This window comes from Chionomys nivalis, chromosome 12 (assembly GCF_950005125.1).
Source record: "Chionomys nivalis chromosome 12, mChiNiv1.1, whole genome shotgun sequence".
In the NCBI taxonomy this organism is placed as follows: Eukaryota; Metazoa; Chordata; class Mammalia; order Rodentia; family Cricetidae; genus Chionomys; species Chionomys nivalis.
Genome location: NC_080097.1, coordinates 29,564,400 through 29,852,757, shown reverse-complemented (window position 1 = coordinate 29,852,757; position 288,358 = coordinate 29,564,400).

The following is a 288,358-nucleotide window of genomic DNA, read 5'->3' as shown; positions in this document are numbered from 1 at the left end:
GTCTTGCATCAGGCCTTCCAGCTCTCCCTTCTCCCGTTTATCCTCCATGTGGTATAGAAAGAGCCTACTTTGTCCAACTGTGCTTTGATTCCAAATTCATAAATAGTTCACAGTGCCAATATCAGTGACTCTCACACTCTATCTTCATAAAAGTCACGCTTGATATTTGTCTGAAAGACAGGTTTCAGAATGCTTCTTTCTCTCTGATTCAGAAAGAGGCAGTACAATCCAAGAATTTTCTGTTTTTAACAAATGAACATTTTGCATTGATTTTATTATTGGGCTTTTAGAGGGCAGCTCTACAGCAGAGTTTGGCTCTTCTTAGAGCCATACCCAAGCTTTAAGTGCCTGTCACCAAATGTCCTTTAACTGTCACACTGTTATTACACTAGGCATGAAAATCAAAATATGATTATAATATACAATTTGATGTACACTGAATACATAGCTATCAATCAATTTGTCTCTTGATCTAAACAGATTGGATTTGTAAATAAAGTACCAGATGAGATCATTTTATGATTTCCCAAGGGACTGCTAACTGATGCAGGCATACCTATAGAAATAGCTCATAGGTTTTTTTTTTCTTAAGTGCTAAATTCTTCATAGTCATATTCAAATGAAGCTTGATTCGTGGTCCTAGAATTTCACAGCTTAAAGAAGTCTCCAAAAAGTAACTTTTCCTGCCAGGGAGGGAGTGTTTTCATCCTGAAAAGATTGCAGTCATATGGCAGTAACTGTCTCTCCCATGTCCTTCACTGGAGCAAGGTTAGTGGTAGAGGAAAATTTGAGTTATTTCTCTTGAAATGATGCCCAATCCATCACCCCCAAACTGAAGACTGGTTACTGTCTTCTGAGAGTGGTAACATGATTGAACAAATAACATGCCTGATGTTTCTGGGGAAGAGAGAATAGCTTAGAAGAGAGAGTGTATGAAACTGAGAGACAAGTTGCATAGAAAGAATTCCTATTTTCTCAACACAGCCTGCAAGTGTTAATGGACATAATGCATGCATGTCACAGAAAAACAACATTAGACTACTGGATACAAGGCCAATTTTCCACTCACCAGCTGGAATTGGAGAAACCAGTGTATATGATATTAATGCAAAACTTGTTTCCAGATCGCACATTCTTACAAAAGGAATCACATAGGGGCATTCCTTGTAACTGACTGATTTTTCAAATCCATAGATTAAAATCATATATACTTATCATTCATAAAATTTTGAAATATATATGAATGAGTCACCTAAGCTAATAACTTACATTACTTTATACTTTTTTCATATTGAGAACACAGATCTTCATTAGATATAATACCTTCACATTTACTGTAATATCACAGTGTTCAGTTGACCTCTTGAACTTATTTCTATCGGACAACAGAAGTTCTGTATCTTTGACTGACATCTCCCTCACTACCTCTGCCCACTGCATTCTGACTCTGGCCATCACCATTTTAGTCTCCTTTATAAGATGCAGTATTTTTTTTTAACTCTAACTATATGTAAGTTATGTAGTATTTATATGTGACATTTTGTCCCTTAATATCCTACAGGCTCATGTACATTGGTGCAAATATCATTGTTTGCAAACATTGGTGCAAATATCATGCTTTCTTTTGTTCAAGCAGAGGCATATTGCACTAAAAATATGCTGGTGTCACACTTTCTGTATTCATACACCCATTGATAGATGTTCAGTATTGTTTCATAGTTTAGCTATAGTAAATACGATACGGTGGGCATAAGAAGCACTCGTAAAGGCTTTTAAAATATTCTTTGTATATATACATAGGGGTGAGGGCAATAGATCACACAGTAATTCTATTTTGACCTTTTGAGGAAAACGCCACACTCTGTTCCATAATGACTGTATCAGTTTACACTGGTAATAGTCATGTGCAAGAGTTTCACTTTTTCTGGGTCCTCAAGGACTTATTCACGTCTATCTTTTGGATAATAGGCATTAAGTGTGAGATGAGATCTTATTGTGTTTTGAATTTTCATTCTTCTGATGATTAATATTGGTGAGCATGCTTTTAAAAATAAACTTGTCAATCATTTCTATGATTTCTCTAGGAAACTGTCTACTTGGGCATTCTGCCTATTTTTAATCTTGTTATTTGTTTTCTTATTGAGTTAGGTTTCTTACTTCAGATATTAATGTCTTATCACATGGATAGCTTGAAGATACTTTCTTCTACTCCCTGGATTCATTATCACTCTTTTCTTTAAGCTTCTTCTTTTCTCATTCAAACATTGATAAATTCTAAAGCCAGGCGGTAGTGGCGCACACCACTACCCATTACTCGAGAGGCAGAGATTTGCAGCAGGTCTCTGTGACTCCAGGGCCAGGCTGGTCTACAAGAGCTTGTTCCAGGACAGGCCCTAAGCTATAGAGGAATCCTATCTCGAAAAAAAAATTAAATTAAATTAAATTAAATTTAAATTAAAATAATTGATAAATTTTGGACAGAGCTTTTGCCAATCACCAACAGCTGACTGCTCCATTTCTTGTGAAACACCAAATCAAATTCAACTGAAGCAAATGCCTAGCTGTAGTCAAGTGAGAAGTTTTTTCTGGACTTCCATATTTTAGCCTGTGGAAGCTCAGGCAGACCACTCACTGCTGGGACAAGGACTTCTGAACCTTTTCTTTTTCAGTTTTGAGGAGCTTCTCAGTTTATTGTTCTTTATTCAAGTAATTTTATTCTTTGGATACAATGGCAGGAAGAGAATATATGTCACCAGGACCAAGAGGCCAGACACTTGAACAGGGGAAGGCAGCGAAGAACTGCCAGATGAATGACATCCATGGCCAATCACTTGGAAAGCAGCAGCCCCAAGAAAGCCAGCTGTCACGTGGGATAGACTACCGCAAGTGTTCCCTCTCCTCTTACAGCTATTGGCAGTGCCAGACACCTGTGCAGGGTTGTAAAATCCTACCCTGTCTCTTAAAGAGAAGATACCGACATTGAAGAGTTTGTATAATATCATCTAAAACCAACTGCCCAAATCAGAGGTCCCAAAGGGTTATAGAATAGAATTACTATTTATCTGAAGGCATACAGATATGGACTATTGGTAGTTTTAAGTCTGATACACAAATGGCTGCTTATGAAAGTCCACTCTCTATCACTTTAAATTTCTTTGAAATTAATATAATTATTTCATTCTTCCCCCTTTCTTCATCTAACTCCTCCCATTTTCTCAAATTTACGATATATAAGCAACTGCGGAAGACTGTTTCTCCAACTCTCAGTATTTCTTAATTGCCTGTGGTTTCTTGTGAAAGGTGAGGCCTTCTTGTGAGGCCTCATGAGGTTTTCTCATCCATGTTAACATATCTATTGCTATTGTCCTTGTTCAGGTTAGGCTTAGGGTTAGGTTAGTGAGATTCCATGAGTCCAGTCCCAAACGACATATCTGTAAGCCTATTCTTTTTTTGAAAAGGGAGCTTATGTACAAAATAAAATTTAAATACATATAAAACTATGACCCATGCTAATAATTTTTGTTTTTTTAAGTTATCATAAGTGTTCCAAAGTATAAATTAAGCCTTCTCATAGGGATCAAAAGGCTTAAATTCTGGTACTCACCAAAGTTCTTTAAAATTGTTTGATTGATATGCCCTCACTGATTAGCAGCCTTGTGTCCTTCATGTGGTAGTCATAAAACATGAGCTGGTGGAATAAATAAAATGTGCTCACATCACCCATAGCCAAATGAGACATCTAAAATGTGTTATTTAATTCTTGATTTGGGGGTAAAGCTATCATAAGTTAAAAGTCTATATTGCACCAACTCTATTTGTTATTCCTTGAATGTTTTTGGAAGTTGGTTCCTTTTCTAGCATTTTCATCTTACTGCTAAATCGAAAATTTGACAGACACAAAAATAAGGAAATGGAATTGCATGTTTTCCTGACTTTTCTTCAGTTTTATGACTTCTTCGTTTTCAGCTTTCCTTTCACTAGAATGCTTAGCAAGAATGAACACTAATTTCATTTTCTGCCACAGCTAATGCATTGCAAAATAACCAGAGAAGAGAAATCTAGAATGGAGAAATAAGAGAGAGAGAAATTGAAACAGAACAACTAAAATGTCAGCTAAAGTAGCAATCCATAGCTAACTTCCTGCTCATCTTCAACGTGATATTTGTACGGACATATTGTACTTGCTGATTAGATTGTTTAAAGCAGACAAAACCTTTGAAAGTGATTACGATTGTGGTGCTAAAATCCCTGATGAATAACAGAGGTAGTTTTGATTCACACATTTTGTGAAGGATAACCATGCCTTCAGATAAAGAAGGTACTGGAAGAATTCCACGTAACCTGCTAGGATTTGAACTGACTTTTAAAAAGTTGCTTTCTGGGGTCAGTTTCTTGCCAACTTGGCACCATGGCATGAGGCAGTGTCCATTTTTTTTTTATTTCTCAAATAAACCTGGCAGAGGCATCTTTGGGTCATAACAGAGCCTGCTGAATTTACGATGCTCCATTCCCAAGCAGTTAAGGTGGGCCTGAGTTGAAAAATACCTGCTGAGTCGCAAACACCTGTTACTGTAAAGTCTTTGTCTCGGCCCGCAAACAAAATTACCTCTGTGTTCAATTCAAATACCTCTGTTAAATAACCTTTAACAGAAACAGATGCAGAGACTGCTAGAGTGATCAGGCAAGGAATGAGGGGGACCAAGAGAGAATTTCACACAAGAAATGCATTCACTTCTCCCACCGAGGCTAATGTAACTAGGAATCATTTTAATTAATCTGCCATAAAATGTCACAGCCTAAATGAGTTCAAAAGGATTTCAATTCAACCCATAGTGCATCCCAAATTCTGCCATGAACTAGAGCCAGTCCTGCAGCTTTAAATCTTGGAGACATGCAGATAAGAAGACAGGTGTATGCACAAAAGAATAAAGCATAGTAGAAACCAAAGTCATCTTTCTTTCATAAGAAAAATTTTATTATAAAAAGAAAATTACTACAACAAAGGGCCTGTGTGTGTTTTTTTAAGATTGAAGTATCTGTATACTTTCTTTTTTTTCCTGTATACTTTCTTGATGAGATAAAATTTACTCAAGGTTGAGTTAAAAATAAGTTGTCCAACCTGCCATGAATATGATAGCTTCAAGAATCATTCCAACTAAAGATACACTCACTAGCTTATGCCCTAAACAATCTGCTGTAATTAATGGGCAGTTCTAATTAATATGATGTTTTCATATCTAAGATTAAATATACAGATAGGACAAAAGACTAAAGTACATCTGGTTCCAAATAAAAGGCTGACAAAGGCTCCCTTGCTTGATTTGTTACTTAAATATTTGACAGAGTAAAAAGACTTACTATGTAATTTTGCAGGTGAGCATCCCCACCCAGCTAATCCTACTGTGGATATCTTTATATTTCAGATACATAGTCCTCATTATGCCCTTATCAGATTGTTGGTGGTGGCAGCTGAACACTTAAGCACACCAAAAATGTATTATTAGCAAAAATCTGGCCTATTATTTAATTATGAATGGCTGGTTGAACTCTCAAAGTAGAATAAGCATGGCTTTGATGAGCACTAAGAAGTTCTTAAAATTTCTAAAATAGTGATATCATAAAACAAACTTTTAAGGTGTCTTTTCTCTTTTTCCACTTATGAAGATAGGTCTGCACTTTCTCCACACAGCAGCATATAGTATAATCATAACAAGAGCAGTCAAAACACCTGTACTCTAAGCTCTGTCATTACCAGTCTCCTGACCTGGGGCTATTTTGTAAACTCTCTGGGTCCAGATCTCTCTGAGACTGACTATTCTCATTTTCAAAACAAATAAACTCTCCATCGCCTCCCTGCAAGGTTGCTGTGAGGATCTAATGAGAGAGTGTGTGTCAAAAATGTATTGGAAAATGTAAAAATATACACGTTGGAGATGTCTAGAAATCTTTCTCCTCAAAGAACAAATAGGCTGTAAATAATTAGTTGCTAGATATCAGCTCTCCTTAACAATGTGGAGTTGATGATGACTAAGGTGCTCTGATCTGTACAGCCACCAGTAGTTCAAACTGACATGGTGGGAGTATAGGAAAGGTCCATTCAAGAAGTCAGAGAGCATCTGAGCCTTGAAATCTGCTGGAATATGGGTACAAGACAAAGGAAAGATCTATGCAACAGGAAAGGTACCCTGATAAAGGTTTACAGGGTGTCACAGGCAAATTGTCTGGAAAAGAGGGATAAACGCAGGCTTGTTGGAATTGATCCTTGGTGTTTTGGAGGTACCTGAGATGAACCTAGAGAGATAAAGGGATTCCAGAATAAAAAAACTCCAAAGGTCAGAGAAAGTTTCAGAGTTTTCATATAGATAATAATTTATTTCACAGATGAAAAAATATAAGACTCCATAAATTCAGTTTTCTACTGTAAGGTAAATAATTTTTGTCAAATAACCAAGTTTGAACATTGGATTGAGCTGGATAACTATAACACAGTAGTTTGGAAATTCTCCATTATGATTTAACTCAGATGTGTTCTAAATCAGATCTGCTTGAAAAAGAAAGATAGAGACTGACTTATGCAATGGTACCAAGTTGCATAGGAAGAAAGAAAGAGCAGAGGATAAGACGGTAGGACAGTAAGAGGGAGGGGAAGGGAAAGAGGGAAGTCTATTGTGCTATATTATGACATAGTCAGGAAGGCAGCAGTCACAAAAACAGTAACAGCTTAAGGAGTGAAAGGCTGATAGGAGTTGATGGATTCAGTATTGTAAATCAGGAGCTTGGGGTTAGAGTCAATCAAGACACATATTCCAGTATGACATTGAGACAAAAAGACAAGACAAATTTAGTTGGCTGCATGCATGATTGTAACTCTGAGTCTCAAAGATGAACAGCTCCTGATCAGCTCTTTAGCTTATGCTGGATATAGGTGCACTACGCAATTCTGCATAGTGATGGGAAACTGTAAAAAGCAATTATTTACATTTAAATGATTTGAACCAAGTAATATCATACCTGATAACAATATTTTGTCCACATAAGGAATAATATGAGCAGTAAAGAAATATAAATAAAAGGATAACAGTAGTAAGTAGGATAACAACATTTTGCTAAATCAGAGCGAAAATCGTTGCTAAAGAATGACTGTATTCTAATTTCTTTAGAAAAGAAGTGGTCAAAGAAATTACCCCAAAAGCTTTTAGAAGAATCTGACTGATGGGTCTGTGCAACAACTGGATAATCTCCCCTAATTAACACACACACATACACACACAAAGAATTATACTTAGATATGGTAGGACCAATGTCCAGATACTGTTCAATATTTAGCCTCCATTTTTCTAAAAGGGTATTTTTAGGTGAAATTGACATTCCAATCAGCGAATTTAACATCATGCTGTTAGTCCAAGGTCTTAATAAAGCAAAAGAGAGACAACCTAGAAATGAGAGACATCCATCAGCAAATGGCTTCGGACTCTCTCCACAAGCTATCAGTTTTCTTTTCTGGAGATGTCTGGCTAGCATGAGGAGCAAGGACAAACAAGAACATGCATTGGAAAGACACAAAAGTTTACAAAGTGGCAGTAGTGAAGTATTCAGTACTTTTATTTTGTTAACAAAATTTTCTAGATTAAATTTAACTCTAAGGTATGAACAGGTACCTTGAAGAAGTGACACAAAATCAGAGGAAAGTCAAGCCTTTCTTATTTTTGAAGCTTGTTATATTAATTATTCTTGTTGTTTCTGTGCCCGAATACTTGGTAAGGTGTTTGCTTTGGCTTGCAGTTTGAGAGAATACAGTCCATCATGGCAGGGAATGCTTGCCAGCATGAGCACAAGGTCACACTGTGTGTGCAGTCTTGGTGCTGAGACGAATGAGATGATCACCATCACATTCTGAACAGGTCTTCTCTCCTTGGTTAAATCTTCCATAGACATGGTGTTTCTTTCCACAGCGATTCTAATCTTAACCCAGATGATGAGAAAGATTAGCCACAACACTTGTCACCAGTCATCAAGAACAACACAGGAATAGAAGCATCATTCAATTCTGGAGCAAATGGAAGTTTGCAAATATTCTGTTGCTTTCCTTTGAAAATAATAATACATATGGAAACAAATACTTGAAAATACAATTGACATAACCCTTCATTTTTAGAATTACAGTTTAGAAAACACTTAACATTTTGTGTTTTTATTCATGCATACATACAAACATGTTGGTAAACTTTTTCATAAACTGTAAAGCACAAATGCAAATGGATAGCATTCATAGCTATTTATGCTCATTTTGAAGAATCATTTCAGTTTTCACAGGACGTGAAGCCGTTTCACTTTTCTCCAATGCTTGTCACATGATTTCTGTGAATGCCAGTCTTACATTACACTTCCTCCACCCCAAAACCCAAAGGGGTCTTGGAGTATGGGCATGGTGACTATGTGCTCTTTGCATTTTCTTGCATGATTTTGTATTTCAGCACCTCCTGGGTTGGAGGGAAGCATCTTCTCACTTGATTATAATGTGACACTGGCTGTCACTATTCCGCACCAACACTAATCCTGCTACCCCTAGGGCCTGTTTCCACTATGAGTGTTCATCAGCAATTGTTTACTGTGTTCTTCCCGAAGGTAGTTGGTATTGCTACAACATGAAACTTCCTCACTCCCCCAGCTTCTCTCAGGGATCATGATCCAAACAGAACTGGGATCAAGCCCACTGGCAAACAGAACATCATCAGTGAGGCAGTTTATGCTTGTGGGAATTCTCAAGTTCTATTGGTGTTTTGGTGGGTTCTTCCCTTTTCTTGGTTTAGCCAGAGCTGTGGTCTGAACACACTCCAGAATTCATGTATTGATTCTTAACTAACATGATAGGATTTGTAAAGAAAGAGGTCTACGAGAGGTGATTAAGTCAGAGGGTGGAGGTCTTGTAAATGGGATTAGGGCTCCTAAAATCACTTGAAGGGCAAAATTTGTTCCTTTCTGATCCTTCTTCAAAGTGAAAATGCATCATTCTTTCCCCTCTAGGAAATGCAGCAGTGAGGAAGCATTGTTATGGAAAAAGAGATCAAACCCCAACAGACAACACATTTACTAGTGGCTTGATCTTGCATTTCCCAGCCTAGGGAACTGTGAGAAATAATCATCTGTCACTTATGTATTACTCTTGGCTATTTTACTATAGCAGCACAGACTAGGATAGTGTGTTAGGCATTGTTGTATAATGCCTTACTCTTTAAAAATCAAGTAATTGTAATTTCTCCGAAGTATAGGTGGAACTACAGAGCACTGCGCATCTGGGTGTGAGACTCACTGCATATGGACGTGGGTGACGAAAACATGAGTTAGGCAGGCAACTAAGCTGGGCTCCTCCACTCTTTCACTAAACCAGCTAGGAAGGGGTTTGGAGACTCAATTCTTCTCCCGGATGTCTCTCATTTGAAAAGCTAACTTAGATATGTCCACTTGAAACTTGCAAGATTCCAAGAGCAGGGAAATAATACTCCTATTAAAAATTTGGAGAGCATGAGTTACAAAATAGTCAGTTCTCAGTAATGGTAGGATTTTGCTCAGGTAAACAATGCCAGCCTTAACATATTGGGTCCGAGGATCGAATCCTGACTCTACTACCTGTGAGTGATTCACCCTGCCTCTACTACCTGTGTGATTCACTTCTCCAATGTTCCTTCTGGATGCTTTTGTGAAGTACTTATCTTGTGAAGTGTGGGATATCCTTTTTCTGTCACATCTTACTTCTTTCTAAAGAAAGGTCCTGTGTTTGCAGCTGTGTAGATTTCTCAACACGATTTCTGTTCCAAAAAAAAAAAAAAAAATTAAGGGAACAGAGTGACTTTTGCAATTTGAGCGATGTCCGTCCCTTTTAGTCCAATATTGAGGCTCTTCAGTCAATAGAAGTCAATTAAAAACTTTGTGGCTTTCTATGAACCTGATCATTACCTACTTCATGGTGGAAAAGTCACCCGCAGAATTCTTTTACAGTCGTACTTCTTAGATGTAATCACAGTTACTTTGGTGTCACACTTCCGTGACACCCAGCTTCCTCACAGCCCTTTATCCAGCTGACAAGGTCTACTAAACACGGCCTTAATTCTTTGTAAAATCTTCGCCAAAGCTCTCACAAGCTAACGCTAATTTGTCTTCCAGTCTCATATTACTTTGAGAACTTGATCTTGGCAACAGAACTGAAGCTGAGAAACAGTTTTATTTTCCCACAAAGAAGGCTCTCTGTAACACCTCTGAATTCTGCATACAGCTAGTTCTTTCTTTAACTCGTCTCTTTCTTTAGGTTCCCTTATCATATGCAGCTGAGAGCAACCAGATGTCACTGTTTTAAATATTGGCGTGGAAACCATCTTGACTGAGTCCAAACACACATAAAGAGCAGTTTCTATTTTCTAAATTACCTCAGGCCACAATTTCAACACATTTTTCTCCCACATAAAAAAGGTCATAATTACTTCAAATCTCTCTCTTTTTTTTTTTTTCAAAAAAATCAATACAACATATTTGGGGACTTGGGCATGATGCCAACAGTTCTTTTTCTGTATCATATAGATATTGAACAACCAAGATCTTCAAAATGTAATGATTTAAACCAACAAGTAAGCGCTACAAGATGGCTCAGTGGGTAAAGACATTTTGCCATTTGCTGCGATACCTAATTTTGATCTCAGGTACCCATGTGGTAGAAGTAGAAACCCAACTCCTGAAAGTAGTCTTCTTATCTCCACATAGACACCCTGGCACATGTACACACACACACAGAAAGAGAGAGAGAGAGAGAGAGAGAGAGAGAGAGAGAGAGAGAGAGAGAGAGAGAAACATATGCATAAGTAGTTTTTTTAATGAATTCATAATAAAATAAAAAAAACAAGTGTGATTATTTCCACAAGTTTGAGGTTTGCAAAGCATTTCTGACAACCTAGTTAATGCTCATTTGAACATATCTGGGCATACAAACACAACAGCAAGAAGCTTTGAGTCATGTGGGAACTGGTTGTTCAGTGCAGGAGCGTTAAGGAAAACAACTCAGGTCTCCTCTACTTTACATAGAAAAGTCTCACTTCAGTTTGTGGTTTGTTCCTGCTACAGTCTTTTGCCCAAAGCAAAGCAGAAATCTAATCCATATGCAAAATGTGGGCAAAGCCTACGTGTTAAGATTAGAAAGGCATCTTGCCAAGACCGTGGCTGGAGAGGGGAAAGGTGAAAATTCTGGTTACTGTACAGTGTCCAGAGCTGTGTGATAATGGCTTTGCTCTACCATGCCCCCTTTGATCACACTTTATTTTAAGCGCTGAGTTTTATTCATATATTTTGATACTCTGAGGTAAGATTGTTGCTTCTGAGATAAAAAAAAAAAGAGCATTTCTAGCCTACCTTTTATTGCTATGTCATGATTTAGTTTGACAGGGCAAATGAGATGGTAACTTAGTCTGATCAGAATGATGTTTAGAGGACTAAAGAACCAGGGGGTAAGAGAACATAACTAAAATGCTGGAATTCACAAAGAAAAGGCTCCTGATTACATGTCAGTTGTTCCGTAATTCCACAGTTGAGTGTTTAGCACTGGCAGTCTGCAAGGGAAGATAAACTAGCAGACTTCTCTCAAATCTGAATTTCAAGAAATAATTTCCCATGTTAAAAATAATTTCCCATGTTAAAAATAACATGCTCAAGAGCCGATGGAACCAAAAGAGAAGGCTACCGATCACCACATCAGCTCATTTTGGTAATACCATTGCTCTGAGCTTAGTGCTTTTTTTCCCAGTATAGTCTTGCCCTGGGATGCAAGGAGTATTATATTCCTCACAAATGATATGGTTGTGGTCCTGTGTCCCAGCACCTGAGAAAGTGACAACGTTTGGGCATTACATCATTACTGGTGTCGAGGTAAGAAGAAATCATACTGGATAAGCGTGTGCATTAACCAGAGGACCTGTGTCCACATAAGGAGTAAATTATAAGGAGTAAATTGGGACTTGGAGAAACTTATCAGAAAGAGTTGGCTGTGGAAGCAGAGATAAGAATAATGCAGCTACAAACCCCAATACACCAAATGTTTCCAGCAACCATTAGAAGCCAGGAACGACAGGATTTCTCTCTGGTTTTGGAGCCTGTCCTGGAACTAGCTCTTGTAGACCAGGCTGGCCTCGAACTCACAGAGATCCTCCTGCCTCTGCCTCCCGAGTACTGGGATTGAAGGCATGCGCCACCACCGCCGAGCCCCATAATTCTTATCTATGTTTGGCCACATGGCTTGGTACTTTTCATCAATAAGGCCTTGTCATCTTGCTTCTTCTGCGTCTGGGTGTCATCTGCAGAGTAAGCCTTTCCTCTTCCCAGAATTCCCCCAGTCTGGTTGCCCCACCCATAATTCCTGCCTGGCTACTGACTGGCAAATCAGTGATTTATTAAACTGATACAAGTGACAAATCTTTACAGTGTACAAAAGCATCATACCACAGCAAGGATCAGGAAGGGATCATTTTCTAGAGGCTTCAGATAAGGATCCGGTTCGGACAGCTATACTCCAGAACTGTCAGACAATACTATTCTACTATGCTAAACAACCAAGCTGGAATGAGTCACTAAAGCTGTCCAGGGCATACCTTTTAATGTTTTTCCCGCAATTCTTCAGCATGCAAGCAATTTTAAGGTTACTGTGGACCATGCTGAGCTAGAAAATTAAACTGACATAAAGTATAGTAACAAGAGAAAAGCACGAACTGACAGAAGAAACATCAACAGGAGAAAAGCCTGTATTTTGACGTGGCTTCAGACCCCTCATGAGGAAATGAGATAACAAAGCTGAAGTGTTATGATATGTGGTTGACCAAAGATACGTGAATACAGAAAATCACTAAATGATGTGAAGGGTGGGTGGGTGGCAGGAGATCAGAATTATTTAAATAAGATTTGTTTGTACAGAAGTTTCCAGGTTTTGACTCCTCAACGAACAATTAATTTTTCTCCTGGTACTGGGAGGACATTTTTCACATGGCCTTTTGATTTCCTGTTGTAGAAAGAAAGGGGTGGTTTGGGAGGCATTTTGGCTCTGTTGTTGTGGAAGCACCTCTTAGCTCTAAATAAGCCTGATAGCAAGGCGGGGAATTTCAGAGGGGTCTGTCCTATCACACCTAAAACCTTCCCAAGGGTAAATATCCTATTCCATACTTTTGCTTAGTCTAATGAAGAAAAAAAAAATATGAGCCAAAGACATGTCAGCATTTCCTATTTCTTTAAGATGAAGAAGAGAAAACGAGAGTGTTAAAGAGCACTGACTTTAGAAAGTTAAGTTTTCTTGCCAATTCCCACAGGGTTTAGCCATTCCCACCACCAACTAAAACAGCCACCTCACAGCTTCCAGTACAATCCATTTGAACTTTAGTTAAAGACCACCTCTGCTGGGCAACGGACTTTGTTTCATCCCCTTGGGCTGTTTGGGACAGCACATTTCACAGTGTTCCTCTTGTTGTTCTGTTGGAAAATCTAAAACCCGTTTGTCCTAGAGGAAACCGACCAGAGAAGTGCTGGATGAGGCACTTTTATTTTGTATGTTCTTAAGAAAAAATATGCAGGGAAGAAAAATGAACATAGTGAAATATTCTGTTTACCTGAAAGTAAGTCTTTTATGCTGAATACTATGTTTATTAAGCAATACATCAATCATGTCCACCAATGAACAGAGGTGAAGCAAGCTTCTTCCACGCATTGTTTGACAGTGGGTAATTTAACCTTGTATTGGGATATCTGGAGTATATTAGCAGCATGCTGTGCAAGGAGGAGATTGTTCAGCAATTTGTGCACCAGAGAGCAGTCAAAAATAATTCAGGAGACAGGCCTGGGCAAAAGGGGTGGAGAAGTTGCTTTATGTAAGATGGATATAGCTGCCATTAAGGTAATAGTGATTGAAATAAGATAAAGCTAAAGAATTCTGCTATCTAGTTTGTTAAACGCTGCTTTCTAAGTCAGAGTAGCAAGCAATGCCATGGAAATATTGATCCAGCCACACACACAACACTGATACCTTCTCAGATAATAGAATGAATTTATTCATAGAGCATATAAGCCACAGGCGCACAAACACAAATAGAGAGAAACACACACACAGAAAGAGAGAGACAGAGACAGAGAGAGTTCATGTTTACTGCTGTGAAAGACAGAAGTTAATAGAATTCACTCTGTAGCCTAAGTACCTAGATCTGAGTTCCAGTTTATTGTTTACTGTTGTTCAAACTGTACTTGTAATATAGCAATTATATACTTTATATCTCATCTATACTGTTGTGACAAGCCTTAAGGAGGATAGTGTAGGTGAAAGAGAGAAATCAAAGAGAAAAATCAAGACAATCCCTGTGAGATTCCATCATCACTGTTCCACACAGGGACATGTACGTTCACTGATGTACAGAGGTGTAACTAAAAAATCTTCAAATGAGAGTTTCTAATCAAAACAAAAACACTTGAAATTTATGAGGATCATATTTATTTTTAATTTGAAACTATTGTGATATGAAACTCAGGAAGAATGTCTCCAATTCTAATCTTTTTTTTTTTTTTTTTGATTTTTTTTGATTTTTCGAGATAGGGTTTCTCCGTAGCTTTTTGGTTCCTGTCCTGGAACTAGCTCTTGTAGACCAGGCTGGCCTCGAACTCACAGAGATCCTCCTGCCTCTGCCTCCCAAGTGCTGGGTTTAAAGGCATGCGCCACCACCGCCCAGCCTCCAATTCTAATCTTAAACAGATGATTAGTTCATTAATAGATACAACTGCTCCATACTGACAAATGGTGTCAGCTAGTCACCCAAAAGAGGACAGCATTGCCTTAACTGCCCAGATGAGGGTCATTGAGTCACACAGTAAAGGTTAGAATAATATGATTAAGGCAATCTAAAACAGAAGAGATGACGGAGACTAAAAGTGGTTCAATTAGTGTGACCTAACAGACCGTAGGGCAAAACACAGTACATCCAAAGCAAATCTCAGTCTCCACTTCTGGCATGGATTTTGAACTTCTCTCAACATCTGTGTTGTATTGGTTGGCTGTCATGTTAACAATAAAGCAAAGGGTTTTGTTCTATTATATGAGTAGCTGTTCAAAAATAAATCTTTAGGATTTTTTTTAAACCAGAAAATAGCAGTATATTTATCATTGCCATCGTTATCAGAGATCTATCATGAAGATCAAATAAACAAATGTGGCCAGAAAAGCCAGTCCAAAGATGATGAACATTCCATTCTAGACTTAACTAAAGTAGTATTTTAATTCATTTGTCTTATAAGTTTGCCTTATATTTACTGTGTTATGTTCCTCGGCTTATGACTCAGATGAAGTAGAAAAATAAAGAGCTACAGAATATGGTTTTGTTCCTTAGAACTTACTATAGAAAATACACATTACAAAACAATGTATGCCATTTATGAACATGATTTTTTTTTGGTGTCACAAATGAAGGTACTTATGAGATGGTCAGAAGAAATTTTCAAATAGTAATAGTATTGCTAATTATAACTAATCATTTAAGATTAGAATTGGAGACATTTTCCTGAGTTTTATCTTACAATATTTTCAAATTTATTTTATACCCTTCCTTTACATACAAGCACATTGTACTTCTTTTCTACCATAACTTCTGCCCAGGCAATAGGACCTATTATTATTGAAAATATTGCTGCCCATTGCTATGGGTTGACTGTTCCCACCTTTTCTGCTGCTGTTGGCTTATGTCTATGATTTTGTCTGAACAATGAAATGTGAATGGAAGTGCTGCCTGAGACTCCCAAACTATAAAATCCTCCACATGGTCTTACCATCTTTTCTTTTCTTATCGCCATGGGAGAATAAAATGATAGAAGACTCTTAGAAACAGATTGCTCAGAATCCATAGTAACAAGTAAACAAAAGAACTCTTTCAATGTATTTGATCCACCAGTGACAGTTCTGTAGTCATGGTAATAAAAATCACAAGACTTGCTCAAGAATATCAGCCAATCAGTAAGCTCTTGCTTCTCAAATACACCCAGTAGAGAATGGACTTTGCAAGAAACATGCTCAGAATATCAACTACTCAATAATAGTATTCCGTTTGCAACCACCCTCTGTAGCTGGTGTCAACACAACCCTGTATTAAAAACCCGTAAATCTGAAGACTGCATCCTTCCTAGTAGCCCTCTAAAAGATCAGCTTTCTGCTTTGCTTAAAGAGTATAATTCAAACAGCCTTTTCTCTCTTTAATAAGGGCAACACTATCAACCTTGTGTTCGACATGCAAAATCATGTTCATGGAGATTGTAGCTACGAGTTGGCTGGAATCTCCAGTGAGGAACATACGACACACAGTCATAGTCTAGGCATCTGTCATTTGGTAAATTACTAAGATTTGCAGGCACTATTTTGTACTGGTTAGTGCTGGTTGTTAGTGTGGCAAGCTCTGGTATCACTGAAGAGGTAAGTCTCAGTGTATTTTGCTGAGGGGTTATCACATTAGGTTAACTGCAGTGGGAAGACCTGCTCTTTCTGCAGGTGGTACTGTCGTACAGGCTGGTGTTCTGGGTTAGCTGAGAAAACTATCTGAGCAAACGCATTCACCTCTCTCTGCTTCCTGACTAGATGCAATGTGACCACCCACCTTTTAAAGCTGCTTCTGCCATGATGTGAACCAAAATAAATCCCTGTTGAAATCACTGCTTTCTTATAGGTAAACAGATCAGAAAGAAACTTGAATAATACTCTTTTGACATAGAATAATTTACACTACACTGAATTATACAGACTATAAATCTCAGTAAATTTTACAATACAAACAGTATAATTCACCTCCAATTGCTCTCATAAGCTAAGATTCCCATGGGGGGGGTGAGGGAGTCAGCTTTCTCTTTGTGATCTTAATGTAGTCATTCATATAATGTTATGTTTTAATTTTATTATTTCACTACAAATTTTTTTTTATGAAATAAGTACTTTTCAAGTACTTCTGTGTATTTCTTACTAAAACAATTGTGACATGGGTAAAAATAGTAAACAGGACATAAAAAGAGATTGTACTCAATATAAATTTATAAATTTTAATTTGGGGGGAAATTTCCTGCACAAGCATTCATTCATCTTCAGTTTTAAGTTGAGAATTTAAACGATAACTTTGTCCTTAAAACCTATTGGATGACACTAGCATGTATGTATTGCAAAGGGAAAATCATGTTTATAATCTATTTTATTGGATATGACTATTTTAATATTATTATTTCATTTTATATCTATTTACTTTATAGGATAGTCAATGATATCATTTATCATGAAACGCCACTGACTTGTTAAAAGTCTGTATTTAGGATATGTTGTATATTATGGTCAAGTTTAAGTTTTAATGTTCTAGAATAAATTTTATCAAACATTAAAATTAAAAGTAAAAAAATAAAACATTTGTTCTGGGAGAGAGCTTAGCTGGTAAAATGCCTCCAGTGCAAGCATGAGGACCTGAGTGGCATCCCCAGCCCCCAGGTGAAAGTAGCAAACATCACAATGTGAATGCATAATCCCAATGCTGGAGATGGAGAGACACACAGATATCTGAGGTTAGCTGGCCTGTTCACCCAGCCTAATCTAATCGTCAGGCTCTGACCCAGTGAAGACTTTGTCTCACACAAAATGGATGGCATCTTAGAAACACACCCTAGGATGGCGTCTGACCTCCACAAACACATGCAAATGATATGTAAACACTCACACAAAACAAAAAGAAAATATTTAACACTAAAAGAATAATAAAATGTCAACTCGATAAATGGCAGCAGGAAAATATAAATGGGATATAAGACAAGAAGAAATTACAATCAAGGAAAGAGACACAGTGTATGGAGCAGATACATTTAATGAGGGCTTGAAATATAGGTAGGAAATTCATACCTGAGCCTAGCTACAAGACACATCAACAAGGCAGAATTGCCTGTCCCTTTTCAAGGAAAAGCTATTGCCTCAGTAATGCAACTTGCCACCTTTCTGCTATGTATCATCAGTAACTTCCCGGTAGGAGATGAACAGAAAGGCTGTGGTTTAGGATCTGCTTTCCAGTTCTATCCGCTCACTTGGGCAGCATAATGTAACCTAACTACCTCTTTTAACAAGCCTTGCTATAGCTGATACTTCAAAGCGCACGGGTCACTGTAAATTAACTCAGGGTCTATACATCTCTCTGAATTGTTGGCCTATGAAGGCCCAACCTTGTCGATACCTTTACCAAAATCTCCCTCAAAATGGACTAATGTTCAGTATTTTATTTCTTCTACATGGGTCAGAGCTTTAATCCAAAGCACTGAACCTCAGCCCGGGATTAATAGTGGTGAAAATTGTTAGTTAACTAGATCTGATAGAGCAGCAGACTGATGCGATTTGATTATAGGCCTCATAATTCACTGGGAAAAAAATCATTAGTCAACGTTTTCAGGGACGCTCCTTTCCTAGATATGGTCAAGGTACAGTACCATGTCCCTTTCCTGTGATTACTTTTCTCGCTTAAAAACTTCCATGGTGAAAGGATTAAAAGTTAATCCTTTACTCTGTATCTCACCTAAAAGTGTAGGCAGCAACATGATTCCAAGAAATTTCCAAAGATTATAATGAAGTTTTTATAGCAGAACAAAAACCACCTGGAACTATTATTTATTTTGCAAAGCAAAGTAAGACCTTTTAATAAAAAAAAAACCCTTCACCTTCAATTTTATTAAGCAATATTAAAAAGCAGTTCAGCTTCTGGGACACATGGGAATATAGTGCACATATCATTTATATGCAGTTGTGCATAAATCATTTCTCTTTTTTCCTGAAGAATAGAATCAGAACTCCATGGCTCTTTCAGAAAATACCCACTTAACTCTCAAGAATAGCCCTATAAAAGAATGCTTATCAAATTCTCTAGAATAAAAATCAGCTCTAAATATGAAGACTTGGCCATTCTATGGACATTCTTCAACCCTTTGACTTAATGGACTTAATATCATTGCCATCATTATTACTTAAAATAAACGTAATAATGGCTGTGTCTTGGGAAAAATAATAAATTAACTGTCAGAGTCTATGAATGTGAACTGAAGTCTAATTTTTTTAAGTTTCCTAACTGAAAGAGTTATTATAATCAGTAGGCACTTTCTAAAAAGAGATGCAAGCAGCCTTTAAACTTTCTACATCAACTATACTCAAAGACTCAAGGTAGAAGGGAGTGGGAAACCCATATTGGGCAACAACTGAGAAGAACCTGACCTCAGGCTCAGACACTTTCTTTTTTTGTTTGTTTGTTTTTTTGAATTTTTCGAGACAGGGTTTCTCCATAGCTTTTGGTTCCTGTCCTGGAACTAGCTCTTGTAAACCAGGCTGGCCTCGAACTCAGAGAGATCTGCCTGCCTCTGCCTCCCGAGTGCTGGGATTAAAGGCGTGTGCCACTACCGCAAAGTACCGTTGATGTAAGAAGGTCACTTAATATTTCTTGGGTTCTTTGCCTGAAAATGGGCATCATGTGCTTATTGCTGAATTCTTCAAGCAGCAAAGTAAAGATTGCAGATCAGATTGCTCTGCAAAGAGTAAAATGTAAGAGTACATTATTAGTACATATTAGTATATCTCAGATGTGTCTCTCCATGGAGGTTGGTTTCATTTCTAGATCAGCCTGACTGTTATTTTCTTGGCGCTGCTAGATATGTCCCTATCATCTGTCTTTCTAGGCCTTTCTGCTTGTAAAACTAAATTGATCTTCACTTCTTACAAATATTTTTGCAATACATGAATGTTTCAAAAGTTCTCTGAGACAGAAAAAAAAAAAGCCTGCAAATTCAAACTACCAGTAAAGGTTTCATGACACTAAAGAATTACTACATCTCTCTGGAATTTGTATGGTTTTTCTGTCCTCAGGACACATGCAGAGTGAATTGGATGAAGGTGTCTGGTTCTCGAGAGCTGTTGCAAACTATCGCCTGCACACAATGGATGGAGAACCCAGGGATTCTGTTAGGACATTGCCGGATGCTATTGCTCTTTTCTGCATTCGTAATGAGTAAATTAACTTAGTCCTCCCAAATTATTTGAAACTAGATACAGGAATATAAGCTTAACGTACATATTTACTAAACAAAAAATGTCATGGTATGCAGCAACAGACAGTTTAGAATGGTGTCTCCTTGAGTCAGGTGCATTTTGCAAGAGAAGAGGAACTCCTGTGTGTTTCAATTAGTTTCAAGGGATCCTAGCAAGTTTCAATGGATTAATCAAATTCTAGCTTTTGGGGGGAAGGATTTACTTAAAATCAAATTGATCTGTTGTTCTCATATTATCAGTGGCAAATCTATATTTACTCTGCTTTAGGGCTTCGGAAGAGTAATAAATTGTCACTGCTCCCGCAGTCTGCCTGAGTCTCAAGTCACACTTGAAATGAGTTTAATATTTAGGGCCCCTTTCAAAAGGAGTGTTGCTTGCAGACACTCAGTCGTAAACTTTCCCACAACAACAATGTCTAAAAAAAAAAAAATGTCATAGTGGATGCAAGATTTCATGAAGGCAGATTCAGACTGTAAATTTTCATCTTGACTTTGGGGGCCAAGGAATACAATTTCACAAAAAAAGGGGTGGGGGATTTCAGTGACATAACATGAAGGTGAGACTCCTCTCTGTCTCTCTCTCTGTCTCTCTTCGTCTCTCTCTCTCTCTCGTGTGTATATGTATGTGTGTATGTGTTCGTGTGCGTGTATTTGCATGTATATGCGTGGATGTGTGCATGTGTGTGTGTGTGTGTGTGTGTGTGTATGGGCAGTAGGGAAGAAATCTAATAGCTGCTTTCTGAGCTAATACTTTTATCCTTGTATCATTCCCACTAGGACGGACATTTTTCCTAGGCTCTGCCTTTCCTCTGCTCTGACTGAACCTGGACACTTGTCCCCAGGCACACTCTGATGCTTAGAAAAGCACACACATCACTTTCCATCCCCAGGGATTGTTGTTCTTTGTCCCTAGGGAGACATAGACTCTGATCAAACTTCAAGGCTCTGATGTTTAAATATAGATTTTTTGCATATCAAAAGCACCATCCCATCCGTGTGGCTCTTCCTGCCAAGAGAACCAGACTGCAAATGTGACACATCAAATAAACCTTTTGGACAATAAGGTGTTAACCCAGTCTGCCAGCCAAGCCAGGGGAAAGGAGCTAACTCCCAGAAGCCACTGCCAGCAAAATTAATGCTGGAGATTTAGCATCTGGATGCTTCACCTGCCAGGCGGGCCCCTATAGGTCTTTCTCATCACTGAGCCAGATTAAAAGAGAATGATGAGCAGAAGTGGTTCTGCACCACCAGTGACAAACAGGAACAAGGCACAAACCAGTCTCCACTGAGAATAAGCCTCCTAGCTGCCTCCAAGGCGGTGGCTAGGTGCAGGAAAGGGTGGGCAGTGGGTCCACTGTTATGTCCGGACAGCACCTGACCCAAGTGAAGGTAACTCAACAAGATTGGAGGCCACAGGGCAGGGCAAGCAGAGCAAGTCCAAACTACCTTCAGGGTGCCACCTGTCAAGTTTTCACCTGAGCAGACAGGATTTTTAAACGTATTCTTTGGTTTCAGGCTGCTAGTGACATTTGTCAGGACAGTTTTTCCCCCACCTCCTACTTTGTTTGTTTTGAACTTAACAGAAAAATCAAACTTTCCCAAATCCACACGACCCAGTGATCTTGTAGTCTTAAGAAATTCTCCAGGCTTAAGAAGCTCCAGGCTTCCTTGTCTTCATAGATGACTGGGTTTTTTCATCTATTTTATAAAAACAAATTTTTTGAAAATGTGGTATTTTTTAACATGTTCTTTTAAACATTAGAAATACAATTAAAATGCTATGGGATGGCCCAGAGCTAGGAAATTGTACATTCTCCCCCACCTGCAGGAGTCCAGTCCTGGAGCAAAGGACTGGAAAGAAAATAACAGAGGGGAGAACCAAGAGGACAGACCTAATTTGTTGGGCAAGTACCACAAAGAAATAATGAGGTCCCAGGAGAAGCATAGCTCTGATGTGGGGAATTGAATCCTTTTCCAACGCATAAGATGTGTTTTTCTTTCTACCACCAGATAAAGGTCTGTGTGACCAGAAAGAAAGCAAGAAAGAAGGGAGAGGAAGTATTTGATGAGAAATGGAAGGGAACAGTACAACATGAGGCTTGGGCTTTGGTTGAGGCTCCCTTCAAAAGTAACCCACAGGATTTAAAACCAAAGAGTTTCAGGGAATTAAAGAGTCAAACAGGGCTAAAATATTGCAAGGGATCACTGAGCAGAAACAGCATAAAGTGGGTGGCCAAGGCGCAATGTGTGTGTACACATGCATTGTCCCTGAAAAATAACTGCCAACCCAAATTTCAAAATTTGGATTCTCATTTCCAGAGAAGGATAATGTCCTGTTAGTGCTAATGGCATCTCAATTTGGTTGGTGTCTTCGTTTGGGTTTTTATTGCTGGGAAACATAATGGCATTTTATTTGTGTTTTAATAAATAAAGCTTTACTGAATGTCAGAGAGTAAAACAACCCTACTGGTCTGTCTTACAGACCAGACAGTGGTAACACACATCTTTAGTCCCAGTAGCTACACTAGCTGCCATAGAAACCAGGCAGTACCTGTCTTTAATCCCAGTGGTGCATGCCTTTAATCCCAGAACTAGAGAGGATTATAAAATGGGAGGAGACAGCTCTCAGTCACAGTCTCCTGAGATTCCTGGAGGCAGGATCGCCATTTTGAACTGAGGTCAAGATAAGTGCCAGTGCCTGGCTACTTTGCTTTTTGGATCTTCAGGTTGAACCCCAGATTCTCTCTCTGAATTTTTATTAATCATGCATCAGGGAAGAGACATCATGACCAATGCAACTTATAAAGAAAACATTTCCTTGGGGTGGCTAGCTCAGAGTTTCAGAGGTTCAGTCCATTGTCATCATGGTTGAGAGCATGGCAGTGAGCAGGCAGACTTTGTGCTGGCTACATCTTGGCTGGCAGAGAGTAGAAAGTTGACTGACTGTCCTGTCGCACTGTGGGAAGTTTGAGCCAAAGAGGTCTCAAAGCCTGCCTCTATAGTGACAAACTTCCTCCAAAAGGTCACATCTTCTACAAGAGTGCCACTCCTTTTCGAGGCCATTTTCTTTCAAACCACCACAGTTAGCCAGCTATTGCTTGTTATTTAAAAGATGCCTACCCACTCTGCAAAACAATGACACTTTCCTCTACTTCTTCCTTCCTATTTATTATATGACTCTAGTCTTTTTGCTTGTTTGTTTGCTTTGTTTTGTTTTTCAAGACAGGGTTTCTCCTGGAACTAGCTTTTGTAGACCAAGCTGGCCTCAAACTCATAGAGATCTGTCTTCCTCTGCCCCCTGAGTGCTGGGATTCAAGGTGTGTGCTACCACTGCCAGGCCCAAAGGTTGTTTGTGCCAATTAACTTGGGTGGTTTGTTTTTTTTGGTCTTTTTTATTACTTTGTTCTTTATTTTATTGAACACCGAACCCAGGGCCCTGCATTTGCTAGGCAAGCACTCTACCACTGAGCTAAATCCCCAACTCCATGATTCTAGTCTTTAGGAGAACTATCATCCTTCATTGTATAGGACAGTCCCAGTTTGTTCTTGATATTATGGCTAAATTATTCAAAATTATTCACAGCACTTATTTTGTCTGCCTAACTGTCCTGGTATGAATTGTGTTTCTCTCTTGTATTCAGAGAGAACTGAATGTATCTGTGGATGTGCCCTTTTTGAGATCACAAGCTTAGAAAGAACAAGAACTGAACAAAACTGACATTTTAAGAAAAAGCATGACCCCTTCTGGAGAGCACATGAATAAGTGACCAAAATGAGCCCACCAGTATGCACAAAACATATATTGTGAAGCATTCCTTGTTACCTAATAAAACTGATACTCTCAGTCCCCTTAGCTCCATGGTGCAGAATCAAACACATGATGAATGTTTCTGGAAGCCTTGGGTTGAAAAAGAGACTACCTCCACAATGGCTATTCCTGGTGGTAGTCAACTTTACCCACTTTATAACATTTGGAATTAAATAAAACCAAAAGATCTGGGTATACTTGTGAGGGGGTTTGTTTTACTGGCTTATTTGAAGTGGGAAAATCCACCTAAAATCCAGGTCTTTCAAGGTGGGAAATAAGCCTTAAATCTGAGCCATCCCTTCTAGTGGTAGCCTATACAAAGAACACAGAAGAAGGAAGTGTTTGCTCTTTGTCTGCTTGCCTTTGGTTTTGCTGGCAAGTACATTCCTTCCCTAGTAGTAGAGTCTGCTTTTCTAGAATTGAGACAGATATTGAAGACCAGCTATAACATTCAATTCTGTGGATTGAAAATTACAGGATTTTTGTGCTCTCTGTTGGTAGACAGCCATTGCTGGACTAGCTAGACCATAGCTTGTAAGTCAATCTAATAAATCTCATATATGTATAATAGACTCTATATAGATATAATATATATTAATTTAATATAAATTATATATTTATAATATATATGTATGTGTGTGGTTTATGTATAAGTATATATACATACATATATTTTTTTTCCTATCAGTTCTGTTCCTCCAAAGAACACTGACTAATACACCCCAAAACCTAGATTCTGGTAGCAATAAGAACTCATCAAAGTGAAACAGGATATAAAGTCACTGTGGGTTTCTGTTGTTCTCCACCAAGACCTTTGCTTCTAGCATAAGAACATCTGTAATTTCTTTTATTATAGAAAATCATTGCTTTTCTTATGTAGATATAACAAAAAATTATATACAAAAGATAAAGAATATTTGAACATTCTATAAATGACTCGTTTCCTCCTATCATAGTCAAGAATTCATGGGATTTTTTTTTGATATTTTAAACAACAAAAATATAGCAAAGCTCTTATGATGAAAAGACCTTATTTGTGAATGTGAGTGTTGGGTGGACAATTTTACAAGTGTGAACAACCACACCCAGATTATTCGCTGTGGTAGATCAAACCCACATCTTCACAATGCTAAACAAAGAGAACTGTTTCTTAATGGTAAAGTCAGATAAGCATGCAATAATATAAGTATTGAAGACTATAATAAGTGATTATCAAGAACAATTTCAGTCTTTATAGCTCATATATATATATATTATATATATTCTCAAAATAGATACATCTAGTTGCTAGAGTCTCAATGTGAATATTTGTTTCTTGATTTTATAGAACCTAATATAAAATGCATAGGAAGAAAAATAATTTCTATTCATTTAAAAGAAATCTACCAAGTTCTAAATGTGTTCATTCAATCGACAAGTATTTATAATACAATATGTTGCTCTTTAAATAGTGATCAAATATTTGAGATGTTTGAATGTCATAGGAAATATAAAATATATGGGAATAGAAATGTTTTAGCATTTAAATCATAATGTATAAAGCTTTCTCATGTCATTTTTTTCATTTAAACAGAAAAACGTATTTTGCTGGGAAATAAAACTGCATTCAGAGAAGTTAGGTAAACTGGTATAATAATAACTAAGGATATAACAGAGTTAGAGTTTAAGCGGTAGTTTCTATTTCTACTTCTGTTTTTTTTTTTTTCTTATTCTTCCAGTTTTGGTGATCAATCTGAAGACCTCGTATAAAGAAGAGATGTACTATACCAAGGTCTCAGTCCCAAGTCCATAGTCTCTAATCCACATTTAAATTTCCTATAGGATGGAAATTACACAGAAGAGAGTGGGATATACAACTACCCTATGGTAGAGGGCAGAAGAACACATGCTGATGTGGGATTCACCTTTATATGCTGGGAATATCATTGGTTAATGAATAAAGAAACTGTCTTGAGCCTGTGATAGGGTAGAATGGAGCTGGGTGAGGAAGACTATGCTTAATGCTGGGAGAAAGGAGGCAGAGTCAGAGAGAAGCCACTAAACTGAATGCTGGGAGAAAGGAGGTGGAGTCAGAGAGAAGCCATGTAGCCCCACCAGAGATTGATGCCAGAACTTTAGCCTGTAAGCCACAGCTATGTGGCAATACACAGATTATTAGAAATGGGTTAAATTAATACATAAGAGTTAGTCAATGAGAAGCTAGAGCTAATGGGCCAAGCAGTGATTTAATTAATATAGTTTCTGTGTGATTATTTCAGGGCTAAGAGGCTGGGAATCAACAAGCGTGCCTCCTCACAACAATATTCAATAAAGATACTTGGCACAGGATATGTTACTTTAGATAAAACTTTTGATTATCTATTTATTTTTTATAAAGTTGTTTCAATATGTATATTTTGTGCTCTATTGGTTGTATTTCACAATAAAGAAATTTTGAAAATTAAAGAAGTTTAATTTCCACTATTCATTGAGTAACTGGTGGCAGGAGTAAGAATGACCCCCAATAATCTCATATATTTTAATTCTTAATCACCAGGGAGAGGCACAATTTGAAAAGAATTAGGAGGTGTGGGCCTTTCGGAGGAAGTGTGTAACTGGGAGTGGGTTTTAAGCTTTGAGCCCCCTCCCCATCCACTGTTTGCAACCAGGATGTAGCTCTCAGACTCCTGTCCAGCACCACTCTTACCTTCTGTCATGCTTCCTGTCATGATGATAATGGACTAAGCCTCTGAAACTGTAAGCAAGTTCCAAGTTAAATACTTTCTTTCAAAGAGCTGCCTTGGTCGTGGGGTCACTTCACAGCAACAGAACAGTGACTAGGACAGCAATGGCATCTAAATAAGCATTTTGTGCAGAATGCTACATTGGAGGCAAAGGTAGATCTGTATGGTTATATCAGTCAGCAAATAATGACTCATAAGATGCTTGAGAGATTGCACAGGGCTCTAGTTCCTTTAATTCCCTCCCTTGGATTTTTTTTCAAAGCACTTCATTATTTAGGAATTACAGGACTAATGTTGGTAGACTTCTGCTCTCATGCTTAAGCCAGTGCCTGACTTCTATCCCGACCTCTTGGAGACATTCCTGACAGACAGAGGTTTCCTGTATGTGTTTGTGGTTTGCCTTCTGCTATCATCAGAGCTGTGCTGTATCACCCTGTTTATGTTCCTATGACCAACGAACATCTCTCTAACTTCTGAAGAGTAAGTATTCCATAAAATTAAAAGTATGAATATGTCTGGGATGAACAACTCATCAAAATGTGATGCTGAGCACCAGGGGACATCCATGCAATTGTAGAGAAGGATAGGCTTGAGATAGCTGAGAAAAGCAGGAAGCTTGCGGGTGCTTTATTCACTGCTTTTGGCCTGGGTAGAATTAAAGTCTGCCTCAATTACTTAGAAATTTATTTCGTGGCTCACAGCAATGCCATATTATTGAATGAGGAAATAGACCCTTGAAAGCCAGCTGAACCACATTACATAAAGGATGTCAAAAAACAAGGAATGTCTGAGACTCTAACCACCATTAATACTTGCTTCCAGTTTAAAATTTGAGGATTCTCCAAATCTGTCTGAAAGAAGGGATAATCCAGAGAAAAAAGCAATTCTGATTCCAGGTAAACATCTTATTGGGACACATTCTGCTCATTAAGAATTAAGAAAACAAAGTTTAGATAGATAGATACATAGATACTTAGATAGCTGATAGATACATAGATACATAAGTAAGAATGGAACATATAAAGACCACAATTTGAAAGAAAGAAACTAGAAACTAAAGTAAAAGCTTAAACATATTTTTACAAAAATATATTACTTTAAATGATAGGTTTTTTATTGTTTAAAGTACATTTTTATTCCTTGTGAAATTCAAGAAAGCATAGATGCTACAAAATAATATAATGGTAGGCATTAAGTGATCTGAATCAATCAGACAAAGAAGAAAGAAAAATATAATAATATAAAGTCATAATATGATTAAATCATTCATTCAATATACCATTATGGAGATCTAAGCAGTCTCAGGTGGAAAAAAAGAACATGATTTTCTAAACAATCCTTTACACACACACAAAAAAAAAAAAACCTTGAAAAGCAATTCAAAAATACAAAAGCACAAAAAAGGAAAATTATCTTTAAATAAAGATGATTCAGATGAAAACTGAAAAGTAAACTTGTATATCATAAACTGATGAATGATTTTTTTGCAGAAAAGAATAGAATAAGTCATATGTGACAAATAATGAGCAGTATAAAAAATAAAGAATCTCCAACAAGATAAAGCTTGCTTGTGTTTCCCAAATAATTAAAAACATCCCTTATTTTCTCTTGAGTTATCCCAGGAAATGAAGGAAACTTTCTAACATGGGCTTTGGCATTGCTATTTTCTTATCATGTTTTGGTCAAGTTTTGAAATTAAAAGAAAAAAAAAAAACAGAAGACAGAAAAAAGAAAGGGAAAATTTTATACATCAGATGAGACCAGGCCAGAACATGAAGGATCCTCACTTCCAGAATGAATATATAGATATTATGGCCTGCTCTATGGTCTTAAAAAACCACTGAAAACACTGCAAAAGACAGAAAAATATTAAAAATATTTGTAAAAAGGAAAAGTCGCCCTGAAAGCCTTTTTTAGTCAAGCTATGATATAAGAACTGAGATGAATCAGTTCGATAGTGGTGCACACCTTTAATCCCAACTCTTAGGAGGCAGAAGCAGGTGAATCTCTGTGAGTTCAAGGCCAGATTTGTCAGTAGAGCTAGTTCTAGGACAACCAGAGCTTAAATAAACAAACAAACAAACAAATAAATACTCTGTCTCACAAAAGATTTTTAATTAATGAAATGAGAGAAAATTAATTTTAGTAACAAAAAAAGGTAAGAAACTATCTCCCAGTGTTCTCCTAGACTCCCAAAAAATGTTAACTGTTTGAGAGCTCTAATTTGAAAAGAACCAAGAAAAGGTCAAATTACAATAACAAATCGAAAAAAAAAAAAAAGGAAGGAAGGAAAAAAGGAAGGAAGGAAGATACAAATTTATCCCAACTGAATCTATTTGCAAAATAAAAAGTAACTATAAAATATGGCTTAAATAAGCACTTGATGTTAAAATATAACTTATTCACAGCCTTTCAGTTCCAGTGCTCATCTGAGAAAACCCATGACGTCAAATGGGATGTAATCAGGAAGTCAATGGCAAGGGCCAAATAAATATGCTTTTAAAAGAAAAATCATTTAAAGCACTTTTTAAAGTGTTGTTTTCAGATATTATTTTACTATCATGTTATTACACATTAAAACCAAAATGAATGCATGTCATATAATTAAAAAAAAAAAAACAATTGGAAGCCAAAAATGGCACATGACTGTAAAACTAGCATTTGGGAGGTAGAGAGCCAGGTGGCTATCTCTGAGTTTGAAGCCAGCCTGGTATCATAGTGAATTCCAGAACAGCCAGAACTACATAGAGAGACTCTGCCTCAAAAAAAAAAAAAAAAAAATATATATATATATATATATATATATAAAATAAAGAAATAGAAGTTTTCAAATAAGCAAAATATTTAAACAGCGAAATATAGAAATCTCCCAACAAAGTGAAAAAGTGAGATGAAAAAAGTTATAATAATAAATGCTCTGCTAGAAGATAATTTTTCATTTTGGGTACAGTGAAAAGTCTCACAGCAACAGGTCTCCCTATTATTTTCTTTAAAAATAGCAAGAATTAAAAGTAAGTGTTTGGATAAATATTCACTACTCACACCCAAACTAGAACTGACAGATAAGGCTTGTTATTAACAAAGCATAATTTTATTCTTATTTCAAGATACATCCAATAGTAACTATATTAAGTCATAAAAACCTATATCTAGATTGTATTTTGAAATATATGAAATAAGAATACAGTGAGAAAAATAAGAAACCAAAGGAGACTAGGACTTATCCAGGCTCATGGTTTGATAAGTAAATTAGACTTTAAAAAAAAGTAAAATATCTCACTACCTAATAAGCTATATTTGAAATATTTGTACTGTGTTACATATGGAAAGTGGAAATATGCTTTTCTTAAACTTCTTGAAAACTTTTAAAAGTACAAATAAATGTAAAATACTACAGAAGTTTTAGGATACAGTTCCATGGTTTCTTTCAAACAAATGGTAAAATTATTAGGTGATGTCAAAAGTTAAACCAATATATTAAGTGTTTGAAAGACTGTTTCATGTATAAATGACTTGCATTTTAAAAATAATAATAATGGAAAGCTTCTCAAAGATATGGAGAAATGACCAAAGGTGTTCAAAAGTGTTCTGTTTAACTTTAAAACTCTTGGCTTCTGATAATGAGAGAGTGAGGTGGGGGGTAAAGAAAGAAAAAGAAGGGATGAACATTATATAAATTTTTCATCCCATAAATTAAGAATTGAAACACAAAGGGGCAATTTAAAAAATTAAATAAGGAAACTGATTCTTTGTTTCAGAGAAGATCTTAATAATTTAATATTAAAAATAAAAAGTAGAATTAATCAGCCCAAGTAAGGTAATACATTAAAATAGCTATTCAAAAATTAAAGAACAATTTGAACTAAAATCTTAGCACAAACACCTACAATTTAGAAGGAAATATCAAAGTACAGAAGCAATTGAACTTCCACTTAAGAGTCTATATTAAGACTTTGAAACTACCAATGAAGCAAATGGGTTTTTCCTCCCTAAGGAAATGCAATTTACAAAATTGACCCAGAAATATATGCCATGGAACAAACCAAAAGTTAATATATTGCTTTACAAAATAATACCAAGTGTGCTGAATACTTTTTAAAAGAATGTTAATAGCCAGGAAATGTTTAAGTTACCAATAGAAATTTAGAATCGCTTCATATATCTAAGAGAGAGGCAGAGGAAGGAATAGGTGAATTTGAAAAGTGTAAGAAAATCTATGAAATTATGGTATTATCTTTTACAAATCTCACAAGTCATAAGATTTCATTTTATAATTCAGTAAAAATCTTTTTTATGTTGAGAAATAAATTTACAAATCAAGGATATAATTGAAAAATATAGTTAACAAAATTGCTACCTCAATAAATGCTAAAGGAACTTGCTAAAATTCTCCACAAAGGAGCAAGGACTTGCCCTCGTCTTTCCCCTCAATCCCTAAAAAATGTAAGATCACATCTCATAGTCAGGAACTCTCTGGAAGATCACAGAAAGAATGTTTAAGACGTCTGGTCTGCATTTGTTCCTCCACCTCACTGTGCAGTGTTCAACTGGAGCCGAGACCCAGCTGCTGACTGCAAAGTTACTGCCCTGCTGAAGGTACTTGATTCAAACCAGTTCCCTCATGTTCAGCCATATAAAGAGAAGTTAATGAAGGCTTGCAAGTAGCATTGTCTTGCCCAAATGTTAAGAGGACTGTGAACAGACAGACTTCAGTATGAAGTTCTTCTTGAACCATCTCAAACAGTGTAACTAGGCCTTAATAATTTCTAAGGAGGACAGCATTTCAAGAGGAGGTAGTTAAGTCCTGTATAATTCAGGAGGAGCCTCCGCTGTGGTCCCTCTTGGAACTGCTGAGGTATTCTCTAGGACTCCCCTGCCCTGTCCTATTTTCTTCTGCTTCCAATGCCCATCCCAAGACTGCTCCCGTTAACCATTAAGCAAGGCAGACACCTTAGGACTTTGGAGTACCTCCAGAGATGTTCCCTTTGTTTTAGCTAATCCTCTGTGGAGAATCTCATGAGGAGTCACCGAAGGTCATGGAGTCTTTCCACTCTTGAGCCTGTTGTAAACTTCACAAATCATAATACTAAGCAAAGCATGCCCACAAGTACTTGCATCTGCTCTTTCTTTAAATTGAGCATGCTTAGAATGTGACATGTGCTTGCCCAAGTGAATAAGCAAAGGTTCCTTGAATTAAATCACTGTATTTCTTCTGTTCACAAAGAGGAGTACTTCAGCCACTGGTCCTCCTCCAGCGTGCTCCTGCTGATAATGTTTTCACAACTCTTTCTCTTCTTTCTTCTCCAGCTTGTTTTTTGAATTTGCTGTTGTTGTTCTGGCTGTCATAGTTGTTTTTCATTCAACAAAATTCCCATCCGTTCGGTTTTATTCCACACTTTTATAAAGCAAGGTTTCCACTCAGAGTCTCATTTTGAGAGAAAAAAAAAAGCAGAACATTATAACATATAATAAGGTTATCTTATTCTGTGCCTAGCTCTAACACATAAACCAGATAATTAAACTTGGGGTTGGGATTTGGAAATGTGTCAGATGTTGGTGGCAACTATATGACAAAAGATTCGCCTCCTGTTTCTGCTGACTTGTTCTGGGCCTCTGTAACTCTTCTGTAAAGATGAGAACATGGATGCAAAGGATGTGGGAGGTCCTTCCCACATCAAAAGGGGAGACAGACACATCATCACAGGCGCATCTTACATTCAGAGCTCTCATACCCACAAAACCTTTTGGCTAATTTTATGAATTACATGTTTAATGCAATGTAAGATAAAAGAAAACAAATTATCATATCACTTGAGGTTCGATCTAGAAATCTAGAGATCTAAGAGAATCTGGAGAGGAAATGGGCATAATTTTTATTTATTCATCTAAAAAGTCATTCATTTATTAACCACTTATTGGGAAGCAACTATATGCCAGGTATCATGCTATATTTCAAATCAATGAAACATGGTCCTCTCCATCTAAAATCTCTTAAGTCAATGAGTATCATGTGTGACTAAATAGTGTGATAATGACCTATTGATGAAAGTTCAACCATGATATGCAATGAACTCTGTGAAGATACTTACTCTAACTCATTCTGAAGGATTCAAGAATTGCCCCCCCCAAGGAGTTAACACTCCTGATATAAGAACTGGAAGACCTTTGTATACATGAGGCAGTATATATATAAAAACACAGTTCCTACATCAATACAAATTTTTATACACTTATTCTAAATATTGGCTCAGTGTCCCAGATCATGACAAGGGGTGATGTCAGGAAGAGCTAGCAAATCCCTTCAGATATTCCACAGACCAGTAGTTACTGGGACTCCTGTTCTCACCTAGCTGAGGAGGCTTTAGATGTAGGGTCTGAAAAAGAAAGGTTGAAACCAGTATGACTGGGTTGATTGGCAGATGGGATATGCATATGACTGGGCTCCCTTAGTTTATGCCTGGATCAATCCTGCTTTTCACTTGCTATCCTAGCGTAATTAGATATCTACAGGTGGGTCATTCAATTCAAGCTTGTGCCCCTTTGAAGGATAAATTGTTTCAGACATCTTAGTCACAGGAGAATGTGACTCTAGGAATGCAGAGAAAAGCATGGAATAAGGACCTTCCTAAGGGGGAGTGGCTCTGGGCTCTACTACTGATTCAGTTGCATCCGAATTACACATACAATCTCTACCAGGGAATTCTTCTAAAGAACAAGGTTTACCAAATGGAAGCAAGAAAACCACATAATGACCTAAACTACACTGACATGCTAAAACAGATCATTGAAAAATACATGCTGGTAGCTGTATAAAGTAGCTAGCAGGAAAGAACAATCCAGATAGAAAGGTAGCAAACACCCTAAATAAGATAATGGCATGATGGCCTACATTTGAGAAATACCAAGGTAAAATTTATATAACATGTTAATTAATTTATATGGTAAGGTTAAAATGCAGCTAAGTTATGGATGACACCTATGTGAACTGCTCAAGCAAAACCCTTGGATTCATGCCATGAATGCTCTACTATTTAACAGCTTAGGAAAATTATCCACAAAGGACTAAAGGAGAATTGGGTGAAAAGGGCAAATCTCCTGCCTACATGCATAATAATAATAGATTGTGGCCCACTTATAAGCATGTTCAGTTTCACTAAACTTTATTAGGCTTATTTAAATTATATAACTATATCTCAGCAAAGAAATCTATGACTCTTGAGTCCCACAAATCACAGTGAGGTCTAAATTTACTAGCATTTTGTATGTTTTAGTTATATTTCTAAACAATGATAATAAATTCAACACCAACGAAATGAGGCTTATACAGTTTTTAAGAAGTATCTTTCAAAACAAAGAATATAAAATGGCACATAAAAATTGAATTTTACTTAGGAAGAAAAAATAATAGATTACATTTTCAAAACCATAAAAGTATAAACAAAAATTTCAACACTATATACCTATTAATAATTACCTACTTATAATGCCTCTTAAATCATTTTCCGTTTAACAACATTCTCTCATATCTCTTCACACACTCCCATAAGATCATTTTTCTTGGTTCCTTGAGTTCTATAACTTCACCACTTCTGATATTTTGAAATAGTAAGTTTTTGGAGAGGGAGGGGTGAAGGAAAAGGAAGGCTGTGAGATGGAATATAAGAACTCTATCAGGGACTTTGGCCCTCTCTTGTGAGATCTCAGCATTTCCCACAGGGTGATCACCAAACTATCTCCAGACATTACCAGGTGGGGCAAAATTACACCAAGTGAGACTCACTTTCCTGGTAGCAAGAAAGATATGTCTCATAGTTAGTCAATTATCTACTCATAGTTCTAGAGACTATGTTATAGATCAGTTTTCCAGCATGTACAAGTTGGAAGCAATTCTCAATAGGCACCTATGAGTACTCTAAATAAAAAAAAAAAAAAAAAAAAAAAAAAAAAAAAAAAAACTATGTACAACAATGAAAAGGAAACTTTTTAAAAACTCAAAATTATTATTCAAGACAGTTTAGGGGGTTGGTAAGAGGGGTCCAGAATTATAGTCAAGAGGTGTGGGTAAGATAAACCCCTAATTTAGGACATGGAGATGAAGATTGTGAAGATCAAGAAGCTAGACTCTTAGTAAGCAAACTGACTCCTTTAGTGCCTACTGCCAATTGCATTATGAGCCCAGTATCTTGAGATGCCATGGGTGGCGGGAGAGAAGCAGATATAGAAACACTAGCAGAGTTCCACAGTCTCAAAGACTGGGCCTGGGAAGACAGGCCTGATGTGAGATTCCCCTCTGTATGCTGTGAATACCATTGGTTAATAAAGAACTTCTTTGAGCCTATAGCAGAGTAGGGCAGAACAGAGGTAGGCAGGGAAAACTAAACTGAATGCTGGGAGAAAGAAAGTAAGAGTCAGGGAGAAGTCATGTAGCCCTGCAGGACATAGATGCCAGAACATATTAGAAATAGGTTAAATTAAGATATAAGAATTAGCCAGTAAGAAGATATAGCTAATGGGCCAAGCAGTGATTTAAATAATAGAATTTCTGTGTGGTTATTTAGGGACTGAACAGCCGGGAACCAATAAGCAGCTCATTTACAACACAGGCCTCTATTCTATGCACTTTATCAGAACCAGACCAACTAGACAGGAACTAAAAGAAGAATGGTAGCCATGTTTAGCAAGAGTCTTTACAAAGCATCCACACTCAGAGCTCTGATTATCCCAATCACTGTCTCTGAGATATCACTGTAGTAAAAAATGAAAAGTCTAGACCAGGTGAAATCCTGAAATGCACATGTAGAATTACCGAAGAAAAAACACAGCACCAAGGGTATACATGAAAATAATTTTAAACAAGGCAAAAGACAAGGCATAACAGCAAAAAGATAAATGCCAGCACTGCCCAGGAGAGTCAGGGACAAGTTGAGTTTGGTAATTGCAGCATGTGTATGAAATCCAGGGAGAAGGAGGGAAGTTAACACATTGCTAAATCTGCATATTTCTTTCTTTAATAGTTTTAATTTACAGCCTGTGTTATTTCTGGTTCTTGGTCTCATGTTTCCCCTTTAACAATAAACAAAAACTTAGAACCCACAAGTGGGTAGACAGAATTAGGGATTCCTTCCAACTATAAATTATTTACCACTCTATCCCACTCTCTTTTTATCTTTATTGGGATGCTTCCAAATTGACAAAGAAACCTATTTACTGCTAATTGATTAGCCCTCTAAATTCATTGACACTGCAGCAGCGACAAGCGTCGCAAGTGGTTCAGCTGAGATCAGCTGTAGCACACCACAGGGAAGGAGGCAAAATGTGGCCATGGCAGGTTCCCCTTGCAGTTGGTGGACTTTCAATTTCAAGTGCACATGTGCTCCCAAACTCAATAAGACACGCTTAGTTTGGCTGAAAGACAAGCTAAAATGCCGACCTTCATCTCCGTCGTACAAAGGATGGTCAATGGGAATTAAGTCAGAAGAAGGAATCCTACTTGTTCTACTTCGTGTTGGATGAAATCTCTTAACGGCATTAGACCAGGCTTGCTTTTTATTCAGTTCAGGTTCCCAAATACAGTAAGTATTAAATTTTAAAATAAGTAAAATAAAAGCAACAAAATCTAGCATTGCATGAAAAGTATAAGCAATTAAAATAGATTTATTTTATAGTATTTTACAACAAATGACTTATCTGTAATATTAGCCATTCAGTATAGTAAAGGGTTGCTGTGGAAGTTGTGGGAAAAAATTCAGAATATTTATTATCAATGCCATAGCTAATTATGATAAATCCAAAGGTCAGAGGCATAAAAGCAATCAAGGAAAAATAACTGAAATTTATAAACTTAAGCACCTTTGCCCAATCTATAAAAATGACAAGTTATATATAAATATTAACATTGTTTTAGTCATTCAACAAAGAGAATTTTTAGTTTCTAGTTCAAGACAAGCATTATTCTAATTGTAAGAAAAACTGACCAAAAGTCCTTATTTTTAGTGATCTAATATGTCTGTAAGTATAATATGGTTAAATAAGAAATGAAAAATGTATTTATCAAGCAGTAACAATGCTAAGAGAAATTAATAGCATGCCATGAGTAGGTGAAGAATAGAAGCACAGGGTTCGTTATTTAATAATGAGTGGTCCCAAGAGGCCTCTCTGATACTGTGATATTTCAACGGAGACATAAAGAAGATGTGGAAATAGCCACTTCTTTATCTAGAGAAAGAAGATTCTGTTTCCAAAGAAAATGAATAATCAAAAGCCTTGAGGTTTTGAGAGCTGTTTCAAGACGCTAAAGAAGAGCCATTGCATTATAGTTAGAGCCAAGTGCATGGGAGAGAAAATGGGAGTCTGGCAGGGGAGCATTGAGAAGCTGATATGTAAATCCAGCATTGTTAGTAACTCAACCCCATCCTCTGTGTGATGGAAGCAAGAGAACAGCATCACAGAAGGAGGACAAACAACTGCCTGGAGAGTACTAAAATATCCAGGCAAGACCGTATTGGGAAAGAGTAGGGCAAGACACAGCAATGTCCAGCCAGGACTACCAGACTGGATGTCTATTTCTCCAAAGCAAGAGGAGTCAAAGGTGGCTGAGGTTCATGCCCTGAGAGCATATGGAAGAGTTTGAGACAAAGAAATTAGGAGGGTTTTGTTTTTTGTTTTTTGATCATATCAAAATAGGGATGACTGTTAACTGTCTAAATGGAGATTGGAATAGTATGTGTTGTGGGGCTAGCAGCCTATAATTGAAAATGGTGCTTCTGGAGAGGGATGTGTCATGGAATCAATGCAAAAAAGAATAATAAATCAATGCCTCAAATTGCTGTGGAACAATAGTTTTGTACACTATGAATATGTATTACTGTCATAGGTTAATAAAGAGCTGACTGGTCAATAGCTGTGCAGGTAGAGGTTAGGTGGGACTCGTGGACACAAAGAGCATAGAGGGAAGAAGAAGGGCAGAGTTGGGAGTCACCAGATGTGGAAAGAAGGAAGATGAACATGTCATGCTGAAAAATGGTAGAGCTTAAATAAGAAATATGGGTTAAGTTATAAGAGTTAGTAACAAACCTAAGCTCCCAGCTGAACATTCATAATTAATAATAAGTCTCTGTGTGGTTATTTGGAAGCTGGCTGGTAGGACAGAGCTGACTGACTCTCCTGATGGAAAAATCCCACCTACACCAAATGTCATAGAAATACTGAAATATCAACAAAACATGATAGCCAGAGAGCCATGGAGTGAATGATCTCAGGAAGCCAGATCCTTACACTGTGCTCTTCCATCTCTAAGATGGAGTGGGACAAATTCCATAAATGCATGACTCAGTTTGACCAAGTTCAAAGGGTTATAATTCTCTCAAATAATTCCCCAAAGAAAACTCCAGGGAAAAACACGGGTTCTTTTGTAGGCAATGAAAGCAAGGCCTAAGAGTGAAATTCAGAAAGCCCTATGATCTGAAGATGCTGCATGATTAGAGAGACACACTACAAACACTAGGACTCAGAATTCTCTGGCAGGAGCTTAGAGACCTTGCTCTATCCTTCAAAATTATGCCTACCTCTCAGTATTAAAGAAAACAAATAGCAATGATCCCAATGAACTGATTAGGAAATAAAAAGTAAAGAATTTGATATTGTGTGATGTGGTTTAAAATATAGTTTGCCTTGAAATCCATCAGATGCTTAGAATATAGCATAGGCATTAACTCTATGCTTTCATAGAGTTATGGGCCTCGAGATGAAATGGACAAGGAATAAACCCTTCAGCGAAAAGATGTTCATTAATCGTGTAGCTGAATGAGAGCTCTCATTGATATGAATTAATTTACACAGCAGGAGGCCAGGAGACCTTCATTTTTATCATCTACTATGTGCAAGGTATTTTGTAAACATTGGTTGAATTAAGCTCCAAAGCAAACACACAGGGTAAATATTTTCATCCCATTTTATAAATAACGTTAGATAATTCAAGGAGCTCACAAAAGAGCCTGCAGCCAGTAATTGTTTCTGCCATGGGCTTGATTTGGAAACCTCTTTGTACCGCATCACTCTGTCTCCCTAGAGGCTGCTTTACACCCTGACTTTTTGCTTGGTGTTGTTTTACAGCATGATGTTGGGACCAGGACGACAGTCTAAGAATAGCCTCTGAACGTGATTCATCTAGATTTTTGCTGTCTGTGACCTTTTCTCTGATTCCCACCAGCTACTGTCCTGTTTTGGTTTTCATGATGAAAACCCAAAGCCCCTTTTTAGCTTCCCCCTCAATTCACACTTCATTCAAAACTCCCCCAAAGTCTCTTTTCTAATTTCTAGTAATAGATAGATAACAGAAGATAGAAAATAGACAGATGATAGATAGATAGATAGATAGATAGATAGATAGATAGATAGATAGATAGATAGATAGATAGATGGATGGATGGATGGATGGATGGATGGATGGATGGATGGATGGATGGATGGATGGATGGGCAGACGGAGGGATGGATGGATGGATGGACAGACGGACGGACGGACAGACGGATAGATGGATGGATGGATGGATGGATGGATGGATGGATGGATGGATGGATGGATAGATGGATGGGCAGACGGAGGGATGGATGGACGGACGGACGGACGGACGGACAGACGGACGGACGGATGGATGGATGGATGGATGGATGGATAGACAGACAGACAGATAGATGATAGATAGATGAAAGATAGTATTCTCTATGTAAAAGAAAATTTGAGGTTTGCTTTTTTGAGCCTGATGTGTTTTACTTAACATGAATGCTCCATTTTCCTGCAAATGAATCTTATTCTTCTTTACAATTGAATAAAATTTCATTCCACTTTTATTTTCGCAACTGCCATTCTAAACAAGTTCATCAGTTACCTCCAACCTACATCTTCACAATAACCCCCTTCCCATCATTTATACTGTCTCTTTTCCCTATAATCTGTTCTCCAAGTAAAGTAAGGTTTTTTTTTTGTCTGAACCTATTTATGTACCCTTTTAACTGCCTATGCTTCCCACTTTACTTCCAATGCGTCTGCATCCTTTCTGTAGCGTCCACCGCCTACTCATGAAAGCCAGCTCTTGCCCTCAACTTCATTCTACTTGAACCAGAAGAACTCAAATTCCTTTCCTAGGACTCAGATCCTTCTCACACTTTAAAATTCCTTCAGAAAGGTTGCCTCTCATACTGTGGTATGAATATTTAAAAAAAACTATACATATGTATGAAATTGTCAAAGAATAAAAAAAAATTTTTTTTTTGGTTTTGCAAGGCATGTTTTTTTGTCCAAAATGGTACACTACAACCCAAACCAGGCTAGCAACCTACCAGACCCAGCATGGCTCCCATCTTTTATTCCTGATGTAGGTGATGATTGTGTCTCATGCCATTGGTGGGAGCTCAGCTTTACATTGTGTCATTGATAGAAAGTATTTTTTTTAGGCCTTTCAATTGCTTTGTAGCAATTCACCAGAGTTGGCTGCCTGGGTAAGGGAGAAAAGACTTCCAGGCTTAGATGAGAGCAAAGGTGAAAAGGCAAAACATCTTGATCTAAAGGGGAAAAGAATTAATGTGCTTTTGAGAAACCGAAAGACAAAGAAAATTAAGAGTGTATGCAGTACTTTATGCCCCAGACTGTGTGAACCAGTGCACAGACAGTATGACTCTATCTCTATAGAATTCAAAATCTTCCAGGGAGCTGAAATAATCCCCTGAGATAGTCTCTCATTGAACCTAGAACTAGAAGTGGGTTGGGAATCAGCATTCCTTTTCTTTCCGTACCCCACAGCAGTGAGATTACAGTTAGATCTGACCACACTCATCATTTTAGTGGGGTTTTTTTTAGCTATATGTTTTACCTCCACTCCCTCCCTTCTTCTCCTTTCCCCTTTTGCTTTTCTCCATGACCCCCATGCTCCCAATTTATTTAGGAGATCTTGTCTTTTTATCTTCCTATGTAGATTCATGTATGTCTCTCTTAGGGTCCTCTTTGTTGTCTAGTTATTTTAGGATTGTGGCCTGTAGGCTGATTTTTCTTTGTTTTATGTCTAAAAGCCACTTATGAGTGAATACATATTATATTTGTCTTTCTGGGTCTGGGTTACCTCATTCAATATGTTTTTTTCTAGATCCATCCATTTGCCTAAACATTTCAAGATGTCATTATTTTTTACCACTGTGTAGTACTTCATTGTATAAATGTATCACATTTTCTTTATCCATTCTTTAGTTGAGGGGCATCTAGGTTATTTACAGATTCTGGCTATTACAAATAATGCTTCTATGAACATAGTTGTGCACATGTCCTTGTGGCATAATTGAGCCTCTTTTAGGTATATACTGGATATTGCTGGGTCTTGAAGTAGATTGTTTCCTAATTTTCTGAGAAATCGCCATACTGATTTCTAAAGCGACTGTACAAGTTTGCACTCCCACCAGCAATGGGGGAATGTTGCCTTCACCCCACATCCTCTCCAGCATAAGCTGTTATCATCATTTTTTGATCTTGGCCATTCTGACAGGTGTAAGATGGAATCTCAGAGTTGTTTTGATAGCTAAAGATGTTGAACATTTCCTTAAGTGTCTTTCAGCCCTTTGAGACTCATCTGCTGAGAGGTTTCTGTTTAGGACTGTACCCCACTTTTTATTAGATTATTTGTTCTTTTGATGACAAGTTTCTTGAGTTATTTGTATATTTTGGAGACCAGTCCTCTGCCTGATGTGGGGTTGGTGAAAAACTTTTCCCATTTTGTAGACTGTCATTTTCTTTGTTGACTGTGTCCTTTGCGTTACACAGCTTCTCAATTTCAGATCCTATTTATTAATTATTGGTCTCAGTGTCTGTGCTACTAGGGTATTATTTAGTAAGCAGTCTTCCTGTGCCAATGCATTCAAGTATACTTCCCACTTTCTCTTCTATGAGGTTCAGTGTGGTTGGTTTTATGTTAATGTCTTTGATCCATTTGGACTTGAATTATGTGCACGGTGATAGATATGGATCTATTTGCATTCTTCTACATGTTGATATCCAGTAATGCCAGCATCATTTGTTGAATATACTCTCTTTTTTCCATTTTATATTTTTAGCTTCTTTGTCAAAATCCAGATGTTCCTAGGTGTGTCTTTAACTCTACCTCATCTATCACCATTAGTTACTATAGTTTATTATAGAATATTAATTTACAGTTCTCACAAAGATATTTTAAAACACTTAAGATGTGTTCACATTATGTACTAGAAGAAAGTTTTAAAATTCTTGAATGCACAAAATACTAGAAAATATATTGAAAATATTCTATGTTCCAAGGGTTTTTACAATCAAAGACTCTATAGCCTACATAATTCCTAATGCTAAAACTTAAATTAAGAAAAGAGAGATGCATGCACAATACCAATTTCTAAGGCAAGGAGAGTAAGCAAAAATTACATTATAAAAACAAACAAAATAGTATATGACTAGCAAATGATGGTTAATAACTACTCAAAATTAAGAAAAAGACAAACTGTTCATAAAAAGCTAACATTACAATTTGTTGAGCATAATTCCAGACATCTTATGCAAGTCCCACCTACAGAAAATACTTGGAAGAAAGGCAAAGAGAAAATGATTTTATGAAGCTAGAACTATAGCCACATTTTTAAGTAAGCATACATTAAAATTCCTTTGAATGTCCCTGTAGAAGTAAAAATAATAGGCAAATTAAAAAATATCAATTCCACACAAAAAGTTATTTTCCCTCTGTGATATAAACACTTTAAATCTTGAGGAATTAATTATAATTTTTAAGTCTATGTCTTAACCAATTTTATGACAACTTGACATAAGCTATAGCCACCTGACGTGACAAGAGGGAACCATGTAGGCATCTTATAGGGGGGCATTTTCTTAAATTGGTTCTCAGTGGGTAAGGTCCCAATCCACCCCTTTTTGGTGATGCTATCCCTGAGATGGTGGTCCTGGTTTAAAAAAAAAATTCAAAAAAAGTAGACTGAGAAAGCAATGTGGAGCAAGAGAGTAAAGAGCATTCCTCCATGGCCTCTGTATCACCTTCTGCCTCCAAGTTCCTACCCTGCTTGACTCCCTGTCTTGACTTCCTTCAATGATGAACAGTGATGTGGAAGTGTAAGCTAAATAAACCCTTTCATCACCACGTTGCTTTAGTCATGGTGTTTCATTGCAACAATAACTAGGCAAGTATAATTATAATGTTGAGCAGTATGTGTTAACTTTAGAAGCCAATATTGATGTCCTAGTAGAAAAGGTGAGAAATTAGTCCAGAAGTATTCCCCTTTCTGAAATTTGATAACATTAAGACCTTTACATTGTGATTAATATGATATACCTTTTAATCCAAGTTTCCCACTGTCTCAGACTAGATAAAAATCATCCTCTATTTTTGATTTTCTGAGAATTATTCTTGTCTTAAATGCCTTTTATCTTCTTTCTCCCTAGGCATGCACTACCCCCAAATATTTGCCAGGCCAGCATTTTCTTGTCATCTAGGATTCTGCTCAGTGTTACTCTCTCAAAGAAACTCTACTGACCACTAACCCTGAAGAAACTCAACACATCAGCATATTTTAATTTTTTCAAAGCCGTTTTCACTATCAAGAATTCTCTAGGTCACTTTCTTCTTTCCTTTAATGCTATCATGATAGAATATTTTGTTCACTGCTTCTATTTTGATCTGTGACATTTTCAAGAAGAGCTGGACATAGCTGTAGATTAGACAAAGTCTATGTCGAGTCTCAGTACAATTCCTTGTCTGAATAACTGGCATCAAAGATTTGGGAAGCATGTTTAACAGCTTACACTTACTAACTGTCTATCCTTTTCTCACCCTGGAACATTTTTATGAGGTTTCACTATTTTTCTGGAGTGTTTGTTTGCCGGTTTGTTTTTGAGATATAGTCTTAATATATATCTCTTACTGTATTCGAACTCACATAGACCCAGTTCACTGGGTTTAAAGCTGTGGGAAACCACACCCATCTTTGTTTCTTATTATTGCTAGATACTCTTTAAAAACAGAAATTTCATTATAATTATTCCTTATAAGTCTCAATAATTTTCCTTCTGTACCAATTTTCTACAATAACTATATTAATGTTTTACAATTAGTGTGTTCATACAAATCTAAACCTAAAGTTAACAGATGATGATAAACACTAGCCAATATGTGACACCACACCATCACTGGATGCCTTTGGGTTTTTTTTTTCTTTTGTTAAAAAATGTTGGTCCATTAAGTGGTATTCACATATCAGTGGTAACCAATAGCTATCTAATTGGACTTAAAGCCTACTCAAAAGTAGAGAAATCATGCCATGTACTGAAAACAGCCAGTTATTGAGGCTAATGAGGTCATAACCATTAGAAAAGAATTACTACCACCATTTTGCTGGACCAGCATAATTCCTTACTACATTCTAAATCTTATCCTTGTACCCACAGAAAAGAAGCCTCTCTTTAAAAGAAATGGAGGACATCACAGAAAACCACAAAGCAGATGTCAGTGGGTTGTGAGGACCCCATCACCAATGAATAAATCTACATTACAGTTCTTGCATCCATGATTCATGGAGCATCATAGAAAATGGGACAAAAATAGTGTAAGAACTAGAATTACAGGAAGTCTGCTGTAAAACACTCTTTTAAAGAAATAGCTGCATAAACAAGACCAGAACAATGGATGTGCTAACATGGAAAGAGTGGAAATTTTGTGAGATCTTACTCTTAGACAAAGAATTACAGACAACTATTGACTGCTGGGAAAAAGAAAATCAGCCTTCTCTAGGGATAAACCCCCTCATCGATTGTCCAAAGTAAAGTGATCAGACCTAAAACCATATACACAAAAAAAGAAAGAGAAAAAATCTCAACAGGTTATATTTATACATTGGTACATACACACATACACAGCCTTATGGACTTTGAGGAGCATGACTCACACGTCATAGATAAGGAAGATTTCAGATATGATTTCTGTGCTTAAACATTTTAAACCTCTACTCTTTTCCATTCCCAAAATAAACAGCAAATCTTTCAGTGATCTGAATAATTTGAGCCAAAACTAATCTAGTCTCAGCCCATCATAAAGTCTCTTGCTGTATCTATGACAACACTTTCATACTGGTTAAGTGTCAGGATGGTGCCTAGCACAGTTCGGTGCTATGCGAGTGTTTGACAAATGTATTAAATAAATAAACCTGTTTTGAAAATAATCCTGTTAACTCTGATCTTTTAAGCTACTCAAGACATAGTGATGTTGATGACTTAATTATGAATAGAGCAAAACACATGTTTTAGAGTGACCGAAATGTAATCAAAATCCCTGATACTTTGAGAGCTAAGAATGTGGTTTACATCCATACAGAACTGTGAACATTCTATAGCAGCTATGGCAAATACACAAGAAAAAATTCTCAAATTGTGGATATCGATATTTCTCTTTATATTTCATGGTTCTCCAATAGTATGGGGGCCAGGAACAGACTTCTTAGCTTTTTCTTCAAAGAGAGATGGTGACGAAGAGTTGAAAGGAGAAAAGGTACATACAGGATAGTGACATAATAAAAATGAGAAAGAGGAGCCACAAGTCAGCACCTGGCAACCTGTTGATGCATGTGATCTCATTAATATAGCCACAAAAAAATACTAGTCTTTCCTTTAAACACGTTCTTCACAGGGACAAACTCTCTTGAGTTCCCTTTGGGTTTTTCTCAAAGTAAAGCTCATTATATGTCTACCATCTCCTGAAAACATGATCATTTCATTCCTACTATAATGCTTTTGTTATGAAGTGAAGTCCTATACCCAAGGCAGAATTTGGTAGAAAGTCAATCAAGAGCTACAACTGTATATGGGGGCGGGTATTCTTTGCTTCAGACCGCACTCACACTTGGGTTACTGTGCTGTGGATGCACTCATGGGCTCAGCCATTTCTTTCGTCTGGTTGCTCTCACTCCCCAAGTTCTGCCTAACCTTATCTATATAAAGTTATCTTCCTGAGTCCCATTTCTTCCTTGGTATCTCTCCATTTTTGAAATTTCTAAAATTTTATCTCTGCACTAATAAAATGGCCCATTGTTGAATTTTAAAAATGGTTCACTTTGGTCCCTGGCTCATTGGGGCCACCAGGAATCCCTGCATAGGTGCTGAGAAGTCCCATCTGGATGGGTGAGTGTGTGCTATCCTGGGGCGCACTGTCCCGGTAGAGAGCACAAACGCCCCCCCCCAGCTCCTGCTGCAAGGCTTTCTTTCCTACACACCCGCCCCCCACCCCCACCCCCAAGCCTGCCTTGTCTGCAAGGTCCTTAGCTGTGGAACAGTTTCCTGCCCTTTCACTAAGGCTACCAGCCCAGAGCAGTGAGTGCCTGACTAGAGGGCAGGCCTCAAGGTCCCCGCCAGGGAAAGCGGGCCCCCGCTGCTGGGGCTGCAGTCTCTGCTGTGATCTCCTGGACCTGCTCTGCCTGCGCCCTACTTCCCTTTGTCCCTGGCTCATTGGGGCATCCAGGAGTTCCTGTGTAGGTGCCGAGAAGTTTCATCGGGACGGGTGAGTGTGTGCTATCCTGGGGCGGACGGTCCTGGTAGAGAGCACAAACGCCCCTCCCCCAGCTCCTGCTGCAAGGCTTTCTTTCCTACACACCCGCCCCCACCCCCACCCCCAAGCCTGCCTTGTCTGCAAGGTCCTTAGCTGTGGAACAGTTTCCTGCCCTTTCACTAAGGCCACCAGCCCAGACCAGTGAGTGCCTGACTAGAGGGCAGGCCTCAAGGTCCCCACCAGGGGAAGCAGGCCCCTGCTGCTGGGGTTGCAGTCTCTGCTTGTGATCTCCTGGACCTGCTCTCCCTGCCCCCTATTTCCCTTGGTCCCGGGCTCATTGGGGCCACCAGGAATCCCTGCATAGGTGCTGAGAAGTCCCATCTGGATGGGTGAGTGTGTGCTATCCTGGGGCGCACTGTCCCGGTAGAGAGCACAAACGCTCCCCCCCCCCCAGCTCCTGCTGCAAGGCTTTCTTTCCTACACACCCGCCCCCCACCCCCACCCCCAAGCCTGCCTTGTCTGCAAGGTCCTTAGCTGTGGAACAGTTTCCTGCCCTTTCACTAAGGCTACCAGCCCAGAGCAGTGAGTGCCTGACTAGAGGGCAGGCCTCAAGGTCCCCGCCAGGGAAAGCGGGCCCCCGCTGCTGGGGCTGCAGTCTCTGCTGTGATCTCCTGGACCTGCTCTGCCTGCGCCCTACTTCCCTTTGTCCCTGGCTCATTGGGGCATCCAGGAGTTCCTGTGTAGGTGCCGAGAAGTTTCATCGGGACGGGTGAGTGTGTGCTATCCTGGGGCGGACGGTCCCGGTAGAGAGCACAAACGCCCCTACACTAAGGCTACCCAACCAGAGCAGTGAGTGCCTGCCTAGCGGGCAGGCCTCAGCAACCCCCGAAAGGGAGTGCAGGCACCTCCAGCTTGTACTGCAGTGTCGCCTGTGTTCTACTCGACCCCGCCCGACCCCTTGCATTCGGCCTTCTTTACGCGGGTCATTGGAATACCACGCATCCATGTTTTGGTGTTGAGGAGTTCATCTGGAAGGGAACGGTTCCTGCCCCTACACTGAGGAGATACACCTAGAGAGTTAGTCACAGCAAAGACTGGTCCAAGACATCAGGCCTCTCCTGGCTCCATTTGAAGGAAAAGATGGGCAGGCGCCAATGCAAGAATTCCCCCAACAACTTGAAAGGCAACGTGACATCACCAGGATCCAGGAATCCCAAAATGAGAAGTGTACACCCTAATCCAGAAAAATTAGAAGAATTCGACTCAAAAGTGAATTTTATGAAAATAATAGAGGACCTTAAACAGGAGGTGAAAAACTGCCACAACCAATTAGAGATTACAAACAAAAAGGTAGAGGAAATGAATAAATCTCTCAAAGATACCCAAGAAAACCAAGAGAAACAAGAAAAAGTAATCAAACAGGTAAGGGAAACGGTTCAAGACTTGAAGAATGAAGTGGAAGTAATAAAGAAAACACAAACCGAGGGAAGGATGGAGATGGAAAATTTGAATAAACGAACAGGAACTACAGAGACAAGTACCACCAACAGATTACAAGAGATAGAAGAAAGAATCTCAGACACTGAAGATACCATAGAGAAAATAAACACTCTCATCAAAGAAAACAGCATAACCAACAAATTCTCATCACAAAACATTCAGGAAATCTGGGACACAATAAAAAGACCAAACCTAAGAATAATAGGGATAGAAGAAGGAGAAGAAGTACAGCTCAATGGTCCAGAAAATATATTTAATAAAATTATAGAAGAAAACTTTCCCAACCTTAAGAAAGATATTCCTTTGAAGGTCCAAGAAGCATACAGAACACCAAATCGACTGGATCAAAAAAAAACATCTCCTCGTCATATAATAATCAAAACACAAAACATACAGAATAAAGAAAGAATATTAAGAGCTGCAAAGGAAAAAGGTCAAGTTACCTATAAAGGTAAACCTATCAGACTTACACCTGATTTCTCTATGGAAACCATGAAAGCCAGAAGGTCCTGGATAGATATACTGCAGAAACTACGAGACCATGGATGCAAGCCCAGACTACTATACCCAGCCAAGCTTTCATTCACTATAAATGGAGAAAACAAAATTTTCCAGGATAAAAACAAATTTAAACAATACGTAGCCACAAATCCAGCCCTTCAGAAAGTAATTGAAGGAAAATCACAAACCAAGGAGTCCAACAATGCCCACAATAACTCAGACATCTAATGACCCTTCACCAGCACAACTTGAAGAAGGGAAACACACAAACTCTACTACCAAAAGAAGGAAAGAAAGAAAGAAAGGAAAAATGACCGGAGTTAACAACCACTGGTCATTAATATCACTTAATATCAATGGACTCAACTCACCTATAAAGAGGCACAGGCTAAGAGATTGGATACGAAAACAGGATCCAACATTCTGTTGCTTACAAGAAACACACCTCAACCACAAAGACAGACATCTACTCAAAGTAAAGGGCTGGGAAAAGGTTTATCAAGCAAATGGACCTAAGAAACAAGCAGGTGTGGCCATACTAATTTCTAAGAAAGTTGACTTCAAACTAAAATCAATCAAAAGAGATGGAGATGGACATTTTTTACTCATAACAGGAACAATTCACCAGGATGAAGTCTCAATCCTGAATATCTATGCCCCTAATATAAAAGCACCCACTTATGTAAAAGAAACGTTACTAAAACTCAAGGCAGTCATCAAACCACACACACTAATAGTAGGAGATTTCAACACTCCTCTCTCACCAATGGACAGGTCAATCAGACAGAAACCTAACAGAGAAATAAGAGGATTAAGGGAGGTAATGAATCAAATGGACTTAACAGACATCTATAGAACATTCCACTCAAATAAGAAAGAATATACCTTCTTCTCTGCAGCTCATGGAACCTTCTCGAAAATAGACCACATACTCGGTAACAAAGCAAACTTACACAGTTACAAAAAAATATCGGTAACCACCTGTGTCTTATCAGATCACCATGGATTAAAGTTAGAATTCAACAACAATGCTATCCCCAGAAAGCCTATGAACTCATGGAAATTGGACAGTCAACTACTGAACCACACCTGGATCAAGGAAGAAATAAAGAAAGAAATTAAAGTCTTTCTTGAATTCAATGAAAACGAAGACTCAACATACTCAAACCTATGGGACACTATGAAAGCAGTGCTAAGAGGAAAGTTCATAGCATTAAGTGCCCACATAAAGAAAACGGAGAAAGCACACATTGGAGACCTAATAGCCCACCTTAAAGCTTTAGAAAGAAAAGAAGCAGACTCACCTAGGAGAAGTAGAAGACTGGAAATAATCAAATTGAGGGCTGAAATCAACAAAATAGAAACACAGAAAACAATCCAAAGAATCAATGAAACAAAAAGCTGGTTCTTGGAGAAAATCAATAAGATTGATAAACCCCTATCCAAACTAATCAAACGGCGGAGAGAGAATACGCAAATTAACAAAATCAGAAACGAAAAGGGAGACATAACCACAGACACAGACGAAATTCAGAGAATCATTAGATCTTACTACAAAAACCTGTATGCCACAAAATTGGAAAATGTAAAAGAAATGGACACTTTTTTAGATAAGTACCATATACCAAAGTTAAACCAGGACCAGGTGAACAATCTAAATAGACCTGTTAGTCGCGAAGAATTAGAAGTTGTTATAAAAAACCTTCCCACCAAAAAAAGCCCAGGTCCAGACGGCTTTAATGCAGAATTCTACCAGAACTTCCAAGAAGACCTAATACCTATACTCCTTAATGTATTTCACAATATTGAAACAGAGAAGTCATTGCCAAATTCCTTTTATGAAGCTGAAGTTACTCTGATACCAAAACCACACAAAGACACAACCAAGAAAGAGAACTACAGGCCAATCTCACTCATGAACATCGACGCAAAAATACTCAATAAAATACTGGCAAACCGAATCCAAGAACACATTAGAAAAATTATCCATTATGATCAAGTAGGCTTCATCCCAGAGATGCAGGGCTGGTTCAACATACGAAAATCTATCAATGTAATCCATCATATAAATAATCTGAAAGAAAAAAACCATATGATCATTTCATTAGATGCGGAAAAAGCATTTGACAAAATTCAACATCCCTTTATGATAAAGGTCTTAGAGAGATTAGGAATACAAGGGTCGTTCCTAAATATAATAAAAGCAATTTATAGCAAGCCGTCAGCTAACATCAAATTAAATGGAGAGAAACTCAAAGCTATTCCACTAAAATCAGGAACACGACAAGGTTGTCCACTCTCTCCATACCTCTTTAATATAGTGCTTGAAATTCTAGCAATAGCAATAAGACAACATAAGGGGATCAAAGGGATTCAAATCGGAAAGGAAGAAGTTAAACTTTCATTATTTGCAGACGATATGATAGTGTACATAAGCGACCCCAAAAACTCCACCAAAGAACTCCTTCAGCTGATAAACACCTTTAGTAGCGTTGCAGGATACAAGATCAATTCCAAAAAATCAGTTGCCCTCCTATACACAAAGGATAAGGAAGCAGAGATGGAAATCAGAGAAGCATCACCCTTCACGATAGCCACAAATAGCATAAAATATCTTGGGGTAACCCTAACCAAGGAAGTAAAGGATCTATTTGACAAGAACTTTAAGTCAATGAAGAAAGAAATTGAGGAGGATACCAGAAAATGGAAGGATCTCCCTTGCTCTTGGATAGGGAGGATCAACATAGTAAAAATGGCAATTCTACCAAGGGCAATTTATAGATTCAATGCAATCCCCATTAAAATCCCATCAAAATTCTTCACAGATCTTGAGAGGACAATAATCAACTTTATATGGAGAAACAAAAAACCCAGGATAGCCAAAACAATCTTATATAATAAAGGATCGTCTGGAGGCATTACCATCCCTGACCTCAAACTCTATTACAGAGCCTCAGTATTGAAAACAGCTTGGTATTGGTATAAAAACAGAGAAGTTGATCAATGGAACCGAGTAGAAGACCCTGATTTCAACCCACAAACTTATGAACACCTAATTTTTGATAAAGGAGCTAAAAGTATTCAATGGAAAAAAGAGAGCATCTTCAACAAATGGTGCTGGCAGAACTGGTTGTCAACGTGTAGAAGAATGAAAATAGATCCATATCTATCACCATGCACAAAACTCAAGTCCAAATGGATTAAAGACCTCAATATTAGTCTGAACACACTGAACCTGATAGAAGAAAAAGTTGGAAGTACTCTACAACATATGGGTACAGGAGATCACTTCCTACGTTTATCCCCAGCAGCACAGACATTAAGGGCAACATTGAATAAATGGGACCTCCTGAAACTGAGTAGCTTCTGTAAAGCAAAGGACACTGTCACTAAGACAAAAAGGCAACCCACTGACTGGGAGAAGATCTTCACCAACCCTGCAACAGACAAAGGTCTGATCACCAAAATATATAAAGAACTCAAGAAACTAAACTTTAAAATGCTAATGAACCCAATAAAAAAATGGGGCACTGATCTGAACAGAGAATTCTCAACAGAAGAAATTCAAATGGCCAAAAGACACCTAAGGTCATGCTCAACCTCCTTAGCGATAAGGGAAATGCAAATTAAAACAACTTTGAGATACCATCTTACACCTGTCAGAATGGCTAAAATCAAGAACACCAATGATAGCCTTTGCTGGAGAGGTTGTGGAGAAAGAGGCACACTCATTCATTGCTGGTGGGAATGCAAACTTGTGCAACCACTTTGGAAATCAGTGTGGCGATTTCTCAGGAAATTTGGGATCAACCTACCCCAAGATCCAGTAATACCACTATTGGGAATATACCCAAGAGATGCCACATCAAATGACAAAAGTATCTGTTCAACTATGTTCATAGCAGCATTGTTTGTAATAGCCAAAACCTGGAAACAACCTAGATGCCCTTCAATGGAGGAATGGATAAAGAAAGTGTGGAATATATACATATTAGAGTACTACTCAGCAGTAAAAAACAATGACTTCTCGAATTTTGCGTGCAAATGGATGGAAATAGAAAACACTATCCTGAGTGAGGTATCCCAGACCCAAAAAGAGGAACATGGGATGTACTCACTCATAATCGGTTTCTAGCCATAAATAAAAGACATTAAGCATATAATGTGTGATCCTATAGAAGTTAAATAAGAAAGTGAACCCAAAGAAAATCATATAGTCATCCGCATGGAGAGGGGGAAGTAGACAAGATTGCAGGGCAAAAACTGGGAACTTGCGGGTGAGGTGGCATGGGGCAAAGGGGAAATGGGATGAGAAATATGAGAAGGGGAGGATGGGAGGAGCTCGGGGGATTGGGATGGTTGGGATATAGGAAGGATGGATACGGGAGCAGCGAAGTATATATCCTATCTAAGGGAGCCATCTTAGGGCTGGCAAGAGACTTGACTCTAGAGGGGTTCGCAGGTGTCCAGGAATATGTCCCCAGCTGGTACCTTGGGCAACTAAGGAGAGGGAACCTGAAATGACCCTATCCTATACTGATGAATTTCTTGCATATCACCTTAGAACCTTCATCTGGCGATGGATCGAGGTAGAGACAGATTCTCAATTTGGAGCAACGGTCTGAGCTCTTAAGGTCCAAATGAGGAGCAGAAGGAGGGAGAACAAGAGCAAAAAATCAGGACCACGAGGGATGCACCCACCCACTGTGACAGTGGAACTGATTTATTAGGAGCCCACCAAGGCCAGCTGGTCTGGGACTGAATAAGCATGGGTTGATTCCGGACTCTCTGAGCATGGCGGTCAATGAAGACTGATGAGAAGCCAAGGACAATGGCACTAGGTTTCAATCCTAATACATGAACTGGCTTTGTGGGAGCTTAGCCTGTTTAGAAGCTCACCTTCCTGGACGTAGATAGAAGACCTTCGTCTTCCCGCAGGGCAGAGAATTTGGACTGCTCTTCAGTATCGAGAGGGAGGGGGAATGGTGTGGGGGGAGGAGAAGAGGAGTGGGGATAGGGGGAGGGGAGTGGGGGGAGGGGGCAATATTTGGGAGGAGGGGAGGGAAATGGGAAACGGGGAGCAGGTGGAAATTTTAATTAAAAAAGAATAAAAAAATAAATAAAAGAAAAAAAAAAAAAAAAAAAAAAAATGGTTCACTTTTTCTCCTCTTATAACTGCTATTAAAACAGAATATTAGATGAATAATGATACTTCTTTTATTATAATTCATATATTAAACTACAGAACGTATCAACACTAATAATCTATTCTTTATCTATGGGTGACTTTCCCTTAACCTAACACAATTGATGGCTACTGAAGCAATTCCTTTGGCCATGGTAATTATCATTGCTCTTTATCTTTGCTCTATTGTTTCTCACATACAAAAAGCATATTAAAATGCTAGTTTCATCACAAATGAGGAGGTGAATTCTCAGGTGGCAGATTAAATGCTCATCATACAGCTTAAATAAAAGGTCCTTAGATCATAAAATGTCTATCCTATAAGCTTGAACCGCCTTTCTGTCAATCAATCACATGACGAAGACATAGAGGACTTTCCACTGTCAAATACACTAGAGTTATATTGTGCCAAAGTCCAACCGTGCCTTCAGTCCAGGTTTCTACAGTGATATTTGACTTAAGCAGTCCAAGTATATAGTCCACATGACTTTCAGCCCCTACCTCTTCCACAGAGGAATTCTTATTATCAATAAAGCAAAAGCATAATGCAGAGGAAGCTATCACATTTATTTACATAAAACTCAGCAATTCTCAGACACACTACCAACCGCATGCAAGTGTGCTCTTTTTCCATATAAACATTACCACGTTATTGCAAAATAATATACTGAAGGCAATGCCCACATTTGCAAATTATACCTCCTATTCGTTTTATTCCTTCAAATAAACAATGGGCTGCCATATTTATTCATTTGTCACAGAAAACTAATGAGAGTATAAATGTAGCCAGCTATGAAAAATAAATGCCCAACAGGCAGTGCAGGTTATGTATTAAGACATAGGTTATGTGCAGGCAGGTTGTTTCTGTAGGGACTTTGTACCCACAAATCTTCCAGCATATATAGTGTTACATAACAGATTGCTCTGTCAGGGCTTCTGCCTCTGAATTCCAGGTGTGCTCAATTTTGCATCTGCTACTTCCCAAATGCAGCAGACATGAACGACAAACCATATGGCTTCCCTTACTGGACCTACCTTCAATCACAAACAGGCACAAATTACTGGCAAAGGGGCCAGTGCCATCTGAAAATGCCAAGAGTAAATGTTGTCGGGTTGGGTGAGCAGACATAACTCAATGTGAGTACAACAGCCCTGAATATCCTGTCTGGCGCTTCCCAGCTGACCCTGATCTATAGTATCTGGATAACAAATGTGCACATTTAGAAGAGCCTGTTCAGTTACTGCTCTGTGCTGGGAATCAAACAAGTTACAAATAGCCCCAAGACCAAATACAGTAGTGACACACAGTAATGATGTCATTATCGAGCAATAACTCTGTACCTATCACTGACTCACACCAGCAATAAAAAGGAAAGCCTATAGCAAAGAGGTCACTAGCAGATACTTGCAAGAGCTTAATGAATTACCTTTAATGCCTTGATTATATCTTAAATAAGCTTTGTGTGAGCAGGTGAGCCATATGTGTGTCCATGTGAATAGGAGAATTTTCTTGATGCAGCTTGAACATGTGCCCCACGCCCCTGTTTTGAAAACTCAAATTAAAATATTCATAAATTTTATTTGTTTTTATGTGCATGCACGTGTGTGTATATGCGTGTGTGTGTGCATGTGTGTGATAGTGAGTCAATGGAGGTTAGAGAATTAGGAGTTGATTCTCTCCTTCTGTCGTGTGAGCCCCAGGGATTGGACTCAGGTCATCAGATGTGGTGGCCAAGTCATTTCTCCAATCTTTCACATCTTTTTAAATTTGTTTTCTTGTGTTACCAGCTGATGAGCTATTACAATGTTTTTTTTTTGTATAGTCTGTAGTGATATTTTATTTGTGTTTTAACAAATAAAGCTTGCCTGAAGATCAGAGTGCGGAGCTAAGACACTAGGGACCAGGCAGTGGTGGCACACACCTTTAATCCCAGGACTTGGAAGACAGAGGCAGACAGATCTCTGTTAATTCAAGGTCACCATGGGCTATATAAAACTGATGCACTATAAAAGAGAAAAAGAGCTCATACAAAGGTGACCCCAGCATGCCTTTAATCCCAGTACTAGAGACAGGAGGGATACGGCTGGGTGGAGAGAGGACTATGAGACAGGAGAAGACAGGAGGAGCTCAGTGCAGTCTGAGGGCAGGATTGCCCATTTGGTCTGAGGATTCAGTAAAGGTAAAAGGTCTCTCTAGTGGCTGACTGCCCTCTTCTCTGATCCTTCAGCTTTCAGCCCCTAATATCTGACTCTGAGATTTTATTGAGAACAATTAGAATTCGTGCTACAGTAGAGCCCTCTTTTTAAATCACAGTTATGGATCTCCAAATCTTCCCTCAGGACAAGATGCCTTTTAAGAAAGGAAGTCCAAATGCCAAAATTAGTGGACTGCTCCTCTACATTTCCTCAAGCAATGGAGAACATTTGGAGAGAAGCATCTACTTGACATTTCCAAAAAAGCAAACCATAGAAATTTTTCTGACCCTGTGTATTCATGGTGTCTTTAGAAAGACTTTCACTGAGGCCCTTGAAGCTCTTGTTAAACCCAAATATCCAGGACTTATTATAAACAATGTTTGAGGTAATTGTAGATTGCAAAACTTTTCTAACACCAGAAAAAAAATCATGTTTGCACTACTAATGTCTTTATAAAATTCATTTTTCTTTTACAATGACAAAAAAAATGAAGAGATCCAAACTGCAAAACCCAGCCAGAAATAAAATTAACAAACACTAAGTAATGCCAACATTGCGCAATAGCATTTAAAACTCATTTGATTCTACAGTGATTGAGAATATTTCAAATATTAACCTAAAAAGAATTAGACATGGAAATTCAAAATTGTAACCATTCCTAACACTTTTGGAAACTTTTTATGTGTTACTATCTAAGCTTTTTGGAGTTTTAATTGATGATAAAAATTATCATGTTAATCAGAGCAACAAAGTAACATAACACCCAAATTCACAACATTAAGCCATCTCAGTTTCTCTTTGCCTCTTTATGTATGGCAAGAGTGGCTGTATATCAATGTTATTTACTTGTTATATGCTTAGGCAATGAATCATGCAGTCAAGAGCATCATATGCTTTCTTTCTTTTGGCCAATTCTATTAATTTAGTTCTTTCTCATTGTCAGATAAATTCAGCTTATGTAGCAGCAATTTTCCAAAGGGAACATTAATAAGATCCAGAAAATATAAGAATCTTACTGAGACCTTCTGGACTAACCTTAAAACAGATTTTGATGCTATTTTTTATTTATGCAAGATCAAAATCCCTATGGCCCCACCTCGTTAATCTTGGATGCATTGCTGCAAATTATTGCTACAAGTATAGCTTCCATAAACAGGGATCCATCCTTTAACAGAATATCTTAAAAAATAACTGCTTATGTTTGGAGATCAAGGGCTTGACTCATAGTTCTCATCCGAGTCAAATAACAGAACTTTTGAAAATATCCATCCACTATAAGGAAGTAGAATACTTTATGACAAGGTTAGGCAGACTCATTGTAACATATTCTATTTATTGTGCCACCTTCTGACAATGTGCAATAACAGTATCCTAAACTTGCAATTAATTATGCAAGAATAAATTGAACAAAATATTACAGAATGGAGTCTTCTCTTTGGTCATGTTATGAACAAAATGGTCTATAAAACTAAAGGTCAAAGAGAGATTTGTTGCCATAGCACTAATAATGAGTTTCATTAAAGTTCTTAACTATTTAGCCATTAGAATTTAATACATATGTAGTAGTTATTGTATATCTTAATATTAGTGTGTTCCAAGGCCATAATTTATTTACCTAGGTAGACAAATTTTTCCATCTATGCACCTTTCTGTTTAAGAATTTCCTGCAGAAATAAGTGGAGAATGATAAACATTGTGCAGCTTCCAATATAATTGATACTCCCATTTATAAATTATAAGAACCCATCTTCTCCAGACGTTTGATCTCCATGAAACTGATGAAATGTACATATCTACACCATCCTAGAAATGCAATAATCTCAAAATTAGAAACTCCACTATTTCAGTACATTTCTTTGAAATTTGTAAAGATAATCTGCAAAGAACATGGTAAAGTTTAGATATTGTGAAACCAAAAGGAGAGAAGGATTATTGCAGGAGTAAAGTGTAATGTATTATTTTATCAAATTGCATTTAATTTTTACTTGGACAGATAAAAGAGCAAAGACAAGATAATAAAAATAGGTCATGATTAAGAAATATAAAGCAGGAAGGAATTTTAGTGCTAATCGTGTGCTAATAAAGTCCTTGAATAATAAAAACAAGATCTAACCAAAGATAAAAACTAAAAGACATGCCTGAAACTCAGGGCACTGAAAATTTCAAACACCTAATGGTGAATAATTAGAGCGTCTATGTAAGAAACCAGCCCTTGGAAGGAAGCTATTCAGGTTGTAAGAAATGAGGCTTTCCTGATGTCCTGCAATTGTATGGATAAGACTGTTAACTTTACACCATCAGCATTCTCTTCATTTCCAAATTCTTTTCCTGAGTATCCAGGAATGTTTAAGCCCTGTCAACTTCCCATACTGCTAGATACGACTATGCTTCCCCAATTTGTCCAGTGTGTTATAATTAAGAGGATGAATTTGCCCAATGTGATATAATTCAGAGGGTATTCTTTTAGGTATATAATATTGGACAAATTGGGGAAACATAAGTATGTATACAGGTGTGTGTGTGTGTGTGTAATGATAGGAAGACGAGGGAGGAAGAGAGGGAGGGAGAAAGTGCAGAAGAGAGGGATGGATGATGTTCCACAATACAATCTTACAAGATCTTGTATCATATATATTTCCAAATGCTTTGAGGGGAAGCTGATTCCTATCTTTTATCTCCTTCTTTAAATTAATTTATTTTTTTAAAAGAATCTCTTCTTACATAACAGTCACAGTTCCCACTCCCTCAGTCCCTCCCAGTCCCCCCACCTTTTCCCTATCCCACTCCCATATACTCCTCAGAGAGGGTAAGTCTTCCTTCCCTTGGGAAGTCAACAAAGTCCTGCACATCATTTTGATTCTTTTGTGTTTGCTACTTCTTCTTGTTTTTCTGAACTTTCTGCATGTGATAGAAGCTAAACTAGCTATACTAGGCTATCAGGTCACTTTAAGAGTAAAAGATTAAGCCGAGCAGTGGTGGCGCACGCCTTTAATCCCAGCACTTGGGAGGCAGAGGCAGGCAGATCTCTGTGAGTTCGAGGCCAGCCTGGACTACAAGAGCTAGTTCCAGTAAAGGAACCAAAAGCTATGGAGAAACCCTGTCTCGAAAAATCAAAAAAAAAAAAAAAAAAAAAGAAAGAAAGAAAGAAAAAAAAAAGAATAAAAGATTAAAGCAATGATAGACCATTGGGACAGAAGAAATCTGAGTCCTGATGCCATACTAGCCTTGAATATTTCCTAGATTTTGAATGAGAATAAATGCAATTCCATCCTGTCTAGGTCATTGCTACTTTGTATTGTATTATGTCCTATTTTCTTTGACTATATCTAATAGGAATAATTAGGAATAATACCTAGACTTTTCTGAAATATATTTCTGTCATTTAACATAATCAACTATTATTTACTCATATTTCAGTCCCAAGAGAAACTTGGCTATTGTTTAGAAAAAGAAACACAGACTACAAAATTGTCTTTTTTATCAATATCTGTTTTAAGCAACAGATGTTTCTATCAATGTTTTGGTGTTCTCTAATATTGAAACAATAAACCAACTCTTCAACAAGTGACATAAACTAACAGTCATTATCTAGGGGATGGCGTGAACTTAGGATATCTACCTGGAGAAATAATAAACACTTAAACTCCCAGTCTTTAGATTCTCAAGCAAAAAAAAAAAAATAAGTGGATCAGACTTTTCAGTATGTTTTAGTAGTGAGTGGATTAATTTGACACAGTGGAAATGGTGAAAGAAAATTCATTTTGACTCAGAACAATGCTCAGTTCTGCAGCTGAGATAATATATGACTAGGGCAATTTCTGAAACCCATGCTTTCCTCTATGGCAGGTATCAGTTCAGATAAAAGTCTTAGGTGGAAGGTGGAAGAGTGATGAGGTGTTCTGAGATACTCTGCAATACAGCTTTGCAGGAGCATATCAAGGAGTGAATGCTGCTTAATTTTCAAGTTCTACGTAATGATCTATATTAAATAAAGATGAACCTACCAAAATTCTACAGGTCAGTAACTTATATAAAATACATTAAAAATATACTAGAAAGAGTCTTCTTTAAAGTTACTAAATGATGCCAACTTGATACTGATAGTCTAACTTCTCTCCATTTTAGGAAAAGTATGATTTAAAAATATATCTAACAAAACAACACAAAAGCTATCACTTTTATCTGTGACGTACAGAACTTAAGAACAGATAGAACAAAACGGAGTCATTATCAATCCACTGACCAATGTCTTCTGTGATGTGCACGAAACTCAAGACTCAGACTTGAGTGTTTGGGAGAGCTTGAGATGGACTGCAGTTTTGTTTGCTAACACATGTTCCAAACCTCAGATATTTCTAAGAAGTATGCTAGGGAATGAACCTTGCATAGCAGACAGTAATAATATACCATCATGCCCCAGCACATGAGAAGATCCTAAGGTCCATGCCGTACTGGAGGACCACCTCAAGCTAAGCTTGAGCTTTAGTCAAAAGAAAGAAATACATTGTTACTGCTTTAAAGTTTTGGCACTTTCATCATGATTTTATCACTTATTTGGTTTATACTGGGAGATTATTTATTTTGATTTCTGAGTTTATTCACTCCCGCCAGCCTAGCGTTCCAAGTAAAAATGTAAAGATCAGTAAAATGATCTCAACAGGTCTGGCCTGGTCTCCTCCTGCATTTCAGAACTGAGACCACCATTTGTGTGACTCTGTCAGGCTCACCTGCATTTTCAGATGTTGTCACAGAAACACAACACCAGTTGATGCTCCTCACGCCCCATTACTATTTCATAGCAGAAAAGGCCTGTGCCATGCATGAGCCCTGAAGAGATGGTATTAAATCATTCTAAAACCATCTGTTTGTTGGTTCTACAAAGACAAATTTCCCCCCTTCATCAGGGCTGTTAAGAACAAAGGTAGTGACACCTGAGATAAGAGACACTTAAAAAAGTTGGAGATCAAGAGAAAAGAAAAAAATGCCATTCCCCTTTGGAGGGATCCCTTTTTATATAAGAAAAGTGTGCAAAACTACTACATCCTGCAGATTCTAAGAAGAACCACCGCCTGTGCTCTGTCAGCTTCAAATTACACAGCAGCATCCTAGGCATCCATGGCACCCCCACACTCTTCTGCTTAACTCAGGGCTGTAACAAAAGGCTGGAATAGCACTTGTCCTTGCCTCTAGCAACTGCTCAATGTTCTGTTTGATTTTGTTTGGGCTTATTATTTGGCTTTTGGCTGACCACCTTAAAAGAGCAGACTGCAGTAACAGCAAACATTGCTTCCTTGCATGAGACCTGGATGGCCATTCTATCTAGTCTTAAAAGTTTTCCCTTACAGCAGCCCTTGAGATGGGGCAAACTCCCCATCAGGCATGTGCATATATCATGCTTTAGTATGCACATGCTTTTCCATTAAACGATGCTGTCTGGAGGATCGAGATTATTGCCAAAGAACAGCTAGTACCTTTGAGGACAAAAATACTACTTAAATATAAGATTTTGTCAGGTAATGACCTCATGGTTCTGAAAAGAACTCACAGTTGTTGCTGTTAGTGATTATAGGGTAGAGTGCTGCGTACTTAGTGGAAAACCCAGATTAGGTACGGGAGGGAGGGTGAGTATGTGACAGGACTGACATGCAGTGAAAGATTGTTTTTTAAAAACCCTCGTTTCTTTGGCCTGACAATGAACATAGTTAGAAAGGAACTTAATTGTACCATTTAAGATTAGGAAAGGTACAGGGGAACAAAGTTATCAATTCCAAGCTTAAAATGCCAGTGCACAATATGAGAATAACTACTCATATGAATGGTGCAGCAAGAAAATTTAAAAACCAATAAAATAAAATACTCCGCACACAGTGGAATTCAGGGCTTCAGGAGATCAGAGAGTCAAATGCAGCAGCTGTATATTAAAGAAGGCTGAATAATTTTATGACCACTATAAAAGAGGAGACAGGATTAAACTGCTGTAAGAGGTTAGAAATCAGGAAAAACTTTCATAACGACGGGCGAAGGGGGGTGAGACCCCAAAGTGGGTATAATGCAAGTGTTTCGATTTGCAACAATGTCCTCAGATTTATCAAGCTCTGTCACTTTGTGAGTCAATCAGACCAGAATGTGCTTAGTCCCAAAGCTTGTGACCTTTGGTCCATGTCTCCACAGCCTACCATCTTTTTATTTTCACACTCGTAACACAACCAAGTTACTTGCCCAGAAGTCTCTAGTGACCCCTACTGGAGGGGGAAATCCTTCTGTATGTGTGTTGCTTTTATTGGTAAATGAATAAAGAAGGTGTTTCAGCCAGTGCCTTAGTAGAATAGGGCTAGTTGGGGGAAACTAACTGAATGCTGGGAGAAAAAAGGTGGAGTCAGTGAGACATCATGTAGCCACTGCCAGGAACAGATGAGTCGAAACCTTGCCAGTAAGCCATAACCACATGGCAATACACAAATTAATTGAAATGGGTTAAATTAAGATGTAACAGCTAGCCAATAAGAATCTAGAGCTAATAGGCCAAGCAGTGATTTAATTAATACAGTTTCTGTGTGATTATTTCCAGAATCTGGGCAGCCAGGAAACAAGCAACACCCTTACAATACCCTACCATGGGAGTCTTGTCTTCTACAGTAATTGGCAAAAGGTAATTTTTTCTGCACACAGATTCCTGATACCTATGCTATGCCTCCTAACCTTTTTCCTTTTCAAATCTTATAACCTCAAGAAGCTACTGTGAGCAGATCTTAAACTACATACAGAAATTCTGAATTTGAAACTAGTTATCTTAATCTTATATACACAAGATTTTGGACCACAAAAATTCAGCATGGTCTTCATCCTGTTAACTGTTAATTTCCTCATATTGTCTTCGGCACTCTTGCTGGGTCATGGTGTTTTAAAATAATCCCTGCATCCATGGGCATTTCAGAAGCTACAGTACTCTTCCATATCCATGTCCCTAGGTAATGACAGACTCTCAAGGAAGTCAAGGCAGAGGACATATCAATATCTCTTTTTGAAAACAGAGAAATCCCCCTTATTTCTGGTAACATGCTTATACCCTCTTGATTCCTGTTCCTTTTCAGGACACAGATGATGTGACTTAGTTTGGAGAGCCTGGTGATTTTAGCCATAAATCCTCTGTGTTCTTTCAATTTTCTTAAATATCCGGTTTCATCTAGAATGGTCTGCCTTTTCTTTCTAGTTACCTAACATCTTAGAATGCTAGTAGTTCAGAAAAGCATCGTTTATTCACTTAAAACAATTCTGCATCCTAAGCAATGATCCTAAATTGGCTTTTTAGCATTCTCTTTTCATGAGCTTCTGGAAAGCATCTTTACGTCCCTGAAATACTAAGAAATAAAGTAAGTAAAATAGAGTGTCGCTCATTTAGTGCTCTCCATTGTCATTGTTATATCACTGTTCAGAATTGCATCCATCTTTTTCAACAAGCATGTAAGCACCTTGTACATGAGAAGACCCCGGACATGCATAGCAGATAATGAAACATTACCTTCACTGTGTTTAGATTATAATAGGGAATATAGCAAATAAAATTATTAATAGATTTTGTGGAAAGTTAAATATATACCATATATTATTAAATGAGAAAGAAGTACTCGGATTAATGTAAGGAAGTGAATTTGAAAAGAAAAAGAGTTTAGGTAAGCCTTCCCTGAGAAGAGGGCTGTTGAATAAAATTTCTAATTGAAATATAGGAAACAACCAAGTAGACAGGTGTCTGAAGCCCATTTCTGGCAAATCAACAGTGATTGTGCAAAGGTCCTGAGACAGAACCAGGCCTGTGTATTTCTGGAAAGAAGTGAAAAGTTTGTATAATTTGTAGAAATGACATTGATAAGAAATGAAGTCAAAGAGGTCCTGGGAACAATATTTCAGGGTCTGATTGGAGGGGAAGAGCCACATAGGTAGAAATGATAGGAACTCAGTTATACATTACAAATCTTTATATCCTTGGTTGAAAGAAGCCTATAGGGAAAGGGGAATAAGGAAAGAAGCAGGAAGATGTGTTAGGAATCCGTTGCATTCTTTGGAGCAAGTTTCTCAAGAGTATAGCCAGTTGGTAAGAATGCAATATACTTAGACTATACTCTGAAGACATAATCAAAGAATTTGCAAAAAAAAAAAATCAAATGTAGAATGAAAGAACATGACAGTGTACATTAAAAAAACAAGATTTTTATTTAAAACTAACAGGTGAAAAAGTTTGTAGTGTTTATGATTTGGGTGGAATCTGTAAAGGCACAATTGGAGATGAAAGAACACAAGTCAATCTGCTTTGGAAAGCTTCAGGGTGTGATGTTCAGTAGACATCTCAATTGAATTCCTCATGAGATAGTTACGTGCATTTGGATGTTGAAATTTAGAAAAGTGATTCAGGCAGGAAACATAAATATAAACCCACAAGTTTGTAGACATGCTTGGAAAGGAATGGTGGCCTCTTTTCCAACTGAAGGGAGAAAAGCAAAGGAGTTTAAAGAACGAGTTCATCCACTTTTCCACATTTAAAAACTTAAGGAAACAAAAGGAACCAGTGAAGGAATGTCTAGAAAAATGATAGGAAATCTAGGCAGATGAGATAGCTCAGAAAACAAGTGAGTATTTCAAGGACGACCCTGCCAATGACTTGTGAGGAGTCAAATGAGATGACATCTGAGTAATAATTTAGGGATTCAGTGATGAGAAGGGCGTGGGAGACTTAAACAAGACTGGTTTCTGTAATGAAGTAGGGCCAAAAGATGATGTGAGTAAGTCCTGCACAAAATGGACGGAAGTAGTTAAAAGCAGTGAGTCAGGACACTGAGATCGTCTCAAGGAGAATGTCGGACATTTAGATCAGGAAGTGGGGGTCACAATATGTTAATTTTCTGTCAAAGGTAGTTGTCCCACCATAGACCAATAATCTATAAATCTCTCCTGCCTTGTAAAATTTTTATGCAAATCATAAAATTTATTGTTATGCAAAGACAGCAGATACATTCGCAGAATTTGATAACCTAGAGTGGCTGACTCGACCCCTAAGTCCCAACCAACACCCTCATCCACCCACTTCTTTGCACTGATTTTTTAAAACTAACTAATTCTGAAACACTATGTGGACATACCCCAGTCACTAAGGAAAAAACACAGACACCACCAGCACTAGAATATAAAGAAGTTAACAACCTGTATACTTGTTAGCCCAATTTTGGCTATTGTGTACCCTTAGTGCAGAAAAAAATTACATGACAGAGTTATTTTTGCATTATTCATGTGTTCCTCTTCACAATACCAAGAATGTTTGTTTCAAAATATAGGAGGATACTTTTATTTTTATTTATTTATTTATTTTTGGTTTTTCGAGACAGGGTTTCTCTGTGGTTTTGGAGCCTGTCCTGGAACTAGCTCTTGTAGTCCAGGCTGGCCTCGAACTCACAGAGATCCGCCTGCCTCTGCCTCCCGAGTGCTGGGATTAAAGCCGTGCACCACCACCGCCCGGCTAGGAGGATACTTTTAAATATTCAGAAAATGATAACATACTTGTAAGCTCATTAGAATATTCAATTCAGGGAGGAAGAGGGGTGAGTCACAAAAGAAAAGATAGAATCACTAAAGGATTGTCTCCGAGTAGAGACTACAAGATGGCTTCCAATCACTTCTGGAATGTTTGTCTTTAGCCAAGAATATCAATAGTTCATTTACAGTGAAAGAAGTTGTAGGAAATTTAGGGTAAGACACAAGTAATGAGAGCATGTGAAAGTTTTCTTTTGATGGCATTCACATTACCAGTGAAATACAAGGAAGCATTGTCAGGTGAGAGTACGAATAAGCATGGAAAGGCCCTGCAGGATCTGGGGGAGGGGGGAGGAGTGTGTGTGTGTGTTTTATAAAACTGGTTTAGATGAAGACATTAAGTGCATTGGTAGGATGAAGGGCAAACCTTGCCATGATATTGACAAATTTTTGTTACTCTTTGGTTTGTTTGGGGACTTTGTTTGTGTGTTTGTTTGACAGATTCTCACTGTGTGGCTCTAATTATCCTGAAACTTGCTCCATAGACCAGGTTTTTCTCTAACTCAGAGATCCTGCTGCCTCTGCCTCCTGAGTGCTAGGATTACAGTCATGCAGCACCTTGCCCAGATCTTATCAAAATTTTAAGCTAAATTTGGCCACCCCATGTTTGTTCAGAAGGATTATACTGTGATTTAGCTAAATGAGTGCTAACAAAAAGAAAGAGGAAAGGGAGTTAAAAGTGTTTGCAAGGAAATGAGTACAATGGTTGACTACAAAATTCAAAATTGATCGGGCATTAGGAAAGGAGGTTAGGAACAGAGAATAATAGACTGTGGGAGGCATTGGAAGATTGCTGGACGTGAAGTAATTGAGTAAACTGGGAAGATGAGGATGGGTGGCAATCAGTTAATGAAATGTTTGAAATTGAGATAATGGAAGTGCCTGTGCAAAGAAAGCATCAAGAACATGGCCACAGGAGGTTGTCTGAGGTAAAACAGGCCAAGAAATTGAGTATGTAAGACACTAGGAAAATCTTATAAGTGGATTTTAAAATAATTAAGATTGTGACTAGAGTGATGTGGGGTAGCCAAGAAATGTTGGAACCAAATCTTAAAAAATGGAAGGGGATTTCCCAAAAAGATGTGTAGGGCAGGGATGGTCACAGCAAAAAGTATAGTGAGCAAGAAGTACAACTTGATAATAGGGAACAGAGAGCAGACTACTTTTAAGGAAGACAAATGTAGGAAGAATGATCTAGAAATGTAGTGTGGTGGTTTGAAAGAAAATGGCCCTAAAAAGGGAATAACACTGTTAGAAGCTGTGGTCTTTTTGGAGTAGGTATGATCTTGTTGGAGGAAGTGTGTCACTATGGAGGTTGGCTTGGGGTATCACAGATGCTCAAACCATGCCCAGTGAGACAGACCTGTTTTCTGTTCAAGATATACAACTCTCAGTCACCTCTCCAGCACCATGTCTGCTTGCATGCTACCATGTCCCACCATAATGATAATGGACCGAACCTCTGAAAATGTAAGCCACTCAATTAAGTGTATTACTTATAAGAGTTGCCATAGTCATGGTCTCTCATCACAGCAATAGAGACCCTAACTAAGACAGTAAGAAAAGAGCAGAGAAACTGCCTGTCCTCTCTTCAGTAAGTATGTGAGAGAAGAAAGCATTACACTGGAGGGATGTACAGTAGAAGAGACACCATCAGAAATTCAGGTTTTCTTAGAAAAGTGAAAAAAACTTGCCTAAGAAAGACTGAGGATACAGTGATGACCACACCACTGGTCCCTTCATTTGTGAAGAAGTCAAGTATTTCATTATACCAAAAGAAATAAAGAGAGAGAGAAAGAAAGAAAGGAGGCTGAGTGGCTAGAACAGTTTGAGAGTTCATTCATATCAATACTTTGGTAACCAACAAGGTTATAAGTGGAGTTCTTGATGGAGTTGGCCTCCCTGGTTAAAGTCACATAATGGAAGAGAGATGGGAGCTTTGTAGAGTGAGAAACTATTTCCAGAGCTTGCTGAATTCCACGTCTCTCATCTCCTTAACTCTTAAAAATGGAAGCAGGGAAGTTGGAGAGGGACAGTTTTCTTTCTAAGAATCAGCTACTCTCTTATTCCCTGCTTCCTTGAATCTGTGGAGGGGTGGCCACCTTCAGTGCACCAGCCACATTGTGACAGCAACAAGCAAGGTTTTCATGTTCACAGGTTTATAAAAGCAATGAGGAAAGATCTTCTGGCCTCCCATTCCCTATGACAGAAGCCAGGGTTTTGAGAGAGCAATATAGTCAGAAGACCTTGGGAAGAGTTTGAAAGGACATCCTAAATATAACCAGAGGTTTGATAGACTACACTATATGAAATAGCCCTCAAAACAATTTCAGTTAAATAGACTATTGAAATCTCATAGCCAATCATATAGCTTACGATTCTTTCTTTTGATCTGGCTTAATTATGGAGATTAAAATAGTTTCTCAGCACATCAATTCCAACCTGAGAAGATGGGTAGGGAGATAGCAGTAAACTCCAAAATACAGGAAAGGCAACTAAGTTTGAGCTTTCTACAACACTTTAATATGAATGTTTAGTGTTTTCATGCAAGTATGCTTCATGAAAAAATACTGTTTGCTGTATTTGACAACTTATCACTGAAGGAATCTTAGAAAATCAGTGAAGATTTTCAAGTGAAAAGTCCCAAATGAATGTATCTGAGAAATACTGGGAAGGTTCTAAAACCTTCTTTTGAGTTACTCTTGTCACAATAGAGCTGTGAAAGATAGATGTAGGATTCCCCTCTGTATGCTGTGAATGTGTTTTCTTAGCATTGATTAATAAAAAAGAGTTCCTTTGGGCCTATGACAGGGCACAATATAGCAAGTTGGGAATTCCAAAGCACAGATACAGGAGAAAAGAAGGTAGAGTCAGAGCGATGCCGTGTAGCTGCCGAAAGAGACAGATGCCAGAACTTTACCTGGTAAGCCACAGCCTTGTGGCAAAACACAGAATAATAGAAACTGATTAATTTAAGATGTAAGAGTTACTTAATAAAAAGCCTATACTATCGACCAAGCAGTGTTGTAATTAATATAGTTTCTGTGTAACTATTTTAGTTCTGGGTGTCCGGGAAACACATGAGCAGCCTCTGCCTACAGAAGTTTAGCTAAATGAAGTCAACAGCTAGCTAAGGTTTCCTCTCTGCATTGTGCTCCATGATTCATTATTCCCTGTGTCCTTACAATTTCACAGGATGCTTCAAGGAAGTGAGAGAGAAACAATACCAGAGGACAGGACAGATTCTGTCAACTATAAGAAGGTCATGGAGCCAAAAGAGACAATGGGGATGATCCCTGAGACAATAAATTCATGTCTGTAGCTATACTCTAATACAGGTCTCTGTAAATATTTTACACTAACTTAGAGAGATGAAACACAGAAAAGGGAAGAAATGTTTTCCTAAAATTGTATTTTAAATTCCTAACATAAACACAAGAGTTTTAGAGCAGTATAATAATCTTGCCCCCTTGGTTCTCACTACTTAGAGCAAAGGTGTCATTCCCTGATTGTTGGAGGTCACCCATTATCTGAGCTGAGTATACCTATGCCCTACTATATAATTGCATAAGTCATTCATTCATATCTGAAACACAAAAGAAATACAATATATTAAAAATCTACTATCAATTCAGTTGGAAAGAACCAACTGTATGAACCAAAATAGACTTCAAATAATCACTCTCTATGGGCATGCAAGTTTATCCCCATCCTATCTCAGAAGCTTACACATCCCATGCTCTTCCTTGTATTTAAATCTAGATAAGTGAATTCCCAATATTCTTTGATGAGACAACTGTTGTTTAACACTGCAATTTCTTCGTTGCCCAGTTCCTCCATCATAGGATATTAGACCGTTCTGCTAGTGTAATTCTGTATTAATACCCATAAAAATAATAATTTCAGCTACTTCACTCTATTGGGTAACTGGTAAGGAACACATTACTTTCCTGGCCATTTGAAAGTTCCAGCTTTACCCTCAGAGAGACAAAGCAGCCAAATCTACTGATCCGCGGAAAAAATGAAAAATAATTAAGGCCAGTCAACAGAACAACAAAAAAAAAGTGGTTCTTGCAAATGAATTTTATTTGTAAGACTCTATATTTTATTTGTTCCAGGAAAAATTAAATTGGCTTAGAAATATGAACTTTTTGACATTCATTTAAGAAAAAGAACCAACATTCTTACATAGATTAGGCCATTTAGACAAATTTTTATTTTTAGATTAATGTGGCAAATCCCTTACAATGTGACTTAAAAAAAAAAAAAAAACTCAGAAATGCATTTCCCCTGAGAATGTAGGATTGGACTCAGCCTCCCCTCTAAATCCTATACCTATTATATTCTATCCTCTATCTACAATCTATAATCCTCCTGCTCAACAATGTGTCCAGCATAGTTACTGACTCACTATTAACTGATGTCTGATGCAGTCTGTATTGGCTCCCAAATCCCCCAGTGACTCCTTCTTATCCTGCTGGGTAAACCTGACCCTTTCACTTTTTCTCACCTATTCTCCATTTCCTTAATTCTGTCTCAAGACAGCTTTCTCCCAGGTACTTACACATTCCTTTTCCCAATATTTAAATATAGGGCCATAGGTAAAACAAGCTTTGGCACAAAGTCCTAGTTCCTGGATCAGAGAAGGACCGCTGAGAATTGAATTTGAAATTGATGGAGAATAGGAGGAAGAACTGCCGCAAGAATAGGAGCAAATGAACTCTATTCTATCTCATAACCAATATGCAGTTCTGTGTGTTAGCTGTGAAAGCTGCCAGTCCTTCACCGGATACTAACAATGATTCTTAAACAGTTCAAGTAAGTGGCACAACTATGCCTCATTAAATGGCACTGTGCTTGTCAAACACCTTACAGCATGGTTTACTTGGGCCAATTTGCATACTGAAATATTGGTACTTGGATCATTTCTCTTATTGTAGAATGAAATACTGTTGAGCATTCAATTTCCTTCATTCAACCGCCCCCCCCCAAAAAGTACATGTCATTCACTCAAATTAGGTCACAAAACTGAAGAAGTAGCATGCTGTGCAGACAGACTGAACACTGGACATTATTGCACACTGTGAGACTACTTAAGCAGCTCCATAGGAAGAAATTGCTTTTCCATGTCTGTATTCCAAGATGGATTTGAGACAAGACAAGGCAAGTAATAAGGATGTGTCTGTTGAATGTCATGAATCGTACTAAATCAATTAGTTGCTAAGATATGGGAAGATTTTTCTCTAGCCTCTCCTTCACCCCTAGTGCTACAGAGGCCATGAAGTTATCAAGCACATAGGACTAGAGTTACCTGACAGAGTTCAGCTTCTGCAGGAGGCTCCTAAAAGGAAATTACTCTGATTGTGGCAGTTCAATTTCAGATGGCAAGCATCATCAAGACTGAATATCACTGCTGAATCCCAGAGAAAGACCCAAGTGTTTATCCCATTCTAAAGATACAATTAGCTAGCATTTTTTATCTCCACCTCTGAAGAGTCTAAATCAGACAAGTACCCTATGAGCATTTCTGGTTTTGAAAAGGAAGCAGTCTCACACTGAGTCTGGTTTTCCATTCCATTAACTGACTTTTTCAATAGACAGCAATTAATCGCTCTCCTTTATGTACAAAGACAATATTAGAGCTTTGTAGTCCAAGTCCAATTTGATGACTATCTAAGGCAAAAACTTCTCAACATGGTCAATACCTTCAACATTAATATAAGAGCTTGTCAAAATGTGCTGACCAAGCAATGTCTATCTCCATGAGACTAGGTCATTTCAGTACAAAGGTAAAGAATTAAGTAAGAAAGTTTCATAGCCAGAAATATGAAGTACAAATAAAAAACAGTTGTTTCATAAATATATTCAATACTACATGACCAAATGGGTGTGTCATTTGATTCTTCTGCTATGAGAAGATATGTTTAAACCAAGCATTCCTTTATTGCTCGGCACACATGGTGCCTCCCCATGGAAGATCGTGAAGTCTATTGAAAAAAAGCAGATGGATACTTGAACAATTCCAAAGCCTCGCAGGATTTATGAGTAAAATGGTATGAGAGATCTTTCTAAAGAAAATATTCACTGTAAATGAAGTTATTCAAGGCGGTTTGATGAAGAAAGCTCAATTGGATTTGGGTCTTGAGAAATGAGGAAGATTTTAACAAAGAAAAAAGATGATTCCAGAAGTAAAAAATTCGGATTGTTTGATGAATGTCAAACAAATGTGACAGCAAAGATGCACAGAACAAGAAGGTACATAGCATATGTATAGTATTTAAGTATCCTTGTGTAAGCCATTTTCAAAACATCAAAAGTTAGAAATGTACCTTTGAATAGGAAACAGAACTCCTATTTCAAGTTTAAAAATGAAGGAATAAAAACTATCTGAAGTGACTTACAAAGATGACAGTAATAACTGCTTCCAGGCAGAAGTGACCACAAATATTTTGCCATTTGTGTGTGTTCCCTTTGCATCACATTTGTGTGGACTGGTAGCACATTGTGAAAGGTATCTCTCATAAGAAATAATGAGTGGAGAGGTTTTGAGCCAGGATATATGATCACAGATGCGTATGTTGCTCAACAAAGTCCTGGAACCAGGAAAAGTGGAGTTAAGAAAGAAAGATTGGTTAAAATGCTTCTCCTGTCATCTGCTGGGGATGGTGGGACCATGAACCAGAGCTATGATGCCTGAAAAAGAAGGAATGAGGTGGATTAGGAAGCTGTTTCGAGGATGAAATTCCTCATGTGGATGAGAAGAGAAACATTAAAGGTGGTCATCTGCTTTAGAGCCAGATTAGGACAAATGAACTCACTTTGAAAACATGATAGAGGAATGAAGGAAATGTACAAAAGGGCTTAAAAAGCAATTCCAGGCTCTCCAGTTTCACTGGATGGTGCACAGTTACTCCACAGAAGTTGGAACCCAAATCTGTACTCCAAGTTTCTGGCCTGTTGATCATACAGAGAAAGGTTTGGGGCCCACATATCAACTTTACTAATGGATGGTAAGGAACAACAGCAAAAAAAAAAATGAGCTTATGAACCTTATTCTTGAGATTTCCCTTAGTTATCACCCAATGTGGAAAGTCTAGGAAACATTATAGACTATGTGTAGACCTTCCAGTCAACCCAACAGCAGCTGTATAAATCCCCAGGCATAAAGAACAGAAGAAAAAGAATGGTAGGCATATCACTCATAAAAAAAGTCTTGTTCGATGAACATGGTAGAGATCAAGTGCAGAAGAACCTCTCTACAAGAGCACAAACAAAGTGTGGGAATGTTCTTGTCTGATTTGATATTTTGAGAACAGCGGCCTGTTCCTCTAATAAATAATAAGCCAATGACTATCAAGTTTAAACAAAGTCAAAAAAACAATACTCCTCAGAGGAAACAAAGAAGAGTTCTCAGGATGTTCACACAAAACTCAAACTTTTAGCTGAGTAAAAATGACAGAACACTTCCTTTTTTGTGTATACGGATAGTTTAGACGACCTGTATGTCTGTGTCTCACATACATGCCTTGTGACAGAGAATAAGGGAGCAGCAGATTTGTTTGAACCAGGTACAGCTGGTTATGAACTGCCACATGAAATCTGAGAATTGAGCTTCGAGTTCTCTGAACAGTTATAGCTCCTAACCACTGAGTCATCTCTCCAGCATGGCAGACTTCCTTCTGAATGCCTAATCAGAAACCCGAGAGCCTCCTTCCACCAAAATGAAACCCTTTTCTACCAGTGATCAAATAATGTGTAGTTAAACAATTCTGTTTTCAATGCATGACATTGTTTCCACTGGCTATTACCCCTGTTATGTTCATCATGTCCCATGGATCCATATGCCAGATCTCCTAAATACGGTTACAGATCTTCCACTTTGTTCTTCGCAATGCTGAAAGATTATAAAATGCAAAACGATCACACTGTGACCCACTTACAACCCCCTCAATATTTCCAGACACTTCTAAGATAATATCAAAACATTCTCCAATGTTATACTTACAAAACCATTTATTGCCATGTCTTCCTATCCTACTAAAATCTGACTTATATTAGTGGAGACTCTTTTTTTCTCTAATTTATTTTTGTGTTGTCAATGACAGCAATCTATTTAAGGATTCAAAAATATATTTGACCTGTACAAACCCCATTCACATATGGCCCTATTTATTTGACCAAATTTGTATGCCATCCCAGCTCAACTAACTTCTGCCTAAAAAGTCCTATTGCCAGGCATACCAACATACAAGCAGATAGAGCCAAACCTTCACTTCTCTTTCTTCTTACATTTACACTCTTCCTTCTTCAGCTTTTTATTCTTTTTTATCCATGGAGGTGTACTTCCAATATATTACATTTCAAAATGTCAGCCCTTGCCCCACTTCCTCCAAATAACCTTTCTTATTCTTCATCCCTTCCTGTCATCACACCACTGGACTCATATCTTCCCATGGTATCTGTGAATGTCTCAAACACTGTGGTCATCAAAATTCTTTTTAATGATTATTTACCATAATTATCCCATATGACTACAGAATGTCTCAGTTGGTCATCTCTGACTGACAGATGCCTGTATTAAATAAATGAGAAAGGAAAGAATTCTTTTACATGTCATATTTTTCTCTTCTTTTCTTTTCTTTTCTTTTCTTACTCTGTCCCAAGATGTCCTAAAACTCGCTACATAGCTCAGACTGCCCTCAAAGCCACAATGATCCTCCTGCCTTTACTTCCTGGGTGCCAGAATTGCAGACACAAGCCACCATGCTTGACTAGTTTGTCTAACAGAAAATGCACCAGAAAAGATCCAATAGATCTATAAAAGCAAGAGGATAGAAAGTTGATTATGTATTCTCTGTCTCCCTGCTAATTACTTTGCTTTCACAGACCTTCAGAAACAATTCAATAACTAGAGGGTGTATTTTTAATTGCATTTTAAGTTATCAGGAGACAGCAAAAACAAATTATTTAGAAAAATCTATTTTTTATTAAATATTTAGCTTTCTTCACTTTGACATAATGCTTGCAGATGCCTGTAAGCAAGGGGTAAAAGTTCATTATTTTATAAGAGGTTTTACTATGCAAAGTAAGAAAAGATGAATTAGATTCCATTTATATAAAACTTGGTACCTCCCTACATTACCAGTTCTTAGTTAAGGTTTCTATTGTTGTGAAGAGACACCATGACCATAGCAACTTTTATAAAGAAAAAAGTTTAATTTTGGTAACTTGCTTACAGTTCAGAGGTTTGGCCCATTATCATCATGATGGGACATGCATACAGACTTGATTCTAGAGAAGTAGCTGAGAGGCCTACATCTTGTAGGCAACAGGAAGTGGTCTGTCTCACTGACTGAAGCTTGAGTGTACATGAGTGTTGACAGAGGTTTCTGTACCACCTAGTCCTGCAGCCATTCGTCCCAAAGAAATACATAGAGGTCAACTTTAATTATAAACTGGTTGGTCTGTTAGCTCAGGCTTCTTATTAACTAATTCTTACATCTTAAATTGTCCCATTATTCTCATCTTTGTTAGCTACATGGCTTGGTACCTGTATCAATGAGGCGTTATCATCTTGCTTCCTCTGCATCTGGATAATAACCTCAGACTTGGCTTTCGTCTTCCCAGAATTCTCCTGTTTTCATTGCCCCACCTCTATTTCCTTTCTAAACAAAGAAAATTATCCATAGTTCATTTTTTAGGATTGTGGGCATAGTTTTCTAGGTTATTCCTGCTGATTGGTGGTGCTGATAATTTTATGGGGACCTAAAGAAAATTTAGAATTATGATCAAGTCCTTACTGAAGTATTCTGTGAGGCTTGATCATCTCAGGTCTTGAATCAATTCTGAATGTAGAACTTAGACATCTGAGCCATCCCCTCCTATCAGAGATTTCTCAGGGGGGTCTTCCTTGATGAAACCTAATTTTTCTTACTTCAGAATGAATCCACAGCCTCTCACTTTCTGTGGAAACAAAAACAAAGCCTCATCTTCAAAGTAACATATCTTTTGATTTAAATTTTGAATTCAAAGCATTTTCAAAATATATATGTTATCTTAATGCAGCAGCATTTGTAATCAAATGTCTTTTAGCAGCTGTTGTTCCTCCTTCAGCTATCAAGCCATTCAAAGACATCACAATAGCATACAGTATCCAGACTCTCTGTCTATTTTCCATCTTTACATGGCTTTATTTTAAACTCTATTTCTTTTATTTTTATTTTTAATATTTGGTTTTTTTTTTTTTGAGACTAGGCTTTCTGTGTATCTTTGGCTGTCCTGGAACTCACTCTGTAGACCAGCTTGTCCTTGAACTCACAGAGATGTGCCTGCCTTTGCCTCCCAACTGTTGGTATTGAAGGTGTGTGCCACCACACCCAACTACTCTCTTTCTTTCTTTTTTATTTTAAGGATTTTATCCTTTTTCTTTTCTCTCTCAAGCATGCATATATTTTTAGATACACTATAAATCATTTAGATGTTTTATTTGTCTGAATCTATCTTTACTGTATATTTCTTTTTTTCTGACCACATGAGTCTTTAATTTGATAAGTGATATGGCTATGATTAAAGTGGTTTTGACAGCTGGATCCAACCCATTCCTTAGCTTTCTGAGAGTCTAGCCTCATGGTGGAAATACTGGCCAGAGGCATGTTTATTTTCATAACTCTAGGAAGTTTAAAGATCTCTGCTACCACCAAGAAGCATTCTATTGGCTATTCATCAACACCATTTAAGTGTTTGGTGGTGGGACCTCTTAAAACAGCTGCAAGGTTTTTGCAGCTAAAACAGCTAAAGAGTCAGGAAACCTCTTTTAAATGAGACGTGCTTGGCTCTAGCAGAGCCCACCTGAGAAATGTTGCTACCATGAAGCCGTGCTTAACACTGTTTTGCATTTAGAATTGCTTCCCAAACTCCCTCAGGTTTTAAGTGGATTTATTTAGCTGCCCACATTGGCACCATTTGTTGCCTGAGATATGCCCTTTCTTCTCTGCTTGATGCTAATGCTAGGACCACATGGCCAAAGCTGCCAAATTCTGCTGCTTGCTGGTAATGGTACATGCCCCCTTGTTCAATTACATCTTCACCAACTTTCTGGTTTTGATACTGTCTAAGCTTGGCTGTTCTGGAATTTGCTCTGTAGACCAGGCTGGCCTGAAACACAGAGATCCACCAGCCTCTGCCTTCCAAGTGCTGGGAGTAAATGCATGCACCACCACACCTGGCTCTGCAAATGGAATTAATACAAAACTCTTCACTTTATCCTCAGACAGACTCTTCAGACAAGGGTAAAATGTAGCCACATTCTTCACCAAAATATCACAATAATGATCTCTAGGCCACATATTAATATTCTTCTCCTCTGAAACCTCTTGAGCCAGGCATCCACAGTTCATCAAATCACATTCTTCCATTCTCCTACTAGTATGGCCCATTAAGCAGCACTTAAAGCATTCAACTGTTTTTCTAGTCCACAGTCCCAAGGTCCAAGTTTGTTCAAACAAAAGCATGGTCAGGTCTAACACAATTCTCTAGTTTCTGGAATTAATTTCTGTTATTGCTAGGGTTTTTATTGCTGTGAAGCAACATCTTGGCCATGACAACTCTTATAAAGTAAAACATTTAATTGTAGTGGCTCACTTATAGTTTAGAAGTTCAGTCTATTATCATCATTGTGGTACATGGTGACATGCAGGCAGACACAGTGCTGAAGAACTGAGAGTCCTACATCTCATGCAGGTGGCAAGAAGTCAGCTGTGTCTCACACTGAATGAAGCTTGAGCACATATGAGACCTCAAAGCACACCTCCCACAATAAAATGCTTCCCCCTACAAGGTCATACCTACTCCAGTAAAGCTACACCTCATAATAGTGCCACTGCCATTGGGGCCATTTTCTTCCAAACCACCACACTGCAGAGTATGATATGCCCTTTCTCCCTAGGAAGTTGCATTCTTCGGCCATGGTCTCAACCATGAAACGGTGGATATTCTGTTTCATTTCATTGTTTTTTGTTTGTTTGTTTTGTTACTTTTGTTTTCTGGTTTTGGTTTGGTTTGGTTTTTGTTGAAATATGAAACTAGAGGTGGGTGCTTTAACAGCCACCTTCTTAGAGTAGCAAGGCCACTGACTCACCAAACTCTAACAGAGAGAAGCTGAGGAAGTCTTGTATCATATCTTGTGAAGCATAGGTGATTGGAATGGAAGCCCAACAAAATTTCTTTCTAGTTTCTCTTATCTTTATATCGCAGGACGCACCACCACCATGGTTTAGGGAACCAAATTATAATGATAGTTTAAACATGGAGTCAAGTCACCTACAATAGCTATGCAAATAACCATTTATATTGATGGTCTAAGAATAAATATTACAGAAAAAAAATAGAGCTTCCTGTCCAAATAGAAAGACAGTCTCCAGTACAAAGCACCACAGAAGCCACTAGGAACAGATCCTCTTGCAAAAGTTCATCCTACTGTTGGAGTGCAAAACACTCATCTTTACAGACCTGACACTGTGGCCATCCAGGAAATTAGATGCTATGAGAAACCTTCTGAACTTCTGATTCTCTGACTTTGCTTCCAGGGAGAGAAAATTACACTGGGCTTCAAACAAATCTGCACTTCTGGGGCTTGTCTATTGAAGTTTGGAGGCAGCTAATAAGGCCAATCTGGTTAGTCACTTAGAAAGAGAGCATCCTGTGTGCTGTCTATGCCAGACATGTAAGAATTTTGTCAAAAGACAGCCATAGTGCATCTTACACAGGTAAAGAAAACCGTCAGAAATCCACTATGATGGAGAACACTGGGTTAGAATGCTTCCTTCTTTTGGTGGCTTGAATGAGAAATGTTCTCCATAGGTTCTTGCATTTTAACACGTGATTTCCAGTTGGTAGCAACTGGAAATATAAAATCAAATAATTTAATAATAATAAATGAAATTACATTGTTTTTGGTCACAGAGCAACAAAATGTAATTAAAAGAACTCAAGGGAGTCAAGATAACTAAACACATAATTGTGAGTGAACAAATTGGACACAAGTTGTGTACTTCAGTTTTTTTGTTTTATTTTAATTCTGTCTGAATTTTAGTCTAAGTTTTGGGATGTAAAACCTTAGTTATACACAAAGATGATTCAGTGGGCACATTCAATAGTTCCGCTTTAGGTTGTTTAATGGTTTTTATTTGACAACATATCAATATAATAGAGATCCAAAAGTAGTAAAGAGAAAGGAACATAGCAGAGCATTGCTTCAAAGCAGTCAAATAGCAACAGAATGGGTTTCTAGAGGGTCTTATTATAAATCCATGTAAACTTAGCCCAGTTCTGTAAGCAAGGATTTTCTTATTATACGCTGGAGTCTCCAGGCAGGGAAAAGAAGTGGTACCATTACTCCAGCATTTGCATCTTGTTTTAAATCTCTTCTCTACTTGTTGCTGTTGTCTTGTTCCTTCTGGACACTGCAGCTACAATGTCCTTCTGCCTGGGCTCTGTCTGAGATCTATATGTCCTTACGTCTGAAAGGTGAAAGTGTCCAATTATATAACCATTTTAGATGAACTGATACATTTTTTTTCTGGTAATGCCGGCATTTAGAGTTTGTTAAAACAACTACATTTCTTCTGAAAATACTTAAAAATGTTGTCTGCAGCTTTTCACCCTATTACATACATACCTCTCCCACCCAAAACACTTGTCTGAGTGGTCCCGCATGAGAGTGCTCTTAATTTAGTCTCTTCTGTACTCTGGACTAGCTCTGTAAATTTGCCATTAAAATGCATTAAGCTGGTTTTGAAAACAAAAATAAATGCAAATGTCCTTCAAAAACTCTTACAGGAATAAACAAGAAATTGTGAAGCCATTAGAGTTAATTTATAGGCGCTAAAGCTGGAGGAGATCAGATGATAGCACGTATCATTTGTTAAGACCTATTTAGAGTGCTATGGAGGAGTAAGATGAAAGAAACAAGAAGTTTTGATTGTGCTACCCACATGCCTGACTCTTTGGAAAACAACACAGAACTTAGAGTGCGTCCACTCCGAGCTGACCCTTCCCACTGGTGTCTATTTTGCTTTTTCCTTGTCTGCTCTCATTTTCATGATAAATTCAACAAATGTTTCCTTCATTGCCATCAGAGAGCACATGGGCAGCCTGAATATGGACTGTCAGGCACATTCATCAAAAAAAAAAAAAATTAAATATCGCAGTGTGCTAAATGTTGAGCCTTAGGAAACAGGAGGGAAGGAAATATAAATTATTTTGAGGTTAAAAATTTCTAAAGATTGTAGGTGAGGTCCCTGTTAAATTGAACTAATCCAGGTTCAAAAAACACGGGTCAGAAGAATTGGGGCAAGAGTAAGAAGAGTCAGAGAATGAGGAGGCAGAGCTATCTAGGCCGAACCTAACAGCATCTACAAACAGCGTATCTAAGATGCTCACAAACATGTCAGTACCGTTTACCATGTACCACAAGAGAAGACACTAGAGAGGCGAGGCTGTAAGCATCAATGGCAGGACCAGAAAATGTGATGGGACCAGACAAGGAGTCCAGATTTCATTCTCAAGACTGTGTGCTGCCCTGAAAGCTTTTAACCCAGGAATCCCCCCTGTGGATTTTAGAAAGAACACAAGGCTATTAGGGAAGAAAAGGCATACACCATAGATAATTTACAAGTTGTTCTGATAAGAGGTGATGGTGCTCTAAGCAGGAGAGTGTTAAGTATTTCAGCAGAGATGGATAAATCGCAGCAGAGTCAGGAGAGCCATGGTATTGACATGTAGGTTATAAGGATGAACCTGACAAAACTCCTCTTTAGGTTCACCATCCCTTTATACTGTAGGTTTTCTCCTCATGATCAGGAGGACCTAACTGTTATGATAATTTAATCATCTTGTCAAGTCACCTGGGACAGCTACCCATCTCACTATTTATATTAATAGTTTAAGACTACTAGAGAAAAAAATAAAACTTCCTGTCCAGTTAGTGTTATTTTTCTTATTCTATAAAAAATGGAATGTTCAACATGTTACCTAGGGAAAAAATTAAAAATACCTGTAAACATAAAAATAATGACTGAAAAGTGTGATACTATTCCCCATATCCGTTATAAGTCACTTACAAAGTACCGAAGAAGGCCGCAGGGCACCTGATGTGTTTCTGAATTAGGTGCCGATTCTACTGAAATCCAAAGACATTTCTATACTGGTTCTCACAAGAGTTCACACCCCAGGATTCTTTCCTTGAACGCAGAAGTGAAGCATTTCAAGCCCGACCAGAAACCTGGAGGAGTTTAGTCCTCCCCAAATCTGAGAATACCCTGAGGCCCTTTTCACATTTGCATGGAATCTGTAGGAGAATTCTGTTTTCTGTTAAGAAGACTTATCCACAGAGGATGAATGGTAGCTAATTTCAGAATGTTTCCAGGATCCTCCCGTCTTTGTTTTTACTACTTCAACCACAGAGAGCAAAAAATAGAAGGAAAATAGTTTGAACCCTAAGGAAACAAAAAGGAATGACAGTGAAAATCTAAACATACCACCCTGAGAGTCCCTTTTAAGGAAATAAAAGTAGCACAGACGTTTGAGGAGATGTAGATGCCACAGGGTACTAAAAATATCAATTATATAACATGAAGGGAAAAGAGGCAAGGGAGTCGTTCATAAGGAAAAATCTCCCCCAAGTCCCACATAACAAGCCAACTCACAGGATACTCCAGAGAACTTTATTTCTTTACTGCTTCTCAGAATGGTCAAAAGTATAAATCCAGTAAATGTATGTTGATAGGTTTGAGTCTGAGAAAAGCAATATCCCTCCATTATTGCCTTTGGATATAGGCCGGCAAACATAGAGGCGAACCAGAAAATTCTCTGATTAGTAGAGTCAGAACAGTACAACAAACACTAAGAGTAGGTTAAAAAATGTCTAATGTTCACTGAAATACAACTTTTAAAAAAGAAGCTACCTGAAATATTTTAGACAAAACTGATGTGGGATGTCTTTCTGTACACTGCGAATATGTATTGCTTTTATTAGTTGATGACTAAAGCTGCTTTGGCCAATGGCAGGGAAGTATATAGCTAGGTGGGAAAGCCAAACTGAATAGAGAGAGAAAGAAGGCAGAGTCAATGAAGATACCAGCAGGAGTAAGATGCGAGAGCATTACTGGTAAACCACGGGCCACAGATTCTTAGAAATGGGTTGATTTATATGTAAGAGATAGCCAGTAAAAAACCCGAGTCATTGGCCAACCATTTATAATTAATATTAAGCCTCTTTATGATTATTTTATAAGGGGCTACAGGAACTGGCAAGTGGAAGAGAGTCCAGGGTCAATAGGCGGGACAGAGAAAAGTTTCCAGCTATATGAAATTTAAAAAATATACCATTTTGTAGTTTTATAATTTTTCAATTCTTTACATTTTACATATGAACACTGTTTATATTATTCTTCCCTTCCCTTCCAACTTCTTCCATGTACCTCCTCTCTCACTCAAACTCATGACCTCTATTTCATTGTTATTGTTACATGTATATGGATAAATATATCAATACAGCCTGCTGAGTCTATTTCATGTTGCTCATATGTACATGTTTTCACGACTGACCAGGAGACTAGGTGAAGAGCTACAGATAATTAATGACCACAGAGAAAAGAGAATCAGTCTTCCTCAGGGGTATGTCCCCTAATTAGTGTCATTCTTTTATATAATAAACTTAGTCATTTTCACCACTCATTCCCTAACTCTTCTGACTTCTCTACTGAATCCTTTCTTCTCAGAGAGTCACCCTTCTGTATTAGCTACCTTTCTATTGTGACTGAATACCTTGAGAAAAGTAACTTAACAAAGAAAAGGTGTGCTTTGCCTTACAATTCCACAGAGACAGAGTCCATCGTGATAGGGAAGGCATGGCAATAGACAAGGTAGTCAGACCCTTGCCATTCTGAGCTGATGCCTAGGCTCTGCAAACATCATAAAATAAACTACCTTGGTTTCATTGCTCTTGAGTCTAGAGTACTTCAGTTGTAAACTGAAGATCTGTGTTCCTCATAATCCTCTGAGGGGAGAATGATCTTGAGTTGTGTGGATGGACATACAATGTAATCATGAACATCCTTGTAAGGAAGACTCTGAGGAGGGTTGGAAGAGGAGGGAGACCAAGGAGGCAGAAGGTTGAAATAATTCAGCTGCCAGCCAAGGAAGAAGTGAAAAGCCCCCAACAAAGAGTCTCAGCCTTGCTTACACCTGGAATTCAGCCCGTGCCCAGGTGAGCTGGTGGGAGCTCTGGCCCTCAAGCGAGTGATTTTGTGTTATTGGCAGCCACCTAAAACTCCCACAGATGTGTCGGGTATAAAGAAGAGAAATTTCTCTTCCTCACTTTGCTCAACTCTGTGGTTCTATACAATGTGCTCAGAGCCGCAGGCAGAAAACCCCACAAAGGTGGCACGACTTTAATTGCTTTAGCCCAAGAGAGTTAAACATCGTCTTCTGAGAGCCTTCACAAGAGAGGAAATTCAGATTTGTGTGGAATCAGCTCAGTTAAGCCCATAGAGACTACCAGAGAAGGTGGAGCCGTGAATATGTCCTTTTCTGTGCAAATTAGGCTACCTAGTACAACTAGGAGTGTTTTGTCAGCATTTTGGTTCCTGGGACTTACCAGTAAAGAAAAGTTAGAAATTGGTGTACAGTCACAGGGTTGAAGGAAGGCTTTCAGAAAGGGGCACTCCTCTCTCAAGCCCAACATTCATAGGCAAAGTGACTTTGGGCAAGTTGCTAACCTAATTCACAACAATGTCATAGGGCAGCTTTGCAATTAATTTCTAAGTGCCCTTTGGCCCACAGAAAATCCATTCAGCCTGTGAGATTTGCATCTCCCAGAGCTACTGATTTGCATAGCATGCACTCCTGCCAAGGAAGCAAGCATCTGCCTGCAGTGAGTACACAAGAAGAGTGCTCGTCCAAACACAGATTCCCTGGAAGACCAAACAAAGCTGAAAGGAGGAGCAAGACTATTACAGCTGTTTCCATCCCACTGAGCAAATCCTATTTACCCCACTGTGTTTCTCCTCAGCACACAGGTATATTAGCAAGCATTTATTTCCTTGGACACTGTAAGAGTGTGGGCAAAATGTGCCCAGATTCTTTTGGGGTCCTCAGGAAAAGGGCACTGTGTAAATTCAGGGCACCGTTACATGAGACGAAGAGCCTTTATCTCCCAGTCTTAATAAAGAACTAAGCACAGGGCCTATCTGACTTCTGATCAGACACCAAATTGACCCCTCTGGGATGGCGAGAGTCGCATCTCCCTCCTGCCTTCTGCAGCAGTGCAATAAAGGAGCATTCACATAGGATTAACTAAAGTTCACATGCTGCCTCAAAGAGAAAAGTCTTGATTTAAGCGCTGAAAATTTATATTAATGGAAATGGAAAGACGAGAGAATGGAACAAAGACTGGGAATTTACAGAAAGTCATAATGAGGCATTCACACGGAAGCAGGTCTGTGGAAAAGATGTGAGAACAAATGCAAAGAGAGACCAAGGAGTAGGAAAGGGAAGGAAGAGAGAGACAGACAGACAGATACACACACACACACACGGGGGGGGGAGGGGGTTTACTCAATCTGTCTTGATTTCTCTGTCCTTGAAGAAAAAACTCATTAAGCAACAAACAATATGATTATTCGAAGTAGAAAGAGAAGAAAAGTTAGCAAAAGAATATCAGAGAATGAGAGCGCCAACAAATGTAAGGTTAACAGGGAAAAGAAATATGGTTAAACAAGAGAGGGTGGAATTCATAGCTCTGTAACAGGAACTATAAGAACAGGACTGTTGCCTAACTTGTGTGTGTGCGTGTGTTTTCCTGGTGGAAGGTACACATGTGTATGTACATATACATACATATATGTATATGTATATATGCGGGGGGTAGGTGGGTGGGTGTGTGCTCAAAGGTAGAGGTCAGTTTGGGCCAGCATTGTTGAACTTTGGTACTGAGGCTTGAACTCAGGTCCTCAGGCATACTTGGAAATACTTTGCTGATAGAGCTACTCTCTACACCCTGTGACTCGATTTAATGAAATCAGAATCACTCAGCCCATTGCTTTCTGCTCCCAAAATAACAACAATAATTAATAATAACAATAGCAGTAATAATTCTCTTCACAAATCCGTGGAGATACAGTTTCATTTCTTGGCATACGACATATGGTGAAATGAAATATTTTGCAATCATATTCAGAGTCTAATATAAAATATGCTGACCACCAAAGCTGTATTTGCACACAATAAAGCAATTTGGCAGAATGTAGTTGATACGTTGAACATAATTAAATTAATTCCATGCTACTCTAACCAAGCAAATGGATAGTTCTTTGTTTATCAATTTGTGTGTCTTTAACTTTTAATCATATAAACTTTACATAAAGCCAGCAGCTGACAACAGGGCCCACAAAGGGTGAACATTTTAAAATTTACCCAGATTGCTAAGGGCAAAGATATTACAACTTGTTTTGATGTTAAACATGGATAATTCCAAAACCCATCTTGTGCTTTTATAAAAGCCTTGGCCGAAATCCATCAGATAATAATTGCATCTCTCTTTGCGATGTGAAAGGGAAAAAGGAAGTAGAGAGAGAGTGACCAAACTGCAGTGTGGTCCACAGTCCACATGAAAGACAAAATCTTCCAAGCTCAGTGTGAACAGACTTCAATTTACCTGGCCAGTCTTCCAAAATCTCCTCCTTGGGGTTTCTCCGTTTCCCTCCCTGTTCCTAATATATAATAAAGCCATTTTGCCTGTGTCACAATTTGTTTTGTAAACATCTCATTTTTTCTCATTCCATCACTACTTTATCAAAACAGAAATAGATAGGATCCCTTTAAGAAACAGAAAGCATACTCATTATTAAGATGGAGTTAAGGTTAGGCTGATAGTTATGCAGAACTGCAAACATGTAGGTGTCATAGAAGTCATAACAGAAGGCTACCTCCTAACCTGGGACTGCAAGCATAGGAAGCTGTTGGAAATGTTCCATTGTTGACCAATATGGCTAGAACTAGCCATGGGTGCATTCTTAGCATGTGCAATGTGGCTGGTTAGCTGAGCTGGAAGAAAAAATAAGACCAGATTTTAAAGACAGAATATGGCAAAAGAGTTAGGATTAATCAGCACTAATTTTTACAGTGATTAAGACTTTTTTAACTTTATGAGAGTTTATCCTATTTAGCCCATGCTCTCCTCCAACTCAGTACCTACAGCAGGATAGCCTCAAGTTTCTGATCCTCTTGTGTACCCCTTCAAAATACTGGGATTACAGTCATGTGTCACTATACCCAACTTAGCTGATATTTTTGATTCACTGGGCTAAATGGCATATGTTTCTTACATATAACTCTTTCCCACTTTTATACCATGACTATTAAAAAGGGTAAGCTATATATGCCAAGGCATTTTGTCTTTCCTCACTCAGAAAAAGACAACTGTGCAGCTCAGACACAGTGTTTAAGAAGGCTGCTGGATTTGTTTTGGTACATATGAAAGAGAACCTTGAGACTGATACTGACAGTGTGAAAATCTATACATCAGAAGCAGTTGCGGCAGAATCAACTGGAACTACAAGGGTGAAGCAGTATCACTGCAGAGGTGTGTTGTTTGAGTTTTCTGTCCTGCCCAGTTCCCACAGTCGTTAAGTCCCAAAGAAATCGCGCAGAGATCTATATTAGTTACAAACTGATTGGCCCATTAGCTCAGGCTTTTTATTAACTCTTATATTAGCCCATTATCCTTGTCTGTGTTAGCCACATAGCTTGGAACCTTTTTCAGCGAGGAAGTGTCACATCTTGCATGCCCTGTGCCTGGGACGGGACTGCTGACCAAGCTTTCATCTTCCCAGAATTCTCCTGTCCTCATTGACCCACCTCTACTTCCTGTCTGGTTGTCCCGCTTATATTTCCTGACTGACTATTGACAATCAACATTTATTTAAAATATAATTCACAGAATACAGACCATTGTCCCACAGCAGAGGTGCTGAGAGAAGAAACAGAAAAAATGAAAAGTAAGAAGCTTTTTCTTACTTTCCTTCCCCAGCCTTTCAGTTTTCCTCTGGTGCTTTCAATGGGCAGAAGCCAGTTGGAAACGAACTCTAAGGAAGAAATGTGATTAATTATGCTAAGCTGACTACAGAACGTTGAATTTGGTATTTGAAAACAAATAGTTCAGAAACCAGGACAACAAACATTCATCAAGCAACAGTCATAGCTCTAGGTGTGAGTGACATAGCCACCAAGCAGGCATGTGCCTGTCCTCATGCAGCTGCTTTCCTTCCAGTAGAACAAAGCAAGCACCAAGCAAAAGCACAGGCAAGCAAGAGGCCTTCAAAGTATGCACTATGCAAGAAAGGTAATAGAGCTGTGGCTATGCATCAGAGGGGGCTGCTAGTTCTGACTCATTGCTGCAGCAAAACAATTGGCAAAGACGGCAGAGGAAGGAAGGACTTGTTTTCACTCCTAGTTGTAGGAGATTGAGTCAATGATGGCCGGAAAGGTATGACGGCAGGAGCTATATGTAGGTGGTGGGTCATTGTGTACACAGTCAGGAAGCAGAGAGAATGTCTGTGCTTAGCTTGGTATCTCCTTTTAAATCTCCAGTTCAAGTGTGGAATCTATATACGGCTCTACGCATTTTGATTGGGTCTTCACACTTCTGTTGACCTAATACGAATAATCCCTCACAGAGCTGTCCAGAAGCTGGCCTCATCAATGATTCTAGACCAGTGGTTCTCAAGCTGTGGGTCTCAACCCCTTTTGGGGGTTCCTATATCAGATATCCTACATATCAGATATTTATATTATCAATCATAACAGTAGCAAAATTACAGTTATGAAGTACCAATGAAACAATGTTATAATTGGGGCTCACCACAACACAAGGAACTGTATTAAAGGATCACAGCATTAGGAAGATTAAGAACCACTGTTCTTGATCCTCTTAGGTGGGCAATCAATTAATCATCACAGGGGGTAGCAAGGTGATCACAGAGTTCAGATACTTTGTGAAGAGCCAGGGTCTCCAGGATACCTGGTGGCTTGCTAGAAATCCACTTTCTGCTACTAGTCATCTCTATGACACAAAAGTATGTCATGCACCAATTTGCAATACAAATATCAATAAAGATACCAGTGTCATCTTCTTAGCCAATGTGCAATTAGTTTTTATCACTGAATAAGTACTTACAAAGGAACTGGATTTCAATGTCATTCATTAAAAGTTCTGGGTAGGAACAAAAACCATGAAATGCAGTTTCCATTGATTTTATGGATTTATACTTTTAACCTAGAGTCTAAAGTGTAAGAAAAAATATCTTAGTCTTTCAAAGGTGAGGTACACATTTGGTTTCTTCTTAGTTAGCTAACCATTTCAAACAGACCATTTGCTGCCCATGGATAAGGACAGTGGTAGCAGAAAGTGTTCATGGTCATTCCTGGATTCCTCCATGTAGCGATCCATCTCATACGGCTAGTCATGGCTGCGTTGATGAGCAAAGTCAGCTTTATGTATAATCTTGACAGTTCTATTACATTAATACAACCCTGGTTTATTTGGAGAAAATGAACACAGATTTCAAACAGGACAACCGTTCAGTAACTCTATTGGTGTCAGGTTGTTCTTGTGGCAAATGATGACTGTCTGCCAAAAGAAATACAACATTTAATATGAAGAGAAAAAGGAAGAATGTGTGAAGATGAGGGTGGGCGCTACTTTAGACAATGGTACCTTTCTGAGGAGATAACATTTGAAATAATGGATGAATGGAGAGAAAAAGGAAAAGAAAGGGTTTCAGGTCAAAAGGAATACAACTTGCAAGCCCAAAATGAGCTGGGGTATAGCCAAAGCATAATTTTCTAAAGGAAAGATGATAAGAGATTATTCGATAGGGGATTACATAGGGTCCCTGCAAGTAATGGGAAGTAATGTGGGTTTTACATAATTGCTATGGGAACCACTGTAGGATTTCAGGCAGGCAACTGGTATGATTTGATTTACATATGCAAAAGGTCATTCTGTTTTCTGTGTAGAGGGAAAATCCTGAGGGGAAAGAATAGGAGGGAGATTGGAATACTACTTCCATAGCCGAGGTAAGAGATGCTGCTGCCTAGGACCCTGGTTGAAGCAGTGGAAAGAGTTAGCAACGGCTGTGCTCAAGATGTACATTAGAGCTAAAAACACCATTAGAAAATGGGATGGCTCATGTAATTCACGAGTAAATTTTCCAAATATCTAACAGTTAACTTTAAACACCAACATTTCTTTTTTAAAAAAAAAAATGTGTTTTCATGGGAATCATTCAAAACTGAACAAAACATTTCTCGATTTTTTTCCCTTTGGAAAATTTGCACCAAACTCCCTAGTTGTTATTTTGACTCAGAATCCTGTTCTCCATTTCTGTCTGCCATCTGACACATTTCTCTGTCAATTTCTTGAGTTTCTCCAGTTCAATTACTTTCACTCCATATGTTAAAGATCTGCTTGTTTTGAGGCATATCTTAATTAGGATGAAAAGATTATTTTCCACTTAATCTAATCCACATATTGGCTTTGCCATTTAGATTGGAGCTGCACCTGCCTGACTTGGGTCAGCATCTGCTGCCCCAGACTGCTATTCAGCCTATGCATACTGACTCCTCTAGAACCAGGATCATCTTGCTTGTGAGTCAAAAAGCATATTTAGCTGATATAACCCACTAGGGTTAAAAATCAACATGATCCACACTCACTATGTAAAATAACTGATCATTGACAAAAGGGTATCTTTCCATTTAGTCTCAATATCTAGTCCTTTCTTATTTTCCAGAACACTCAGCAGATTAGTGGAGATGCTTTCCAAGGCTTAATAGGTGATATTCTTTTCTTTTTCTCCAATTCTGAATGGGAACCTAGATTAGAAACCAAATACTCATTTGCTGAAGGACCGAAACCAGGGTTGATGGATTGAATTTTAGGGCAATGGCTTTCCCAGTTATGTCCACATGAACTCAATCTAACTGACCAAACAGTCAGCATCCCCACCTTCAGTGAAGGAAAAGAAGAAAGCAGAAAATGAGGGATTAAGAGCATGTAAAGGAGGAGAGATGAAGATAGAAAGGAGCATGTGAGCATTCTTAAAATGAGGCGCATAAAAGACCTAGAAAAATCTCCATGGCAGAAGGGAAAGTCATTCTAAAAAACTACATTTTAAAAGGATGTATATGGATGTGTTTTCATTGTCGTGAGATGGGCAAAAGGAGAGATTTAGACAACAAGACCAGAAAATGTGTCCTTGAACATGGGGAGATGGGATTTAGGGCACCAGTAGAGACATTGGCCTCCATAGTAACAGGTGGGGACATTACAGTGATGAGGGCAAATGAACTGAGTTTTCTAGATTTAGTTGTGGGCAGATGGAGTTTTCATTCTGTGTTTTCTATTTTCTGAATGAAACATGAAGTGAGGTATTCAGTTAAGAATGAGAGGGTGGGAGGTGTGAAAATTGCAAGTTTGAAATTAAAATCATGCTGGGTAGGGAAGTACAGTTTCTGGGGAGATGATTTCTGAGTAACGCCAAAGGCCCTTTGAGGGGTGTGATAATCTATAGTGAGAGTCGACTTAGCTGTGGAGCTCACTGCAGCGACGCTTTTGTGCTCAGGAAAAGAGCTATGTGGACCCAAGTAAAAACAAGGTCATGTAGGTCATTCAGGCTACGGTAGGCCATGATGGAGGAGGAGTAGAGGGATAAAAGAACTGAGGGTGTTGATTAAAAATGAGGGGGTGTATTCATTCAGTCAGCAATGATCACTAAACTTTAGTATATCAAAAGCAAGCCCAAAATACCCAAGTGATAAGGAAGAACTAGTTTATGTATTGAGTTTCTCCAGAACTGGGTGTGGCATTTTTCCTTAATCTATTCTTCATTTTTTTTTTAAAAAAAAAAATCTTCTCAGAAAAAAGGCAACTTAAAAATAGTGATATATATTTAGAAACTACTCTATATCAAGTACAGTTAAAAAAGAGAAAACGAAGATGTCGTGTCAACACTGCATATACCACATGAAAAATGATGAAGAAACCATGAGTGAAGACGTGGGTCAACTGACAGGGACAACTGGATTATGTTCTGAGTACAGGCTTTGATGTCAGCGTCTACAGATTAAAAGTCTTTATCAGCCAGTGAAAATCCTCGGTGGTTTCCATAAAAACACTTAAAATTTTTCATCTTAAGACATATAAATCACCACTCTTATCTGAGGATCCTTCTGCAGGAAGTAAGACTTTAAGCTGTTATAAAACTGAATAGAATTATTATTCCAAATGATGAAGCAGGAATGCCTATAAACATTGCGATTAGTATCTTACAAACAGGCACATAATAACAGCCGTCTCTCCTTAAGCTCTCTTGTGCTTATATGAAATAAAGGAACTGTTACTTAATTTATTATCTATTTAATATTGACTCCTTAAAAGAAATACTCTTCTAAATTTCTGCTTTGAAAACAAACAATTTTTTGTCTTTCTTTCCTTCTTTGCATTCTTCCTTCCCATTAAACTATGATAATTTCTCAGTTCTAGAAATACTATTACGAAGAGGATTTCCCCCTTCATATAACAAGTTAAAGTTAAAGTACATCCCTTTTTTATCTTAAAAAAAATCACAAAATCAGAAAGAACTCAGGCATGTAAGAGAGGTGAAGGTCATTGACATTCTTGATAAGGAAAGTTCATTAAGAAAGTAGAGAATGTTCTATAATTTCCTTCCCTACCTGTGCATGTGTGTGGCAGGGGAGGGGGATTCCTGCTGTTAAATCATGTAGAGGTCTCTTTTGATTACTAATCCTTTTCAAGGCTGTATGTTGAACATATGCTCACCATCATTCTAAAGACACTCCAAGGTCAAGGAAACTTTTAAAAATGCATCACACTTGCTTAACAGCAAGTTAATTGGCTATACATGACATTGCAGCCAGGTTTAGTGACAGCTAGCTTCTGGTGACAATTAACTCCATCTTAGAGTCCTCAGTCTTGGTTGCATACGAGAATCCCCGAAGACTAGGTTTATTAAAGTTTTCATTTTGAAATGCATTTAGATGTATGGAACAGTTATAAAGATAATACTAAGGGCTCTTATTTCTTCCTCACTTGCTTCCTAGAGAAGTACTCCTTTACCTGACCTGATCACAACACTCTGACTTAGAGAAATCAATGGCTACAATACCATTAACCAAACAGCAGGTCCTAATGAAATTTTCCCAGTCTTCTAACTAACAGTTTTTGGTTTTCTTCCCCAGTGCAACATGACATTTAAGTGATACTTTTCTTAGTTTCTTCTAATATGTGATAATCTTTCTCTGTACTTCGCATCTTTTGCCCCTTTGAAGACGATGGATGGGCTTTTTGTTATTGTTGATGCTGTTTGTTTTAGAACTCTTTCAGTGTACTCTGTTTAGTGTTTTCTATTAAGGAGAAAGATGTGTGTTTTTGTAACAATTTCCAGACGAGGAGCTCCAGTGTGGCTGCTGGATTGAGTGTGCTGCTTGCACACAACACCACAGAATTGGTGTGCTCTTAGTGCATCACGTCAGGGAGCTGATGACAGCCATGCTTTATCCACAAATGACGTGGTCAAGGCACATGCTTGGTTAAGGTCACTTTACAAAGTCCCTGTAATAAAGTTTACTAGCTCCCCTTTTTAACTAATCTATAGCTCATGGATGTTACGTTAAAAACTATACACATTCCATTTCTGCTCAAACTTTTACCCTCTAATATTATCTTGAAACAAAGTTCCTGTCTAAAACATAACTGTAGTTTCCATTTCTCTGCTTTCTTCCACTTTGTGAGATCTGTTTGAATGTTGATAGCTTGTTCCTACTGCAAGCAATAATTAAACGAGAATTACTGAATGTATTCTTTCTTGTCCCCTAATAAGACTGGAAAAGAGATACTGCTCTTTGTTTCTGATTATGAAGAAACTTATCCTGAGTTTCGTTTTTGAACTGCCAAATAGCAAAGCCAATAAAGAAAGTCCAAGCAACTCACTGAAACCCATGGTCTTCCCATTGCCCTTCCACCCTCCTTACATTCACCTCATTCCCACTGCTGTTAAAACTTCCCCTGTTTAAAGCTGATACTCTTTTAACTCTAATCATCTATAAATTTTGTTTTGATTGGTACAGAGATAGAAACATGTTTTCCCCAAACCTTTGGGCGCCACCTTTCTCAACAGTATTATACTGTGAATCTTATCTGGGGAGCAATTATTAAGACCATAAGAATGAAACTAAAGATATGGAAAATTCTGCCCAGAATGCATTTCCAGACAGTATCATATTGCCATATCTATAAAAAGCTACATCAGTATCAGTCACTTTTATGTTCCATAGCCACAACCTCATAAATACTTTTAAAGCTGAGCTGCTGGATTAATGGAAAATGAATAAATACACTGACATAGTCAAAAGGTCACATGAAGAAGCTTATTCCCTACTAAGTAGCAGATAACCATTAATTATAACTCTTCTCTTTCTGGGAGGTGCAAGCAAATCAGAGGCAGAGGCCAGGAACATAGTGACCAGCTGTTACCTGTCCATTCCTCTTCCGTGTTTTGGTCTGAGTCTTTTCTAATTGTAGAACAAATAAAGAGCAATGTGATGTTGTTTAAAAAGAATACTGAGTTTTACCTTAGGTCAGAACATCTATGAACCTTCTAGAACCTGGCTGTGTATCTCTGATAATTTTGTGTGTGCAAATCAGTCACTGTTTGCCCAGCTCTGGAGATACAACACCTGTTGCCTATTGCAAAGACTGAAAATTTCACTTTGCATTTTCCTTTTAGGTTAATGGTTTAATAAGAGAAGCCTGCGAAACATGCCTTGTGGAAATCTCCTTACCACTGCATCTGTAAATATTTGTGCTCACTCGGATAAACAAAACTTCCATGGAAATTCCATTGTCCCTTGTTTATTGTATTCCTGCCAGGAATGAAAATAGGTTTCCAGACTTCTAAGAATCATCTTATAATTTTGACAATACTGGATTGGAACGATATTAGAAATATAGGTATCTAATTAATTTGGGGACCTCCAGAGTTGAACTGTTTAGCAGGAAAGCATATTCCCACCTTGTTTAAGTGATGATAGCCACACAGAGCCATACCTATGCTCTGTCGGGGGTATGTCCCATTAGACGGAGAAGTGTTGAGTCAGGGGAAACTAAATATATATCTTTTGGAGAAGGAGAGCAACCAGAAGCTTTCACTGGCAATTTTTGTAATTACTAGAGTGGCGGCAGAGAACCTGAAGGACAATTTACAGAAAAACGTATTAAGGGAATGGCTTTAGCCACTGCTGTGTTAAAAGACAGAATCTGTGTTGTCATAAATGTTTTTGTCAATAATTGGCACCTTCTGGTATCGAAAAGAGTAAGTCATCCAGCCTCATTTTTCATCTGATACTCAGCTCTTCTCTGGAATATTTAGGTAAGAATTCATCTAGTTTTTGCTTGCCTAAAGCCTGTGATGAATGACTCCTTACTTCCCATACCAGTCTATTTAAATCTTTGGACAGTTTCAATAGTTAGAGTGTTGTTTCCTACATTAAACTTAAATATGTTTTCCACCAACTTCTCGCTTTGTAGAGCCTTACGTACTAGGTTCAGTCCCCAGTGAATATGACGAGCCTCTCTTGGAACCTCTGGAGATGTCTAATCTTGCCATGAAATCGTTCTGAATATTCAGAAATGCATTTCTCCAGAACCTAGATAGCGTGATGACTATACCTACCAGTGCCTTTCCTCACTATTGCATATACTGAAAGACACAGCCACACCCTTGCCAATTAGATTACAATTTCCATTTTATTAAAAGTTTTCTTTCTTATTCAAATACAACTACAGAATAAGCATTATTGCCTGTACATTTTAATAATTCTAGAAGATATATTTAGGACAGCAGGGAAAGCCCTAGTCACACATTGCCCTGTTGGGTGAATAAGAACTTCATTCCCAGTTTTCTCTCATTTTTTAAAATTCATCTTTTTAATATATATTCTACCTGTCCATGACCTAAATTACAAATAAATCGTTTATGCCTTCTTTAGAGCCAAGTTATTTTTTTGTACATCTTCACGGGATTATTGCATCTGCTCTTTCCCCTTTCCTTCACACTCCAATGATCTCCAGAAAATTCTCCTCTTAGGATTTTGGATTTCTGAGCAGGCATAAATGATATTGATGCAGAAGATTATTGTGACTTTTTTCGCTAAACAAAATCTGTTCCTACTGAATTGGAGCTATTCTTCCATTACCATATTTCAAACATGCTCTACTCCCTAAGCTTTGGTGACACCAGCGAGATATTTACCATCTGTGTTATGATATCTAATTCACTCGGTTACCTGCTAGAATCAAATATATTGAGCCCACAGGATGTGATAATAACAAAAATAAATGTAACCTAGGATCGTTATTTTTAAAATGGGAAAAGAGAGAACTGAAAGCAGCAAGGGCACTGCGACTTTAATCTAGAACTAATCATTGGGTTTGACACATAAGGGCAGATAGTGGAGACACAGAACCTGCACTACTTTCCCCTGCTTCCACAACTGGTGTTATGTCAAACATAAGACGAAAATCATCAGAAACTGCAGTTACCCCAAACCAGGACAGCAGAAGCCATTTTTCAGACTTGAGTTTTTAAGAGTATAAAGCCAGGTTCACAGTTTAGGAGTAACACAGTTTCTCATCCACAATCTGTCTTTCAGCCCACCTATTCTATTACCAATATAAGGAAGGTACAGAGATAAAATATAGTTTAAACTCCAAGTCCCTCAAACCACGTTGTCAGGGAAGGAAGACAGGTCAGGTGCTGACCTGCTGGTTGAAAGGGAAGCCAATGATGACCACAGTGGGGCTATCAGTTTTTCACCTGATGAGTATGAATTGGGCTGGGATCTGCACAAGATGGGTGTTAGATTATTTGAGGTTTGTGCTGTTAAAAGTTTGAGACAGATGTGCCTATCAAGGCCTAGCTGAATAGAAAGCTCCTCAATGCCTGCTGAAAACTGATACAAAGCCTCCCAGAGCTCTGGGACACATTCCTCCCCTTCTAACTGCAGCAAGTGACTGTTTGGGATTCCCCAAAAATTCTTTCTGTGGGCCTAGAAATTTCATGCCAGAAACACAGGAGGCAAAGATGCATTTGGTCACATGTTAGTAAATATCCCTTCCCTGATTTCCACTAAAGCTCATCACTGCTTTTCCCTTTCCAAGTAGTAATAATGTCAGTGAATTCTTATTCATATGGCATATAATAAATAATTACCTGAGCCACACAGATGCTATATGGGCGATAACTTTTTTATTAGCTTCAGGAGCTAGGGTTGACAATTTCCATGCAGACTAAAGAATAGGGTCCTCACTCTTCAAGGTCTTCACAGAGGGAAAGTGAAGAGAAAACACACATACATACTTGATACATAATCTATAGATTGGGATGTAGTGAAAGGCAGATATAGATAAAGAGCCCCAGAGGTTCCCCAAAAGAAGAAATTAATTCTGAATTCAAGAACATCACAAGTAAGGTGGGGTGGCTAATGGTGAAACAACAGGCTTCAAACAGGAGCGTTGTGAGCACTGATCTCAATTTTACTGCCCTGCCTTTGTCCACATCATTTCACTGTACATTAGTTTCTTCAACCATTAAATGAGAAGGGAAAACAGCATTCATGCCCAAAGTACTCACATCCTCTAGAGATGATTCGGAGATGAACACATCAATAGACAGATCCCAACCCAAGCAAAAACATCGGATTGTTCATGGAAAACTTCACACTGCCCAGAATAGCGCAGAAATGGCCTTGCTCTCCAATGCTAGCAACCCCTAACTCCACATTCTTAAAAGTGGTTCCTCAGACCCAAGCTCAGCTTACAGCCACACACCTAGACGTTCACACACAGCCTATATGAAGAGGCTTATTTCTGCTGGCAAACTATCAAGTCACCTGCATGCCTAATTGTCTTCCTTTATACATATTTTATTTTTCCAAAAGTAAAAATATAAAACAGAAAAATATCTCTAAAATCCTGTGAAAAGCGGTCTTTCAAGATTTCTTTGTGGCTTAATAAATAAAAAAAGGGAAGTCAAAATATTGCTTTTCCACGGGGCTGTGTTTACCAGCTTCAAAAGAAGCCTCTACGGAGCAGTGATCATGTAAGTTCAAAGCCAAGTGCTTTGTATTTTATACACTTGAGTTAGTGCTTAATTCACTTCACCCATGTTTTTACTGCACAGACAGGTAAATTCATGAAAACAAGCACAAATAAGAGATGCTAATACAGGATAAGGATCAAGACAAACAGGAAACAATGGAGCCTTTAGTACAGGCTCTACCTCAATGTAGCCAATAACTAATTAATACTGCACATTAGTTACATTGCTAAAAAATTACCATTGTTATAATTAATGCTTCACAGACTGACTTGATATAACAAATCCATTGTTTTTTATTCTTTCTGTTTTGTTGTCACAAGGTGTCGCTCTGTAGTCCTTGCAATCCTGGAAAGATGTAGCCCAGGCAGGCCTTGAAGGTGGTAACTAATCCTCTTGCCTCCACCTCTCAAATGTCAAGATTACAGGTGCGCATCACCACAACTGGCAACACCTCTATTTTGAAACCTGCTTGTAAGAAAACACTGTCTCTAGGGTGCACCTGAGGAAGGACCTACATTCCCACAAAACTGAAGATTCAGAAGAGGGGCCCAAAATGACTGCATATCTGAAAATACTGAGACCAACGTAAAGGAAGAAAACCCTCATAAATAATGCAAAATAAATCACACTATAATATTGTTATTTTAAATAGAAAGTTGTGTGAAGTATTTAGAATACAGTTTCTACAGAAGGTATATGAAACTGGAGCATTTAGATTTCTAGAGCTGTCTTCATTTTTCAAAACCCCACTCACACATAAATTTCTAGCAGTCTTCTATTAGAAATTAAATGTGTGTGTGTGCATCTCTGTCTTTCATCTCTCTGTCCCAAAGTCTTTTCTCTTTCCCTGAAAAGGAACTAAAATGAGCCACATCATTTGTCTCAGCTCAGACTAAGCAAACACAAGACAGACAGTGTCTAAGAAGAGGGCTTTCACATGTGATGATGGACCGTTACCTTAAGAGAAAAGAAAACCAGTCCTCTAGAAGTAACTAGGCATGATATTTTCGAGTGGGGAGAGAAATTTAGGGATTTGGGGCATTTTAAGGGTCATTTATTTTCACCTTCTAATCTAACATGTAACAAGCTTGGAAGTCATCGCTTCCATCAATATGGGGGGAGAAAGCTGAGCAACTAAAAATCAAAAGTGCTTAGCCAGATGTAGTGGCACTTACCTGTATGGAATCCCAGTACTAAGCTGAGGCTGCAGGATGGCAAGATGGAGACAATTATCAACAATATAAAGAAATCCTGTCTCAAGAAATGAGGACGACAAAGGAAAAGCTATTCTTGTGTGCAAAATATTCTGATTGATTGAAGTTACAGTGAAAATTGACATTCAATACTTAAGAGACAGACATGGGTACTCAGTTTAGGACCAGAGACCTTAGTAGCATCAAGAACTGGCAGTGGATGCATTGCAAAAGAAAGAGTTTGCTGAAAGTTATCCCTGGGAGACATAGCCTCAAGGGAACCTCTACATATTTGTGAGCTTTGCCTGCATAAGCTACCCTAATTCCACTTCTTTCAGAGTAATGAGAGAGAGAGAGAGAGAGAGAGAGAGAGAGAGAGAGAGAGAGAGGAGAGAGAGAGAGAGAGAGATCTCCTCTTACTTCAGTACTTGGCATGGCAAAATGTTAGTGGTGCTGGGGGTGGTCCGTGGCCATTTTGAAAAATACACATAACATTCTACTCCCTTTAACCAAGGCTTCAATGAAGTAAAATATGCCACTGAAGCCTAATTCACTTGAGATTTACTGGATTTTAACAGACCTAGAGGCAGAAAAATAACCAATTCTAGACCCCTGTAGAATTCCTATTTTCTACAAACAGGGTAAACAAAACAACAATAAAGAACAACAAAGGTGAGAAACGCCTGTGTGAAGGAAAGAGGCTCATGGAGCGATATCGACAGTCGCATACTGTGTCATGATTCCCCACTCCTTACATACATATCAATAGGAATCCTGCATAACAATAATGGAGCGGTATCGACAGTCACATACTGTGTCATGATTCCCCACTCCTTACATACATATCAATAGGAATCCTGCATAACAATAAAAAGAACTGCAGCTCTCATATAGTGTTCAAGTAGGAACCTTCTAGGAAAATAAAGACAACAGCTAAAATAAAACCATATATCACATAAAACTGTAGCCTCTGAGACAATGCAAACTGTAAATACAACTTAACCATTATAGAGATAAATAAAAAACCTCACCCAAATATTCTAATGACCTCAAATTCTTCTCACTTGATAGGTGCCATGTGAAAATGTCAATGAGAAGACACATTCGAGAGCATCCTAGATGTTCAAAATAAAGTCTTGAAGAGACAGGACAGCATGAACAAGACTTGGGAATCAGCAAGCCCGAAAACTAGTTCTGTCTAATCGGCTGAAGGATCTAATGGGAAGGGAGGATAAGATAAAAGAACAGATGACTCATAGAAGGAGAGAGATGAGGAGTCTACAAAAGAATAAAGAGGTGCTAGAAATAAAAATCGGTGTTATAAAAACGGAAAATGATGTTGATATCTTAATTTGTAGACTTGAGCCAGAAAAGAATCCGTGATTTGAAAGACAGGTAAATAGACTTTAAAAAATTCCTAGAGTGAAACATATAAATAATAAAAATTTCACAAAGAGAAGAAAGTAGAAACTAAACAGAAGAAACTGAAGTGCTACTGCTGAGGGTTTTCCACCAGTGGGACCCTCTGCAGGAAGAGAAGGTGAAACAGAGAGCATGGACAGGCATTTCATCTGTCAACAGAACCAGTTTCATGGATAATTAGGCTGTAAATGTCTACCTAACACAATCTCACAGTCGTCCATCATCCTATAGACAGTGTGTCTTCTGTGTCTTCTGATTGCTTTCTTCGTTTTCTCTACTTCACATTCTTTGCTTAATGATTCCTACCAGCTTGTGTGACTTTTAACCTTTTGGTCAATTTAGTCTGCCCTTCTCTGTGTCCTTATCTGGCTATAAAAAAAAAAAAAATAAAGATACAAGTGGGTTGAAAATAATACAGATGGGTTAATCATGTTCTAATATAAGCAATCCCTGCTCAACAGATGTTGTTCATCACAATCTTTATTCACAATATGACTACATTGGGCTGAGGTGCCCATGCTGATTCTCGATCCAGTTATCTCTGATCTTAGAAGACAAGCCATACAGTGAAATAAAGAGACAGGAAGTTGCTTACTAGTACACATTCCGAAGGGAGTAGTGATAAGGTGATCTGTTACTGTGTTAAAATTTATTTGGCTATCCATACATTTAGGAAAATGCTACAAAAAGCAAATTTAAGTTTCGCAAGAAAATTTTAGCTTTGACTCAATATGTCATGTTTTACTTGAGCTTGGTTTCTAGTTTATAGATAATCTGACTGAAAGTTGGTTGCACATCTCCTACTAATGGTACCTACAAATAGAGGGGAAATAGAGAGTAACATTGCCTGTGTGCAACAGGATATGGGAGATGAGTCAAGTCTAACACTGTAAATGACAGTTCCAAGGTAAACTCTCAACTGGACCAAGCTCAGACTACTCAGACTACCAGTGTGTCTTGGTGACCAAAATGTACAGAAAGATATTGCTCTGTTCATCCCAAGTTGGACATTCACCCTGATCCCATTCCTTTAGTAATTTCGCAGTGTCTCCTGTCCCAAAATACTTTTAACTGTGGCTCTAATAAAATATGACTTGATAAATCAGAAAGGTAAATGAATGTTGGAATCCAATGTGTGTGTGTGTGTGTGTGTGTGTGTGTGTGTGAGAGAGAGAGAGAGAGACTTATGTGTGTATAGTGCATTTGAAGAAATGTCTTTCATAAGCTTTAGTTAAATTTAAAATGCTAATTTTCTAAATAACATAAAAATCAATGTTGAAAGAAAGTGTACGTTAGATATGAATGTGATCCCCCTTTACTAGTTTGCCATGGTCATGAGAAGTTAACTTTTCTTCTCTGTGGGCTTTCACACAGCACTGAGAAAGAAGAAACAGGGTACTAGCATCATTCCTTACAGTTCACAACTGTGTTTGACCTTTCTGGGCACCTTTTTAAAGGAGGAATAAATTGCTTTGCTCCAACTCTGCAGAGAGGGCTATGTGCCAGCAAGGACTAAGGAGTAGGTTGCAAGAACCTTGTTCTTTTACAAATTCTGACCTCAGAATCAAAACAACTGCCCTCATGAATCATATCTCTCCAATTGCCTACTGCTTCTTGGCAAAAGAAACAGCGGTACTTTCTGCTTCCTATTAAAATTTCTATTTTAGAAAGATACACAAAATATGTAGTAGTAGTAGTTGTTGTTGTTGTTGTTGTAGGAGTGTTCCACTTTGTCAATCTTCTGGGGTCTCACACACGGTATGCATTTCACTTTTTATCTGTTTCTTGGGATGAATTTTTATAGGACACGAAGCAAACACTGTCCTCCATAGCACCTTTGCCTTTAAAAGGAATCCAAGTGTTGTCACTGTTCAATTTCAAAAGAAAATATCAAGACTATTTATTCATTCACCAGAATGAATTCTGAGTACCTCAAGATTCAAATGGCATTTGAAGGTGTCCCTGATAAATTACAATGGTCAGATACTTTTCTTATTTTAAAGATGAAGAAACAAGATCTGTATAAATACTAAATGCTTTATTTAAACTTAAAAAATGAAGCATTATTGAGAAAAAAATTAGGTCATGTTCTGTAAAAGTAGGGTTCAATTACAGTCATGTAAATCATATCACTTATATTTTCATAAAACCTTAAATGTTTCCTTCCTTTAAGGCACATGGACTATAGAGATGGATAATTGGAACAATATAAGATAGATATGTTATAAAAAGACAAATAGATGCATAATAGGTGATAGATATATAGATGATAGATAATAGCTAAATAGGCAGGTAGATGATAGATAGATAGATAGATAGATAGATAGATAGATAGATAGATAGATAGATAACAAATAAAGATAAAGACAGATACAAGGTAGGAAAGAGATGATAGATGAGAAATAGATATCATGTAACATGAAATGTGAATGTCCAGTTTAATGATGCATCAATTTTGCTATAAATATTAGCTATTTACCTAAAAGATATTAAAAGCCTTTATTTTTCACTAGAAGTTCTAAAATATCCCCTAGCTTGGAAAAAGAAAGGAAGGAAGGAAGGAAGGAAGGAAGGAAGGAAGGAAGGAAGGAAGGAAGGAAGGAAGGAAGGAAGGAACTGAGCAGGCTTAATTGATTCTCACTCTAAAGGTCCTCTAGTACAAAAATATTCATATAATGAAAGAATAAGTTGAGTGACTTCACCAACCCTGAAGAATAAAAAGAGACCCTAAAGTGAAACTTAGTGCATGCACACATGATGGAATCTCTGAAGAGAAGTACATTCTGTATTCAAACAAAGATCAGCAAACAAATCCAGAGTGTTTGAATTTTTTCTTTCTAACCATGAGCTGCTTTGATGGCCAAAGGTTTTCATTTCCCAGCTTAGCACAGAAGAGTCACATAGGCAAACATGGATATTTTGCCTGCAATCTCCATGCAGATTATCTATTTCTGGCTGCCAGGAAACACAAATGGGTCATGTTGCTTCTGTGATAAAACCCCAACTCACCCTTAGAATCAAAAGAAACACAGACAAAGCCTCCAACTCCCAACCAGTTATTTCACCTTTAATATACTTCTCCAAAGGAGACCTTTGATTTTTTTCTTTTCTACAATAAAACATTAAAAACCAAAAAAAGAGGAATTCCTAGTCTTGTTTTTTTATCATTAATTATTGTAAAGTGCTAATTAAAGAGAATTTTTTTTTACTAAATCATTTACTTCTTATGGCTGCCTTAACACTTGAAAGGCTCCAGCTTCAGGAAAGAAGAAATGCCTATTAAAGAATGAATAACTAAATATTCACTTTTTACTGATGTTGCTCGGTGCTATTATTTTTGAATGTTTAAAGATGTTCTCTGTAATTCTGTTCTCAGAATCACCAAAGAGAGAGAGATTGGCTACCGACTAAGGCTAAAAAGTGGGAAGGGCTCCTGCCTGCTCACATTCTGACATTTAAGTTCCAGAATCATCTGAAACATGATTTGTGGTTTCCATGACAACTCTGTAATTGCTAATAAAGTAGAAAATAAATAAATAATTAATCAACCTTTTCTGCAGCCACATGAATATTATCTAACATTTTTAAAAATAGTTTAAATGGAACTTTTTCTTAGGGAATTCCTCAGGTTACTATTCTGATAGGAAAAAGGCCAGGGCATTGCAGGGTTAATTCCTGTTAGCTTAATGTTGTCCAGGTCCCTTAGGCTCTGGTTGCCCATACCTCCCTTCAGCTGCAGGTAAGGGAACATGGTTGCAATGAGGAGTGAAGGATTTTTGCATCTTTGAAACTTCAGACTAGCCAGGAGAGCACTGAGGCCAATGGATGAGCCAAAGAAACACCACCCAACTCTGGATTTGACATCTCTTAGACAAGTGAAGGTGAGAGGGGGATGATAACAAGCTGAGGGGAGAAGGTGAGCGCAAACCTAAAATCAACCACATTCAGTGGGGGTCAGTCAACTGTGCTCACTCACTGGGAGGTTTGTGATTTCTCTGCTCGGCAGACTTGAAAAAAAAATAACAAAAAAAAGTGAACCCTTTGGGACTTGGGAACCTGTTCAACCGACACAATGTCGCCATTCAAAATGCACCAATTTCTGCACTGCTGTGTATCATTTGTTAAAATTGCTTCAGCCCGAGTTCCCTTCCCCTGCTCTCTAAGTCTCCTCACTGGGTCACCAGGACTAAGCAGGAACATTTTGATAAATTCAGTTTCCATGACGATGAATTAGCTAGTGAAAAGGGGGAGGTGTTGAAAGATCTGTATTCTGTAGAATACTCTCAAATGTTTGCCTGTTTTCATTTTTAGCCATTTAGTTCTCATGGCTCTGTTCCAGGACTCTTTAATTTGCCAGTAGCTGTTTTTCCTGCACAGATTACAGAAGTAATTCATCAGTGAATGCTTCACTCAGCGGTCCCATCTAATGTAAGGAAACATAAAAATGAATTTTTCCAATTATGCCTTTTGTTTGTTTAGAAAGTGTGTACTAAGCACCCCCTCTCTTCTCTTACCATCTAGCTTTAGTGTTCTGTCCTTTTTTCCTCTCTTATTTATTGACCATTACCTTACACAGACTACAACGGCAATTTGTAAGAGGTTGGGATCGGCTTTTAAATACCAATAAATTCTCGAAAGGCAATGATTTTTGAATTTAGTGGACTCAAACCCAGAGGGGGATGTAAAAGGAGAAAGAACATTAAAGCACAGAAGCCTGGTACATGCTACAATGAAACAAAATGTTTGAAAAAAAATTTAAAGCAATAGAATCTTTTCTTTACTAAATTACTTTAAATTGGCTTATTTATATATAGTGGAATTCATTTGTGTTATTTTAGCATTATCCATTTCCTGATTGTAATGATAAAGCAACTACTTCCTTCAGGGACCCCCCAAAAGTGATTTTGATAGTTTCTCTTTCTAAATACTGAGACTATTCGTGGGATTCATCTGTTTGCATCAGGAAACAATGTGCATGCAGACCAGAGCAGTGTCTCTTTAGAACATGCAAACCCAATCCAACTCGTTCTTTCATGCCAACAAATGATCTAGCTTCTTCTAATCAGTAAGTCTAAGTCATGGGCCTTCCTCTCCTTTATTTTCACTTAAAACAAATCAAGTAATCAGCTCTCAACAATCTCTAACTGTTTATTCCAAAATCACACTGACAGAGATTTAAAGGCTACTTATACATTTTCTCAAATTTACTTATCTTGTGTTTAAAGCAGGAAGAAGCTTTACTGGAAAACGTATTAATGCATCAGGAATTTAGAAACGAATCAGGAATTAATCTGAAAGGAAAAGTATAAAGAACTAGAGGACTTACAGGAGGTAAAAATTGTTCATCACTGATACGCAAAGCTCAGACAATCAGGACTACTTTCAATTTTTTCAATAACTAGAAACGCGATAATATATTTTTCTGCAAAGAGCAGCTCCTTGGTATTATATTTGCTCTTTCGACTTAGTTTCTTTACCAAGAACAGAGAGAGCTTCCACACAGAAGAAAATACAATATTCTCATGCACACAAAACATTACTAATATCAGTGGCTCTCACAGAATGGGCATGATTGAAAATTAAAGTAATTGTTTTAATGAATAAACACAAGTTGTTTTGCAGCAGATGTCTGGAGACCATTAGAAAAGAAAACTCTCCACTCCAAACTCAGTGTGTTAGTGGCTCTAAATTTATTCACATTGATGCAGAAGAGTGAGGGCAGCCGTGTCAGCTGATGGGACACGTACAAGAGGTAGGCTAATGACTTCTTTTGTTCACCTGCCATTGGAGGGTCCTCCTATAGTTTATGGGAAACATGCATAGAGTCTCCTAACAATGCCACGCTTCCCTTCCTAAACCTGAGGACATAATGCAGTGGTGGCATTTGGGTCACATTGATGTTAATAGGGTGAGATCCCTCTGCCAGCTGCTGTCTGGGAAATAGAGATGGCATGGCCAACCCCATGGGGCAGCTGCCTTCACACCAATGTGACCCACAATTGGCACCAGGCAGTGCAGGAGGGAGCTTGTTAATGCTAATATCTCCAGTGAGATACGGATAAACAGCCACACACTCAGTCCTGGAGATTGAAAATGTCACAAAAATACAGCTGAGCGCAATTGCTGATCGTTAAAAATGAGTACAAATGAGAAGAATAATGGCTTGTTGATCCACCTCAGTCACGTCTGACATCCTTATGACACTATTTTTAACAGCAACAGGATATGTTACAAATACTTTATGGTAAAAAAAGAAAAAACTTGTTACTTTATGTATGGTAATCATATAGAGAGAAATCCATAGTATATGTCATGTATAATCAAATTTAATCAATATTAAGGGTACATTTGATTCATATTTATATCATTTATATAATTGTCCACTAATTCATATCTTAGAAACAAACCAAGTATAAACATTCATCCATTTAATTCTAACATTTGGAAAGTAGAGTCAGAGAGATCAGGAGTCCAAAGCCATTCTTAAATGTCTAACAAATCTAGGTATGACTCGGGCTACATGAGACCCTTCTCCAGAAAGAGAAATAGGGACTGGAAAGATGATTCGATGGTCAAACACCCACACTACAAGCATGGCTATGGTAGATACAGAAGAGGACGTCTGGTTCTGCCCTTGAAAGTGTGAATTCAGTCAAAAGACACAGGTAGTTTAAACACAAGTTCATTCTTAAAAGTAGAGTTCTGTTAGTAATGCTAAGCAGCATATTCCTAAAAACTTATGGAGGGCTCCTCCAAGAAGGGTAGGGTTCTGTGTACAGATTCTGAAGACCTTTTTAAGAACCTTTATGAAGCCAGTGGCATATTCATGAAGCAAAGTGACTCATTCTTTTTCTGTCCCAAACCATGGTGGATGAGACCTAATTTTTACTGTATTCTAGGAAGTTGTCAAATCACAGTGCAAGTGATACTATACTAGGCCAAAGATGAAGATCCTTCATTGGCGTACACATATAGGTCTAGGTGAGTGTCCTGGTGTGTTGATTTTTTATTTACAGGAAACAACCCAACTGCAGTTCCAAATATATCCAGTCACAGAGGAATGTGTCAGGGGACACAGATGCCATGAGGGAACTGCAGCTTTGTTCAGTTACCATATTCAGCTTTTGTCCAAAGGGCTCTGGGGTAACTTCCTTCCTGAAGCAGGTGAGACTTTCTTAGCTTTCCTTAGAGTCTAGTCTGTTGCTGTGTGGATCCCAGTCAGAGCCAAGCCAAAATCAGCTTCATTGTTTTTTGTTTTGGTTTGGTTGTCCTCAAAACACTCTCATTTTTCTTATCTGGCCAGTATAGCTGTCTTATACCTAGTTGCAAGAGTGCCTTTTATATACTTTCCCTCAGCATTTCTGTCCTCACTATTTTAACCCAAATATTTGTTTTCTTTGTTTAATTTATTTATTTTTTAAATTTCATTTTATATTCCAACCACAGTTCTCTCTCCCATTCCTCTTCTAGCCTCCCCTCCCCTTTCCCCAATCCACCTCCCTCCTCTTTTCCCATGAGTAAGGAAGGGCTCCCATGGGAAGTCATCAAAGACTGGCACATCAAGTTGGGGCAGGACCAAGCCCCTCCTCCCTGCCCTAAGGCTGAACATGGTATCCCACTGCCAGGGACCAGCCTCCACAGAGAAGTGGGTCTTTATCCGGGAGTCTGGAAGGCAAAATGAGTACAGGAACACAGGGTTCTGACGCAAGCTGACCGGCTATCAGCTGCAGGACAGGTTCTTCTTCTGCTTCTTTCGTGCTACTGCCTTTTCTTCTTCTGCCATGAACTTCAAACATCAGTCTTTAATTGTAAATTTTACACAAGGAAAATGATTATTTTTTTTTTCTTGCCACGGGTTAATCATTACTTGGGTAAAGCAGTTCACAGGAGGTATAAAGATTCTTTGAAATCAGAACATCATCATTCATTATGACATTTTCCCAGTTCCCAAGCCCCACGCCAGGCACTATATTCTTAATTCTTAGCTGTTCTTAATTCTTAGTTGTTCTTAAAACAACTTCTGAGGCTTTTGCCTCAGATGCTAACTACTTACAGTTTACAGAAGCATAGTTCAGTGGGGTTTACTCCATTGTCATACCCTGTAGTAGGACGAGCAGAGGGCTGTGTTCTGATGCCCTGCTAGCTTAGCCCCAAAATAATTACACAGAAATCGTATTCATTTAAACTGCCTGGCCCATTAGCTCTAGCCTCTTATTGGCTAACTCTCATATCTTGATTCAACCCATTTCTAATAATCTGTGTATCACCACCAGATCATAGCTTACCGAGAAAGATTCAGCATGTCTGACTTGGCAGCTTCATAGTGGGCTGCTCTCTCTGACTCTGCTTTCTTCCTCCCAGAATCCTGTTCTGTCTTCCCCGCCTACCTGAGTTTGCCCTATCAACTAGGTCAAGGCAGTTTTCTTTATTCAACCAATGAAAGCAACACATCCTACACCAATACCCTTCCCATTGTTGTTCCTCACAATTCCAATTTTTATTTATAAGGCCATAGGCAGTCAACCCTAAAAATCCTAAGTTCCTCAAAAACTTTATTCATCATAGTCAAGTTCCTTTTCATTTCAGTATAATTTTTTGCCAAATTTTGTAAGCAGGTAAAAAAGCAATTTCTACATTTTTCCCTAATTTCCCCAATTCTTTCATCAGTCAGGTTTTCCTCCATAACCTGCTTTACAGTTTCAATGCCTGCCCACTCTATCAGATCAGGAAGACTCATATTATTGTCAGCACATCCATATTTTCAGAAGGCACTAGTGTGGTAGAAGAAAAAGAACATGAAGAACAAATACACTAGTAGAATTGCTATAACCAGAATCATCTGTAACATTGCCAAATGCGTATGCAAACACCATAGAAGAAGTGGTCAGGGCATGTAGGTGTTTCCTCCTTGGCCCTCAAGTAACATGCTCATTTAGCTGCCACTGGGTTGCCTGAAGGGAATTGCTTCCTGCATCTCAGGAACCACACGTGGAATGGGCGCTATGCTTTGCTGCCTCCCGCATCCCACCATAGGGAATGGGCTCCGATAAGCTGGTTCATGCACCAGAGATAGACAGATCTTGGCCCTACTGCCAGAGTCCCCTTAGATAGTCCAAGCTTCACCACTGTCTCCCACACATGGAGGGCCTAGTTCATTTCAATGGACACTCTACAGCTGTCAGTCTAGTGTTCATGATTTTCTACGAGCTTGGTCCAACTGTCTCTGTAGGTTTCCCCTAACATTGATTTTTAATCATAACTTTAAGATCTGTGTTAAAATCCTCAGAATCCACACAAAAGGCAGGCATGGTAGCTACCAGGGTAGGGTCTCACCTTTCTCCTCCATAAAGCGCATAAGACATCTTTGCCTTCACCAAGTTTCCCATACAGACTCTCCCACACCCACACGCTGTCCACGCAGTGCTCAGTTCATACAGGCAGCAGCCAGTAAGAGATCTGACCTGACTTCACCCTCAGCTGTACCCTCTCCAGATGCCTAGCACATGTGAACAACCTTGACAAAAGAAGCATTCCCCTTGGTTGCATCTACTTGTGATTCCACCAAACCACATGTACCTATGCAAGTTACCAGAAGAGAAAGGTAAACACCAACCCAGTTATAAACTCTTCTGTATACAGTGGCAACTTACATGATATGCTGGTGCAATAGTGGCACAGAAGTAGTAGGTGAAACCAAACCACTATCTGATTGGATTTAAATGAACTCCATGAGATTGAACCCATCTTAGACATGCTCATGTGGCAAGAACCTGAGACGAAATAGGCCAGTGATATAGGGTAAAGCCAAATACTAGTCTTCTGCTAAAAATAAATAAATAAATAAATAAATAAATAAATAACAATAAGATGATTATGATTCCTAACCCTATTTTACTCTAGCCTGAGATCAATGTCTTATTCAGACATCATCAGAGAGGTTCCTTCCTGCAGTAGACATAAACAAATACAGAGATTCAAAAGTGGAGAGTGTACAAGTTAGAGACTTTGAATTACTCAGTCCTAAATGGGATGTTTCCATCAAATTCCCCCACTCAGAGACCATGGAACTTCACAGAAGAGGAGACAGAAAGATTGTAAGAGCCAGTGGGGTTGGAGGACACCAAGAAAAAAAAGCCTTCTATTTACAACAAGATGGATGCACATATGAACTCAAAGGCTGTGGCAGCATGAAAAGGGTCAGAGCAGGTCTGTGCCACCTGGGGCTCAAGCACTGATAAGGGAAGTGAACCTAAGCCTTCATCCTTCACTAAGAAGCTATCTAGAAATGATAATAATGCACACAGGAAAAATTCTTTTTTTTCCAATAGAATCTTACTAAATATACAGATCATTCTTAAGGGCAGGTTCCATGTAGAACAGTAGATAGTCAACACAAAATGAACGCAATAGTATTTTTGGAGGTATTTTGTCTCATAATACTTTGTCTGGATATTTTTTAACATTAAAGATATTTTACTTGTGTATTATGGTTTCCAATGTTCTGTTTTTATGGAATTTCTGTGTGGATAAATGTGTATATAACTGTGTCTGTATTTGTTTCTTGTGCTTTTTTTAAACTTCTTTTTATCTTTGTTTTGTTTGTTTGTTTTGTCCTATTCTGTGTTTTGTTTTGTCTTATTTTATTTTTAGATGCTTGTTTGTCTTCTTATGAGAAGAGGGAGAGAGATAAAAGATGTGGTTTTGAATGGGTGGGGAGGTAGGGAGGACCTGAGAGAAGTCGCAGGGAGAGGAAACTGCAATTAGAATTTATGTATGAAAAAAACTTTTCAATAATATCTCTACTAATGAAAGTCCAGATCTATATGGATTCACAACAGAATTCCACCAGACCATTAGATAAGACCTTTAGCTAATGTTTTCAAATTAACTCTCAATTATAAGTAAAAACAGCATTTCCTAAGTTTCTACAAAACCACTATTATATAACATCAAAACCAGGTGAAGACACAGCAAAAAGTAATGATAATCTAATATCACTGGTGAACAGAGAAGCAAAAGTTTTCAACAAAATATTTGCAAACCAAGTACAGACACATATCAAAACATATTCACCATAAATACTCATATTCATCGTGGTCAAACTGGTTTTATCCAAGAGAAACAAAACGCACAAATGGAAATTTTAATAAATCATATACATGGGATTGAAGTCAAAAATCATATAATTATCTCAACAAATGCACTATTCAACATCCCAGAATGGAGAGAATAGAGCTGGAGGAAATAAACCTCAATATTATAAGGGTTTTTTTATGACACATGTAAGGCCAATATTATCTCAAATGGAGAAAAATCTCAAAAAAATTCAGTGAAAAATCAGGAACAAAACAAGGCTGTTCAATGTCTCTATTCTTTTTATTCAATGTAACACTTGAAGTCTTAGAGCAGAAGACAAGAAAAACATATGAAAGAAAAACAGATAGGAAAAATCAAAGTATCCCTGTCTGCAATGATATGTTGATATATAAAAGAACCTAAAACCCACACCATAAAACGCCTAGAACTAACTAATACTTTCAACAAAGAGACAAGATACATAATTAACATACAAAATTGATAGCCTTTTTATATATTAATGACAAATACACTGAGAAAGAAATTGAAGAAATGATCCCAATCACAATAATCTAAAAAGAATATACCTTGGAATAAGCCTATTCAAAAAAATGAAGGACCTCTATACTGAGAACTTCAAACCGATGAAAAGAGAAATTAAAGAAGACACCAAAAGATTGAAAAATGTCTCGTGGTAATTAGTTGGTAAAATTAATGTTGTAAAAATGGCATCCTACTAAATCAAGTAAATCCCAATAAAAATCCCCATGCCCATCTTCACAGAAAATTTTTTAATAGTCTGAAAATTATTATGAAAACACAAAAGACTTCAAATAGTAATGTTGAGGACATTGACAAACAAAATCTCATTATATTACAGAACCATAATATTTACTCAAAAGCCAACACATTGATGGAATAGAGTAGAAGATTAATATACAAGGGGACACAATTGCAAATACTTGCTTTTTTATAAAGACATGAAAAACAGATTCAAGGAAACACACCTTCAACAAATAATATTGGAGAAATGGGGTGTCTGTGTGAAGAAGAATGAAACTAGGATGAACCTCATTATTTTGCCTGCACATAAAGCGCTCAAAGCTCAAGTGTATAAAATACCTTTGGACTGGAGAGGGAGAAGGAGGGGAAGGGAAATGGGAGGATGGGAGGAGGTGGAAAATTTTAATAATAATAATAATAATAATAATAATAATAATAATAATAATAATAAAAATAAATAAAGCAAAAAAATACCTCAACATGAAGCCTGAAACTCTCAAATTCCTGAACAAAAAGTTTGGGGGTACACTATTGATGGAGGAAGGTCATTGGCTAATAAAGAAACTGCCTTGGCCCATTTGATTGGCCAGCCTTTAGGTGGGTGGAGTAAACAGAACAGAATGCTGGGAGGAAGAGGAAGTGAGCTCAGATGCCTCAGACAGATACCCGGCCACTGCTCTCCAGGCCAGACACGATGAAGCTCCAACCCAGGATGGACGTAGGCTAGAATCTTCCTGGTAAGCACACCTTGGGGTGCTACACAGATCATTAGAAATGGGCTAAATTAATACGTGAGAATTAGCCAAAAAGAGGCTAGATATAATGGGCCAAGCAGTGTTTAAAAGAATACAGTTTGTGTGTTGTTATTTCGGGGCATAAGCTAGCCAGGCGACCAGGAGCTGGGGCGGCAGGAACACAGCCCGCAGCTCCTACTACACACTATAACATACAGGAACAGGTAAAGCATTTCTAAATAGGACTCTTGTTGCTCAAGAAACAGGATCAACAATTGGTAAATGGGACTTCACGAAACTAAACTAGCTACTCTGTAGCAAGGAAAAAAAGAAAGCAATCAGTCAATTGAGTCAAGAGGCAACACTGAGAATTGAGATAATATTTGTCAGCTATACATCTGACAAGGGATTAACATCAAGGATACCGAAAGAGAGGAAGAAAACAACTCAATTAAAAAATAGCTATAGACCTAGAGGGAATTCCGAAAAGAAGAAATACAGGTGGCTAGTAAACATTTTCGAAAGGGTTCAACATAAATAGTCAACAGGGAAATGCAAATTAAAACTACTATAACATTCTACCTCACACTGGTCAGAATGCACCAAGAAATCAAATGACGATAAATGTTAGTGAGAAAGTGGGGAAAGAGGGATTTTTTTTTCACTGTTGCTGAGAATGCAAACTGATGAATTCATTATGGAAATCAATGTGGAAATTCCTCAAACAACAACAACAACAAAGAGCTATATGTGACCCATCTGTCCCACTCCTGGGCATCTATCTACCCAAAGGACTTTGTATTATACTGCAGAGATCCTTGATCATCCATGTTCTCTGTAATCCTATTCACAAAATGAGAAAAAGAATCAATCTGGATGTCCATAAATGATGAAAGGTTAATGATTATGTGGTATGTAAACATAACAAAGGAATTTTATTAAGCTGTAAAGAAAAATGAAATGAAATTTACAGGTAAATGGAACTTGAAAAATCATATTGAGTGAGGCAACATTCTCCTTCATAAGTGGATCCAACTTTAAATTTTTGCTGTTCTATGTTCACCTTGGAATTTCTGTAGAAGCCAGGAATAGAGGCCATTGAGAGGGTATATCGTAAAGGATGAGAGACAGTAAAACATAGGGTGATAGTAAAATAGAAGGGGAAATACTGAGAGTAAAAGGTTTTCAGCAAGGAAAGGAAGGAAGAGAGAAGAAATGAGGGGAGGAGGAGGATTATCCACAGCAAAGAGTATTAAACTTTCTATATGGAAATCTACCATCTTGTAACCAAAAAAACAGCACTTAAAGTTCTTAAAATGATAGTTTAAAGGGATATGCCCTGCAGGCCTCAAAAAACATTGCTTTTAGACTATGAGTTATTAAACAAAAACCCAGTGCCATGGGCTGGCATCCCTCTTTATGAGTTGTTGTCCAGGGTGGTCTCAGAGGCTCTACAAAAGCTGCCAGTCTCTGAGAGTTCATATGTACATCAGTCATGCTATATTTAAAGGACTTTGTTTTATTGGTGTCCACTGTGCCCTTTGGCTCTTACAATCTTTCTGTCTTCTCTTCCATGGGGTTCCCTGAGCACTGAAGGTAGGGATTTGATAAAAAAAAAAAAAAAAAAAAAAGTCCCATTTACCCATTTATGACTGAATGTTCTCTTTCTTCTCACACTGTCCAGTTGTAAGCCTCTATATTTGTTCCCCTCTGCTGCAGGATAACTAAATAGACTAGAGACCGAATACTACCACGCTGCTCAAGAAACAGCAATAAAACCACTTCTAATAGCATTCTGCTCTACTCATAGACCAGTGCCTTGTTCAGCCATCATCAACATTATACATTTTTAGACAATACTTATGAATTCATTTTTCTCAGTGAAGCTTGTAATAAGTGTTGAGCAAAGGCAAGCTCAATGTGACTCTCAAAGACAGGAAACAACAGTGCAGATTGTATCTGTTGACAGTTTCAGAGCTGAAACTTTTGTTTTAATGTCAAGCTGAGTGTGCAAATGATATTTTCTAGGGTTTGGAAGTCGCAACCATCAGTTAGGATTTCAACAGCAGGATATATTATCATTCTTTGAAGCAAAAGTGGAAAATGATAACAAGTTGGAAAGAAAAGAGGAAAATAGTCTATAAAGTCAGAAGAGTCTTTTGAGTTAGAGAGCAGAGGGAGTGGGATAAAATGTTGATTTCTTGGCATTTTGTGCAAGAACAACTGATGAATTAAAAAATATTACAGAGGACAATCTAAATTCAGGTCAATGCATCCTGCACATCTTCAAAGCATTGCTGTCCGGTCAGGCATGCTTAGACTGTAGTAACAGCTCAGCCCTCAACTATGTCATAGGAAATATTTAATGTCCCCACAGTCTTCTCCCCTTAGTTTAAAAATTGAATAACATTATCACCCATCTCTTGAGCCAGACGTGAAAATGAAATGTGATAAATGTGTTAGTCTAATACAGTGGCCTCTGATATATTGTGATTCTCTTTCTCCCAAGTGGGATATGGGCAATGTCTGAAGATACTTTCTGTCATTACAGTGACAGACAGCAGGGAGGTACTGGCACCTAATGACTAGAGGTCAGCAATGCTCCTAAGGCTCCTAAATCTACATCACAGTATACTACAACACAGAGTTATTCTATCCAAAATGTCAACAATACCAGTGTCAGCAGTGAAGACAAAGCCTGGAATGGGCTCAGGTGAATATGTGCTAACTGGCATTTCCCGGACAACCAACAGCATCTTCAGCATTTTTCTCCTCTAGCCTTCACCAGGATTTCATGAGAAAGGGACCAGGATTATCCTTAAATTTATACATACACAAAGTTAATACTAGGTCAGGTGACACAAGAACTAAGAGTGAGAGAACTAAAATTCCATAAATCCTACTGTGATATCTCCTGGAAAGGAAAAAAAAAAAAAGAAATGACACAGGGAATCCATTTCTTACCATTATGATAAAAGCTTAGTTTATTGGCTTTCATGGAAACCTTGACAGTCATACTCTAGTCAAAGCAATACGCAGCATGTGTTCTCTCACACCCAAGTCATTCCTGAAAGATGAAGTAAACAGGAATGAAGTCATACTTTAAAAAGAAGAAAATTAAGCATTTCTTATGTGTCTTTAAAAGGCAGTTGTCAGGTCTACTGTAAGGAATTTTTGTGTGTGTGTTAGCAATCAGTAAAACCTGACTTCGATATCTGCATTAGGTCCTCTCTAATGCCGAGGTCAATAGCTCCTCTTGTAACAGCGTGAAGGTTTAAGCACTGCTCCAGGCCTATGCTAAACTTGAACCTGGGATCAAAGAGATAAAAGTCATCTGGCTCTATCACTTTCACTTTATAACCTGAACTTCTTAAGACTTGTATATTTACCAGATTGTCAGTGAGGTGTCATTGATTGTCTTTTAAGAAAAAAAAATAATAATCTTTGGCATTGATGTTTTTTGAAAGGTGTTTTTCTTCTCTTTAAATCTTCCCCCAGGAAAGCTGAAGCTGAGGAGTGGATATGTGTGTAAACTTTTAAAGCATCCTAGAAAGGCAGCAACTGCTGAACTGTGAGTGTCCATACATATACTCTGACAATTTAATGAAGTATCTATGGGAACTGAAGGGTCTTAAATTTTCAAGAACAATTATCTGTTGATTGAAGTGTGACATTAAATGAAGAAAAATATAATAGAATAGCTAATGCTACAAGTTCTAAGAGCAGATCAGTCTCTGAATCCACGTTATGCTATTTCCTCATTGTGTATTCTTGGCAAAGTTTAATCAAACAACATTTTTTTATTTTATATGTGTACATGTTTTTCCCATATGAATATGTGTCCACCATGTACACAACTGGTATATGAACAGGTCAGAGGAGCATCATATTCTCTGGACCAGAGTAATGGATGATTGTGAGCTACTTTGAGGGTGCTAGGATGCAAATCCATGTCCTCTGTGAAAACAACAAGTGCTCCTAATACTTAGTCTTCTCTTCAGCCCTGGGATGTGTGTTAATTTTTTACTTCCATATGCCTAGCATGATTATAGATAATAAAAATCTACTCTCATGTAGCTTATAATAAAATATTATAATGAAATAAAATCTTGGATAGTGATAATTATTTCAGTGGAGATAGTTCTATGAATGCTGACCGTGATTAACCAAGAGTAAGGCCTCTGAAGAGGACTGCTATGGTTAGATTTTAAATGTTCCCCAAAGGCACGGGTGTTAAAGACACTGTGGTGCTGAACCTTTAAGAGATAAGGCTTACAGGCAGTTTGGGGGTCATTTAGATCACTGATGTCAGGCTATGAACAATACTAAAACAGTAGATTAAAAGTAGAAGGATTTGAGGGTCATGTGAGACCCTGGATTCTTCCTTTTTCTCTTTCATTTCATAGACATAAGATGAGTGGGCTTGCTAAATGTGTGCTCTCTACAATCTGCTGTCTCCCTGAAAGCAGTAGCCTCCATTAAGCATGAACCAAAACCTTAAAAACTGTGATCCGATCCCAAATACACCTATTCTTTCATAAATAGTGTCTCAGGTGGTTCGTTATAGTAATGAGAAAGTGACTAAGACAAAGGGTCGTCAAATAAGCAAATGAAAGACTTTGGGAATGGAATGACCAGGTGAGCTTGTAGAAAATTCAAGGTCAATGAGTTTGCTCTTCAGTGACTCCTGGCTTTAAAGAACCCAGGAATTAACTTATATGGGAACCTGTGCACCAGGAGTTGTTTTGACTCTATGTACTAGAAAGCAAGGCAACACTGTGGGGTAGGGAATTGTTCCAGTTGTGTTTTCGAAGACATTTTGTTTCCCATGCACTGGACAATTTTCACAGAACCAACAGCAGGTATAGGATAGCTATGTAAAGGTCATTGCAGTCACACAGGCAAGAGATGTGGGGCATGAAATATGTAGGTGGCGCATGGAAGTAAGGGAAGTGGCTAAAGCCATGACGAATTTAAAGTAAATACAATAAGTGTAAAAACATCTAACACATAGTAGGGAGGGTAGGTTTAATTTAGATATATCAATTGGGTATTTATGTGAGAATATTGAGATCACATACACAGTATATTGAGGTATTAGTATGCACTCAGAAAAAAAGTCAAGGATGGATCAAAACAGTTTGACTTTATCAGGGTATAAGTATATTTAAGCTATGAGGATGGAGTGGTATCTTTATAGGAATATGTTAAAATATAAAAGAGATCCGGGACCTGAATTTGAGAGATTTCTGTATTTATTAAAAAAGTGAATATAATAGAAAAAAGAAAACATGAGGGTAGAATGCTAGAGCCCCCTAAAAAGTGTGTTTTTAATAAAGAGGTTACAGTCTAGTGTCACATGACAAAGAATGGTTGAATGAGTTGAGTGCAGAATTGAGTATTAACCATTGGCCTCAGTAACATGGAGACCATTCGGGACCCTAAAACAAGAAGATTCACTAAAGTGATGCATAAATATTCACCTTAGTGAGTGGGATAGATTCAAAAAAGAATGAGAGCACTGGAGAGACGATTGTGTGGATAAAGCTCATGTCACACAAGCATGAGGATCTGAATGTGGATCTGCAGAATATGCATACTCCATTATGTAATCCCAGTGACCCCTCGGAAAGATGATAGCTGGAGCCGAGAAGCCCTGGAGGCTTATGGTTCCGAAAGCCAGACATATACAATAGTAAACAACAAGAGACTTTCTCAAACAAGGTAGAAAGCGAGGAGTAACAACTTCAGTTGTCTGTTTCCACACTGAATTAAATGAGCGAATGGAGAGCGAGAGAGACAGAGACAGATACAGAGACAGAGAGAGCAAAAATGAAGGAAGGAAAGGAGGGAGGGATGAAGGAAGGAAGAGTGATAGGAAGAAATCAAAATGATAAAGGCAATTAACATATTTTGTAAGCAAATGAGAAAGTATGACAACCTTTTAGCCCAACACTTGGCCATTACAAAACAAACAGGTACCATCACTACTATGATCATGTTTATGTCGTCAGTCAAATAGTAACTATATATACAGCTGAGAAAAAGCTAAAATGTCTGTGTATATAAATACATGCATGTTGAATAATTTTATCAATAAATCCATATATGTTTATTATATATTATATCTCATAACAGTCTGTGGAGAAAAATGTGGCCATGTGGGATCTTCTCCATTGTATAGCCAACAGGGCTTCATCTCACAGTTTACACATTTCTAAAAGTCACATAAAAAGTCATCAATTAAAATAAGATCAAGTGATACTGCATTAGTCTGCCATACATTGATGCAATGAAGTACCCAAGGTAGTTAACTTACACTAGAAAAAGGTTATTTACCTCCTAGTTTGGACATTCACATGTTGCACGAGGTAGCCCATTGATTTAGTCACTGATGAGGATGGGAATTGGCAGTGGAAGAAGCATATGTTGAAGTCAGTGGTGGAAGCAGAGAGAAGAGACAGACAAGACCTCAATATCCCTTTCAAGAGCATGGCTCCAGGGATCTTACAAACTGCTACTAGGCCTCATCTCTTGTTGCTCCACAGTGCTTCTTAATACTTGTAACCTGAAAACCCTGTGCACAAGGACCTTTGGGGTAGCCTTATCCAAACCATAGCAGATACCTCCTCTTTTCTCTCATTTTATTAATCAGTAAATACTTTAACTTCAGACATAGCACCAAAGAGAAAAACCAAACAATATCAAGGAGAATTAGACAATGCAAATATATGACTTGAATAATGAATACCCAGAAAGATATTTTAATTCATAAATTATTTACGCATGCCCTGTTAACCATCTTGTACCATTTGTTGTTTGTAGATATCATGGTCATATTCCCAGCTCAAGTGAGAAAATGCTCTGCCTTAGAAACAGACTGAAACATAAAAAAGAAATGACAGAAACGAGCCAAACATTTCTTTAAGCATTCATGTAACCAGAAATAAATATTTTATTGTGTAACTACTCATATTCAATGCTGAACTAGGTACTTGGGATAGAAACAGAGAAGGAGTGATTGGAACTGTTGCTTTCCAGACATCTGTACTCCAGGGAGATAAAAACATTAATCAAATTTGCAAATATCAGCTCATTAAATCACAAGGACTTAGAGGAAAGGAAGGGGGAAAACAGAAGCAATGTAACTCCATATCACTGTCACCTATACACATGAATTTCCACAGAGCAGCAACAATCTCCCCCAGAAGCTTATAATGAAAAGGAACTCTCCGAAGAGACATAAATTCAATAAGGCACTTCAATAAGAGATATGACCAGGTGACAGAAAATCTGTTTGATTCCTAAGAAATTCATCTTTCTTACTTTCAGGTTAGGGAAAACAAGGGGTGTGCTTCCTGCTCCTGGCTTACAAGTAGTTTGCAGAGGACAAGGGGAAACATTCAAAGAAGTAAGACTGGACAATTTGGAACTGCTTTTGAGCTGTGTTAGCTGCCCCAAGATCCCAAAGAAATAACGTGGAATCCAGCATACTCTTTCAAAGGACTGGCGAAAGTTAGAAAGACTAGGATTCCTTCTGGGCAGTAATCAATTGGAGTACTCACTAATTTGTGAGAAAGCTGAAATTTTCCATCAATGAAAGAATGGGGTAAAACTGGTAGATGTCCAAATAGCTACTTAATACTCCAGGGCATAAGTTAGAGATGTGGGTGGGATTCCTAGCTTGCCCAGTCCTCTATCCTCCAGTTTGCTTACTATTTCTTACCAAGCTAAGCCCCTCTATTCCCCTATCTCTCTATTCCTTCAGTTCTAGTCATGTGACCCCAATCTAATCAATCCCTACATTTTCAAACAGTTCCCAGAGACTCTGTCTTCTGTCTTAGTGGAAACTAAGAGAGTCTACCTTTAATGTCTATAAACTATGTTTCAATACATCAATGAAATGTTTGAAATGATAGAAGTTTTCTTCTTGCTCTTTTGAAATATGAAAGAGAGAAGGAGAGAGAGAAATTGTAAGTTACAGAATTATATGGATATTGTCTCACTCTAAATCCCTAGGTTTCTGGGTGCTGTAGGAATTCCTACCACCAGTAGTCCTACCTGCCCACTTGGGCATGGCCTCTTATACTGTTTATGCCAACGTAAAGCACGCATCTTGCCTCTTTTGTGGCTGCAAGATTCGATTGCTATTTTCTGTTCCAGCAGAGGATTATGTTTTGTGAGTCTATCCCTAAATAAATAACCCTCTATCATTCTCAATTCTGAGCTAGTGTGGGACTTATTTTAAGTGTCCTTCTTCATCTTGCACCCAACGTGGGGCCTGAACCCACAACCCTGAGATTAAGAGTCTCATGTTCTACTGACTGGGCTAGCCAGGTGGCAGGGAACCAACAAGTAGCCCACCTTACAACAGCTAGGTGTATAGAATCAGTAACATACAGCATGGTTAAAAGCATAGGACACCTTTCAGGTAAGATGGAGAATTAGAGGCACACTCTGTGAGAGCTGCCAAATTAAGAAGCAGAATAAGAGAAGTTCTAGACTTTATTCGAAAAGAAAAATAGAGGGAAAGCTTTGGAAATCCATAAAAGAAATAAAAAAATATAAAATATTAGTAAAAAACAGTATGTGCCTAGAAGAGTAAGCCAAACACAGTCATGTAGTTCCATTGTATGAAGGAGAACACTCAGAACATACTGAGAAAAGTTAAGTCACACAAAACCAGGCAGTACTACCCTCACATGACCACAGTCCCCTTGAGTCTCCTACAGGGTTGCAGTGTAATGGTAAACAATGATTCCGTTGACCAATTACACAGAAGTGGAGAGAAATCCCGTTCGTCATAGTAGCTGACTCAGGGCAGCAACCAAGAACCAGAGAATTTATGCTAAATACTGATCTACTCTGTGGAACAAGGAAATATCCCCAAAACAGCAGCCTCATATTGGTCATTACCCATGTGTAAGGAAAGGCCCAGAAAGAAAGTCTTTGAGAGCACCAGGGCCAGACATTTATGGGCAGAAGGATGCAGTCTAAAAGAGGCTGACGCAGACTAAGAAGTACATAATGAGGCCGTGCCTCTAGCTGCTAAGAACAGACTTCATCATCTAAGGCTAGAGAACCAATCAAATTCTGAGCCCATCTATCTGTTATCTGTTGATGACTGCTGTAGAGCAGAGTTTTCTCAAGTTTCAGAGGTGCACATGACTCCCAAAGCAACATCCCTTTACCGGCACATTTAATACTCAGGAGGCCTCCTTGAAAGCACAAAAGTAGGTCATTTCCCTGTGCCAGTCTCAGTGCTGGCTGCTTCCCGCACTTTCAATGCCCCTGAGAGGCATCAGGCAGTACACTCTGGGGAGTCTTAGCAGGGGAAAGAAATATACCCAGCCCACAGAATACAAAGCTATGTCCAGGCTCTCCTGGACTAAAAAGAAGAAACCAGCTGCCATGAGGAGTGGGGTGACCAACACAAGACAAGCCAGCACCTCAACTGACCTTCCCCCTCCATGCCTGGAGCTAGACAGCTCCACTTCCTGAGCACTCCCAGGAAGCTCCTGCAACTCTTGGGATTTCTTTTTAATCTTTATTCCTGTGAGGTTCTTTTCTTTCCTTCACACTTACTGGTGGATGTTACGGTCTTATAGCTGCTTTTTGTTTTGTTTATCATTCTCTTTTACACATTCATCTAACTCTGCTTATGCTATTTTTTTTCAAGTTTTGGAAAATTAGTAGTACTTTAACCTTGGCTGGTGGATTTGTTTTCAGATGCTCATATGTTTTTATTTTTTTTTTTTGTTCACCTTCTTACATTTATCTAATTTTGTTTTTGAGCATTGTTATCATTAGGAAACTATCTGCTGTTTTTCTTTATTGTTTCTATTTTATATTTTTCTAATCTTTGGGTGTCTTCTTGTCCCTTTCATGAGACTTTTCCACTTGTTTTTTTTTTCTTTCCTCCTGTATCTACTTAACATTGCCACCCCCCCCCCTTTGGCCTCTTCCTTTATTTTACTCATTTATTCCACACTAGCCCAAAGAACCTTTACATTCATAACATATTTTATGGTAGCTTTTCCATTTTACTTCATGATGTTTTAATTGCCCATAACTGATTATAAGTGTATTTCTTGCAAGGCTTGGTGCCATGGCTGCTACAGCAACCAACGTGTTTCTTCTCTACCAACTGGTAATGAGAACTGAGCCAATAAGAACAGGCAAAAAAAAAAAAAAAAAAAAAAAAACCCTCCCAGTCCAGCAAAAATCCAGACAATATAACTAAACTAAAATTGGATTGACCTATTACTATCAACCATAGCTTTTTCCTCCATCTTGGATGACTACAGCCCGAGACTGCTCCACTACAGAAACATCCTGCAGCATTGTTTCTCAACCTGTGGATTGCGACCCCCATAGGGGTCACATATCAGATATCCTATATATCAGACATTTCAGACATTTACATTAGGAGACATAACAGTAGCAACATTACAGTTATGAAGTAGCAACGACAATAATTTTACGACCTGGGATCACCACAGCATGGAGAACTGTATTGGAAGGGCTACATGCAGCATTAGGAAGGTTGAGGACCACAGTCCTGCAGAGATTAGTTAGAAGCCACCTCCTCATTCATACTGTGTATAACAACGGCAACCAGCTGAATTCCTGGGATGCTATTGTTCGATCTCCATCAGAACAGACAGCACACTGATCCCAGCTTTCCTGTGTCTCTCTCTGTCTATATCTGACCATTCTTTCTTCACTCACCATCACCCAAGTCACCAAGTCAGGTCAACCCCAAAGAAGAGCCGGTGATAACAGAACCCAGAAAAGTAGGACAGCACAACTCCTATAAACAATAGTCACACTTTAACTACTCAACTTTAAGATATTGAAGTAGGTAAAATGTCAGATGAAGACTTCAAAAGTTTTCTGGTATAAATTCATCAATAAGCAAATAAATAAATAAATAAAAATAAAGATAGGGAAAAGCATATAAAATTACTACTAAGTCCTACACAGGGAAGTAAGCAACACAGAGGGAACATCACCAGGACGGATGAGAAAAGCAGCTATCTAAAAGTCAGCAGCAGAGAAGCAACTCTACAAGCAAACTGAGAGCTTCTGAAAACTATAAAAATGTTGAAAATGAAAACTCAAAAATTAACTGAAAAACGGGTAAGGACATCATCCATAGATGGTATAAGCATAAGAGAGAATATCAGGGATGGAGGACAAGGACAGTGAGATGCTATGTGCAAACATCAGTAAGAAAAAATAATGAAAATGATCACAATGTGATTTTAAAAAAATTAAGAAATTAAGAATCCAAGAATCCAGGGGGTAGAATAAGGAGATAAGATAAATACCAATGATGTAGAGAATTTATTCAGTGGAAATAAACCAGAAAATTTATCAAATCTAGAGGAAGAAAAAATCAGACACAAGTGGCATTTAGAACACCAAGAAGATGTGATCAAAGAAAGACTTTTCCATGACTACAATATTGTAGACAAGATGTCAAAAATACAAAGTGAAGAAGCATTTTAAAGTTGTAAGAGGAAAACACCAATTTGCCTTCAAAAGGAAAAAGAAAGAAAGAAAGCAAAAAACCAAAATAACATGAGATCTCACCACAGCAGCCCTCAAAGCCAGGAAAGTGGATGACATATTTCAAGGCTGCAAAATAAATAACTCCCAACAAATAATAATAATAATAATAATAATACATCCAACAAAGTACCTTTTAAAACAATTGGTGAAGGAAAAAAGATAAGTACAAACTAAGGTATTTCATGAGAAGAAAGCCATCATTGCATAAGATACTTAAAGGAACATTATACACAAAGGAACAAGATAGTCTCAATCAGGGGGATAGGGGACAGTAGCAATTTCACAAGAAGAATGGCTGACCAAAGAAGTGAATGTTAGGAGAGAACTCATCAAAGCCAGTATAATAAAGCAGAAACCTCCTAACACTAAGAGGAGATAGAGCAAAGAAGAAAGATGATTCCTGGAAAGCACTGAAAAGGATAATACTGCTTCCGGAATTACTAAGCATCTCACCACTATAAACGTAAGTGTCATCAGGGAGGACATGCAAACTGGCTGACTGGATTTAAAAATGAGGTTCAACTCCTGTTGTCTCCAAGAAATATAACTTACTAGTAAATACACCCAAAGACTGGGTATTAAAATATGGAAAATACCCAAGTAAACAGAAACTGAAAAAAGTATCACAGTGTGATATCTGGTAAGGTAGACTTCCAAACAAAACCAGTCAGAATATATAAAGAAACCTACTACAAATTAATAAACAGAATAATCATCAAAAGATACAATGGCTGTTTGTATACAAAATTTATATATGTTTTATATATATAACATGTTATATATTTATATAAGTTTATATATACATGTGTATATACACACATAAAGTTGGGACTCTTAATTTATTAAAACGAACATTAATAGAGATAAAAGGTCAGATTGGTTCTGATACAATAATATTAGATGATTTCTATTCCCCACTCTTATCTCTAGATATGTCACTCCAAAACCTCAATTAAAAACCTTTAAGTTTAAACCATACCATAGATCAAATGGATTTAGCAGATTGATACATAATGTCCAATCCAACAGAAATAGAATACACTTTTTCCCCAAGAACCCATGTGCCCCTCTCTAAAAAGTGATAGTATTCTTGATCACAAATCAAGCCTTCTACTTTGAGAGGAAGATGAGCATTGAAGAGGCTCCTTATGGAGTTTGATAGCCATTTGGGCATGAAACTGCTCATGCCTGGACTGTTGCATAAACTGGACACAAAGAACTCGCAGAAAAAGGACTGCTGAACTTGCCTAAAGGTGAGATGGTCTTTCGGGGTTCCTGACTAATAAAAGAGTCTGCGAGACATTCTGCAGGACACAGCAAAAAGTGACTGAACTGTCTTTGGAATTTTCCTGCTTCATGGAAATGTCTGCTGAAAACTATGGGCCTGTAGGCTGAAGATGAATGCCCCAACGGTACAGAGGAACTTTGGGTGACTGTCCAGGCAGCGAGATGTCTCTGTCATTTCTAGAGCTTTGGACTTCTTGTTTACTTAGGTAATATTATATCCTTCTGGAGTCTTTGATGGAGTTAAAGAATGGATAGATAGTTATAGTTTTCCTTAGTCATGATAAAGGATAAAATAGATATAAAGATTGTAACTGTAATTCTTGCTTGATAACCATTTTGTTATATGTAATTTTACTATGTTAAAGTTAAAACATTTCTTTTTTATTTAAACAAAAAAAGGGGAAATGATGGAGGAGTTACTTTCATTTAATAAAGAAACTGCCTTGGCCCATTTATAGGCCAGCCCTTAGGTGGGTGGAGTAAACAGACAGAATGCTGGGAGAAAGAAGCCGAGTGAGTGAGTCGCCATGATTCTCCCACTCCAGACAGACGCAGGTTAAGATCTTTCCTGGTAAGCCAGCTCATGGTGCTACACAGAATATTAGAAATGGGTTAGATCAATATGTAAGAGCTAGCCAATAAGAGGCTGGAACTAATGGGCTAGGCAGTGTTCAAAAGAATAGAGTTTGTGTGTCGTTATTTTGGGGCATAAGCTAGCCAGGCAACAATGAGCCGGGCTGTGGGAAGAGGCCCGCAGCCCCCACTACAATATTCTCTACCCTATCAGATCATGGAGGAATAAAACTGGAATGAACATTCACTAATCACTGAAGAAATCAAGTTCTTTCTAAACCAGCACTTAAAAAATTAATTTTAGCAGCTTGTATTACAATGCCTAAAATAATTCCCTATTGACAAACGTATGAAATGTCCCTGTCTTGTGATTAAAGAAATCAGTAATGGTTTACTTTATGCATTGATGAAATAGCAGGATGCCTCAAAGATTATAGGGAGGCATATAAAGCCTTTGATTTTGCTTTCATCTTTGAAAGGGAACACAGAAGCTCCAGTCTTCCTAAGTTGAAAGACATACATAAGTGGAAACATGAAGTCAATAAATATAAAGATAGGCCTTGAATTTGTACACATCCTTTAAAAAGAACTTTTGACTTGGAAGTACTGGAACATTATGAAGTTTGTCAAGCCAGAATCTGAGATTTATCCTTGACCCTTCACCATTTACCATACAATTACCCCAGTTAGACCCTAGGAAGCCCTGAACCCTCCTCCTCTAACTACACAAATTTCTGCTGTTGAAGCCAGTCACATCTGTTATCTTTCTTTAAAATTACTATAGTATTTTCTGTGTTGCTTGATGTGGGAATCCCCTCTGTGTGCTGTGATCACTGTTAATGAATAAAGAAACTGCCTTGGCCTGTTGATAGGACAGAACTTAGGTAGGCAGGGAAAACAGAACTGAATGCTGGGAGGAAGGAGGGCAGAGTCAGAGAGATGCCATGGTTCTGCAGCCAGTGGTAGATGTGTTGAAACTTTGCTGGTAGGCCACGACCTCGTGGTGATATACAGATTAATAGAAATGGGTTAAACTAATATGTAAGAGCTAGCCAATAAGAAGTTAGAGCTAATGGGCCAAGCAGTGATTTAATTAATACAGTTGCTGTGTGAGTACTTCGGGTGTAAGCTAGCCAGCTGGCTAGGAAAAACAAGTGACTCCCTCTCTGCTACAGTTGCTATAGCTGCTCTACACTGCCTGTCATTTTCCATCGAGGAAAGGTGATTCCTATAATGCAAAACAGGAATGAGAAGGAGAGAGCCTGTATTCAGCCCAGTTTGGAAAGGACAAGTACCTGGAAATGCTGAGAAAGCTGTGGTGGAGGATAGGTTAGGTGAAGGTTGAAGGAAGACAGAAGCAAACTTTTGTCTATGGAAGCCTCTGGTTCCTGGGAGTGACTTGTACTGTAATCACAAGTAAGATGACATAGTGCAGGGGAACCTCTGGGAGCCAAAATTTGTTTCATTTTGGTTTTGTTTTATACCCAATGCCAGATCACTTAAACCTGTCTCCTAGATGGACAGCGAAGGAACTGGTTTCTTAGTTTTCTTTCAGTTCGGGAGTCATGAGGGAAGGGGATAAAGTTGGAAAACATGTTTCGGTATAAGAAAGGTCAAATCAAAGACTTCAACTCTCCATGAGATGAAGAAACAAGAGATGGAGCCAACAGTCTCTCCGTATGATGCATAAAGCCATGGAATCCGGAGACCCTACGACAGTCACTCCCTATACTAGAATCATTTCTAGTTGCATTCAAAATACTTATTCTCTTAACTATAGATAAGTGCAGCTCATCAAAAAAATCTTCTTTTGCAGCAGATGGAAATTGAAAGAAAACAATAACTGGTTAAAAATCCAGACAACAACTGACCATGGGATAACAAGCCTCCTTTGGTACATCTACAAAACAACTCCTGTACCCAAGGCTCAGGGAAGAACATAGAAGAGGCTGTGGGAAGATTATAAGAGCCAGAGGGACAAGATGCCTGCTGTAGAGTTCTATCTTCTATACAAGACTGGGAAGCTGTATCCTTGAAACTAAACAAGATATGTACAGCTGTATCCAAGTCACCTAAACAAGATATGTACAGTGGCAATACCATTTGGCATAATAATGTTAATAGCGGATATCTTATAAAATACAGCTCCTTGATGACTAACTGCAGAAAATTATGGCTGAGGAGAGAGTGGAGTCAGTCCTTCCAGGGTTGAACTCCTTAATTGCTAACCCAATACTAAATGGTCATCCTTAAATACATATGAGCAACCTTAAATGGATTCAGAAGGTTATTTATATATTTATATGCATGCATACATGTAACAATAATAAGTAAAAGGAAAATAGAAATAGCACATTTAAGTTGAAAGTTTGCTTAACATATACATGCATGAAATGTCACAAATCCTAACAAAGTGGTGGAAGAAACCTCTGTGGAAGTTGACAGATAAACCCCTCCAAGAGCCTCCCATTCTCAGTACCATGTGTTATTATGGTCTTGGAGAGGGAAATAGGGAGACTCTATTATGCATAAGATAAGCAGTGTGCAGAGAGGATGGCAGCTTTCCAGTAATCCTGGGAAGACTGGAAGTGGTCATGAAACACTTTCAGCAGGAGTTAGGAACATGCAGTACAGGGCAACAGTTGAGGGAATGACAGCCTCCTTTTCTAGTGATCCTTGGGTAGACTCTAAATATATCTCTGTTGTAGGTAGCTGGCATTATTGCATGTGCTTGGGAATGACAGACAGGAGCAAAACTGGCCATGCCTCAGCCCTCGTGGTGCATAGACCCCTGCGGAAGCGACGGACAATGAGCAAACAAGTATGGATTATGTCATATGGTGATAAGTGTCATGAAGAAAAATGAGGGAGGGAGCAGGGATAGCAGCAGCTGGGAGGAGAGCTTGGTGACATTTTATGAAAAGAGGCAGGGGAATCTCTCTAAGAAAATGACATTTGAGAAGCGATCAGAAGGGCGGGTGGGTGATCTATGCAGATGCCTGTGAAAAGATTGCCCAGGCATAGAGAACAAGGAGAAAAGGCTTGAGCCTGCAGTGAGCTTGGCTTACTGACAATTACAATGAAGCTCCATTTGACTTAATGAGTCACTATGATCTGTGCTGGTATATATTGGTATAGAACCTAGTTTTCCACCGAGACAGTCATTAACTTCATCAGCTGAAATTAGTTTTTCCATACATCTACATCTAAATGCCAAGTCCACCTGTTCAGTGTATTAAAGTTTTCCCCCATGTAAGGTACTCCATGTTTTTCCCTTTCTCGGTGCTCCACTTCAACCATATTCATTAGGTACCTTAACCTCTTCTGGACATCCCTACCCATTCCTAGTTATCTTCCTAACAGCCATCCCCACTCTCCTGCCGCATTGAATAGAAGCTGGGACGCCCAAGGACCATACTTCCCAAACTCTCTTCCTTCTGCATTCTTCATAAAATATTCACAAGGAGAACCATGTTCTAAGTTAGAGGAGAGAAAAGACACCATTGAGGCCTCTGCAAGCGCTGGCGGGCTAACAATTTGCTTGTCTCCACAGTGCGTCTCTCATGAAGGTCCTTTGCAATTATTCTCAGCCTGAAGTTTGACCTAGCAACATCCAGAGGTTTTGTGATTTGCCTTCAATATTCTGAGTGGGCCCTGCTCCAGATCAATTAAATCAAGTCTCTGGGGTGCTGAACAAGTCTTTGTGCTGTTATACACACTCTAGGTGATTGTTGTATACTGACACCATTGCAAAACATTACTCCGCTGCCCAGCTGGTCTCTAACTTCTCAGAACCACAGCCAAAGTCATGGTAGCAAAGGCAGCTCCAGACTGAGTCTAGTTCTTGAGTTTGGATGAGGCACGGTGGTTCTTGAGTAGGTAGTGACTGTAACTGTAGCCGTGCCTTGGCCAGCCACCATGACAGTGTGGCTTATACAACTGCCAGATCTGCAGAGTCAGCCCTCAGTCAGCTCCCTGCCCTTCCAAAACCTCGCTAAGCTGCTTAAATTCTGTACCAAATCCTTTTCTGCTAAAAGAGGTCATGCATTGTTCTTCTGTCTGTCACTGAGCCCTGACAAATATTTAAGTATAACCATATTACATCTTTAATTAAATATTTCCCTCCCTAAGTCGGAAATGCCTTCGTGTGATTTACAAGGTCTTTTGTGACCTGTTGCCTATCTTAGGGAAAGCTTTGATAGTACTTCAGGATAGACATAAAGTTATACACCTGGATTCCTAAGACTCAGAAGGCTGAGGCAGGTGGATCACAATTTGAAGGTCAGGTGGAACTAAATATCAAGTCCATTTAACAGAAGAAGCAAGTTGTCATAATCCCAGAACTATGAAGCTGAATCAGAATGATGGTGTGTTCAAGGCCATCCTGGCTACACAGCAAACTCAATGGCACCTTAGACTACCAAAAATAAAAATAAGTAAATATGTCAGAAATCCAGAACTTAATTAAGAAATTGCACGTGTAAGAATTGTTGCAAGGAAAAAAACAAGAATATATTAGGTCAAACTGTATGTATGAGAATACATGTCACTAATTCTTTTTACATAAACAACCTTGAGAGAATTTCCAGATACTGTCTTATAAAAGGTTATAATATTTTTATTATTTACTACTCTCATTTCTCAAATTTTTCAAAGAACACATAACAAATCTATCCAAAATCAAACAAAAGAACCAACAGTTTAAATCATTTTTCTAGTAGACAACCCAAACCAAATTATCAGTCCCCCCTGGAAGAACCAAGACCTTAAAAAAAGGGGGGGTGTCCTTTCTGTGGGTGCTGCAGCTCAGAGGCCCTTTCTGAGGGTGCTGCAGCTCAGAGGCCCTTTCTTTAAGGCCCATTTCCTTTCATACAAGCCATCTTGAATGCTGCAATGTCCTTTCTGGTGGAGAAAGAGGTGACAGGAAATGTTATAAAGGCAGAGAGGAACTCAGTATCTTGAGCGTCGTATCTATTTGCTGGCTTGCAGGATAAAAGTGAGAAAGAGCCTTCAACAAAGAACTGAGATCAAAGCAGGCCGCAGGGAATTAGGAGACATTTTCAATATTCTCTGGTATCTCCCGCTTCCTGTGCTCCTCCCTGAGCAGCATGCGTTGTGCAGGAAGAGAAAGTCATTTGATATTGACTGAGACACACACAGATAAGAAATCATCAAAACATGTTCCCAGTACCTCGAATCACCAGGAGCTTTAGAGAACAGATAGATGTCACTATTATCTCAAGAGTATCTTACCTGGTCCCTTCAATAACTCCGCATGATGGCGATTTCTGCATCATTATTTTAGGTGGGGAAATTGAAGCTCTGGGAAATTAAATCCCTTGCTCAGATCAGCACAATTTATAAGTGGCAGGCCGGGTTTCACAGTCAGCTTTCTCTACAGATTGTCAAATGGAAAATTTACAGAAACAGCTCAGCTTTCCACCAGGTCCACAAATGAGAGAGGGAATGGGAAGAGAATCGCTGAGGGAACACAATAGCAAGCAGGGAAGTCCCTTGAAAAGCAAACAGAACCCACTAATACCCCTTTTGTCAAAGTCAATTTGAAAAGAAACATTCCTTTTAGAGACAAATAGGAGATTAACTCAGGAGACTTTGTGCGGGCACAGGCTCCATGATGCTGAGAGGGACGCAGAATCTCTCTGTCCTGTGCTCTTGACCATTTTTGCACCCCAAGTGGTCAGCAAAAACCAGAGTGTTTCTCTCAGAAAATGGTTAGCTTTCCGTACTGCTGATTTTAACATCAAAAATGCATAGGAGATTTCTTCTTTAAATAAATACTGTCTACTTTGCTGAAATGTGCACTAACTGGAACAAAAGACATTGCCTCCAATGTCTTTCCCACCCTTCCACCTGTATATTTTATGTATATATTTTAGGTGACTCTTGAGGACATTAATATTGATCCTGGCAGTGAAAAGACCCATGTCCAGAACCTAGTTTTCTTCCATTTGCCACAATTCTCTTTCAAAATATTCACAAGTATACACTGTGCACCATGTTTATTGATACTCACTGATAATGATAAAAACTGATAATGATAAATACTGATAATGATAATGATAAGTACTGATAATAATGAGGAAAAACACTGAGTGCTGGTCAATAGATGTATTATCAGATAAACTGTGCCAGAACCCCATCTCAAAACAAAATATACAAAAGAAAAATAAACTAGATATAAATAGAAATATGGAAATTATGCCTACCAATCCTTCCTCCTAAGGGATTTCATGTCTGTCTGGGAGGGAGGTCAAGTTCAGAGAGCTCTAGGAAAAACCTTTCTACTCTTCACCCCGTAAATCACTAATGAAATGAAACTCTTCAACCCAGATCATTAAAGGGAACTGCAAAAGGCATAATTAAGTTGCACCCAACAATGGTCAAAGCAAATGAACTTTGTGGATTGAAAGAAGCCAACACAACAAAACCTAGCTAGCTAGTAAGGTATGGGAGCTATTTTCGCTACTACCTCTGACTGCATCGAGGCATCCAAAATTTTCACGCTCTCTCTAGCTTCTTGCTATCAGCTCACAGACTGATCTGGAATCATTCATTTACAGCTTACTGGGGATACCTGTCAGAGCCAAGGTAGACCTGGATGAATAGCTCAAGAGCCTATTCCCAGAAGTTAGTGGGCTGGAGAAACATATGCAGATAAAACACTCCGTATCTTGTACAGTAGAATTTCTTTCTATTTTCCCCATTTAAAAAAAAAAAAATGTTTTCATTCTAAATGTGTAGTTTTCAGCTATAAAGGGCCAAATGTACATTTGTGGACTAGCAAGAAGGATGCCTTTTTTAATACTGTTGAAGAGAGAGGCGTGACCTAAATTCCAACACAATTGATATCCACACATTTAGAAAGCATTGTTTCTACTCTAAACGACTCAGGTACTAAATTAGAAATTGAGGTTTCTAAGCAGCACAGACGGCTCCTGAAGGAGCATTTGCCTTGAGAGCAGAGTTCTGAATATCCTTCCTGAAGGTGATAGGAAGCCACTGGGGTTATGATCAAGAGTGACAAAAGAAAAGTGACACTTTCAGAAATCAATTTGTAACTGGTGTGGAGAATGTGCCAGAAAGGGCAGAGTTGAAGGCAAGAGAGTTCGCAAGCTTCTGCTTTGTGTCTGCCACGAAATAGTATCTCTCACATCGAACTCATGTACTCATTGGAGTAATGATACAATGCTAGGATTTGTGTAGTCATTTGGCAGGTTGAATGCCTCATTGAGACACAATGGTTGTGACAGAATCACATTGCTGTTAAACATCTCTACTCATGTGAGAGAAAAAAGCATACAGTAATAACTTAGGAGACATTTGACAGGTAGAGACCTTAGATCACCTACTCTGATGATGAGCACTCTCCAAAGTGATTCCAATTTGGTTCTTCACCAAACCATCTGAACTGATACTTAGAGTTTTTAGTCCTTCACTCCAAGTTAGAATGTACCTGATGACTAGACAGGTTGGGAAATCACTGCCACAATCCAGGAGATTATTGAGTCATCTGGTCACAGAAGAAACTGACTTCAGGGGATTACTAATTCCAATTAGAACTTTTCAACGGGAGACAATGGCACACCATGTGAGAAAAATCAACAAATAATTTAATTAAGGCTGGAGATATAGCTCATAGCTTAGTCAGGAAAGTGCTTGCAAGCATAACAACATGAACTTGGTTCTCTAGAACCTAAGTTAAAAACAATAAAAGACATGAAAGTCAAGCAAGCAAAATTTAGGAAATCCCAGTGCTTGGAAGGTGAAAGTAGGTAGAAAACTAAACACCTCCCTCCCACCTCAGCTTTCCATCCTTGCTTGCTAAGTGGGTGCTAAGATGGAGGCAGATCACATCACCAAAAAGAAATGTAGATATATAACACATAAGGAATGGTAATTGAATTTTTTCCCTAACCACCACATACATGCACAAGCTTATGCATGCATGCACATACACAAAACAACAAAAACAATAATAAATAGATTATGTTGGTGTTGAAAATAAATGTCAAAATAAAAAGGATGCATTGTGACATTTTCTCCATGGATATGATAGCATCTGAGAGCCCTTCCCAGAAGAAAGGAAGTAGAAACTGAGAACAGAGAGTAAACACATAACCCAGAAAATTATTTTAGCAAGAAGAGAAGGCTATAAATGACTGAGCAGTATTTGAACAGGATTAAACAGACACAGAACCAGGAGGATTCAGTGCCACTATTCCTCCAAAGAGAACAGGTTCTAAAAAGCCAGTACAAACAGTAGGGATAAATCCTGCTGACAGAGTCAGTGCCCCCGTCCAGTCTGCCCAAGCCATACAACTGTCATCCACATCCTAAGGTTCTAGTTGGTTCTATGCTGGTTCCTTCTATGTCCTGCCAGAGTTGGTGAGCTCCTATATCTCAGGTAAACTGTTTTAGTGGGTATCCCCACCATGGTCTTCACCTCTTTGCTCATATTCTCACTCTTTCCATTATTTGACTGGACTTCGGGGAGCTCTTCCCAGTGCTCAGTTGTGGCTCTCTGACTCTGCTTCCATCAGTTGCTGGATTAAGGTTTTATGGTGACATTTAAAATAGTTATCAATCTGACTACAGGGCAAGGCTAGTTCAGGCAGTCTCCAATCCTGCTTAAGGTCTTAGCTGTCTTTTGGATTCCTGGGAATTTCCCTAGTGCCAGCTTTCTTGCCTGTCCCATAATGGCTCCATCAATCAAGATATCTCTTTCCTTGCTCTCCCTCCCTGTCCTTTCCCCATCTCAACCATTTTGTTTCTTCATATTCTCCTTCTTGCTCCCCTTCTTTCTTCCTCCCCCCACTCGTGCCCTCCCTTCTCCTTCACTCCCATGTTCCCAAATTTCTCAAGTGATCTTGTCTATTTCTCCTTCCCAGGGTGATCTATGTATGTTTCTCTTAAGGTTCGCCTTGTTACGTAACCTCTTTGGGGCCATGGACTACACGCTGGTTATCTTACATCTTATATCCACTTATGAGGTAGTACATACCATGATTACCTTGAATAAAGTCTGTGTTACCTCAAAAAAAAAATGGAACCTAACCCTCTAACTATGAAAAGTAACAAGCATTGCCATTAGGGCACAGGGCTACCACTAGGTGAGAAAATATAATGACTTAACTCTTAATGAAATGAATGAATGAATGAATGAAATTTTTGCCCTGGCAATGCTGAAGCATGCACGGGCAGCCCAAATATGGCAGTTCTGTTGAACTTGTCCATATTGGGTTTCATGGTCTAAGCTGAGAAGTATGACTGACCAGGTTGAGGAAGAGAGAACTCTGAAAGAACTCACAGTGAACCAAGTAAAGCCCACCACACTTTCCTCTGAACAACTGGGAGGTAAACTGTACATGTAGCAAGAAAATATGGCCCGGGAGACAACTACAGGGGTTTGGTCTTATCAGTTAGGCCTCCCCAGTCTGACTAACAGGGCTCCACCTCCTGAAGGAAGCACATGACATATGGGGCTGCCTTGGACCAGAAGATCTTGAGTTTTTTGTGATTCATCATGTAAGCCAGACAGGTCTTTGTCTGCATGATGAAGCTGAACCAACTTGTCTAAGACACTAAGGCCTCAATGCTGCATCATATAGCTCTATCCCGGAACAAGGAAAGATCTAAAGTTCAAGTTTGCTTTTAGTTTATTTTGACGATGGCATTGGGCAAGCAGGATCTTGGGCCTCAGGGTCATATGTTAGATCACAAACTATCAGAACTCTTTCTGATAAAGTGAGGGTTGCTTATTTTTCTTTTCCTATTGAATGACTTGAACCTTGCTCAGGATTAAGGTTCATGTAGTTCTGGGTCTCCTAACGATCTGGCCACCCCAAGTCATCCTGACGTCTTCCAAGACTGCATTAGGACTCAGTCTTCAGGGGTTAGAGCAAAAAGAACTAAGCAAGACAAACTTAAAGGTAAGGCTACGGTTCAAGAACCATGTACACCATCAATAGCTTCCATTCCAACTTGAGTGAACTGTCTCCACTCCTGAGGGAAAAAAGAGGTACCACTCAGGAGTATGCTCTCCTCCATCACCTGCATTCCAGCCCTTATCAAAGAGAAGGATCCCTTTTCCTATGGTACATTAGTACCTTTACACATGCATTGTATTTCATCCCTTTGCCTACCTAGGACCCTCCCTTTTATTCTAAACTGTTGTTTTTACCTTGTCCTTCACATACCTTCATCTCTCCCCTCTCAAATGGATCCTTTTCAACATTAGCAACCCCCAGGGCTCTCCTTCAATTTAAGAAACTTTGCAGGACTGCATCTCTCTGAGTCCATACTATTATGGACCCCGCAGCGTCCCTTCAATGCTATATTTCTCAGGAAAGTGGTCGGGCCTCATCAAGTCCATTTTGCCATCAGCTTCTCTAACCCTCTCCAATACGCCCTCCACCCACCAAACTACTAAAGTGCTTCTCAGTTCTCCTTGTGGTTGCTCACCTTAGGCCAGAGTCAATGGGCATTTTCAGTTTTCACCTTATTGAACTGTTAAGAATTACTTTTTTTTTTTTTTTTTTTTGGTTTTTCGAGATCATGACTTCATTTAAGAAACTCTTTCCTAGGCTCCAGTAAGAAGGACGACATCACTTTCTGTTCTCCATAAAATTTGTTTTTTTTTTCTGTGTCTTCCTCCCTGATCCAGCATGCTCTACTTGACCGATGATTGGCTAATTTTAATATCATTCCCGCCATTTTCTGTTAATATTTTTCTTCTAGTGATGATTTCTCTCTGTATAATCTAAACATCTATACAATAATGAATTCTAGTGTATATATTCACTCTGTTCCTCTCCTCTGAACTCTAGAATATTCATTAGTATATAAGCTCTTGAACTTCATAATGTCCCAGAATGAACTCAAGTTCCCCTCTCAACTTCTGATTTTCCTATATTACCCCTTCTCTCAGTAATGTAAGTGTTTAAATTTCAGAACAGTATGAATAATCTCTTATACATCCATTTTTAAACCAACCCTAATCCTTGAGACTCTTAACTCTTGAGTATCCCTGGCCTTCATTCACTTGTCCTCACCCCTGGAGCTCCCACACTGAACCAAACCACTCTTGTTCTCCCTGTATCTCAATACTTAGTTCCTAACTGGTTTTCCTGTATTTATTCTTGACTCCTTCCAGCTGGTTTTCTGTGCTGTGTGCATTCCATCATATTCCAAACCTGAAACTATCATCCTCAGTTTTAAGTCTCTTTCTGTCACCTTCCCCAGATTTACTATAATCCTATAAGGCCTTCACAATCTCATGTTTACCAACTTTCCATTCTCTATCTTAGCTCACACATTTTCTTTATGATTTTTCAGGGTAAACTATACAGACTGCTCCGAACTACCCTTCCCTTCTCTCTCTCCCCCTTACTATATGTGTGTGTATGTGTGCACATGCATGCATGTGCGTATACTCCACATTCATGTACTTCTCTTAGTTCACTCAAACACTGTCATCTTAAAATATACATAAAAAAAATCCCTGAGACATTCATATCCTGACATCATGGTCTTTTCTGTCACCAAAATAGAAAATATAAATCTTTTTTTCTTTGCCCATTACCCAGACACTAGTATTTTAACATTACAAAACAAAGTATAATAATTATTACTTATTAAAAATTAAATGACCCCTCCCACTATACTACAATCTCTGCAAAGTGGTATTCCTTATATAAAATAATTTTAGCCCATAGTAACCTCAAATATTCACTGAATTTTTCTATTAAATTAGGTAAGAGGTCAGAAACAGGAGTCAACTTAAAATCAGTAATAATAATAATAATAATCCCCAAATCTCAAAATCAAGTTAGAGTCAAGCTAGCAGAAAAGTAGTCTCATGTCTGTCCTTTTACTCATATTTACTGTCATGAATGTAGGAAGTGCATCAAGCAGCCTTATAGAGGACCAACCAAGTTATCCTCTTACAGGATTGCTCTATAAAGTAAAAAGAATGTATTTTTTTCTATATTGATTTGTGTGGGAATATTGTTCATGCAAAGTTCAGAGGAGAACATGTGGAGTTGGTTCTCTCCTTCCACCATGTGGGTTAGTCCCATGGCTTGAAACATGTCATCATGTTGGGTAGCCAGTGACTTTGCCCACTGCATCATCTCAACAACCCTGTAAAAATTGTCTATTAAGTAAAACAACTATCGATTGATGGGTAGATTTGGTTTAAGCTAATATAAAGCGGCATCAGACAGAGAGCAGGAGTCTATAGTCCCAGGTCTAACCCCAGTACCCAGAAACGTGCCTGGCACATAAACAATTCCATTAGTGGCTTATTGTGACTGAATAAGTGGTCCACCCTCTTATTTCCTTAACAGGAAGATTCCTTGACTATATTTGTTGAATAATTAAACTCTTCTCTTTGATGAGTCAGACTGTCCTTAGAGGGATTAAAATCAAAGCTTCTAAAAAAATAACATAGACTCATATATGATATGGATTCTGAAAGTGGTGGGCTACTCAAAATAATCCCGTTCAGATAATCCTGAGCCCTATTTATTTTGTTAATTACTATTAATTCTTGACAATCAACTAAAGTACGATGTCCTTCAGAAAGCCTTCTTGATTCCCAGTGTTTAATATTCAACATCCCCACATAATACTCCGAAAAGAGTGTAGCACTATGAGAATATCTTTTTCATAACACGGTTCCCATTTTTTTTAAAAAAAATTCACTGATCTTCTCCCCGAGTCTCTAACTTCATTTGGGAAAGTAACATTGTCTTATTCTTCTAATAATTCTTAATTCCTAATATAGTATCTGGCACCTAGTAGATGCTAAATACATTTCTGTTAAAGTGAACTCAATTCTTGAAGATTTTCATAGATGCTATCAATTTTATAACCTGATTCACTCTTGCATTAGCTTTCAGCTAGTTTTTTCAACTAATCCCTGTTCATACCTGGGAGGAATGATAACATATCATTTCATAAAGACTTTCTGGACTACTTTCAAGGTGCAGAATGTCATCTTGAAAGAATTCTAATCAATAATGGTTTAAATTAGATATCAGAGAATCCAATGCATACATAAGTGCTTGAAGTATTTATATAAAGCTAAACTCAACAGCTTTTCCCATTTCTTTCCTTCATTTAGCAGGACATTTTAGCTGATATTTCTGAACTGCTTGGTAGAGCAAATGCATTTTTATTAAAGCCTCGTTGTCTCGGCAGCATTCTGCCATGATTCTCATGAGTCTTCATTTTATGTATACTTTTCCTTTGTTTGCTTTATTGTCAGAAGAAAAGAATTTACTTTGATTCTAGTTAAATAAATAAGACTCATCTGAGTTGCATGTAAAACTTAAAAATGCAGGGCTGAAGAGATAGATGTCTTAGCATGTGAAGTGATTTGTCACTAAGTCAGACAATGTGAGTTCAATCCACACGTGATAGAAGGCGAGAAGGAGAGAACCAAGTTGTCCTCTGATTTCTCTATCTGTGCACTGTGGCACACACACACACACACATGCAAAATAAATGCGGTTTTTAAAAGTTAATTATAATATAGGGATCAGCTCTTCCCTCAGCGTTGTATAACATGTGGTCAATAGAGATCTTTCCATGGGTTTCTTTTCCCTCCATATCACTTTTCTGGGGTATTCTGGAGTTAAAGAGACAGTATCAAGATACGAGGCACAGTGGAAATACCTCATCCTTAGGAAATGGAGTTCATGTAACTTCCAAAGGCTAGGCCACCATGAGTCCATACATTCCAGATAATAATAACTCTCTTCAGGAAATGTGTTTCCCATATGCATACCTACCAGATAGTGTTAAAGCATCACAATCCACAGAAACATTTCCTTTAAAGTTAAACTGTGAGCAAAGTGTATAATTGCTTAAGCAAATTTTCTTTTTAAATGATAAATGGAAACAATGTATTGCAATGTTTTCATGTGGTGGGGTTTATCTTCAGAAAAAGGAATAAAAGTTAAGGCAGGGGGGTTATTTTTCCATGTTCTTAACAGCTCTTCGATTTTCAAAAGTATTTGTGATTATCAACATTTTGCAGCATGTTTTCCTCTTGTTCTCTGGTATTGTACCTTCTCTTTCTTGTTGCTATGCACACACGCGTGCACATACACACACACACACATACATGCACACACAAACACACAATCTGCATTTGCATCTCAACACAAAGCTCTAGCAAGATGTTTTAAAGCTTATTGTATTTCCCTGACTGAAATCCGTTGCAATCATTTCATCATCGCCAGTCATTTCCCATTTCTCAAATGTCTTGCCTCAACACATCTGACATTCTTCCAGGTTCTACTTTGGATCAACAGCCTAACTATTCTTGCTCTGCAGCGACCCCTATTGGCCACAGACACTCTCCAATGTACCTGGCCTTTCTCAATTGGGTTTGTCGAGGCTGGGGCTTAATCCCGAGGGAGCCACGCCTCAGTCTAGCTGAAGTAGCCATAGTCTGTCTCACCAGGAGTGATTTAACAGTCAGCAGATCCTGGACCAGGGCTGCCTGGCATCTGCACAGTACCAGCTGGTCACTGTTACCAGGGTGGAAGGAGGGTGCCAGGCGAATGCAAGAGTTTAGCGCGACTTTTTGTTTCTAGACACATTAAATAAGAGGAGAGAGATATTTGAAGCTGTGACTAAAATAATAAAAGGAAATCAATGCAGGAAAACAGTCCACCTGAAAATGTTCAGCTGAAGCACAAGTTGTGATGTGATGTCAAAGAGGCATTCTTTTCGGAGAGAAAGCAAATTAAATTATGCTCACACTGACTGCTCTTCCAATGACTCTTGATAAATGCTTAGGAGAGGAAAATCTCCCTTTCTGCTTGACCTTAAGAGCTGTCTTACCCCAGGCCTTAAATGTTCAAATGTGAACATAAAACATTGCTTCATTCATCTCCTAAAAGTATTTTCAACCTGTTCCCTTTAGCTGTTGCTTATCATTGTCTCATGCATACAGACAAGGTATGGGTGCATATATAGATGGAGGTATGGATATATTAATTCTGAGCTGAAGAATAAATACATTCATCATTCAGAATGACAGAAGCAGAGTGGAATATACTCAGGTGATTGCAAATTGTTTTTCCATGCAGCCATGAAAACTCCCTGCAATGGAAAGAAAACGGAGCAGGCCAGGTTATGATAATAGAAAATAGCTGTTTTTCTCACATTTATAATTATACTTAAGCCAGTCTTCCTAAAGAGAGTGACATGTATACATTTGTAATAAATACACTATTCCTCTAAGATTGAGTTGAATAAAAATACAAGACTGGAGAACTAATCTACATGAGCTTGAATAATGCAGTGGAAAAACAGGATGTTGGTTGGGAGAAATGAAGGATACAAGAACAATACGAGACAGGAAACAGGACGCAGAAGACACTGGCTTCAAGATTTGTACTATATGTCTATTTTGGGAGAAGGAAATTTATACTTAAGAGGAAGGGTGAATAAGCATAAGACAATGGAAAAAACGTTACATTTTTGTACATAATCTTTACAGGAAGAGCATCCTTCTAGTGTGACCTCAGAGTCCCTTCCAACTCACATTTGATGAATGGTGTCATTTAACTTCATGTTAAATACGGAAAACCAAGTGTGTCTGTTCCTAAGAGACTATCAACCAGGCAGGGAGTCATGTTAGTCAGCCTGTGGTTTTTTGAAGACCTTTTGCTTAGCAGTGAAACATGATGGACAAGTCAGAGTAGCAGTGTCCACCAAGGTACAGATGATGAGAGAGTTTACAAAACTAAATCTCCACAGTGCCTCTTTGTTTTCCCTATTTGAAAATAAATTTTTCCTGAAGAGCCATACAATGTCGCAATTCAGACTGATAAAACTGAACACCCTCTTAGGCAAAGTGAACAAGCTGAGAGTTGTTAAGAAAAAAGAAAAGCCAAAGAAGTCAACACAAAGTACTTATGTCCCCTCGATACACAAAATAGACTTCCAATTAGTGACAAAGGGCTTTGACTTACAGTAAAACTTAGCTTGACATGTCAGCGTACATGTTGAGAAATAGTCAAATCATCTGACCTTCATATGTACTCAAATTGGTAGACACTTTAAAACATACTACCCCAAGCCAGGAGGTGGTGGCACACAATCGGGAGGCAGAAGCAGGCAGACCTCTGTGAGTTCGAGGCCAGCCTGGTCTACAAGAGCTAGTTCCAGGACAGGCTCCGAAGCTGCAGAGAGACCCTGTCTCGAAAAACCAAACCAAACCAAACCAAAAAAAAAAAAAAAAAAACCAAACAAACAAAAAAGCTACCCCAAAATATCACTTCCATAGAACCATGCAAAATCTCACATGTATTACCATCTCAGCAAGAAAAATGCCCTAGAATTTATTCACTGATAATGAATTAACAATAGAAGGAGTATATTCATATGCTTTTGTGTGATAAAAAAATATTAAGTAATGCCTCATTATGCCAATGGGTACATGCTCCTTTGACAGCTTCCTTGGCAGCGATTTAAAAATTTGAATCTTGGGGGCAGGGGAAAATGTCAGGAGAGCCCAGCTTATTAAATTTTGTAAATCATAAGGCTTGTCTGCAAATGCTGAGCCCTGCTGCTGATTTAGATGTTGGCCTACAAACTCTGCTGTGGGGACCGTTAAACGGGTCCAGAGTTTAAGTTGCACAGTAAATTATACTCCAAAGAAAGAGACTTCACATCCTGTTTCCGTCGGTGCTGCAGCAGCTCTAGGAGACTGGTCCAGTTTTCCCGGGGATGTGCCAGGGTAGCTCCTCTGGATGGAGCTGAGTCCACCTGGGGCTCCTGTCGAGTTCTGTGACTTCTAATATCAAAATGGAGAACTAAATTAAACTAGGTTTTTTGGTTTTTTTCTATTTGAACAATCTTCTCAACTGGAGTGAAGAGAACCAAAATTCTTTTTAGGTGATGGCAGCTTGTACATTCACTTTCAACAAGTGGCTATTGTTAAAAATAGCAAGGACAACCTGCTTGGTAGTTGAAAAATAAAGGGTTGTCATTTTGAATCTTTTCCCTTAAAAGAAATAACGAATTGTCTATAGCTACTCTGACTAAATAAAACACTCAGTTAGAGTCCACAAATAAATGAGGCCATAAAGAAAGCAAAGTCATATGTCAAAGAAACCTGATGCAATTAATCATTCTCTGTAGTAATTTTGTGATGGATCTTTCTAATGCTTTTTGTTTCTGAAGTGTAAATTGCTAGTTGGTGGTTAAAAGCTTATAAAGTTATCTAAAGTTGGAAAAATGCTCAAACACATTTCCCTTAAAAACTAAAGTTTTGAAAGTTTCTAATACTCAACCATTTTTTAAAATTAGCTAAGAAATAATTTTAAACACAAAGTAAAGAAAAATTGTTTACATTTTATAAGTTTATCTTGTTAATATCTTGAAAATATTCTATTTTGTAGCTATTAAATAATCTTAACATTTTACTGACTGAAAACATATATTTAACTTGCCCCTGGGGTTACATTTTTAAATCATCATAAGAAAAAAACCATCTTATTCAAAATCACTGAGGATGGAGCCCTTTCATAGCAGACATTGTTAAATGAGGGTCCATGATAAGCACAATGCATCCTGTTCTATGGACCTCATAAGCATGGAAACTTCACAGTTTTCATGGCAAATTAGTCTCAACCAATTGCTATACTAATTCAAATTTATGAAACCATTTTCAGAGAAAACGAAAATTAATGTCAATAATTTATTGAGCCCTCCCTACTGCCATTAAAGATTCTTAAAATCCAGTATCCTCACAGTGTAAGTTAAAGATCCTTAGAATCCAGTACCCTCACAGTGTGATAGAACCCAATGCAGTTTTCTTAGATTCATTTTTTAAAATTCCCCCTTTGATTGTTTTTTATGCCAAGACATTAGAATCAAGTCTGGTAGATATGATTAAAATGTGGTTTGCTATCAATAGGAGAAGGAAAGGGCAGAAATCAATACCGTGAAAGCTAATAAAGACAAATGTTCTGTGATTCACCAGGGAAGAAATAATGGATGAAAAATTGAATATGATTCAGCAGTGTAACACTGTCACCAAAAGGCAAATGCTCTATCGGATTGCATTAATAGACATATCATGTAAAACAAGAAAAGTGATTTTACAATAGCAGCACTTCCCAGCACCATAGGCCCAAACTGGAATGTTCCTACACTTTGGGACACAACCATTACATAGGAGACTGTGTAGTGTTCATAAGAGGACATTTGTTAAAGCACAAAGATAAATAAATAAAATATATGATTGATCATTAGAAAAAGAAAGCCCATTAAGCACAGAGTTCTCTTCATGCCTGATATTCTTCATGTCTGACATTCAGAGATGAGGGGAACTGAATCTATGTTCAGTCCAAGAAAAGTCCCCTAAGAGAGGATATAATTATTGCAACATGACATGTATAAAGGGAGCAAGGCTTAAAAAGAAGTTGGTATCCAGCCATAATGAATGATAGAGTCTGAAAAAAAAATGCATTCCAGCTGGGTTTTTTTTCAGACAATATTTACATTAAACAGAAAAAAAAATCGCTTTCACATAGTCTCTAGGTCCTTGTCCCTAGGTACACTCAAAATAACCAGGATAGTCAACCTTTTCAAAGGAATTTTGAATTAATGAGTGTATGACAAGGGACATCTTCAAACATTTGTCATTATTTCTTGGTTCATATGACATGATCTTTAGTCAGATTAACTGAAAGAGTAAAATTAAAAACAGTATCTGGGAAAGTGCAGTCCAAAGTTACAAAGCAACGGGGTCATTCATTGCCATATTTCCATGAATTCCTTAGACTGAAAATATAGAGTGTAACACTGACCACTATTGTTGAGAACCGAGAGTATCCTAAGCCATGTCCTGTATTTCTTGTAATTAAAACTCAATTTAGCACTCAAACAGGTTAAAGAGCTATGCCCTATTAGCCTGTTGTTTCTGTTTTACAAATCTAAAGCTCCAAGATGAGGAAGGTCCAGTTATTTTCACTGATGAGTTTCCAGAGTCCAGATCAAGATCCTGAGTACCTTTAAGGCTAGCTATGATTCCCAAGAAGCTAGACTGTCCCTCAGCCACCTCTGAGAATAATATAAAGTCTGAAAGGAGCTAGTGTCCCCAGCTTGGATGACTCCTTATGTACCAGTAGATAATGGCAGTCAAAGACCAACAGCAGAAAAAAAAAAAAAAAAAAAAAAAAAAAAAAAAAAAAAAACCTATGAAACAGAGGAGAAAATTAGAATAGAGATAAGGAAATGTTATGGTCTATGGATGACATTAACATTCATGTAGATACAAAGCCCAAAAAAAGAGTCCGTCCTCAGACTTTCTAAAATCTGAGTAGTTTAGAGTTTTACATTTCTGTGATAATTTTAGGTAACTTTTTCTGAGTGTGGCATATTAAATTAAGTCCTACAAATTCTGAGAGTATGTGATTTACATAAATCCCAACACTGCTTTGGAAACATCACACTAGGGGGGCTTCAAAGGAAGCATGCAATTTCTATCTAATATACATTAATTTAATATTTAATTTCTGACTAATGTAGATTAATCTCATTAATAGGGACAACTAACTACAAAAAATTCATATCTCCCAGTCTTGCAACTCTCATATCTCATGCTAAGAACAGGCAATTGGAAGTAGAAACTGAAAAGCAATCCAGAATGTGGCCATGATTATGATAATTACCTAAATCGCCTCACTTACAGTATAAACGTAAGCGATTCAGAAACCTTAGTCAAAGATACACTCATGACATAGGAATATCTAGCTACTAAATACACTTTGCATTCATATTGCCTCATAAAAAAATCAATGATTTAACTAAATTCCTCTGGCCCTCAGAGCTTCCAGATATTTCCATGTGCCTTGATGTCTGTTTTCACTTTGTTTCCCTCTATTCTCTGAGTTGGATTCATTGGAATCATACTGTACTTCCTTCATAATAATGGAAATAAATGGCAAAGAGATGATCTTAGAGTAGATGGAGGGCTCTCGTCTCCATCACTGCATGGTCATGAGAAGCAATAGTGCTACTGAGGGCAGAGCCCCAGTTACCTTGTTATTTTATTCCTCCCCACTGTCTAAGAACCTTGGAGATCAAGTTCTTTCATAATGGTTCATTTATCTGCCTCTTGTAGATAAAATTTCAAAATAAATAATTATACTCATTCTTCTCAAGGAATTATTTTTTCAAAACTCCTGTGTGAAAGATAAGACTTTCTCTAATCCAAATTCAAGTTGTTGCATGTAATACTGGCAAATAGATGAATTTAATATTAGAGTCAGAAAGTTATTTCTCTGGATTCTCATTCCTGAGTTATCCTAAAACTAAAACAATACAAAACCAGTTACATTATATTCAAAGCCAGCTCACTATTGTTCTTTATGGTATATCTAGGGTTGACAAAATATTGTCCAACCTAGACACACATCAAATATTGGTTCAGATATTTATATACTATGTCAACCTGGTCCTATGTCCTTTCTATGTATTTAATAATTTTATTTCTGCAGCATGATTATCAAGATTAGCAACAAAATTAAATTATTATGATGTTGTTCATAGCAGATTCCCAGTGAATGGTGTCTTTTAAGTACATGTACAAAGGCTGGGGAAAGAGCTCATTCAGGAAAGTACTTACCTTGCTGACATGAAGACCTAAGTTTGGCACCCTGATAACACATGTAAAAGAACTCCGGCTTGATGTTACACACTTGTAATTCCAGTGCTGAAGTGGCAGAAACAGACAAATCCAGGAAGTTTACTGGGTGGCCAGCCTAGCCTACTTGGCTAGCTCCAGGCCTGGGAGAGGCTCTATCTCAAAAACCAAGGTTTATAAAGAATGTCAGCATGGGCTGATGCCTAGACTCCCCTCACGACATGTACAGACATGTACAAAACATCCCCTTCACACATGTTCACATAAAAGGAGATGCATATGTTCATTTCATGTTGCGCACATTTAATAAAATGTTTAAAATGTTGTTGGAAAGACAAGAAAATACCAAAATAAAGCAGTGACTTTTACATAGTAAATTTTTTTTAAATTGGAATTGCAAGGAACTCTGCCAAGCTTCTATTCCCATAGACCTCGTTTGTACCTCTAAGACATCTGCAGTGATAGGGAGCATTGAAGAAGAGAGGGTACAAAGCACCACACTTTCCATCCTAGAATCTCAGCTTTTATTTATTTGGTGCATGAGGTTTCCAAATAAGACGTTGTTTAACGGCAAGGGAGATGGCTAAGTGGTTAAAGAGAAATGATTAGATTTTGGATCCTCAGAACCCATGTTAGTGCAACATGAATGTGATTGGTAATTTTAACTGTCAATTTGATAATATCTAAAATCACTGGAATTTTCTACATCAGGGTGGCCTGTAGGCATGTCTGTGGTGTTTCTCTTGACCTCGCAATTGATGGGTGGCACTGTTTCCCAGGTTTCGATCCTGGACTATATAAGGAGGAGGTGAGCTGAGTCGTGAGTATGCATACAGCAATCATGTTCTCTTTGCTCCTGACTGTGCATGTGACTAGCGGCTTCATGTTCTTGCCTTGGCTTTCCTATAATCATAGATTGTAACTTAGAACTGAGAATTAAAAGTAAAAGGAACCATTTTACCCCAAGCTGTTTTTAATCCAGTGAATTTTGTCACAGCAGATAAAAAGAAAATAAAAAGAAAGAAATTAATACAGTAGGCATAGCAGCTGACCTGAAATTCAAGCCTTGGAAGGCAGAGACAGGGAATCCCTTGAGCAAGCTGGCCAACAAACCTAGCCTTATTGATGAGCTTTGGGTATGGGTAAGGCTGAACCTGTCCAAGAAAAAAAAGAAATAAAAGACAGAGAGAGAGAGAGAGAGAGAGAGAGAGAGAGAGAGAGAGAGAGAGAGAGAAAAGATGAAGAGTGATATGGGGAAGATTATTGACATAAACTTGGAAATCTACATGCTCCGACACACATCTGTGTACACACACACACATACACACCACCACCCTATCACAACCACTACCATACCACATATCTATATGAAGAAGAAAAAGACTTTCTTAGCTTAGAGTTCATTTTAGTTGAATAATGTTGGAAACTATGAGATATCTAGAACATAATTAAATTATTTATTAAATTTTTAAATGTTGAAAAATTAAAACAGTATATGTATAATAAAAATACGTAATCTCCTCTAGTTCAAAAATTTCTAAAGTTAAAAGGAAAAAATGCTTACAAATTGCTGAAGTTTTTATACAGAACAGTACTTCTATTTCGGTTGTACTAGGGAGTGAACCTAGGACATGACAACTCAAGACACTCTACCACTGGGCTACAGCCCCTAGCATAGAACACTTTTAAAAACCAAAGCAAAATCTTTTTTTTTTCACTTATTGAAAACAGATTTTTCTAGCTCCATCCATTTGCTTTCAAATTTCCTGGTATCCTTGTTTTTAACATCTGAGTAAGACTTCATTGTATAAGTATATTAATCCTGACTGAGGTAACCCAGACTGAGAAAGACAAACATGGTATATACTCACTCAAAAGTAGCTATTAGCTGTAAAATAAGGATAACTATGCTCCAGTCCACAGACCCAGAGAGATGAGTTAACAAGGAGGGTTCATAAAGGGACACCTGGTTCTCCTTGAGAAGGGGAAATGGAAGAGATTGTGAGTGAACTGAGGGCAGGTGGGGGTAGGAACATGAATGATCAGGATCAGATTGGGGCGGGGGCAGAGCCAACCCAGCCATATAACTATCAACCTGCAGTCTGTCCTGCCTATGGGATGTGCTGGGATTGGTGCCTAGTCCAACTGTTATCAGAGAGGTTTCATCCAGCAGGTAATGGAGACAGATGCAGACCTGAAGCCAAACATGAGATGGAACTCAGGAAATCCTGCAGAAGAGGGGGAAAAAAGGATTGTAGGAGCTGGGGACAAAGGAGGCAGGGGAGGGGGTAAAAAATAGCACAAGAAAAATCAACTAACCTGAGTTCATAGGGGCTCGCAGAGACTGAACTGACAACCAGGGAACCTGAATGAGACTGACCTAGGCACTCTGTCTATGCCTTACAGTTGTGTAACTTGGTCTTCTTGTAGGACTCCTTAGAGTGGGAGCAGGAGCTGTCTCTAAATCTTTACTGGATTTGGGAGCCGACTCCTCATACTGGATCACTTTGCCCAGTCTTACCACATGGGGAAAAGCTTAGTCTTATTGCAACTTGATAAGCCATGTTTTGTTGATACTCATTGGAGACTTGCCTTTTCCTAAACAGAAACAGGGAAAGAGTATATTGGGGAGAAAGGAGAACAGAGAAGAGGAGGGGGGAGGGACTTGAAGGAGAGGAGGGGAGGAGAAACTTTAATTGGGATGTAAAATAAATTAATTAATTAAAACAAGTAAATAAATAAATAAAATTGAAGGAAAAAAGAAAATAGATTTTTCCCCCAACATAATATAACTTAATTATAGTTTTCCTTCCTCCACACCTCCCAACTCCTCGCCATCTAAATCCATTCCCTTTCTGTCTTTCCTTAGAAAGTAAACATGCTTCTAAAGGGGCAATAAAAAATAAATACAATAAAATTAAATAAATAAGATAAAAGCTAACACTGGGATTTAGTGAAGGAAATGGGCAAAATAGAAATCAAAGAAACTGAGACCCACTTGTTCACACATTCAGGAATCCCACAAAAGTACTACCCTAGAAGCCATGATAAATATGCAGAGGACTTGGTATAGACCTGTGCCGGCCCTGGCATGCTGCCTGTTTCTGTGAGTTCACATGAGCTTTATTATTATTATTTATTTTTTAGAGAGCCTTGATTTTTGTAGCTCCCCCACTCCTTCTGTCTCCTCTTCTGCAGGGTTCCCCAAGTCTTAAGGGGAGACTAAAGGAGACATCCAGTTGAGGACTAAGTGTTCCAATGTCTCTCACTCTCTTGGTAATGTCTGAATTTGTTCCCATCTGCTGCCGGAGGAAGCTTCTCTGGTGATGGCTGAGCAAGGCGCTGATCTATGAGTACAGCAGAATGGCATTAGGAGATACTTTAGTGCTTTATGTTATGTATGTATTTATTTATCTATTTTACATCCTAACTGTAGCTTCCCCTCCTTCCTTTCCTCACAGGCCCTCTCCCTAACCTCCCCCAATCGACTCCTCCACAGTTTCTGTTCAGAATATCTCCCATGGATATTGTTGACAAAACATGGCAGAAGTTGTAGTAACACTAAGCACCTCACCTTATATTAAGGCTGAGCAAGGCAGCCCAGTATGAGGACTAGGGTCCCAAAAGCCAGTAAAAAGTCAGAAACAGTCCCTGCTCCCACTGTTAGGAGTCCCAAAGGAAAACCAAGTTACACAACTATAACATACATGCAGAGGGCCTAGGTCAAGCTAGTATAAACTCCCCGGTTATTGGTTCAGTCCCTATGAGCCCAGGTTAGTTGTGGTTTGTCTTGTGATGTCCTAGACTCCTCTGGCTCCTATAACCCTTATTACTCCCTCTCTTCAGCAGTGTTCCCTGAGCTCAGCCTAAGTTACATTTTTTTTCTTTTAAGAACAGCGGTATTTGGTCTTGCCCTACGTCCCTTGGCTATCTAGTCTCACGTTCTTGATCACCAAGAAGTGTCAACTATGGGCTCCATCACATGGAGTGGGTCGGATTTAAGTCAAATCAGACATCACTTGGTTACTCCCACAAGCTTTGCAGTACCGTTCTTCCGGCATATCTTTCAGAACATTATCGTAAGTTTGTGGCTAGGTTAGTTTGTTTTCCTGATATATAGTTTCTTGAGTTCTTCAAACGTTTTAGATATTAGCCCTCTATAGGATGTGTAGTTGGTAAAATTCTTTTACCATTCTGTAGCCTGACACATTGTCCAAATGACACTGTTCTTTGCCATGGAGAAGCTTTTCAGTTTCATGAGGTCCCATTTATTAAATATTAATCTTAGTGCCTGTGTTAATGATGTTCTGTTCAGGGAGACTTTTTCTGTGGCAGTGAGTTCAAGGCTATTCCCTGCTTTCTCTTGTGTTGCGTTTCATGTATCTGATTTTATGTGGAAGTCTTTGGTCCATCTGGAGTTTAGTTTTGGGCAGGGTAGTAAGTATTTATATATCGCATTCTTCTACATACACTCACCCAGTTTGACCAGCACTATTTGTTAAAGATGCTGTCATTTTTCCAGAGTGTATTTTTGACTTCTATATCAAAAATCAGGTGTCCTTAGTTATGTGGATTTATGTCTGTGTCTTCATTTCAATTCCATTGATCAATGTGTCTCAAACCTAGAATCTAAGAAGATAAGACTTTTAGGTGACTAACCTAAAAAAAATGGAGTAGCAATCTTTAAAATAAATTTTAAAATGCTTTCTTCGACATATAAGCCTGTCCTAAAGCAATGCTGAGAAAAAAAAATTGCATTCAAAATGTTGGTCTGATAAAAACTGAAGAAGTTAAATGGCTTCTCTCTGGTCAATCCTTTCTCTGAAACACAGACAAGCCATTTATACTACCTAAAGTTTCAACACTGGATAGTTACTTGAATGAATCAAGCCTGGAAGTCTTGTGAATTGATGGTGAGTTATTTTGGGATTTTGGCACTCTAAGACCATGGCATTTTGGAATTTTGGCACTCTAAGACACATGGCATGCTATTCAGGAAAGGATTTGGAGGGTGTCATCAAAGTACATTTTACCTTTTGGTGTTGTGGTGTTACCTGCACAACCCTGATTGGCCAGTCTAATGAGTTTTTGAGTCACTTGATAGTTTACACCCATAGTGAGAAGGGACTTTTCCAGGATATACCAGTGGGTTACAGCCAAGACACCAACAGGCACAACCAGAGTACAAAACTTGGAGTTTACTATAATAAACCTCTCTCATTTTTTTCTTACTCATTGCCACATCTGGAGAGAACTCACAGTATTAAGAAGAATTTGGGAAATTATGTAAGACTACTTAATGAGCAGTAAATTTTAATCAATTTTTAAAATATCGTGTGTAAGTATCACTGGCTCATACTTACTTTCAAGTCTGGAACAATGTTAATATAATCACTGTGTTATTCCTTTAAGAGTTTATTTCATGGCTTAGGGGATTATAAACTTTTTGTGTCTCCCCTAAGTGGAATTAAAGTTAGTTGATTGGCTAACGGAAGGTGGAATAAGCTGGTATTAGTTATTGGCTAGCAGGCGGTGGGATAAGCTGGTACCACAGCATTCAGTGCCTATGTAACACAGTACTGTGGGGGCAGAGATGGGAAGCCACTGGGGGTTAGCGGCTGACACCATAGCAACAGGGCTAGTGGGAGACCCTGTCCATCAGGAAAAGTAGCTAAAGTTCCACCCAACATTTCCAGAATAGCTTAATTTAGTGGGAGAATTCCCATGGCCCTCTGAGCAGAGCACAGAAAAAAAGCCCCCTCCTCCAAAAAACTGATTACTTAACTCTAAAGTGTACAAAATGGGACTTCATAAAACTTAATATGCTATCTAACAATGAGCAATCTTAGTTCTCAATTCTTGTCCAGCACATTTGGCTGCATCTTCAAACATACTATTAGTACATTTCCAAACAAGCAAATTTAAATACAAATGCTTATTGTTATTTTATCCAGGTAAAAATATTCTCCTAGATTTCACAGATTCATTCCTATATTAAATTGGAAAATTCCTGGAATGCCTCAAAACAGATATCCATAAGTAAATCCACAAGGAGACTTTTAGTGTCTTTCTTTCCAGGATTTTATGTATGTATCTATAAACAAAATTGCTAGTGTAAATTTGGGGTTACATTTTGATTTCCTGTGTTTGTGATAATAGCATTTAAGGCAAAAGCTAGTGACTTCAACTTTTCTATACCACAACGTTGCTAACCATAGGCATGCTGGCATGCAGCTGACCTGTAGAATTTACTCAGTTTGCCCAAAGGCAACTTAACAGCCACTGAATATGAGCTCTGCATCTGGGCCCACCTACAGCCCCTGACAACAGTCACTCTGCTCTCTGCCTCTATCTCTTTGACTTTTAACTGCTGATTCATCTATGTCAGTGTTCTTTTGTTTGGGTAATTTTATTTTGTGGGCATCTTCCAAGTCTGCAAAGATGTATGGGAAATAGTTTTTAATGACTGTGTATTACTTTACTTCATAAACATAAATCTGCTGATTTGCAGTGTTTTCTATATTTAAATACATATATGTACTGCTTGCCTGTTATATTACATAATTAAGCCCTAAAACAAAAATATGCCAATCAAATAAAACTGACTTGAGGGGCTAGCAAGATTGCTCAGTGGATAAGAGTGCTAATTTCTCTCACAGAGGACCAGAGCTGAGTTCCAAACATCTATACCAAGTGGCTCACAACTGTCTCTAACTGAAACTCCAGCGGGGAGCTAACACCTTCTGGCCTCAAGGGTACCAGTATGCACATGTGCATGCACACATGCACATTTAGAAAGAAAGAAATAGAGAGAGAGAGAGAGAGAGAGAGAGAGAGAGAGAGAGAGAGAGAAGAAGGAGGAGGAGGAGGAGGAGGAGGAGGAGGAGGAGGAGGAGGAGGAGGAGGAGGAAAGTTTAAAAAAAGTATTTATCTATTTATTATGTATATAATGTTCTGTCTGTGTGTATGCCTGCAGGCCAGAAGAGGGCACCAGACCTCATAACAGATGGTTGTGAGCCACCATATGGTTGCTGGGAATTGAACTCAGGACCTTTGGAAGAGCAGGCAATGCTCTTAACCGCTGAGCCATCTCTCCAGCCTAGGAGGAAAAATTTTAACTGACTTAAATATATGAATTTTATCAAGTTCCTAAGAAATTAATTTTATTTCTTGTTTTTTTCTAAAAATCTATCATATTCCCTTTCTCCTTAGCAACAAAAACTTCATTTTCTATATTTTAAACATTTAATACAAATTCTTTGATTTTTCCCTTTTCTCTTAATTATTCAGTCAATAGGTTCATTTCCATTGAATCTAACCATTCTCCATTACTGGGATGCCAAATTTCCATCTTTATCACAATTATATTCACCTAAGACATTCATTTCTTATCATTTATATCTGCATTTTCCTTTTCTCATTTCCCAACATACATTGCATGAACAGTGAAGAAGAGAATCCAATAAATCATTCAAATAATTATACAAACACTTCCATCAACATGAGTCTATCATCACATCAAAACCGAAATGATAGAAGATGTATTATCGTAGATGCCAGCAGCCAAAATCAGCTCTCACTTGCCAGCCACAGCTAAACATAAAGTGCTTAGATGAGCATGGGGGTGTTGCCAGAGAACTGAAGCACTGGTGGGTGTGGATGACAGTTACACTGACAAGAAACACAGGAAGTCTAGCCTGAGACCACAGCCAATGTCCCTTCCAGTGTTCAGGGCTCTAGAAGAAAGTGTCCATCTTGTCAAACTGGCCTTGAGAGCAGAGAGCACAAGTTGAGAAGATGATCTGGAGTGAGGAGCCTGTGTTTTCTCTATGAGAAGGTGGACAGGTGAAGTATACCAATAAGGCGTCATGAAATGAAAGATAGACTCGCCAAAGGGCAAATAAGGAGCTCTTTATCTCAACAAGGCACACCATAGAAACTTAATAAATACTTAAATCAAACTACCAGCTTCAGGGGGAGGGAAGAAGGGAAGAAAAGTGGAATAGAATGATGGAGATTCAGAAGAAAGGGCAAGATATCAGGGTAAGTCATGGCAAATTTTACTGAAGAATATAAGCTAGGTGTCACTTTTTATTTCGACACAATGAGGAACTAACATACTGTCATCAGCTTTTGTGGATGGCTTTCATATTGACTTTGAAAGCAGTTTTCAAAGGAAGTTCAGAAATGACCATCCATAGTGGCCTTGATGTTGGTATAATCTAGAGTTTCCCCATGGGGCATATTCAAGGGCTCATTTGAATACTTGTGTCCTGATATGCAGGCTTCTTAAAACTTCATTTATTATTGTATATTTTATATTTTTTCACAAATTTATTGGTTCATAACTGCAGTATGAGGCAATAAGAACACCAAGACAAAGGCAGAAGGGATATCACTCTAATCAAGGTAAGTTTAATGAAATTTAAAGATCAAATATAATTTCAAAGACCTATATGGTTTCTCCAAATGCATTTTTAAAGCTAGCTACGAGCTACAGTAATAGTTGCCATATATCTGACACTGATTATAACTAAGAATAAGCAATTTGCATCCAATCATCCATTATACTGGCAAAGACTGGCTGCATACATAACATTGCTCCAATTTTACAGGTTAGAAAATTGAGGGTCAGAAAGGTTGAATTGCCAAGTATGCAATAAAGGAAAGATATGATCTGAATATTAGTCTGGTCAATGCTACCCAGGGGTACAAAGCTTAGTGTAGAAGTACAAAGGGCAAAAGAAGAAAATGAAGTCACACATTCCTCAAAGACACTTATTAGTTGCTTATATGTTCAGAGTGCTCATACATGAATCACTTAACTTATGTTCTAAAAGATGCTAAACTCAAAAAAGTAATCAATTATTAAGCCAACTTTTAAAATGTATCTATTTTCCCTGATTTTCAATAATCAACTTACTCTATATTTGATACAAAACTATTTGCTAGAGGTAAGATATGGAAGCAATGTAAGCATTCATCATTGGATGAAGGAATAAAGAAAATATGGTCTATAAACACAATGTGATTCTTTTTTATTTGTTTGATCTTGATTTTGGTTTTTCTTTCTGTTTTTTTCTTTTTTTGGTTTTTCGAGACAGGGTTTCTCTGTGACTTTGGAGTCTGTCCTGGAAATAGCTCTTGTAGACCAAGCTGGCCTTGAACTCACAGAGATTCGCCTGCCTCTGCCTCCTGAGTGCTGTGATTAAAGGTGTGTGTCACCACCACCCGGCTTGATTTTGGTTTTTCAAGACAGGATTTCTCTGTGTAGCCCCAGCTGTCCTGGAACCATGCTGGCCTTGAATGCATTCAGATATCTGCCTGCTTCTTCCTCCAGACTGCAGGAAGTAAAGGCATATGTCACTACTACCCAGCACAATAGAATACTTCTGAACCTTGAAAATAATAAAATGAAGGAAATCATATCATTTGAGAGACAAAAAAAAAGGCAGTTATCATGATCTCACTTGTATATAAAAGCTACCAAAAATTTGAACTAGACTATCAGAGAATAATAATAAAAATACTGGAAACTCAGTAGCAAAAGCAAGACAGATTTATATTCGGTTCTGAAGAAGCTGAATATCAGCCTGGACTAAGGCAAAAACAGCTGGCATGCCAATTTGGCACAGAAACGGTAGCATTATATTCTTGAGAACATGCTCCTGCCCCAGATTGTCTCCTTTGCTGGAGAACTCTGCATTTAAGGCTGCAGATCACCACGTCCGGATAGCTCTCTGAGCTCTGCACAAAGTGGGGGACTCCATTTTGTGCAGAGCTCCCCTTCTCTGCCCAATCAGATTTGGGGAATGTCCTTAAACTCGAATGCCTGGCCTTAATTGGAGAATGGCCCTGCACAGAGCTCCCTGAAAACGCTGACTCAGCACCTAAGTCCTGACCTTTCCTCCAGCCCATAAATAGGTGCTGTGTCATGACCAATCACCCCTTCCCACCTGTAAACCTTAAGAACCCTTATATACCTTATCCCTGGAACAAGAAAAGGGGCTGACTCTCTGAAGCTGACTCCCTAGTGGTATAGGAGGCCTTTCTTTCTTTGTGTTGCTTTCGCTGGTCAATAAAGAAACTGCTTTAGGCCCTTGATAGGGCAGAATTTAGGAAGGCAGAATCAGAAAGATTTTACCTGTTAAGCCACTGCCATGTGGCGATACACTGATTAATAGAAATGGGTTAAATTAAGATGTAAGAATTTGCCAATAAGAAACTAGAGCTAATGGGCCAAGCCGTGATTTAGTTAATATAGTTTCTGTGTGGTTATTTCGAAGCTAAGCTAGCCGGGCGGCCGGGTAGAACAAGCGGCCTGGCCCCTCCTTGCAACACCTGAGAGTTCTTTCTGTCTTGCTCACAGCTGTCCAAACCCTGCTCACTGCCTCTGCTCCCCCAAAGAAAAGAAAGACCCCATGAGGAAAAGGGAGGCACACGTCATCTGAGTTTCTCAGGGAGGTAGATCCTTCCCAGTTGTCTAGCATCGTTTCCATCCCAAATCCTTCTGGGGCTCAAGGCCCCTTTCCCTTTTAGGATATGTGGAATTAGTTAAGGAGCAGATTTTAACTCTTCAACCTGAAGATAAACAGTGCCCAGGCATGCAGGTGTCAGCTGCTAGCTAAGGAAGTTAGGGGCTTCTTGCCTCTTACATTATCTGCGGTTCATTCACTAACTCGAAATGTACCTCATACTGAAGACAGGCCATAATGATTTGCTTCATACAATCATTTCAAACAAGTGGTTCCCGTGATGAGCAGAGAGGAAAGTCAAAGAGTTTTAGAAATATGCTGTGCAACATATTATATAACTGTAATTAGCACTAATAGCACAGATCTTTCAATTAAACTGTAAGCTAGAAGCTGGAGAGATTGCTCAGCAGTTAAGAGCACTTCCTGACGTTGCAGAGGACCTGAGTTCAGTTCTCCACACCCACACAGCAGCTAAAAACTGCTGTAACTCAAATTCTAGGAGATCTAACGCCCTCTTTAACCCCGTCAAACAACAGGGACACATAGGGTGGGTGTACACACATATACTCACAGATAAACTGAAAGTAAGTCTTTTTTAATAAAATGAAATCTAATCGTGTATCCATAAAGGATATCAATTTTAAAAATAAAACCTATCTAAAACATTGCCAAGTAGAAAGGAAGTGAGGAACTTTCCATGAAAGAACAGCAGCTTTAACCAAGGAGCCACACTCCATTGGTTTCCTACATATGGAAGAAAAGGCTGTGATTTCTTTAATGACCAAAGAACAAGCCTGCAGACAACCTTAGAATGGCTTGATTCCAGTGCCAGTCTTCATGAGACAGTAGTAAAATAGCACTCATAAGGACCTAAAAAGTGTGTGGAAAGAACAGCTGTTCATAATAAGAATTTCCAGATCAAAATGAACAAAGGAGAAATCCGACTGTAAAACTGTTTTCAGCATTGCAGGAAACAGGATATGAGGTAATTTGGGCCTTCCTGTTCATTACATATCTTATGAACAGAAGTGAAAGTTATGTAGTAGCATTTATTTCAAGGTCTAGTTCAATGCCTTCCATGGGTGGGCAGTTAAAAACATTTTATTTGGAGATAATATTTATGCAGTGATAATCAGTCTCCTTCAGTGTCGCAATTTTGGGGAAGAATATTGTCTGTGCTGAGGTTAAGCTTTGTGAGGTAAAATAAATAAAAGAAAGGGCAAAGACCAGATGTAAAAAGTATTCAGATGAGAAATTAAGGTTTATGAAAAATTTACATAAACATTGGCAATTACAATTCGGAAAAGTAAATGCATTTACAGAAAAGTTTGAAACAGGCTTTGGTCAACGCAGAGAGTGCATGACAATTATGAGTGCTTTTCATCCCTTCCTAATTCATCAACTCATGCATGCTTACTCATTCAAAGAGTGAAGGTGAGGATACAGAAGGATTCTGACCCTTGTTTCAGGGCAAGGGAGATCAATTACTTATAATTGAGTCCTTTTGCCTTTGTTTCTTGAGGTCCCTGGATACTAAATTAACAAATATAAGCAAAGCTCCCTAGAGTTCTGTGACAAGAGAAATCGAACTGCATCATTTTGTGCAATGTTTTAATGCCATGGCTCGACTTTTTCCATGATTCAAAGGTCACAGAGTGGAGGGGGGGTTTGAGTTAAGAATCTTTATTTTCCTAACATCATGAATTCAAATCTTCTATCTTATTCACACACACACACACACACACACACACACACGAGAGAAGAGAAGGAGGGAAAGAGGAAGGTGGGGAAGGAGGGAGGGAGGGAGGGAGGGAGGGAGGGAGGGAGGGAGGGAGGGAGAGAAATAGAGAGAGGGAGTGGGGAGGAAAGGGTGGGAGAGAGAGGGAGAAAGGGGGTAGTCTCAGAGATAATGAAAGAATATGGTTTATATACAGAAAACGTTTTAAACTGTACTAGCAGTTAATCTAGAAAACTATATTATGAAATAGAGGCAAAAGGTTGAGGCATTCAAGGCTGCCCTTGATACAGAGTGTCCTTAAGTCTAACTTGGGCTATCTGAGACCCCGTCTGAAAACACCAAACATATATAAAATAAAAATAAGATAATAGAAAAACGTAAACTTTTCCTTCATGAATGGTTCATATTTCATATAAATTTGCACAGCATTTTAAAGTAACAGAACTTAAAATATTCTTTTGGGAGCTTAAAGATGTGATTCAGCAGTGAAGAACACTTATTGCTGTTGCAGAGGATCCAGCTTCAATTTCCAGTAGGCGCATGGTGGCTCACAGTTCCAGAGACGAGACACCCTCTTCTGATCTCCAAGGCAGTAGGCCCTCAGGTGGTGCTCCCAGACACAAGCAGGCAAGACACTCAGACATATAAAGTAAAATGTGCTTCTTTTTCTATCTAGAAAAGAATACTAATTTTAAGGGACAGTTTATGGGAAGACCTAAAACACCAAGCACAGGAGCGCAGGTCCCACCCCTTGCCTGCTTCCCAGCAGGTGATAGGATATCATTCCCTGTTTTGTCCACTACAAAGATGTCTCTTTTAGAAGCTGCAAAGGGATCTGGACTCAAAACCAATATTCCAAAGTTAAAGAAGTAATTGCCTAGCATCCAATCCTTCTCACTCAATACACATGTTAGTGGTGAGAAGAAAGCCACACAACACATAGGACACTGTTAGCAATTCATGGGAACTCGAGTTTCATGCAAATGTCAGGTAAGTGAATGACTGAAAATCATCTCCATAGAAATATCCTGTTTCGGTTTCTTAGAATTCACCATATCCTCTCTCTCTCTCTCTCTCTCTCTTTTTTTTTTTTTTTCTAGTTTGAAACTGAACAACACTTGACTTAAAGATTCCAGGACTGTGTTTGCAAAGGGAACTTTTACCTGATGTCTCATGGTGTTGGAAAACAGATCTTGGTTAGCAGAGAAAATCAAAGTTAAAGTTGAAGTTGTTTTCCTTTCTAGCTGGAGGGGATGCCTAGAAGGGTCAGGTTTCCAAGTGTGGGAAGCAACACAGTCCCCTGGAGCAGCAGTTACACAAACATCCAGAAGATAGAGCCTAAAAACAAGAGTGCCTTCCTCTTTCTGGGCTTTCTCCTTTCACACAGATTGTGCTTGGTGTGTACACCCCAGCTTCATCTTTGACTTCCTTTTTGCAGGAAAGTTTGTTTTTACAATTTAAACAGACCAGAGCTATAATAAATCTTTGCTAGCAGACACTGAAGCCTTGGAAAGAAGTCACTCTGAAAATTTGGAAAGGACCAAATTTCATTGTGTGTGATAAGAAGCTCAAAAGTATTTATTTTGGTAGGAAGATACTGGGACTCCATTCAAACACATACACACACACACACACACACACACACACAGAGAGAGAGAGAGAGAGAGAGAGAGAGAGAGGAAAATTTATCATAAAATCCAGATAACCTACAGAAATGATAAGCAACATTGTTCTCATTCTTTGCAACATTTATAAACTTAGAAATTACTAAATGAGAATATTTCTACCAACAAGTTGTTTTTACAATAAACTTCTGGAAGAAGTCTTTCATAACAGTGTGTGCATCTAGTTGAGTCGTAGGTGAGCAAATTATAAGCATGAATTGAGTAGCAGTCCTGTGAAAGAAGTTAATCCAAGATCAAACAGAAGGAAAGCCAGAATAGCATATATTATTTTCATCAGGAAACAATAAACATGTACTCCCTATTTACTAAATTTGAAATATTTAGTGAGTACTCATAATACTCGAAGTCAAAATTTTGTTTCAGCAAGTTTGCAGAGAATCCTCATAGAGGAGCCCAAAGGTGATGTATCTGGGATTCTGACAACAGAAAGCAAAAATTAAAGAGAACAAAGAAAAGAATAAGAAGCCAAGACAGAGCTGGAAACTGATGGAAATGCAGGAGACTGCATCCGGGATCTGTCTAGCTTGGTATAGAGGTGCTCCATATCAGTTCAGCAAAGTTCTCATAACAGCAAAAGGGAAGTTGAGGATTAAATGTAAATTCCCTCTTGGTCCCCATATCACACCGCCATGATTCCCATCTTTGCAATTTTCTGCTCAAATTCCCTTAGTACAGAAAAACTTCCTAAAGCTTCCCTCCATTCAATTTGGAGCATAGTCTGTTCTCACTCATCTCCCACCCACGACTTGCTCTTTCAAGCTTAGTGTGCTTATATCAGTATCTTTATTAGCGAGTTCTCACAAAAGCTAGGCATTGTGCACATAGAATGCTTGCCACACAAGTGTGAAGACTCGAGTTCAGTCCCCAGTACCTACACAAAATGATGGGCATGGCAATGCATAACTGTAACCCCAAATTTGGTGGTGGCAGAAAGATCCCTGGGGCTTACTGACCAGCCAGGGTAGACGAAACAATGAAGGAAGACAGAAGAAGATATCTAACATCAGCCTCTGGCCTCCACAAGCACAAGTACACATGTGCACGCACACCCACCCACATGCATTCACACACACAATCACACATTCACACACCACATATACACACATAAAAGAACTAATACTTTGCCTAATAATCTGCAGCCTTCAGCAACTGTATTGATAACAAAAATATTGAAATGTCCCTTCGAAGTCCATATGATCCTATAGTGTTCCACCTCCTGCTTTATTGAGCTCACACTTCAAACAAATGTCCACCTACTCCATAATTTGTTCTGATGCTGTTCCCGATTGATGCTGAACTGTCTGGCTTTTGCAACACTTATCACAGCCAATCACAGCACTTGATTTAGTGGCTTGTCTTTTCTTCAGAACAACCCACAAGGCCACTTATACTCCAGTATTCAGGCCAATGCCTGTCATAGCAAAGGTGTTCCATAAAATGCCACTCAGTAATCATAAATAAAGGTGGCTTTAAAGTCACAAGAAATAAAAGGGCCTAAAAGCAAAGGCAATTCTGACTTCAAAGACACTCTTCTTCCAACATACCACCCTGGTCCCAAGGAAATCATGAATGAAACTTCTTTCCTGGTGATAAAGAAAAAATAAGTCACTATACCTTGTCCTCCTTAGTAAGTATCAAGAGAAAAACAATGTTTAGATCCAGTCTTCCTTGTCCCTAAATTGGTACATAGTAGCATCTCAATACATCTTTGTTGAATAGCCAACCATGATCCTGGCATGTAGATATCCTGTTTTACATGTTCCTCACTATCTACACAAATTAGTGAGCTCTATGTGCTATGGAATTTTACATGTTCCTCACTATCTACACAAATTAGTGAGCTCTATGTGCTATGGAATTTTACATGTTCCTCACTATCTACACAAATTAATGAGCTCTATGTGCTATGGAATTTTGCTCTTCATACCATTGTCTAGAAACCAGGAACGTGGGCATCACAGGAAATCCACTATAAATTTAGAATCCCAGGCCCCTTCCTAATCCTACTAAACTGGGATCTGCTTGAAACTTGAGAACCAAGTACCTAATATACAAAGTGAAATTTGAGAAGCCCTAGTCGAGAAGAGTAGGTAGGTATGAAGATGGGATTCCCACCCCAAAGGAATTGCAATTGAAGATAGAAATAAAACTCTCCAAGTTGTAAAGTACAATAGATAAACATTGTGAAATGAAGACCAGAGGGAAAGGGGACGGCACTACTCACTGTGACATAAAGGCACATAGCAAATAAAATACAGATTCTAGGGAGCGCTTACACACATCTGGAAAGCACAGAGCCGTCAGTATGGGTGCTGTCTCCCAAACGCAAGTCGCAATTTTACAAAGAAGACCCTAGGCTTAAATTGGATAAACGCAAACAACAACCAAATTGACAAGCTAAGACCTTCTTTGCAGCTAAAGAGGAGTTTTTCGTGCAGTAGAAGATTCTTGGGAACTTCAACAGTCTAAAGCCTTGTTTGGGTTGTTATAGCTCAGTTACTATACGTGAAGTGCCATGAGAAAGCACTTTATTTACAGTGTTGCCTTAAGTGTGAGCTGCAACAATGTTTGGAAAAATACCTATGCAAACACTCAATGAACGTACCAATTGCAACATCATAATCTTGTGGAAAAACAGGCAGTTGGGTATTTTGGGATGGTTTCCCACCCCTGACAGGCATTAGCTGCCCCACTGTCTTCCCGGATCCTTCTGAAGCCATGACTCTGATGATAATTAAGGGGACAGGCGATCATAACCCTCTTCACCTTGTATAAGGACATACAGGTTTACTCTTACATCTCCTAGGAAGTCCTCAGCTCTTTAACTTTTCAAATCCCTACTCTTGATGGCTAGGATGGGACAGCAAAAAGGAAGTGCTGCAGTAGGTCAAATTCTGTTCTGCCTTCCGGAGTTGTGTGACATACCTAAACATGCCTCATCTTCCAAGTGGTGACAAGAACATGGCCACCATCAATGGGTTTACTGGGTATGCTTTTGTACCAGTCAGATGACATGCTATCTGAAATGGTACTCTATAGTCGTGTAAGGCTTCCAGATTTTAGTACAATTATCAATGAAGAGGTTTGTAAACATCTTCTCCTACAAGTGGCTCAGGAGGACACACTCCAAAGTATCTATGACCCTTACCAGAGCTGCAGGAGTGAGGAGACAGCCAGGAGGTTGACAATACCATCACCTGAGCCCCGACATATGAAACCTGGGGTGGCTGAGGGGTATAACCAGTATAAACAGCAGCAGAGGTAACTAGAAAAAAACTTTAGTTCCACCGTGGCAATGGGAGTAGCTTCTGGGTTGGCTGGTAGGGCTGTGGTACCTTTCCTAGGCTGATGTCTGAAAAAGATATGCCCAGGCACATCTTCTAGACAGCAGGCTTTTCTTCTCGGGAAGAAAAGTGAGAGGGCTACAAAATTCAAAAGCCAAGAGGTCCTGATTCTCAAGATCAAAGGGTCAAAACAACACAGTATAAAGATGGAGGGAAAGACAATGAAGTGCATGAATTCCGCCCAGCTTTGGAACTGGGCATCTCTGTGCTGTAAGCCAGCGTCCTGTCAGGTGCCAGGTGGAGGAGGTGAAAATGAAACGAGGAGAGTGTGATTCCAGTTCTGTATCTTTAAACTCCTCCTACATTTGTGCTTCAAAGGCTGGCAACGGCAGCTTCCTTGTCTCTCAGGAAAGTCCATAGCCAGGAGACTGTACACGAGAACTATCGGGAAACTCAGTTTTGGTTATTCCTGTGGGCTAAGAGCAACCCTGTGCTGGGACACAGAGAAGGGAAAGACGGCTTCAGAGGTTTGAAAGATGTGCTAGTGTCTTCCCCAGGCTCCTGAGCAATTCTTTCCAATCCACCGCCAGTCTTTCCAGCATGTATCCCCTTCAAATCTAAAGGAGAAAAATCTAGTCTCTTAGTCTGTCTTCCTTTTATCGCTTTCACATCAGAAACAAGGAAATTAAATCAGTACCTGGAAAAATGACATGGAAAGCTATTTAAGACTTCAAATTCTTGACGATATGGAAAAATAGAATACTGTTGGGTGTTTCCTGTCTCCGCTTAAGATGGAATTATGGCATGCATTAGTCCATGACTGGATGTAACTGATGGCCTCCATCCTTACATTTGTTCACGTTTTCTTTTCTTTGAGCTTTACTGCTTGAATGGTGCCTGTAATGAGGGGGAACATATTTGTCTCCCGGAGCTGTCAGTGATGACACAGGGAAGCAAAATGAATGTGGGAGGTGCTGTTTTGTTTCTAATTAGCAAGGGTTTTGAGTATTTATGTAAAGAAAAGAAGTCAACATTCACAGGGTTGGAATCTTTTGCCCTTTTCAATGTTTTCCTTTCAAAAGGGAAAAAAAGATAAATTTTAATGTAAAGGAAATACTGTGTGTGCAAGTCAATGGAAATGATAGGGACAGCCAAGAAAGAAACGTGAAAAAAAAATAAATCATGCAGGTACCAAAAAGCAATGCATAGTTGAAGGCACCTTATTACTTTATATTATACTTTCTCCTTCTGAATAACTACTGTTATATAATATGAATCATTGATGTTTAATAATAGAAATAACCACAGTCAGATGCCAAATCAGGAAGAAAAGATCTGCACTTTGAAAAAAAAAAGCTAAGAACTCCCTTAATGTACACGCCACGTAAGTGTTGAAGGCTTGAGGTTTGAAAGGGATCCTGCGGTGGAGAGCTATTGAGAAAAGCAGTTCTGCGCAAGGGAGGGGAGCAGCTAGTTCCAAGTCTGCAACTCGACCAGCTGAAGGAAGTGACACTATGAAAGTCTGTCTAGGCCCAACTCTGCATGTGTGAACACCACCGCACACTGACACCCTCTCTGGTTGCCTAGTAGCAGCTGGCAGAATTCACTGTGTGCTGTGTCCATCCATCGAAATACCTACCGAAGTGTCTAATGAGAAGAGAGCTCTCTATTACACATTTCAAGGGAAGCCAAAAAACAGACTCCATGACTTGTGACTCGCTATTCCTCTGAGAAGACAAAAGGCGAAACATAAAATGAAGACTCTACTGCATAACATAACAACAGATACGGTGTTAATATGGGCAGAGTTTATTAATAGCACAAGATCCACAAAGTAAAAACCCCTGAATAGCAGTGTTTAATTAAAAGAAAGAGAACCTACTTGGAATGACAACATGGCTTTAATAATGTGTGCTTGCCTAAAAGAAAGAAAAAGGAAAAGAAAGAAAAAGGAAGGAGGAAAGGAAGGGAGAGAGGGAGGGAGGAAGGGAGGGAGGAAGGAAAGAAGGAAGGAAGGGAGGGAGGGAGGGAGGGAGGGAGGGAGGGAGGGAGGGAGGGAGGGAGGGAGGAAGGAAAGAAGGAAGGAAGGGAGGGAGGGAGGGAGGGAGGGAGGGAGGGAGGGAGGGAGGGAGGGAGGAAGGAAGGAAGGAAGGAAGAAAGGAAGGAAGGAAGGAAAAAAAGACCACTTTTAGCAGAAGAGTCACTGATGGAGAAAAGCTCACAGGTGAGAGGAGTGTGTTGCTGGGAGGCGCATCACAGAATGCAAGCAGCTAGGAGTCAAAGAAAAGCATTGCTGACAGCAGCTCAAAAGGATGAGGAGTACTTCAGCTCCTCCAACAAGAAATCAGGAAAGCTTGGCCAGCAACCACTGGTGTTAATTCCAGGGCTGCAAAATAGGAGCTGTCATGTTTCTTTATTTATTTGGTCTTTATTCGTTTATCTATTTATTTATTTACCTTAACATTCATTCATTTACTGAAAAACAGGGTCTTCCTATGTAGTTCTAGCTATCCTGGAACTTGTGTAGAACAAGATGGCGACGGCTAGAATCAAAGGCGTTCGCCACCACACCCAGACTCGCTCTTTCCTTGATCTCAAGACAGCAACCACAGCTTCAGACATCATAATTTCACTGAGGTTTTTGATGTTTTTAACAAAGGAAAATGGTAGGTTAAAAATATGGGGAGAGGATAAAAGAAAAAAAAAGAAATTTGTTTGTTTTATTAAGAAACGGAAAAGCCTTTTCAGAGCCCCCGCCTCCTGATGATGTCCGCTTGTATGTCATTGGCCCACATTGTTCCTCACATCTGTACTAGAAAACCAATAAGAAATCCATGAGCTTTCCCAGCTCTGGATGGCTGGCAGAAAAAGAGTAAGGAAGCCTGGCAACCTTCACGGGAGTGCGTCTTCCGTCACTGAACTGCGAAGGTAAGAAATGCAGGTGGTGCTGAGATGAGCCTAAGGGCACAACGATCTAGACCGCATTTCTGCAAAATCTCCAAAGCACCCAGACCCAGAGAGCACAAAGATTAAATTGTGAGTAGAAGTAACATCTTGGATATCTTGTTTACCAAAACATTCACACCCTTATAATAAACTTTCACACTTTTATGCACTGGAAAATTCCCCGTGTGACAGAAGAGCCGCTGCCTCCGAAGCAGGCTCCAGCGGTAATTTGCCATGCTGTACACAGAAATTCTCTGACACGGGAGAAGCAAGAAATAGAAACCACCCGCACCCCAGCAGAACTCTGCAATGGTTCTAAGGATAGAATATATCGGCTTAAAGAGTCCCACACTAATGTTCCACATTGTCGCCTATCTCTGCTCTGGTCTGTTATCAAACAAGTGACATCTGTTTTCTGGAACACCAAGGCATTTGTCTTGTTAATGAAAGCTTTGGAGCCTTCCAGGCACACCCTGCTGAATACTCAAGCATGTCATTCCTCCTACCAGGAACAATTGGCGAGATGAAGGAAGTTCTAGTCTTCAGTTCCCATGACAAGTGTGGTCTCCACATGGAGAGTCTTTGAGGCCCTTCCACATGCTGTCATCTAAAGTGTCATTTTACTAATCTGTAAGGTATCCCGACTAAGGGCAAGGAAAGAAAGGCCAGGTGACTGTGAAGAAGAATACTACGGGGGACAAGAGAGTACTGGGCAAAGTCTGTCCCATGGAAAAGCAGGCAGGGACTACCCTGACCCCAGAATTCCCCCAGAAGAAACTTGTCAAGTCCTCTAGCCAAACACCATTTGCTGAATTATGCTAGAAGACAACAAGCAAATGAAACCCATCGGAGGTTGACCACAAAGACAGAAAACACCAGGTCAGTTTGCCTCAAGCCATCACAGCCACCAGAAAGCCTTTCCTTGTCACCAGGTTCTAAAACGAAGCCAAGAGGGCTGGAGTGTTCATAATGGTTTTCAGACCCCTGAGGCAACACCTATTGCAAACTGATTTGCTGAAACTGGAGTTTCTACATATACATGTTTCAAAGTCAGCAATGCCTAGACAGTAAAGCTAAGGTGTGAAAAACACTGTGCATGGTATCCAACACATATGAGAAAAGAAATATCATTCGTGTTGAGAGCCCCCCTATGTGCACCACTGGTTCCAAGAAATGCATCCCACGAACCCAAGAAGATGCAACCCTAAAACAATATACAGGTTTCCGAGCCTCACCAGCCTTGAATCCAGAGCTCAGCATGACTAATGAAAGGTATAAACCATATCAAGAGGATCTGAGCACACAGAGATGGGGCTGAGAGAGGGTGACAAAAATGATAACTGTCTAGAAAGCAAGATGAGGATGGAAAGACATAAAGGGACATAAAAAAATGATGGAATGCAGAGCGAGATGAGACAGGCAGGGCAGTTAGAGTAAATGCCCCCCAACTAGAGAAAGCGAAGATTACTTAACGTTTTCACAAGATCTTTTCTTTGCATGACCAATGACAACCAGGAAATGAGTGGGAAGAGCCGGGGAAAGGAGATATCCAAAGATTAGGGGGACAGATAGTGGGTTGAAGGCTCAAGCAAGCTGTGATGGTTTCAACTTCAATCTGTTCATGTTTAGAGCCAGCTAAGCCCTTGCCTCATGGGTTAACCTGCATCTTGTAGCTTTTTACCCATGTCTCTAACTGATGTCACTACTGGTGACACCACTGGGTGTCAGAAGCCCCTTCATCCCAAGTTATGAAAATGAAATATGTCTCTGTAAATTGCCAGATGTCCCAGGAGAAGGGGAAGTAGTGCAATGAGCTCCTGCCTCAGCTAAAACCCGCTATTTGGAGAGCAGAGAGCTCTAAATACATAAATACTTTCAATTCTTTTCACATAAAGATTTTTCCATTTCACATCAATATAGAGGGGGATGCTAACGTTTTGAAGTTGTGGGTCCAAGGAGACAGAGGCAGCAACAACTGTCTGGTGAGCCAAGCACCAGCTCTTTCCTTATTTCTCTCTGTAATGGGTCAAGAAAAATAACTAGTTTTTACTATAAAGGAATTTCGCTTAATTTCAGGATATGACCAAACCAAAATTATACTACCTATTTATGAAACAGAAATTTTTCTAATAATTTGAAAGGAAAAAAAAACATCCAGCCAAGAGTTTTGAAAGGACTCAAAAGGCTTACAGTACCTTTATTGTAAAGATAGAAATGGATGTGACAGGAACACTTTATAGCTTTTGCTTGTCATTTGGTTTTTATAGACACGACGCATTTAGTCTTTCAATTGTTCCTCCCTCCCAGCTTTCTTTCAGTATAAAAGCTCTCGCATTTACCAGGAAACACTGCACCCCAGTAGCTGCTATTTTTAAACAGACTCTACAGAGTTGATATTACTATAGTTTAATGTCTTAGGCAAACGCCTGAAATAGAAATAATTCAACTCCGTATCTTTACTAAGTCCCATACTAAATAAATACAACTTATAATAAGCATCTGCTTTCTAGTCATAGAACAGACTGCAAAGAAAATTGGGTATGAGGAACAGTGTGCACTCATACATGTGTGCAATTAAACCTTTTGAGAATGATCTTTTTTTTTCATGCCAGTTTAAAAATTAACATGGTCCATGTCAGTGTCAGGCCCAAGGAAAGTACCACCTTAAGCATAGCAACCTAGCAGCAGCTCCTGCTGAGGTCTCTCAGGTTGTGTAGAGTTCCGTGGCATAGATGCTGAGGTGAAAAGCAGATAAACAAAAACCAAATTGGTTTAGAGGAGGCAAATTCAATAAAATTTATTATTTGGCATTATGAACACATTTCTCAAAAAGAAAAAAAAAGGCAATCATGTTTGATTTTAACTTTTTTGTTTGGTTGGGGTTTTTTGTATTTTGGTTTTTTGTCTTAAAGACCTTGGATAAGAACTTGCAGGAGCTGGAAGGTGGTGACATACACCTTTAATCCCAGCACCAGGGAGGCAGTGGCTGGCAGAGGACAGCCAGGATTGTCACACAAAAATAATAATAAAAAAAAAGAACTTTCAGTAAATATTATAGAGATTTCTCTGTGCTGTCTTCATACCAACGGTATAAGCTTTTTGTCCTTTAAACAGTGACGGTCATTTGGAAAACTAACTGCTGGATTTTTTTTAGAAGAACTCCCCACAAAAAGGACTTCAGCTTTATAAACAACCATTAGGTTGATACACATGAACTTACTTATCTACCTTTACTTCTGGAGCTAGGGAGGGATGGAAGCTTCAGAAAGGTAAAGGTGGAATAGCACAGCAAAGCCAACACAAATCTGAGGCCACTTCTGGACAACTAATTCAATGTTTTGAGAACAAGTCTGAAAGGAGGCCCTGTTGGGGTGGGGCAGAGGATTAACCAACGTGCATTGGTTTGGGATTGAGCAGCAGCCTCACCTTCACTAAGGAGAAATGAAAGTGTTTACTTTTCTTAATCACAATAAAGGAGGGGGGAGGGATAATACAATTAACCCGAAACCAAACTGAGATCCTCTGTCACAGTATCTGTCAACCAGTCAGGTTCTCTGTAGACAGCGGTTCACATTCACAATGACGTCACAGTCAGGATCAGTGCCTGTTTGAAAACTATTAGTAAAGAGTATTTAAAATATTTGTTTAATCAATAATTCTGATTGTGGGGGGTCATACAAGGATGTTCTAAATGCCCAAAGTTTCCATAAACTCCAATATTGTATTCTTCATCATAGATATTATTTCTTTAGATATGTGGTCCTGAAAAGAAGTTGAAATGAGATATCACATTACTGAGACTAAAACAATCCTCTTGTTTTGAACACTGGGAAAGAGAAATGATAAAATCAGAAAGCCTGTAATGATGGTTAAAAAGCAATTCCCAATATTCATCTGTTAGTGAACATTGCAAAAACACAACAATATTATTCTACCTTGGAGGTCCTGCACTTGTTCTTTTTCCAGACTTCTTCCATTAAAATAAGATTAAATGAGAATACAGGAAGGTTTGGGGGGTTGCTTTGAAAAGTTATTTTAGCACCAGTACAGTTTCAGCCCAATTTCCCAATTTACTACATTTACTTCTTCAATATTTACCATAATTGGTGTTTAAAATGTTTAACTCTAGGCACTATAAAAATCTGAAGTCAATTTGTGTTTAATATACCTTGTTTATTAAAGCATAAAATTAGAAAATACATTTTCAAAAGATTATTCAAAAGGTCGGATTGCAGCAAAGAGACAGAGGTCGGAATGATGGATAAGTAATCAGATGGCTTCTGTTTAGCCATGCTAGAAAACTGAGCTGCGACCAAAATTGTATAATTCTCTTCCTTTGCTCTTTTTCACCAAGCATTCAAAATATGTTCTCATCAACAGTCCCACTACTGTGTGTGTGTGTGTGAGTGAGTGAGTGTGTGTGTGTGTGTGTGTGTGTTTTTGTGGTTGCAGGAAGTAAAGACTAATGGAAAGATTACGCTATGTATCCATGCATGGAGTTCTTCACAAGCAGATTTGCATTGTCTCCATCAGTGGGTACCTGTCTTAGTTACTTTTCTAATGTTGCAATAAGATACCATGACCAAGAAAACTTATAAAGAAAGCATTTATTTGGGGATTACAGTTATAGAGGTTAGAATCTATACCCATCATGGCAGAGATTGTGGCAGGAGGCAGTCGGGCATGGCACTGGAGCAGTAGCTTAAAGCTCACATCTTGATCCATAAGAAGGCAGAGAAAGCACATCAGAAATAGTGTGGGCTTTGGAAACCTTGAAATCTGAAGCCTGCCTCCTGTGGCACACCTACTTCAACAAGGCCACACCTTCCAACCCTTCCCAAACAGTTATACCAACTGGTGACCAACTATTCAAACATGTGGTCCTCTAAAGGCCATTCTCTTCTAAAACACCACAGGACCCAAGTCACTTTTTAAGTAACCTAGGTGCTTCTTGCAAAGTCTTTGTGATTACGACTGTGATGTGAGGAACACCACACGCCTGCGTTACCTTTGCCTTCCAACCACTCTCGGAAGTGTGTACTCCTATACAAGGCTTATTCTATCTATGTCATGTTTCTTGAAAGTATCTTTCGAGTTTCTGCTCTAGGATACTCATCTGCACCCTCACCGTGAGTCAGACGGATTTCTATCAATCTGATTAACTGCCTGAAAAAAACTGACTGAAGTGCAAAAAGGTTTCAGGTCAGTTTGGCCCATGATCACTTGGTTCCATTCTTGTAGGCTGTAGAAAAGGAGGACATTATGGTCTATTTGTGGCAAAGGAAATCACTTCACGACCAGTGAGAGGCAAAAGAGAAAAGCAGGGCCAGGTTTCTACTATCCCCTTCGAGAGAGTGCATTCAGGCACCTAATAGCCTTCCAATGGGTCTCATCTGCTAAAGGTCTCACCACTTCCTAATAGTACCACCCACTGTCAACCAAACCTTTAGCACATGTGCCTTTGGAGGACAGTTAACAATGACACACAATCATTTCATTCTGCTGAACCCGATGCTTTGGACTCTCCTTAGCTTCCTGACACTGAACTTATCTGCAGAGAGATACAAGTTTCCTGTAAATCCAATTTTCTGCTGGGTACAGACAGTTCCATTCTTCTTCAGCACATCTCCTATCAAAAGTGTGTGACATTCTCATGCTGAAACTGGCAGAGTGGTGTTAGCGTAAGAAAACTGGCGTCTGGAATCGGCAGACTTGAGTGTGCACCTTGTTGCTGCTGGTTCCCGTTTGGGAATGGGGAGTGTCAATTAGGCCTGGAACTTTGTCACCTCACCTGTAAAATGAACAAAATAATCCTTGGGATTCAGAATGACAGTGTCTATGAAAATATTCTGCAATCTATGGCTTCCTACAGGAATATTAGACTTTTAGGTAAAATTTTAAATATTTTTGCCAAACAAAATGCTGTTATGATATGTATTGAAATTATGATGTACAGGACTGCCCCATGTGAGTTCAATCTCAGGGACCCTCTCCTGGATGTTTATTGGGTGGAGCTGGCCAACAGAAGCAACAATAGGAGAGAGAAGACAGGAGAAGATTCAGATATTTCTTTCTAACTCTCCTTTGATGCCACCTTGGCAACAAGAGTGGGGTATAGACTACCCCACCTTGTCTCCCCAGTTGTTGTAACAACTCTTTAGTGTCAACCCTGAGCAAGGCAGCTTACCTCCCGGTGTGCATTTCCCTGTTTGTAAGTACTTTTATGTACTTCTATTAAAGTCTTATTTGAGCCATCTGGACTGGATTCTGTTTCCTGCCAGACTCTGATTGATACACTAATATTGAGTCCAATAACAGACATGCAATGCCTGAAACACAGGGTGGGAATTTGAGTTCCCTTTTATGATCAGGGTTCTGTATTATTGTAGATTACTTTCCACTCTCCTCTTCTTTGTCAAAAGCAGGCATTACGGGTAATATTGCCTGGGGATACATAGTAGAAAAGATGGCTCTCCTGAAGCTAAATAGAGACAAACAAAATCTCTCCGAAGTTTCTCGTTACCAGAAATTATTATAGCTTTAGGGTGTTTTCCTTTTCTTTCTTCCTCTGTTGAAATGACGCATAGCAAGTTTTTCCGGTTAAGACTAGAATTGTTCTTATTATAGAGGGGGCTGTGAAACAATTTCACTTTTTAAATATGTTTATAAGTTTTTAATGTGAATTAAACTCCCTCCATATTTTTATGGAGAGAAAATTAATGAAGAAGTTATTAACATTGGAAAATAGGCTATCTCAATTACACAGTAACTTTTTCCCAATGGTTTTCTTAATATTTATATATTATCATCATAAAGGCTCAATACAATTTATATAACATGGAGCCATTATTGTGAAAAAGATCCATTAAAATAATATCTCCATCCTACAGACAGACTTAAAACCCCATAATGGCTCAGAGGGAGCCAAATGCAGGATTACATGATAGGCCAGAAGCTGTGTCATGGTCTACCAGGCCAGGTAAGTAATACACATTTCACAGAAAGCCAAGTAAATAGTTACAGAAACAGAAAAGTCTCTGTAGGGTACATGTGCAGTGAGGCAATTATTAAAATATGGATTATGGAAGATTCTCTTTTCTCCTCTTTTCTAGGCTTACCATTTTAATAATAACAAAAGCAAATCAAAATGTGTGTGCACAAAGACACAGAATACATGCTAATAACTTCAGAGACTCTGCTTTAATCGACTAAAGGGATATATTTCAGAGTCAAGAAATGACATCTTGAGACCCCTTCATTCCATCTGGGTGTTACAGCTGATATGGAGCTGTGTCAGGCAAGCTAAGAACAATGCGTGCCAGTCTGATGCCTGGATATTATAGGTGCAGCAATAACTAGCTTGCAGAGCTTCAAAGAGCAGAACCGATTTCCACCTTAATAACCCCTGTGGCATTTTTCAATTTTCCAGGCTGCCAGTCAAATGAATGCATGTCTGGGAAGGAAAGAAGACAAGAAAGGGAAAAGATTAACCTCTGAGATCCATGATACAAATTCCATTGGCTAAAGCTGGTCATATGTTAGAAAACAAACATGGGCAGTGATAGTCCTATCTAAACACTGAGCCTAAGCATTAGAGAAAAGATTCTAGGGGAAAAATAGGAATCTTCAGGGTCATCAGACTGAAATAGGCTTGTAGTACTTGTTAATCATGCTGATTTTCTTTCTCTCTGTTGGATGCAACTCTGTGGCTTCCATCTGATCTCCCCACTTAGTAGCCAAGGGATGCTTCTTAAAACACCGACATGATAGCTAAGGAGTGAGAATATGAGCAAGGAGGTCAAGACCATGATGGGTTCACCCATGGAAACAGTTTGCCTGAGCTAATGGGAGCTCACCAACTCCAGCCAGACTGGGAAGGAACAAACGTAGGACCAAACAAGTTCCTCTGAATGTGGTTGAATATTGAATGGCTGGAGCAGACTGAGGGGTCACTGGCAGTGGAACCAGAATTTATCCCTACTGCATGTACTGGCTTTTTGGGATTCTATTCTCTTTGGATGTATACCTTGCTCAGGCTAGATATAGTAGGGAGGGCCTTGGACCTTCCACAAGGCAATCTGCCTTACCCTCTCTGAGGATTAGATAGGGGTAGGGTGGGAGGGTGTGTAGAAGGAATGGGAGGAGAGGAGGGAGTGGGAACTTGGATTGGTATTTTTTTAATCTACCAAAATTTTTTAAAAATTAATTTTATAATTAAAAATATATAAACTAAAAATTTATAAATTAAAGAAAAAGACTGACTTGTTCTATTCAGATGATGGAAGCTTGCAGAAAACACAGATCTGCTCCAACCTGCATTTCTGTTTCTCTAACACAGTACGTAAACAGGATTCAGGATATTTCCCTTTCCTCAACATCCATTCTGCAGCCTGTTCTTAGATTCACCTTATCCACTGGGAAATTAGATACCTTCCTCTCATTAGAGAGGCTTCCATCAGCAGTTGATGGAAGCAGGTACAGGGATCCACAGCCAAACAATAGGTGAAGAGAGAGCCCAAATTGGAGATCTCCATTGGGTCCCTTCCCTTAGAGCTCAGGTAACTCTGAGGAAGAGGAGGAGAAAGAATTGTAGAAGCCAGAGGGGTCAAGGAGATCAGGAGAATGTGGCCCACAGCATCAACTAAGCAAGGCTCACAGGGACTCACTGATATTGGAGGAGCAATCACAGAGCCTTCACAGGTTTGCACTAAGTCCTCTGCATATATGTGGTGGTTGTGTAGCTTGTTGTTTTGTGAGAGTACTAACGGTGGAAATGGGGGTGTCTCTGACTCTTTCATCTGCTCTTGGAACTCTTTTCCTCCTACTGAGTTTCCTGATCTAGCCCTGATATGAGGGTTTGTGCCTGGTCTTGTTGGAACTTCTTATTCCATGTTTGGTTGTTAGCCCTGGGCAGGCTATTTTCTGAGAAGCAGAAGATGAGTGAATCTGGAGGAGAGGGGAGATAGAGGGGGAAATGGGAAGGGAAGGGGAGCTACCATCGGGATGTACTAAAAAAATTTTTAAATTAATCTAAAAAACTTTTATTTGGAATAATTTTAGATTTACAGAAATGTTGCCCAGTTAGTACTGAGTTCCCATAATCCACCACTCAGTTTCAGTTTCTCCTAGGGTTATCATCTTCTATTTCTGTTTCTCTGCCAAAGCTGTGAAACCAGTATTGATTTATTATAATAAGCAAATGCCATACATTATTTATTTAGAGTTCAACAATTTTTCCTTTGGTATCCTATTTTCATTGTTCATAAGTCTAGTCACCATGGCCCTTTTTTCTAGTCTTTATCATACCCCCAACAGGGTCACTGGGTATTCCATTGCAATGCTTAAAGCTCCCCCATTCTCCTTCAGTCCTCCCCAGGCCTCTTTGATGTGTGGTCTCTGCTCATTGTTCAGATCTTGGCACCAATGCCACTTCCTCAGCAGACCTTCTATGGAGTCTGAATCTAGAGATGGCTCCTATGTTGTCTGCCTTTATATTAGGTGCCTCTTTCATATAGCTTTTCTTAATCTGTGGCAATATTTCCTTCATGGTGATTTGGTAATCCCCTCTGTATACTGTGAATACCATTGGTTAAGAAAGAAACTGTTTTGAGCCCATGATAGGGCAGAGCTTAGGTAGGTTGAAAAACTAAAATGAATGCTGGGAGAAAGGAGGCAGAGTCAGAGGGAAGCCATGTAGCCCCACCAGAAACGGATGCCGGAACTTTAGACAGTAAGCCACGTGACGATGTACAGATTAACAGAAATGGGTTAAACTTAAGTGTAAGAGTTATCCAGTAAGAAGCTAGAGCTAATGGGCCAAGCAGTGATTTAAATAATACAGTTTCTGTGTGGTTATTTTGGGAGTCTGGGCAGCCTGGAACAAGTAAACGGCCTTCCTCCAACATCATGTCTCTACTTAAACTTTCATTTCTATACCTAGACAATGAAGGCTATAAAAGCATAAGCTCATCTGTTTTTGCTAATCATTGCATTCACACAACAGCACAGTGCAAGGTGTGCAGAGAAGTTATTTTGATTTTGTTTTATTTTAAGAAAGGGGCTGAATAGACAAATGAAGGGTTAGAAGCAAGTTATAGAACATCAAAATGAATTATACAGTTAATGTCATGGACTTCCAAGGAGGGAAAGATAGAAATAAAGAGAGAATGACTGGAAGACTTCATGGAAATAAAGAGTTTGGCACTATCTGAATCTTTTATGGATATAATTAATAATTACTGAAAACCTATGAAATGCCAAGCACAGCACCTATGACAGCACTGCATTTTAACCAAAGTGATATAATCAACGTGATGTTGGAGAAACAACAGAGTAGTATGGAGGATGGATTGAAACACTAAAAACATAAACACTGAAGAAACAATTAAGATAATAATTCATCTATGAAATACTCAGTCGTGGTCAAGCATTGTGGCATACCACTTTAACCTCAGCACTGGGATAACAGGAAGGTGTAGCTCTATCAATTTGAGGTCATCCTCCCCTATAGAGAGGATTCCAGACCAGCCAGAGTCTTCCATTATGACTATACCCCAACCCAACCTCCCAAAATACTCAATCCTGAACTAAAGATCTGGTTTAGAAAAGAAAATACTGGGAACATGGACTCAACAAGAACTTGCAGGCACTAAGTAATAGGATATGCCATTCCCGTTAGAGAAAACTGCAAAGAGAATAAGTTCAAACTTTCAGGTTGAGTTAAAGGTTTCATGATGGAAGCAATGGATTAGAGCCCTGAATAGATGAATTCTGGTTTTGAAAAGTCAAGGAGATTGTACTTCATTAGTAATGAGTCATTAAGCAATAATGACAGGATGAAAGTGAGATATCTATCAAAAGAGGAGAAGCTGCACAAAGGGAAGAAATGTTGGGAAACAGCAGCAGAAATTTGAGCACCTCTTTTTGAATGCTAATGTTAGAATCATAATGAAAATGATGTACCTATGACACTTTTCTGAAAGAAGATTGACTTAAAAGTCCCTGAATTAGCACCCATTGCAGAGGCCAGCAAGGGCAATTCATCTTCAATACTTACAATGGACCTAGTTAGTTTTTAATGGAAAAAAACATAAGGGAGGTCTAATAGATTCTCATTATCCATAAGTGTTTATTATTGGCATTCCTTATAGCAGTGACATGAGACATTTTAAAATAAATAGTGTACATGGTGTTTCTTATAACTGTCTTCTTACTTCTTATACAGTTAAGAGTAAAATCAATATTTGGGATATGTTTCTGTGATCATGGTCTCCAAATGTGCCCTCGTGAACTCCAACTCCAGCATTGACACAGCATTTGGTCTCTTCTCACACTATCCCTGGGGTGGTGGGCAAGACCTAAAGCAAAGATCAAAGTCTGTCTGCTTGTCTTTACTATACAGGTCACAAAAGACGGCAGCTTCCATGATGACTCCTTCAGATCATTTTTACTCTAAGAAGCCAGTTGTTATAGCATGAGAACAGTCAGTAAATCTACAGAGAGACAAGGTGAATACGGTAGGTAGAAGGTTTGGGGGAGTGAACCGCATCCACCAAGGGCTTAGGCTCATCAAGGACAACATGAGTCTTTGGAAATGGAGTCTCCAGACCCAGTCAGGACTCAATGAAGCTATTGCTGCTGCCAACAGCTCAATTGCTACCTCACCAAAGCACCTGATCCAGGGCCACCTCACCAAGCTGCTCCCCACTTTCCACCCTCACAAATGACATGAGATTATAAATATTGTTTAAAAGTATTAGATATGGTACTGATTTGTTACACAGCAACACAAAATTAAAACAACTTTGTACCATTGAACATGGCATGTTAGCTAGAAAATTTTTGTTTTACCTTTGTCTAGTGTTGTGGGAGCTGCAGGCTGTGTTTCTGCCACCCCAGCTCCTGGTCCACCTGGCTAGCTTATGCCCCAAAATAATGACACACAAACTGTATTCTTTTAAACACTGCTTGGCCCATTAACTCTAGCCCTTACAGGCTAATTCTCATATCCCGATCAACCCATCTCTAATAATCTGTGTATCATCAGTCTTACCAGGAAAGATTCAGCATGTCAGACCTGGCGGCTCGCTTCATCGCATCTGCCCGGGAGAGGGGAGCATGGCCTCTGCTCCAAAGAGCAGAACTGTCGAGTCTAAGCTCACTTCCTCTTCCTCCCAGCATTCTGTTCTGTTTACTCCACCCACCTATGTTCTAACCTATGAGGGCCAAGCAGTTTCTTTATTTTTTAACCAATGACCTTCCTCCATCATTTCACCTTTTTCTGTTTAAACAAAAAAAGGAAGGCTTTATCTTTAACATAGCAAAATTACATATAACAAAACAGTTATCAAGTAAAAATTACAATATTTACATCTATTTTATCTTTATCATAACTAAGGAAAACTATAACTATAACTAACTATTCTTACACTCCATCAAAGACTCCAGAAAGATACAATATTACCTAAGCAAACAAGAAATAAGCAACTTTCAAACTCTAGAAATGACAGAGACATCTCGCTGCCTTGACAGTCACCCAAAGTTTCTCTGTACCGTTGGGGCATCCATCTTCGGCCTACAGGCCCATAGTTTCCAACAGACATTTCCATGAAGCAGGAAATTTTAAAGGCAGTTCAGTCACTATCTGCTGTGTCCTGCAGAATGTCTCACAGACTCTTTCATGAATCAGGAACCCCGAAAGATCATCTCACCTTTAGGCCTTCCCCCATCTCGACCACCCCATTCTCTCATTTTCCTCTCCACCCCTCCCCTTCTTGGTTTTTTGTTTTTCCATATAAAGTTGAGAATGGTTCTTTCAAGGTCTTTGAAAAATTATGTTGGCATTTTGATGGGGATTGTATTGAATTTGTAGATTGCTTTTGGTAGGATTGTCATTTTAATTATGTTGATCCCACCAATCCAAGAACATAGGATCTTTCCTTCTAATATCTTCTCCAATTTTTTTCTTCAAAGTTCTTGTTGTACAAGTCTTTCACATCTTTGGTTACTGCTACCCCAAGATATTTGATGTTATTTTTGTCTATTGTAAATGGTGATGTTTCTCTGATTTCTTTCTCAACCTCCTTATCATTTGTATATAGAAGGGCTACTTTTTTTTAGTTTTTACAAGATAAACATCTTGTATCCTGTTGAATTACCGAAGGTGTTCATCAGCTGTAAGAATTCCTCATAGAATTTTTGGTGTCACTTATGTATACTATAATATCATCTGCAAATAGTGAAAGTTAGACTTCTTTTTTTCCAATTTGTATCCCCTTGATTTCTTTCTGTTGTCTTATTGTTCTAGCTAGAAAGAGAAGCTTTTGGACTTTTCTATTACACAAGTGACTAAAGCACAGTCATTTGTCTTTAGGAAATAGCAATAAGAGATACAAATGCTGTTTTTAACAGGTTTGGGTCAAGACTGCAAATACTGTAAAAGCATCAACGTCAACCTGGAGTAGAGAGAAAGCTCAAAGGGAAAAGAATGAGCCCCATCCAAGTATATTCCTTTTGTATTATTATCCCTGAACTGCTGAAATTTGGGGACCATTTTACATACAAGCTATTTAATAACAAGTCTCTTTTCTTTTCTTCTTTGGTGGAATTCATCAGTGACAAGCAAAGTGTAGCAATAGCTTTTCTTCTGCGCACACTTGAGGATGTAGTCTAACTTTATCTGTTGTTGGGAATAAAGACATAAATTATTAAGCCCTGCTTGCCTGATCAAGAGCCTATCTTTCAGAAAAATCAGGCTTCTGGGAACTGCCACTCACAGGAGCTCTATTTTCTGGCTCTCCATCAGAGCTGCAGACACCTCTCCCCAAAGATTCATCAACCGCCAAACAAAGAGGAAGGCAGGTCAATGACACCCAAATCTGCAGTTTCAGCAGCCTCGGAAGTTTCATGACCAAAAAGAAAAAAAAAAAGAGGGAGTTTAAAAAAAAGAATAAAGAAAAAAGCACACACAATCTCAAAGGCACATTAACAAAGAGTTTCAGAATCCATAGGCTACATTCTAGGAAGGAGGCTTTCAAAATCCTGTAACAAATAAGCTTCTGGTGAAACAATGATGGACTACCAAGCAGGACCTTGGTGGGTATGTGTCTTCTTTGTATGGTTAGCTAATGTATAGGTTCACACACTATTATTTTTAGAAGCATCGTTTTACCGAACAATTGTTTCATGATGTTGTATATGTTATTTTGATGACATACATGTGAATAAAAACATATTAAATGACTCAAATATACAGAATATAGACAAACTTTACAGGTAAAAAATAATTCAATTTATCTTTAGGTTTTCTTGTAGTTTGGCCTTTAGTTATAGAAGATGATCAAGAGACGGGAACCACTGTATGTGTGGCTTTGCTCACTTCTTACGTGCGGAACTTGAGACTCTGAGAGGTTAAATAGAATCACTCCAGGACACGTACAACCTGTTTTAGAAGGTTGGTCACCGATCTCACTCTCTAAAGCTTTTCTACTGATATCATAGTTCAAAAGGTTATAGACAAATTTAAACTCCAAAGGGGTAGTGTAGAGGATTTGAAGACTCTTTTGAAGATGAGACACAACACAATGAAACTCTAATAGATGAAAGGCAGGACCCTTTATTACTTACAGCTCCAGAAGACAGAAGGCTGTTCGGCAGTGACACATAGGAGACTCCACCAATGAAGGCAGAAACAAGCTGGAGGTGGAAGAAATGGCTTACTAATCAAGGTGAGGGGAGCTAGGCTTTCCATGTGTTAGCTAATTGAATAACTACAAGTGCTTAGAGGCAGAAGTGGTACCCTAGGGCTCACTAGCCCTAGGATTCAGATGGGTGACTAGTGTATTTTGACTGCAACAGCCCCATAAGGGAAATGGCCAAGGTACGGATATAACCATGTGCAGGATGGGCAGCTAGCAGATATTAGGCATGTTATTACAACTGGAAAAAGACAACTAACTTACACTTTTGTTCATTATGTTTTCATAACTGTGACCATAATGTTGACAAAAGCAACTCAGAGGAGAGAAGAGTCCTTTTAAGACATGAATTCAGAGGGGTTTGGTCCACTGTTGGGAGAAAAGCAAGGTGGAACAGCTCAGAACATGGCAGTGGCGGTGGAAAAATGTAGCCAGGACAATTTATATGACATCAAACAAGAAAGCCGTAATAACCAGGGTCAAGATAGAAGTTTCAGAGACTCACCACTAAAGGCATACTTCTACCAGATAGAGCCCGCCTCCCAAAGTAGTGCCTCTGGCTAAAAAACATGTATTCCAAACAAAAGCCTAGTAGAAGATGTTTTAAACCTTGTCTTAGTTACCTTTTCTATTTCTGTAATAAGACACTGACCAGGCAACTAATAAAAGTAGGCATTTATTTGGGGCTTACAGTTCCCGAAAGTGAGTACATGACTATTAAGGCAGAGAGTATGGAAGCAAGCTATCAGGCATGGCACTGGAGCAGTGACTTAGAGCTCACTCAAGGAAGAGGCAGATAGTGCTAACTGAGAATAGTGTGGGCTTTGAAAACCTCGAAGCCCACCCTCCTTGACACACATCCTACAACAAAGTCATACCTCCTAAACCTTCCCATCTAGGGACCAAGTATTCAAATATATAAGCCATTGGAGGCCATTCTTGTTCAAACGATCTCATCACGGGTATATGAGTAGCTGGTCCTATGCCAAACCACATGCAGAGAAGCAGCTGTGACAAACAACAGACAGTAAATACAGTTCATCAAAAGATGAGGGACTGAGGTCTTCTCTTACTCTTCTAATGTGTGATTTTGTTTTCTGAGGGAATATTGAGACAGGTTCCCATATGAATATCAAGCTGGCCTTGAACTCATGACCTCAGCCTCCCCAGAGCTAGAATTACAAGCAGGCTATATGATTTCATTTGTTCATCAGGTTCATCATCTGTAAACTGAGAATTCACATAATTTACCTCCCAGAACTCTTATGGAGATTCACTATAATAATGCATACCAAACACACATAACCTATATACACATAACCTATATGTTTGTATGATATATAACATTGTGGCCAAAGAAATAATACACTCACTAGGCTCCAAAGCTACAGAGAAACCCTGTCTCGAAAAGAAAAAAAAAAAAAAAAAAACCACTAATCTCAGATACTACCTGAATTAAATAGAAATTTTTTTAAAGATCACATTCTTATCATTACACTTAGCAATAAGCTTTCTAGTTCTCAAGAATGATCTTTTTGCCACCACAGAGAAAGGTATAAATTGTGGGTTCTTGATACAATAGCTCACAATAGCTCCTTCCAACATGTTAAGTTCTATTGCCTCAAAATAATAAACTACTAAGACAATATCATGCATCATGTTAGTGGTGGTATAGTCAGTGGAACTCCCAAAGCAAGAAGCTTGAAGCTCACAGGCAAATGCTAAGTTTCATTCTTTGTTACCTCATCTTTCTTTGTAAAGCCCTGATTTTACAGAGCAAGAACAACCTTAATATAATAATCAGAAAAAATATACGAATCATGAAAACTCTAAATTCTTAGAGAACACAAAACTTTAAAATTGTCAGGGGCAAAAGCAAGATGAAAATAAATCAATTCAGACTTAGAAAGACTACTTTTTGGGAAAAGATTTATAAGGAGGATCAAGGCGTGGAAGCCTGAATATAAAACATTCAGAACTCTTTCCCAGACTTTCAGAAGTCCTCATTTCTCACTTCATGTGTCTCAGGAAGCACAATTCTTTGATGTGAATAAAGGAAACTCAAATTGGACTTGGCCCTGACTCTTTCTCCTTAAAGTTTCCTCCCCGGTCAGAAATGGGTGGTCTAGAGCAAACTCCACAACTAAGGAGGAGACCTGCCTGTTAGAGACCTAACTTGGGTTATTGTCCATGTCTGAAGAGCTTTCCAGGAGAACGCAACAGTTTCGAGCAAGTAGCTAGTTCTCCTCCTGTGCTCTTTCACCATGGAAACAAGGCACAGGGGAAATACTCTACCCCATATATTTTCAGACATTATAGTGCATACGTCATGAAAGTGCTGTGTCCTAACCAATAGATTCTCAGAGAAATAGTGGCACACACTTTAAAGGTTCTTAGTATATTTCTTTGATTTGATTTGAGCTTGGGTTCAGGTTTTTCAGTTTGTTTGTTTGTTTGTTTGAGACAGGAGCTCACTACATAGCTCAGGCTATGAACTGATGATACTTCCATAAGCCTCCCAACTGTTGGTGTTTCAGGCATGCACCACCACACCAAATTAAAATACTTAATCACTCTTAAAATGCAATAACCTGCATAGTCTACTTTTAGAAAAGCATCATAAAACAGGAAGCCCAATCCAAACAGAAATCTCCCATAATTGCTCACCCATGACTCCAAATAGTTAGACCCACTTACAAGTGCACAGATAGCAGCATGTACTTTCCTGCCCGGTCTGTTATCTTAAGATTTTTCTTATTATGTTACTCCAAATTATCTAATCTCTACCATTAACCCACCTTTAGAACTGTCCCTTCTATCTCTGTGGACAGCACTAGATCACTGATCCACCACAGGCCAGGCACTTGAGGAGAAACAGACCACTACACTAGGCTTAGAAGGGTTAGGATATATTGTCCCAACAAGTGGAAGGGAGGACACTGGCTATGTAAAGAATTCTGACACTTCACCGAGCAGGGGCTGAGTTGGACCTTTTAGCACTATCAGATCTAGAGTGTGTGACTTAGCATTTGAAATACATCATCTCAATCCTGAAACACTGTGAGGGTCATCAGTAGTCTTATTTCACATGTGAACAAAATGATTGTGTGAAGGACCAGTAACATGACCAATGGATCAGTAATGTATCCAGCATCATAGTCCTTTTCATGATGGTGCCTGAAACTGGCAAAACTTACCAATTCTGAAACCTTTGCATTTGCCTTGTGTGCCACAATTTGAAGTAAAGACTTCCACAGCTATTGTTTCTGTTGGCTTGTCATGGGTGTTTCTGTATGATTGGTTAGTTTTCTTTGGAAAATCCTGGTGAAGAACAGACCAGAGATGCTGTGCAGAGAGCTGGTTTGTTTATTCCAAAGCCACCTAAATCAAATTTACCTATGTGGGGATTATTCAACAAAATGGCCACACAGAAAAACAAAGAGAACCAAAGGCTTGCCAGGAAGTGCCGAGAACAATAGAGTTATTAGGAGAAGATACCAAAATAACATTGATTTGCAGGAGAAAATGTTCCTGTTGTGATCCTCGCACACTGATACCACAGATGGCCCCAGCTTAGCTGAGGCATGCTCTGTGCTTCAGCTGTTTACTTAAGCAGCACCGGGGTTCTCAGAAATAGTTGCTATGCCAACCAGCCCTGGGACTATATATACATTCATGACCAGGGCTTATTCCTAGGGCTTTGTTACCTCTCTTTCAAAAGTTTGAATCTCTCACTGCTAAACTGCTTACATTCATGCCTTACTGCCTCTGATAGTCAGCAGCCTTTTCCCCAGCAGGTGAAAGAAAAAAAAATAAAATAAAATAAACCAAGTGGAGTTCTACAAGCTAGGCAGAGCAACATCACACTTTTTATACTCAGGAATCAGACTATTCTCTGGACCCAAGCCTCTAAAGACAGGATGGCTCAGTGATAAAGGGCAGAATTTTGCCATCTCTTATTATCTGTTACACATGAATGTCAGCACACACATTTTCAGAGGACAAAGCAGAACATGTTTTTGAGATGCCAGGATGACAGCACATTTTGAAACTTCTTTACCCCGGTTTTAATGGGCCACATTTAAGAAAATAACCATCAGCCAACATATAGGGCCAATCAATCTACCTCTGGTCTCCTGTTAGAGCCGCACTTAAACAAAACAGTAATGTCGAAAGCTGAAGAGCAAATGCTCTTTAATTACCTTTCCTCCAGTTTATGTTATTTTGATGGCTTTTGTTCAATTGCATCTGAATTTTCAGTCTGTTTATTTTATAATTATTGGATGACTACATGCAGTACTGCCACTTCAATTAGATTTTGATGGCTGATAAAACCATTGTTGACAGGGAATGTACAAATGAATTTGGGGAAACCAGATTAGTGATATTTGCATTGTTGCAGTTAAATAAAATAAAGTGTTCTGGCAGCAAATCTGGGGGGAAAATAGGAAGAAAGAGAAATCCGTTCTATGAGAAATGGGGCTTGCGGAGAAGTCGTTTCCTGTTGAGAGATCATTTAAACCTCAAGCACACTGCCACTTCTACTTCAGACAGATTATGAAACTGAAAAACAATCATATAATCTCTTCTAACAAGAGGTTTTCCACCAGACAGATTGCTCGAAAGGAGAAAGAAGCAGAAGGCAAAAGTAAGCTCTAAATACTCATAAAACATGCTAAGTCCATTTGAATTGATAAGGTAGAAACGCACGGCGATAAAGCGGAAGGGGTTAAGGCTTTGTGTTTACCCAGAAAATCAAGATCCAGGGAAGAGAACTTGGAAACAGCTCCATCTCTAATTAACAGCTGAAACGCGGCAGATGAGGCTGAGTGGAAGCAGACAACTTCCTAGGAACAGATCCTGCTTAAGCAGGGCTGGGCTTGCTTTGTCACAGCTGTAACAACCATGTGAATGACAATCTCCGAAAGTGAAAATATTTTCAAAGAGAAAAGGAAATCTGCTTCTTCTTCCATGTCAGCTAGAGAGCTGATGCACAGCAGACAACAGGGCCATGCGTAGCTGGTCATATTGGGCAAAAATCAATCTTGACCCAGTGTGACCATTTGGTCCATGAACTGAGTTTAGCATGTTCATGAAGACCTCATATCACAGCGCCAACCATGTAGGCTTCCAGGCTCTGGTTGCAACTTGCGATATTGGCCAAAGCAGACTTGCATCAAAACCCATAACTAACGTGATATCAGTGCCCTTGACCGTTTAGTTATTAAGGTATCCACCGCATGTCATCTTGGCTAGCATTCACATATTATATCCATCTCCCGTTTATGTCCCTGACCTTCACATTCAGCTGAATTCAAGGTCTTCACCAGAAAATTCAGTTGTGTTGGAAGAGGCAATGCCCACTTAGGAGATTCTAAATAGCCTGACACTAAGCATTCTGGAAAGCAAACCCCAAATACTTGGTAGCTCATCTCATTTTTAATTTCACTGTTTGTTGATAGAGTCAGGAAAGAACTAAATAGTATTGCCTGTGTGCCAGGTTCTTTTCTAAACACTCTGTGGATAATTTATTTAATTGTTAAAACATTCTGAAATGTTGCATACCTTAGTTTCTTCCAGCCCCATCTTACAACCAGGGAACAAGAGGAGAAGAGGTTCCCTCAGCAACTAAGTAGAAGAGACAGGCTAGACCTGGCAAGCTTATTCTACAGTCCACACTGCTTGGCAAATATTTTCTAAGTCTTTGAAGATCTGGGTGTGTGTGGGGGAGTACAAATAATTGTAAATTGTGCACATTTACATGTTCCCATTGCACATCCCTTGCCTATGAAACAATTAAATTGATCATCAGTTGCCTATTTTTATGATATATTATGCTTTGATATCCTGTAGACTTTGATTCTGTAACAATTGAACATACTAAAACCCAAGGACATCCAAGACTGCTGTATAAAATGGCACTGTGGTTGTATATAAATAATAACTCCCTCCTACATACTCAATTATTCTAGAATACTCAGAATACTTGATCCAAAGTAAATGCCAAGTGAGTAATTGTTATTATAGATTTGGAGATTCATGGCAGGGAAAACTTCTGTACATAGTTGAAACAAAAACAATTGTTTTTTTTTGTTTTTTTTTTGTTTTTAAAAAACACATTCCTTCTACAGTTGTTTGACTCCTCAAGCAGAATCTGCAGCTGTAGCCAAAAGAAGTGCTACAATAGTTGGACAGTTAGAAACGTGTTTCTGGTTGTTCCTAAGTGTTAAAGAATTATCAGCATTTCAATATGAAAACTTTACAGCTAATATTCAATTTTATTTATAATGTACTTGGTATACAAGTTAACTGCTTCTATTCTTTCCTTTCACACTTACTAATTAGCTCTGTAAATATCATATCTATTTGTAAAATGTTCCCTACCTACTCTCCAGCTGTGTACAGTACTTCATTTGGTTCTTGTACAAGTCAATGAAGTCATGTAAGTGTTGTGTTCTCAAAATGATAGAGAGAATCATCAGACATGGAAACATTAAAGACAAACTCAAAAGGATCAGCTTCAAGAAGGACACTTGGAAGAAAGAAAATGACAAAGCCAATGTCTACAGAAAGTCAAAGGGCTCATCCATATCTAACTAGTGACTAAGTCAGACACACAGAACAGGAACTCAAAAGGCTGAACAGAAGTTGTTGGCCAAGAAATCCTAATTTATGGGTTACAGACACCACTGACTAGGCTGTGAGGAATTTTCTGAATGGGAGAAACCAAATTTTCTACCTTACAGAGTGCAGTATTTGGGAGTTGAAGATATGCCTCTGTGATTTATGAGCTATTGCTCTTTTTGCAGAGGACCTCAGTTAAGTTCCCAGCATCCAAATGGTGGCTAACAACCATTCATATCCCCATTCCCAAGGGGCCAAAGGCCTTTTACTGACCTCCAATAGGCACCAAGCATGCATATGACATATAGACATACATGCAAGCAAAACCACATATACACATAAAATAACACAAATCAATAATTTTTGGGAGTTTACTATTTGAAGAGATAAATACGCAGCACTGTGCATAAATATATACAAAATTTCCCATAGACTTGCCTTGTCTCTTGGGAAAAAAATGCTTTAAAAAGTGATGATGTTCTCACTGTTTTGCGCCCCAATTCCAGCAGATGACTAGGATGTGACTCAATAAAGAAATTATTTAAGTTTTTTGAGAAAAAAATAAGTGCAGTGGAGTCATTGAGTAAGATTCTTCCCATGAATCAAAGGTCTACTGATGAGTAGACCATGTTCAAGTTTACAGATCTGTCACAACACAGATTCTACAAGCAGTTCAAACTTTTACAGTACGTTAATTCAGGCCCAAGTTCTCAAATTAGCTTTGGTTATGGATTTTGAGAGAAGTCATGTTCATACTCAGAAAGCATAAGTGAGTAGCAACAAGAATTGTTGAAACGCTCAAGGCATAGCTGGAAACAGCTAGGAATTATTTATCTCCTCTCCTGCTTGCCCCCTTCTCTGCCCTAACCTCAAGTAAACACCACACATCTACATTAACGGAGCAAAAGAAATGAATATTTTTTTGGACTGGGGCATATTGTGAGGGCTGCTGGGGCAGACCAAGGGTGTTGACTTTTGTCCACCTTCCAAGCAGACATACCACCCAAGTGCCCAGAAACTGGGCACAGGCAACTTAAAAAGGTTATTTCAGGGGTCAGGCTAAAGTAACTGCCTTTCTGCTTTTCAGTTCAATTACATATAATTTACCTCAGCATAGCCTGTAGATAAATCACGTGGCAGAGCCTGGGAAATGCAGCTACACATCAGTCCTGAATGTTTAGTCCAAGTGAACCTGAATGTATATGACCGGATTCGATAGATGGATTTATTTCTTCATCTACAGGGGAGGAAGTTGGGTGCAAAGGGTATGAACTCCATGGCAATAGACAGAAACTGCTATTCTAGAAACTGTGGCATGCATTGTGGCCTGTGGCATTATGTTTATGTGACTCCTTCAGAGCTGACTTTCATTGCATCAGAAATAAGTCTACCTAGTAAACAACATGCTGGTTAATAAGTGCTGACTTTGCTGCTATTGCTTACATTTTATCTATTTTTAAGTGTGTTTTCTCCTCGGCAGACATAATAATTTCTTCTTAATGAATTTTGAAAAAAAAAACTGAGAAGTTTCACAAGGAAGAAAGACAACTGATGTCCCTTTTCAAGTGAGTTTTCCTTTGAATCTTGCATTCATTGGGCTTGATATATCCATAAGGAAGCTACAAAACAGTCAGGAAAAGAATAAGCAAACTGCCCTCTTTCATCTCTCTGTCCTCTGTAGAGGGATGAATCCAGGGAAGAGGATAGGGGACAGAATGGTAAAGGAAAGGTTAGGGAACTCTTTCCCAATACCAAGCTACACCATGAAAATGAAACCTCACAAACTCCCTTCTCTGTAAGCTGGGTGAGTTTCTGGCCCTTCCTGAGCTTGTTCCCTGTTTGGTCCTCCTCCACACTGCTAGGTGAAGGATTTCACCTGTGATCCCCTAATCTCTCTAGCTCCACTTCCTTGCACTCTTCCTGGCAGCCTCTCAGCTTGTGATTGCCCTTCCTCCAGAGGCCTTTGCTCCTGCTTATCCCTTTCTTCTAGCTCCCTGACCCCTCCCACGTCTCCAGCTGCTCTCCAGGACCTTCTGATCACCCTAGCCTCAGCATTTTTCCCTACGATCACTCTCCTAGGTTTTTCTCTGCGCTTTCTCTGCCCTCCGTGGCATTCTCAGCTTTCATTAGAAGTCAGAAAATCTCAAAAGGTTCTGAGATTAATCTCGGTTTGGGTAAGCACCCAAACCTGTGGGTGCTTACACCAATTTTTCTGAAACTCTTTGGAGTGGAAAAATCTCACTGGGAAAGTCGACCTTACGAAAGTTCAACTACTTGCAGTTTTATGAGGAGAATAACTTCCCCTCACAGACAGACCTTTCTGCTTCTCTTTTTCAACAAGGTGAAAAGATGGCCATTGTTTACTGTGAATCATTTATCTTCTCTCACTTGACTGTGCTATGCAAGACTAAGAAAGCTGGCGATCATTCATTCACTCATTCATTCAGTAAACACTATCCAATGCCTACTATCTGCAAAAAGTACAGGAAGCTGAACTTTACTTCGATTATCAGGGGATAGTTACAGTTTATGGTAAATACCATTTTAGACAATAGATACTGTACGTGACTAAAACCAGACAGGAAATGTTAAAAATTTTAGTGCATGCGTAAGTCCCGCTAAGACCCTTCTTCCTCTGCGTAGAATTTAATGCAGATATTCGACATTCTTCTTTACCTCCTACACACTTACAGTACACATTAAGCAGGAAGTTACTGACTTCTATAACCTTAAAATATTTTTATTCATATTATAGAACAGCCCATGTGCTTTTAGATTCAAATTTTGTATTGATCCTTCATTTCTAGGTCATTCCACCATGATTTTATAACCAGAAGAAATAGATATCAGGAAGACACCAAATAGAGTTTCCTTTCTTAATTTCTCTATCTAACATTTAGTACATATGTAACTTTTCTTTTTTATTCTGTCCTGTTTGATTTTATTATTCTTACATTCTTTGGGGAAATTTCAAGTGAACATTTGTAGTTACAAACACAGTTCTATAGTCTGAAGACACTTGAGACATTAAAGCAGGGGTTAAGCCACATTTTCTGCCCCACTAATGTCCAGTCACTTGCTCACCTACCCCTTCAGCATAGGAGTCCTGAACTGGTGAGACATAGAAGTACCAAAGAACTGTTATATTGGCCTGAAGAGTATTCCTTCAAAACTGGCTGCGAATGCTTCTCGGTAACCAGGAAAAGTAGCCTTGACTACACTCTCCAGCAGTTTCTTTTGTCTGATACTTGCTGTATCTAATTCCATGGCACTTTGGCTTCTGATTCCTAAATTGCTCATACTTCACTTGAGTGGGAGGTAAGTTATAGGAAGAGATGATGGTTTGGGATTTGGGCTTTGTTTTGAATTTTGTTTTTCTTTTGTAGTATTAAGGATTAATCCAGAAGCTTCCATATGCTACTAGCCATGCCAGCTATAACCATGGCTTTTTTTTTCACTTTTTATTTGAGACAACACCCCTCTAACTAAGCTGGTCTTGAACCCACTCTGTAGGTCAAGACAACCTCAAACGTGTGTTTCCCCTGCCTCAACCTCCGGAGGAGATCTAGCCACAGGACTAGCTTCTGATGATAATTAAACAGTACTACTCTGCTGAAAATACAGTAAGAAAACCAAATTTTCATTATGGCACTTTCCTGCACATTCATAGCAAGATGTCTTGAATAGGTAAATTAAGGAAGAGCCTTCTGCACAGTGGGGTAAGGGAATCCATGAACTTAGAAGAATTTTTCTCTTTTGAGAGCCACTGGAAACTCGTGATTTTCCAGTACTAAATTTGATTCAAGTGTCAGTCAAATAATATTTATAGATAACCCCTTAAACTAAAATACATAGACAACTATGTCGCCTTCTGTGGCGTGTTTGGGTCATGACAATCCGCAAAAGGACAGTAAGGGTATAAGAATTTCTTGAGTTCCTTAAATCTGAAGGAGCATACCTACATATAGAGAGCATCAGCACAATACCAAATTCATTCCAGCAAACAGGAGGCCAGGAATAAGTCTTCCGGACCAGATCGTTTACTCCCTGTGTAGTCTGTATATCCACACCATTTAAGTTCTGTGCCAGGAGGTTAAATGACACATCCGTGTCTGAGGAGGGCAGAGTGGTATGCACTAAAATATTCAACTTACGCAGATTAAGGCCTGTGTTTTCATTCAGTTCCTAGTTGGTAATCTCTAGGACCGTGGAATACCCTGTCTGATATCACTGAATCTATATCTGGGGGACTTGGGCATGCCGAATATAGAAACTAATGATATGCCCTAAGGTAAGGTGATGTTTTCCTGTCAGCTTAGCAGTTGCACATGAATCTATTGATATTTTAATTATCATCTGCCACCCCATAGCCCCTCAGTCAGCACACCCATCGCCAGCCACTCAAGCTGTGGCCTGGCAGGGCTTTTGGTCCTGCCGCCTCTGTGTGTAGTTTTAAATTAAGTCTCTATCGTTCTATTTATCAAGAAGACTCAGAAGTCAAAGGATGGGATGAAACCTGCTAGCTCAGAGAGGCTAAATAGCAAACAGCTGACCGGGCTGTTTGGCCAGAGATGCTACAAGAGACATATCTCTTCCCTCATACCAGAACCAAGAGCCCTCAAACTCTAGTCCCTACCCTTTCCTTCCTGTGTGTCTTCTCTATCAAAATTGCTGGCTTCTCTATGGCCAGTCGCTGTCAGTTGGTCACTGGTTCTGCCCCCTGATTCAAGGTATAACTTTATTGGGGGAGTCTTGGGAGTGTCACAGTGTGATCAAAATATCCAACAACAGTGAGGAACCACGATCCATGTAAGATCTCCTCAACCTCTGGAGGGACGGAAAATAAAGCCAGACATGGAATATCCAACCCTGTGTATGTGTCTGTCTGGTCCTAATAAAACTGAGACACCACAGATTGGTACAAACTTCCACAGTTGCGAAGACTACATCAGGCATCACTGTTGAGAGAAATGGATGCTATGCATTCAGCACAGGACACAGGACCACCAGGAACTATACCATTCACCTCTCAGGCTTATCGTGGTTGATTTGAATTTGCATTCTTATGCTGAAATAAATAGCTTCTCCGAGTTCTGTGAATCATTCAAGAGAACTATTTGAACAACAGAGATTTCTCAACAAGAGCCTCAAAAGCCTCCATAGGAGTCCTGAAGGAAGCTGAACTTGCTGTTGTAGTCATAAGCTATCAAAACTGCAAATGGAGCTATATGGGGGGATGAGGGAGAATCTGAAATTGAGACATTCTAATGTTTCTTCCCAGGCATTCTATCTATAACAGTGCCAGTTATTATAAAAAAAAAAATCTCCTTGAACTCCAATTTCACTCTTTTTTAGGATCTCAGAAAGTGGTCTGTGACACGTGGGTAACGTCCAGGAAACGGGGTTCCTAAGGATTTCCCACCTCTCTTCTCCACAAAGGGAAAGAAAGGGAGGCCAAACAGCTCACCTTCCTTCCATTCTCAGCATAACATTTGTTCAGTACATTTTTCCAAACCTGTTTCTCAATATCATCTCATTAAGGAAAGAGATAATTATGATATTAACATCTTGCTTCCAAGCACTTAGTGAAGTCGCAAGCATTTAGCATCACCCTTAAGAGGAATGGGTACCAATGTGTCTGACACTGATTATTCAAATCCAAGTCTCACAGTGATGCTGAACACTGACTGGATCTCTTTTCATTTCCTGCTATGAAGAGCAGATGTCTTTTTCAGTGAACCAACTCCAATTGCCTGTGGGACTAGAAGGAAAATACAGGTATGTGTACAGATTCACCTTAGAAAGCAACACTGTGTATTTGGAAATTTTATACATATATATACATAAACACACACACACACACAACTAGGTTAATTTTACCTATGATATTAATAGCATGCTACCAAACAGAAAGGCTTTCCCAGCACCAAAAATTTGCCTTCTTATTAAAGATCCCAAGCCCAAGAGTAGAAATGTAGGTTGCATGATGGCACTTGCCCAGGGTTTCTGTATCCCAAGACACCTCTCCTGTAATAACAGCACTCAGCAAATGGAAACAATGTATAGACACCATGTCACTACAGTTTCTGTGGCTTAGGAAACATTCCCCAGTACTGTACTGGGCTCATTCTCAGGCACACATCACTTCCTTTCATCCGCACAAGAGCCCTGGAGAGAGAAGGTGTCATCGTTCCCATTTACAGAAATGATGGAACCAAAGCTCACATGGGTTACAGAACCTGCCCAAGCTAGCAACAGCCGAACCAGCCTTCCAACCCAGTTCCGCCCTCCCCAAAACATTTTTGTATCACTATGCATTGAGTGTTCTGGTTAATTATATACTCTGATTATAGATAACAATTTATCCTATGTATCATTAACTAATTGCTCATTTTTAAAAGATTAAAGTCCAGTGAAAATACTTCTGAGACTAGCACCACTAAAATTCTACAGAATATCATTGGATTTTTCTCAAATGTTTCAAATGACACTTTAAGCCCTTGTGATGTCTCAGGTGCATCATTCGGGAGAAGAGTGATCGCACTAATGAAGTATGGGTCAGAAGAATAACAGATAAATCAGCCTCCACTTACATATAATCGTTCCACTAATTCTCATAAATACTATTGCAGGGTTCATGATGTGGTGATCTACTAACTTCCTTTCAGCTCAAGTTAACAAATCTTTATCTAGCCTCCTGTGTGCCAAGCCCCGTGGTAAGCTCTGGGCAGCAATCGTAAGTGTAATATAATGCCTGTTCTCACAGAGACACATTTGGACTCTGGGAGTACTCCATTATCGCCCTTATGATAGAATTACCTTGTCAATATTTAATTGGCTGGAAGAGGAATATTAACAGCTTCAGACCTACATTTTTTAAAATTGCATGTATTATGTCACTGATGCTATAAAGGACTAAATACAATTTTTCTCTTCTTTATACCAGGTTTTCAAATGAGCTATCTATTGTTACCTTTCATTTCTTCTAAGCTTTCTTCTTGAAACCTTTTCCAAGCACACACACATAAACATGTATGCACTTATATGTGTATGTACACACACACATGCACACACACAAACGTATACACACACGTACACATATGCACACACATGTGCACACACACAAATGTGCACACACATATGTACGTGTACACATATGCACATACATAAACCTGCACACAATACACACACACAGAGACACACAAACCCCTACCTTAGTTATTAAATCATTTTTTGTTGTTGTTTGCAGTGTTACCTGGCATCAATCACTACTCATAGTCACAGGAACCTTGAAGACGAATCCCTCTTCTGAGTCTTGGGAGGGGAGGAAAGCAAGGAACAAAGGTGGAAGGACCTGAAGAAAGGGGGTTTAGCTTCCCTTTGGCAGGTGTCTGGGAAATGGAGAGTCTTTAGGAGCTCACTGGATCAAAGGCAAGTAAGAAGTTTCCCCGGCTGCCAGTCACAAAGCCACCAAAACCTCACTTTTAATGAAAAAGAAACTGTTAACTCCTGCACTGTTGTAAAATACTTACCAAAGACACCTTCCCTGCTAAGTGCCATTCATTTCAAGAGTGAAATGCTATAACAGAGAAAAGCGCCCAGGGCAGCTGGGAAGGAGCGAAGGATGGAAGTGTGTGGTTCAACTGTCCCTGTAGGGGAGGGAAAGCGTCTCTTTCCTTGACAGCTACCCTACTTAACTACTGTGCAGTCAGCCCTATTCGGTACCAATGAAAATTCAGCCTGCCAGCAGATCCCCTGCCATCCGCCTTATGACTACCAGCCTGTAGTCACACACCTTGAATGCTTAAAGTCCACGGTGCTCCCAGGGGCTGCCTTTTGGGGGGCAATTAGACGATCCATGGAAAGAAACTCTGCCACTTGGCTGAGGTTTCAGAACGTAATTGGAATTCTGGTAGAGTATTCAGAGAGATAATATTTCCCGATTTCTCTTCTTTACCTCTGTGCTGGTTTAATACCCATAGCCAGCAGCCATGGAAGCCGAGGGACTGACAAATGGCCGCTAGGAAGGTCTGGGCCTCCAAAACATCAGCAGAGATGTTATACCACTGGCAAGGAAGGAAGAGGAAGAAAGAAAAACAGAGAGTGAGCCCGGCTTTTGGCCTCAGGGCTCAACCAGGCACCTGCCAATTTCTTCACCCTGAAATATGAAGAGATTCCACACGGAAACATTTTCGTTGGATTGTTGTTGATTTTTTTAATCCCTTTATTTGGATTTGAATGGTTACTACTTGAAAGTCTCCTTATATGGGGCAAAGAGGAAGCTGAGACAGTTGTTCAAAATCTGGAGAGGAATAGCAAGTTTCAACTTTAACTTTAAATTATTTTTACTAAACAGAATATATATGTACACATACACACACACACACACACACACACATATATTCAAGAAAACCAAGATCTTTCTCTACCAAAATGTATCTATGTCAAGAAGAAAGAAAAAGGTAGGAAATTTGGAACTTTTGCCCCTACAAATGCATGACTAGGACAGAGTACCAGCAAAGATGCCTCCCTCAACCTTTACAGTCCTAGCTGTGGCCAAAGCTACAAGACTGAGTCAACAGTCAGCTCACATCCTCCAAAGCCTGAAAAATCAGATTATCTCTTCATATATTTATAAACAGAAAATCTTATCATATGGTGGTACATGCAGCTTAGAAATAAATTTCTTATTTCTTTTGGATTTTCAGAGACAAGGTCTCACGAAGAAGCTTAGGCTGGCCTCACACTCGTGATCTTTTCCCTTCGGCTCTCTAATTGCTGGGGTCACATGCATGTACCACCAGGTCCAGAATGAAATAGTTTGGAATAGGAGGAAATGGGGAAGAGCAAGCGGATGAGGGCAAGTCTCACTGTAGTCCTGGCTGCCTAGAACTCACTGTATAGCCCATGTTACCTTCAAATTCATTGCCTTCTTAATACATTAGCTCCCCCATGCTAGGTTAAATAGCTTAGACACAATCTACCTGGCATGAAATGGGTACTTAAAAATACTTTTTTTTCCAACAGCTTCTTTTTTCTTCACTACTCCCTGATAATTTCTGTTGGATAATTCCTCTAACTTTCAATTAATAAATGTAAGATCCTTTAATTCAGATCTCATTAGTTAAATTCATAACCCTTCCTATTTCTTAGACATATACTTAAAGAGGTAGATGGCTCAGATATAAATAATAACTCTGCATGACATTACTTTCCCACATAATATTTTCAAATACATTAACCTCAAAACAAAAGAGAACAGCAAGTGGCCTCGTTTCCACCCAAAAAAAATCCATGCCATTCCACACCTAGCTTCCAAAGCCAATATAATGTAAAATTCTTAAGAGACATTTAATATAAGTTAACAGGGACATTAGTCGTTTTTATTAAGAATTAAACTTGGATTGACTTTATAGTCAGCTTTTATTCATCTTTCCTTTTTCTATGATTGCTAGAGACAAAAGAATTCTCTATGTTCCAACTAAGACTCCTAGGCACACAGAAGGTTTCTACTGCACCAGAATTCAGTTCACAAAGGGCAAAAGTACTGACTTTTTTCTTTAAGACAGAAACTGGGTGGGAGATTCCAAACACATTGTACTGGTGCATCTGAGGCTTCCGTTTAGGGGGCTAAAGAAGCTAAATGGTTTTTCCCCAACTTCAACTTCTCCTCTGCATTTGCTGGGATCCTCTGGACAGCAACCCAGAAGCTGAGAGCATGTTCCACAGAAGAAAGGGATGCTCTGAGCTCTAGGGGATTCTGAAAGTCAAAATTGGCAGCACAATTGCACCTAGGCAGAACCTAAGGCGGGTTACTCTAGTTTACTAAACCCTGTCTTTGTTCAGTCCTGGATTAAGACTTTATGAGTTGAGTCTGTGTCTGGGGGATTGAATGGGTCTTCCTCTGAGCTCTTTTGTATGTTATTTTCTGAAAAAACACTGAGGATTCTGCTTTATCTCACAAACCATAACATGCACACTCTCGTGCGTTGCCTGGCTACAATTTATAATCCAACGTCACCTCTTGACAGCTCAGCTGTACTGACTCAGACAAGTGGCCAACCCTCACAGATCCTCAGTTGACCTACCCATGAAATGTAAACACTACCACTGTTTTAAATAAAGTGACCAAGATAATGCCATCTTGCTCGGATCTTACCCCCACTCCATTCTGTGTCTGCTTTGGTGTTTTTCAGCTCCTAACCCCCTCTATAGTCACATCCACTTTAGCAACACAGTTGGGACTTACTACTATCCTGAATGTGGCCCGAATGCATACCAAAACAACTGATGTATTCTGCCAAAACAACTGCTGAAAAGTTTTCCTGGCCTGTAACTAACAGTGATGCCACTGTGGCTTTTGCCTTTCTAAACATTGTACCCGGAGCTTCAGTATTGAGAGTTCTTTAGGGCAAAAGGGTGCTACTCTTATTTGACCTTATATGCACGCTAGTCTGTAACTTTGTCACCTAGACTATAACATGAACCTGTATTATTATTACTGGCACACTCCTGCTGACAATCCCTAATTAACTCCTCTGCTACTTGATGCCTTGGTCCCCCTTTCCCCCACCGTCATCCCCCCTCCTCATTTGTTTTGTTTTGTTTTGTTTTTCTCTTGAACCAACTAATTTCAGTTAGGTGTGTTTACATGAGCATAGGTGAAAGTTCGCTTACTGGAACACTGGCAATTTACCAGAGATTACACCACTGAAGAAAATATTGCCCCCTCCAAAACTGCCAGCAACTCCTCTTAGAGGGATGGGGTTTGTGGTGAGCCGATTTTCGTGCTTGTCTTATTCAGGTAATCACAGTTCTGTGAGTACTGAGTGGCTTCACACTAGGACCATGCCATGCCCAGAAGACAGTATTCCCCAACTCTCCCGTTTCTCCAGCTTTTATAGTCTTTCTGCCTCCTCTTCTGTGATGTTCTCCAAGCCAGGAATAGGTAATATCAATGATCCACTTATTACTGAGCACTCAGCAAGTCCCTACACTCAACATTTTAATCAGTTGTGATGCTGTAGTTACCACAACTCATTGCAAGAAGAGGCTTCTCTGACTAAAGATGGCGTACTAGCTGCTACTTTCAGAACACTGGCTGATTTCTGATTGCTGTTGTTCCAATATTGAAGACCAGCCACGTTTTATCTCCCTCCAGAACCACCATTAATAAACATATCCTCTTCCCTCAGCCTCAGGTCCCAGGCGTCTACTGACTGATCCACCTTTGCCTTCTCATTTCTTTGATTCTGAGATCTGCATTCTTCTTTTTAATTTCTTTCTATTAAAATAATAGATATGTATTTTACCACATGCTGGGCTCTCGCTGGAGAGGAGGTGCACATCTTTCTTAGACTGTCCCCGTAGACCACTCCTGCATGCCCCACACACCCCTCAGGTTAATCATGTCTAAGTTTAGCCAGCTCTTCACCATCTCATCAGATACAGACATTTCTCAAATAGCTTTGATCTTCGTGATTGTTCAGGGTAACCCCAGTTCTCTATCAAAGAAACTCTTGTCACCACATCTGATCTTTTTCCTTTATGTCTGCTAGTCTCTTAGAGAACAGACAGGTTTGCCATACCTGGCTTACACCAACCCCTTCCCTTCATGTCTTACCTCCCAGATAAAACAGATATAAAAGCTTCCCAACCCAAGCCAGTAATATAGTCAATTATTAAAACCCAAAGAGGTGGGGAAAGGCAGACATTTTTATATTTATATCATTCCACTGTCTCTCCTCCACTTCTGCCATCTTCAGTCTGCCCTGTCGAACTCCTCGGGGGCTGGGGTGTAGCTTAGTGGTAGAGCCCTTGCCTAGCACCACAAGGGCCAGAATTCAACCCCCAGTACCTGTCTCCTCCCAAAAAGAAGAGAATAAATTCCTGTTGCCTACCAGATAGATTTGATAACTTAGACTAGCCAGGTCTTGAGGAAGTACTCAACCTAAGAAGTGATCACATTTTATGATCTTTGACTGACATTCCTATTGTTTATGCCTGATTGTAGCAGAAATCAAAATGTTTCCAGTCTATGTTTGATTTATTTTGTGTGGGTTTTTTTTTTGTGTGTGGGGGGGTTGATTGTTTAGGGTATTTGAGGTGTAACTGTTAATCTTGGTTGTCAACTTAACTTTATCTGGAATTAAATAAACCCAATCTACTGGACCTTCCTATGAGGTTTTTTTCTTGATCATATTATTTGAAGTAGAATTACTCATTCTAAATGGTGGCCTGCACCTTCTGATGACAGTCCTGGAGTAAAGACCAGCAGCTCTCCAGGAATCCTCTAGGCTAGTGGTTATCAACCTTTCTAATGCTGTAACCCTTTAATATAGTTCATTGTATTGTGGTGGACCCCAATTATAAAATTATTTTCGTTGCTATTTCATAACTGAATTTTCTACTGTTATGACTCATAATGTAAATATCTGTGTTTTTGATGGTCTGAGGCAATCCCTGTGGAAGAGTCATCCCACCCCCACCCTCAGGGGTCTCGACCCACCAGTTGAGAACCACTGCACCAGACTAGAACTACTAAAACATCCAGAATCATAGACTGAGCAACTACCTGATTAACCATTAACTATCAAAGCCATACATATCCTGCAAGTCAAAATAAAGATAGCACATATATACACACACACAGGTGTATATAATCATATGTCTATATCTATACACATATGAACACATGCAGATATGTATATATTAATAAAATTATGTCCATTGTATCACTTATGTATCTGTAGAAAATCCAGATTTTTTTTTTAGAAGAGATTAGTAATCATCTGTGGGAATAGATCTACCAAGGGAATGAGATGTCTAGGAACCTGATCTGTGATTCAGCCAGTCTCAGAGAAAACATATAAAAATTGTTGTACACTGGGGAATGGTGAACAAGGATCTAGGGTCTCCTTAAAGCTTGCAAAAGACAGAAGGGACTTTCTTCTAAAATAAAGTAAGCCTCCTAGACAGAAGTGAACTGCTCCCCCCCCTTCCCCGGTACATGCTGTCAAGAGCCACCAGAATCCTTGGGGAGATAGGAGGGCCAGGAAATCATTCTTCAACCCTGAGGGTTGCTGGGTTTCTGTGAGTGGAGGCCATTTATGTACAGAGAATTGTATTGTTTCCTGCATAGAAGGAAGTTGTGTCTTTCCTGGTCCCAGTGGGTATTGCCACCAGCCAAATATTTATCACTTTTCTGACAGCCACAAATAGCCATTAGATAAACTTTCCCAAATGGGCTTCCTTGAAATTGCTTATTAAATAAGTTAGTACTTTCCAATAAATGATTGCCATCCACTGCCAAGCAACAACACTCTTTTCTCAACTGCATGGTCACTTTTCTAGCTTGACTGCATCTTGTCTCAAAGAAAAAAATCATCTGAACCTAATTTACAAAATTTGAAGACATGTATCATACACACTTCTTTGTTGTGGCCCTAAATACCCAACTACGGAAAGAGAAAATTGAGCCGGATATCTGAACCTTAGGTCTGTATGATGTTGAGCATCTTATCACTTAAAGTCTTGTCCTAAAGCATCAACAATAACAAGAACAGCAAGATCTCCCCAGTGGTCTAATAGTGTCATTTATATATTAAGGGTAAACAACAGCTGCCTAATTAGGTTTAAAGTCCACCCAATAGGAGGTAATTCATAACTGGTATTGTAAACTTACCAAAAACCATGGTTGGTGATGTGATGGTTCATACAGAAGAAGCTATTGCTTCCACTTTCCTAAAGAAGTACCATTTCTAACTATAGTCTAATACTCAGTCTTATTCCCACAGATATGCATAGCTCTCATCCTTATCAGAGAAGCTTCCTTTTGTAGCAAACAGAAGCCATTATCAAATACCACAACGGGCAAAATGCAGTCTGTGGTCTGTGGGCTATCCGACCCCAGTTGACACTTCTATAACACAAACTTACACCTGAGGTTTGGTAACATTGCAAAAGAGGGGGAGGCTAGATTGTAAGACTAAAAGACCAGGATGTCTGCTGTAAGATAGTGTCTTCTACTTCTATAATGGGAAATCCGCATCCATAAAATCTCAACAACATGGTTGTTTAAACCACACCTACATAATAGCAATACCAATTGACATGCCAATGTGGCCGGGGAAATCATCACAAGGTTCCACCCCGAGATGAAGAGCCATAGGTAGTTAATATATGCTAAGACATAGAGACTAAGTATTCTTGAGGCACAAAGCACCTGATTGGTATTACAGTCCAAAGTGGTTAGATCTAAACACATGCAGATGTGATCAGCATTAAATGAACTCAGCGGGTTATATACGTGTGTGTGCACACACACGCATGCACGTAGCAACAAAAACTAAAATAGAAACAATCAGTCATTTGAGAGGGAAGAGGGGGTGACACAAGAGGAGGTGAGAGGGAGCGGGGGGAATAATGGGAATCAGTACTCGGGTATGAAATTCTCAAAAACTTTAAAAGTTTAAATTGAAAGATGACTAGGTCAAAGGTTTGCCTTTAGAGAACAGTGTGGAAAAATTAAGTAAACATATGTGCAATGTATTTTTATGTGCTTAGTGTTCCTACTGAAATTTTATTTTGCTAATTATAATTTTGCTTTAATTTTAAATATTATGTTTGGAGGTTTCTCCTTGAGATGATTTAAGACTAAATTATGCTTATTTTTGATGTGTCTATCAAGACTTTTTAAATACATTTACTGTCATTCACTTCATTGCAATATTTCTTCCAAGTAACACGCTTGCCATTTACTCTATTTTAGCTCTTTCATGATGAGAACATGACATGTTACAATTTTTTCACTTTCCTTCCTTCTTAAAGATTTATATCCTCACAAGCATGATTTCTTGCTTAATGCTAACTTCTCTAATTTCAAAATCTAAAAAAAAAATGTAAAATGAGATGTGTAATCAAAGAAAGTTTGTTGCCAGATTTTATATACAAGAGGAGAAAGAGAGAGTAACGGACAGGATAAGGAGTGGTTCTTAGGATTTAAATCCATCAAAGATTAGCACTATGGAGATGCTCAGTGGTTAACAGCACTTGTTGCTCCAAAGGTTTCCAGCACCAATATCTGTTGGCTTACAATTACCTATAACCTTGGACCCAGAGAAGTCAACCCTCCTATTAGCCTCCACAGGTAACTGTAGACAGCACATGTGTGGGCAAATACACAGATACGTACAGGTACACACACAAAGTTGCACACGCATGCGCGCACACACACACAAATAAAACAGTAAGATAAACCTTCATTTCTCATTGGTATGTATTCTGACATTTATATGACATATTAAAATACATTTTTAAGTCTTCACTTTTCCCATGCATGAAATATGTTTTCTCTACATAGGCCACAGAAATGCTGTGTTCCAACTTTAATGTGGGATGTGTGTATACTAGTTCCGGCACCTACAAAGCCCAGAAGGATCAGATTCTCCTGGACCTGGAGTAACAGGCAGTTGTTGTGAGCTAAATATCATGGGTACCGGGCAAGACAAGTATGTGCCCTTAACCACTGAGCTACCAGTCCAGTCCTATTTCTCTTGATGAATTGTCTGGAGGCTGTAAATTAGCATAGCAAATATATTCATTTTGTATTAGTAATCTTTAATACACTCTGCCTATCAAATATAACCATGCTCATTTTATTCTCTACTTGGAGAAAACTAATTTCTCTTAGTTCTTTGGTCACTTATACCCATATTAGTTAAGTCTTCTTTGATATAACAAAGTACAAACACAAACAGCTGAAGGGAAGGGTGGTTTTAGCTCATAGTTTCAGAGGTCTCCATCACTGATCACTTGGTCCTGCTTGTTGTGGACCAGTAGTAGTGAACAAGAGCATTACTGCAATGGGAACAGATGACATATGAAGCAGAGCTGTTCACCTTATGGCTGTTAAAAAACAAAGAGAGGGAAACACGAACAAGCCAGAGATAATATAAACCCTGAAGGTCCTGCTTCTTGTGACCAACCTGCTTCAGCTGCATCTTACCTCCTCATACGTCCTGAACCTCTCAAAATAGCAGTTCAGCTGGGATTCTAGTGTGCAAACAAGAGTCTGTAAAGGGCATTTTATATTTAAACTATAGCAATATAAAACAAGCAAGCTTACTCTCTGAGAAGAGGTACGCAAGCAAAATTTATTTCCTACGTTTGTAAGCTGGGTAATTCCAGATCAAGGTGCCAACAAATACTCCTGTTCTGGCACAAATCGGCTCTTGGTTTGCAGGGCAGTCACCTTCTCTCTGTATACTCACATGGTGAGAAATAAAGAGAAGCAAGCCCTTCTCATCATGTCTTGCAAAACCATAGTCTCTTGTGACCTCTATTGTCATGACCAATTTCTTACCATAAGCCACTACCCCAACTACCGTTCTGTTGAGAGGTAGAATTCTAAAATACAGATTTGAAAAATTGGAACACAAAAAGTCAGTTCATAACATAATTATTGCCTGAAATATATAAAATAAATGTCAATGTTTCCACATATGTCTCATTGGAAATTATTGTACCTCATAGATCAGAATTTAAATACATTTCCTGGTGACTAAATATTTATTGCAAGTGTCAACAAGAACCTGCATCACCTGGTATACTCAGATGCATGTAACAGATATTCCAAACTCTTTTATCCTGATGGACAAGTGCCCTCTTGACCTGTCTTAGCCTTTGACCTCATCTTTTATTACTCCCTTATTTAATATATGTAGTTATCTAGCCTTGGGATTAGTTATTTTTACAAATTCAATATTCTCCCAGTAGCTGAAATTTTATGTTCTTTTTACCTGAATGATTTTTGTAAAATGTTCAAGTCAACTACTTCTCATTATCTATTCCTTGCTTCAGATGCTACCTGTTTCTCCTCCTCATATGGGTTTATTCTAAACAGCCCAGCACTCTGCTGCTCTATTTTTCTTGCTACTTATCTGTATCATAAACACTTGGTTTGTTTGTTGATGCCAGTCTTACAGTGAATCCCTAGACAACACTTTTTCCTGGACTTCTTCTCAACCCTTGATATATAATGGCTGTAAAAGCTTCTCTAGGGTACAAGGTCTGGCTCTTGTCCCCAGTTCTCTCAGGGGTTGACATTATCTATTCACTTTGGCTCTGATCTTCTTCTGTCGGCCCTGTTACTGCTACTCTGCTTCAAAACTAGACTCAGCTGTCTGTGCCCTATACATTCCCTGTTCCCAGAGAGGGGACTCCCTGAAACTTCTCATCTTTAAAAGTTTCTAATGGCTGTAGATATACTCAGTAGTACAAAATACTTGAGTGAACATTGACATCCTTAAAATAATGGGTATCAGCCTAACTGTTTAGTAAGTGTTTTATTTTTGTTGGCTGGTGGATAAGTGAATGAGATGCACTTGATACTGAAAGTACCAAGTTTCATGTGAAGTTTCACAGTTTCCACTTTGAATGCCGATTCGAAATGTATAGAAGCTTGTTGATTTGTACAGACATTGAGTCTGGATAATTTTTTGGTGTGTGATATTTTTATTTATTTGCAAGTTTTTTTTACAATAAATTAATAAGATAAAGAGGACTTAAAATTTTTGAAGAAATGATATGAATACAAGAACTCTTTCACCACTGCTATTCTTTGAGCTATCAATTTGTTTAAACATCACAGCATTCCTGGTAATTTCATGTACATCATCTCCAGGAATAATTGAATTCTTATTAATCCTATCACAATACTAGAACTGATTCAGATAGTTCAGGTAGATTACTGCAGGCAACACACGGAAGGCAAAGTACTTAGTTTCATGAGTCTGGGATGAATCCTAGCTATACCATTTAGCAACCACAGGATGCTGGAGACTTTCTCAAGGAACCTTAGGTTCCTGCATATACTGTGTCATAACTGTTGTTATGGTCACTCACTGAGCTCCTGTAAAGTGTTCAGTTCCTTGCCTGACACATCCACACACGGCTTACGGAAATACAGAATGATACAACTCTGTGGTGGGGAATTTTAAATTTGTAAATGTGAACCACACATATATTCTGGCCCAACATGTTTTACAGTGATTCTTCAGAGGCCTGAGATTGAATGCCAAAGCCCTCTTTGTATTGGTAAGTGTGGAGAAAAGGCTGCATACCCAGCTCAAGATGGGTGACACAGAGTTTCCTGCCCTTTCACTGAGGCTACCAACCCAGAGTAGTGAGGGCCTGACTAGAGGGCAGGCCTCAAGGTCCCCGCCAGGGAAAGCGGGCCCCTGCTGCTGGGGCTGCAGTCTCTGCTGTGATCTCCTGGACCTGCTCTGCCTGCGCCCTACTTCCCTTTGTCCCTGGCTCATTGGGGCATCCAGGAGTTCCTGTGTAGGTGCCGAGAAGTTTCATCGGGACGGGTGAGTGTGTGCTATCCTGGGGCAGACGGTCCCGGTAGAGAGCACAAACGCCCCTCCCCCAGCTCCTGCTGCAAAGCTTTCTCTCCTACACACCCGCCCCCACCCCCACCCCCAAGCCTGCCTTGTCTGCAAGGTCCTTAGCTGTGGAACAGTTTCCTGCCCTTTCACTAAGGCTACCAGCCCAGACCAGTGAGTGCCTGACTAGAGGGCAGGCCTCAAGGTCCCCGCCAGGGGAAGCAGGCCCCTGCTGCTGGGGTTGCAGTCTCTGCTTGTGATCTCCTGGACCTGCTCTCCCTGCCCCCTATTTCCCTTGGTCCCTGGCTCATTGGGGCCACCAGGAATCCCTGCATAGGTGCTGAGAAGTCCCATCTGGATGGGTGAGTGTGTGCTATCCTGGGGCGCACTGTCCCGGTAGAGAGCACAAACGCCCCCCCCCCAGCTCCTGCTGCAAGGCTTTCTTTCCTACACACCCGCCCCCCACCCCCACCCCCAAGCCTGCCTTGTCTGCAAGGTCCTTTACTGTGGAACAGTTTCCTGCCCTTTCACTGAGGCTACCAACCCAGAGTAGTGAGGGCCTGACTAGAGGGCAGGCCTCAAGGTCCCCGCCAGGGAAAGCGGGCCCCCGCTGCTGGGGCTGCAGTCTCTGCTGTGATCTCCTGGACCTGCTCTGCCTGCGCCCTACTTCCCTTTGTCCCTGGCTCATTGGGGCATCCAGGAGTTCCTGTGTAGGTGCCGAGAAGTTTCATCGGGACGGGTGAGTGTGTGCTATCCTGGGGCAGACGGTCCCGGTAGAGAGCACAAACACCCCTCCCCCAGCTCCTGCTGCAAGGCTTTCTCTCCTACACACCCGCCCCCACCCCCACCCCCAAGCCTGCCTTGTCTGCAAGGTCCTTAGCTGTGGAACAGTTTCCTGCCCTTTCACTAAGGCTACCAGCCCAGACCAGTGAGTGCCTGACTAGAGGGCAGGCCTCAAGGTCCCCGCCAGGGAAAGCGGGCCCCTGCTGCTGGGGCTGCAGTCTCTGCTGTGATCTCCTGGACCTGCTCTGCCTGCGCCCTACTTCCCTTAGTCCCTGGCTCATTGGGGCATCCAGGAGTTCCTGTGTAGGTGCCAGAAGTTTCATCGGGACGGGTGAGTGTGTACTATCCTGGGGCGGACGGTCCCGGTAGAGAGCACAAACGCCCCTACACTAAGGATACCCAACCAGAGCAGTGAGTGCCTGCCTAGCGGGCAGGCCTCAGCAACCCCCGAAAGGGAGCGCAGGCACCTCCAGCTTGTACTGCAGTGTCGCCTGTGTTCTACTTGACCCCGCCCGACCCCTTGCATTCGGCCTTCTTTACGCGGGTCATTGGAATACCACGCATCCATGTTTTGGTGTTGAGGAGTTCACCTGGAAGGGAACGGTTCCTGCCCCTACACTGAGGAGATACACCTAGAGAGTTAGTCACAGCAAAGACTGGTCCAAGACATCAGGCCTCTCCTGGCTCCATTTGAAGGAAAAGATGGGCAGGCGCCAATGCAAGAATTCCCCCAACAACTTGAAAGGCAACGTGACATCACCAGGATCCAGGAATCCCGAAATGAGAAGTGTACACCCTAATCCAGAAGAATTAGAAGAATTCGACTCAAAAGTGAATTTTATGAAAATAATAGAGGACCTTAAACAGGAGGTGAAAAACTGCCACAACCAATTAGAGATTACAAACAAAAAGGTAGAGGAAATGAATAAATCTCTCAAAGATACCCAAGAAAACCAAGAGAAACAAGAAAAAGTAATCAAACAGGTAAGGGAAACGGTTCAAGACTTGAAGAATGAAGTGGAAGTAATAAAGAAAACACAAACCGAGGGAAGGATGGAGATGGAAAATTTGAATAAACGAACAGGAACTACAGAGACAAGTACCACCAACAGATTACAAGAGATAGAAGAAAGAATCTCAGACACTGAAGATACCATAGAGAAAATAAACACTCTCATCAAAGAAAACAGCATAACCAACAAATTCTCATCACAAAACATTCAGGAAATCTGGGACACAATAAAAAGACCAAACCTAAGAATAATAGGGATAGAAGAAGGAGAAGATCTACAGCTCAATGGTCCAGAAAATATATTTAATAAAATTATAGAAGAAAACTTTCCCAACCTTAAGAAAGATATTCCTTTGAAGGTCCAAGAAGCATACAGAACACCAAATCGACTGGATCAAAAAAAAACATCTCCTCGTCATATAATAATCAAAACACAAAACATACAGAATAAAGAAAGAATATTAAGAGCTGCAAAGGAAAAAGGTCAAGTTACCTATAAAGGTAAACCTATCAGACTTACACCTGATTTCTCTATGGAAACCATGAAAGCCAGAAGGTCCTGGATAGATATACTGCAGAAACTACGAGACCATGGATGCAAGCCCAGACTTCTATACCCAGCCAAGCTTTCGTTCACTATAAATGGAGAAAACAAAATTTTCCAGGATAAAAACAAATTTAAACAATACGTAGCCACAAATCCAGCCCTTCAGAAAGTAATTGAAGGAAAATCACAAACCAAGGAGTCCAACAATGCCCACAATAACTCAGACATCTAATGACCCTTCACCAGCACAACTTGAAGAAGGGAAACACACAAACTCTACTACCAAAGGAAAGAAGGAAAGAAAGGAAAAATGACTGGAGTTAACAACCACTGGTCATTAATATCACTTAATATCAATGGACTCAACTCACCTATAAAGAGGCACAGGCTAAGAGATTGGATACGAAAACAGGATCCAACATTCTGCTGCTTACAAGAAACACACCTCAACCACAAAGACAGACATCTACTCAGAGTAAAGGGCTGGGAAAAGGTTTATCAAGCAAACGGACCTAAGAAACAAGCAGGTGTGGCCATACTAATTTCTAAGAAAGTTGACTTCAAACTAAAATCAATCAAAAGAGATGGAGATGGACATTTTTTACTCATAACAGGAACAATTCACCAGGATGAAGTCTCAATCCTGAATATCTATGCCCCTAATATAAAAGCACCCACTTATGTAAAAGAAACGTTACTAAAACTCAAGGCAGTCATCAAACCACACACACTAATAGTAGGAGATTTCAACACTCCTCTCTCACCAATGGACAGGTCAATCAGACAGAAACCTAACAGAGAAATAAGAGGATTAAGGGAGGTAATGAATCAAATGGACTTAACAGACATCTATAGAACATTCCACTCAAATAAGAAAGAATATACCTTCTTCTCTGCAACTCATGGAACCTTCTCGAAAATAGACCACATACTCGGTAACAAAGCAAACTTACACAGTTACAAAAAAATATCGGTAACCACCTGTGTCTTATCAGATCACCATGGATTAAAGTTAGAATTCAACAACAATGCTATCCCCAGAAAGCCTATGAACTCATGGAAATTGGACAGTCAACTACTGAACCACACCTGGATCAAGGAAGAAATAAAGAAAGAAATTAAAGTCTTTCTTGAATTCAATGAAAACGAAGACTCATCATACTCAAACCTATGGGACACTATGAAAGCAGTGCTAAGAGGAAAGTTCATAGCATTAAGTGCCCACATAAAGAAAACAGAGAAAGCACACATTGGAGACCTAATAGCCCACCTTAAAGCTTTAGAAAGAAAAGAAGCAGACTCACCTAGGAGAAGTAGAAGACTGGAAATAATCAAATTGAGGGCTGAAATCAACAAAATAGAAACACAGAAAACAATCCAAAGAATCAATGAAACAAAAAGCTGGTTCTTGGAGAAAATCAATAAGATTGATAAACCCCTATCCAAACTAATCAAACGGCGGAGAGAGAATACACAAATTAACAAAATCAGAAACGAAAAGGGAGACATAACCACAGACACAGACGAAATTCAGAGAATCATTAGATCTTACTACAAAAACCTGTATGCCACAAAATTGGAAAATGTAAAAGAAATGGACACTTTTTTAGATAAGTACCATATACCAAAGTTAAACCAGGACCAGGTGAACAATCTAAATAGACCCGTTAGTCGCGAAGAATTAGAAGTTGTTATAAAAAACCTTCCCACCAAAAAAAGCCCAGGTCCAGACGGCTTTAATGCAGAATTCTACCAGAACTTCCAAGAAGACCTAATACCTATACTCCTTAATGTATTTCACAATATTGAAACAGAGAAGTCATTGCCAAATTCCTTTTATGAAGCTGAAGTTACTCTGATACCAAAACCACACAAAGACACAACCAAGAAAGAGAACTACAGGCCAATCTCACTCATGAACATCGACGCAAAAATACTCAATAAAATACTGGCAAACCGAATCCAAGAACACATTAGAAAAATTATCCATTATGATCAAGTAGGCTTCATCCCAGAGATGCAGGGCTGGTTCAACATACGAAAATCTATCAATGTAATCCATCATATAAATAATCTGAAAGAAAAAAACCATATGATCATTTCATTAGATGCGGAAAAAGCATTTGACAAAATTCAACATCCCTTTATGATAAAGGTCTTAGAGAGATTAGGAATACAAGGGTCGTTCCTAAATATAATAAAAGCTATTTATAGCAAGCCGTCAGCTAACATCAAATTAAATGGAGAGAAACTCAAAGCTATTCCACTAAAATCAGGAACACGACAAGGTTGTCCACTCTCTCCATACCTCTTTAATATAGTGCTTGAAATTCTAGCAATAGCAATAAGACAACATAAGGGGATCAAAGGGATTCAAATCGGAAAGGAAGAAGTTAAACTTTCATTATTTGCAGACGATATGATAGTGTACATAAGCGACCCCAAAAACTCCAGCAAAGAACTCCTTCAGCTGATAAACACCTTTAGTAGAGTTGCAGGATACAAGATCAATTCCAAAAAATCAGTTGCCCTCCTATACACAAAGGATAAGGAAGCAGAGATGGAAATCAGAGAAGCATCACCCTTCACGATAGCCACAAATAGCATAAAATATCTTGGGGTAACCCTAACCAAGGAAGTAAAGGATCTATTTGACAAGAACTTTAAGTCAATGAAGAAAGAAATTGAGGAGGATACCAGAAAATGGAAGGATCTCCCTTGCTCTTGGATAGGGAGGATCAACATAGTAAAAATGGCAATTCTACCAAGGGCAATTTATAGATTCAATGCAATCCCCATTAAAATCCCATCAAAATTCTTCACAGATCTTGAGAGGACAATAATCAACTTTATATGGAGAAACAAAAAACCCAGGATAGCCAAAACAATCTTATATAATAAAGGATCGTCTGGAGGCATTACCATCCCTGACCTCAAACTCTATTACAGAGCCTCAGTATTGAAAACAGCTTGGTATTGGCATAAAAACAGAGAAGTCGATCAATGGAACCGAGTAGAAGACCCTGATTTTAACCCACAAACTTATGAACACCTAATTTTTGATAAAGGAGCTAAAAGTATTCAATGGAAAAAAGAGAGCATCTTCAACAAATGGTGCTGGCAGAACTGGTTGTCAACGTGTAGAAGAATGAAAATAGATCCATATCTATCACCATGCACAAAACTCAAGTCCAAATGGATTAAAGACCTCAATATTAGTCTGAACACACTGAACCTGATAGAAGAAAAAGTTGGAAGTACTCTACAACATATGGGTACAGGAGATCACTTCCTACGTTTATCCCCAGCAGCACAGACATTAAGGGCAACATTGAATAAATGGGACCTCCTGAAACTGAGTAGCTTCTGTAAAGCAAAGGACACTGTCACTAAGACAAAAAGGCAACCCACTGACTGGGAGAAGATCTTCACCAACCCTGCAACAGACAAAGGTCTGATCACCAAAATATATAAAGAACTCAAGAAACTAAACTTTAAAATGCTAATGAACCCAATAAAAAAATGGGGCACTGATCTGAACAGAGAATTCTCAACAGAAGAAATTCAAATGGCCAAAAGACACCTAAGGTCATGCTCAACCTCCTTAGCGATAAGGGAAATGCAAATTAAAACAACTTTGAGATACCATCTTACACCTGTCAGAATGGCTAAAATCAAAAACACCAATGATAGCCTTTGCTGGAGAGGTTGTGGAGAAAGAGGCACACTCATTCATTGCTGGTGGGAATGCAAACTTGTGCAACCACTTTGGAAATCAGTGTGGCGATTTCTCAGGAAATTAGGGATCAACCTACCCCAAGATCCAGTAATACCACTATTGGGAATATACCCAAGAGATGCCACATCAAATGACAAAAGTATCTGTTCAACTATGTTCATAGCAGCATTGTTTGTAATAGCCAAAACCTGGAAACAACCTAGATGCCCTTCAATGGAGGAATGGATGAAGAAAGTGTGGAATATATACATATTAGAGTACTACTCAGCAGTAAAAAACAATGACTTCTCGAATTTTGCGTGCAAATGGATGGAAATAGAAAACACTATCCTGAGTGAGGTATCCCAGACCCAAAAAGAGGAACATGGGATGTACTCACTCATAATCGGTTTCTAGCCATAAGTAAAAGACATTAAGCATATAATGTGCGATCCTATAGAAGTTAAATAAGAAAGTGAACCCAAAGAAAATCATATAGTCATCCGCATGGAGAGGGGGAAGTAGACAAGATTGCAGGGCAAAAACTGGGAACTTGCGGGTGAGGTGGCATGGGGCAAAGGGGAAATGGGATGAGAAATATGAGAAGGGGAGGATGGGAGGAGCTCGGGGGATTGGGATGGTTGGGATATAGGAAGGATGGATACGGGAGCAGCGAAGTATATATCCTATCTAAGGGAGCCATCTTAGGGTTGGCAAGAGACTTGACTCTAGAGGGGTTCGCAGGTGTCCAGGAATATGTCCCCAGCTGGTACCTTGGGCAACTAAGGAGAGGGAACCTGAAATGACCCTATCCTATACTGATGAATATCTTGCATATCACCTTAGAACCTTCATCTGGCGATGGATCAAGGTAGAGACAGAGTCTCAATTTGGAGCAACGGTCTGAGCTCTTAAGGTCCAAATGAGGAGCAGAAGGAGGGAGAACAAGAGCAAAAAATCAGGACCACGAGGGATGCACCCACCCACTGTGACAGTGGAACTGATTTATTAGGAGCCCACCAAGGCCAGCTGGTCTGGGACTGAATAAGCATGGGTTGATTCCGGACTCTCTGAGCATGGCGGTCAACGAAGACTGATGAGAAGCCAAGGACAATGGCACTAGGTTTCAATCCTAATACATGAACTGGCTTTGTGGGAGCTTAGCCTGTTTAGAAGCTCACCTTCCTGGACGTAGATAGAAGACCTTCGTCTTCCCGCAGGGCAGAGAATTTGGACTGCTCTTCAGTATCGAGAGGGAGGGGGAATGGTGTGGGGGGAGGAGAAGAGGAGTGGGGATAGGGGGAGGGGAGTGGGGGGAGGGGGCAATATTTGGGAGGAGGGGAGGGAAATGGGAAACGGGGAGCAGGTGGAAATTTTAATTAAAAAAGAATAAAAAATAAAAAAAAAAAAAAAAAAAAAAAAAAAAAAAAAAGATGGGTGACACAAAACATCTCCATTCAGGTGTAAAAAGAATGAGTTTTTCAGTGACATGGCATAGAAATGTATTTTTAAAAAATGGATTCAAATGTATAAAAGTATATGTGTGTGTGTGTACATATATATTGGTTACTATTGTCAATGTTGTGAGAGCATACACAACAAAAGCAAAAAAGAGGCTGGAGAGATGGGTTAGTGTTTAACAGTACTTCCTATCTTCCTGTCCCAGCATCCATATCAGGCATCTTAACTCTCTGCAGATACATAGACACAAAATAAATAGCTTCCTTTAGTAACTTAAAAAAGGGCTTGTTTTAACGTGTGTGTGTGTGTGTGTGTGTGTGTGTGTGTGTGTGTGTGTGTGTGTGAAAATGCATGTGAGTGCAGTGCCCTTGCAGGCCAGGAGACAGCATCATCATTCCCCTGGAGAATGAATACAGGCAGGCATGAGCTACCTGCTGTGGGTTCTAGGAACTGAACTTGGATCCTCTGCAAGAGGAGTATGTGTTCTTAAGCACTAAGGCATATTATCCCTATGCTTTCTCTTATACAATCCAAGACCATAGCTCATGAAATGGTGCCAGTTACCTTCAAGTTGGGTCTTCCTTAATTAGCTAACCTCTCTGGAAATGCCTTATTGACATACCCAAGGGCACATCTTTTTTTTTTTTTCTTTTTTTTTTTAATTTATTTTTTGAGACAGGGTTTCTCCGTAGCTTTTGATTCCTGTCCTGGAACTAGCTCTTGTAGACCAGGCTGGCCTCGAACTCACAGAGATTTGCCTGCCTCTGCCTCCCGAGTGCTGGGATTAAAGGTGTGTGTCACCACCGCCTGGCAAGGGCACATCTTTTAATCTGTTTTTAAAACACATCAAGCTGGCAATCAAGGTTAACCATCACAAGTACAGTTCTTGCCAACTTGACAACCCAAAATATCGATTTTTGAAAAGACAAAATATATAGTACGAAGAGAAACAAGAGCACCTTCACTTACAACTCCTAACATCTACCACTCACCTCTAAGGCTTTGTGCTCATCCCATAATACAAAAATGCTTTTACTCTGTCTCCAAAAGCATCTACAAGATCTTAACATTTCCAACATTATTCAAAAATAGAAGTGCAGAGTATCTTCTAAGACTCAAACTCACAAAATTTAATGTCCTATAAAATCTAAAAGAAGTTACATATTTCCAATATAGAAAAGCATCCAATAAGTATCTCAGTTCAAAAGGAGGAAGGGGGTCATAGCAAGGAAAGACCAAACAAAAGCAAGACTAACACCTATCCGAGAAAACAAAAACGTGCAAGTGCCTAATACCTAGAACTTGTGGCAGCATCATCTTTGTTTCAAAGGATGTAACCAGTCCCTTCCTTCCATCTATGCTGCCCATATCACACACGGCCTTTCTCTTGGACAACTTCTACTCTGTGACTATAGTTTTTCTCAGTTGGCATCCCACATAACTGGCATCTCCAACATTCTGAGGCTTCCACTGTAACGTGCACATCACCCTGCCAGATTCATACAAGGGCCTCCTATTATCTCCTTGTATAGAATCTAAACATGTACATACATGCACATTTCCTGGCCTCAGAGGCTTTCTCAAGACAGGATAACGCTTCACAACCATAATCTGTAATCTATAGTCAGGAAGCAGAGAGAGATGAATGCTAACACGCTAGTCACTTCCTTCTTTATTCAGTCTCAGTCATCAGCCCATAAGATGATGCTCACATTTAGGGCAGGTCATCTGCTTTCTGATCATCTCTTGGCATGCTCTCACAAACACCTAGAAGCATGTCTGCTGGTTTAGCTACCACCAAACTGACAATCAAAATTTCCTTATCATAGCACAGAAAATAAATATACATGTAATAGCTATGCACATATATAGACATATATATTCCATACAGCCATGTGTATTATACATATTTATTAAATATTATGCTTGTTTATTTTTGGAAAATGAAATAGAGATGCTGTATATTATGATATGATTTGTTGCATATCATGTTTATTTTTTAAATGAAAATGTTATTCATTAGTGACAAGTAGAAACTGAGGGAAATAAAAAAAAGAGTTAAACTTTTAAGTCAACGACTTTGCCTTCTGAGCCATAGTGTTTTGTGTATTTTTTTTTTTTTTTTTTTTTTTGGTTTTTCGAGACAGGGTTTCTCTGTGGTTTTGGAGCCTATCCTGGAACTAGCTCTTGTAGACCAGGCTGGTCTTGAACTCACAGAGATCCGCCTACCTCTGCCTCCCAAGTGCTGGGATCAAAGGCGTGCGCCACCACCGCCCGGCTGTGTTTTGTGTATTTAAATTTATACTTAAAAGGATTTTCCTAAAGCAAAAAGTGAAAATGGAAACCCAATAGAAACAAGTGAACCTACAAAGCACCTGAAAAGGGAACAGCACACATAAAATGATCGCCTGGGCTTTGAACAGTTGCTGACTGAACACTCTCCATGAATCATCTCAGATAAACTCAAATTGTGTGACTTTCTTTGGGACACACACCCTCAAACTTTGGTTAATTAATGTAACAACAAAGACCTCTAAGACTGTTCTAACTGAACAGAGACTAATGAAACCAGCAGAAGAATAACAACAGAAAACCTTGGGGGGCATTTGGAGGGATTTTGAAAATGGACCATATGTTCCTACATGTTTTGTATCAATGTTAGGATTTTTGGATAGGACCATGAGAGGACCATGTCCCATACATGCATAGGAGGCCTATAGCAAAGCATTCTGGAAGCAGGCGTCACAACCGTGTACGAACTTAGCTTCAGACGTACAACAAAAAGAGAGAGGAGTCAGCACCAATGTCCACTGTGTTGCTCTCGGGACTGTTCTGCACATTTGAAATTTTCTGAAATAAAAAGTTGAGGAAGAAACTTCTAGAAACAAACCCATGCCTCCCCCCCCAAAAAAAAGATCAAAGCCTGATTGCTATTACTATCTCTCATTCCTCTGATTTAGGAGCCTGTGGAAAGGGCATCTGAAATACATATATATGGTTGGTAAATAAAGAAGAAACCGTACCCTGAGATCTATTTCCAGCCTCCTGAAACATGCTGGTGGACGCTTTACTTATTCATTTCCCATTGGGTTTACCCAAATAAATAAACTGCCTACAACTTTAAAATAGGAAGCGAGCAAGCTTCCCTGGATAGAGCAGCTAAATCCCAGCCTTAGCGCAGAGCCTTCTTGTTTAGCAATGTGCCTTGGCACAGACTCAAAGGGAATATGGATCTCTCCAGACTCTGAAAACCAGGCAGACAGCACAGCCTCCTGTGAATCAAGCAGCGGGTAGCCTGCTATGTCCAACCTGCTCTTCTCAGTTTATGAAGCATCAGACCAAAGGGGTTTCCCTGGGTGGTCGGTTCTGCATTAGTTCAGATTGTAAATGGGAGAGAAAGCTCTTCTCCCAACTCTGGGAATGAGAAGTATAACTTAAGATAAGTTAGACACACCTTATTAGGCACACTTCATAGGGGCAGGCTTTTTAAAAATCTATAGGCCTCTCCTTTTAAGATCCTGATATACAGTCAAACTAACAAAACACTTTAGATACTCCTAAAATACAGCCTCTTAAAAAATATTTTTCCCTGATATATAATATTTGCCTCAAAAATGATGAAATGGCAATCCCCCCCCCCCAATCTCCAATTTTCCTTTCTTTCAAGCTTTAAAAGCTTGTTTTATTTCTATGGTAAGACTGTGTGCGGGTAGAGGCCGACACCTTTGTAACTGGTTAAAAGCTGCAGGGGAGGGGGAGTCTCTATTGAAACACAGTGCTGCTCATATTCCGATCCATGCCAGGAGGGACACATTGCACAAAAGCAACCAAAGAAAACTGTTTTAAAGATACCACTGTGTTACATTAGCTGACAAGGGAGAGGTGATTACATTTATAGATTTTTTTTTCCTTTTATAGAGGCAGAATCTATATGCGGTTGAAAACGTGTGTATTATCACCACTGGAATTTGAATTCAGTTAATGAGTACTAACGGTACAAGGGGAGATGTCTTGCCAAGCTGCTTGTTTTGGCCTTACACAGGTCATACTCTAGGCTGCCCTGATTCCTGTGTGGCCACAGCTCTGATCTGCAAATGGATTTAAGAGTCTGTTTTGTTCTGCAGCAGCAGAAGTATTAAAATATGCATCTCATGAATGCATGTATCCTCGGCTAATTATGCAACTGAAAGCTATTAATACCAAGCTACAGTTAGGAAATAATACTTCATGTTTGTGTACTATATGAATCTCTGCTCTCCGGTACAATCACATGTGTAATTTTGCTTCATCAACATCAGTAAGGTGAGTGGCGAACCCTTCTATACATAGTTGAACTAAATGAACAAGACACGGGTACTTTCATTCTTTAAACAGAAACTCAATGCCCACCATTGATCAGAGCCCAGAGCCACTGCGAAGAGGTAGGAAGGAGATCTACTAAGTACAATTACTTTTCTAATTGGCTATACATCTCTGTATAAGCAATGGGACTTTTCAGTTTCCTCAGCTGCAAAAAAGAATACTTTTTTAAAAACAAAAATCATGTATTTAACCAATACATTAGTGTTTTGAGTGGTCAGCACAGGGGAAAATGCAGACCTACAAGCAAAAGTCATGGAAGTGCTATTATGATTCAGTGATGACCTTCACCAACCCCACAGTCTGGGAGCATGGAAGCCTTTTAAGAAAATCGTTTAAATGTAACACGGTGTTAGATGGACCAGAGTCACCATGCACGATAGTGGTTTTATGCCACACAGTCCATAGGGCAACACTCATGTCACAGTGTATGTAATGCCCTGAAGTTAACATAATGCAGAACTTTAAATACCACACACAGTAGCAAGCAGTGCTTCTGATAGAGAAAGGCCTCACACTGGTGCTGTCTAACTTAGGTCATTGCCCCAAAGAGAAAAGGGGCATGAGAGGGCACAAGAGCCAGTTTAGAATGACAAGACCACCGCTGCCATGGTAGATGTAGTAGGTGCGTGATGAGAAAATGGAGTTGAAAAAGATCAAATGAAACCACTTAGAAAACAGCCTTTGAACTCACGCCTAACAATTTATTCTCAAAACAAGAGTCCTTCAGAGCTAAGCCATGGCTCTGTTTTGTCTTAGCCCTTCACCTTCCCATCAGCCTCCAGGTTCCACTTGGAGTCTTGCGGGCTTCTAGGCATTCCTAAGGGAATGAAATCCAAAAATGTTATGAAAAGGGAAGGCCTATTTATACAGAAAGCATCGTGACTAAGAAGAAAGATTGACTTTACATAAAGCTGATGCTTAGCAGACAAGCTTGGGGACAAAAAGATCAGGCTCCTGATGGCTGCACTGAAGACCTGGATCAAGCTGTGCCTGATGTCCACTTACACTGGGATCTTAGTAAGTGGAAGCTATGAGATTTATTCCTTTACACATTCATTGGCAGAGCTTTGAGACCCAGAACTTCAAAAAATGTGTATATTTAGAGTCGGATTCTTTAAAAAAAACATGGTGGAGTTAAAAATAATCAAAAATATGTCCTTTAGTGCAGATCCCAGTCCCGTTATACTAGTGCCCTTGGGGATACAGCAAGAAGATAGTAAATGCCAGCCAGGCTGCAGAAGACACCAGGCTTGCCTACACCTAGACCCCAAGGCAGTGGTAGCTTTGAAACTCCTTCCTCCAGAACCGTATGAAAACGGGTTTCTATTGTTGATGACACCCCATCTGTCATGTTCTGCACAGAACATTCACAAACTACTGTGAGACAGTCTAATTCTATTTGCTATTGGAGCCAGCTTGCATTTTACTTCCTATCATGTGCAGCTTAAACACTTTTAGCTGATGAAGGTGCCAATGACAGATTCTAAACAAAGACATGGCCTAAGTGTGTAAGTTTATAAAAAACTTTGCTGGTAATGACAGAGAAAAGAACATACTGAATGGAACCAGAACTCGATAGAATAGCCTTTCACCAAACTCCAGGCAAGAAGAGAAATCAAGGTGGTGGCGCACACCTTTAATCCCAGCACTTGGGAGGCAGAGGCAGGCGGATCACTGTGAATTCGAGACCAGCCTGGTCTACAAGAGCTAGTTCCAGGACAGGCTCCAAAACCACAGAGAAACCCTGTCTCGAAAAACCAAAAAAAAAAGAAGAGAAATCAAAAGAATGAGATTCACATCCTGATTTTAAGAACTTAGTTATATTTCCTGAGTAAAGCCGCCATAAAATAGTTTGTATTATATAATTCCATATTTCCATCTTTTTAAAAGTCATCATAATTTATATGCCTAATGCCATTCCCTTTTTATTATATATATTCTGTCTGAAGTTTTAAATAAGAACAGCATTATTTATGGGCCTTTAAAGAAGAACTTGAAACTAAGTGACCAAATGGCTTAACCCCATGGCTTTGAGTAGAAGAGTTAATCTGAAAGACATTTAGAAGCCTCTACCCAAAGTTATTCCTTTAAGTCATGTTTCAACACTGTGTAGGTTATGCCTATCCCAAATTCCTCCCTCTGAACTCCTACATCCATGTCCCACATATACTCTCTTCCCACATCTGCTTGTGCTGAAGTCAGCTTTTCAGGAGTCCATCTCTTTCAGCTAATCGTTGTCTCTAGGGGTTCTACCTTATTCTTTTTTGTTGTTTCACTAAACCCAATGTGATGCATTGTACTTATTAATTATTCTACTATTCCTTGGCTATCTGAGTTATCCTTTCAGTAAACAAGACTGTTTTCCATCCCCTACTTCCCCAGTTCAGATCACCCCACTCGTTTGTTCTCCCTTGTTAGGGAAAAGGCAGGCCCAGAAACTTGAAAGAAAAGGAAGCATTTCCAGCAGGCAGAGCTCACAGCTTCCATTTTCCATGTGAAGTGTGTCTCTACATCACCAAGTGACTATGGGAGAGTCTCAACTTACCTAACTCTGTTTCTATTATTGTGACAGAGAAATATCTTGGAAGGTCAAGATCAGAAGTCCAGATAGTTAGAATCTGAGAGGTCCAAAGAACAAAAGCAGACTGGAACAGAGAGATATAACAGGAAAGGAAATAATATGTCAGAAAGAAAATAATAGCAGCTCTATAAACAATGAGCCCTTGATAAAGCTATCTATTCAATTCAATTTAATAGGACAGGAAGACATAACTAATGTGGTGTCACCCCCAGAAGCCTATGGCCTACCCAAATAATCTTTTCTCAAATGGACAGCAAGTGCCACAAACACATTTGATCCCACAGCTATGTTGTGCAGCTCAGTACATCTTCACTGTATCTGTGTTTCTAAATCACAAAAGAGGATATGAAGACAGTTATACATCAAAAAATGGTATAACTTGCCTACATGAAGTTTATGCTCTAGTGAGGGGGATAGGAACTGGCAAGCAATTCATTATGTCCTAATTTACTTTTTCTATTGCTGTGATAAAACACCATGACCAAAACCAACTTGAGAAAGAATGAGAGTATTTCATCTTACAAATTACATTCCATCATGAAAAGAAGTTTGGTCAGGAACTGAAGCAGAGGCCATGGAGAAATGTTGCTTACTGGCTTGGTCCCCATGGCCTACTCAACCTTTATAATCTTCCCTTTATAATCTAGGACTACCAGCCCAGAGTGGCACTGCCCATGGTGGACGGATCCCTCCCACATCAACCATCAATCAAGCAAATCTAAGATGAGTAGCTTTGTATCAAGTTGATAAAAAGAAAACCTAACCAGCACATGTTATGAGGGTGTTATTCCAGAGAGTAACATTCATACTGTAGTCTGTGTAACTAGAAGCCTTAAAGTATATTTATATAATCTATAATGTGAGTGATACCCTGGGTAAAAAATATGGCTGCTATGAACTGAATTTTTGTGTCCCCCACCAAACTCCCATGTTCAAGTCCTGACACCTATTGTGATGGTGTTTGGATATAGAACCTGTGTGGAAGCAGTTAAGGCTAGATGCTGTTATAAAGGTGGGATCATCCACGTGATTCACGTCCACATAAAAACAGACACCACAGAGATCATTCTCTCTCTATCATGAAGGGATGTAGCAATAAGGCATGCAACTACAAGACATGAGAGCCCTCACCAGAATCTGACAAAACTGAAACTTTATCTGCTACAAACTTTTGGTATCTATGCAGGACTGATTCCAGAACCTTCTGCCTGTGCTAGTCTCATATATGTCCAAGTCTTTCATCTCAAATGGCATAGCAGTTGTGCCTAAGCTCTGTGTACATCCTGTCTTATACTTGAAGTCACATCTAGATGAGTCACAGTACCTAATACAATCCAAATGCTATGCAAATAGCTGATACACTGTATTATTTAGGAAACAATACAAGAGAAGGGTCCACATATTCAGGACAAACACAATCCTTTAAAAATACTTTCCATATACTTTCCATTCATTGTTCAAATCCATAAATATTAAATCCAGACATGGGTGGGGCAGCAGTACATATACCCTCCAGTCTCATGACAAAATATATCTCACTAGAACTAGGGTAGGTAGTTAGATGGACAAAATCAAACTATGTGATATAAATGTATGAAAAGTTTAAAAAATAAATTGCAAATAATATTTTTGAATGGAGCCTTTTTAAAAAAGAAAGGAAAAGGCTTTCTGCTATTTAAGTTACCCATTCTACAGGATTTCATTACTGAAGGCCAAGTAGACTGCAAGACAACCACAGGGCACTTTCATAGCACCTACTTCAAGTTAAGGGCTCACAGAAGACATTCGAAGAGAAAATGAAGGAAATATCAGATCTAAAAGATAGGTAAGAGTTATCAGTTCAAAGGAAATATTCTAAGGGGCATAGGAAAACCTTAAATGAAATGGTTTCCTGTTGGTTAATAAAGGAACTGTCTTGGTCTGTGCAGGGAATAGAGGCAGGCAGGGAAAACTAAACCGAATGCTGGTGGAAAGAAGGGTAGAGTCAGAAAGAAATCAAGTAGCCCCACTAGAGCCAGACAGAATTTTACCCAGTAAGCCACAGCCACGTGGCAATGCACGAATTACTAGAAATGGGTTAAATTAATATGTAAGAGCTAGCCAATAAGAAGTTAGAGCTAATGGGCCAAGCAATGATTTAAATAATACAGTTTCTGTGTGATTATTTCGGGTCTAAGTGGCTGGGAACTAACAACTGGCTTCCTCTAACAGTTTCCCAAACAAAAAGAACAGGTGCAAAAAAAAGGAAGACAGTTATGGTCCATACTGAATAAATGACGGGGTTGAGAGACACAGGCTGCAAGCAACATTAGAAAAGACAGAGTCACAAAAGTCATTCGTAAGGATCCATAAGAAGCTTGTATTTTACTCTGCAATCAATAAAAATACTACAATATTCTTTCCGAATATATTTAAATTAATAACCGGAATTATTCGTCCTATGCAAAGTAGTTTGCAAACAATCTGGAAAGAAATTTCCACTTCTACAGCTTTTTAAACATTTGCTCAGCACCACATGGCTGGCACTCAGTGGTATTTACCTAATAAATGGTTGGTTAAGAACTTTTCAAAGACGATTATGATTCTCATCTGACAATCAAAATGTACCTGTAATTCCAAATCAGAGGGCTTTTCACGACGATTTCTTCCTGACCTTCAGAAATTAAATGAAGATTCTTATTCATAAGAAAGCCTTTCTCTGTAGCAATCTTGATTGAAAACTAGAGCCAGAGGATTTGGGTTGCCTAAGACCCTGCCCTTGTGTCTGTTGTCCTTACTCTATCCAGGATAGAATTGGACTTAAGAATAAGCTAAAATCCCTTACTCTAGCCTCTAGAGCATTGGTTGGAACCTGGCACCTGCCACAATCTGATGCTCCTCGGATGGCTGTTCACCACTGCGATTTTAAATTTTCATCCTTCCGGAAAACAATAGCTAAACATCAGAGCATGAAATAATGGTTTGTTCAGGGGTCCTCCTGAGCATGTCAGATCAAGTTCTTTTTTGTTGTTGTTGTTTCCAGCCTTCAAAATTGTTTTTCTGAGATCTGTAATAGGATTGTACCACATTTGGTCTTCGGGAGACAAGACGGAGCTGATAGACCTTGACAGCCATCATCATGGGTGTGTCCCTCCAGCTAACCAAACTTAAGAGATAATAGATTTACTTTAACCTCAGGATAGTGCATTCTTCCTCCTCTCTTCCCACAACACTAGAGATGCAAGCATTTTAGTGGATACAAGCAGCCACCGTTAGTTGAACATGCCTTAGTCTCAGCATTGGAGAAGATGAGAATTTTTTTTCAGACTGTTTCTATAACATATATTTGGAAAAGGTTCCATGTGATAAAACTGAAAATGAGAAAAAGAAACAACAACAACCCCAGGAGGCAAATTCTAATTCTCTACACCCCCCATTGAGCACAGAACTGACTGCAGCTGTCATCAAAAAATCATTTGGAGGGGAGATGTTTTTTGTGATCAATAATCTTTAACTATCCTATTCAAAAACACCAAGTGTGGAACTCAAGAAAGGCTTCTGTTAAAATGAGACCAGTATCACTCAAGCTGGCTGTCACTCTGAAGGGGAAGCCACCGTGTAGACCTCAAGGACAAACTTACCTGAACTCTTTGCAGAAGATTTGGACCTCTGTAGTCACTGTGTTCCTTTCACATATTATTGATAGTGAATGGTCCTCCCCGAGTAGCTGTTACCATCCCCACTGCAGTATTCCCATTGGTCTAGATAATGGAACAGACTCCTTGTTCCTCTTGATCAGCCATCAGTCACTCCAGCAAATACCACCTCTTCATTGCGACTGTCACTTCTCTACTGATCTCCTAGACAGGTGTGTAAGCAAATTTATTAGTAAATTAAATGCAATTAGGATCACTGGGTGCAAGGAAGTGAAGCTAAAGGGTTTGGGGCAGAAAATAAGTTGAAGTAGGATGTACTTCAAACACAGACCTTACCAGAAATCAACATGTTAGTTGTGAACCCTCAGAGTAACACTACATCTAAAGAATAAATTTCTTGGGCTGGGAGGGGTATGGATGATGCTCCAGTAATATAACGAACAAACCAATATAGAGAGATAGCCTGGTCTAAAGTTATTTACTTAATTATCTTCTCTGTCCATGTAGGTCAATACCCCCATGCCTCATTCCTCCAAATTTTGATGGAACATGCCCCAGTGGGATTCCTCCTTCCCTTCCTGTAAAAGTGTCAGAATAAGGCAGACTGGTAAAGCTTAGGGTAGGGTGATTTTCAGAGTTAGCAGTGTTTTGATATGTTTGTGTGAATGGTTTTTAGAAAGGGGAATTTCTAATACTTGTTTCTAATTCCTCTTGCTGGGTATAATTGCGAATGCACACTATTTCAGCTACATTTGGGTTGGATCAATTTTTGTCCATCATCCAAGAAGCCCTGCAGCAATTGTTTCTATGGGGAAATGTATGCAGTCTAAACACAGCTGAAAGGAAGCTTTGGACTGCTGCCCAGATGGGGAAAGCACACAGGTAACACAGAAACGAGCATGGTACAATCAAAGCCTTCAAACCAAACATGCACAAGGAGACCAACAGCCTGGTAAGAGTTGGAGTTGCCTTTCACTGTGCCTTGTTTTTTAAACTCACACCATAGGGCCGAAATCTTGTTCTCATCAATTTGTTACCAACAAAAAGATCCAGTACCACGTACTCCAAAAACCAGGTAGGCTCTTTCCGGAGATCACACATTTTAATGGAATCACACTTCATTTCTGCAACAAGCGCGTCTTGCCCAAGCAGTTGGGATGTCACTTCAAATAGGATCTAGTCACTGCTCCCTCTTTCCCTAGTATTATCCCTCTTTTATGGAAAGCAAATTGGCATGGGACGCTAAAGTGACTTTAGCCCCAAACTAAAGACCAGGCTGCAGCAGCAAGCAGCTGGTGAGCAGTCTTCTCCAGCACTGCGAGGGCTGGCCCTGGCTCTGTTCCCCAGCCTGGATATCTCCCAGCTACAGGGTCGAAATGCCTCTTTACTGCTCCTTGGCTCTTTGCACCTATAAAACAAGCCGAAAACAGTCTTTCCCAAGAAGATCCAGCGTTCATCTTCTAATCAAAGTAGAAGGGCCTAGCATCCCCTAAGGAGGACCCAAAAGTTGGCAGTTTCTGAGGCTAGTCCCAAATTCCTCCCCAAGGGATCAGGATTTCTCGGGTCTGGGCTCTTCCTGTTCTTTTGACAGCGACATTAATAATTGTACTAGCTCTCCCCTGGCACGGCCCCACCGCAGGGTAAAGCCTAGAGTAGGAACCGTGCCCAGTGCAATAATACCAGTTAAATAAGTACGTTCATTACCTCCCAACAGTCAAGGAGTTTAAAATCCGTCAATTCATCCCACATGAGGGAGATTATGTGATTTACATGTTAAAGTGCCCCTGTGGTTTGATTTGCATAGCAAAGACTTTGGGGGCACAGAAACAAAGCATCCGCATGCATGACAAGAGCACTATTAGCATAGAGAGAGAAGGTTTTCAGACAGCCTAGCCAGGCAAACAATGCTGCATCATCACTGCTTGCTGGAGTTTATAGGATTTGACAGTTTCTCATCTAAGGGAGGAAAGACGTTAGGGAGTTGGGGTGGAATAAAGTTCACCAGATTGGCTGTCTGCCTAAGCACAATAGTTTGTCTTTCTTTGAATACCCCCTCCCTCTTATTACCTTCATCATGTATTTCTGATATTCATTCAGCGACATCTTCCACCCCATAATATGGAAGAGCCATAGCTGCATCTGAAGGCTGCAGTATTCTAGGCACAAATCTGAGTCTGGGCGACTCTGAAATTCCGAGGGCTTTGTGTCTGAGAACAAAACAAGTCGTGCTAGCAACACAGTAGAAAGAACTAGAGAGCGGGTATCAAGACAGAAGAAGCGACTCCGGAGTGTGGGAATGGGGTCTTGATCTAAGGAAAGGCTCAAAGTGCCGGACTACAGGGTCTCATGGCTTGTCTTTCACATAGCATCAGCAGCTTTCTCTCATACGTGGGTTTTTCCACGCATGCTCTGTTGTACTGCAGATATTAATCTTGGTGGCTTTCTCTCCACTTCACTATCCTCTAGCCATTGGAGAACTCAGACAGTGGCTCCACCATCCTCAGCTGCCCCACCCTCCTTGCCCTCCACAGAGGCCTGAGGAACCTTACAAAACATCCTGGGGCTCTCGGGGGTTCTCTGTTCTCTAGACAGAAAGCACTTTAAGCTCAAAAGGCTAGGCAAGGCTAGCCTCCAGCGAATAGGGAACCAGGTCACCTCTTCTTTTTCATCTTCTCCCAGGTCTTCTGACTCTCCAGTCATTGATGGAATTGCTCTTAAGTGACTATAATGAGATAGATAAACCAACATGAGCCTCACAAGGCTGGTCATTTGGCAGGCTATGCTTCCTGCTACAGAATTCTCTTCAGAAGTCAAGGTTAGCCCAGGCGAGCAGTGCTCAGTGACGACAGAATCAGAACAAATGGAGGCTGGAGATGTCCTGGAAGGGTCTTTCCTTAAGTCAAGGTATCCTGCGTGTATTATGTCAGAAATATAGAACACATTTATGGGTTTCTGTAAAACCATAACATATTATTAAATAACAGAGTCACAGGTTATGGCAGTTCCAGCTGCAGTAATTTGCTTGTTATCCCTGTTTTCCTTGGCCACACTACACTGGTTCTTTTATCCAAATTATAATTACTCGTATTAACTCTCTGATTATATACTGTTCATCACACAGTAAATATCTATCTGTATGTGTATATGTTTGTATCTAGGTGACAGAATGGCTGTAAAGGGGAAAGAAAGACTTTTCCCCAAGGCCTGAGAAGCAAAGCTAGAAATCAGACACTATGCAGAAGTCTGTACTGGTCAGACAACAGACCCAAGCAGGTCCTGCCATCCTGAGTCAAGTCTCTGTGGGTTACTGTTTTGAGAGCAAAGTTTCGAAGTTGAGTCCAGTTGCAGTGGCAAAAAGAGCAAGGTTGATGCCAAGAAAGAGACAGCAGGTGCAGATGGACAAACAGGAATATGATGGATGGGCAGCATTTGAGTAGGCCACTTCAACAGCAAGGAATAAGCCAAGCTGAAGACCCTAGGAGAGTGGCACATCTCTGCTTGTAGGTCCATCCCTTAGCATATACACCAGGTAGTCAGATGGCAAGTCAATGGGGGCCGCTGTCAATACAGAGTTAGGTGTCTACTTCTTTGTGCAGTCCGGGTCAGAGAAATACACCCTTTTCTCTGTCTGCTGTGTCTAATAAACCCCTGGGCCTGGTTTCCTTGACATATGCCCACATGCTCCCACAGTCCCAATTCACACTGATAGATTTAGAGACTAGCACCCTTTCTTTTTTTTTTTTTTTTTTTTTGGTTTTTTGAGACAGGGTTTCTCTGTAGCTTTGGAGCCTGTCCTGGAACTCCCTTTGTAGACCAGGCTGGCCTCGAACTCACAGAGATCCGCCTGCCTCTGCCTCCCTAGTGCTGGGATTAAAGGCGTGCGCCACCACCGCCCGGCCCAGCACCCTTTCTACTGTGCCACAAATGCCATTTATTAGCCTCGGCTTTGTAGTTAGGTCCCTGTGGATGAGGCCAGAAAGATGGTGCCCTACGTAGCCCATCTCAGGATAAGACATGGTCTGAAAAAACAATCACCGTTTTATTATATGAATAAGTTAGCCCAGGTTAGATCAGGGCACAGCCTGACCTCAACACTCCTTAGTTATTTTATTCTGGAGGTACCCAATCTATTTTTCTTTTAAATCCATTCAAGGCACCATACACACACCAGAAGTGACTTATTTGTAACTATTTCTTCATCCCTTATGCCAAACTGTTTGAGTAATAGCTGATGAAAAGACTTGAGGGAAATTTGAAGAGTTAAGTCAAGGACAGAATTGTTCTTGTTCAAACTCACCCAGACTTTCTCTTCTTAATTGGGTCCTGGGGTCCAGTGTTGGCCTTTTCATCACTCAACTGAGAAGGCATGCTGCCTTCTATAACTGATTACCCTGGTTATCTTGGCCTCTGCTCAGCAAGAACCCCATACATTTGGTCAGAATCCCCACTTTTCCCTGGGCTTCCTCTCAGGAGTTTCCTGTCCATGCTCTCTCTGTTACTCCCTTTGCTCTGAATGCCTAAACTTTCTTACTGTGTTCAGAGTTGAGCACAATTTATCCCTCCTACTGTAAAACTAACTCCCTTGCCTCTGTCTTTGCACCTATTGTAGTATTCCTGAGTGGTCTGTTTTCCTCTTTTGAACATGCATTGCAAATAGTTATTATTATTATTATTATTATTATCAGGTTCTTATTTGTAAGTTTTTTTTACTCTTAAGAATTTCATAACTGGAGAGATGGCTCAGGGGCTAAGAGCTATGACTGCTCTTCCAAAGAACCTGAGTTCAATTCCCAGCAACAACAGGTGGCTCACAGCCATCTGTGTAATGAGATCTGGTGTTGGGGGCTGCAGATCCGTGGCCCCTAAACTTTCTTTGCCTGCCTCAGACCCTTTGCCTGCTGGAGTGAACTGAACAAAACAACTTGTTTACCTGTGCCTACAGCTGCTCTGAGCACGTGACCCTGATGACAGGGCAGTGGGCTCTGGTAAGGCTTACAGCTGAACGATCCTGAGAGCTGGGACATGGCTATCAGTTAAGGATCTCAATATAAGCTTCCCTGGAGCACAATAAAGTTGGCATTCTTGTATCAAGGATGACCCATGTCCCCGTGTCTCTGTGTGCATGTGTTTTTAAGTCTCCAGCTTAGTTCCCAGCTCACGTACCCATTCTGTAGCACAGGTGCTACAATCTGGTGCCCTCTTGAGGAAGAGACCTGGTCAGTCATCCTCATCAACTTAGACCATGAAACCCAATATGGACAAGCTCAACAGAACCAGCATATACTGGCTGCCCATGCATGCTTGAACATTGCCAGGGCATTTCATTCAATTTCATACATGAAATAGGATCATGTCTACCCCCATGTCTCCCTCTGTAGCTTCATCCACATTATCTGTTGTGCTCTCCTCCCAACTTCATGACTTTTCATTCTGAGAACTCACTAAGTAAGGTAGCATATCATATGTGCATGGCTGTGGGACCATCATCTGCAACATGGAAAAAGCTATCTGTGTCCATATCCTCAATAGAAAGATGACTCTCCCTGTCCCCGGCAATATCCTCTGTCAATAGCTCTTCTTTTGGGGTTGGTCCTGGAGATCATCTACCCAATCTATCAGGGAACTTGGGCTTTTTGATCCTGTGTAGGTCTTACATGTAACCACAGTTGGACAGGGAAGCTTCATTCTGCAGTAGACAGTAATCAATCTGGTCAAAGTGTTGAGAGTAAAAGATTTGATTGTTCAGCCCTAACTAGGACAACTATACTAACCCTACTTCCACCAAGCCTCAAGAAATAGTGCAGAAGAGGAGGTACAATTATGTAAGAGCTAGAGGTGGGGGAACGGGAATGCTATGAAACCACGTCTTCTGGATGTAACATGGCTTTTGCAACCAAGTCCTGATTTTATCACTTTTTTTAAACCTCAGACAAGTCACTTAATTTCTCTACAACTTAGTTTCCTCTTCTTTAAGACGAACAAAGAAGCCTCTAAGATTCCTCTAGTCTTAGCATAGGTGAAATGACAAAACAGTCTGATGAACAGCAAGATCATGCAAAGTCTACCACAGAAACAAAGTGGGCAAAGGTCAAGGTAAATGCAGGAGAAATTTCTTCAGAGTTTTGTCACCGATCATTCTAAGTATATGTTGTAATAGGAGCGGTGGGCTGTGCTCCCGGCCGCCTGGCTAGCTTATGCCCCGAAATAACAACACACAAACTGTATTCTTTTGAACACTGACTGGCCCATTAGTTCCAGCCTCTTATTGGCTAGCTCTTACATATTGATCTAACCCATTTCTAATATTCTGTATAGCACCATGAACTGGCTTACCAGGAAAGATCTTAACCTGCGTCTGTCTGGAGTGGGAGAATCATGGCGACTCACTGACTCGTCTTCTTTCTCCCAGCATTCTGTTCTGTCTACTCCGCCCGCCTAAGGGTTGGCCTATCAAATGGGCCAAGGCAGTTTCTTTATTAATTAACCAGTGAAAGCAACAGATTAGAAAGAAATCACTCCCACATCAAGTATATGTCACTAACTCCGAGTCTCTAAGTTTTAGAGGAAGGGTATCAATAAACCTGTCTTAAGGCTGCTATGAGAATTAGATATAGTATTTCACGAAAAGCACATTTGCATATTATGAATGCAACACGCTGTCATTAATGCGGTAACTTGGATGAGATTGAAATTCCAAGTATTAACAACAGGATGCAGTAGTAGTTCCCTTTCATTTATTCATTTCCAGAGTAGGGATAGGAAAACATTCATGTCCAATGGGAGTTGGCCATCTCTGGGACTAGTTTTGTTTGTAACAATAGGAAGGTGGTACTGCAGAGGATAGGCAAGAAGTACTACTGAAGAAGTGCCACCGAGAAACAGTGGTCAGGGATGCTACTCAATGTTCTACATAGCAGAAGAACGACAACAAAGAATTATCCTGCTCAATAGAAAATCTCCTACTCAAAACTCATCCTACAGGCAGGAGTTGTAGACCAGTTAGTGGTTTGCTTACTTAAGACTGTACAAAGCCTTGGGTATGTTCCCTAGCAAGGAATAAAGTCTGGTCGATTTCTGTAATCCTAGCACTCAGAAAGTAGAGACAGGAAGATCTACGTGTGCTGTCATCATCAAGGTACAAAGGAAGTGTGAGGCCAGCCTGAGTTGAGCTACTACTTGAGACCATGTCAAAAGAAAAAAAAAAAATCCTGAATAATGACTGGGTTTTCCCAAGGAATAAGACAGGTTCTTTCTAAACAGACCACTCATATTCACATAGCTGAATAATTACACTGTCAAATCTGAATCATGCTCACTGAACAACTTGTCTCCAAGGACGTGTTTGCAGAGCCAAGGCTCCCAGACACCCACAACAAGAGACATGCCTCACGAGGCATGATACCTGGTCAGTGAGCAAACACTTTTAAAAGAGGTAATTGAAAGGTACATTTATTACAGCAGACGTTCTATTCCCATACCTTTGGGTCATTATCAAGGATGATTTTTTTATGTTTTGAGATGCCTCAAGTACCTCAGGCTGGCCTGACACTTGCAGTGCACCTGAGGGTGACCTCATACATAGATCTTCCTGCCTCTACCTCCTTAGTGCTGGGATTATAGGTGTACAAATACACCAGCCTTTATTAGACATCAGTGGGATACACAAAACATCTTCCCTCAGAGATTTTTATCACCAAGCTCTTGGCTACTAGTATTTGGATAGAGAATACACAAATAAAGGTCCCCTAAACATATGTGCAAATAAATACTCTTTGAAAAGTTCAGCTGTCTTTATCGTAAGGAAGAAAAGCCAGCTCATTGAAAGGCCCATTGTGTTTAAGTAGGTGGTGGAAGTTGGAAATGGTACGCGTGAAGAATATCTAGATGTGTCATCTGTCCTATGCTGTTAGCTCATGAGATCTGTGTGTACTCCATTTCCAAGCACACAGTTAGGATGTAATCGTGTAGATTAACCTTTTGGAAATCTGCTAATCCAAAGCAGGGCTAGGAACACCCAAAGGATGGGACTGAAATGTCTGCTGTAATAGATTGCCTCCTTTAAAAGCGTTTGTTCACTAACTGGGTACCATGCATTGGGAGGCATGACTGTTGCTGTGTGTGTGTGGGAGCCTCAGCTCTGCACACACGTCTTTTGAAGCAAAGCGTCCAGTGAATCTGATTCAGTTACGTCTTTCAGTGGGCTGATAGTCTCAGTCTCTAACTTGTTCTGCTCCTGAGACGTGACAACAGATTCAGAAGCAAGAAACACTTATTTCACATTTAAATAACAATGCTTTGTTCAAAAGGAAAAAGGCTCCTTTAAACTCATTGATATTATTTCTCACCATAACCAGTGCGGAAGATGCCACAATACATGCTGAAGTGAAGCTAAAACGAATAATAATGCTTTGAAGAGAGAGGATTGAAAGCATCACATTTAAGTTATTTAAGCTAACCCTGAAGCCTGGAAGTGCAACTTTGCCCTCTCTACACTTTCTCTGCAAATCTGGTATTTTCATATTGTGTGCAATGCCAATATGTTCTCCAAAAGACTCTGCACAGCACAGATTTGGCAGGGAGTGGGGAGGTGGGGGTAGTATTACAAGGCTTGGCTATGTTGATGTGTTTTGCCTTGTTCATACATTTTCTTCCCTGAGACTGTGTTAAGGTTTTGGAATTCTGAAAATCTCTGACATGATCAGGGTGTCTTCTCTTTGCCTCTTGAAAGGCTGTAGGGGCACAAGCAGGGGCTCTCTCTGCTGAGATAAGAGCCCACCAGTGTACTAGCACAGTGGTGGTGAAGCCCTCTAAAACACAGGGCTCAGGCATAATGGCTTTCAGGTGAAAAGAGGTCACTGTTCCTGAGAGCCCAGTGAGGTGGCATTGATAACACCTACAGAAACCTAAGTTTTGTAGGTCAGTAATTATAGTCTCTTTGTAAGAAAGTTCACGTAGATTATATCCTAGATTTTCTCTGTGTCTGAATACAAGTTTGGCACTTTGAAAAATGGTGTGAAATCTGTCAAGTCACCAGGGTACCAATTCTTAAATTACTACCACAATGAACTAAATGGTACCTCACAGGATTTACCCTATGTTAAAAAAAATTGTTCTTGTAATTAAAGGACAAAATCATTTGACAAAAACCTTAAGAATAATTTAAGTTCTAAAAGAATTCAACTATTTGGGGACTTATTCTTTGTCCATGCACTTTCCCTAAGACCAAAATGAACTCTAAAATTTTCTAATTAAGAATTTATTACAAGAAAGTCTTTAAAAGTATTGTTCTCATTTCATTGCCAACCACACACTCGAGTACACACCACACACACACATACACACATGCATGCACATGAATGTGCATGCATGCACACACACACGTGCACAATCTTTATAGAGTTCATGTCTGGTGTTTCTGATAAAGGAAAATCATAGCTTCAGAAATCAGCTTTTTGGACTGATTCAGGTAGGAGCTGCTTTTACAGATCCATAGATTATTGCTATTCAGGACATGGCCTTTGAGTTCAGAAAAGTAATGGCTGCAGGCAAAACCACAAAGAGATTATTTTCTAAACTCTGGCAATGGTAAGAATGGAGGAGTGCGGCTTTCAGTAGTTCTTGTTTTAGAGGAAGCTAGACAAACTACCAAGGCGATTTCCATGAGCCTTTGAAGCTTCTGCAGGCTGGACTAGCTTAATCTAGGTTTAAAGTCAAACAATATTTCATAATTTTTTCATGCTTCTCTGAGGAGAGTCATTCCTCTACCCTGTCTTTTCATTGGCCACATGTTCCATGTTCCTCATAATGAATGCCATAACTGAATAAGCCATTTTAAAAATACACAAAGCTCTGTGAATAGCCGGTCTGAGATTATATCTAAAATGCATATTAGTCTCAGTCCTAGTCTGTGTTATTTACCAGCCATAATTTTTGTCACCCCTTTAATGGAAGACACTCACAAGCAAAACAGGAAATCTATCAAATGCCCCAGAAGGTTCTTTCTCAACATGAATATTCCTATGACCTGTGTGGGTCCTGTTGAATCTATCACCTTGATTAGGAACGGATGCTGCTGTAAAACAACAAACACATGCAATACTTCTCTCAAAAATTTCATTAGATCACTTAGACATAAACACCTAAAGATAAATATGGGGTTAGGTTAATAAAATATAAAAACACAGAACAATTCAGAAATAGCTTATCCTTACAATGTGCTTTATCTTCTGGAAATAGAAGCAACAAGCATTGCCAAAAATTGATTGGAAATTAATTATAAATTCTGTGACCTAATTCAAATAAAAATTATGAGAAAATAGGCACTGTTCCATATGTTCAAGACTGGTAATATTGGTCTGTTCAGTTTTATACATGTATGTATATATATATATATGTAATTATTAATATATATTACAAAAGACATCATATATAGATATAGATGATAAGAAAAGAAATTACTATAATTTATTTTAATCAGTGTTTGCTTCTCTTGTACATACAAGGACACAAAATATTCAAACTCATACAGTCCTATAAAAAATATCTAGCATTTGATATATTGTCCAATAGCAAATGACATGCAAAACACTTTGTAAAGCTAACCAAACAAAATACTGCATTTTAAAGTTCTGATTAAACAATGACACACATGACCCATGCATAGAGTTTCTTCTTACGTCTTCTTGGGATGCCAGTGGGACACAGCACAGACTCTCCCTTGAGATAAGAGCCGGGCAGAGCACTGGCACAGTGAAGATAAAACTTTTGTAAAACACAGGGCTCTGAGCTTAGACATAACAGTTTGAAGGTGAACAGAGGTCACTGCTCCTGCCAGCTCAGTTAGGTAGTGTTGGCAAGGTCTATGGAACTCTCAGCTTTGGAATATGTTAGTATTTATACTTTCTGTGAGAAGTAGCTGGTTAAAGTCTATGTAGTTGACAACCCAGATGTTGATTTTCTTCTGTCAGAGTAAACTTAACTGGCCAGCACAGAGATGGTGGAAAGGTTTCATATCAGTGTATTACACAATCATGCCAGTGGGATAGATGTCTATCCAAAACTAAGTATTATTAAAACCAGAAAATACTAGTGGGACAATAAAATGAATAGGGTGTAAGCATATTGAGATTGAGCTATCAAGTACTTGAGTGACATTAGTGACAAGACATCTAACAGGGGAAGTTTGAAATGTGAGAAAGATTTAAAGAGAGAATAGAGATCAATGCCAACAGTCCTAGATAGGATTCATCTGTTTCAGAACCTTTTAGATATATCTCAGCTCTGTCACATGTAACACCCCACCTTCTTTATCTTGAAGAAAATTTGAAGGGGTTAGAGATATTGCTTCATGGATTATAGCTCTTGATATACATCCATGAAGACTTGCAATCCCAGCAGCCTTGTAATACACCAGGCATGGTCTCATAGGTACCTGCAACCCCAGCATCCTTGTAATAAGATGGGCATGGTCCCATAGGCACCTATAATCCCAGCATCCTTGTAATAAACTGGGCATGGTCTCATAGGCACCTACAATCCCAACATCCTTGTACCAAGCTGGCGTGGCCTCATAGGCACCTGCAATCCCAGTATCCTTGTAATATGTGCTGGGCGTGGTCTCATAGGCACCTGCAATCCTAGCACTGAGGAAGGGCAAGAGAAGTGGATAGCTGCAGCTTGCTGACTGCCATATGCATAGCCAAATTCAAGCTCCAGATTCAGGAAGAAACCCTGCTTCACGGAATAAAGTCAAGAGTGATAGATGGGGACACCAGACACCCTCCTCAAAACTTTGCATATACACACAGGTATGGGCACCTGTGCACACATGCACACCACACACACACACACACAGAGAGAGATACAAATCTTAAATTTTGTGCTCTTGAAAAAAAGATTTTGAAACTTTAAAAAGGTATGAAATAATCAAGGAGAAATGCTATATCTTACAGAAAGATTGTCTCTATTTATCAATGCTGTAGGAAGTGAGAGACCGTAATGATTTAAAGATCAGGAGCATTTCCATACCTGGTCTTGGTATGGATCTGTCCCACTGCAGTACTCCTAAAAGTAGTAGAACTGGACTTACACAGCAGCAAACTGTGTCACAGATGCTAATTTTTTTTTTCAGGGATAAAAAGGCATCTAAGGTATCTGGCACAAATTTCTTACTTAAAGATTAAAAACAAACAGAAATTGACTTGAATCAATATGAATGTTTGCTCTAAGCTCACACAGGAAGTTAATGGGGGCAGGTAGGCTTGAGGGTGAGGTCCTTTGGATTGCATGGCTGTATGTGTCCCATCTTCACCATTGGTGTGATATTGACCATAAGTGTGTTCTTTGTTTTCTTTTTGTTTCTACTTATTTTATATGAACTGAGAAAGTTGTATTTATGTATTTAGATATTCATGTATAGGTAGTATATATTTAGGCATATATATATAACATATGTGTTACATAGTATATATACATATATATATATACATACATATGTATCAGTCATTAAAGAAAAAAGACTATGTTGAGAGAGAGCAAGCAGAATGTATAGAAATAATTGGAAGGAGAAGAGGAAAGGGAGAAAATCATGTAATCACAATTTCAAAAAATTATAGAAAGAAATATATATGATTTTTAAAGCATTCTACTATTTTAATAGTATGATAGCAACTCTCTTATACAATGTAATCAAGGAAGGTCATCAAAATGTCAGCGGATTAGAAATTTGACTTATTCAAACACAAAAACACTAAGTGCTTTTTTAAACCAAAATATACATCTTCATAAATGAATTTACATGTAAGGCAAAGGCTTTTTCTCTGAGCTTGTTCCCCCTAACTGGGCTTTCATTCATCTTTCTACAACCACTCACCTATAGGGATGACCCTCTTTAAACCAGAGGGGACAGACTGAAGACTACTAAGAGTCAGTTTAAGTCCAGGATTCTTTCTGCTTTTCATAGATCTCAAATCTGTAGACATTGCCTCACAGTTTCTTACAAACAATAAAATTATATAACACGTATAGTTTATTTTTTATTGATTTTTATTGAGCTCTACATTTTTTTCTGCTCCCCTCCCTGCCTCTCCTCTCCCCTTCAACCCTCTCCCAAGATCCCCATGCTCCCAGTTTACTCAGGAGATCTTGTCCTTGCACGTATAGTTTATAAGCAACAGATATTTATTTTGCATGGTTCTGAGGGATGATAAGCCCAAGGCTAAAGAACCGAGAAGCTCTGTGTCTAGTGGGTGTCCACTTCCTGATTCACAGATGGCATCTTCTATCTGTATGTCAATATGGGAGAAATAAGGTAGCTTTTAGGACCTTTTCCTTTTAATAAAATACTGAACAATCAGTTCCTCCACCACTGTTGACTGGGGTTTCTGTCTTGTCCATTTCCTGCAATCATTAAGTCCCAAAGAAATCACACAGAAGTCTACATTAGTTATAAACTGATTGGCCCATTAGCTCAGACTTCTTATTACCTCTTATATTAGCCCATTATTCTTGTCTATGCTAGCCATGTGACTCAGTACCTTATTCGGTGAGACAGTCACATCTTGCTTCTTCGGTGACTGGGTCAGGACTGTCAACTAGGACTTCCTTCTTCCCAGAACTCTCCTGTTCTCACTGACCTGTATCTACTTCCTGTCTGGTTGTCCCACCTATACTTCCTGTCTGGCTACTGGACAATCCGCATTTATTTAAAATACGATTGACATAATACAGAACATTGTCCCACACCACACCATGGTCAAATCCCCTCTCTGAAGCTCCATTTCTTAACAGAATCATGCTGATTGTTAAGCTTCCACAGATGACGATTTTTGAAACTCAGACATCTGCAGAATAGCACACTTGGACCTACTTTGACAATATTCAATTTTTAAATCATGTTAATTCTTCTGATATATCTTAATTTTAAATATTTTTATTATATGTACATGTGTGTATATATGTACACATATAAGGGAAGGTATCCACAGAACCTCAAAGTGGGCATTGGATCCCCTGGATCCAGAATTACAGGTCGTTGTTAACCATCTGATAAGGATGCTAGGAACCAAACTCCAGTCCTCTGGAAGGGCATTTTGTGTTCATAACAACTGAGACATCTCTCCAGCCCTTTGACTTAATTTGTATAAGAAAATTATTCTAATACTCAACAGGCAGAGGAGATACAATTATGTAGGTAATTTTCCCAGACCAAGGCTTACCCATTGTGTTCCAGAATATGCTGACATATGGTTAATGTGGGAAACTCAACTATATAATTTGTGCTAGTGGAAGGACTGCATTCAAGGTCTCCCAGAAAGAAAGAAAAAAGATAGAAAGAAAGGCAGATAGACAGAAAGAAGGAGGGAAGGGGGAGGGAGGGAACAAGGGAGGAAGGAAGGGAGGAAGGAAGGAAGGAGGGAAGGAAGGAAAGAGGGAGGGAGGGAGGGAAGGAAGGAAGGAGGGAGGGAGGGAGGGAGGGAGGGAGGGAGGGAGGGAGGGAGGGAAGGAAGGAAGGAAGGAAGGAAGGAAGGAAGGAAGGAAGGAAGGAAGGAAGGAAGGAAGGAAGGAAGAGAGCAGGTAAGGAAAGATTATTCTATGAAAGTTTTATTTCATCAAATTCTGTTCAACTTAATGAAAGCACATAATTGAATTAATAGCAAGAGCTGGGTTAATCATGTTGGGTTCAAATAACCCTGACTTTCAATATGATGAAACTTGAACTTGCAGAAGCAAAAGTGATCATGTTCCTGAAGAGCTGTCAGTGTGTCAGCTTCTTCCTGGACTTGTCAATGATCCCTGAACATGTCAGTGCAATTTACTGATGGAGTTGAAAAACCTGTAATCACTTCAATTCAAGTGGTCAAGAAAGTTCTACTGAAAGCCCACAGAACAATGCCAACACACTTATTAAAAACTCCACAAAGAAGGTAGCCATTGATACCCAGCCTAGGAATTCAACTCCTCCTGAAATCTTGTCAGAAAATAGACATTTGTAAATGAAAGGGACCTTTGTTGTCTAATTTTTGTATTGATACTAATAGTTAACATTTATTTCCTATTAACTAAAATTAATAAAACTGCAAATGATTAAATTAAATACTGTATTAAATATTAAGAGATATATTCTAGACTTATATGAAATACAATCTATATCATATGAAAAGAAATCCTTTTTACTTTCAGTGATAAATTTATTAAATCAAATGAGACATTGAACATTTTGTTATGAAATGAGTTTTGTGTTAAGTGATTTTTATTAGTATACTAGCTAAATATTCTGAGCACATGTAGAGTGAGCTAATCTAAACTGTGGTGGTTGTGTTGTTCAGGAAGATTAGAGACAGTTTCAACACACTATATTTTGAACTTACAATGAGTTCATTGGGCATAACTGACTTCATCATAGATTGGGAGTTCAAGAAGTACCTGTGCTCAGAGCACAAATGGTTTGGGATCTCCTAATCCAATTGTATTTGGTGCTACATGCCTTTCTAATAGATATAAAGATTTATTTTAGTATATATGAAGTGATATCTCATTTTCTATTTTTTGCAGTTGTCTTTCTTCCCCTATCTCTTTCTTTTGAAAATAGATTTTTTCTCACATAATATATCCTGTCTATAGTTTCCCCTCTCTCTACTCATCCCAGTTCATCCCCACCCCCTCTCTCAGCCAGATCCAACTCCCTTCTGTCTCTCATTAGGAAACAAGCAGGCTCCTAAGGGATAATAATTCAATGTAAAACAATACAACATGATAAAAAAAACAAACTTAACACATGAGAATTGGGCAAAACAAACAAACTGAAAGAAAAGAGCCCAAGAGAAGACACAAGGAAAAGAGATGCACTTGTTTGCACACTCAGGAATCCTATAGAACACTAACCTGAAAGTCATAATATATATGCAAAGGACTTGTATGGTAAAAAGAGGGAAGAAAAATATAGGAATAAAATAAAAATAATAGGATAAAATTAAAAAAACAAAATTGTATTAGGGTGTCTCTTGCTGTGAAGAGACACCATGATCACGGCAATTCTTACATGGGAAAATAATTGATGCTGGTTTACAGTTTTGGAGGTTTAGTCCATTATCATCATGACAGGAAATAAGGTAACATTTAGGCACATATGGTGCTGGAGAAGTAGCTGAGAGTTCTGTAAAATGATCTGCAGACAGCAAAGAGTGAACAGATACACTGGGAATGGCTTGAGCATGTATAACCTCAAAGTCCACCTCCACAGTGCCACACCTTCTCCAACAAGGACCCAACTCCTAAGAGTGCCAGTTCTCATGGACCAAGCATCCAAAGAGATGATTCTAAGGGGGCCAAAGCTACTCAATCCACCACAGTTAGTTCAATTTCAAAGTTCCTGTAGTCTCTCAGAGTCTCAACAATGTTTAAAAGTCCAAAGTTCTAAGTCTCTTCTGAGATTCAAGCAATCTCTTAACTGTAATCCCATATAAAATCAAAATTTAAAAAGTAGATTACATACTTCAAACATATAATGACACAGAATATACATTGCCATCCAAAATGGAGGAAAGGGAGGATTGTGAAGAAGTACTGGACCACACCAACTTCTGTCTTAGTTAGTGTTTCTATAGTTGTGAAACAGAGAAACCATGATTACAGCAAATCTTCTAAGGGAAAACATTAATTTGTACTGCCTACAGCGCCATGCAGGAAGGGAGAGTGCTGGAGAAGGAGCTGGAGATCTGCATTCTAATCTTCTTCAGACAAGGAGTGAACTGACACACTGGGTGCTGCTTGAGCATATATGAACTCAAAGCTCACCTCACAGAGACACACTTCCTCTAACAAGGTCACACCTTCTCCAATAAGGACAAACCTCTACAAAGGTCATACCTACTCCAGCAAGGACACACTACTTAATAGTGCTCTAATCCCTATGGGCCAAGAATTCAAACACATGAGTCTATGGAGACCATATCTATTCAAATCATCACAAAAATTAAAAAAGGAAAAGCTGTGACGTAGCTTTATAAGAAAAGAAACCAAAGATGCCAGTGAGTTTGTAGAGAAATCTTTTTTATTTAGTAACTGATTTCTGATTTTTAGCAAATCAAGTTTAAAAAACCAAAAGCTATATTATTCTAAGGTGAACAGTCACGCAACATTTTAATATCATCTTTGAAATTTTGAATGCATCTTTAAGGTCCCTGACATCTTGTAATAGCAATATACCAGGTGGTGGACAGAACACAATGACACTGTCTGCACATTTGTCCCCCTGAGGAACCTACATCAAAATTCAGAAGTGACAGCAACTTGAAAGTGAATTGCAGAATCAATAGCATATTGCTCTTTTGAGGAATGAGCTATCACATGTGCTCTGCATGTCACAGAAGGCACTATTATGTGGGAACACATGCATAGGCAGCTTAGAAGTAATATATGAGACTCCAAACGTCCAAACCTTTGCCAGTAAATTTTACTCATATTTTGGCTTTTCAGTGATACACGGGAATGATGTTGTTTAAAAAAATCATATCTCCAATCTGAAACATATGTATCCATTTTAAGTACTTATTTTCACCTGTTAATAGAGTATTGTAAGTCTCACCAATGAGAAACGGGCAACAGCTGCTGGTGGTGGTGCACACCTTTAATCCCAACACTTGTGAGGCAGAAACAGCCAGAAATCTGTGAGTTTGAGGCCAGCTCGGTCTAAGTAAATTCCAAGACAGGCTGGCTCCAAAGCTACAGAGAAACCTTTTCTTGGAAAAACAAACAGACAAGCGAAAAAAAAAAAAGAAAGAAAGAAAGAAAGAAAGAAAGAAAGAAAGAAAGAAAGAAAGAAAGAAAGAAAGAAAATATGGAAATGGAAAGATAACTATCGTACTGCTATGTATATGATCAAATGAGATGTACTCATTATATTCAAATGTTACATACACTCCTATGTCTATGACAGTATCATTCATAATACATAACCCACAGAATCAAACAAGGTATCCATCAATGAATGAACAGGGAAAGCCTGGCATATATGCAAAATGAAATATTATTCTGCCGTGAAAATATAAAATTCTGACATTGTCAGCAACATGGATAGAAATGGAAGTCATTGTTTAGGGAAACAAGTCAGAAGACATTGTAAAGCAAAAGTACAGATCCTCACTCAATTCTGGAAATAGGTAGTTGGCCTCAAAGAAGAAAAGAATGAGATAATAGTTGCTATCAAAGGACAGGGAGGTAGAAGAATTGGAAGAAGTTAGGTAAGAGGCCCCAAAGCAGAGGTGGCAACAAAGAATTAGCTCTTGTTTTTCATGACACGATAGGGTAACTATTGACCACAGCACCTGTATACTTCAAAATGATCAAAGAATATGAACGTTCCCAATACATAAAAAAGATTTAAGTTTGAGGAAACAGAAACCCTATAACCTTGATATGATCACCATGCATATACACATATCTATTTTTATATTGCCCTTCATTAAGATTTACAGATAGTATTGTGAACAAAGTTTGAAGTAAGGAATACAGAACTGGAGAAATTTAAAAACCACTATGCAAAAGGGCTCTTTCACTTAACTAGTACCATGAATTCTAACAATGAAGAAATAGTTGGCTCTAAATCAGTGCTCCTGTCATGAATAAGCCTATACAACAACTGTGTTTGGAGACTGTCCACACACAGTGCAAGATCCTGATCAAAAAAGCTTCGGAGCCTCAGACCCAGCCAGCTGTCTACCCCCCTGGTGAAGATGGATTTCTGTTTGGACTAAAGTTCACTTCATGATATTCAGAATTTGTCTTCACTAAATAATCAGAATGGAGACACATAAAGTACATGAAATATATGATTAAAAGGACTCCAGAATAGATCACATGGAGATGAGACTCAAAGAGTTTGAACCAGGCTCCTCATGAATGTGTGGCTAAGGACTGTGCTCTGTATGGCCAAGTAAGATGTCATACAGCATACAGGTGCTATAAGGTACAAGGTGTAACATTAGTGACTAAGTATCACTTGTTAAAATGTTAATACCTTGAATAGTCTCCAGAAAGAAAAAAAAAAAAAAAACACTGCTTTTGAAAGAGTGATGCCTGATTCCAGACACAGACAGCAAAGCCAGATGCAGGAGCTTAACAAAATCTACAAGAAGACAGAGTTCAGAAGTTCAGTTCCATCAAATTACAAGGTCTGGAAAATGCTTTGGTTGTCCAGACATCTCCCCTAACAAAAACTATACCTAAGGTTAAAGTTATAGAATATAAGGATAACAGAATGACATACAAATAGTTTTCAAATAAACCCGGTAATCTTCAGAGGCTTTGTAATGCATTATTCAAAATGATCGCTATATATTCACATCTGTACAAAAACATGAAAATGTGAGTCATATTCAGTAAAAAAAAAAGCCATTTTAAAAAACATACTCCAGATGGTCCATATGTTTAGTAAACATAGATCTGAAAGAATCTACTATATATATATATAACTATATATATATATATAAAACATATATATATATATATGTTCAAAGAGCTACAGAAAAGTATGTTCTAGAAAGGGAAGAAATGGGAAGGGAAGAAAGGGGAGGGAGGAGAGGGAAGAAGTGAAGAGAAGGAAAGGGAAGGGAAGAGAAAGAAAAGGGAGAAGAAAAGAGAAAAAAAGGGAAGAAGGGAAGGGATGGGTGGTTGTAATAAAACAGAACAATGGATTGCACAGCATATGCAATGTTGCTGTGGGATAATGCTCTTGTACCCTGTAAAGATTTGTCACTTGTATTGGTTTAATAAAATGCTGATTGACCAGTAGTCAGACCGAAAGTATAGGTGGGGCTGGGAAGAGGTAAAGCTCAGTCTGCAGTTGCTACCCAGACACAAAGGAAGCAAGATGAAAATATTGCACTGGGAAAAGGTACTAATCCATGTAGCTAAACATAGATAAGTATTATGGGTTAATTTAAGTTGTAAGAGCTTGTTAGTAATAAGCCTGAGCTAATAGGCCAAGCAGTTGATAATTAATATAAGCCTCTGTGTGTTTCTTTGAGACTGAATGGCTGCAGGACCAGGAGGGACAGAAATGCCCATCTACACAATGTAACAGAAGAAGTAAAAGATCCTGAATATTGCAGATGGAAAGAAGCAATTGAAGAGACTGACTAGAGGTAGGAAGAAAGGGAGAAAGAGAAGGAAAAGGGGAGATAAACAAAAAACATAAATGTTTAAAAGGATAAGTACAGAGGTAAAAAAGCCTTTGTTTTCAGATTATGTGATATATATATATATATATATATATATATATATATATATATTGCTGCATTAATCAATTAATTTAGCTGGGTCAGTGATGGCTTGTGCCTTTAATCCCAGCACTCTGGGGGCAGAGGCAGGCAGATCTCTGGGAATTCGAGGTCAACCTGTCTGGTCTACAGAGTGAATCCAAGGACAGCTAGGACCAGGACAGCTAGGACTACACATGAAACCCTATCCCAAAATACAAGAAAAAAAATTGAGTTATCTAATGGGATAAAAGTTCAATATGCAGAAAATAACTTTTATGCCTATACACTACCAACTAATTTTAAAAGAAAATATTTAAAAGATGAAGATCATTTGTAGGCCACCAAAAATGATATTTTTAAGAATAGGCTCATTTTATAAACTCTACATAATAAAATGACAAAACATCACTGAAAGAAATCTAAGAAGACCGAAGCCCAATTAACCGAAGAGAAATATAAGGTTCTTATATTATGTTCATAACCAGAAACCTATATATTGATATATCCATTCTCTCTAAATTATCCTGTACAAAATTATAACAGAAATTAACATTTTTCTAACTTTTCTATACCCTGAAAGGTTTAAAGTAGTAAAAATAATTTTGAAATTGAGAAAAGTAAAATGATAACATCATCTGATTTCTGTTGAAACAATATTAAAAATTTATAAAGGTAGAAAATACATCATGATACAGAGTCCAAAGCCCCTACACACATAGTCAAGCAACTTTTAACAGAACCTCTGACATAATTTGTTCAAGAAACATCATTGTTTCCTCAAAAGAAACTACAGAATATCTATCTTGTCCTCCTGCCTCATTCCAGGCATAAAACTTAGATGGCAGCCTAATACATCTGACTTTATACATGAAAAAAGAAAACCCCTAGAAGAAAACACAGGAGAGAATCTTTGTAAAGTTGAGATAGACAAAAACTATTACAAAAACTGAAAACAGACACAAAAATTACTAATGAAGAAAGAAACAAAACTGGGCGGAGAGTTTTATAAAAATTAAAAAGTTTTGACAGGTCTAGGATTAATGTAAATGAACATAGCCAATTTGTAGACATGTAAAGTCAGAGTATATTATAGTATTTCTGATTTGTTAAAATTTAATGTATTTTAATATGCATAGGTTTTTTTTGTCTGCATGCATGTTGGTATACCACATGGGTGCCTGGTGCCTAAGAAAGTCAGAGAGAGCATAGGATGCCCCAGAGACTAGAATTACAAATTTATGAGACACCATGGTGGTACAGTTTCCCAATAAGTCCAGAAATGGGCTTTGAATGCCCTGGATCTGGAGTTACAAGCAGTTGTGAGCAAACCATCATGACTGCTAGATATCAAACTTGGATGGTCTGAAAGAAAAGAAAGTGCTCTTCACCACTAAGCCATCTCTCTACCTTCCAGATCTGAATTTAAACATTACATTAAATAGTATTCTTTAAATCAGTGTTTGAGCTTGCTGTCATCTCTTATTTGCTTTCTATTGCTTTTGATGTAACACCAACCAAAACTAACTTGGGGAAGGAAAAGGCTTATTTAGCTTTGCTCAGTTTGCTTTCTTATGCAACTCAGGACCACCTGCCAAAGGGTCAAAGGGTGGTGTCCTCCCCCCAACAGTGGACTGAACCCTCTCAAATCAGTCATTAAACAAGAAAGTGGCCCCGCAGACTTACATACCGATGTGATGGAGCCATTTCCGGAGGTTTCCTCTTCCCAGATGTCCTTAGATTGCTACAAGCTGACCAAAAAAAAAAAAAAAAGGAACTAACCAGCACATATCATTCTTTCCAGCTAAAGGAGGCTGGATCCGAAGCTCTGGAACCCGTCTTTTCCAAATCCTAAACTCTGCATCTCCAGTGGAATCTCCTGTCCCTTTCTCAGTTCTTCCTCCCTTTACCAGAACCTGAACACTCTCCAGTCCGCAGCCTGGGAGTCAGCAGAATGTGTGGTCAGCAGGGTGGGAACAATGATAGGATCCCCTTGGCTTTGTTCCTCTTCTTAGAAATTATTGCCGTGTTCCAAATCCCAGACACCCTTATCACTCCTGGTTTTTTTTTTTTATGGTAGAATATTATTTTAATGTGTGTTACATTTGTTTATGCAGTAGAACATTTGTTTAACAATGTAAAGATGTGCTGCTTTTGTTTATGCTGCATTTGTTTAACTCTCTGAAGCTGTGATTCTTTAGCTGTCTAAAACACCTGGTGGTCAAATAAAGAGCTGAACGGCCGATAGCGAGGCAGAAGAAAGGATAAGCGGGGTTGGCAGGAAGAGAGTATATAAAGTAGGAGATATCTGGAAAAGGGGAATGAGTTAGAACAAGGAGAGGGGAGTGTCAGGGGCCAGCCACCCAGCCAGGCATGGAGTAAGACTGAAAGTAAGAGGTACAGAAGTAAGAGAAGGAAAACTCCCAGAGGCAAAGGGCAATTGGGATAATTTAATAAAAGCTGATTAGAAACAAACCAAGCGATTCCGGTTTTATCCCATGCTTTTTCAGACCCAGGCCAGCTGGCCTTGGTGAGTTCCTGATAGATCATCCCCATTGTCTCAGTGTGTGGGTGCACCCCTCGCGGTCCTGAGTTCCTTGCTCGTGCTCTCTCTCCTTCTGCTCTTGATTTGGACCTTGAGATTTCAGTCCGGGTCTCTGTCTCTGTCTCCTTTCATTGCCTGATGAAGGTTAATATTCAGGAGGATGCCTGTATGTTTTTCTTTGGGTTCACCTTCTTATTTAGCTTCTCTAGGATCACGTATGGCTTTGTGGGAGCCTAGGCAGTTTGGATGCTCACCTTACTAGACCTGGATGGAGGTGGGTGGTCCTTTGACTTCCCACAGGGCAGGGAACCCGGATTACTCTTAGGGATGACGAGGGAGGGGGAGGGAAATGGGAGGTGGTGGTGGAGAGAAGGCAGAAATCTTAAATAAATAAATAAATAAATAAATAAATAAATAAATAAATAAATAAATAAATGAATGAATGAATGAATGAATGAATGAAACAAACCAAGCTGAGGCTGGGCATTTATAAGCAAGAATAAGCCTCCATGTATGTGGATTTATTTGGAGTTGAGTGGCACTCCCCACTCCCAAAAAAATAAAGAGCAAAGAATAAAAACAACCTATTTTGTCTAATGTTCCAGTTGCTTGTGAAAGATAGATAATTCTGATCCGTGGAGCTGAAAGCAAAATCACTTGCAAGAGCATTTTCATCTCTAGTGTTTGCATCTTTAAAGCTAGGTGAATGTGACAAGAATTTCATGTGCCTTGGTTAATAGCAATTTAAAAGAGATGGCTATGGAAACATCCTCATGGTATTATATGATTTAATCTATATTAACATTTTGCAGGTGGCCTGGAGACTGGGTTTGGTTTGGTTTGGTTGATGCTGCTTTAAAAAGAAAGTCTGAGATGTTTGGTAATGACTTAAAAAATTTTTATGTGAATTGCACTGAGCTGAAGTTACATACAGTGTTCAAGTGTGTGACTCAGATGGTAATACGGCTTATAACTAAAGATCCTCAATGTTTTTGGATCCCTTGAGTGATAATAACAGTATTTCTATCCCATGGAATTATGAAGGCACATTTTCTGTGCATAAGGGAAACTAGAGAACATTTAAGGGAGCCAATTTCCTTTTTAAAATGCCAACAGCAACCTTGAAAGACAGTTAATCATTAGTTTCTAGTCCAGGAAAAAAGCAGCATGGTCTAGGCTCAGATAAAGACAGTCAGTAGACCTCAGAGTCTAAAGGGATGTTCAAGAGCATGGCAATGCAGTGCGCCAAGAAAGACTGTCTAGAGTCCAGTAGGCGGGGGCAGTATCATTGCACATGCTCATATGTGAACATGCACAATTCACATTCACCTTTGTTGGTATACAAAAACAATTGCCTCCCCCCACCCATTAGTGGGGGCTTGTTGCTTTCTAGAGGAAAAAAATCACTCTTTCTGCTGTGGTCAGAGACTGCATTCATCAGGAGAAAGCAATAGTTGTAAAACAAATCAGAAAATAATGAATTTATACTCATTAACATTTCGAAAGGGACAATAAGCATTGTTTAGATTAATTTTGATTAAGATAATTGTCTTTTTACTTTCCCTTATTGAGCAGATAGAAAAATCTTTAGCATATCCTAACGCTATGGCAACCTATATTTGCTAAACACCACCATCAAAGAAACTGCTACCAGGCAAAGTACGAGAAGAGGCCCATTCGTTAAAATGATTTCGTGTTTTCTTATCCTTGCTGAGATTGCCAGCCAACCCCAACTGTGATGTGTTTTATGATATAAACACAGGGAGCTAAACAATGACCACCAGTTAATTTCCGTCCCAACACATGACAGAACATATCATGAAACGCAATCACTTGATCTAGGGATCACTGGGTCACGGTTTCTACATCACTCCAAACAGTAGCCTTTTATTTTCTGGAAACTGCTTTAAATTTAGAACAAATGCAGAAACTATTGCCTCTTAGTCACAGGTATTGAAACTGGAAGGCTCTGTGGTAGAATGTAGAGGAAGTTTGGAAGAGACTTACACAAAACTAGCATTGATGAATCAAAGATACATGGCTCACATATTTTTCTGGTTATTTTAGTGATACTTTTTTATATGCTTTATGCCAAATATGCTACTTTTGAAAGAAGTATGTGTTTGCTGAAATTACTTTTAATAACATTTTTATACTTTGAAATTTCCATACATCTATATAATATATATCTATCCACCATTATCTCCTATCAACTTTCTACCATCCAAGGCTCCAGGAACTTGGAGAAAGAGGAAGTAGAATGGATGTAAGAGCTGATGAGAAAGAGAGCTTGGAAATCCTGATTTTGGTACATAAGAAACTACAATGCACAGGCATTGACAGCAACAATTGTTATTACAGAAAATTTGCAAAAGGTCAAACTAGTCAAAATCCCAGCATAGGTAGGAGAGGGATCCAAGACCACACACCTATAGACAGTTGCAGGCTGCCAAGATTGGCTTCTTAGTTACTTTTCTATTGCTGTGATAAAACACCATGACCAACTTATTAAAGAAAGTGTTTAACACAGAGCTTAAAGTTTCAGAGGGTTAAAGCATGATTACAGAGCAAGGCTTGGCAGCAGAAAGAGATGAGAACTAACACCTCTCTCTGCAAAGTGGAGACAGAGATACAGAGAATGGCACAAGTCTTTTGAAATTTCAAAGCCCACCCCTAGTGCTACATCTCCTCAAACAAAGACCAACACCTATCAATCCTTCTCAAACAGTTCCACCAAATGGGGACCAAGTATTCAAGCATATAAACCAATGGGGGTCATTCTCATCCAAACCACCACAGGGAATCTCTCTCCTTTCTGGGTGTGGCCACTGGTAGGTTGATGCCACCCCAGTAGATGGCCATTCACCTGTGAGCATATGGCATCCCTAAGTGTCTGGACTCGTTTAAAGGTATATTAAACAAACAAAATAAGTATATTGGTGTTATCTAGACTCCAGATTTATAATCTGAGGCTGTGAAATGCAAGAATACTGATTTTAGGACTCATCCTAGAGTAACACAAGCGACCACCTCCCTACTCTCTGTGAGCCTTAAGATGAATCTCATCTGGTGTAAAAGATGGCTAAATGACTCACAGGTCCCAAAACAAAAAAGTTAAAGATGCTTCTTTGCATTATACTTTAATCAATTCTCGCACAGGTTAATGTAATGGCCTTAACCAACTGGGCTCCTATCAGAGGGCTCTCACATCACTTTCCCTCTATCCACATCATATTTCTAGGCAGGTGAACTTTGATACCATATATGAATGTGATTACACACTCTTTTTCCCTAGTAAGTAAAAGTCCCCACTTTCAAAAAGTACTGCAAATGCTGTTGGGGAGATATTTTTAATTTAAATCAGAATAAAATCCTTTCTGAACCACATTTTTAAAAAGGTATATTAAAGCAGTAAAAGTCAAGGGAATTTGTGATAATTTTATTCAAATATTTGATTGTTTATAATTCACTAGGTTCTTGTCTGAATTTTGTAGGGGACATTAGAAAATTTTTTTTTTAGTGGAGAGGAGATAATCTCATGCATTAGCTCTATATTTCTACCAAAAACAAAAAAGTCAAAACACAGGCTAAAAACTGAATTAATTATGATATAAAAGGTTCCTTGGGATGAAGAGCACTGCTGCTCGTCTCACTGGGATTCTGTGCATTAGAAAGATAATGGCATGTCTCATGATGGACATTTCAGTGGCCTGAACAGTTACTAGTCTGCAGCCTCTGTAGGTACGCCTAAAGTGACAAAGATGGTCAGACGTCTTATTATTGCATGGTCTTTAATTCTGGGCTCTTTCAAATGATGGCAGAACCAATTTAAAGAATAACTAAATTTACAAGTCTCTTTGAAACTTCCACAGCATCTGAGGTACCATGTTCCATCAATCAGTGATGGTCAAAGTCAGTCTGTACACAAATGGCAGTAAATAGAACTCTTTTAAGAACTATGAAGAATTCACAGTTATTTTTAATCTACTACTTCATATATCAGGATCTTAAAAACTACTTTTAGAAGTATATCATGAACATGAATAATCAGAAGGAAAAGCACTACTGAATGCTAGTATAGGGCAGTTAGTTAATTTTGCTATTATGTGCATGAAATCTCACATAATATTCATTATAATACTAAAATTATTACAAATGAATGGCAGGTCTTATTGTTAGATATAAATAAACTAAAGTATATAAGAGGTTAAATAATTTGCCCAAGATCGTGTAGTTTGTAAGCATTAAAGAAAAATTTGGACCCAAACAGTTGAATGAATTCTGAAATCAAGTGTCTTGAATAGCTACAATAGTTTGTATACTATATAGTCATAACATTGTGTAAATTTTCAGTTACTATAAGTTCAGTGATTCCAAACAATAAAAAGATAGTACACAGTACCGTGGGTCAGCAATTCTAGTCAACACCTCTGGTTTCTCTGTTGTGGGATCCACAAGGCAAAATTAAGGCTGAATTATTATTCACACTTAGTTTTTTCTCAGGCTTTCCTTTGGCAGCAGTTGACTATACCTAGAGGAAGTTTGTTCCCCATAAAGTGGCATGTGACTAGCGGACACCGTCCATATGATTCAGGAAAACCTCCCTATTTTAAAGCATATTTATTTTAATTGCACATGCAAATTCCTTGCTCAGCTGTAATGCAACACATCAGAAGTTCCAGACATGAGAGCATATACATATCCTTAGATTATCCTGCCTCCTGCAGACATTAAATACTACTGGAGTTAAGAGGGAAAAGAAAATTTGAGATCAGCGAGTTAGCAAGTATTTATGAATAGATATTTGAGTTTGATTTTTAAACAAAATATATAAGACATTGCTAGGCACATATTGCGTTGGGAAGGAAGAAGGAGATGCCTCTGAGGAAGGTCTTCCAGGTACATAAATGCAGATTATACAAGTTAGGACACAAAGGAAAAGATGAGGTACTTGTGGTAAGTGATAACGACTAGGATGATGGATGGATGGGAGTGCACTCTTGCAGAGCTGTGCTAGAGTGCAGAAAGGGCGAGCTGGTGGATAACCATAAATGCCTCTGAGAGGAATCTGGGGTTTATTCCGCAATCAACAGGAAACCATTCTGTTTTGGTTGAATGGATGAAAAATGAAAACGACCTCTTTGGAAAATAATCCAAACGATAAAGAAAGACAGGAAGGCTGAAGGTAATCATCTAGCCTGGGATATTAGAAACTGTCAAAATCATGCAGTTGTACATTTCTGGGAACGAAAGAAAATGGGTGAGAGATGTAAGGAAGAAACTGTTGCCCGTAAGAATGAATGAGGAAGAGGAAACTGGTCCTGGACTGAGGGGGTTGGAGGGATGAGGTGGGATCTGCTGCGAGGAGGATGTCTAGATCAGCTAAAGCATCAAATGTGATTACAACCCAGACATGCCTGCTCTGCCCTAGGAAGGAACAGGCAGAGTCTGTGTCTTGCTCAGTCTTCTGGTTCTATTGTTTTTCTATTTAGGGTAAGTGATGTGTTCTTCTACAAAGCAGGCTTCTACTGGAACGATCTGACTTCAGAAGCCATATCTCCAGACACAGAAAAGCAGATGCATTCCTTTTCCTTCTGAAAAGTTCCTTTTAATATCTGGAGTTATTTTCCAAGCAGTGATTTAATTGGTGTTATTAATTTCTATACTTAATGAAAAATTTACAGCTCTGGATGTTCTGAGGATTCTGCACATTTGGAAGTGAATAATATCATTTTTTTCCTTTCTTCTTCCACTTTTAAACACAAGACTTTGATTGACTCAGAATCTTCTGAACTTTAGTCTTTGAGGGGGCATCTCTGCATCTCAGAACTGATGCATGTAATAATGAAAAATACTCTCTAACTGAACAAGAGGGTAGATTAAGAGATTGGTCTTGAAGGTGCTTGTTAATAAACAATCTGTGGCAGGCCTGAGATTTACAGGGGGCATCCTGGAAGAGGCCATGTAAATGGGGATGTATTGACAGTTTTCCTCCTTAAAGGGAAGCCATGCAGGATTTATATGCTTCAATGTCAGCCCTCTTGGGAATTTAAGAAGGAACTTACTTTGTTTCTTTTTTAATAGCTTCTCCTGGGTACTTTATGGACCAGTTCTCTCATTTCAACTATCTGATCCCAAGACATAAATTAATTTCAGATGCACCATTTATCCATCTTGTCTATTGCAGCAATATTCACTATTTGTTTGGGTTGCCATGGAGATAATTGACTTCATGCCGTGGCAGAAGTCTTGTTTGAGGGTATTATAGGAGTTTGGGTCCAGAGAGTCTTTAATTTTCACACAGTAAGGAAAGCCATTTCATCAATGAAGCATCTGCGTACATCTCCCACTTATAATTGAAATGATTTCTTTTAGCACTTTGGGAAATTTCCCTTTTTACTTTCCATCACTTCTCTTTCAATTGTTTAACCTCTACTCTCCAAGAAGTTGACTAAAATCACAGCAAAGGGCAAACAGTCTATTTTCTGTTTGGGGGTAGCATGGAGGGACACAGCATCCCAACACAAAAGTTTCTGAAAACAATGGTGATTTATAAAGGGAAGAGGCTATATTCTATCAAGACATGAAGCACTCATGAAATCAGTCTCCTAGTGACCAAGTCAGGATGTTAAAGACTGGGTCCCTCTGAGGTTTATATTCATCTTGATATTTATAAAGGTGATTGCTGGATTCTGATATAAATTGTTGCAACAGGCAGACAAAATGTCCCTCTTCAGTACAAAGAGAAAAAATTAAGAAGTGAAGGTCAGTGTTAAAATCATTCTTCTCAAGGTACACAAATAGCAAAATGATAAAATATACTCTAGGTGCATTCCTTCTTATCTTGAGAACTTTTTAATTTCCATACTAATTGTTAAAATTTCCACAAGATACTACCCAAAGATTTATATTATTTTAGTGGCATTTTGAAACAGAAGGATCAGAAAGAAATCATATTTGTTACACTTCATCTGTGAAAATCATTTGGGTTATGTTATTCCTACACGTATATTTTATAACATCAAGATTTAATTCTCTACCAATTATCCACAAGGCTAATATTTTTGCTAAGATTTTTTTTGTACTTCAAAAAGGTATTACCAAAAGAAAAAATTAAATCAATGATCAAAATGAGAATTCTTAGGAGCAACAGTAGTGAACAGAGCTCTAAGAGCCTACTTCAATTCTTTAAAGTGCACAGCACAAAATCAATTTGCAGTGACCCCGAGAATCAGTCTTCCTCGCTACATGACAACAAAAGAAATAGGGGATGAAAACAAATTAAAGTAGGTTCTTAAAAGTCATTTTTGCCTTCCCCAGGTTCCAGGGTATCACTGAAGCAGGAAAACTTTGCAGCATATCACCTAAATGTTCATCAATATTACTGTATCTTTTCATGGCAGTGACTTCTAAGCAGGTTTTAGGTTGTGGTTCCTTTTCTGAATTCTCTTTCATTCTCATTGTTTAATCAAAAGGAAATCTGTTTTGAGAGATTGTTATTGACATAGCACTATGCTAAGTGATTGAGGGTAATCTTGACAAGTACCAAGCAGAGAATAGTGTAAGTGGGTAATTGGATACATGTCCAGGAGACAAGAGTGGAGAGCCAGAAGTGGGAGACACAGTTTCAGGTCACACTTCCTATATATTAGCTCATTTAACACAGGTACCTTTAAAAAAGAGGACAGAGTAGTAATTCTAGTTTACTGACAATGAAAATTTACTTTAAAAGAGAGTTGTGGCCTGGCAGTGGTGGCACAGGCTTTTTTTTTTCCAGCATTTGGGAGGCAGAGACAGGCAGATCTCTGTGAGTTCAATGCCAGCCTGGTCTACAGAGCTAGTTCCAGGACAGCTAGGGCTGTGACACAATAAAAAAGAGATTTGCAATAGACAGGACTTACATTTGACCCCATGTGCCTCTGTCTCCTAGTCCAAATATTAAGTCACTAACCTACAAAGCTTCCCTGGTTCAAATATGATAATTGAATGATGACATTTAAGCTGGGCCAGAAAGGATTTAAAAGTGTGTAAAATGAAGAAAGGAATTCCAGAGTAACAAAGAACCCATGGAGGACAGTGAACAATACCCCCAGAGATGACACAGATTATAGTTAGTCTTACAGAGTACTCATCTGACAGCGAGCACTATGCTAACTGCCTCCTACACATTAATTTATTGCACACTCACCTTCATGTGAAATGTTGTTACCATCCCTATTATAAATGAAGAAAGTAAGGCTCAGAGAGATCAAGAACCCAGTCCAAAGTCAAGCAGCTAGCAAATGGCAGAGACGGCCTGAGTGACCTGGCCTCCAAGCCTGATCTCTATCCTCCTATACCCTGGGCACAGACATGCCTCCCTAGAGTCTAGTTATGAAGTGCAGGGGAAGAAACAAGGTTAGGCAACTACTAAACAAAAGTAACTGAAGTCAAGATGAAAAAGTGCATCATCTCCCATCTTTCTAGTCTTTGGGGGCTATCATCATCATCATTTACTTTTCTCATGGAAAAGATAAATTAAGCTCACAAGGAGCTCTTAAAAAGATAACTTTGGAACAAAGAGAAATGTGGATTGGGGGAAATAAATTCTCAAGGCACTTTGTTTTATTAAGAGCAGATTTACAAGTAGCCAAATATATACAAAGCATACATAAGAGCATACATATTATATACAGATATGCAAGCAAAACACACACAACACACATATGTAAGTGATACAGATCACATACTCTTTTATAAAAATCATTCAAACATATACACATCTACCATTATCTATACATATGTATATCACAGCACATTCACAAACATACCATTGGTGTGGGAAGTCCTTCTGCATATGTGTTGCTTTTATTACTTAATGATAAAGAATCTGTTTTGGTCAGTGGCTTAGCAGAGAAGAACTAGGTGGAGAAAACTAAACTGAATGCTGGGAGAAAGAAGGTGGAGTCAGAAAGATGCCACGTAGCTGCCAGAGGGGAAAGACATTAGCTGCCAGCTGGAATCTTGCCAGTAGGCCACGAGCCTTGTGGTAAAATAGAAAATAATGGAAATATGTTAATTCTAGATGTAAGAGCTAGCTAGCAATACACATAAGTAATTGGCCAATCAGTGATTTAAATAATATAGTTTCTGTGTGATTATTTTGGGTCTGGGCAGCTGGGAAGTAACAAGCAGCCTCCTACAACATACCATATACATTTATAGTCCCATACACACACACACATACACACACACACACACACACACACATATATATACATATATATATATACACATTCCATCATACCACACAATTTCTCTCAACTAGGTACCACATACCTAGGCCCCCTCTACTTATAAAAACTTATATATAAACCACACACACAATCCCATATTCATTTACCACTCAAATGCCACTCACATGTGTGTGTGAATACATGTGTGTGAAGAATATGCAAAGAAAAGAAACGGATACACATAAACATGAGGAATATATGTGTATGCGTGTGCATCCATTCCCTTCCTTTGCATATGAGGTACGGACTCAAAAGGCAGTTGCCATTGAAATGTATTTATATGATTTGCTTTCTGTCTCCCCATCACACAGAGAACACTGCCCAGAATTCTCAGCCTTCAGGAAAAAAATGCTCCACACTTTCACCTTTCGTGCTATGGCTCAATATTAGACGAACTGTTGGATCTGGACTCCTGTGGATTTTTTTTTTCAGCTTGAAATAATGTGAGGCAAGGTGTTTAGCGTGATGGCAGCATGGTCCTGCGCTTTGCAGATGATATTGTGGTCGTTTATGTCCCAAATTTAGCAGCATATTTTGGTGTCCTTGCTTTCATCCAACTTCCTAATAGAAACCAGCTGTTTTAAACCTGGACTGTGGGAGCATTCTGATCACATTCAACAACTTCAAGAAAAAAGAATCTAGTAGTACTAAATGGAGACTTTAAATAGACATCATGCTCAATGTCCTTTAATTATGGCTAGAAACCAATTATGAGTGAGCACATCCCATGTTCCTCTTTTCGGGTCTGGGATACCTCACTCAGGATAGTGTTTTCTATTTCCATCCATTTGCATGCAAAATTCAAGAAGTCATTGTTTTTTACCGCTGAGTAGTACTCTAATATGTATATATTCCACACTTTCTTCATCCATTCCTCCATTGAAGGGCATCTTGGTCTTCCCGCAGGGCAGGGAATTTGGACTGCTCTTCAGTATCAAGAGGGAGGGGGAATGGAGTGGGGGGAGGAGAAGAGGAGTGGGGATGGGGGAGGGGAGTGGGGGGAAGGGGCAATATGTGGGAGGAGGGGGAGGGAAATGGGAAATGGGGAGTAGGTGGTAATTTTATTTAAAAAAGAATAAAAATAAATAAATAAAAATAAATAAATAGACATCATGTTTAATTTTACATACTACCTTGTATAATAAGTGTAGAAATATATTATCTACTATTTGTAATAATAACATATCTATATCTAAACAAAATGAAAATATTCTTGACTCAAAACAACTGCCACCTCGATGGCAGATTACATGCAAAGTGTGACTTGTGTTCCTAAATTTTTTTTAAGGCTTCAGGAAATTCTGGAAAGCAAAAACCACATTTCTGAGCAAACATGGTTTAAGTTTCACTGAGGGACCGTGAGAACTACATCCTGTGGAACACACACGGGGTATTTACAGGAAATGTGCTCTGAGATACTGAGCCTGTTTGGTCTGAATGGAAGATCACATTTTCATATTTTAAGGTCAAATTACATCAGCTTCTTTCCAGTAAAAAAATAAATAAATAAATAAAAGCATCATCCTAGAATGTTAATATCTTTCAAGCCCCGGAGCCTCACAATTGTGATCTCTCAGGATGATTCACTGAGGCCGAGACTGATATGCTGCAGTAGCTGCTTAGTGCCTCGAGTTGTGCTGCAGAGAAATGGATTTCCAGGATAAACCATTTGCAGGAGAAATTCAATCTGCAGCCCTTATTTTCAGAACATACATTTAGAGTAGAAGAAAGAACCCTCCAACACACACACACATATATTCCCCTTGTCGTATATCTATTTCAGATTTACTGGTCTAATTTAGAACTTTGGCCTTTATGATTAAATAAAATCATTTCAATGAAAGAAATGACCAAAGTGATTTATAAGAGTGTCCTCTCTCCATACTGTCCCTCTCCTCACTATAGACTTTGTGGCATTGTTGTGTTTACGGAACCACATACAAAATATATTTAATAACCATTTTCTGGGCCCCACTCTGCCCGCTGGAGAATGATACACAACACTGGAGGAGATCTCCCATTTGTCCTCGGTATGCCTAAAATTCAGCAGCAGAGATAAGGTACTCATGAGACTATCTAAGGAACAAAATCACAGAAGAACAACCGGGGTCGTACCCGTGGCTTTAAGAACACAAGCTGGAGTCGAAACGGCTCTTGCATGCTTCCAACAACAGGAAATGAAATTCTCATTTCAGGAACATAAACTTGAATTCTGTTGAGGGACATTTTGGCTGCTGCAGCAGATGTTTGGGACCCCACGCTAGAAATAGGGAGTGTTAATGATTACAGGTGGTTATCACACCAAAATGACAAACAGCAATAACAACAACAAAAAAAAAATCCATAAAAACCTGAGTGGCTTCTGTTAGGTTTGCTGGCATATTTTCAAACTGCAAAAGGTTGCTCATAAATTATCTTTCAAGTTGATTTCCTTTCTCTCTGTGAGCTTGTGAAACGCTTTAATGAACACCCACACCACCCTGGTGGAATTGGGAGTTAGCATTATTTGTGGGAAACAGGTGAGGGTGTTGCTCAAGCACATACCTTAGTGAAAGACGTTTCCACCACAGAAAACATTAGAGAACTCACTAATCTCTTGAACTGGAGGCAACTATCAGAGCAGGAAGGTTTGGGTCACTGGGGACTTTTTCTTATGGATCTATACGAGTGACTCCGAGTCTTCCAGAGCCATTCTGGGCACTCACATTCCTTCTTCATTCTGCTGGCGTGAGCAACCTGAGTCTCCTGCACAAAATCACATCCATATCTGTCATGAGAAAGAGTCAAACTGGATCAGAGGCAGCGCTTCCGCCCACACGCTGTGTGGGGGAAAAGGCACCACTGTTAGTATTCCTGCCAAAGACGGAGCAACCTAGGTCTATAGGTTAAGTAAATGCTGTATCAAAATTGTCAGCCTACAGGGGAAATAGCAGTATATGCCATTTGCAGAACACCCACCATGTTCTCCGTTTAAAAAAAAAATCCTGAAGGATTATCTATTGCTATTCTTTTTCACAGACTTGAAGAGGTTAAATAATCTGCCCAAGGCCACACATACAGCAAGAGGTAAGACTTTCTTATTCTATATCATTGTTCTCTCTACTCTGGAGTTGGAAACAGCCCACAAGAGTGCTACAATTTTCAATTTGCGCAGCATAAAAACATGGTGATCTACTAGGTGGTATCTGTAGTTAATACTGAAAGAAGTTGATGAAAAGGAAAACACAAAGCCGCTTTGGAAGTCTAGCTGATATTATTTTGTGTAAGGACAGGCTAAGGAAGGAGTCCAGATAGCACATTGTTTCTTCATTTAAACAATACAGCATCATACCCAAAGTAGACAGTGATACAGAACATTGCTCCCTCTAAGATAGCAATTCCATAAGTGTGAAAGCCTTCTCAGAACCTCGGTGTGGAAGTTGATGATTTTTCCAGCCATGTACAGTACCTTATAGAGTGTACAAAAAAAAAAAAAATTCTGAACCCAGTTGTGTTAGGAATCCACTGATTTCCTTGGTGGGCCATTAGTCAAAAGTCATGGATTTCAAGTAAAGCATTCAAAACCATTGGGCTATCCTTAAGAAAATCAGTGTTCCTCAAAAAGTACTACAATGTCACTCACTTAAGATGAAATGAATAGCCGGGCGGTGGTGGCGCACGCCTTTAATCCCAGCACTTGGGAGGCAGAGGCAGGCGGATCTCTGTGAGTTCGAGACCAGCCTGGTCTACAAGAGCTAGTTCCAGGACAGGCTCCAAAACCACAGAGAAACCTTGTCTCGAAAAACAAAACAAAACAAAACAAAAAAAAAAGATGAAATGAATAGAATTGAAAAGTGAAAAGATTTCATCTTACAAAATATTAATCCACTTGCAATGTAATAGAACCTAGATTATGCAAACCTCCCATCATTTTACATGAAATATCCTGTTGTTCTTTTAATTTTTTTCCTCTTTTGCCCCCTTCTATGGAGGCAATGCCTTCAGAGTAACACAGGTATTGAGATTTGTAATAGTGTTTGTTTTTGTTTGTTTGTTTGTTTTGTTTTTGTTTTTTGAGACAGGGGTTGAGATTTGTAATAATATTGTCAACATGACAGAATCTAGAATCCTCTGAGAGATGGGTCTCTAGGCACTCCTGTGTGGGATTATCTTGATTACAATAATTGAGGCGGGAATACCCACCCACTGTGGGTGAAGCCATTCCCTAACTGGAATCCTAGATTATGTAACAGGAGAAAAATGAATTGAGCAGCTGTAAGCTATTGTCATCCTCTGCCGTGGCCGCCGCTGCTTTCCATTCTTGATACTTTTAATTGTGGAGATGTGTATGTGTGATGAAGGGATATGAGCATGTGATCATTGAGCCCAGATAAGGATATCAGATCCCCGAGTTAGTTGTGAATCATATGATATGAGTGTGGGAACCTAAACAGTGGTCTTCTGCAAGAACGGTATGTGTTTTTTCTTGATCGCTGGGTCAGCTCCCCAGCTCCTTCCTGCATCTTCATTGCAGATGCTGTGTGAGCTGCTCCCTTAAGCACCTATCCCTGGGCTGTCTTAGTCCTGATAGACTCTACCCAGAACTGTGAACGAAATAAGCCCTTCCTCCCTTGAGTTTCTTTTCTCTGGGAATTTTATCACAGCCAAAGGAAGAATTGCATACCAAAGGAAAGCAAGAAACTCGCTCTCCCATTCACTTAGACAGTATCTGAGTTTATGTTCCTGGAGTATATCATCAACAACCAATAGTACTCTTCTAATCAATAAACCATCAATAGTTATCAACTTTATTGAACTCCTGTTCTAGTGAAGAGAAAAGATGGCCAAGAAGATAAATAAAACAGAGTATTATTAAACAGTGGGCAAGAATAAAAGTAGAGATAGTAGGACCTGAGATGCAATTTTAAATTTGGTGATTATTTAACATAAGAGCGAATATAGTCAATAGGATTGCTATGAATTGCCTGGGGTTTCTATAATGAACTACCACATACGAGGTGTTATGAGCTCTGAGGGCATTTTCTCCATAGATTCTGGTGTCAAGTTTTCCTTGCTTATAGGTGGCATTGTCCATCTGCAAATTTCCTCTTTTTTTTTTGTTTCTGGTTTTTTTTCCCCCTTTTGATTCATTCATTTTACAAGTGGTTTGCCTGTATGTATTGTGTTCTCAATGTGTGTGTCTGGTGCCCCTCAGAAGTCAAAAGAGGGTGTTGAATCTATAATAAAACTGGGATTATAGATGGTAGTGAGCCACCAAATGGATATTAGAGACTGAACTCAGGTCTTTTCTAAGAGCAAGAAATGCTTTTAACCATCTCTTCAGCCCTTCAATTTCCTCTTTTTGTAAGGTCGTGGGGAAATTAATTTCCTTTTCTCATGACCTCATTTTAGTTCAGTCATCATAAAGATCTATTTCCAAATAAGAGCATATTCGTAGGCAACATTATTTATACCTCAACATCTATTGAAGCATCACAAGTCAACCTATAATAAAAACGGAGCACAAAAATGCTTTAAAACAATTAAAAGTCCTGACAGTAGCATGTGAAGGGAGGAATCATTAAAGGGGTTGATTGCTCTCATCAGGGAATGGTGATGATGCGGGCTTCTATATTTAATAAAGGCTAATTTCAGCCCTACAAACATTCATAATGAATTATTTAATGTGAGCTGGCAGAAAAAAAAAATGTACCTATTGAACACAGATGTTGTCTTCTACTGCTATTGGATTTGGCTATAAAAATCAGGAAGGAATTAGTACTCTCCTGGGAAACAAGACAACACAAAGTCAGACAGGGGAAGGTCTCCTTCACCTACCTGAAGCAACGCTGTGTACAATGAGCTAGTACCTATGCCGGGAGTGGCCCAGACTCACTGCCTTGTTTTTTTTAATAAAAACGAGACTAGTTTCTTTTCATGAAGAAAATGCAAACCATTATCAAGCTAAATTTCCCCCTCTGCCAACGAGTTAAGGATAATGTGCACCATGTGGATCGAGCTGATCACATCAATTGCAGCTCCAAAGCACAATATCTGAGCATTTCCCGACTGAATACTCCTTTTCTGTATAAATTAAAAATGTCTAATGGATGGTTTATTAGAAGGAGGCTATCAAAGCTTTTTATGAACATGCTTTCTCTTTTGATCTATATAATTTTCAAGAAGTGTTAGACATCTCATGATTTCTAGCACAACTAGAATTTTAAATCTAAGAATCAGAAGGAAAAAATGCAAATAGAAAACACATGATTCTGAAGCCATGTCTATTTTACCACAATTAGTCATTAGGCGGAGGAAATGAATTTCGGCACACAGTCTACTTTATCTAGCATTTTATCAACCAAAAAGCTCAAGTGAAAAAAAAGTATTTTTAATGTCTCCCAACACAAATTTCCAAGCTATGAGCCACAGAACTACAAAAAGGTGGGCCTTAGCTTTCTTGCTGGTTTCAGGGAGGACAGAAAAATTATGTCTTTGAATTGGTGAGAGTTTTTTTTTTTTTCAAATAATTCTGACTTACATGTCAATCTCCAGGCTATTAAATACAATCTATGTGAGTTTTCAACCTCACCCAATAGAAAGACATTTAAGTCACAGATGATACTTAGGAAAGATAACGACTTTGTATATAGATAAGCCTTAGAAGATTATAGTCCCTTGAAGGCATACTTGTGGATCACTGAGCCAGAACAGATCTGAAATGATTATTTATTCCTGAGACCACTCTTCAAGTATGTCAATATTAAAATGTAAAGTAGCAGCAGATTGTTTTTCAGATTCTATATTGCAATTCTTCTGAAAAAAGTTACGGTGCCTCCACAGACTTGAGAGATTACCAAAGACTAAGATGCCTGGTTTGCGACATAATTCTTAACTGCACTCTAAATACTTCTGTACTCACAGATAACTGTAGTTCTCACTCTGAATCAAAGAAAAAACTTCTTGGTGGTGCCTATTTCAGAAATGTGCAAAGAGTCAAAGCGCAGACAAATGATCAGAAGGTGCTTGGCTTCAATTGGTGCATCTGAAAGGCACCCCTTACACCTAAGGCTCAGGCAATGTCATGGATGACGGAGTAGAAAGCTTGAAAGCCAGAGGACCAGAATTCCTGTCTCACGACAGTGTCCTACATACCACAGGAATGCTGTATCTGTAAAATCTCAACAATACGGTTACCAGAACAAGACCTACATAATGACTACACTTGTTGGTATGCCAACATGGATGGGGGGGATTTCACAAGGTCTCACCCCTAATAAAGAGCTATTGGCAATTAATGACTACTGATTGCTATAACAGTAACAATTATAGAAGAAGAGGTCATAAATTTGAGAGGGCTTGGAGGGACATAGGATTTGGATGGGAAAGGAGGGATGGAAATGACATAAATAGAGAACTTGTATATGAAAGTCTCCAAAATATTAAAAATTTAAAGTAAATAACTGCAAAGAAATTTTATGGCACAAAGAAACTCGACTTTGTTGTTTCATTGCAAATATCTCTAAGACTAGTTGTACTATCAGAGTGTCTACATAGATTGTTCAATAGCTCGTGCTCTGTTTGTTTGTCTGTTGTTTGTTTTCAAAAGATTCCTGTTTTAGTAATTGTAAGAAACGGTAGTAGACATAGATGACAGCCTAGCATTATCGTCATCAGAGAGGTTTCATCAGCAACTGATAGGTGTAGATGCAGAGACCCACAACTAAACATTAGGCAGAGCTCGGGAATTCTGCAGAAGAGGGGCAGGAAAGATTATCAGAATTTGAGGAGAAAAGGACACCATAAGAACTTGGCACAACAAATCAACTATCCTAACTAGGAGCTCACAGAGACTGAAGCAACAATCAGGGAGCCAGTAAGGTCTGACTTAGGTTCCTTGCATATATGTTATGCTTGTGTAGTTTGGTGTCCTTGTGGGACTTCTAAGAGTGAGAGCAAGAACTGTCTCTGGCTCTTTTGTCTATTTTTGCAGTCTTTTTCCTCCTGCTAGGTTGCCTTGGTCAGCCTTAATATGAGGGGATGTGCCTAGTCTTATAACTTGTTATTCCATAATTGGTTGATATCCCTGGAAGGCTTGACATTTTTGGAAGGGAAATAGGGGAGGAGTGGCTCTATGGGAGAGGGAAGAGGGAGCTGGGGAGAGAGGAAGGAGGGGAAATATTATATATGTGTATTGTAGTTGATATGTAATATGTGGGAGAAGAAAAAATTAAAAGGAAAAGAAAAATGGTAGTAGAACAATACAATAATAATTGATATTTAAAAGTAAGTCAGAGAGATATAAGATTTCTCTCTCTCTCTCTCTCTCTCTCTCTCTCTCTCTCTCTCTCTCTCTCTCTCTCTCCCCGCACCCCAGGGTTGCTGGGTTAGGTTACTGGATCACAGAGCATTCAAAGGAGGCAATGGTGCCTGTCCTAACTTGAGTAGCTCTAACAAAATACAACAGATTAGGTGGCACAAATAGCAGACTTTAATTTTGTAATATCTGGAGGCCAGAAGTCCCAGATAAAGTTGACTGAAAAATCAGTTTTCTCTGAGAACTGTATAGGACACACTGCTCCAGACAGCCCCCTTTACTTACAGATAATCACCTTTCCATTGGGCCTTTACATGGTCTTTGCTTAGAGCTCACAAATTTAGCATCTCTCTGTGCTCTGTCCTCTTCTTATCAGGACATTAGTGAAATCAGAAAGTTTCCATCACTGGTACAGAACATTCTGGTATGTTGGAGGTTAGAGATTTTAATATAGGAATTTGAAAAGTGGATGATACAGTATATTAATAACTGCAAGGAGGCATGGGTATGGTGGTTTGACTGGTCCCCACAAGCTTATACATTTAAATGCTTGGTCCCAGTTGGTGAGATTGTTTAGGAAATATTAGGAGTTGTGGCCTTGTTAGAGGAGATTTGTTACTGGGGGCAGGCCTTGAAGTTTCAAAAGCCCATGACGTTCTCTGTGTGTTCTTTCTGCCTCATCCTTTTAGATGAAGATGTTCACCCTCGGATACCACTCCAGGGCCATGCCTGCCTGCTGCCATGCTCCTTATAGTGTGCTAGCAAGCAACAGAAAAGTAACTAAGACAGGTAAGAATGATTGGTTATTTTGGGGGGTCATGACTCCTCATCATAAAGTTCTTCGAGTTCTTTCTGCTTGAAGGATAAAGAGAGACTTTGTCTTACTATTATTAACCACAACACTGTCACCTCCCTAAATGAAGGAAGAATGAATTCTCAAGACAGTATTAACCTCCTTCAGTGCTTGGAGATTGCCAGTCTCTCCTGCTCTCCCTTATGCTCCTGGGATAAAGAGCTACATGGACTGTAAGTTAAATCTTTATAAATCACAGCCTGTGTGGAACCTATTTACAGATTTCAAGGCTTTACACAGCACAGCTAAGAGATATCTGAATAGTATGCCCCTTATATTTTGGATGTTTGTTTGTTTACATGTTTCTCATGAGATTGGCCTCTGGAAGAGCAGGGATTTATCACATATACAAGGTTCTCCCAGTTCCCAGCATGCTGATGGATACTCAGCAATTATCCAGTTAGACCCTGTTGGGTTAGCGAATGTCCCTTGATGCTGGGAGAGTTCTAGAGCTAGCACCGTCGAGAGTCAGACAACTCCTGTGATTACAAAGTCACTGCCTTTGGCTTTTCTGAGTAGCATGATTTAGATTTTCTACCCATTCTAGAACAGAGAAAGGCGGTTGGATGGCATCATAAATTGTAGTTATTTCATTTTTCCCCACAGATCTAATGCAGCCTCATTACAATACTCTCTTATCTAGCTGAAAATGACTGGCTTTCCATTGACTAGATTTTCCTTTGGTTTGATTTGTCTGAATTCCAGTCAAGGAAGAGCCCTCCTAGAAAGTCACTGATGATAAGGGCACATGCACTAAAGTAATGGAGCTTTTGCATTTTTACATGCCACCAAAAGTTTTTGCTTCTTCTAGTTAAGTATCTGACATGATGCATTTCATTAAAATCCTCCTTGAAGTGATGCAAATACACTGTTCTCGTGGTTGGTGAAAGAGTGTCTGTAGATGACCTTTAAAAATGCAGTCATCGTATATGCCCAATTCTGTTTGTTTGAGGAAGGATTCCTTAACCTCCACACTTTGCCAAGATTTCGGGGGGGGGGGTATGCCATAGGTATCAGAGATGCCACACAACTTCCAGAGGCATTTCAGTGTCTGAAGGCCATTCCTCCTGTCCCAGGGCCAATATTCCCAGCCCCATGAGCATCTGGAATGGAGAGTGGAGAGTGCAATAAGAAGCAATGGGAAAGATTGGATGCAGTTTAAAAGTGACGCTCTCATCCTCCAGCTATAGGGAAAACAAAACAAAACAAAAAAAAAACAAAAACAAAACAAAAAAAAAAAACAGCCTGCTCATTTCCTTGAAGCTAAAGGCTCTGAGTGTTTCCTAAAAGTCATCGAACCTTAAATATCCCCTGCTAAAGAAGAGCTGTTCTGCAGAGAGCATTGCCTATTGCTAGGCATTACGAAAAACAGAAAAAAGAAAAAGGTAACTCTGTGATCTCTTCCTAAAACATCGTCCTGAAGTTCTCCCCCACCCTGACACTGAGCTCACTATGTCTATAAGTACAAACTATGAGTCTGGAGATGAGAAATCTGATACTGTCAGCACAAGTGAAGCAAAATGAAATGGGAGCAAAAAAATACCCTCCACCCATCTGGACTTCCATATGCTCTGTAGCCCAGAGGCTAATATAATTCCTTGAATGTTGGTTATAAAGCAATGTGATATGGATAACAGCTATGCTCTGAGCTTATTTAGACAAGCGTTCTTTCTAGTCAATAAAGCTTTGGAAGGATTAAAATACAATCAGTCGGAATCATCTGTCCTGAGTTTGACCATTCACTGCACCTGCTTTCTGCTTTTACCCCAATCTGATTTCTTAGCCACGAGTCCAAGGGACTCAGAAAATGGTGATAAGTTCAGTGGTGCAGGTGCTGGATACATGAGCAGGCAAGCAGTTCCTGGATGATCTTTGCAAATAAATAGCAACCAGATTATAAGTGGCCTCACAGGCTACAGGGTTAATTTTGTCATTGGATGATCAGCAAGTCTTTGGAGTTAAAGCAAGGATATTTGTTTGAAAGGAATAATTTTCTTGACAGAGTGGACAGTGAGCAAGAACAATAAAAGAATGAGAGGGAGACATATCCATTGAGACTGTTTCGGCAGTGACATGAAGAAAAAATTTGACCAATTCCAAGAATACAAACCAGAAAGACCAGATTGGAAGCTGGGGTCACCAGCTAAGACTCCTAGCAATAGTGAAGAGGGTGCCTGAATTGACCTTCTGTAATCAGATCGGTGAATACCCCAACTATCATCATAGAGCCTTCATCCAATAACTGATGGAACCAGATGTACAGATCCACAACCAAGCACCAGACTGAGCTCTAGGAAGCCAGTCGAGAGGGAGGAGGGAATATATGAGCAAGGGACATCAAGATCATTATGGAGAAGTCTACGGAGACAGCTGAACCAAGCTCATGGAAAATTATGGGCTCTAGACTAACAGCTGGGGAGCTTCCATTGGACTAAACTAGGCTCTCCATCTGTGGGAGAGAGTGTTGAATCTTGGACTATCTGAGAGACCCCTAGCAATAGGGCTAGGATCTATGCCTATTGTATGAGCTAACTTGTTGGAGCCCATGCCACCATAGTGGGATGCCATACTCAGCCTTAAGGCAGGGGGAAAGGGTCTTGGTCTTGTCCCAACATAGTGTGCCAGATTTTGACTCCCCATAGGAGCCCTTACCCATTGGGAGGAGTGGATGGGAGGTTGGCTGTAGAGGACGTGGGGGGAGGCGAGAGGAGGGGTGGAAGGGAGAACTGTGGTTGCAATGTAAAATGAAATTAATAAAAAGTAAATAATTTTTAAAAACAATTTAAAAAGAAAGTTGGGGTCAGACATATACCCTGGGTACTTTCCTCCCTTCAAAAAAACCAACAAAATCAAATCCCTAAGAAATTCCTCTTCAGATGTTTGTAGCTCTTTACATATGAAAAATATTCCCCCCTTTGTTTTTATGAGGTAGTCTAGATGGTCTAGAACTCACCATGTAGCCCAGGTTGACCTTGAACTTCTGATCCTTCCTCCTCTGCCTAACAAGTGCCGGTCACACAAGCCTGTGCCACCACAGTTGCATTATGAAGAATATTAAGGGGACTTTGTGCATGCCCACTGAAGATCACTATTTTCAAAGGAGGTTCTTAATATTGTGCATAAGTCTCTCATATCTTATAAGCACAGCAGCCTTTAATACAGCAATTTCTCATCTTAACATATACATTGCCTCTTTACTATTTTTAAATGCCAAACTTTTCCGTGTCCTAATTTACTCTTTTATGTTAGATATAAAATATGCCCTTGGTTTCTGTCCCTTTTCATTTCATTTCTAATGGCACCTCAGATTTCCACCTCTAAAAGCTCCAGCAACATCAGCCTTGACCACAGCCCTACACTTCATAATAAAACGAAAACTAAATGTATTTCAACGATCAAGTTTAAATGTTTCTATGTCCTCTTACACAGACATCCTTTCAAATTGAAGAGCACATGACGGCTTTTCTGCCAATGCCTCACAGAGAGACATCTATAACATATCTTTCCCCTAAAAATTTAACCCTCATGTTAAAATCCCACAATGTGATCTGAAAGAATTTAAAAGATTTGTGACTTAGCATGAAGGATTAAATACTTACCATATAGCTTATGAAACATTGCTCCATACGAACAAAAACTCTCAGGTGATTCCCCAGGAATAATAATAGTGTGTTCCAACAATGAGAGTGTGTTCCTTCACCTGTTAGAAAAGATGGGACAACTAAGCCAGCACTGACTACAGGGTGGTCAGGAAGTTCAAGGTCCGCCCTTAGAAGCAGCTCTAGAAGAGCCTCTGGGGAGGACTTGAATTAGCTAGATGTACTGACTTTAGCAAAGCTTGATAGTGCGGCTCAGAGATGCACAGCTGGGCACCGAGGAAGGCAGGATCTTACACATTTGAGGTAGGTAGTAAGACTTGTGAGACACATTTTTAAAAGAATTAACAGTTTCTAAAGAATAAGTGAGAACTATCTAATATATTCAACCAACATTCTCAACAGCTTGAATGCCAATTCGTTTCATCAGAGAAGCAGGTATTTCTAAATTCTAGTTGCTTTTCTCTCTGTTAGGAAAACGATCATGGGGGAAAAAAAGAGCTGCCTTTGTTAGACCGTGCTCTGACATGGGAGAGGCAGCTGCAGAAGCCCTCACCTGTTTTCCTGATAGGTTGTATTGAGCAGTGGGCTCTCAGGAAGCAAACGCGCTTGTCAGTTCACCAAAAATTAGCAGACCGGCTGTCACTTTATTGCACAACACTTGGCCTTTAATTTTATTCCAAAGACATGAGAACAGGAGTTCAATACAAGCTCTGATTTTTTTTTTTCTTAAGTAGCGCAATAGAACTGAGATTTTCTGAGTCACAAAATAAACGTAATCAGAGCAGTTGCAACAGAAAAAGATTATATATACTACATATATTCTCATATGTATATTTACTCATATTTCTAATTAATTAATTAATTTTTTATTTTCTCTCAGCCATACCCACCAGCCTTTCACTCAAAGCCGGACTTTCAATGGGCTGTCTTAATTGTGTCTGCAGTCTTAACCGCCAGCTCCCATTTACACCAGTATAAGCCACATTTCAAAAGCAAATTGGATACCTGCATGAACAAGCAGGCAGTTAGGCAGCTAATTACTGTTTGCAATTCAATTACCTAATTACTGTGGGCAAGTGCAGGTTGTTTGTGCAAGCAAACAGTCCCACCCACAAATATTGCTGATTTGATTAAGAAGGCTTAGGTGCAAAGATTCATGTTCACCGCTAGTGCCTCAACAGGCTCAATAATTCCCCCATCCTGGGCTGAGACAGGTCCTGGTTAAACACCCTTCCAAGATTGGATTAGAGTAAAGCCTGGCTAAGTAATCCTCACTAACCCCTTCTCATGCCAATCTGAAGGCTACCCTGGAACTCCACCCTGCTACTCAGCGTGTTCTGGGGACCAGCAAGCAGCATTAACCTCCACTTGGGAGTTTGGCTAAAAGGCAGAAACTTGAATTCTGTCCCAGATCTGCTGGATTAGAATCTGTACGGTGGCAAAAAGTACTTAGGCAATGCACATGGATCTTTGTGTTTGAGGAGCATATCCCTAGATAGTGGCTCAAGAAATACGATTATCTTGGCACAGAGTTATATAGCGCTGTCTGTGTGAGGATTACTTGATTTTTTTCTTTCAAACGAGAGAAGGGCTAGAGGAAGAGAGGAGATCACACTTCTCAGCTATAATGAGCAAACTGTATGCTTCAAGCAAAATCCCAAATAGCCTTTCAGGAACAAATTGTATAATCCTAAAAGTTCTTAGTGAGTGCACAAAGAGAAAGTACCGATGATGGGACTGACTACCTCCCCGCATCTTTCACGTTCTCCATCCATTTAGGCTCCAAGGCACATTCGTCTTTATCTATGACCATGTCTCCGGCCACAAAATTCTTCTGTGAATATTCCCAACCTCAGCTTGAATTCCAATTAATCACTCCAGTCTGTCTTCACAGAATCACAGAGTAAGGACTCCATTTTGTGGGCTCTGCAGAGATAGACCACACGGATCCATTTGCCCAAATAGTACCGAGAAGACAGCTGCACAGCCTCGGGGACAGACATTTTCTGCTCCCAAATAGACTGCTTCAATGATATCATCCGTCTCTCTTGCTTTGGCATGGTGGAGAACCTGAGCACACTGCCACTTTAGGCAAAATTGTGCAGTTTGTCTTCATGATGTAGGGGGAAAGGATCACACAAGACTCATGGATCTGACCGGAGCATTTACCGGTTGTGTGATGTTAGCAAAGGACCTCAGGCTTCAGGCTTTATCCCTAAAATAAGAGAGGTGAATTGACAACTTTCTAATTTTCTTTAAGTTCTAGCAATAATTTTCACATAATCCAGAGCTTCTAAGTGTATCGTAGCTGCCCTGTGTGTTCCTAGAGTATATTAGGGCCTTCCGATTTCACAATGTCAGATTTTTCGGATTCTGTCTCCCTATGCTTTCCCACTGCGTTTTTATCTCATTCAGACCCTCTGTTAGCTAGATGTCCATTGACAAGACAGTCTTCCCCAAAATGTGAAGAGAGACTATTAGGAGAAAATGTAAATGCATTATTTTTGTATGGAAGTTTTTGATTTTGGATGGAAACCTCTTTTCATAGCAGGGGACATTGATGAAATGCTGACTTGCATTCCTCTTAAGGGAACTATGGCATTTCTATAAATAACTGAAGCCGTACTCATGAGACTATAAATAGCAAATCTCTCTCTTCATTTCAGCAAGGAAAGTCCAGAAATTTCAACTTGCTTGCTCAAGGAAGTACGACTAAAATTAGAATTAGTATGCCCTTCATCTCAACACTGTAAGGCCATTGGTCCCTTCATTGTTATCGTTACACTGCAGTTTGTGGGAAGTGAATGACCAATCAGCATGACGACGAACTTTGTTTCCTGAAAGGTGAAGGGCAGGCCAGATCTCAGGCAGAGCGGATGCACGTCACTTCAGGGTTCCTTCCATAAAGAAAAACGAGAAAGTATCTTTCCCAACGACGCTTTGTAGTCAGAATGCAAGCTAACGTGAGTGAGCTCTTACACAAAATCAACCATTCAACAACTCAAAAGAGAAAGACAATACTGCTGAGAGCACAGAGATTATTGCGAGGAATGAGGGCCGGGGGCATGCACCAAAAGCTGGAGAGTCAGGCCCCAAAGCTCACAAGGTCAATGACTTCACATCATTCACCTGGACTCAACCAGACTCAACTGGATGACCTCTCATTGCCCCCAGATTCTGAAAGCCCTTTAGAAACAGAACTATGATCTGTGAGAATAATGAGTCCAGGCTAAATCAGAGCTCACGAGGCTCACACGTGGATCTATGTACATCGCATGACCGCAGAGTCGGGTGAAGACTGTTTAAAAACTGATACAAAGTTTTAAACATAAGCAAAATCTTCTTTGTCTTGGAAAGGGCTAACATCAGTTCAGGGAGAATTGCTACAAATTCATTTTAGGAGAGATTAAGGAAAACTATAATTATATATGTTGCTTGGTTAGTCTCCCACCTAACATGTTACATCCGACTTTGATGCCACAGGTAAGATGAACATGAACAAGGAAAAACTGGTCTGAAAGAAAATCTGTAGAGCGGTGAAGAGATTTGAACCTTGTCATGTGTCCTCGCTGGACAGGGTGTGAAATGTTTAGTCCTTGGAAAAATAAAAAGGCCCCAGGTGACCTGATGCCAACCTGAAGGGCTGTCATTTTCTCGAAGAGCTGGCTTATTTAGTATACTCCCGAAGAGCAGAGCCAGCCTCCGCGTGAGGCACACGCACACTGGAGGGACTTCATCCAAAGGCTGAAGAGCCTCCTGAGGTCACTCAGCAGAGCAGTTCAAGCCCTTCTGTTTGTTCTCTGGAAGGGGTCCAACCATCTGATGAGTGAATGAACAAGGTGACCTGGCCCAGCTCAAACTCCATGCAATGGAGAGAAAAGCCAATAGAAAGAGACAGTAATGTTGAGTAAATGCCAGGTGGTTTTTTGCTGCCTTTAGCAAACCCTTCTTGTGTCAGCGGTGGCAATGAATCATTTATTTTTACAGGAAAATATTTTAGATATTGTGATAACATGCACAGATGATACCTCCACAGAAATATAAGCATCCAGGTAGTCTCAGTGAAATCGAGGCAAGGTTATTATCCATCAGTGAGTTTTATTTCCGCTAATGAAATAAAAATATTTCATAATTATAACTAGAAAACTCTTTTTGTCTGCACCCAATATGTGAACTCCTTCCATATCCCTTCTTTAAGGATTATCGTGTCTCATTGGCAAACTGTATTTTTACCTGACCAGTAGGACACACATTGCATCAATGACAAATCTTATAGCTCAAGTGTTGTGTCCTTGTTTCATTTCTGGTTTCTCTGTTGTTGGTGGTATATACCTTTCATTTATTAAGTCATATTTATTTATGACAGTCCTCAGAAGTGTGGCCATCTGTGTTATTAATGTAAAAACAAAACCAAACCTGATCCTTTAATCTCACATCCTTCACCTTCCCTCTAAAAAGCTAATGATCATCTTATTCTGATTTCCAATGAAACAAGAACTTTTTTTTTCTGATTTTGAAAGTACTCATTTTGAGAATTTTGACGTTCACCTTCTTTCTGTAGGCCTAGGAAAAATCTCTAAAATTCTGATTAAACATCATACTCAAATGTGCAGATGTCCGCAGCTATTAGCAAAGATGCCGAAGATTATCAGAGGAAATGTCCCTTGGTAGTTTATCTTTCTGTAGTCTACTTCGAAACTGTACAATGCTACCTACTACAAGGCTGAGGATATGGGGAATATAGATGTCTGTCTATTAGAAAATAATCACTTTTCATACATAACTACAGTATAAAGCTACTAATTCTATCTCTACTATTTATGGAAAGACAAAAAGTAAACTTTTTTTTTTTAGCAATTTAGAAACAAAATAAGACTTCTGTATACCTAGAAAAGAGCTTAGGAAGAAATTTGAAAGAGTACAAACTGATATAAAGACCCCAGGGGCCGTTTTTTGTATCCTAGGTTGAGGTTTTATGTATCTCTAATCTAGTTGCTGAAGAAAATGATTAGACTAGCTCATAGCTGAAGAAGAGGTAGAAAGACCGTTCTGAACCAATAAGAATTTCTTTTGTTGTAACAACTTCTAAGACATCTACATTGTCCTATAACTCTCTCCAGAGCCTCCCCAAAATGTTTGTTGATTGAATGACTGTTATTTCTCAGGGACTTTTGCCCGCTAAAGACTTGTAGTTTCAAATTTTGCTGCCTCCCGATGACTACTGTTTTTTGTTTGTTTGTTTTTGCTTTTGTTTTTTGTTTTTTACCAGACATATGTGAGCAGCTTATGGAAGAAGCAAGGAGAAGCACAACAAACTAATCATAGAGCCAAGTTTATGTTCTTTTTTCAGAGCCCATGGATTCACTGGGACTTCTTACTCATAATCCCTGGTGTCAGAAAAGTCAGAAAAGTAATCTTCAGGCTGGCCTGTTCCAACAGCCTCAAGCCAAGGAGAGACCTCAGCTATAAGGCAAGCATCCATTGCTACAGTTCTAAAGTCATCAAGAAAAGTCCATGAAAACAAATAGCCAGGCTTTCTGCTCTGTGGTAGTGGGAGGATGGTATTTTGTGCATTTCTCCCTGTGATTCTTGAGTTGCACTTCTGAGCCAGGGAGCGCTTGTGAGATTTGTCCTATTGGCAAGGGAAGAAATCAAAGTGCAAAAAACTTGGAACTTTGACCATTTTGTTCGGCCCTCAAGAAACATGAAGGCCATCAGTTGAAAAACACAATTTAGATTTAGATGCATGCACAGGATTAGAATTTGGGTGCCCTGACTTCTCGCTGAATATTCTTTGGCCAATATGCACTCTGTTTCCAATACCATTTTGTTCTCTCAAAAACAAAAGCTATTAGTTCTATGTTAGTTCCAGAAACTGTTCTAGATCCAGGTGACTTAGTTGAGCCTTTGGGGAATCCAAACACCAACCAGGTAAGTAAGGAATTACACGTTTTTTTCTGTTGATTACAATTGAAGCTTGAAAAAGATACTGTGGGAATGCCACAACAAAGACTGGCATTGTCTGAGGCTCTCGAAAGAAGTAAGTGTTTACATGACTTCTTAAAACAAAGATTGGAGAGCTGGAAGTAATGCAGCAGTAAAGAATTTCCTTGCTTGTGCAAGTGCATGCGCGTGCGTGCGCGCACACACACACACACACACACATAGGGTAAATACCAAAGAGAAATGCAGGAAAATGGTAACTAAGTAACAGCCAACAATTGAAATACTTGGTTATTATGGGGCTGGGCGATGAAGGAGACTGTAACTTGGATAACAAATTGGGACTTAACTATTTGGGCTAAGGGCAGCTAAGGAAAAGTGATATTGTATTGTTTTAAAGCTGTTGTGAATACTTAGTAAGAGTACCATGCAAGGTTTTAAGTACCACTTTCCTGACACGCTGACTAGAAACAAAAACAGCAAGGCTTCTCTTTGCTTTCTCTAACCTCCCTCTGCCCAAGCTAACATCACCATTCACCTGCCTTTCTACGGGATCCAGGAGGCATTAGATGTAAATGAGCATCCGTAGCAAGTTCTGTGTTGGCAGTGAACGGAGTCATTCATTCTGGCTATGGGATCTTCATTACAATTGCATGAAGTGAAGCTTTCAGTGCAGGCCACATTATCAGAGTCTACTCAATGCTGGCACAAGGAGAACTGCCTGGTAGAGCCAGCCACAAATGTCATGTCCAGCTTTTACACACAAAGGAAGTGGGAGCTTTTATATATGTATGAAAGTCCAACACCCATTATCGCCGATTCATCTTCCCAGCAGCACCAGGATGTCTCAGATTACATTGTCTGAACTCTGGGGAGAGAGAATGTGGACAAGGTTGAAGGGAAGGGATTGCTGCTGGGAAGTCAGAGGCTCTTGCCTGAGGTTCCAGCTGCAGACAGCCATATTCCACGCTGGAAGTCAAGCCAAGGTCTTACCAAATAATGGCTGAAACGCCTTTATAAAACAGAATGTGAAGCCTAGAGTCTACTACTGCTGGCCGGAGTTGAGAAAGGAGCAGTGGGGTTTGGTTATAATTTTCTTTGTCTGCGATAACAGAGCGAGGGGAAGAGGTGTCACAAACATGAGGTAGAAGAAATGAGAGAGCTTTATGTTGAGCCATTGGATTCACTAGAGGGGTCAGAAAACTACAAAGAGTTAGTATAAACACCTGCATGAGTGCACACACAGGTCTGTGCACATCCCCGAACACACACACACACACACACACACACACACACACACACACACACTTACTTCCCTGGAATTCCCCAGAACATTCAATGTAATGATTACTATTTTCAATAATATTTTTTTTTATTCTCAGACAGACATGCTCATTCCCCAAAATTGGGTCTAATCTATAAAGTCCTCAGTGCCTACACTGGAGAGAGTCAGTAAGGGAACAATAATCACAGGGATTTAATTTTGAAAAATTTTAAGATCTGGTCACCATAAGACTATTGGTTTTACATTTACTACTGGAGATTAATGCCTACAAATCAGGCAGAAAGCAAAGGTAGTTGTCAAACAGGGTAGTAGGACCAAGCTAGGAGCCCTATCTGGGTCAATGGAGCCTGCAGGAGATCTTTCTTCACAGTGACAATCACATCCCTTTCTTTATCCAAAGTTCTGAAGAAGGATCCAGCAGAAGGTGGAGCAGCTTCAGGTTTAACTGACGCTTGATACCAAATGGGTGAGGAGTGGGCAAGTGAACAGGTAAATGATAGGGCAGGTAAGCAACCATAAAACTATCCACAAAATCATCTGCTGACTCCCCCTGCCCAACAGACACTATAGATTTGCACCAAAGCACTAAAATATAGCATACCTTAATCAGACCCAAGGAAAAGAATCCCAAGAAACATAACACAGTCCAATATATCAGTGTTGCAAAGCTGCCCACATGTGCTTTCAGAATTAATTTTCAAATGGGAGGTATGTGGTCTATAGATGTGGCTATGATTTCCCAGGACAGCTGCAACACAGTCCCATAGATGGGGTAAATTAAAACCATGGACATTTATTCTCTCATGTCATAAAAGGCCAAAAATCTGAAGTCTAAGTTTTAGCAGAACCATACTTCTTCCAAAGGCTCTTCAGAGCCCAAGAAAAAGTCCTGGAAGAAAGAATATCTGGAGACTTCCTGTAGTCCTGGTGATCCTTGGGACACACCTTCTCCCTCTGCCTGTCTTCACATGGCCTTCCCTGTGACTCTCCATATTTCCCCCCTTCTTATGAAGATATGATCCCACTAGCCTTGGAACCTGTACTATAATCACATTTGCCACAACTTTATTTATGTGTCACGGTTCTGACACCATGTGCTTCCCAAGAGTCCATTAGGATTCAAGGTTTGGTAGACAGGTGTTGCTATAGGGGAATGGTGAAGCTACTGGGAGACGGGGGCAAATAGGGAATCCTTAAATCACTGTTGGAATAACTTTACAAGGTAGTTCTCATGAGGCTTCATAGTACTTCCCCAAAGAGGAGTGTTATAAATCCCAAGGTAGCTTCCATCAGTTTTCTCTGCTTTTAAATGGGGATATAATCACTTGTTTCCTCCTGTATACACAATCCTCATTGCTTTCAGGCATGATGTGATATGACCAATGGAATCAAGGTAATGCTATGTTCTTGACCTTCCAATGTGTGAGATGAATAACCTTTTCTGTTTATAAAGTCAATTCTGTTCCATTGTGCCTAAGCTTATGCTTAATGAAGTTATATCCCAAGGTTCTCAAGAGTGATAAACTGTGAAGGATCCCATATGAGCTAGTTCAAATGCTAAAGGTGAAGCCTTGACTCAGAAATGAGTGTGTGAACAAAGAATTTGGAAATTCCCTAAGAATAAGCTTCCATTCGAAGAATTCTATGCTTGTTTAGGAGTGTAGTTATGATACCAGGTAGAGCCTACACGTGTTGATATAAAAATAAGGGATACCAAGAAGGCTGAAAGGCATGCAGTTTCTGTTTTCTTGTTCATTTCATCATGGAACAGTCTACATTGTTATTCAAAATGGAAAATCTTGGCTCAGAGAGATTAAATATTACTCCCAAGATATCGCTTCAGAAAGCAGCAAGGCTGAAACTTAAGCCCAGGATTATGACATTCCAGAGAGTAATTTTTAATTCCACGTATTATGTACTAGCTAATACTAGTGGAGCAAATGCTCACAACCTTCCTTCTTTGAGACATCTCTCCGTCATCCTCTAATGCTTTTATTTAATATTACCTGCTCTCTGAAGTTTTTTCCAACTCACTTGAACAAATGAGGTCTTCTCTGACCTCACATACAATGGTTACTAGCCTACCATTGTACACATGCCCTCGTACTCTGTAATCTACTTACACATCTGGCTCCTACCTTATATGCTGATGTCATATCTTAACAGAACAGAAGCCCCAGTACCGACCCAGGGCCCAGAATGTAACAGGAATTCAAACTATCTCCTTAATTGCAACTCCCAAGATGTTGTCTACATCTCAACAGACAAAAAAAAAAAAAATTAAAATAAAGTAAAAGGAATAAAAGACAAGGCCATGGCTTTGTGGGGCAGGCTACCACCCAAAGGCTCACTGATACTTTCGGTGTGGTTAATCATAATTGCCAACTTGATTGGATGTGCAATCAACTAAAAGACAGAAGTGCCACTGGGAAGTCTCTGAGGGTATTTCTAGAAAAGGTTAAGTGAGAGGTGGAGACCCTTCCCGTAGTTGATTGTGACTCCCGCTCCAAATCTAAAGAAAGCAGTACTGCTGGCTGGCCTGCACGTGTTCCTGGTGAGTGTGTCTCTGCTGCTACTGTCATTGTTGTCTCTCATCAGACGCCACTTCCATCCCAGGCTGAAGACTAAGAGTTCTCCTGAAACCCTTCAGTTCTCTAACTCCAGACACAGCCTGCTGAGTCACTGCAGACCCATGAACTCTGTATCTGCCAGGTTCTCAGTCTCTGTCGCATGTGAACAGACATTACCAATCTACTGAGACCTTATCACGTCAACCAATCTAATAAGTCCTCTTTATATTATACATCCAATCTATCAGATCTGTTCCTCTGGAGAATTCTAAGATCCATGAAGCTTTCAGCAACCAAATTTTCTTCCTCTTTATTTAGTGGCCCTTTGTGTGCTCTTTCCTCCTCTGTAGTCCACAGGATGGGCTACAAAATCATAAAAGGCTAATTTGTTTTAACTACCTGGACATCTCTTACCTCTCTAAATGTTTTAATATATGCCAACTATGTCCTTCACCCTGACTCCTCAAAGGACAGGTTGAGATCAGTGGTGGGAGCATCATGCAGGATCCTGAGAGGAATGCAGAGTCTTTGGAACTTAGCAACACTTCTCACCTCAGACTCCACACTTTGGGGCATATTTTTAGTAATTCACATATATTCATTTGAAAGTTGCACAGTCCTGGCTATCAAAATTGGCTGTGCCTTAGAGGAACTAATACGTAGGCTTGAAACTTGATATGTTAAATTACTCTCCTTGTGACCTTTAGAAAACTACTTTGCATCCCTGACTCTCAACATCCTCAACTACTATAAAAACTGTAAAGTGATCCAAGAGTCATTGCAGCAGATTCTTTAGTCTCCCTACAGTTACTAAATCAGACTCTCTCAGAAGGTTATGTTTTTAACAAATTCCCCCAGCTTATCCTTAAGCACACTTTTACTTAATAGTCAGTATAACCAATCAACATAAAGAACAATCTTTTCTGTCTCCTTGTCATTGCCAGTGATATTAGAGTAACACAAAGAAGAGGAACGATATGAATGAATAGTCTCTTGGAAGCTCATGCCATATTTTGCCTTCCTTCTTTAGTCTACTCTCCCTGCGACTGAATTGCGGAAGGAGATCACTTTCTGTGTGACCTTCCGTGATAGGCAACCCAAACATTCTCAACCATTCTACCTGAACAAAACTATGTGGTGTGCAGTGGGTGGGTGTTGTTATCAGTGACTACTCATTGATCTTCTGACTGCGACAGGAATACCAACAAGGATTCCACAGAGATTTAATTTCTCACTTTCTAACTCTCAATATACTTCTTTTCCTAGCCTCTCCATAAAATGTTGAAAATCAGTTTTTGTAGATCAAAGAAAATCTCTTCAGTGGTTCCCCAAAATCTTAAATTAGGGAATAAATGATGGTGATAAGCATTTGGCACTATGCCAACTCTACGGATTACCTGTATCAACCACTACAGATTCAGAAAGTCCCCTCTGTTATCCTAAGAGGCAAATATTGATCTATAGCATTCCATAGGTGAGGATGAGGATTAGATGCATTGTTTGCCCTTTTTTGTTTTTGTTTTTGTTTTTTGCATGTATTTGATTCTGGAATTCAGTTAGCTCAATATTGTCTCAAAGTAGGCAGGCACACACATGTGTGGGTAGGTGTGCACAAATGCATGTGTCCACACACACACACACACACACACACACCTAAGAACTAATAAGTCTAACTTATAATCTATTAAGCATCTTAGTCCATTCATCATTTTCAATTTTACAGTATCATGGAACTTGGTTCATAAAATATTGTTTAGTGCCTTTTCTGTTCTTTGGGGCCGCAGTACACAAGATTAGGGAGAATTACTCAGGCACTAAATGTTGACAGAGCCTCTGAAGACTGGCTCACAACCTTCTTTAGAATGAAGCCTGTGCAAAGCATTATGTTGATGCCGTGTGAGAAACAACAAGATATCTGATGTCAGTCAAGGGCTCTAGAGATTCCCAAAAAGGAAGGTGCTGTGTTTGGCTGAAGGAAACGGATATGGAGAGGATTTTGTTTTAATTTGTTGTTGTTTTGTTTTGTGTTTTGTTTTTTGAGATAGGGTTTCTCTGTGGCTTTTTGAACCTTCCTGGAACTAGCTCTTGTAGACCAAGCTGGCCTGAGACTCACAGAGACTCACCTGCCTCTGCCTACTGAATGCTGGGATTAAAGGCTCCGTGTGCCACCACCACCTAGCTTTATGGAAAGGATCTTACAGTCTTGAGATGGAAGATCAAGCAGCGCAGGAGAAACAACAACTAAACAAAGATGAGGAAATAAGAAGCCCCAGGGTCTATTCAAACAAATTGATTGCTTGCAAACCAGGGGTTATGTTTGAGAAGGCAGAGAGCACAGGGTTTGACAGTGTTATCAAAAGCTTGGACATCAGGCTGGGTACATGTCAGGTATTCAGAAAGTTTCAGAGTCAAAACTTGTGTCTTCTAAGAAAAAACACAAAAGCAAGTGTTATCAAAGATGGCTGCAGACAAACCAAATCCTAAAAACAAGTGAGAGTGGGAAGGGAAGCTGATGACAAAATGCCTTGGGATGTGTGCACATTCCGGAAGACTGAGCATGGGCAGGAAGGAGAGCAGGCACACAACAAAAGGCAGGACAGAGAGGAAGCAACCTGGAATCCTTGACATCAGCAAGAACTGCTTATACATCCCTACTCTCTTGAGTTTCTCAACCTTGTTGAGTAAGCATACTTATTTGTACCAGGATGAGTTAGATTGCAGAGATTCTCTGAGAAGTGGTTGAGTGAATTTATCGAATGCCCCTTTCAAAACCAGGGTCTTTAGACTCAAGTTTTCTTCTCTCCCTAAGTCCTTACTGCTCATAGAATGACTGATACATGCACCATCAGCAGCAAGAACAGGGAAAAGGAAGCTAGAAACTAGACTACCAGGCCTCTTCCCAACCTGCACAATCAGAAGGTGCACCTTGACATGATCAGCAAACATTTGTGTGCACATTGAAGCATTGCCCTGTGTAATCTTTGGAATCTCCCAAACTGTATCCCAGACTTCTTAGCCGGAACTCCTCTACCCTTTGTCTACTGTCTTGAAAAGAGGGAAGAGAAAATATGGCAGCCAGGGAAATATAGCAGTGACTAGAAGAATCCCTGTGACTACAACACAGCAGCACTAATTTTTTTCTTTTTGCTAAAACTGTCACTAAAAAGCATTCTTAAGACAGTTTTTCAAAGTGAGATTCAAAAATGTTTGAAGAAAAATGACTTCCAAAGACAATTCAGTTGGCAGTTTCTCTGCTGTGTTTGTGTGGTTGGGACTGTCTCATTATTTTATTGGCATACCCGTAGTCAAGCTTTTAAAATGATATATAAAGAAAAAAAGGCATTGTGCTGGTGACACTAGTAACTCAATTTTTAAGGCAACAATCGGGACCTGTAGCTGAGAGAAAAGAATCTTTGATTCTGTGGATTAAGGAACAAATTCAGTCCTGAACACCTTTGCATGTGGTCACCATTTAAATCAAAGCCTTTAGGCTCTTGACATCATAAAGCGGCAACATAGTAAAGGATCAAAGGATGGAGAATTCTCTCTGAGAGAGGACGAGTTTGGACACTGACCACACATGTATTCTCCGCATAGCATCAGCTAGAATGGGATGCTGGTAAGCTCATGAGCCAGGAGCTCAGGCAGCAGAAACTGGCATTCTGATTCTGAGCAGAGAAGACAGCAAGGTGATCTCTAAGGTCCGTGCCTGTGAAGGGGCATTAGTGATGAGAAAATGAGAGCTGCAAAACAAACAGCCCCGGATCAACATCTCAGATGTTCATCCACCATGGACTTGTATCTCTCCATAACAGTCTTCGAAATACTTCACAAAATCTGCCTGGAAATACATTCTTGAATTCCTAACCCTGAAAGAAAACAGCGACTACAGGGCATCTTCTAATGTTATTTCAGTACAAATAAGGGACATCTAGGTAGATTTTTTTTAAATGTGCTTGGCTGAATAGTATATTACACAATTAATAAAAATTTATATATTTATTGGTAGTTTCATTATGATAAAGAAGAATCAGGATGATGCCACTTTTTGCCACATCCCCCTGAGTTCTTACATTTAAAGATACATTTTGAATACTTATAAAGCATCCAAAAATAGAAAAAAGATATGTCCCCAAATTTAGTGGAATCAGAAAACACACACACATACATGCACAGATAGCAAAAGTTAACCAAGATAAAAACAAAGAAATATACTGCAGAGATTGGCATTCCAGACTTCAAGAAATATTATAGAGCTATAGTAATAAAACAATATAGTACTGGCCCCACAAAGGACATGTAGTCTAATGGAATAAAATGCACCCAAACACGAGTGCTCATAATTATAGCCATCTAATATTTGATAAAGAGGGAAAATTTAAAAACCTACTGGAGAAAAGAAAGTATCTTCAACAAATTTTCTGGAAACACTGGAAGTTCCCAAACAAAAGAATGAAATTAGAACAATACCTATCATCCGGCACAAAATTAGCTCCAAGTGGATCAAAGACCTCAATTTGAAACCTGAAATTCTGAAACTTCTATAAGAAAACACAGGCAGTGCACTAGAAAGTGTAGGTATAGAAAAGAACTTTATAAATAGAACTTAATTTGTGTAGAAGTTAAGGTCAACAATTGACAAGTGGGACTTCAGAAAACAAAGAAACAACAACAACAACAAAAAAAAACCAACCTCTGTACACCCAAAGAAACAAGCAAGCAGCCAAAAAAGAAGCCCACAGAAAGGGAGAGAATCTTTTCCCCCTGTACATTTGACAAAGGATTAATATTCAGAATATCCAAATAACTTAAAATACAAAGTTTAACTTTAAAAAAATGACTCAAATTAAAATGGGTACGTAGCCTATAGTAGTGTCTGTCCATTGCAAAGGTAGCCTCCTAGATGCAGGGTGAAGACTATACTTATCTGTAGTTACAAGGACAGATGTTTGTAAATTGTTGTTATGGATCATTCTGAGTTAGTAAATGAGTAGCTGTAGATTCTCTTCCACTAATTGTGATTTCACTAGCACCAAGGAGTTAGTTAGGTTTACAGTACAAGACATGCTTTCCTCTTGTTGAATGATTCTTAAGTCCAATTAGAGAGCTTTTGTTTACCACCAAGTTATGCACTTGGAAGATTACCATACTGTCATTATCACTGATGTGATTCTTAGATTGTCATGTCTTGGTAGGGCTGTTGCTGCATCTCTCTTTTCATGGCACCTTCTGGTACCATGAAAGCGGGTCCCCAAAGAAGGGGTATTCATATCAGTTCTAGTTCCTGGGTCTCTGGGCTGCATTTCTGAAGGACACAGTGCCTCTCGTAAGAGAGACTTATGTTCCATCTCTGGGTAGTAACCAAGGCAACAGCAGTAGGAGATTACTACAAAAAGCTAAAACCAATCAAAATGCAGAGTTGTGGAGGCCAGTCGCAATAGATACATTCATAAAACACTCCAGTACCTAAGGTTCAAAGGAAGAAGAAGGAGAAGGAGAAGAAGAAGAAGAGACAAAAGTTTATGAAAGCCAGAGGATCAGGGAGTTTGCTTTGAGCTTGACTTTTCAAGCAATGTCAGAAGATACACCCATAAAGTCTCCTCAACATGAACACCAAAGCATGAGCTGAATAAGTATGATACCAACGAACATGCCAAACTGGGAGAGTAAAAGGTCAGGAGGCCTCAACCCTACACAAAAATCTACAAGCAACTGGAGTAGGGAGAGGAGAGGTAGCATTGCCCACAAAAAAGCACACCAATTGGTTGTCCAGTGCCAAGAGATCATCCCTGAAAACATATGTGTTTTCATATGCAAGTGACATATGGTCTCAACAGGTTATATTTAGGAACATATATGTATATACCAATACATATATGCATGCAGTAACAATGAAAATGAAGCCATGAATTTGAAGGAGAGTGGGGAAATGTGGACAGGTTTAGAGGGAAGAAGGGGAAGGGAGGAATTAAGTTAAATTAAATTAATTAAATTACAACCTTGCAAATAAACAAACAAAAATAAATAGGGGACTACAGACATTTATTAACACAAACAATTATAATAATGGTCATGTTTACCAGCAACATGAGGAAATAGAAGAAAAAGAATATAGTAAAAATACAAATAAATAATAGGCTAGGAATATAAGCAGAATTCTCAATATAAGAAAGAAAAATGGTTAAGAAATACTTCAAAAATTGTAAACTCCATATTTAGCACTTTCATTATCAGTAAGATTGGAATTTGATTTACTATTCGTAGGTGACATTTTGTAAGAACAATTTTTGACAGAAAGAAATTGCTCAATAAATGGAAAATCACAACTGGACTCAATGAAGAGATCAACGGATTGTGGGGAGCTAAGCCCTAATCAATACATCTACATCATATCCCCTGCATCTATAGCTCAGGGAACACTGAGAAAGAGGGCTCAGAAAAATTGTAAGAGCTAGAAAGAAACCACCAAAGATCCTTAAGAACCAAAATAATAGGAAAGACAAAAATTCAAAAGTCCTCTCATTGCATTTTCTGTTTACAAGTTGGATGCTGGCATAAAGACGGATGTATAAGCTGTTGGAGTATAAAAGAATGAAGAGAAAAGCATGTGCATGCATGACCAGCTGAAGATATACACTAAAGACACAGTGAGAAAAGAAAAATCTCTTTAATAAATGCTGTTGGGAAAACTCAATATCCACAAGAATGAAATTATATTCACTCAGAATGGATTCAAGATATAAATTTAAATAAGACCTAAAACTGCAAATTCCTAGAAGAAAATGAAAATCTTCCAAACATTGGTCTTGACAATGATTTCCTGTCAAGACCAATCATTTGACTAAAATCATAGCCAAACAAAACAAAGCTTGTGTGAGTCTGCATCAAATGTGAAAAGCTTCAATAAAGCACAGGAAACAGCCAACAAGTGTAATACCAGCCTATGGGATGTGGGAAAATATGTACAAACTGTGTATCTGGTAGTGGGTTAGTATCCAGGAAACATAAAGGACTTTGACAACATAATAGCTAAAGCAAACAAGCAAAAAAACCTAAAAGATAAATAATAAGAAGCCACTTGTTTGTTTTCCCATCCACCCAGACTCCCTAAATAACCACACAGAAACTGTATTAATTAAATCACTGCTTGACCTATTAGCTCTGTCTTCTTGTTGGCTAGCATTTACATCTTAATTTAACCCATTTCCATTATTTTATATTTTACCACAAGGCTCGTGGCCTACAGTCAAGGTTCCAGCATATCTATCTCTGGTGGTGGCTGCATGGATTCTCACTAACTCCTCCTTCTTTCTCCCAGCATTCAGTTTAGTTTTCCCCACCTACCTCTATTCCCTGCGCAGGCCCAAGAGAGTTTCTTTATTAACCAATGGTGTTCACAGCATACAGAGGAGACTCTCACATCCAAGATAGACAAGACTTGACCAGATTCATCTCCAAAGAAGATACACAAATGGTCAATATCTAAACCAAATACATCTATCATTATTGTGCATGTGGGAAATGTAACACCTCAATGAGATATTGCATCATGCCCACAAAAAATTAATCAATCTTTTTTATAAAACAGAAAATAAATATTGACAACAATGTGAAGATATGAAGCGCTTGAGCATTGTTGGAATGTGTAATAACACAGCTACTACAGAAAACAATATGGAAGCATCTTGTTTGTTTGTTGTTGTTGTTGTTGTTTTCTTCAACTTGACATACTTGAGTTAAGTGGGAAGAGGAACCTTAATTTAGAAACTATCCCCATCAGATTGGCCTATAGGCAAGTCTATGGGATATTGTCTTGATTAAAGATTGATGAGGGAGTTCTCAACCCACATTGGGTAGTGCTATCCCTGGGCAGGTAATCCTAGAATATATAAAAAAGTAAACTGTGCAAGCCAGTAATCAGTGTTACTCCATGGTTTTTGTTTCAGTTCCTGCCTACTGTGCCTTGAGTTCTGCCCTGACTCCCCTTAGGAAGTGTGTGAGTTCCTTCTCAGGCTTGGGGTATAGCCTTAGAATTCAAAGAAGAAAGTCATTCTTTCCTCCTTAAGATGCTTTTGGTCATGATGTTTTGTCATAGCAATAAAAACCCTAACTAAGACAAGAGATTTCTTGAAAGAATTGAAATTATAGTCTTGAGAGATTTATTATCCCGTGTTCATTGCAGTGACATTGTATGTCATTGCCACAGCTAAGAACAACCTACATGCCTAACACTGGAAAACAATAAAGTGAGCAGAGTATAAACATACAAAGAAGATTATTCAACCTTAAAAAGATAAAAAATGTGTTCTGAAGCATGAATGAGTCTTGAGGACACAGCGTTAATTGAAACAATACCACAAGCTCCCACATACATAAGGCACATAAAGCAGTCAATTCAGATTCAAGGAACAGTGGTTGCCAGGATCTGGGAAGAATGGGGATCTAAGAGCTGGTTTCCAAGGATTATAATGTTTCGGTCACATGCAATGAGAAAGGATAAGAGATCTGTTGACAGTTATACTTACAGTGAGCAGTGCCATTATGTATGTTCAAACTACATCTCACATTGTGTTTTGTGCCACATTAAAAACAAAGTAGTCATTTCATATGAAAACTTGAAGTAAAAATCCAATTAGTGGAAGGAATTTTAAAGAGTCTGATCTTTTCCTCTAAACCAGTAGCCAGCCACAATTCAAAACCACATTTGATTTTGTTTTTCAAAGTGTATTCCACAATTTTTCTTGGTAGCTCCCTCCATTATCCTCAGGAAATTTTTCTTTAAAGTTGCCCTAACTCTATCATGAAATATGACTTCTGTTTCCTTGTCCTAAGTCTAAGTGTTTTATTTGGTACTTGTCCATGCCCCTGAGACTTTTTTGTGTGTGCCTTCTCTTCTTGTACCATAAAATTTTTAAAATGGCCCTGGGACTTTATCATGCTGTAAAGGACTGAAGTTCCTTGGTGTTGTCTGGCAGATGGATGATAGCTGGGGCTTCGTAATGAAATAACCACTTCAGCCAGCAAGACAGTTACCTCATCAAATTGCATTTTCTTCCCTAGCCTGCTTTGTTACCTAGCCCTTGTCTTTCAAAATGTCTGGAAGTGAGGTTCAATATTACTTGTATAAGCAACATGTGACCACTTATATTTATGGCTAAATTAATTGCCATCAAATAAATATCTGAATTTCAGTTCCGTAGTCACCAAAGTCACATATCATGTGATCAATGACAACCTGTGGCTAATAGCTATGTTGGAAGATGCAGATAAGCATTTCTATGTCTTTGAAAAGTTGCAATGGGTAGCCCCATTCTATCTTCTGGTCCCACCTTCTCAAATCCTCCCTTTCTATTACCATATCAGAATACCTCGCTCTAAATAAACTCCACTGTCTTGTCTGAAAAATGAGAATACTCCAGAAAGAAGGCTGACACAGAGTTTTTTTGATGTTCCTTTGTGGCACAAGTTTCTCTTTTGTGAATCTACTAAGATCTGACCCCTTGATCAGGAAGATAACTCCATTGTAATAATGTTTCTTTGGAAAAAATATCAAATTTGAATTACATCATCCTAACTCACTGTCTCTGCCAAGAATATAACCTACTTAAGTGCGGGATCTGCTTTCCAGCTCTGTAAATTCCTTCTCGGGTCCAACATGGCAGGTGGTGCTTAAACCATAGCAGTTTCTTCATAGCTCAGCAGGGCTTGAAAACACTGTGATAAGAGAACTGGCTTCTCAAAGAAGGGTCACAGCATGCATATGAGAAGACATCTGGGATGCAGAATATTCATTAAAAAATGCAAGCCACATAGTCTTGAAAGTAATTAATTGGAGAACATAAGTTGGATTTGAACTAAAACCGAACCTCTGATTACACTTAATGTCTTCTCGATGATTAATGTATGAAGTATTTGCTGTTTACTAAACAAAGGATTTGTCTTTTCTTTACCATCTGAAAAATCTTGCTTAAAACACTTATTTTCAGGGATGTGATCATTTCTTTGGCACTTACTGGACTGTTAAATTGAATTCATGCTGTCCTTCCACATTTCCCAGCCTACTCAGGAAGTATGAAAACGGGAAG